The following is a 243,798-nucleotide window of genomic DNA, read 5'->3' on the forward strand; positions in this document are numbered from 1 at the left end:
ATAATGATGATTCTTTCAATTTGTTATGTTAGAGAATCACAATGCTTCCACACGTGCATTTTATATCACAATTTAGATTATGATAATTTGAACAATCTGACAAATAAGGATTATTTAAATAATTGACTTGTTATGTTATTACAAAATAGGTACTATGAGTTAGACAAAAAAAAAGAAATCTGGTGGAATGGCACTGAATCTTAGATAGCACGTGTCACGTCGAAATATTGCGTGCAAGTATACATGCGCCGTTACTAACGCTGTTATAGACTTATAGTACACTGAAACTGTTCATATAGTGCTGTAATATTTTCGTGAACTTATGAAATAGGTTCAATTTCTTTTGTTAAAATTTGGGTGTCAAAGCGGGTTAATATATTTTATGAATTTTAATAGATAGTGCTAAAAATTGGGGTCTTAAAATAGTAACTATAATGTCGTCGTACCATTGCGGAGTTTGCAAGCCGATCTGCAAACTCTTCAAATTTAAATTATTTTTCAAATTTTTTTTCCTGCTTAGTTCTTTATCAAAGTACTAGGATTAATGAGATCGATTATTAATACTTATTAGTACAGAAGTATAAACTAGTACTGAGTGATTAAGGAGATCGAGTGGGAATTGGCGGTTTATATTAATAAACTAGTACTGAGTGATTAAGGAGATCGAGTATACAAATTACTAGTGAGCTATTTTTAAGATGCTAGTATAACTTTATAGTATATCATAACTGTTTTTTCATACGAACATCGGTTTAAATGAAGTAAGTTACTCAAGGCTGGCCTTTCATGTGTTTAATAGTACTAAATAAGATAGTACCAGTGGCCGGTAAAATTAGCTAGCTGTTATCAATTGTTATATAATATACATGTTCATTTATTTTATGTATTATTAGACTATGAGATGATATGAGTACAGAAAAAAAATCCAATAAATATGTATATAAATATCTAGAAATGGGTAGATAAACTATTTAAATGAGTCACTCAACGTGCCTGAGTTTCCTTTTCGATTTAATTGTCCTCATTGTGAATTGGCATAAAAGTCGGTGCGAAGGAAAGCCCCAAATTATTTAACTTGAAAACGAAAGTTTGGTCCACCTCTCTATATTCATTTTTCTGAAATGAAATTAATACTCAAATCAATTTTGTCATAAAAATTGTCCAATTATTAAAGTATTCAGTCGTGTTTCTATATATATCACTGTCTTTAGTCAGCTAGTCTAATATTGCATATTTGCATTCACCTCTATATATGTACACACACATCTACGTATGGAGAAAACATTGTACATTCACTACATTCGTGATCTCATTTATCTTTAGATGGCTAAAAAAAACTCAGATAGAATATCACACTTACCCAAAATATACTATTCTTTCGTACGAAATCTTATTACTAGCACATGACGTGTGTGAGAAAAAGTACACTCATTGGACATTCAAAGGTGTTAATGTTAAAATTAACAATTGGGTTTTCTAACTATGAGCCACTAAATCATCTTCTAAAGTCAATTATAAATTATACGTGACGTTACTTAATATTGGAAATAAATATTGGAGAACAATTATAAGTTTGAAATAGAAATCATAATTAACTATTTTACTACTCCAACCATTTATAACTACGAAGCTACCTTAAAAAAGAGAATGACATGGGTATGACTTTGCCCGTTTTTTCTTAATGAATTTGTTACTCTAAAGTCATAAGTCTCTAATCCGTATTAATAGCAGTAATTAATGGATACAAAAAAAAATCAAAAAGAAAGAAAAATAGACAGGGTGGCATCATAATTTATGGGGACAGCTGTCGAGGTGATGCATTTATGACCACTAACATGCAATGGCACGGATGCAAATTTTAATTGTTAGATTCTTCTACAAAATTTACTTAATTCAATACTTCTGTTTTCTTCTTCTTCTTCTTCGTAATTTAATAGATTCTGCATATTGTTTAATATTTATTTTACATGCCAGTGATGGGTTGTCATTATTCTGATTCATTTTTCTATAAAATCATTATAAAAGTATTTTCAACTTCTTGACAAAAATAGGTGTTTAATTATTACTACAAAGTTCAGGTCGATTGTTATTTCGGGCTACATAAAAAAGGTTTGATTTCTCGTATGGGAGTGATTACAACATATTTATTGGTATTTTATGACCCCATGTCAACTCTTATGTAGTAATTTGTCCCCACTTATTGAATTGTTATTAGCTCAAAGGCATTAATTGCACGGTTTCTAACTTTTCTTCTATAGTAGTATGTTTTTCACATTTGAAAAACACTAATCATTTTCATTTTGCATGGAAATAAGACCAAATATTTTCATTAATCCACTAAATTGCATTTGCAACACAAGCCCAAATCATTATATATATAAATATAATATATTATTGTGATGAGTAAAATATAGACATGCAAAGTGACTATGAACTACTGTAATTATACACTGCAAGAAAAACATTGCCATAAATATGAAAACAGAAGACATTGACAGATAGTAATAAAAATAATACTATATCTCTAAATATAATTCAGATGTTAACGAAAGTCTTGTGGAGTAAAAACTGGGTTTCACACACTTCACTTGCCTCTCAATACCCGGGAAAACAAAATGTCGGTTTCACTTGCTACTTTTCCCGGAAAGTTACAAAGTCATTCCCTTTTCAGGTTGTGAAGTCACATTAACATAAGAGAAGAAGCAAAAAGGCTTGGAGCTTTATTTTTTGCTTTTTTTTTTCTTTCTTCTAGAAAACATGATCTTGAGTTTCCGAGTAAGATTCTTTTAAAAAGAGTTTGCAAAGAACGAGAAAAATGATGGCTCTGATGAATTGTGCATATTCATCTTCTTCTTCGTCTTCGTCTACTTCCTCTCCCACTTCTTCATCATCTTCTTCTTCATATTCTCCAAGGTATCCTTATTTCCATTTTGCACAAGAGACTAACCAATCTTTGAGTCACAGTTAATTGAAATTTTCTTTGTTTTTGTTGTTTGTAGGAACAGAGAGAGCATGTTTTTGCAGAGTGTAGTTGATGCGTCACCTTCAAGTTTCTCTTCCGACAGAAAATCTGTACGGTTTCCAAATCATTTCATCTGGGGTTTATATTGGTTTTTGATGCAAGTTTGCATTATGAAAGTGAAAAGGTGTTTCTAATTCCCTTACAGATTTTACCAATTGAGAAGACTTTAATAAGACATCAGAATTCCAGTCTCTGCTTGATCCCAAAGGTTCGTTTATAACTAAGTAATCAAATCTTTAATATTATTACTGCTTTCTTGTTTTACTATGTCTTGAATCTTGATTTTTATTTCAGTCTTCAGAAGAATTGAAGAAGGAGATTGCATCAATTGAGATAGAGATTCTACACATGGAACGATATCTCTTATCTCTTTACAGAAAATCATTTGAGCAACAACTTCCTAATTCCTTCTCTAATCTCTCTGTTACTACTACCTTACCTCGTTCTGTGACTACTTCACCAACATCACTAACTCATTATCAAGCTTACCAAAAACCAATCTCATATCCTCGGAGTTTCAACACTAGTTTAAAAGCCTTATCTTCAAGGGTAAACTTTAACTATAATCAAGTCTTTCTTGTAAACAAAACATTTAAGTGACTTGTTTATGTGTTTTCTCTTTTGCAGGAAGGGACTAGAGTAGTTTCTGGTACTCACAGTCTTGGAGAGCTTTTAGGATCATCTCATATAGTTGATCATAACAACTTCATAAACCCGAATAAACTCTCTGAAGATATCATGAGATGCATTTCTTCTGTGTATTGTACACTTTCAAGAGGATCAACGAGTACCACTTCCACTTGTTTTCCTGCTTCTCCGGTTTCCTCCAATGCCTCAACCATTTTCTCTTCCAAATTTAATTATGAAGATAAATGGAGCTTGAATGGCGCAAGTGAGGATCATTTTCTGAATCACTGTCAAGATCAAGACAATGTTTTGCCTTGTGGTGTTGTTGTCATAGAGGCTCTTAGAGTACATTTAGACGATGGTAGTTTCGGTTACGCTGCTCTTATGCTTCAAAACTTCAGGTAAAATATATATAGTTTCAAAATATACAATTGGATTGATCTTTATTTGTATTATGAACAATTTGGTATGCAGATCACTGGTTCAAAATCTTGAGAAAGTTGATCCGAGTAGAATGAAACGCGAAGAGAAGCTCGCGTTTTGGATAAACATTCACAATGCTCTTGTGATGCATGTAAGTAATAAACAAGCTCTTAGCTTATGATAATCTTTCCTTGTTAATAATCTTTTCATACCATAATTTTCTTCTTTCAAGGCTTACTTAGCTTATGGAACTCACAACCGCGCAAGAAACACATCGGTTTTGAAGGTTAAATCTCTATATTAGACATATAACATTTTAGTAAAGTAACATATATTTGATGTTTTTCACTAAGCAATTCTCTTTACATAACCACAGGCAGCTTATGATATTGGAGGCTATAGAATAAACCCTTATATCATCCAAAGCTCAATCTTAGGAATCAGACCTCATTACACATCACCATCACCTGTAAACCATTTCATCTTACTTTCCTTTTTTTGCTTCATTCTCACTTTCACTTTTCACCACATAGTAAATGCGTAATTTACATTTTGCAGTTACTCCAAACTCTGTTTTCCCCTTCAAGAAAGTCGAAAACTTGCAGTGTTAGACACATTTACGCATTGGAATACCCCGAGGCTTTAGCTCATTTCGCTATTTCTTCAGGGGCATTCACTGATCCTACAGTAACAACTATAAACCATTTCAACTCTAAATGATTTCAGTTATACTCCTAGATTGGAATTAACTGTATAACATTATTGGTTAGGTTCGAGTTTACACCGCGGATAGAATCTTCCGGGATCTAAGACAAGCGAAACAAGAGTATATCAGAAGTAATGTTCGTGTTTACAAAGGGACAAAGATTTTGTTGCCAAAGATCTTTCAACATTATGTTAAAGACATGTCAATGGATGTGTCTAAGCTCATGGAAGCAACATCTCAATGTTTACCAGAAGATGCAAGGAAAATTGCTGAGAAATGTTTGAAAGAGAAGAAGAGTAAGAATTTTGAATGGTTACCGGAAAATTTGAGCTTCCGGTATGTTATCGCCGGAGAATTGGTCGGAGCAAGAAATAAGACGTGAAGGGTTTATTCAAGAAAAGTGTTTTTTTTTTGCCTCCTGATGTGATTAAATAATCTGATTACAATTAGTGTTCAATTTCATTTTTTTTTTCAAGTGAGAAATTGTAAAACCAGTGTTTGTTTGTATAATCTTAATAAACCGAGAACTACTAAATACTAATTAAGGTTTTAAACCGTGTAACGAAAATAACTGGGAGTAAACCGATCGAGCAAACCGGGTCTTAAAGCGAAGATACTTGGGCCTGGGCCTAATATTCATTCCACTAATCCAGGGTTTAATAAGTAATGTATCAAAACACATGGCGTAATTTTGATTTTGATAATACTACAAGGGCCTAATAAATAATTTGGTTTTTGTATCTTGACGCCGATGATTTGTTTTCCGGTGAGAGGAAAGTTAGGGTTTGAGTAAGAGATAGAGTAAACAAGAAGGAAGAAATTCACATGTTTAATCTTTCCCTTCTTAATTATCTTCACTTCAGATTGAATATTATTCTTTCCTGGTTTCCAAATCTTCGATCTTTCACACTAAATTTGTTCTAAAACATTGAGGAAGACGACGGTGAGGATGGAATTAGAGCAGCTTAAGAAGTCTGTAGAAGAGAACCCAGATGACTCTTCTCTACAATTCGAACTCGTAAGTTGTTTTCCGACCATAAATTTAGTTCCTTTACTATTGGTTCTCTTGGTATCTTCTGCTAATGGAATTTTTTTTGGAACTTTGATTTTGATTGCAGGGTTTGTATCTGTGGGATAATGGTGGAGATTCAGAGAAAGCGGCGGAGCATTTTGTGTTGTCGGCGAAATCAGATCCGAATAATGCAGTGGCGTTTAAGTATTTAGGGCATTACTACTCGCGTGTAACGCTTGATCTTAATCGAGCTGCTAAGTGTTATCAGAGAGCAGTGTTGATAAACCCTAATGATTCTGATTCTGGAGAAGCTTTGTGCGATTTATTTGATAGACAAGGGAAAGAGATTTTGGAAATTGCGGTTTGTCGTGACGCTTCTGAGAAGTCTCCTAAGGCTTTCTGGGCATTTTGTAGATTGGGTTATATTCAGGTTTGGTTTCAATTGGCCTCATCTGTTGCTGCAATCTGTCTTTATTGTCTTGCTTTGGTGATCAATGGCTATGGATTCTATCACAGCTTCATCAGAAGAAGTGGTCTGAAGCTGTTCAGAGCCTACAGCATGCAATTAGAGGTTATCCTACCATGTCTGACTTGTGGGAAGTAATTGTCCTTTTTCTCTTCTTCTAGTTATTAACATTTCCTTACATTGTTTCTTTACTATATGACCGAATTTGACAAGAATTATTTTTGTCTGTCTGTCATTGCAGGCTCTAGGCCTTGCTTACCAGCGACTTGGAATGTTTACTGCTGCTATCAAGGTAAAGACACTGTTTCCTCTTTTTTGTACCTGTATTTTCCCAGTTTCTTGAAGTGGTTTCGTTTTATTGTTGATTCTGTTGTGACCGTAATTCTCAACGATACAACAGGCGTATGGCCGCGCCATAGAATTAGATGAGACCAAAATTTTTGCATTAGTGGAAAGTGCAAATATCTTTTTGATGCTTGGCTCATATAGAAAGGTAACCTTTGTATCCGTGTCTGTTTAAAATGACCTCTTTGGAAGGTTTGTTTGAGTCTCATATAGTATTTGTATAGGGTGTGGAGCTATTTGAGCAAGCACTGAAGATTTCACCTCAGAATATTTCTGTGCTCTATGGTCTTGCTTCTGGATTGCTTAGTTGGTCAAAGGAATGCATAAATTTGGGCGCATTTGGATGGGCAGCTTCGTTATTGGAGGTTAATAATTCTAAACTCTTCTGATTTTGTCCTGATCTCATCCATATTGAATATAACTGTATGAGAGAACGATTAATGGAAATCCACTGTAGGATGCCCGTAAAGCTGCAAAAGCAAGCAGTGAACTGGCCAGCAGCATGTCTTGTATATGGAAATTGCATGGAGATATTCAGGTACTTAGGCGGTCCTTGTATTTTAAGTGTAAAGCTCGTTCGTTATCTGGGTATCTAATGTGTAATCCTTGAGCAGCTTACATACGCAAGATGCTTTCCATGGTCTGGTGGAACTGAAAACTCAGAATTCACTTTGAAGACATTTAGTGATTCAATTCTTTCTTGGAGAAGCATTTGTTACTCAGCTGCATTGTCAGCCAAAGCTTCTTACCAGCGAGCTCTACACTTAGCCCCTTGGCAAGCTAATGTTTATACCGACATAGCCATAACTTGTGATCTTGTTTCAAGTTTAAGCGATGACTCTGATACTTCAAGTTCTTGGTAAGATTATACTAGGCGTTATTTGGCATTTTCTTAGTTTTTGATGTTTGCCCTTGTAATAGTCTACTATTCTATCAGGAAGCTACCAGAAAAGATGGTGCTGGGAGCATTATTGCTGGAATGTGAAAACTCGGAGTTCTGGGTTGCTTTGGGTTGTATGTCTGATAACAGTGCTTTGAAACTACATGCTTTGATCCGGGCATTGCATTTGGATGTATCTTTAGCCGTTGCTTGGGCTTTTATGGGCCAGGTATTGTTCCTTAACATTTTGTCTTTCTGGCTTCGTATTTGATGTCCTGGCTTTATCAAGGCTTGCATTTTTGTTTCACATATGTTCATGATTTCAGTTACGGTTCCCCCCTTTTGATTGTAATTTCGGTTGCTTAAACAGATTTTCAGGGAATCGGATGAAATGAAATTTGCAAAGCAAGCTTTTGATTGTGCTAGAAGCATAGATCCTACACTTGCGCTACCTTGGGCTGGCTCAGCTGATACTTATGCGAGGTAGATGCTTTTTATGTAAAAGAGAATTCTCATGTTTTCGAACTACAATTTTGCCCACATAGACTAATTAACATCTCAGGGAGTCAACATCAGATGAGGCTTTTGAGAGTTGTTTACGAGCTGCACAGATATCACCTGTAAGTGCTAATTTAATCGTGGTTTACTTACTTGTAAGTGTGATGGCTCTAATTGAGGCGTGAGATAATTCTGTCCAGCTTGCAGAATTCCAAGTTGGTTTGGCATGGCTTGCTTTGCTGCAGGGAAATATATCATCCCCGCAGGTATAAAGACAGACATATATATATACATAGGATTTTTATTAATCCAAAGTTAGCTTTAAGTAATTTCCCCTCCTGAAACTGTGTTGCAGATTTTTGCTTGCATTGAGCAGGCAGTGCAGCGCAGCCCTTATTACCCTGAACCCCATAACCTCCATGGGCTAGTTTGCGAGGCAAGACATAATTATCACACTGCCATTGCTTCTTATAGGCTAGCACTAGCTGCAATGAGTATTTATCCCGAAAGTTCAGTAAAATCTCATGCTGGAAAAGTATCTATAAACTTGGTCAGGTCACTCAGCAAGGTGAGATGCGTACCCTTCTTTCCATTAACATGTCTTCTTAACAGCTATTTTGAGTTTGGATTTAACTTTGATTCAATAATCAATAGGAATGTAAATATTGTACTCATTTGAAGTTCTTTTACAGGCAGGACGATTCAAAGAATCTGTTATGGAATGCGCTAATTTGAAGTCAAAAGGTTTGTACTTACACCATTCATCCCCCAGTTTGAAAGGCTGGGTTTTCTTGCAACTCTTACTAACTTTAAGTCAAATGCTACTAAGTTTACTAATATCTAAAAAAAATCTCCAAAAGGTTTGCTTGATGCCGGAGGTTTGCAAATATATGCTTTCTCTCTGTGGAGGACTGGTCAGAATGATTCGGCTCTTTCAGTGATTAGGGATCTGGCTGGTAGGATTTCTACCAGGGAAAAAACCTCCATAGCCTTCCCAATCAGCTTCATCTGTAGTCTACTTTATTGCATATCTGGGTTAGATTCTGCTATCACCAGCATCCAGAAAATGCCAAAGGATTTCTTCCAGAGTTCGAAAATCAGCTTTATAGTATCTGCCATCCATTCTCTTGATCAGAGTGATAGACTTCAGTCGATTGTTGCAAGCACTCGTAGCTATATAACATCACAAGAAGAAATAGTTGCAATGCACTATTTGATAGCACTCAGCAAATTGGTGAGCCTTTTGATCTCGGTTATCATGTCGGCCCCTTCGTCTTGGAATTCTTTGTTGTTCATAAACTTGATTGAAATGACAACACTCTGGATATTGCAGCTGAAAACTGGAGCAGGAGATTTCCTTGGATATGAGAAGGGGATTGCCCACCTCAGCAAAGCTATTCATATGTATCCTCATAGTAATTTGATAAGGTGGGTTTTGATAAAGCGCTCTAGGTTTTAATTGTGTAATGATATGTTGGTATCGTAATCGTAACTCGGAAATAATTTTTTGTTGGAATTAGGAACCTGCTTGGATATATTTTGTTAGCTGGTGAAGGAATGAAAGATGCATGTACTGCTAGTAGATGTTGTATCATAAATGTCTCTGAGTGTGCAAATAAGGAAGGTCTGAAGTCCGCATTGGAGGTCCTTGGTGGAGGATCAGTTGCTTGCAATGTAATTGGCAATACAGCTCCTAGGTTCTCATTTCCGACATGCCATTGTCAGTATCTGAATGCTCCTGTTGTTGTTGTAGAATTGCAAAGGTATTTGAGAATCTTTCTACATCATTTTAGCATTTTCAGAATCTGAATTGATTTACTCTCAAAGTGGTGTCTAGTCGTCCTGTTATCATTGACAACTCAATTTTTGATCCACTGTGCTCAGAATCTTTCGTATATGACAGAGAGCTAAGAGCATAATACTACAGAAAATATCTACACTTAAACATTTTTTAAATTGTTTTTCAATACGCAGATTCTTGCATCAAGAACCTTCGAACAGCAGTGTAAGATACTTGCTTATTCTGAATCTCGTGCAGAAGGCACGTGAGCAGAGATTTCCTCGCCAGCTTTGTAGGGCTATTGAGCGTCTAATATCTGTGGCACTCTCTGATGAGACATGTTCGAAAGAAGGCGAATATAAAAAATTCCAGCTTCTGCTTTGTGCTTCTGAGATTAGTTTACAGATGGGAAATATAGCAGAGTCCATTAACCATGCTCGAAAGGCTTCTTCCCTTTCTCTTCCAAGTAGCTATCTATTTCTAGGACATTTACAACTTTGCCGTGCCTATGCAGCAAATGGGAGTACCAAAAACATGCAAGAGGAATACAGAGCGTGTTTGGAACTCAAGACTGACTCAAATATTGGTTGGATTTGCCTGAAGCTCATAGAATCTCAGTATAATCTGGAACCTGATGCTAACCTCTTAGAGATGAGCCTACAAGAATGCTCGAGCCAGAAGAAGAATTCATGGAAAGAATGGATGGCTGTATACAGTTTAGCTCGTGGCTTAGATTCTACAGGGAAAAAAGACTTTTTCTCAGCAGAGGAATTCCTTGCACAAGCTTGTTCGTTGTTAAATTCAGAGAGCTGTCTACTTCTCTGCCATGGTGCTGTCTGCATGGAGCTGGCTAGACAGTCTAATGACTCGCAGTTTCTCTCACTAGCTGTAAAAAGTCTTAGCAAAGTTCAAGCGAGTTCATTGTTTCCTTTGCCTATCGTTTATACATTATTAGCTCAAGCACATGGAAGTCTTGGCTCTAAAGAGAAATGGGAGAAGAATCTTCGTCTGGAATGGTTCTGCTGGCCTCCAGGTTTGACGAAAAAACTGTTCTAATCATTGTTCTTTCATATTTCACCAGAATTGCATAACTGAAACTGTTTTTAATTGTTGGACAGAAATGAGACCTGCAGAAGTTTACTTCCAGATGCATATACTCGCAAGACAATCAGAAGACAGACCTGAAACCACTTCAGGGATTGAAAACTACCAAAGTCCTGAGAAATGGGTGATTAGGGCTATTCACACTGATCCTTCTTGTCGGAGATATTGGAAAGTCTTGGATAAGCTTGTTCAACATCCCATGAGCTGAGAAACCAAAAATTGAAAATCCAATCCCAGAACAGAGAAGAAGAGCCCAGAGCAGAACAGTTGGTGTTCTGTTTCTTTCCTTATAGACATGTAGTTGTTGTGTAACACCAAATAGAAACACAATGGAATAGGATTCATCATGTACATTGAAACTGAAACAAGATGCAGTTCTTTTTAATGAACTATGATTTTGGATAATATAAAACATGTTTTTGGATATTGCTTGCAAAGCCTTATTTACACAGCAATCAAACAAAAACTATATAGAACAAACAACAAAGCTTAGCGCATCATGAGGGCGAACTCATCAAAGCTTAGAACTCCATCAGCATTGAGATCAAAAGCTTGAATCATAACTTTGCAATCATCAGTGGTTCTAGACTCACCAAGCTTCATTAGCATCATCTTCAAGCTCCCCGGAGTAATGCAATCTTCTCCATCAGCAATGTACATTCTAAAAGCTTCCATTATCTTCCTCTTCTTTTCTTCCTCAGTGAATTCATCATTCCCTTTGATAAGCAGAGCAAACTCATTAATATCCAACATCCCATCACCGTCTATATCAGAGAGTTTAACCGCAGCCTCGGCTTCTTCATCAGACATTTGCTCTCCCAACGTCTTAAAACTCTTCTTAAGCTCCTCTGCAGAGATTCTACCGTCTCTGTTTGCATCCATGTAAGCAAACACAGCCTCTAAGTCTCTGTTCTTCTCCTCTAAGAATTTCATGAAAGATGAAGATAACTGACGTTGAGTGTTCTTCATTTTGAGAAAGAAAAGATTGTATTTGTTATAAGTTACAAGTATTGTTCTTTCTTTTTTTGATTTAGGATTTGAATGAGAAATGGTATAAAGTGTTTCTCTATATATATAGGTGTGTTTCAAGTCGAGAATAGTAATAAGAAAATAGAAATTGAAACGAATCAAACGTGTGAGATTCAGATCTAGAAAAAAAAAACAAATATTTTTAGTCTTTAGATCTAGAAGAAGTAGTATTATTAGTCTTCTAGATCTAGCTAGGAAAGGAAATATTAGTATATTGGTTCGTTACATATCTCATCCCCATGTTTAAAACACGTTTTCTTCTTCTACCTCTCTGTCTTAAATATAGGAAGAAGGATTGAGAAATGTTATTGTGGTAAATATAATATTTGACGACTCCCATTTGTTGAATTTAGAACAATGGTAACTTCATCTACTAATCATTGCTTTTTTTCAAAAATCAATTTCTTCACAACCTAAGGTTTCATACCATAGAAGTCCATATAATGCCTCAAACTTGTTATGGCTCCTATAATTTCTCCAACTTGGGTTGATTCAAAACAAGTGATAAGTGTTAGAAATCCTACAACCGAAAGATGAGGTCAAATAGTAAGATTCAATTCATTGACACTATGGATTATTGTCGGTAACTTAGTGAGATTCAGTTTGAGATGGATCGATAAAAGCCAACATTCTTCTTCACAAAAGTGTTAGGACTCTAACAATATATAAACTCTTATTGGTTGGAAAAAAAGATTGTTTTGTAGGAATAAAATCTTATTAGATACCTTAATTGTTACCGTTATGTGAAGATCTTATACTAAAGCTCATTTGAATCTTGTTTAGATTCCTTTTGTCTTGAATTGTGAGCTCTAGAGAATAATAATATGACTATGAGCAAATCATGGTCAAACCTCAATGGACTATATATTTAGTAGATTGACTCTTTCATGTTAAAAAAACATCTTCTCTAATATAACAAAGTTTCACATATGGATCCTTAATCAAATAACAATCGTATTTATTGGGTCACAAACTATTAAATTATATACAATAAGAGATTAAATAAAAGAACAACAACAACAACAACAACAACAACAATGGAGGCTTAGCGCATCATAAGAGCAAACTCATCAAAGCTTAAAACTCCATCAGCATTGAGATCAAAAGCACTAATCATAACTCTACAATCATCAGTGGTTCTTGATTCTCCTAGCTTCTTTAGCATCATCTTCAAGCTTCTTGGTGTAATACAATCTTCACCTTCTGCAATATACAGTCTAAACGCTCCCTTGAGCTCCATCTTCTTCTCTTCTTCGTCATCTACTTTGATTAACTGAGAAAATTCCTCAAAATCCAACATCCCATCTCCGTCCGTATCAGACAATCTAACAGCAGCTACGGCTTCTTCATCAGACAATTGTTCTCCCAATGTCATGAAACTCTTTTGAAGCTCTTCTGGTGAGATTCTACCGTCTCTGTTTGCATCCATGTAAGAAAAAACAGCCTCTAACTCTCTGTTCTTGTCCTCACCATTGCTACTGTTATGTTGTTGTATCTCTCCGGCTGAATCTTCCCTCTTTGGTGATAGTTTCCGGCAAAGTTTCTTGAAAGATGATTGAGGTTGAGTATTATTCTTCATGAGAGAAAAATAAATGGTTAAGTGTATTTTTTGTTTGTCTTGTTTTACTTTTGAAATGAAAAGTGAATGAGAAATAGGGGAAAGGGCTTTTATGTTTTATATATAGGCGTGTGGTCAAGTTGTGGTAATGGAATGGGTATTTTCTTGAATCTTGAAAATAAATTAAGATCAAGTGTGTGTGTGTGTGTGTAATAGACGTGGTAGATTAGTGTTTAGATATTTTGGACTTTTATTTTAATGAGTTTTCTTGTATAAAACACGCTTTTTCTTCCTTTTTAATTGGATGACGATCAAATTATGGAGACCACCGGCCACTTGTATTTGAAACTTGCACACGAGATTTTTAACGGTGGGCGCTTGGAAGCTTCACTTCCTTCGTCTTATCTATCTCTCTCTCTCTTTCTTGTTTCTTTCTCAATATAATAACAAAGACAAACATTTGTTTGACTATGTGTACGAATATCATTGGTTGGAAATGAAATATTATCTCCTGCAAACCAAGGCACACATAGAAATAGAAGCCAACGGTTATGAAATTTTACCAAGTGATGATACTTCACTTGATTTTAGGAATTCTCTTAAATTCGAGTTTTTTAGTTGTCTTTGTTTCCAAATTCAAGTTTTTATTTGAGAGGTATGATTTACGCTTTAATAATTATTGTCAACTTTTTTTTTTTTTTTGCCAACGGTTAGTCCCGGACCGAGAAAGAAAGATTATGAGCCAACGAAAATAAAATTGTTTGAAACGTTTCTTAATTAGTAGTAGTGTTTTTCTTAGAGATTTGTACAAAAAAAAAACTAAAAAGTACGAATTTTCTCATAAGAGTACTGTTAAAATAATCACATTTCAGTGCTCTTTCTATAATTATTTTGTTTCTTTAATTAGGGGTTAACGGTCAAAAAAACGGTCGCAGACCAGAGAATTTAAGGCAATGTTTTCTTAATTAAGACTAAGTCGATAGGTTTAATTCTTAAACAAGATATAACGTAACGTAAGCAACGTCGACAATTCAATATCTAATCTGGCCCAATAATATTGACCTAATCCGGTCCAGCAATATTCTAGAGAACGAGAAACTCATCAGATTTTTACTTCCAAGTGTTTTCTACAAGTTAACATATTTTGTCTTTGTTTTTATTTTGATTCTAATAACTTGCATCTTTTTAAAAGTAATCTTCCATTAAATTATAAAGGCGAATTAATTGACGTTTACCATTTGCAAATAGTTTGATTAAAAATACAAGAATTGAATTGTTTTGTTTGGAGATAAACACATTACTAGAACATGTCAATGTAGACACAACTAATAATACATAAAACATAATGTAAAACTTTAGTGTTGATATAGAAAAATCAAGAATTAACAACATTCACAAGTTCTCCAATCTAACATCTTAAGTTGTTGTTAACAAATGCATTAAAAAGAGACTAAAGAAGCTCAAACAGATTGGTGCAATTAGATAAAAGATGGGGTCTTACAAAAAAGCCATGTCAAACTAAAAAACAAGCATTCACTTTCTCACCCTTGCTCTCTTCTTATATATAACATCATTCTACTAAAAAACCATCTGTAATTATATTTATATATATCTATATATACTTAAAAACTAGACTTCTTATCTCAAGAGTTAGCATCACAAGATCAACTTTTTAGACCTTAGAAGACTTTAAGAACAGATCAGGCTTTCTTCTTCTTGTTGTTGTTGTTCTTGATCAGGCTTTCCTGTGTCTGTTCTCTCTGCTTTCCCTTAAGCTTCTTCCTCTTCTGTACTCGACCTCTGCATCAGAGCTTGAAATATGATAGCTTCTGCTTCCTTTTACAGACCCCACTCTCGACAATAAAGCCTCTTCATCCGCATGGATCCGGTTTCTTTGTTTGTGATCTGAGCCATACAATTTGATACAATTAGCACACACACAAAGAAACAATGTTATTATCTATGCAAGCTGAATGAGATATAATGTGACAATTCTCACCTTTGTAGCTATTTGATGACTTTGGTGATTGGAAGTCTACAACTTGTGAATCAAGATCGGCTTCTGATTTGGGGCTTGTTTGACTCAGCAAATTTGCTTCTCTTCTGAGAAGCTTTTGTCCATCGCTTGGAGAGTAAGCTGATGTGTTAAAAGACCCATCCATCACATCAGTGATCTCTACATACTGACTAGTTGTGATGATTTCATCTGCACTAAAACCAAAGGACGCCCTGTAAGCTTCTAACTCCTCCATGTCTTGCTTGGGACTTCTGTTCTGCCTATTCTGGTTCCCGTTTCCATATCCATTTGTAGGATACACATCTGAATCCTTCGACACGCTTAATCTTCCACCGTTTTGAGGAACTGAAGGGTCGTGATCCAGGTAAAACTTGGCAAAAGTTTCAGGACAGAAGAAGTTTGACTCCTGCAAAGGTGTTGAGACTCCATTTGTGTCATACCCGAATGTGTTGCCAGAATCACTCCTTGAGCATTTACCATTTTGAGGCGACAATAACCCATCTCCCGAAGCCCGAGAGATTGGTGATCTAAGAGCACTGGCTGGACTTCCGGGATAAAGAGAATAAGTAGCTTGAAGATCATTGTAATGACCTTTACCAGAGTTCTTGAGATCCATGGAGGAAGTCAAGAAACGAGCATAAGGTACATCAGGTGAAGAAGGGGCAGTCAGACGTGCAAGCTCTGGAGGAGGAGTGAAAGGAGCAGTCGATGGCTCGGTGGTGAAAGTAGAGAAAACAGGCGGTGAGACTAATTGGGTTTCATGAGCATATGGTCCAGTGGCATACATACTCGACGAAGGACCTCCCGGTGAATTTGCAGCCAGAGATAAGTAGCAGTTTGGAGACTGAGTAGTTGAAGGAAGAGCTGAATTGGTGAAGGAAGCAGGAGAGGAAGGTGGAGCCAATAGTGATAGATTAATCCCTCCTGCAGCTTGATTATTTAAGACACCAGCTTGATGAGCTCCATTAGGTTGTGAAGCTGAGACATTGCCACCTTCAGGAATGCGAGAAGCAGGTACAATTCTTTTTCCACCTTTTTGTGACTTGAAACAAGAGAACACTCCTAAACAACCTCCCCACCTTTTCCTCTGCAAAAGGACACACACACACACTCAGACACTTGACATGTAAGTGTAAAAGAGATCTGTGAAGCAAGAAGATAATTGCCATATAGTGAATCAATGATTATGGATCTAAAGCACGAAATGGTGATCTTATAGCTTACACGCATCGAATCTAGATCATAACCAGTAAAAGGTTGAATTTTTTCTTCTTCTAATTGAATGGCAATTCAGAAAAATGTAAAACTTTTTTGTTCAATTCTCAAGAATCACTAGCTCGATTTAGCATAAAGCTGGGATTTTTACAATAACATAATGATCAAAGGAGAGATTCAACATAAACCCTAACGAACATTAGTGTGAACAGAGTCGGAGTAGTCAGATCTAAGTAGGAAAAAAAAACAACTTGCCAAAAAAACGAAAGCTTTAAAATCTGAAGAAGTTAGAACTGAGACAGAGAGAAGTAAAAGCTCAAGAAGTCGAAATCAAACGAAAATAGAGAGAATTAAACAGAAACCTGATCCTGCTCTGAGCCCATTTAGGTGTCTCTCTCTCTGTTAGTCAGAAAAATCACAGAGTTTTACTCTTATTCTGAGTAGGGTTTCTTCAACAGGTCATAGACGTAATCATCTTGGTTTTCTCCATTTTTTCTCACAATTTCTTCTTCCAGTTTACTGATACGATCCAGAGGAGGAGCAAACAAAAGTTAAAGCAAAAGGGTGAAAAAGATTTTAAGTAAAGATTTTTGGGGAAAGAAAGACAAAACTAATTTTATGAGTGGGAGTGGGAGAGATAAAGAAAAAAATGGAAATTTGAGAAGAGAAAGAGTAAATAAGGAAATCTGCACTGATGCAATCGGCATGAAAAGATGATCCTTACCAAGGAAAAAGCATTTCTATTTTAATCAGAATGTGACTTACCACAAAGCAAGAGCAAAAAAAAAAGACAAAACAAAACACAAAAAGCTCAAGCCAACACACACAAAAAAAAAGACATAAAAGAGAAAAAGGAACAAAGAAATTAATAATGTTTTAAATCTCTTCGGTTTTCACACTCTCTGAAATAGCAGTAAAAGAAAAATTATGAGTTTTGGAAATTAAATTGGTTTGGAAAAAAGAGGTTTATCAATGTGTTTAAGTTGGTTATTAAATGGGTAAATTACTTATTAGACATCTAAACCTATTAAAAAGTTGATTCGGTGAGCACGTGAAGGACGTTTACTAATAAGGGTTAAGGGAGAACATGTAATGTAAAAGTCAATTTTTTTAGTTTTTGCTTTTTTGGTTTGGTCTATAAACACGTCCAAAATCAGTGTATAACTGCTTAGTCAAGCGACCATTGAGGTTTAATAATAAATGCTATACACTTATCAAGAACAACAAGATTGTTGTGATTTTTTTTTGGCTTTGGAAGTTGACAAAACAAACCTTTGATTAATAAAGAGTTTGGAACAAAAAATAAGAAGAAGAATAAAGTGGCAATTAATAAAGAAATTTGCAAAGATTAGTGACACAAATTTGTTTAAAATTTGATCATATTGAGGGGATTATATGTATTAAGATTTAAATTTGTTTAAAATTGATCATATTGAGGGGATTATAAAAAATAAAAGGTGATTCTTTTCCCTAAAATTTTGTTTTGATCTTTATGAATTGTCTATAGGTATTGAGGGTTCCAATAAAGACATTAAAGCAGAGGAAAAAAGAGGGCCTAGTAATAGTATGGTACCTAGTTGTAGGATTTGGATCTTTTTTGGGGTCTGGTTTCATATTTGTAGGACCTCTCTCCTCCTCTCTCATTCTTTCCTCATCTTAATTAACCCTGTATATTATTTATTTTTAACTTAAAAAGCCAGTAATTTTTCAATGTTCCCAATCACAAACTATTGACAAAATTATTTACAGCTCCAGTGAAACAACAACCTATCTTTTACTTTAATCATTGCTTATAGCTTTAAACCACATCACATGTACTTTCTTGTATTTTTAAACACACATCACATGTCCTGACTCATGACCTGAGTTATGCTCGTTTCCACAAAATTTTAGAAACTGGTCATTGTTAGAAATTTCAAATTTGTATGCCATTGAATCATACATATGATACAAGAGATCTGTTTTGGTAGTTCATAGACATATATAATCAAATGAATAAAATCACATGCTTCAGTTGACATTTCTGTTTACTTTACTATATAGGACACTTACTATTCAAGGACGGGCCTTCTTCTCAAGCAAAGAAGGATTTATGGGCTTTCTGAAAAGCCCAAAATGTTCTAAGACATATATAGGAAGTGGAAAGAACAAAGTAAATGGCACACAAAGGAAATATTTGTATAAAGAATTCGAATCAGTAGCGACGAGTAATTTCAAATGGGTTATAAGCACCCACTTATGGTTTAGTGTCACCGAGTTCAACGTCTTTCAAGTCGATATGCTCAACTCCTTCTTTGAGTAGCTTAATCTCATCTTCGGTCATACTGTGTTTGCCGTGTGGCGTTGACTTTGCGTTCCTCTGTTTCTCTATATCAACAGCCCAACTATAGATCACCATTCCAACAATGGCTATGGCCATCCCGGCGATGTTCTTGAATGTCATCTCGGAATCAAAGAGAAGCCATCCTAATGTGAGGACGCATACTGTTTTCATGTGGCCTAGAACTTGGAAAGATGTCGCTGAGAATCTTCCGATGCAGAGATATTGGCTTATGTTACAGAAAACGGCTAATGCACAGGAGAGAAGAATGCAGAACTGCAAAAATGAGAGATAAAAAGTAAAGATTTTGTGTTTACGTTTGAGTCATCTGAATCATAGAGAACTTGAGAATTTACTTACGATGGCACCATAAGTCATCTGGTAAGTAGATATGAATTTGCCGCTCAACAAATAGTCAACAAAGGGGCCACAGATGAGAAGTGAAATGGCTTGGATTGGTGCAGTTTTGCTCAGCAATTCAAAGGATCCTACTGAGTACTTCTTCTGCAGAGAGCCTATAGACTGTAACCAAAAGAAAAAGTGAAAATTTGTCAGCAGAACACTTGACACGCCATAGTATCTAAGAAGTTTCGAGAGAAAAATGCCCTTTCCAGGACTCCAGCAAGGAATACAGAACTGTGTCTCCTAGATTTATAATTTCGAATTCAGATCTGGAAAGGAAATCTAGTTGAGTTTACGTTATGCAGGAGAATCTGTGTACAATACTGAGTTAGATTAGACATAGATGGAGCTCAAAGGGACAAAAGATTCCCTCCAAATACCACTGATCTAAGAAAAGTTTGAGCCTTTCTGTTTCAAAGAATGTAAAAAGATGAATACTGATCTAAGAAATTCCAGATCTAACATAAACAAAGAGATGGTGTGATGAATACTTACAATCTGCTGCAGAGAAGTGGAGAAAACGGCAGTGCATGCACAAATGAAACCTTTGGCATTAACTTTGACATCAGTCACAGTACAAATCCCAACACCGATAACCACAACCATTACAGAAGCTTTCACTTCTTTACAATAATGCTTGCTATGTAGAATCCATTCCAACACGCATACCACCGGAATCATGCTCAATTTCGAAATCTAAAGTGAAAATGAATAAGCAAAATCAAAACAACAATCTTTCAATCGAATAACCGAAAGAGCAAATCTCCAAGACAAGTTACCTGATAGAAGCCAACAGAGTTGAGCATAAGACTAAAGTTCATAGCAGCGATAGAGATATTAGCAACAATTGAGAACCAGAGAAGCTCCCAAAGAGGAACATGCTTAGAAGCTGATAGTCCCGTTGCGTTTGACACCATACCAACAAGAGCAGTGAATGCAAAGTGAAATCCCGTTAACGTTGTAGCTGTGGAATATATAAACAAAGAAATCGTCAGATTCATGAAGTGTGTAAGCTAATGGGAGATAGATAGATCAGAGTCAGAGAGAGAGAGGCATACCAAAGCCAAAACCGAAACCAGAGGAAGACATGAGCTGTTTATTAGCCATGATGATTCCAACGGAGCTGATTACATTCATAGCCCATGCACCGACATCAGACACCGCCGATTTCTTCTCGCTCTCCGGTTTCTCCATTTGGATTTGAGAAAATTGAACACCGACACTATCAGATCTGAATCTCGTGCAAGCGAAAACGAGATCTGAGAAATCTCGATTCGCTTGCAGATTTTGACAGAATCAAACACTGAAAGAGATGAGATCTGGAGAAAAGTCGATTCACGCCGTTCGTGGAATCAGCGAAGAAAGCCAAAAAGCGAAAAACACAGACACACACTCACGTATCTCTCTCTGTCTCTGCTACTTATGCTTCACTGGTTCTTCACTCGACGTAGCTGAATATATTATCACAAGCAAGCTTCTTCTCCCACCATTGATGCTTTCCTTGGAGTTGTTATAAATTCTTTTTTAATTCTCTGAGATTTCGAAAATAATATTATATATATTAATGGAATCATTTTAAGTATTAATTTCATTCATTGACGCGTGTCGTTTACCTTATTTGACCTTCTTCTTTCTTCTTTTGGTCCACTTGTTTGTTATTTCAATATGAGTTCTGTATAGGGATAGTTTTGTCTTTTCGTGCCGCTGGTAACGTCGTGCTTTTAGTTTTCAAATTAAATTTTAACTTGCGAGATTATTTTATTAAACGTTTACTTAAGTGCTTAAATTAAGCCACAAGGAACTGATAACAGCGAATTGTTAACGGTAATTTATAACGGAGTACGTACTTACTACTTAATTTCAAACTATATATTTAATTTAGACAGGAAAATATCGCGATGTGTAACTAATAGTACCATTTGATTAAAATGTAGAAATGTGTTGTTCATTTTCGAATAATGCTTGATTTTATTATAATCATATCGAAAGTGAAAGGAAATAATCACAATTTGCCATTGGTCATAGTCACACCGTCACACTCAAAGCCAAACAATTTCGAAACTAAATTATTGAGTTTGTCCTTTGTTCTTCCAGCTATTCTTTACTTGATTACAGTCTCATTTATATATACAAATGAAAAAAAAAAATCATTACAACAACAAAATATCGTTTTTGTTGTGTGTTTGTATATCAAGAGTTTTGGAAATTGTACTGTGTGTTTTATCGAATAGTTTTAGAAATAATGATGGGTCTCTGCAATTATTAATGCTTTGAAGATGACAAAACCTGTATATCTTAGCCTGTGCCTCAACACAAATAGTAATTGAGAACACATGATCTCCAACACATTGTCACAAAAGAGCTTTTGCATGTGCTTTCAACATCAATTATTTTCTTCTAACAAGCCCAATTTCACATTAGTTTATGCCAAAACCGAAAAAAAGAGAGAATAGTTTTACATAATGGCACACACATTAAGGGGTTTGAATGGACATACATAGAAGAAGCCTTGGCTTATAAATCATAACTTATCTTTCGTGTATTTTCTTGGAAATATCAAGTGGAGCTTTTGATGCCATAGGATCGATGATCGCATCACTGAAAGAAGATGAAGAAAAACAAGTAAGCACCGACGGAAAGGACCGAACACTTTTGCACCAAGAAGATACATGTTACAAGACAAAGAGACCAACACTGAGATATCCTGACTTCTCCACGTGCATCATAGCTAGGCGCTGTGCTATACCAGTATACCACTTAGCACTTTAATAGGCCTCTCCCGACACCTGAACAAGAGAACTTGCTTAGTTGAAAAAAGTACACAAAACAAAACGTTATAGGCCGACAAGTTTTAGGAATTTTATAACTGGGCTCATAACATAAACAAAATTAAGGCCCAAATCTGATTCTAACAAAAAGAAAAGAGCTCTGTCTCTTTCAAACTGTTGCAAAGTGGCTTCTGTAGTTTGTTCCTAAACTAGTCAAGCAAGGTGGGCTAACATAAACTCCCAAAATGGTTGGTTTATTACTTCTGTTTGATGTGATAATGCCGCAATTCAATGTGTATTATGTCTCTTGAAATCTTTCATTTGAGTCTCAATTCACATTCTTTTGATTTTATCTTTCCTTCTTTACTATGTTGCATATTTCAGAGCATATAATTTTTTTTTTTTGTCGGTGGTCAAAGTTTATAAAATCAAACCAAATAAAAGAAGTGATTGAAATCATACGAGACCCCACTGGTTATGTTCTGTATAAGCGCCAATGAATCACAAAGTCGAATCGGAACTGTAGATGATAGGAAGGAACAAAGAAAGGAATATAGGTTAAGTTCAAAGTGGTTAAGCTCTCTAATGTCGTCAATGAATACGTCATCATGAAGAAATAAATAATTTCCAAGTGGATGGACTTGGGGAGGTCCACACATACGTCGTCAATGACGACCACGTCCCTTAAGGCGAAATAAACACTTGCCTTCCTAAATTCTCTGATCAATCAATGTGTATAAATATGCGCAGATATATCCATTATCCTCCACAATTCAGGGAAAATCTTCAAAGTGTTTGCAGAGAAATCTAAATTCATCAACAGTTTTTTACAAAAGAAATGGAAAACGGAGAAGCAAAACAGAGTGTACCTCTTCTCACTCCCTATAAGATGGGAAGATTCAATCTTTCCCATAGGGTTGTTCTAGCACCATTGACGAGACAGAGATCGTACGGAAACGTTCCTCAGCCTCACGCTGCCATATATTACTCTCAGAGAACGACTCCAGGAGGTTTTCTCATCACTGAAGCCACTGGAGTTTCAGATACAGCTCAAGGGTAACTCAAAAACCCTTCCTTTTGATTAAAGTTTACGTTTTTATTTGTGGGTTTTTGATCTGATCCTTACCACATGTGTGTGATTTGATCTTGAAGATATCAAGATACTCCTGGGATATGGACTAAAGAGCATGTGGAGGCATGGAAGCCAATCGTTGATGCTGTACATGCCAAAGGTGGTATCTTCTTCTGTCAGATCTGGCATGTTGGCCGCGTTTCTAATAGCGGGTTTCAGCCAAATGGAAAAGCTCCTATCTCTTGTTCGGATAAGCCATTGATGCCTCAAATTCGCTCTAATGGCATCGATGAAGCTCTCTTTACCCCTCCAAGACGGCTTGGTATCGAAGAAATCCCCGGCATTGTCAATGATTTTAGGCTTGCTGCAAGAAATGCTATGGAAGCTGGTAAGCACATTTTGGATTTGGAATTCAAGAAGCTGAAACCATTCAAGATTCTTATATGTGTCCTTGTTGTTGCAGGTTTTGATGGAGTTGAGATTCATGGAGCTAATGGCTATCTGATTGACCAGTTCATGAAGGATACGGTGAATGATAGAACTGATGAATACGGTGGATCATTGCAAAACCGTTGCAAATTTCCTCTAGAAATAGTCGATGCAGTTGCTAAGGAGATCGGACCAGACCGTGTTGGAATCAGGCTCTCTCCATTTGCTGACTACATGGAATCTGGAGACACTAATCCAGGAGCATTAGGGCTTTATATGGCGGAATCTTTGAACAAATACGGAATCCTCTACTGTCATGTGATTGAAGCGAGAATGAAAACAATGGGAGAAGTACATGCTTGTCCTCACACACTAATGCCGATGAGGAAAGCGTTTAAGGGGACTTTTATCTCCGCAGGAGGTTTCACGAGGGAAGATGGGAATGAGGCTGTGTCAAAGGGAAGAACTGATTTGGTGGCTTATGGTCGATGGTTTCTAGCCAACCCGGACCTGCCAAAGAGGTTCCAAGTGGATGCACCGCTGAATAAGTACGATAGACCAACGTTTTACACTTCTGATCCAGTCGTCGGTTACACCGATTACCCTTTCCTCGAATCAACAGCTTAAAATTGTTATCAATAATGTAATGTAGTGTGTTTCCCTTATATAAGATGTAATAAGTTTCTGGCTTTTCATTTATACTTTTTAAGTTTAAGTCATAAAACCTTCACAAAAATTTCCACGGACACATTATCACAAAAGCGCTTTCTAGAGACCAACATAACTTAACTTGATTGTTGATTTCTGTTTGATGTGATCATGCCGCAATCCAGTGTGTTCTCATGATGCTATCTTCCCTCCTTTCACATGCTGCACAGAACAAAACAGAGCATTTTCCTCCCAACTATACCTAATTTTTTTTGGTCGGTGGTCAAAGTTATACATCGGAAGAATCTGTTGAAATCATATTGAGGCCCCTCATTTGTTATGTTATGTAATCTCCAATGGATCAAAAGTAGAATCCCAACTGTAGAAGATGATACTATCATGCTAGGTAGAAGACAGCATGGAATATGGGGTAAGTTCAAAGTGGTTACACTCTAATGTCGTCTCAACGAATACGTCTTTATGAAGAAATAAAAAAATCTAAGTGGTTGGATGCGTCATCAATGACGACCACGTCGTTAAAGACAGAAAGAAACACTTGCGTTCCTGATTCTCTGATCAATCAATGTGTATAAATATGTTCGGATATGTCCATTATCTTACGCAATCTTGAAAAGTGTTTTTGAGAGAAATATAGGTTTTACAAAATCCACCGTTGTGAATTCATGGAAATGGTAAACGCAGAAGCAAAACAGAGTGTCCCTCTTCTCACCCCTTATAAGATGGGAAGATTCAATCTTTCTCATAGGTAATCTAAATTTTGATCCGTTCTTTATGTTTTGTTGACTTTTGCTGAATCCTTAAATTAAGAAGCTTGATTCATCTAGGGTTGTTCTAGCACCATTGACGAGACAGAAATCGTACGGAAGCGTTCCTCAGCCTCACGCTATCTTGTATTACTCTCAGAGAACGTCACCGGGAGGTTTTCTCATCGCTGAAGCCACCGGGGTTTCAGATACAGCTCAAGGGTAACTCAAAAACCCTTCCTTTTCATTAAAGTTTACGTTTTTATTTGTGGGTTATTGCTGATCATCCTACATTTGTGTGATTTGATCTTGTAGGTATCCAGATACACCTGGGATATGGACTAAAGAGCATGTGGAGGCATGGAAGCCAATCGTTGATGCTGTACATGCCAAAGGTGGTATCTTCTTCTGTCAGATCTGGCATGTTGGCCGCGTTTCTAATCGCGGTTTTCAGCCAAGGAGGCAAGCTCCTATCTCTTGTACGGGGAAGCCAATTATGCCTCAAATGCGTGCTAATGGCATTGATGAAGCTCGCTTTACCCCTCCAAGACGTCTAAGTATCGAAGAAATCCCCGGCATTGTCAATGATTTTAGGCTTGCTGCAAGAAATGCTATGGAAGCTGGTATGCATATCCGGATTGGGAATTCAAGAAGCTGAATCATTCAAGACTCTTATTTCTGTGTCCTTCAAATGTTGTTGTTGCAGGTTTTGATGGAGTTGAGATTCATGGAGCTCATGGCTATCTGATTGATCAGTTCATGAAGGACAAAGTGAATGACAGAACTGATGAATATGGTGGATCATTGCAAAACCGTTGCAAATTTGCTCTGGAAGTAGTCGATGCAGTGGCTAAGGAGATCGGGCCAGACCGTGTTGGAATCAGGCTCTCTCCGTTTGCAGACTATATGGAATCCGGAGACACTAATCCAGAAGCATTAGGGCTGTACATGGTGGAATCTCTGAACAAATATGGAATCCTCTACTGTCATATGATTGAACCCAGAATGAAAACAGTGGGAGAAATAGCAGCGTGTTCTCACACACTAATGCCAATGAGGGAAGCCTTTAAGGGGACTTTCATCTCTGCAGGAGGTTTCACGAGGGAAGATGGGAATGAGGCCGTGGCAAAGGGACGAACTGATCTTGTGGCTTATGGTCGATGGTTTCTAGCCAACCCAGACCTGCCAAAGCGGTTCCAACTGGATGCACCGCTGAATAAATACAATAGGTCAACGTTTTACACTTCTGATCCTGTCGTGGGTTACACCGATTACCCTTCCCTTGAATCAACAGCTTAAAATCGTGTTATCAGTAATGTAATGTGTTTCCCTAATGATGTAATAAGTTTCTGGCTTTTGTTTATACTCTAAGTCATTATACCTTCATAATAATTTACATGGATACATTATCACAAAAGAGCTTTTATATGTGCTTTCAACATCAATCATTTTCTTCTAACAAGCCAAAACCAAAAGAAAAAAGGAATAATTTTACATAATGGTACACAACTGCAATAGAAATATGCTAAGACTGATATATATATGCCCCGATCTCACCTGAATCAATCATAGCCAGAGGAAGAGTATTTCCCTGCGCCAGGAGGTGGCGCTGGTCGTGGGAAGTAATAGTTGAATTGTTCATCTCCAAGTTTGAATTCTTCCACGTAGGGGCTTTGTGGTTCCTAAGATTATCCAACAAGAAAACAGTTTACTTTCGATTTTAACTATTTAAAGAGACTGTATTCAGAGTGTTATTTCTAAACACACAAGTATGAATGTTATGTCTATCTAACACAAGTCAGATAAGAAGCATGTGTCCATTGTTGAAGATGGAGAGAGATGAGTTTAGTGAAATGGAAAGATGAAAGATAAGTAAAAGGTTCATGTGAAATGACACCTGAGGACCAGAGGTGGAGTGAGATGCTTCACTGGATTTTGGTGATGTAGAAGTATCCTCATCGTGGTTCTTTCCATTTCCGTTTAACTTTTGAGGTTCACTATTTTCTAAAGGATCACTCTCACTAGCTGTTTTGGCTCTCTGTATGAGTTAAATCCTTTGGTTAGTCCTTAATCTTAATCCCCAAATCACATTTGAACAGATACCCGTCAGACTGTAAGAAGGAAATGAAACCAGATTTTACCTGAAAGATCCTCCCCAGAGCTTTTAAACCTCTTGCTCTTGTACGAAGCTCCTCTCTTTTGGCTTCTGGATCTTGAAGAACCTAGACAAAAAGAATCATAAATAAGTTTACAAACCAGAGAGATTGAAGAAAGAGGTCAGATGTGAACATGAGTATTGGTTAAGCTAAACAACCAGCTGACAAACACGACAAAGAGTGGCTTCGATATCAGCGACATTGAGCTTCCACAGTGAATCAATCATCACTCTTTTATGGGCCTGAAGGTATTCCTCAAGTTCCTCCTCAGTATAATTTCCTTCAGTATTTAGCTGCCTTTTCATTTCCTCCTGCAACTGGAACAACGCATATGCGCCTAGGATGACAATAAACAGCCAGGAACAAAAATCAAAATCACTACATTTCTTTCTTCGTAAGAGAGAAGACCAGATTCTAAAATCTATTCTTGGTTTAGTTTCTTCTTTAATCTTACCTGTTGCAGCTGTTAATTGAGATTTGATGAAGTGACCTTTGTTCCTAAACCATTCAGCAATGAATGGTACTCCGAGATAAATAGCTTTCTTCCCTAGCTCTTTTGCTGCTTGTCTTACATATATATACCCAATTGTATTCAACATATCCACACCATAAGCTGAAGAATACCCAAATAGAAGGGGATGAGACTCATTTTAGCACAGAGATGGTATCGATTGATAGAGAAAGCATAACTACAAAACAGGAAGCACTCTACATAAAATGTTACCTGCATTTGAGAGTCTTGCTACTTCAGCTTCAGCATTACTGATAAATTCGTCTTTGTTTATTACATATTCGTTGAGTCGGTCTTTCAGAATCTGAGCAAGCTTGTCTTCTCTTTCTTTCTGAACAATCTGAAACCAAACACAATCGACAAATTTAGCAAATTTTGCACAAAGAAGTTTTGGTTGAGCAGGGAACACTAATATCCAAAACTTACCCTCAATTTTTCTTGTATCTTTTTGGTATCAAACTGATCCCCTTCCGTGAAGATATCAAGTGAAGCCATAGATGCCATAGCAAGCTGTCCTATGTACCCTTCAAAAAGTTCGCTGCCAAATAGCATTGCAAATATTGCAGCAGGATCGATGATTGCATCACTGACAGGATGAACAAAAACAAGTAAGCACTGAGACCCAAAACTTTTGCACCGAGAAGATTCATGTTACTAGAGTCCACAAGAAAAAGAGACTAACGTTGAGATTCCTGACTTGCCACATGCATCATAAGCTTGGCGTTGTCCTGAATCACTTAGCACTTGATAGGCCTCTCCCAAGACCTGAATAAGAAAATGAGATAACCCTAAAAATCCAAGAATCTTGCAGAAAAACTTGGTACTAATGATTGCAGTCAGGCAACATCAACATAAGCTTATGACCTAATTCAGTTTTTCCAAATCTGAATCCAACAATGGAAATTATTAAAAAGCTCTTTCTTTTTCAAAGTTTTGGAAATTTGAACTTGCCTGGAAATTGTGTGCAGCTTGAGGATCATTAGGGTTCTTATCAGGATGAACTTGGCGTGCCTGTGTAAAAACAAAACAACCCAACAATCACTACAAATTAGGAACTGGAATTGTGCACACACTAGAGACTAGTTCTCCATTCGTGGGTATTGGCATCATCACTTCCCAAATTCAGATGCTAATCAAACTCACCGGATCCAAATAACAGACCAAAAACAAAAGGGTACCTTGAAATCAAGAGAAGAGAGATAAAAATTGAACCTTTATGTAGTAAGCTTTCTTAATCTCAGATTCTGTAGCAGTTGGGCTAACTCCGAGCACATCGTAGTACTCTGTTTCCTTAACCATCGATCACAAATCAAAATTCTCCACCAAATCTCACTGCCGGAGATGGAAAACAACAATTCTAAGCAGAAGAACACCACAAATCTCTTTTCTCTTGTTGTTGTCCGACGAAAAGACTCCACGCGCCGGCGACGAGATTTCGAAATCAACCGCTAAGCTTTTAAAGTTGGCTCTTTCTTTCTATCTATCTTTCAATTTACACTTTCGCTGGTCGGGTCAAAGTAGAGATAAAGTCTCAAACTTTTTGTCTTCGTCTTTATTTGAATTCACAAAACCCATTTATATGTAATTTAACCAACGCGGTTTTTCGTCAGCTTCTCATTGGCTTTTTCGTTCTTTCTTTTTTTCCCCGTATAGATTCAATTCAATTTTGTTTGGCAACAACTCAATTAATAAAAAGAATATTATATCTAGAGATGAAGGTTCGATGTCGACCAAAAAAGAAAGATGACGGATCAATGATATAAAATTCTTTGTTTTTTTTAGGGTGAAAGATTATATTATTTCATATCATAGTTTTTGTAACCATCTTCCCTGATTTAAAAACCTCTGCCTTAAGATACTCTACATGCCTCTTCTCCTCATCAAGTGCCTTATCAGCTTCTTCTCTCTCTTGAGCTCAACTTGCGCAAAGGCATAGCTTAGCTGACCAACTTTGCAGACAAACTTATCGTCAATCTTGGTTTCATTATCATAATCCTTTTGTAGCCTAGCCAATGCATGAGTTAGCTCCTTGTTCTCCTTCACCATGAATTAACTGTTCCTTTCCCATTAGCTCAATATATCACCAATCTCGCTCTCTCTATCACGAGACACTCTTCTGCTTGATTTCGCAGCCATATGAGGGCCAGGGAACACATACATTCTCCTTCGGCTTGCATTCCAAGTAACAATATGGACTATATTCGTACTTATGGCTCGAACGCAATCAGAGGAAATACAACCAGCACTATCGTACATGCCTCCAGCTTGCCATCGCCATCGAGAAAACAATTCGAAACCGTATTATGTCACTGCGCTATTACGAATCAAAGAAATTACGAGGACTGCTTCAAGAATGGTTCCGGTCTAGAATCAACAGATAGTTTCATTAGTTTCTTCTCTGTTTTGAAGGACAGTTTTAGATGCTGTTACTATCCTTGATGCTATTGTGGGTGGGTTATGATCTACTGGACGAGGCAATGAAAACTGCGTCCGAGTTCATACCTGAAGGCGGTTTTTGACAACTAGTGGCCTCAAAGCCCGAAGGTAAGAGATAAGGGATTGTAATGAAGCTTTCTTCTCGTCTTGATCATCGCATCAAAGCTCATTGAGATTTCTTATGCCTTGGAACAAGCAACTCTTATTAGAAAGCTTCATAGCGTGAGGTACTTGTAATAATAGCTTGAGCTCTGTCCTCGCCATTGGAGAGTATATCCTCTGTTTCAAAAGTTCTGTATCATAAAGTGGTTTAGTCACTCAAATAAATAATTTACCTTTTGATAAATTATTACGAGAAATATGACCGTTATTAAACTTTCTTAATAACGTTTCAATTGTTTTACATCAGAATTGAATAAAAGGAAACAACGTTAACCTAGTCAGAAAGAACAAAAAAAGGAAATCAGTCGAAAGATAACCGTCATCTCTTCTTTCATTAAGAAATCAAAAATTTATGCACGCTCCTTTTTCTTCTTCCAAACAGAAAAAACCCTAATTTTTTCAAGTTCTATGTTCTTATAGAGAGAATCGCCGATGATCCTTCCGATATTGACATAAGCTGATGATCTCAATAACTTCATTCTTCATCTCAATATCTATCCGTAAGATTTGATCGGAGGAAAGCATCTTGTTTCGTGATTTGATCTCCATCTTCTGTCTCCGGTTAATCGAGAACGGTTAAGGGTCGGCTCACGCATCTCTTCTTTCATGAGAAATCAAAATTTCTGCACGCTCCTTCTTCTTCTTCCAAACAGAAAAAAACCCTAAATCTTTCAAGTTCTTTGTTCTTATAGAGAGGATCGCCGATGATCCTTTCCGATATTGAGGTAAGTACGTCGATGATCTCTTCAAAAAATTCACTTTCGTGATTTGATTTCCATCTTCTGTCTCCAGTTAATCGAGAACGATTTTTAGGTAATTCGTTACTATGGAGAGAGGGACAGTGAAAGCGACAGATGAGCGACGGCTGACGATGAAGAAGTTACAGAAAAAACTCATCGATCTTCTTCGTTCAGAAACAGGGCAGAGAACGGCTGACGACTCGCATTAATGGGCCTTGTCAATGGGCTTTACTGTGAGGTTGAAGAAGATACAAAACTCATAGATTTTCTTCGTCGACAAACGGGGCAGAGAACGGCTCAAGGCTAGTGCCAATGGGCTTGTCAGGTTAATTTTCATCCCATTTTCTTGTTAAATTAAGAAATTAATATTTTTATAATTTTATTAATGGGATATTTTCTCACGGATATTTTAAGTTTTTTTGCAATTTTTATTCTTAGTTTTTGTTTAAAGTTAATTTTTCATATTTTTTAGATAAAAATTATTTTTAAAATATATATATATATATATATAATATTTTTGTTTTTAAGTGTTAGAGTTTAATATGTGTAAAATAATTGGACACAACATCCCGTCCATAATATGAGGTCCTTCAGCGATGTCCTAGGTTCTATCTATTTTGCACATATTAAATTCTAATATTTTATATTTAAAAATATTTTTATTTTTATAACTATTTAAAATTTAAGGTTTTTATTTTTATTTTTTAAGTAATATTTTAGACAAAATGTTTTAATTATTTTAAATATACATAATATTTTTGTTTTTATGTGTTAAAATTTAATATGTGTAAAATGACTGAACACAACATCCCGCCCATAATATGAGGTCCTTAAGCGGTGTCTTAGGTTCAAATATCTTTTGCACATATTAAATTCAAACATTTTTATTTTAAAAATATTTTTATTTTTATTTTTATACCAATATTTAAAATTTAAGGTTTTTTATATTTTTAAATAATATTTTAGACAAAATGTTTTAATTTTTTAAATATACATAATATTTTTGTTTTTAATATATGTAAAATAATTGGACACAACATCCCGTCCATAGTACGAGGTCCTTAAGCGGTGTCATAGGTTCAATATATTTTACACATTAAATTCAAACATTTTTTTTATTTAAAAAATATTTTTCATTATTATTTTTATACCACTATTTAAAATTTAAGGTTTTGTTTTTTAAGTAGTATTTTTGAAAAAATGTTTTAAATTTCTAAAATGATGGATCAATGATATATAAATTGTTTGTAGTTGGATCAATGATATACATTGTTATCAAAACGTTTTAATTTTTAACATAATTCAGTGGAAATTATGTTAAAAATCTGAAATGGCCTGGAACTCTGAACGTGATTGTCGTTGCATTCGAACCTGTTTATAAGGTGGTGATGGACATGAGTCTCCATTTTCTTTCCCAAGGAGATCTTTCAGGCGTCTGGGGCAGAGTCTATTGGAGGAGGAGAGCTGGTTTCAAAGCTATCAAGATTCAGAGTGCATTCAAGGCTTATTTGGCCAGGAAAGCGTTGTGGGCGGTAAAGGCACTTGTAAGGTTTCTGCTTTATTGAGTCTTCACACTCCAACAAAGCTTCAACATCAAGCATCATCCAGAGACAAACAGATAGAAAGCATTGGTCCAATACCAAATCTGACTTCAAAGAGGAGTTTCAGGTATCGAACCATTCGCTGTGTAACTCAAAGGGGAAGTGCAATGGCTGGGACAGTAGTGCTCTCACGAAGGAAGATATAAAAGCCATATGGTTGAGGAAGCAAGAAGGTGTGATCAAGCGCGATCGTATGTTGAAATACTCCCGGTCTCATCAGGTAAAGTCTCTCTCAAGATCTTTATATATTTGGTTTGAGGTCTCAAGGAGTTGTTTTTGCAGGAGAGAAGAAGTCCTCATATGCTTGAGGACTCACTGAGCACACCAAGGCAACGTGTAGGGCTCATGGATTCTTTGTTTGTTAACTACAAGAAGGATGGGGATAAAGTCTCTCTCTGGACTTCTTTTGTCTGCGAAAATAGTAAGATTAACAACGCTAAGAAGTCGTCTCTGACCACATATCAACATAATTGTTAAATCTTGAACATTCATATCACTTTATTTCTCTGGTTTTCTCTTTTGTTTTGTTATTTGGGTCTCATATCTCATGTGCTTTATAGATATGGTTATGAAGAGGTCATTTTTTTTGGTGTTTGATGTCTTGCTTCTGTTCATTTCTGTTCTAGAGGAATTGGAAGCATCTCTTATCAATGTGATTCATTTTGTTCAAACCATGAAAAAATCTTTAAGACTGCTATATGTTCAAGATCCTCCTATATATACTTTGGTTCTGATCTTCTTAGCCTCTGTTCTTGAGAGGTGCAGTTCAAAGTATATAGAAGAGTAAAGCTTAGTCTAATTAAACTTGTAAATGAAGTTGTATCTCTTGAACAAGTTTCAGGGGTCGAAATAAAAGAACAAGTAGCAAATCGAAACTAGTACATCTGTTCTTCTTAGCCGTTTTCTTTAAAACAATAAGTCAACGTGATCCACTAATACAAAGGAGGCAGAGCATAACGTTAGATAAATGAAAAGCAATGGTTTAGTAGAAAGTAATACAATCAGTATCTAAACCAAAAATTAGTAAGAGCGTATCAGCTAATAAATGGAAAGTATTTGACCCGAACCGTGTATAACGGCTAGATTATCACCGAACCTAAGGTTAGTGTTTGCTCTGGACTATATCAAACCCTAAGTGAAAAGGAAAAAAGGAAACTTGGGAGAAAAAAGGAAACTTGAATGTCAAACAAAGAAGTTTATATACATGCGTCTCGGGTCTCCTCTCAAGTTAAAGACGCAATTGCTCTGAATTTTTTTTCAATTCTCTTCTTCGATTTCTGTCTGCTTCGTTTGCCTCTCTGTTCTCTTCCTTTTTGAGATTTCATTATTCACGAGTTGTTGCATCTGCTTTGGATTCACCCTAATCTTTGGTGTGATTCGTTGGTCTGGCCTAAGAAAGACCCATATATACAACGGCTCTCTCTGTTCACTTCAAAAGCAACGAAGAAGACGAGAGAGATCACACACACAAGCATCACGTCTTAATTTGTTTGCCTGCGATGATAAGATCTATCATCCACCGTAGAAACAGAGAGAGAGACGATTCGAAGGACATGTTGACGGGAATTTTAGGCTTCGGGAGTCATGATGTTGGAGGTTCTATCCGGCGATTGAGGTGTCGATAGATTGAGGAGGTGGAGCGATCAGAGGATTTTAGGCTTTGGGAGTCATGATGGTGGAGCGATCATCGGAGATTGGCGATGGAGATTGAGGAGGTGGAGCGTATTTTCCGTTAACGGGTAAAGATGGCATGTGCTCTCAGAGGCCCAATAGAAACAATTCCAGCCCATCAAACAATGACTAGCCCATTGCCAGGTTAATTCTCAGCCCATTTTCTTGTTTAATTAAAAAATTAATATATTTTATAATTTTGATTAAAGGGGTTTTCTTCTCACCGATTTTTTAAAGTTTTTTTTTGCAATTTTTCTTCAATTTTTTCTTTAAATTAATTTTTATTCAATTCTGTTAAAAGTTAATTTTTTCATATTTTTAGATAAAAATTACTATTTAAATATAAATAATATTTTTGTTTTTAAGTGTTAGAGTTTAATACGTGTAAAATAATTGGACACAACATCCCGTCCATAATTTGAGGTCCTTAAGCGGTGTCCTAGGTTTATTATCTTTTTGCACATATTAAATTCTAACATTTTTATATTTAAGAATATTTTCCTTTTATTTTTATAACTATTTAAAATTTAAGGTTTTAATTTTATTTTTTAAATAATAGTTTAGACAAAATATTTTATTTTTTTAAAATATACATAATATTTTGGTTTTAATTGTTAAAGTTTAATATGTGTAAAATAATTGGACACAACATCCCGTCCATGAGGTCATTTAGTGGTGTCCTAGGTTCAATATGTTTTGCACATATTAAATTTTAACATTTATATTATTTTTATAACTATTTAAAATATAAGGTTTTTATTTTTATTTTTTAAGTAATATTTTAGACAAATATTTTTTTTTTTAATATACATAATATTTTGGTTTTAATTGTTAAAGTTTAATATGTGTAAAATAATTGGACACAACATCCCGTCCATAGTATGAGGTCCTTTAGTGGTGTCCTAGGTTCAATATGTTTTGCACATATTAAATTTTAACATTTATATTATTTTTATAACTATTTAAAATATAAGGTTTTTATTTTTATTTTTAAAGTAATATTTTAGACAAAATATTTTAACTTTTTAGATATACATAATATTTTGTTTTTAAGTGTTAAAGTTTAATATGTGTAAAATAATTGGACACAACATCCCGTCCATAGTATGAAGTCCTTATACGGTGTTCTACGTTCAATATGTTTTAAGTAATATTTTACACAAAATATTTTAATTTTTAAAATATACATAATATTTTTGTTTTTAAGTGTTAAATTCAATATGTGTAAAATAATTGGACACAACATCCCCCCATAGTATAAAATCCTTAAGCGATGTTCTACGATCAATATGTTTTACATAAATATAAAATTTTAACTAAAAAAGTTTTTTTTATCATTCAAAATGTCTTTATTAAATTATTTTGATTACTAATTTTTATTTTTTTGGTAGAATTGATTAATAAAAATTTGATTACTAAAATTTTAAATTTCAACAAAATGTTCTCATTTTAAAAATATTTATTACATTTTCAAACGTGAAAAGTAAACCAAGTTAGCTTCCAGTTCTTAAGATATTTTTTTGTCCATTAGAGGTGTCCTTCCGAGCTAATTCTCATTTGGCTTCCAAGAGTTTAATATGGTCTTCGTTTCCTGCTTCCGCGACTTTGGTCTTTGTGTCTTGTGGTTTGATGGGAGTGGAAGCGATGTTCTTTATTACACTAGAGTAAAGATCAAACTCTGCCTTGAGTTTATTACAGCTTGCTTGTATCCATTTCTCCGCCACACTTGTTGCTACACTGTCTTGGCTATCTCTTTCATGCTCCTCAATCGCCGGCCTTATCTCGTCGTACAATGACGAGAGTCGTACTGCTGCTTCCTTCTTCACCTCCTGCAAGCAACAATTTACCAAACACATCTGATACTGAGAAGGTTTTGAATTTGTACCTATACGCTTGAAAAACTGTTTTACCTCGTATTTGAGAACTTCATCTTGAGCTTCTTTGGTTGCTAGTAGCTGAACCACATTCGCTATGTCAACATGCTTCTGAGCGACATTCTTTGTTTTTCCGCCTGAAAACGGCCTGCCTCTTTTCTTCGGAAGAGATTCGGACTTGATCTTGGAAATGTTACCGTGAACCCGTGATACAATTGCAGTCTTTGGCGATGAATCTTCTTGTGAATTTTGTGAGAGCAGCTTCATGTCTTCAGATGTTTCGGTTTTAACAGTCTCCGTGACGACATCTTCCTCCATAGGAGTTGGAGTTGAATCTGATTGCTGTTGAATATTCAGAGCAGTAGACTCCAAATGGTTCTCTGTTGAGATATCTTTCTCTTTCTCTTCATTTGTGTTGGACTCGCCATTCTTAGAAGGCTCAGATGTAAGCTCGTCCTCTGCAGAATCATAGACTGGAATTTTATCAACTGAATACCTGGAGACAAAGAAAAGAGAGGGGCTAAAATATCGCCAGTCCAAGATGAAAAACATTCCTTTCTCGCAAGATCCATGACCATTTTTATGCCGCATAAAATAAGTGAAAAGAAAATTACCGATCGTCACCATCCTCCCATACATATGTATCCTCCTGAAATGATAGAAAGGTATAAGGTTAGGTATAGACCAGTATGATTAATTTCATTCCTCCCAATTTTTGACAAATAATACTATGAGGATGATAACGTAAGGACTTGCCTGAAAGCCACGAGACTTGGCTCCAAGAAATCCAGAGCATGCAACCGCACCACAGAGACAACGCACTTTGGCACCACCGTACCATTCAAAATTATAGTCGTAAGCCAATTCGGTCCGGGGAGAGATGCTCTCTTTTGCAAAGATCCCAACCCTAACTTCTCCCAGTACATTCCACTTCCTCGTCTCACAATTTGGTCTACTGCAGGAAAATAGAGAAAGAAACGATAAGGAACGTTTTATAGATATGAATTTCTTTGAAGCATGTAAAAAGCCAGTTGTTCGTTTTACCATGAATGATTTATAAACCTAGCAAGGCTTCCCTTCTTAGTGGCATCAATAGCCTCAGATGCATTGAGAGATATAATGTATGCATCCTTGACACCTGCTCATGTAACACATAATTAACACATCACCTAACATCACCTATAGCATTACAACACTCTCATCATCTCTGTAAAGTTTCTACTCACCATGAGTTTCATAAGTTTGAGCCCTCTTCTTTGCTTCTTTCCATGATATTACTTCACCACAGTACTCCATTATAAATTGCCCCGCCTAAATCATAGCATCAAATACAACCAGTCATTTAATCAAACCCAATTGACTATTTACTTAAGAAAAAGAATACACCAGCCATGTTATTTGCCCATTTGCATTAGATCAACGAAGTGTGACGGAAATTGTCATAAATCTTGGTAAAGAGTATCAGACATGATAAAGACACAAGAATAAATTTTGAGTCCTCACCTTTATCTCTTCAAGAGCCACTAGTCCCCAACCACGACCTTCACACTTGATCAACTTTGTTTTGGCGTATTCACATTTTTGGAACTTCTGTAACCGGCAAAGCATGTAAAACTACTAATTAACATTCATTTAACTCAATTATCATTAGTTTGAATAGGAACTTGTAAGAACATCACCAAGCTTTAACGCAAATCTTAGATTCTAGAATTACATGAAAACGTGGAAGCAAAGATTTCAAGTTGTTAACCTGATTCTTGCAATAGACACCACAGGGGCAGTAACCAGGAGTACATTCAGTGTTGGTAATGACATTGAGGCATCTCTCACCACAAGCACTGTCAGGGTCTCCGAAATCAAACTTGCATTCGCAGATAGATATATCTTCTTCCTTTTGTTTCTTGTGCCTATAGAAGCGTTAAACAAATGTGTACTTAACAACAACGCATACTGAGAAGATAACCGAAAGCCACGAGCCAGCAATCAAAGAAAGGATCTTACTTTCGATAAGAGAAGTCATTTTGATAAATGTGTTCATATTGTGGCAGCTCATCTCCTTCTTGATCCTTCACACAAAAACATCATTGGCGAAATTCGCACAAACAAAACAAACCAAATCGAAATCTCACCCAATTTCACTTACAGGATCACAAGAAAATTGCATTTTTTTGTCAGCGATTCTCGCAATCAGACTCAGGGCCTAGTATAGGTCAAGTTTCTACAAAATTAAAAACGGAAGGAGAGAATTAGGTTTATCAAACTCTGGGATTTTAAGATCGACACAAACCTTTGGAAAGGAAGAAACTTGCAGCTAGAAACGAAACCACATTACTTAACACATATTTATTTGCAAACACACAAAATTGGATATTGGTGTAAGAGGGAAAGTGGGAAACTGAAGAAGCTTACCTGAGAGTTTGAGAGAGAGAACGCGACGACGAGCGAGGACGAAGAACAATAGACGGCGTTAGGAAAAGAATGCAACCAACTTTTCTTTTTCTTTTTAAAATTAGGAAAAAACAATAGACAAAGCTAAATTAATTAAAAAGAAAAGAAAAATTATCATGTTAATAATATCGTGACCTTAATTAAAGTAGATATCATGTAACTAACATCTATGAGACCACACTATATGTCGTTTCATTGATTACATTTTGTGTTAAATCTTGTATCACGATTCTAAATTAATATTTTTGAAAAAAATATATCAAAAAAGAGGTTCTAATTTTGTTAGATACATTTATTGAGTTATAAGAAGTATCACTTTTTGGGTGTTTATATTGTAATGGGTACATGCAACTTTTTAAAATATGATCATAAAACACAAAATAAGTTATTTGGCTAGATGAAGTAAAGGGAGATGGCTCTAACGATGGCTATAGGAGTAGATAAAAAAAGAGTTATTGCCATCGCCGTCGGAGTGATTTTAGCCTTGGTGGGGTCTTGGACTATGGTTGCTCCTCAAAAATTATACAAATTTTTATATAATAATATAACCAACCCATCTCTCCTTAATTTTAATAATTTAACTTTTAATAAGATTATACAAATTTCGATAATTTAAGTAATAAAAACTACATTATATTCTTATATTTGTTGATATTATATAATAATATAACCAACCCATCTCTCCTTAATTTTTAATTACTTATTTAGTGAGTAAATAAAAATGATTAAATTGGGAAAAAAACAAGAACAAAAAAAAACTAGTCTCCACTTCATTTACTTTCCATTTTGTATTGCTTTCAGTTTTGTATAATTTGAAAATAGTAGAGCAAATCACAGCCTGGGCTTAGCTATAACTTTTTTTTTTTATCATCTAGCTACTTTTCTTTTTGTGTGCACCAATTCATCTTGCTACTTTAGTCATCATTATTTAAATTTTGCATCACATTTTCTTCCCGGTTATTATTTGAAGATATATACTAATAATATACTGTATATGATGATTGTAGCTCGGTTGAGTTAACCCTAATTAAGGTTTAGTGTGTAGACCGGGTTCAAGAGGCCTCTATATAAGTCAGAGTCTGTAACAAACTCTCTTTAACGAAATAACATGCTTTATATGAGAATTTAGAATTTCAATAAGATTATATAATTTCAGTATTACCTATTAAGAGTTTTCTTGATATTGGCTAAATTAATTAACAGGGTTACAAATTTCAGCCTAATATAGTTATTAAAAAAACGAATCAGGAAGATAAATCCCTTCGTTATGCAGCAGACACGACGTAACAACAAGGCCCGCGAGTGTTTTAAGCTCTAGAGTAGACATTTGACTGTTCAGGGAATCTTGAAGATTCTCTTCAGTTTCAATAGGAGCTTCCATTTCTCTGTCGACATTTCTTTCTGCAATTGTTATTGGTTTTAATTTCGAGCATTTGTTTTGGGTCAGAATAATGAGTCAAAGAAAACGTAGATGGGAAACAACTTATCTTATCCTTGACTTACCATGTAGTCAGCTTTGAGTATGTCGATAGATCTCCTCGAAATGTGACTCACAAGCTCATCTTCCATGTCAAAATGCCTTCCAAACATCTTCTGTTCTTCGCGATTTGAAGCAACAATCTGTTATACAACCAGAGAAAAGCATCAAGTTGAAACCTCAACAACTTTTGTCTCTCTCTCTCTTTCTCTATACAAAGGTTGTTGAAGGGAATGATCCCCTTATTACCTTAATCGCCACCTCGTCGCCCTTCTCTGCATAGTCAACAGGCTTGTGGTTGTTCTCAATAGAGGCAATGCGGCCAATATCTGTGAACTCTCTGCCCGGGACGCAAATGGGGGTTCCGATCTAAAACAAACAAGACGAATGTTAAAAGGATTGAGAATCCTTGGACATGTGAGCAAGTTACCGAGAATATAGCAGAGTAAGAATAGGATACCTTAAGTATACCGTCGTGGACCTTAACTCCAAGGATTATTGGGTCTCTCTTATTGAACACACAGTTAGGTAAAATCTGAAGGACACATGGGAAGACTGCCTCACCGGCTGATTCCTTCTTTTTCTCCTCTTTGATATTCTCAATGTAAACCTGAAACTGATTGAATAACTGATAGATGATATCAGCGCAGAAGATTTTTACTCCCATTTCGTCTGCAAGTTCACGAGCCTCTGTAGTCACTTTCACATCAAAAGCCAAAATTGTAGCATATTCCTTTTCTTCTCGAGCATCACTCCAGCCTTCATTATATCCTTCTTATGCACAGGCCCTATCCCAATACCACTGACAGGTATATTTACAGCTGGGGTCTTCAAGAATTCAAGCAATGCTTCTAATGACCCTAATGTAGACGTTTGTACATAAACTCCTTCACCACTTTTGTCAATCCTGCTCAAAACCGATTCCATATCTTCCATAGCCGACTCCTTCATTGCCTCGATGTCATCATCAGGTCCAACCACATGCAGGGAAGTACCAGCAATTGCGTGTTCAAGGCCCTTTTAAACACAACCCAAAATATTTAGGATATCATCTAAACGTCAGTATATTTAATACCAGCTGCTAGTGACAAAGATTATAGTAGAGTTAGTCCATTTCACCTGGGCAGTAATTTTGATGCCTTGTGCAGCCTTTATTTCTTTGTGATGCAGATAAGTACCCTGCAACATCAAAACAACACTTTTTGATGTGTGTTAAAAAAATTGACATCGGCAACAATTTGCATAATGTATGTTACTCGAGGAAAAAACAGTAACAAGAGACATGAAGTGGAGATCTAAAAGTACCTTCACCCTTAACTCCTTCATTGGATGAGGAGTCAGTAATGCTCTAATCGTTGTGACAATAGGTCCCTGAAATATGAGGAAGAATAAGCTCACTTTTCTAAGTTCTATGTATACCCAGTGCGTTACTTGTTTGGATCATTAGTTTTTTTACTTGCCTGTAGCCCACAAACGACGATTTGATCACCTTCATGGAGTTCACCGTTTACCAACACAACATCAATCGTTGTCCCATGGCCTTCAATAACTTTGACCTCAAGTACAGTACACTGTTCAACAATTTCAAGAAAAGATCAGAATCCGCATGCTGAAGTATTGCAGAAACAAGTGTTACCTAAAGAGAAAGGAAAGAGACCTGCACTTCGTCAACATATGTAAGTTTCTCAACCATTGTTTTCTGAGCCCATTGAACCAACCACAGCAAGAGATCTGGGACCCCTTCTCCACTGTAATATCAAGAACCAACGTTACCCAATTACGTTTAGGATGAATAACTTGTCTGTTACGCTGTATATTACAAACAGTAAATAGAGATTCATACGGCATGAATCATACCTTTTAGCACTAGTAGGAACAATACTGAAAGTTTCTCCCATTTCTTTATTCTTGTAATAAATCTCAGTGTTGAGTCCTTGCTCCTTGAATTGGGTTATAATCTGGAATACCATAGAACAACATAATTTGAAAAATATGTACACAAAGTGATAGCTCAAACCATACATAAGAAACTCTAGACGTATAACTTACATCAGTCAGCCTTATGTTGAATTCATTCGTAACATCTTTATTTTGCTGCTTCATTGCCTTCACGATAGGAGCATTCTTGCATGTTTTCCATCCATATAGCCTATCCACCTGGAAAGTGAAGATTTTATTTTCCATATAAGTTTTGCAACAGAGAAAAAAATCCCATCGTAGCAGAATAACAAGCAGTCTTACCTTATTCAATGCAATAATGAACTCTGTATTCCTCATCCTCAAAAGATTTAGAGATTCTATGGTTTGTGGCTCTAACCCATGCTTTATGTCAACCACCAAAATTGCAAGGTCGCACAAACTTGAACCTCTTGACCGCAGATTAGTAAAGGACTCATGGCCAGGTGTATCGATAACCAATAGACCTGGCACCTTAAGTTTTGCATCCGCTTTCAGTTCCCTGGTCCTCTCTCGGATGTTTTTGGCAGGGAAATATGTTGCACCAATCTGCTGAGTTATACCTCCAGCCTCACCTTCCTGTACATTTGTTCCTCTGATGCAATCCAACAGCTTTGTTTTACCACTATCGACATGACCCATGATACAGCAAATAATAGAACGGAGATTTTCTCCACCTTCTTTTATAAATTCACTTGGAGCTAAGCATTTACCCTTCTTAGCACGTTTTGTCTGTGTAGCAGCATCTTCTACTTCAGAAATAGCTTTTACCGCACCTGTTGTTAGCTTGCTCATACCTGCTGGTTTAGCTGTTGGCTTTTCAGTTTCATGGTCTGTAACAGTTCAAAAAATTAGATTAAAAACAGACATTGGATAAAACACTAGGGAGAAGAATTAACTACATTTCGTACTAACCTGAATCATGTGCCTTTAATTCTTTCTTAACCACAGGCTGAGCTTCTTCCTCTTTATCGTCAATTTTAAGATCAACATTATCCCAGCTTTTTGCATCCCATTCATCATCTTCCTCAACCCCATTCTCCTGAGCTACATCAGCAGGACCTGATTTCTCGCCTGTGTTTGCTGACTCTAGTAAATCAACCTTTTCAGTGTCTTCTGAACCCACTTCACCTAAAGTAGCTGCATGGTTTTCTTGTGGCTCTACCTCATCTTCCACCTGGACAGAAGTGTCATTGCCTTTCTGGCGAGATGGTTTTTTCTTGTTGGCATAAATGGGACGCTTTGAGGAAGTAGCATCACCAACATCATCTGCAACAGGAAGACCTCTACCAGCAGCCAGCAGCTGGTTCTTAAACGCCTCCCTCTTTTGAGCTTCAGTCTTTTGCTTTGCTGTTAGAAGCTTGCCCTCTAGCTTCTTCCTCAACAGTTTCTCCTTTTCCTTTTCCTTTCTCTTACGCTTAGCCTCCTCAGCCTGAGCCTCAAGCTCTTCCTGCCTGCGGCGCTCCTCTTCCTCCTTCCTTAATTTTTCTTCTTCTTCCTTCTTTTTTCTCTCTTCTGCTTCTTGCCGCCGTGCAAGAGCCTCTTGCATCTCTCTAACATGTTTAGGAATTTTCTTCTCTGCTGCTTTACCCTTTGCATCCTTCTTCTTCGGCTGTAGTGGCTCAGTAACTGATTCTTCTTGTTTTTCCTCCTTAGCCTCTACAGAAGAGGTTGCTGCAGCAGCTGCTTTTTTTTCCTTGTCTTTCTCCTTCTTCTTTTTCTTTTTCTTCGCTGCAGCAGTCTCAACAGTCTCTTTTTCACCCTCCTTCTCACCAGCATTCTCTACAGGTGCAACTGGCCCAGGCTGAGCTTGAACTTTCTCTACTTCGGGTGTCGATGAAGCAGGTCTTTCAGCAGCAGGGGTTTCTCCAAGTTCTGCAAGAAGTTTGTCCAAATCATCCTCTTCCTCTAATGTCCTTGCAACCTTATTCTTATTCTTCTTCTTTTTCTTGATCTTTCCAGTTTCTATAACCTCCACACTCTTAGTATCAGGAGTTTTAGCTTGACTAGTTTCGTCGGCAACTGAGTCATCACCTAGTGAGGCCAAAACAATGCTGCCCTTCTTTTTACCGGAAAACGTGATTTCGAGGCTCTCTTCGTCTCCCATTGTCCCTTCTTCCTCGTCAGGCAAAGCAACTTTATTAGTGGTCTTCTTAGAAGATTTGGAGGACCTCGTTTTCTTACCAGAGAAAGTGATAGGTGAAACTTGTTCCTCATCTCCATCCACTTCCTCGTCATCCTTATCACCACCAAGGGCATCAAAAGCTGAAACCGCAAAGCCTTTTTTACCCTTGTTAGACGCATTCTTCTTACCTGTAAAACTTATAACTGGCTCATCATCTTTGTCCCCATTAGATTCATTATCATCCGTTTCCTCCTTACCAGAAAGCAGGGCAAAGCTAACAGAGCCACCTCTGTTCTTACCTTTGGACTTCTTCTTCTTCCCTACAAAACCATTCTCGGGAACAGCCTCAGTAAAATCATCGTCGTCATCATGCTTCTGCGTAACCTTCTTATTACTCTTCTTCTTCCCAGTGATAACAACTTTCTCTTCCTCAGTATTTATGGAGTACTTATCTTCTTCATCACTTTGGACAGCTTTCTTCTTGGATTCAGCACCAACGAGAGATGACGCAGCAGGTGGTTGCTCATCATCTCCACCTCGAGAACTACTCGGCTTCTTCCGACCCATTGGTTCCGAAATCTTCCAACAAATCACCATGTATATTGTGATGACATCTTTTTATATGGCATTACCGAATCAAGCTCATGAATCTTTTAATTCAATTTTTTAATCATGATATTCTTAAATTTATTTTAAATCTTATCTTATTGAATCTAGCATTTGTTAAAATCATTCAAAATCTAGGATTTACAAACATTTATTAAAATCTCACCTTACTGCAAACTCAAAGATTTCATTCTAAAAAAGAGACCAAAATAACTCATAGTTAAAACTATCTTCAAATAAAGTTATTTTTGACATATTTAATTATTATTTTATTATATTAACTCTTTTATATATATATTGAATATTAATAAATGTAAAATATAAACTTAAAAAAAAACCGAATCTCAATCTAAACAAAATTTACTTTAACTATTAATTAAATTTTTACTTTAAAATAATCAGTGTAATCACATTAATCAAAGACCTTTTCATGTGCTATCAACATTAATCATTTTCTTCTAAAAATCCCAAATTCACATTAAAACCCAAAACCAAAGAAACAAAGGCAAATATACATACATGGCACACAACTGCAATATCAATATGACTGCATCTGCATGGTATATAAATTATACAAACGGGATTTGAATAAGTAAGAAACTGCTACAGAGATACCTCTGATCTCACCTGAATCAATCATAGCCAGTCATAGAGTGTTTCTCTGCGGCAGGAGGTGGGAAGCAATAGTTGAATTGTTCATCTCCAAGTTTGAATTCTTCCACGTAGGGGCTCTGTGGTTCCTAAGATTATCCAACAAGAAAACAGTTTACCTTTCGATTTGAACTTTTTTGAAGAGACTCAGACTGATTCAGAGTGCTTATACTATAAACACAGGCATGAATGTTATGTCTATCTAACACAAGTCAGATAAAGAAGCATTTATCTATTGTCGAATATGAGATGAGCTTAGTGAAATAGAAAGATCAAAGATAAGTAAAAGATTCATGTGAAATGATACCTGAGGACCAGAGCTCAAGTGAGATGCTTCACTGGATTTTGGTGACGTGGAGGTATCCTCATCGTGGTCCTTTCCATTTCCGTTTAACTTTTTGAGATTCATTATTTGCTAAAGGATCACTCTCATAAGCTGTGAAAAGTTAAATCCTTGAGGCCTCTACTAATTAACACCAAGTTACGTTTTGAAACACTATCCAAAACATCCAATATAAGCAGAAAATACAACGCACACATTTCCACTCATACATAGAAAATTAACAGGAACAACACCAATTCCAACTCTCATTCCGCAGTGTTTCATTGAAAGTAGCTTCCTCTATATGTTACAAACTTACAATACACAAATCTTATCAGTTATCACCAAAGTAAGTGATTCCAAGAATGAAAATTGTTAAAAGCTCAATCTTTTCTGAAATCTCAACTTACCTGCAAATTTTGTCACAAGGGAGAAATTTTGGTTTTATCAATTTCTGGGATTTTAATATCTACACAATTTTATTGGGAAAGGAAGAAACTTGCTTCTACAAACGAAACCACCGGAAAACTGAAGAAGGTTTGGTTACCTGAGAGTTTGAGAGAGAGAACACGACGACGACGAACAAAAGACGGCGTTAAAGGTATTTTTCACGGCGTTAAGAATTAACTGTTCACTGTGCTCTGTCTCTTCCGCTTGTTTCATTTACGATTGGGCTTTTTCTGGGCTTCCTTGTTGGGTTATTTTGTTTTGTCGTCAAACTGTTTCATTAATTTTAAAAAAGAGTACAAGAGTGACCAAAGCCCAATTACACAACATCAAAGCCCAACTATAAACCCAACAAAAAATTACAACTAAATAAACCATTATTTTTATTTTTGTTTCTTGCTTGTGAATTGTATATTCGATTACAAATTTTGAGATGGCAAAACAAAACAAAACAAAAAAAGGTTAAATTATAGTATAGTTTTATGAAATTCTTTGAAAAATGTCACATTCTTTTTTTTTTATCTTTATAAAGGTCACAATATATTTAATTATTAGATATACTTAAACATATGTTGTGACTTAACTAATTACTAGATTTAACATATAATCTATTTAATATTAGATTATAATATCAAACACATGTTATGATCTGATTAATATTGCAAATATATTTTGAACTCATTTTAAGATTTATTCAACTATAAAACCCCTCCCCCAAAACACACATATATTTTGGCGAGGAGAACAAGTGTAAGGGAAAATGGATTTTGCGGTGGCGCTAGGGATAGGCATCGGTGCCGCGGTTGTTATAGCCTTGGTGGCTGTTGCGGTATGGTTTTTTTGCTAAGCTGTTGCGGTATGGTTCTTCATCAAAAAGCTAAAATAGTAATACCATAATGTATTAAATCGTAATCAGCGTATCTCTAATTCTTTAATAATCAGTTTTTATGGAGAAATAACTGACTAGAATTTGTATTTCAGTATTTCTTGACATTTTACAAATTTATAGACGAAAACAATCTTTGTGGTTATAATTGCTATAATGGTTTGAAATGCGTTTCGATAATGGATAACCTCACCAATTATGTATTGCTTAGCTTTTTACTACGTTTACATTATCTTTTGTTTTCTCGTAAGTACGAATAAAACATTAACCGAAAACAACAGGTAAAACCAAACGGTTTAGTCGAACAAGAAATCAATTGGACAAAACTAGAAGCCATTATATCAGTCACCGTATAGGTATAATTCCTCAGGTGGTCCAGTCCAAAGTTTACGACCAATCTTATTTTCCATCCGCTTCTTTAGTCCTCTCAGTATCCCAATCTCTAGTAGCTTCTCCGGTGACATGCAGTTTGTCCAAACAGTATGTCGTAGCTCTCATGAACAAATGAATAATACTGATTACTGTTACAAGCAAAGAGTTCATATAAATCTAACGATAAATTCCTTGAAATCTTGAATCAATAAAGAACTGAAGACCAGCTTGTTGGTTTTGGTATTGGTGTATTAGGAGTGCATATAATAAAATCCACATGAACGTCGTGAATCGCCAGTTTCTCGAGGGGTATATATATTGTCCACGATCGGACAATCATGTACTGCAAAACAAGTAAAAGCTTCGTGATGAGTCATGAAAATTAATAGAAAAACACCTAGTAGAAAGCTTTCCAAACTTGTTTTTTATTTATTTATTTTTAAGTTTTCCAAAGTGTTTTTTTTTTAAAGCTTTCCCAAGTGGTTTTTGTTGGTTATTCTTACAAATTTCCCTATCCAAAATTATATATATACCGATAACATATTTTCTTGACCAAAAATATATATGTTAAAATTTGAGATATTGTTTTAAATCTAACTTCTTCTAAGCTACAAATAAAACCATCAAGCTATCAAATTTATTTTTTAAAAAATTAATTACATATCTTCTTACCCTTTTTTTGTCATCAACATATCTTCTTACCAATATATCAGATTATTATATTTTTTTTCTTAGTTCTCTTAGATGCATATATAAAATAATCTTTTAAAATAGTTATTATTTTCTATATTTTTAATCAAAAATGTTACAATCTATTTAATAGATATATCATATACTTAAAGGTATTATTCAAACAAAGAAGGATATACTCAAACCTATAATATAAGCATAAAATACATAATTTATAGTACTCTAGCATACATATATCACAGTCAATTTAATATTAGATATAATAAACACATGTCATCGTGATCTGATGATTGATATTAGATATAGTAAAAGCTTTATTTAATTATATATACCATTTTTGTATTGCTAAAGTGTACATCACATAAAACTAATCATAAACAGATAAACTACTACGCAAGACACACGCACACACAAATTGTTGACTGTGAAAAACAATTAAGCGAAAATGAATATTGCGGTGGCGTTTGCGATAGGCGTCGGTGCCTGGGTGATTATAATGTTGGTGGCTCTTGGTATATGGTTCCTCGTCAAAAAGCTAACCTCGTAATAATTGGGATGAGTGAAACTTTAACGTAATCAGCTTATTTTCTTTAAAAATTAGTTTTCATGGACAATAACTCACGAGCCATAAGTATTTCTTGAATAAGAGTTTTTTTACAAATTGTTGATGATAAAATTATGTATAAAGGAAAAAATCTATGTACGATTATTGCTATTATATGGTTTGAAATGTGTTTGGATAACGGATGAAATCACCAATTATTTATTTGCTTAATATACATATCTTTTGTTTTCTCGTATAATACAGTAACCGAAAACAAACCGGTAAAAAACAGGCGGTTAAGTTACCGGCGTTTTCGCTCAGCCGTAGGAGGTAATTTCTCAGATGGTCCAGTCGGAAGTTTACGGCCAGTCTTCTTTTCCAGTCGATTCTTTAGCTCTCTTAGTATTCGAATCTGTCGTAGCTTCTCCGGCGACAGTTTGTCCCAATAAATTCCTGCAAAACAAAAAAACGATCAGCATGTTGTGATTCAGGCATAGAATTCAGAAAACAATATAGTGAATCACTGAATAAGGCTGATGATAATTCAAACACCAATCTACTGACAGATCACATGAAAAACTTGAGTTAATAAGGAAATCAAGACCTTGTGGTTTTGGTATTGGTGTGTTTGTGAAAATGACTCGAGTAGGAGTGCATATGATATCCACAGGAACATCGTGAATCGCCAGTTTCTCGAGAGGTATATCATCTACAAGCTGACAATCATGTACTGCAAATGAAGTAAAAGCTTCATGAGCCAAGGTATAAAAGAAAAAGTGTATATAAAGGTTTCTTCTAAATTGTATTTATACCAGTTGTAACAACGGGTGTGGAATCATCAATGGCTCCCATGTAACGCAACATTCCATATTCGAGTTCCGCAAAACCCTGCACACATAGTCATATCAAACTCCAATCATATGGTTTGGTTCAACTAATATCTTTTAAAGTTAAAATGAATTGTAACAAATCTCACCTCTCCTTTCCCTAATCGAGCACCCGTTTGTGGGTTAACCGCAACAGAGCCAATGACAATGAGATCCACTTTGATTTTCTCATCAAGGCCAATCGCTCTTCCATATTTGGCTACTCCTACAGAAGTGCAAGCCTCCATGATCGTTTCGGGTTTCAACAAATCAGATTCTAGTACAGAGAAGAATCCTGTTCTTAGCCTCGGTTGAGGAGTCAACAGCTTCTTTTCACCTACATTTACACAACACAATGTCTAAAATCCGAATTCAAGACTAAACTTACTAACATCATCAGAAGAAAAGAGAACTTCATAAAAAAAACTGTGACAATGCAACAATTTTGCGGCCAAATGTTTGAAGTATGATTGAACATGAGTTCAAAACTCTAAATTGTGAAGAATTTGCTCAGATACATGTATACCTATATTAACTAACCAGAAAGTGTAAGAAACCTGATTTGCTTTTGAGGCGAATCGGGATTAACCTTCACGACCATAGCCATACGAAAAGCATCAAGCTCGGCTAACTGCACCAAGAATTCAAATTTGGCAAATTCGCTAACTAAGGCAAAACCTAGAAAGTGAAGAAGGAAGGTAAAATTCGCAAACTTTTCTTGCAGCAGCCGATGCACCGACGAAATTAGGGATTCGATGATGAACAGGTCTAGGGCTCATAGCGTAGTTCCGAGCTTCCATGAGATCCCACATCTTCTTTCGGATAACCCATTTCCACGCTTTCGGGTCACTATCTGGATCCGATTCTAGTTCCTTCTTTGCAGTCTCCGCCATATCCTCCATCGCCGCCGCGTCGAGGCTCAACCGATCAGCCTCATAAGCTACAGCATCGAAAGCGACGCCGTCGCCGTTCTCCGATCCGATTCTAGAGAGATTCCTCCGCTGTGACCCGATTTGGACGGAGAGAAAAGGCGGTTTCTGGGAATTGACAAAGGAATCGGATCGAAAACGAGGATTGATTGCAAATCCAGGTGATAATCTTATCATTGGTAGATCCACGAACACAATCAATTCAGGGTGTGTGTTTTCGAAAAATCTCAGCTTTGTTCTCCGTGTTGTTCTCTTGTTAAAAGATAAGAAATTAACGGCTTAGATCATTTGTTTCAGTTCCCGCTGAAAACACTTCAATCCTTCTTGGGTTTCAATTTCAAAACCTCTCTTATAAATGATTTAATTAAATGGGCCTTTTATCTGCCCAATAAGCAATCTTCTTCTAACAATACGCTTCCGCGAGCTTTTCTCTCTAACCACCCATCCCTCCACGTCATAACTACACGCGCTATCAATCTTTTGCATTGGACGGGTAAAAAAGCGAGTACACAAAAAGAGCGCGTGGTTTGACTTAAAGAGTTGTACTCGCGTTTCCAAGAGCGGGTTTAGCAAATTCAAATTGAAACATTTATGCCCAAAATTATCTGAGACGATTTCGATTCTCTAAACTCTTCCAAAATTAACATTTGTGTGGTGTTTAGTGATTTATGGTGAGAGAAGAATTTCTCATTGTTTCGATCTTTGAAAATGAATTTTCATGGAATGAAGAGGAAGGATCTACAAGCTCTATGCAAAAAGAATGGAATCCCAGCAAATTTGAAGAACATTGAGATGGCTACTAGACTCGCTTCTGTTCTCCAGGTAATTTCATCATGATCCTAATTCCCAATTTCCATACATTTGATTTGATCATCTTGCACCTTTATCTTAGAATTAGTCTGTGTGTGTTTACGTAGAAGGAAACTGAAGGAACTTTAACGGATACGATAAGTTTGTCTGAGGATTCTGTTGATGTTCTTGAGGATGATGTAGCTGTTAAGAAAGTAAGATTCAGTCCTGAGAATGAAGTATTTGAATTCACTCGGTCTCTCAAGAGATGTCAGCGGAAGTATGTTAGCAAAAGGAAAGTTCAAGAAAGTGGAATAGAGCTAAGGCGGTCAAAGCGAAGTGTTGCTAAAGGGAAAGCAATAGCTGGATCTAGTGAAAACGAGTCAAACACAAGAAGAGGTAACCGGTCTGATGTTACAAAGGCTATCGAGGTCCCAAGGCGGTCGAAACGAAGTGGCTCTACCGGTAGTAGTCAAGAAGACTGTAAAGTAACGGAGTTGATGGCTTTGGAACAGTTTGAGTTTGAAAATATCTCGGAAGGATTGTCTGGAAGTGATCAGGATGGTTTCAAGTTTGAAAAGATTGGGAGACGCTCCACACAGCTGATATCGAAGACAGGAAACTTATTACCTGTTAATAAGTCAAAACGACTTGTAGACATCAAAGATAATGAAGATGAGCTTGTTAAGAATAATGTGAATGAGGTATCTATGGATCAGAGAAGGTCAATAAGGCTTAAAGCTAGAGCTGCAAACCAATCAATGGGAGGTGAGTCATCCGATGGTAGACCCTTATGCTCTGCTAAGGAAACTAAAGAAGAAATAAAGATTAAGCAGTCAAAAAGATCTACGGTGGTCAGTAGTCAAAAAGAGCTTGTTGAGAGAAAAGCAAAGGAGCCTTTAGTAGATAGCAAAGTTCCTAGGCGTTCGAAACGTCTTGCGAACGATGTAAATGTGCTACTGGATAAGAGACCCGTTAAGGCTGTGAAACCTGATTATCTGAAAGTCAAAAAGGCTCCAAAACAGTCTAGGCGACTTGAGAAGAGTCTCAGTGAACTCCTAATAGATGGCCAAGCTCAAAAGGGTGATAAACAGCGAACTTTTGGAAATGGTCGTGAGGGTAAAAAGCTTCTACGAAGTTCGAAACACACTGCATCAAATAATATGTTGGGTCAAGCACTGAGTAATTCACTGAAACGTTGTTCAGTTATTGACGGTGAACGAGCTGGAGTCTCTGTTGGTGATGTGAAGAAGTCAAATGTGAATAATGAAATGCAGATCCGTGTTAGAGTTACTAGGAACTCTTCGAGGCATCATTCATTTAAGGCTCCAATAGAGTTTGAAAGGAATCTTATTGAAAAGAAGTCGGATGAAACTTTTGTCAAATCATCTAAAAGAGGTACTAGGAGGATGAAGCGGGGCAGATCAGCAGAGCCAGGGAAGGACATAGAAACTCAGAGCAATCTAACGTCAAAAAAACTTTTGAATGAGTATACTCAGTTTGAGCAAGAAGAAGCATGTGACGCTAATGTGGAAGTTAGAGGCTCCTCCAAGAAGGCAAAGACGATGAATCAAGAATGCGTTAAGGATATACCACAAGTAATGACTGAGAACTCACCTTCTTCATCCGAAACCATAGCTGCGGAATCTGTTATGATTGTTGAGAATGTTTTGGATTCTTCACCGGAAAAATCAGTTGATAGTTCTCAAAGAACAAACACTCAAGAGTTGAATTCGGAAGTTATGGAAGGAAAACATGAAGAGAAACTTGAGGGAGACACAGTTTTGATGGTTGCGATTGAGGAGGAAAAAAAGGAAGTATCATCAAGCTCTGTACTTCTTAGTGAGCGTTTATCACCTACTTCAGTACAATTTGCAGTAAGCAACTCTAAAGCTGAGCTAGTTGTCCCTACCGGCCATATCCTTCTTAATGATTTTGCTGAGGAAAATAGCAAAACCAAGGAGGAGGGCCTTATTTTCACTCCTGTATCTGAGCTTAAGGAGCCCATCTCTGTAGAAGGTATATTCGTTTGATTCATTTGATCTGAATTATTTTCACTTTTATGGCTAACTAATTATTTTCCAATCTGTGCTGCTTTCTGACGTTTAATCACAGCAATCTTGGAAAACTCAGTTGAATGTTGGAACGAGATTCATTTAAGCAAACATGATGAGAAAGGTACTAATATACAAGCAGAAAATCTACATGGAAACTTCTCTGAATGCAACACTGAGAATAGTAAGGTTGTCATTGTCCATCCGGAGATGCTGGATGAGATAAGTGTCAGTCATTGTGTAGACCTGGAGATGCTGGATGAGGTCAAGAATGGCAATCTGGAGAAATCCGAGCAAAGAAGTGGCTGTAAACTTAATCCGTTGGAGCTAAAAAGATTCTCGTCAACTGACTTCACTTCTCATTCTCTCAAGGAAAAGAAGGTTTCAAAGTGTTTTAAGGAAGACGAACTAAGAGCTTGGTCCGAACCTCTACCCAGAAACAAAAATGCTAGCGCCTTTGATGAGTTAGCTATATTCACTACCCCAGAGAGGAACTTAATGTTGAGGGGAAAACTCAGTGAAAATGGAAAGACGCTTGCAGCTGATTCAGTTATCCATCACAATGTTATAGCAGTAGAGTCTCACGCTGTTGTTTTCACAGCTTCTAAACAAGCTGGGACAGATGAGGCCGGAAAGGAAGAAGAACATACAGCTACCAACTTTCCGGATGAATCTGATGTTTTCAATACCACCAAGAAATTGGGAGGCTCCAGACAAACCGAAGCTAGAAATGAAGGCGAAAGTATAGTTGTTGAGCTTCATGATGAGTCTGACATTGCTACTAGTCTAGAAAGACAACTCAGTGCGGGAGACTCTAAAGGAGAGGGAATCGGTAGGAATGAAGAAAATATGACTGTTGAGCTCCATTGTGAACCTGACACTTGCACTAGCCCGGATGGACATACACTCTTGGGAAATTATGTATCAGATGGAGCAGAAAATAGTGAAGAGAACAAAGCTATGGAGTTCAATGACGAATCTGTTGATTTAACTGCTTCAGAGAGACATGAGATTTGTAGATCTTTTGGACAAGATAGAGCTAGAGAAAGTGAAGGAAAAAAGGTTGTGCTGTTCTATGAGGAATCGCTACACAGTGATCAACCTTTAGCAGATTCTGAACTAGGCGAAGCAGAATGTCAAGAAATCAACAGTGCTGACAAGTCAAGTCTTTTTACAAGCCTGGAGAGACAACAACTATTCTATGAGTGTTATGTTCCCAATGTTCGAGAAGACTCGGAACGGGACGAAGCTGCAACAAGTGAAGAAAACAAGGCTGTGGAATTGCAAGTTGACTGTGGCATTTTCACAACTCCCGAGAAACATTTACTACTTGAAACAGATGAAGGGGTAAAAGGAGACAATATAACCGCCAAGTCACATGTTTTGTCTGATGTTCTCGCTGCTGATGTGCCCCATTCTCTTATGGGAGACTCTGAGCCAGATGAAGCTGAAAAAACCTCCGTAGAGATCAAGGATGTGGAATTGTTGGGTGAATCTAACTCTTCCACTAATCCAGAGAGCCCCACACTGTTTGGAAACTCCGAACTAGATGAATCAAGAGATTCTTCAGCAGCCACGTGCGAAGAGGCTTTTGTTACCACTTCTCCAGAGAAAGAACTTTTAATTAACCCTGGAAAGCAAGAACAAAAGGAGGTGGACGAAAATGTGGTTCAGGAAAGTCACGTTGCAGCTCCAGATTTCAGAGGAAACACCATTGTTGACTCAAGCGGTGGTATCGCATCCAAAGTTTCTTACAACCATGAGCTTAATGCGGGGCAAGAAACTGCATGTGCAGAGTTAATGTCAAAAGGTTCTCAGGCAGAGGATGTTGTAGGTCTTGATGCTACACAAGGGACATCAAAGAAAAGAAGAGGGCATTCTCCACATGCTGACTCAGTAAATCTTTTTGATTCTAACATTGAGGAGGTAGATACAATCATGGAAGCAGAAAGAAATATTTCCTTTAGCTCCTATGTTGCGGTACCAGCCGAGGGTAACTCCGAGACAATTGGCGAAATTTCCAGCTACCTTGAAGTTGCTGGAACCTGTTCCATGGTGTTTGGTGAGCAACTTTCAATAGAAAATTCCATAGAGCCAACATAATCTAAATCATATGACGTAACCATAAGATAACCCTCTTGTCTGAAGTTATTATGCTTATGTCATTCTAGAAGTTTGAGTTTAGATTTTCATATCTCTTTCTTTATTCCTGAAACGCAGATGAATCTGGATCTTCCACAGACATTCAGAACCAAATAAATGATGCGCTGAAGGAATGGGCAATAACAGGTAATTATCACATTAACACTCTTAATTTTCATCATCAAGTACTTTGTTTCTGGATGCATTTCATGAGTGAAAGATAGTCTAATTATCTCCAATCATTTGTAGACAAAAATGAAGCAGATGAGCTCATAGAAGCAATTGTAACTAAGAACATTCAAAAAGACTTCGAAGGAAATCTCCTTCTGAACTCCTCAGGTGGTGGCTCTAATGTCTCTGGAGAAACAAGCATCTTAGCTGGAACGGCGGATGAAGATGAAGCAGCTGGTCCAATTGCTATTGCCTTCGGTAAATTTTCTCTTTTACAGACATCTAAGCAATTTCCAGGTGTTAATTATTATATTGGGATACTCTCGACTAATTACTGCTTCTACTAAATCCATTCTCACAGTTAAAGCTATGTCTCTGACTCCTGATGAATTGACTGTTAAGAATCACATGAATGAAAAAGGTTAGATTTCTTACAGATGATATGCCTCTTATATTCAAAACAATGACTAATCTCTAGAATCATTTACCTTTATGTTTCTTTTTAAAATAGCTGCAGATGAGGAAATGATCACGAGAGAAACTACTCCAATTCCTGAAGAAACCATCAATGAGTCTTCTGAGAACAGGAAGGAGTATTCAAGCATTGATGAATCAGCTACGTTATCCGAGATGCAAGTAAGAAGAGAACCAACCTTGATTTTCAGAACACAAGTGAAGCCTACGAAGCATGACATGAAAGAGAATGCACCAAACTCAAAAATTGTGCATAATCTTAACGTAACAGCTCCAAGAACATCAAAGAGACAGCCTCTCCAAGACTTGAACAAGAACTAGATGACGGAATTAGCATATCTCATGCACGTTAAGACCTTGTCTAAAACTTCTCTTCTTCTCTTATATATTTATGTGTTATGAAACGCCTATCATGAATTAGCTCTACTAAATCTAGCAACCTTTCAAATTTGCAGTATTGCAGGTGTCTCTGTGTCTTTAAAATAGTTGCCTTATGATTTCTTCGGTTTCAAGATGATCAAATAGTTATAGATTTCATGCTCACACATGCTCATTAGATGTGTACATACTTTACTTACCCAAATCTATTTTCTCGCAAAGATTTTGATGGTAAAGCTGATTTGGTTCTATTGAACTAAATCAAACGAGTTTCAGACTGAGTGATTCTAATCCGGCCCATTAGCCCCTAAACAGACCCACTAATTACGCAGCTTTTAATAGAGTAATTACACCTAGTTTACCCACTAAACCACTAAGCACTAATTATCTCACAATCTAATGAGCTTCCCTCGTAATTACTTGGGCTTTCACTCTACCATTTATTTGTAACAGTCAAGTCTCTACTGTCTCTATATAAACTCTCTAAAGTTAACACACAATTCTCATCACAAACAAATCAACCAAAGCAACTTCTACTCTTTCTTCTTTCGACCTTATCAATCTGTTGAGAAATGGCTTCCAAATCTAGTTTCATGGCTACCTTCAACATTGTGACTCTCATGCTCATGGTGGCTTCCTCCACAGTGACAGCTCGCCCTCTCATGAAACCATCCATGGGGACGTCTTCTCCTACCACAAGCCTTGTGTACAGGCTCAAGCTTGATGAAGATACAGGGTACTGCTGGGACTCACTGATGCAGCTCCAACACTGTTCTGGAGAGCTGATCTTGTTCTTCCTCAACGGTGAGACTTACATTGGCCCTGGGTGTTGCAGTGCTATAAGAACCATTGGACGCAAGTGTTGGCCTACTATGATTGGTGTTCTTGGTTTTACTGCTCAAGAAGGTGATATGCTCCAAGGTTACTGTGATGGCAATGACTCTGACAACAATGGTGAAGACCATGCTCTTGCCTCCTCAACACTGCCTCTCTCCGTGAATTTCAAGACTACCGTTGTTAGATCTTCTGCTTCTCCTTCTAACCCTTGAGTCTTAGTATTCATCTTTACACTCCTGCTATGTTTTCTTTTGCTAAGAGAATTTTAATCTTTATGTAACTGGTGACGAATGCTTGAAAAATAGCGTCTCTGTTATTACTTTTGAGAATAAAAGATCATCATTACTCACAACAAGGTTTTACAAATCTGGCAAACATAATCTTCTTCTTCTCAAATTCTCCAAGTTAAATCAACCGAAAAACATCGCTATCACTAAGTCCTGAATAGGTCAGGGACAGTTGAAAAACATACAAATAATTAAAAAAGAGTTCATGATCCAACTATGGCTTCACTTTTAGAGAATCCTCAATTCGTTGAATGAGTTGTTTGGCCGTCAAAGCACCCTCCTGGAAATCACAAAAAAAGAAACGTTTGTGAGTGAGATTAAGAACCTTAAAACGAAAATGAAGAAATTCAAAGGCATTGAAGTCATCATACAAAGCGATCACAAGGTTCCCCATCTTTGAATAGGATGAAAGTAGGAAGTGCCTCAATCTTGTATTTATTAGCAATACTGGGGTATTTTTCGGTATCAATCTTCACCACCTGTATCTTGTCTTTCAGGGTTTCACTCACTTCATTGAGTATTGGAACCATGAACTGGCAAGGACCACACCTGCCAAACAAACAGTACATTCTGATTCCAAATCATCTGTTTAACAAATAAACTCGATAATAAGCAAACAGACTACACTGGATCCCAACATAGACCAAGTATACTCATTCATGATGAATAATAGTCAACTAGAACTGGTTGATGACCACTCAACTAACACATGTTATCATTTGACACCAAAACAAACTCACCAGGTTGCATAATAGTCAACTAGAACTGGTTTATCAGAGTTCACAAGCAGATCCTCAAATGAGTCAAATGTCTGCTTCTTGGCTTCAATCTGAAGTATGAACAAGAATGGTTTGTCATTTAGTTCAATCTAAATCAAGAAGTAGATAAAGGCACTCACTTTAAATCAATTCCAAACTCTAGAGAAAATCAGCTATAGAAACTAAAATAAGAAAAATTTCAAAATAGGAAAGCTATCATCAGCTCTACCATCAGAAGAAAGTTTGAAGCTTGAATTCAATAATTCATAGGGTAAAATTAAGTAAGCTAGAATTGAACAAAATATAAGCTTTGGAAAAAGATGTTTAAGCAGAGAAAGGCGATTACACGTCGAGGAGTGCATCGAGTCGTTGAAGATAAAGATGGAAACTTTAAGTCTCCGGTTCGAACCCGACGAACCGGAAACTGAAATTTGACGGCCGAGATAGAACGAGAAGCGAAAGCAGAAACACCTGACGATTCTTTCGAATTCAGCGACGGAACCGTAGAAGAAGAGAGAGAAATTGACGCCATGAAAGAATCAGAAAAAAACAAACGATCTCTTGATTCGGCGTTGGCGGTTGGTTAGGTTGATGATGACAAAAAAAGTTGGACACTTGTGGAAAAAAAACTCGAATTGACCAAAAAGAGAGAACGAACTCTGAAAGAAAATGACACAAGGTACTAGAAAGACAATGATGATCCACTACGGTCAAGTACACCGTATCTTTTTTGTTATAGGCCCACAAACATGTTCTAGGCCCACATGTTATAGGCCCGTTCCCAAACACCGATCACTCTTCAATTTAACTTTTTGCTCACAATCTTCAGGCTCAATCATATGACATGACAGATCTCATTGTAAATGCAATCGCAAAGGGTTATCATTATCAACTAGTACTATAAAGATAGCTGTTACTTCCCGCCAACGCAACTGGGACAGTTAAAACCGTTGAGGGTAACAAAAGACAAAACTCACGACTCCGTTTTTGAGTTTCCTGAAGATGGAAGTTACGAATATGTTCTTGTGGGCCTCTTCAAAGAAACGATATGAAATAGCCTAATTTAAACAAAACTAGAAAAGTGTGGACTAGAGAGAGACTTTAGCAAAAACTAAAAACAGATGTATCAAAAGAAGCTCACAACTAAAAAAGATGGAGCTTGAATTAGGTCTGAAGATCACTCGGACTAAAGACGATGTTTCTTCCTCTACAGATTTTCGGGTTGCCAGAGATTCTTTTGGTCATCGTTCACTTTCTCGAGAAACCAACTCTGTTTTCTTCCTCATTCTTCATCTCAAAGGTTCTATTCCCTCTCATATTTATTCACCTTTTTTTCTTACCTAGCATAGAGATTGAGATTGAAAACCAAATGCAGGATTTAAGAAGGATGGTATCGATATCGAGATAAACAAAGAAGGGAATCTGATTAAGATCAGCGGAAGAAAACAGGTTGAAGAGATGGTTTTGGTAAAGTGGGTGGAATGGAAAAAGGAAACAGAAATAAAGGAATTCAAAAAAGTGTTTCGGATTCCAGATATTGTAATTCTTGACAAGATCAAAGCGAGGTTTAATGAAGAAGATGGGACTTTAACTGTTACAATGCCTAAGAAAGTTAAGGGAATTACCGGTCTGAAGATCGAGGAAGAGGACGAAGAAGAGGAGATGAAAGAGCCGATAGTAGAAGAGAAAACAGAGGAGAAAACAGAACCAGAAGAAGAAATCAAAGAAGAGACAAAACCTGAGGAAGAAAACGAAGAAGCAGAAGAGCCACAGAGAGAAGAGGAAGAAGAGGTTGTTGAGGAAGGAACAAGAGATCATGAGGGGAAAAAAGAAGAAGAAATCGAAGATAAACCAAGAAAGAAGAGAAGAAAAAAGTTTCGTTTACCATGTTTTGCAGGATCCACTCTGCTTATGTCTATTATTGTTTTCATTATTCAACTGATTCAATCCAGAAATAAATGAAACCACACTCCTTAGGTTTTTAAGATAGGGTTCTTGTTGGTTTTTAAGGATAGAACCCACTTTCTTATTATCTGTTCTTCTTAGCCTTGTTCTTTAAAACAATAAAAGTCAACGTGTAATACAATCAAAATACAATCAGTATCTAAACCAAAAATTAGTAGGAGCGTATCAGCTAATAAATGGAAAGTATTTGACCCGAACCGTGTATAACGGCTAGATTATCACCGAACCTAAGGTTTGTGTTTGCTCTGGACTATAACAAACCCTAAGTGAAAAGGAAAAAAGGAAACTTGAATGTCAAACAAATAAATTTATATACCTGCGTCTCGCGTCTCCTCTCAAGTTAAAAACACAATTGCTCTGCATTTTTTTCAATTCTCTTCTTCGATTTCTGTCTGCTTCGTTTGCCTCTCTGTTCTCTTCTTCTTCCTTTTTGAGATTTCATTATTCATGTGTTGTTGCATCTGCTTGTTGGATTCACCCTAATCTTTGGTGTGATTCGTTGGTCTGGCCTAAGAACGACTCATATATACAACGGCTCTCTCTGTTCACTTAAAAAGCAACGAAGAAGACGAGAGAGATCACACACACAAGCCTCACGTCTTAATTTGTTTGCCTGCGATGATAAGATCTATCATCCACCGTAGAAACAGAGACAGAGAGAGAGATAGACGATTCGAAGGACATGTTGCCGGGATTTTAGGCTTCGAGAGTCATGATGTTGGAGGTTCTATCCGGCGATGGGGGTGTCGATAGATTGAGGAGGTGGAGCGATCAGAGGATTTTAGGCTTCGGGAGTCATGATGGTGGAGCAATCATCGGAGATTGGCGATGGAGATGGCGATAGATTGAGGAGGTGGAGCGTATTTTCCGTTAACGGATAAAGATGGCATGTGCTCTCAGAGGCCCAATAGAAACAATTCCAGCCCATCAAACAATGACTAGCCCATTGCCAGGTTAATTCTCAGCCCATTTTCTTGTTTAATTAAGAAATTAATATATTTTATAATTTTGATTAAAGGGGTTTTCTTCTCACGGATTTTTTGAAGTTTTTTTTTGCAATTTTTCTTCAATTTTTTCTTTAAATTAATTTTTATTCAATTTTGTTAAAAGTTAATTTTTCATATTTTTAGATAAAAATTTATTTTTTATATATACATAATATTTTTGGTTTTAAGTGTTAGAGTTTAATATGTGTAAAATAATTGGACACAACATCCCGTCCATAGTATGAGGTCCTTAAGCGGTGTCCTAGGTTCATTATCTTTTTCCACATATTAAATTTTAACATTTTTCTATTTAAAAATATTTTTATTTTTATTTTTATAACTATTTAAAATTTAAGGTTTTAATTTTATTTTTAAGTAATATTTTAGACAAAATATTTTTTTTTTTTAAATATACATAATATTTTTGTTTAAGTGTTAAAGTTTATTATGTGTAAGATAATTGGACACAACATTCCGTCCATAGTATGAAATCGGTGTCTTAGGTTCAATATCTTTTGTACATATTTTGTTTTAAAGAACGAGGATAAGGAAACCTCTTGTCTAATATGAGTTTTGTGTTGTTTCACTGGTTCTCGAATAGAATAACTGAAAAGATTTATAGTTGAAAAAACTTATTCGGTATAATGCTTGCTTATATAACAGACTCAAAATCGATATGTAAAACTTTAATAATTTGTTGAATTGGTTTCTTGAGGTCGAAGGCAACACAAGAGAGAAAAAAGCGTTGACTGTTTGACTATTTTCAAGTCCTACAGTGCAAGCAACGAATAAATAGTCCTTCTCCTTGCCTTTACTCTTTAGTGGAGCATCGACAAATCAAAACCCTAGAACCTAATAAAAATCTCCAGAACAGAGGAAAGGAGTCAGCAATGGAGCTCGAACTGGGATTAAAGATCACGAGAACAAGAGAAGATATATCGTCCTCGGTCGATTTTCGCTTCTCCAAAGACCCATTTGGTCCTCTGGTGCTTTCTCGAGAAACCGATTCGAGATTCATCATCATCATTCATCTTAAAGGTCGAAATTTTACTGCAGTTTTTTTCTTGAATTTTTGTCTGTTTTTTTTTAGTGTGCTCAACGAATGGGACAATAGGGTTGATATATTTAGGGTTTAGTGTTCTAATTGATTAGAAAAAAAAACTGATAAGAGAAAGTTAATTTGGGGACAGGATTCAAAAAGGAAGGTATTGAAATTGATATAAACGAAGAGGGAAATAGGATTACAATTAGAGGAAGAAAACCAGTGGAAGAAATGGTTATGATTAGATGGATGGCATGGAGGAAAGAAGTGGAATTTAGTGTTTTCAAGAAAGTTTTTAGGATTCCTGATACTGTCGATTTAGACAAGATTAAAGCGAGGTTTGATGACGATGATGCGACTCTTACGATCACAATGCCGAAAAGAGTAAAAGGAATCTCTGGATTTAAGATTGAGGAAGAAGAAGAAGAAGAAGAAGAAGAAGAAGAAAGAGTGGATGTGAGTGAAGCTGAGCATAAAGAGGAAACAGAGAAGGGGGAACTAAAGGATGATTACTTAGAGAAGAGTCACCAGATTGATGAACGTATAGAAGAAGAAAAAGGATTGGCTGATTCAAATAAAGAGAGTGTGGACAGTAGCTTAAGAAAGCCTCCGGACATTGAAGGAAGAGAATGTCATGAACAGACAAGACATGAGGAACAAGAGAATAATAAACAACTGGTTCAAGCAGAGAGTGATGATAGTGATGATTTTGGATCCAGAGCATTTGAAGAGATTGAAGAACAAGAATCTGATGTTTTAGATAGAACAAGTACAAGTGGAGCAATGGAAAAGGAAATGACTGATGATGTTGGTGATGGCTTGAGAAAGGTTCAAGGGATTGAAGAACCAGAGAGACACAATGAAGAAAGCAAGATTTCAGAAATGGTGGATGGAGAAACAAGTGGTCATGAGAAGAAAAAAGTTGTAAAGATGGATAAAAAAAATAGGGATGTCAAAGAAGAGGTTGATGGGGCAATGGGAGAAGGATTCAGACCAAACATTGATAGAACACAAGTAGTTGGTGATGATGAAATTGCAGAAACTGAGAAAAATGATGAAGAGTTTGAATCTGATAAACTAGAAGCAGATGAGGTTGACAAGATAAATGAAGGGGGAAATACTAAGGTGAGAAGACATAGTGAAGACAGAAACTTAATAAAGCTTCAAGAGAAGGAAGAACAACATTCTAAGGAACAAAAGGGACACAGCAAAGAAGAAAATATGAAAGAATTGGTGGAAGAGAAAACTCCAGAGGCAGAGACAACTATAAGGAATGATATTCTAGGACCAGGCCAGGAGATTGAAGTACCAGAGGTGGATACGTTAGGGAAAACAAGTGATGAAGGAAAGGAGAAGCAGAACATTGTAAAGAAGGAAATTAAAAATGGAGATGCCACAGAAGAAATTGATGCGAAAATGGGCGAAGTTTTTGCATCAAACATCGCAGATACTGGGATGAATTCTGAGGATTTTGAATCTGATAAACTAGAATCAGCAGATGAGGTAGACAAGATGGTTGAGAAGAAAGACAGGCAAGAGGAAAATGATAAGGTTGGAGCACAAAGTGAAGACATTAGCTTGACAAAGCTTCAGGAGATTGGAGAACAACAATTTCAGGGACAAAAGAGACATGATAAACAAGAAAATATCAAAGAATTAAGAGAAGGGCAGGCTTCAGAGGCAGAGAAAAATATTAAGAATGATATACTGAAACCAGTTCAAAAGAGAAGTGAGGGAAAACACAAGATCCAAAAAACTTTCCAGGAGGAAACAAATAAGCAGCCAGAAGGGTACAACGAGAAAATTATGGAGACAGGGAAAAAGATTAATGAAGATGGCACAAGAAAGGTTCAAGAGATGATTAGACAACAAGAATTGGATGAACCGGCAAGATCAGAGAAAGAAAACAGGAGTCGAGAACTGGTGAAAAGCAAAACAAATGATGAAGAGAAAAAGGAGAAAGAAATTGCAGGAACGGAAAGAAAGGAGAAAGAGTCAGATAGACCAAAAATACTCAGGGAACAAGAAGTAGCTGATGAAGTAGCTGAAGATAAGACCAAATTTTCAATATATGGTGAAGTTAAGGAGGAAGAAGAAATTGCAGGGAAGGAAAAAGAATTTGGTAGTGATGATGATATTGCAAGAATAGTTAGAGATACAGAACAGCTAGATTCAAATGCAATGAAGGGACAAGAAGAAAAAGACATGATTCAAGAATTAGTATTGGAAGAAAAAGTATGTGATGGCGGCAAAGGAATCATTGCAGTGGCAGAGACAAAAGCTGAGAATAATAAGTCAAAAAGAGTTCAAGAGACTGAAGAACAAAAACTGGATAAAGAAGATACATGTGGAAAACATTTTCAGAAACTTATAGAAGGAGAAATAAGTGATCATGGAGAAGTTGAAGATGTGGAGAAGGGGAAGAAAAGAACAGAAGCAGAGAAGAGAATCAAGGATAGAGCTAGAGAAGCTGAAGAGATCAAAGAAAAGGATTTGGGTGTATCTGGAAGATATATTAAAGGAACCACGATTAAAGAACTCGTTGAAAACAGAGGAATTTATCGAAATGAACATGAAGAGAAGAAGAAGGACGACGCTAACAGACCGGAAAAGATAACAGGTACAATCAAACAAGAATTGGTTAGTCTGAATAGCCAACTAAGGCAAGAAAATGTTGAAGATGGAGACAAGACTCAAGAACTGGTGGAAGAGAAAATAAAGGATTGCGAAGAAGAAGAGGGCAGTGAAGAATCAAAGATCAAAACCGATGATGTTGTGAGGAAGGTTCAAGGTATTAAAGAAGAGGAGTTGTATAAACCAAAAAGGGAACATGGAACCAAGATTACAGAATTGGTAGAAGAGACGACAGGTGATTATGAAAAACAAGAAGAGAAGGAAACTGCAGAGTCGGACATAGAAGCTGAGTGTGGTAGCTTAAGAAAGGTAGACGGTATTGAAGAACATGAGTTGCATGAACCGAAGATACACAAGGAACGCGATAATAACCGAGTAACTGGGGCAAAGGAACCAAGTGGTCAAGAGAAAGGGGAAAAGGAGGAGAAAATTGTAGAGTCTATGACAATAACAGAGAATGACAACTCCATAGATGTTCAAGAGACTAAGAAAGAACGACCTGGCAGGCTAGAGAGCCATGACAAACGATACAAAATTCAAGAATTACTGATGGAAGCGGGACATAATGACCGTAAAGAAGAAGAACAAAACGAAAATGTGACGGCCGAGGTAGAACTGGAAACTGAAAGAGTGAGCTCCAAAAAGGTTCAAGAGGGAAAAATGGAAGATGACAATTCAGGCAAGTTTCATGAGTTTGAAGAACGAAAATCATATGAAGATTGGACACATGAGAAGCGAGAAAAGAGAAAAGTTTTAGTTGAAGAAGAAGAAACTTATCCCAAAGATAAACACACTGGTGGAGAAGACCATAATGACCATAAAGAAGAAGAACAAAAAGAAAACGTTATTGCAAAGGCAGAACTGAATACTGAGGAAGATAGCTTTAAAAAGGTTGAAGAGATTGAAAAACAGGATCATGGTGAATTGAAGAGATCTATGGTACAAGCCAAGAGGCAAGAAACAGAGGAAAAAGATAAAACTAGAGCAATGGAAAAGAATGAGACTGTGGAGAGAAGGAAACAAACTAAAGACGGTAGCTTGGGAAAGCTTCGAGAAGGTGAAGATCCGGAATTGGGTGGACATGAGAGACGTGGGGAAGAAGACAGGATCGAGGAGTTAGTGGAAACAGAAATAAGTGATCACAAAGAAAAAGTAAAGAAAAAAGATGAGGATTATATCTTAAGAAGCCAAGATACTGGCAAAGTGGATTTAGGTGAACGTGAGAGACGTAGTAAGCAGAGAAAGATTCATAAATCGGTGGAAGACGAGATAGGGGATCAAGAAGATGAAGATGCAGAGGAAGCTGCAGCTGTAGTGTCAAGAAATGAGAATGGAAGTTCAAGAAAAGTTCAAACCATTGAAGAAGAATCAGAAAAACACAAGGAACAAAACAAGATCCCTGAAACAAGTAATCCTGAAGTGAATGAAGAAGATGAGGAAAGAGTTGTCGAGAAAGAGACAAAAGAGGTAGAAGCACATGTCCAAGAACTTGAAGGAAAAACAGAGAATTGCAAAGATGACGATGGAGAAGGAAGGAGAGAAGAAAGAGGCAAACAAGGGATGACAGCTGAGAATATGTTACGCCAAAGATTCAAGACAAAAAGTGACGATGGTATTGTGAGAAAGATTCAAGAGACCAAAGAGGAAGAACCAGATGAAAAGAAAAGTCAAGAATCGAGTAGTCATGTGGTAAAGCTGGTGGCTGAAGATGGTAGCCTTAGAAATGGTCTAGAGTTTTCGGAAAAGGAGTCAACTGTGTCAAAAATGCTGAAATTGGATGAATCAAAAGAGAAAGAGGAACATAAGAAGATCCGGAAACCAACGGAAGAGAGATCGAATGCTCCTGTAATAGAAAAACAAGGAAATAAGAAAAATGCGGAGGAGGAGATGCAAGATAAGATTGACAGAAGAGGTAAGAATCAAGAGATTAAAGGACAAGAACCATATGGGGTTCTAAGAAATGGAGAGCATGACAAGATCACAGAATATCATAGAGGGGAGGAAAAGGGAACAGCTGAGAATGTTAGCTCCACAAAGATTCAGCAAACTAAAGATGAGTTAGAGAAACCTCGGAAACCAAGTGAGATTTCAGAAAATCACAATATCCATGAATTTATGGATTCAAGCCAGTCTCAAGATATTGAAGAAAAGGGGTCAGATCAGGCAGAGAAGTATGCAAAACAAAACAAAATTCAAGAAGTAATGAATGATGAGGACAAAAAAGAGGAATATCATATAAGTGAAAGAGTGCGGAACGAGATGGCGAAGAGAATTCTGCAGGTGGAGTCCAAAGCTAATGATGGTAGCTCAAAAAAGAATGAAACTGAAGGACAAGAATCTACGGGATTGAGAGGGCGAAAGAAAAGGGAAAATCATCAAGAGCTAGTGGAACTAGAAACTAGTGATCAGAAGAAAGGAGTGAAAGAGGATGAGGTTGTTGGGAAAGCAGAGATAATAGAAGATGAATATGATAGCTCAAGGAAGATTCACGAACATGAAGAACGTATGTCTGATAAACTAGAAATGCATGGGGAAGAAGAGATGAGCGAAAAACTTGCAGAAGAGGAAACAAGTGATGGTGAAGAAGCTAAAGAAGGAAACAGAGCAGGGAAAAAAAGCAGAGATGATGGCTTTGGAAAGGTAAGAAAGATTGAAGTACAAAGAAAAGACAATGACCAATCATTTGTGGAAAAGGATACAAGTGGTAAAGCAAAAGAGAATCTTAACGATGAAGAACCTACAAAGACAGAAACAAAAGCCACAGATAATGAATCGAGAAAGATTCACCAGATCAAAGAACAAGGGACAAGTGAACAAGAGAGACTTAAAGAACAAGGAAGGATCAAAGAATTGGTGGAAGACAGGACACATTTTTGCAGAGAAAAAGAGAACAGAGAAACTGAATACGAAGATGGTAGCTCAAAAATGATTCAAGAGATAGACAAAGAAGAATCAATTGAACCAGTGGATAGAGAAACAAGTGAAGATGACGAAGAAGAGTTAGAAATCGAATTTGAAGATGAAGAAGAAGACTGGGAAGCTGAAGTAATTCAAGAAACAGATTCAGATTCAGATAATGATAAAATTAGACAAATAAAAAGAATCAGATTAGGATTCAGGTTAGTAGGAGGATCAACATTGTTTATGTCACTTATAGTCATAGTTATTAGTATCATTCGTTCCAAGAGAAACATAAGATGTTACAAGTTCTAACCAAACCACAATATCATCATTTTATTCATACAACTTTTATTACCATGAGACGGTTCACACTCTTTATAGAACACAGGAAGAAACATAATCTTACAACTCTAAGCCTGTTTCGTTAACTCAATGACCCACAAATGATATGCACTGCATACAAAGTTGCAACGCGGAAAACCCGAGTTAGCAGCCATAGCTACATACTCGGCCCGCGACCTCTCTTTACCTCCAGATAATTGAGTGAGCATCAACAGATCCATATCAAAAGCAATGTTGGATATCACATCACGATTATCTGCTTCATCTGGAGTAACTACTTCCATGACAATCACTTTCCCATTCTCAGGTAATGCTTTCCAACAATTCTTGAGAATCTTTTCACAGTCTTCATCAGTCCAGTCATGAAGTATACGCTGTAAAAAAAAAAAAAAAAAAAAAAACTTGAGAGAAAAGTATCATTATATTAGAACAGAGTAGGCTTTGTGGTTTGGTTCTTACTTTCAAGAGGATAGCATCACCTTTTGGGACATCAACAAACATGTCTCCAGCTACATGTTCCACATTAGGATAAGAAGGAGCTTGTGTTAAAGCACAAGTTAGATCAAAATTGATACCCTTAATGTTTGGATACTTTGAAGTAACAAAACCAAGTGTGTCACCAACTCCACCTCCTACATCAACCAACACATTAACTCCTTCGAAACCACTATAAACTTGTAGGATCTTTTTCAAAACCGCGACAGAGAATCCGGTCCGGTTAAAGAGTTTGCTTAATCTCTCATCTTTGCTAATATAGTCAAAGAGTTTCAAACCACCATTGGCACGGCCAAATGCAACTCCTCCTTCTAGTACCACATTTTTTAATTCTCCCCTGCAAAAAAACATCAATCTCCAAATTCTTGATATATGGATCTAATATTAGAAATCGAAAGAGAGTGAATCTTGAAAAGAAAGTTACCATGTATTGAGGAAGACGGTATCGAGAGTGACAATAAGTTGAGAAGCAAGTGTTCCTAATTCTTCATCAACATTATCTTTCAAGAAATATCGACAAATCGGCTCTGCTTTGTAGACTCTGTTACCATCGATAATTTGGCACTTGACCATGGAGTAGCTAGCAAGTAAACGAAGAATACGATCCAACAGAGCTGGTGCTTCAGGGTTACTAGGTTTTGTGGGGAGCCTAATAGCTATCTCAGAAGGTGTGAGGAAGGAACTGGATCCGGTGACGTCATCACGAGCAGCTAAGTAGAGAGTGTCGATGACACCGAGCTCGATGGCAGCTTTGAAAACCATTGGGAAGGCTGCACAGTTAGCTAGCCTAACCGCAGCTAAACCAAGCTCGGTCTCTTCATCTCCGGTTTGAGGAATTAGGTGTCCCATTTTTGTGTAATGATCTTGTTTTTTTCGAAAGTGAGGAGTTTCTGTGTCTGGTTTTAAAGACGAGGCTTATAGAGATATTTGATGTAAAAGATATTTCATACGAAATTATTGCTATTTAAAATAAAATAAAATAAAAGAGATAGGGATATTATATACGAAATAACTGAACCACGTTAATCACGCACATATAAAAAAAAAAAAAGAGTTTTTACCACATGTACACCAAAAAAAATTCGCTCTCTCTCTCTTAAATTATTAGATGCATAAAGTTTTCGATACATATTGAAAGATTATTTACATTATAAAAAAGTGGCATAATTTGTGGAAAATTGTAAGGCTTGTTAACAAGAAAAAAAAAAAAAAAAACTCAAGGCCTGTGAGTGATTGGAAAATAAAAAAATTGGAACATCGTAGGGATGGATCCAAATATATTAATAATTTAAATATATATCTTATGCAATTTTTTATGTTATCATGTTTGATTCTTTGCTTTGAAATTATCGATACTAGATCCAAACAAGTGTTATTTTTAAAAAATTTAGGACTTGTGAACTAATCTTACATATATTAAATGAATTTATTAAAATGTATGTACAAAATGTAGTTAACTAGTTAGTCTACTCAGTGCCTTTTTTAAGATCAAATCGAGCTCTGATTAATGATTAACCTGGTGACGTGAACGATTCATCAGTTTTACCAATCACATCTAAAATAGTGTTTATGAGTTTGAATCTCGTTAACTCTGAATACATAAATTCCATCTCCCTAAGAATATTGATCAAGTCTTGAACGTTCGATAAGTAGAACAAGTTATTAGTTATATAAACTACCCAATGTAAGTAGTGTCTTTGTAGTTTGAAAGCGAGGGAGAAAAACGTGGACAGTTTTGAAAATGGTAAGTATACCAAATTATTTGGTTCTGCGTTTTGGTATCGGACAAAATAAAATATTTTAGTATATATTGACTAGTTGTCACCAACATTGAAAAACGTGAATCAGGAGCTTTCGCATCATTTACTATTTTTTGTCCCTACCTTTTCCTGCACAAATGGTATGATAATATTATCATGTATATAAACATATAACAATAATCAATTTTCAAAATAAAATAAGATAATAGCTTTATATGACTTCCTTACAATTTTGCTTATAACTTTTTCCGTAGCGCCTCTGTTTTCTTTCTTAAGAGCTTTTTTAACAACTTTTATAATCGAATGGGCTTGAGCTTGTCTACAGCTAATTCTCAAGCCCATATTTTTAACATCTGAGAAGCCCGGCTGTAAGCCTGTAACACTCAAAACAACCCAGTTTTAAACCGGCTCAATTCCAATAACCAAAGTACCAAACCCAAGAACCAACCATCTGGATCTAAGAATTTCATTTTGGTTGAAATCTGATCTAAGATTTTAATACTGAATTATCGAGATATATAAATGTCTCGAATTGATGTGAGTTTCTGCTTAATTTACTGGAATGGCGGACCAAACGCCAATCACTTTTAGTATTGAATGGGCTCAATGGCTAAACGAACTTCCAAGAATGGGTAAATGGGCTCAATGGAAAGAGTTTTGATTTATCGGCCCATTTTTGAGCCTTGGTTTATCGGCCCATTATTTTGAGGCCTACATATTTTTGTGTGAGTTTGACAAAAAAGTCAGGGACAGAGATAGTCTATAATTTGCGATTCTAGTTCAATTTTTAATCTTCCATTGATTTTTATGGCTGTCCAGAAGTAAGAATTTAATAAATAATTTTCCTCAACAAAAAAATGATTTGTTTAGAAACTAAACGAAAATTTATTTTATTTCAATTGATTCAAGAATTTTTTTTCTTTTTTCTTTTCGTGATAATGGAAGACAAAACGAGACAACACGTAGTAATTACATTAAAAGAGGAAGCCTTGAAATGGAAAGCATGAACCGTCAAATCTTAAGCCTCCACTACAGGTTGTTCCATACACAAGTCATGATCCTATTTTTTGGTTTTTAAAGATAAAATAAAGTTGATGAAACCTTTCCTCAATCAAATGATAATACTAACACTTAAGGATTTCACGGCTATTAAATCAATCGATAATATAAAATGAAAGGCATTATATCGCACTAGCGCAGCAGGTCCGGCTTAGAGGAAGTGCTGACAGTGCTAGGGCACATGCTAATTATTTACCATGCATATTATTTTAGTTTTAACAATGTTAATCATTGTGGCAAGGTGAGTATATATGTACGTAGGCGAGTACGTATGCATGTTCATTGGGTGATATACTGATTTACATATGATGTATATATCTAGAGTATATTATGTTGTTATAAAGTTGTTATCATAAAAATAATATTTAGAGAGAGTATGAATCGAGTGGTGGTGTATGTACAAGTGTGGTGATACGTGGGTGATGATGGTGAAGGATGGTGCTCTTCGTGTGGCAACCACACTCTTCCTCTTTCTTTACTTATCAATCTCTTTCCATTGTTTTATCTCACTATATATAATTTCCGCAGTGCTTTCCAATTCATCAATCCATTTATTTAATATTTATTTTAATTATTTTATATTTCAAGAAACCCTACTTTAACTTGTTCACTATCTATTTGTTGTTTGGGTTTTTCACTTTCAAACGGATATTATCGATCGTTGTGATCTTCAAGGATATAAGAATATGGGTATGAATAAACATCTGATTCGGTTTTTATGATAAAATAACTGGATCAGTGAAACGCTTTTTAAGTTGTAACAGTTTAAACCAAACATACAATTTAACTGCATTTCGTAACACACAGCAAAACAACTCCCAAAATAATGTTGGTTAACTTATATCACTGATAAAGTCTAAATTTATTGATAACTTTTTAATTCAGTATAATATTACATATTTTGATATATCCATTCAAATATGATAACTTTTGGTCAAACTACTAAAATCTACATTATTGATAACTTTTGGGTCAAACATTACTAAAATCTAAACTTAGATGAATAGTATACGATTGATCTTTTCTTCTATTTCTCCTTTTTTTGGTTCCTTTTTTTGTCGAGAAAAAAAAGGTATATATTTAACTACCAAAAAGAAACGAGAAAGTAATAAAGAGAAAACAAAATTATTCAATTTATAACCAGGAAAAAAGAAAACTGATTTGAAAAACGCTACCACAAATGAGAATAATATGAGAAAACAAATTCATTTAATGGAAACCAAAATTACTATGTTAACATTTGTAAAACTTCTATGCTGAGACTGATAAATACCTTAATACCTTATACATTAGCCTTCATATATATAATATATAGTTCCACTTAAGTTATTACTTTATAAAACATGCATGATTGGCGACGAAAAAAAAAAACATGCATGATTGGCATTACAACATCAGTAAGTAATGGGATCAAGTTGAAATGGATATTCTCAAATTGGGTTAAAGGTTGCGTATAGTAATGGATCAAGTTGAAATTTCCTTTTTTCCTTTATATATGTTTTGTTCTTCTTTTTCCCTATAATACATGCATGCCTTTGATCATGAAGAGGACAACAGCTTCTTATGCAACCGCCTCTTTTGGCCTCACTAAGGATTTTTATTTTAATTATGTTAAATACAAATGGGAGAAACATATAAATGGTGAGAAACACTCAAAATGTGGTTTCGCATCACTTTTTATTTTATATATTATTGTATATATGTTTTGTTTCTTTAATTTTTTTTAATTTTCGAACCGATTGCTATTTTTTTTATAAAAAGTAAATTTCGTAATAAAATTAAGAGTTTAAATTAGAGATAAGTTGGAAACTTCACACTTTTTTCACATATAATTTGCAAAGTAGGTAGTTTTTTTTAGAAATAGGGAGAATAGACACTTTTCTCTTTCCTCTCTAATACAACTTTCTATCTAATAGAGATTTTAGTGAATGACCTTTATAACCTTTTGTTGTTTTGTCATATAGTCAAATAAAGACAAAAATAACTTTTGTTTCTTCTTCTCTTTACTTATATATATTTAGTTTGTTTTGTTATAAATTCTTCATTAAATAATTACTATAAAATATATATTAATCTTTTAAATTTTTTTCTGAATCTAAAAAGTCTAATTTTGCTATATTTTACAAATATATAATACTTTTATTTTGATAATAATTTTGCTATATTTTGCTATATTGTAAAAAATGGTGTACAAATAATAGTGTACAACGATAATGTATATTATTGATCTAAGAAGTGGTATACGGTATAGACAGTGTACAAAGTGATGTACAAACGATAATATACAACGATGTACAACTACATAATAAGATGGTGTACGAAAATGTAAAATATGGTGTACATGATATTAATAGTATACATGCAATAATGAGATAATAAATCAAACCATAAATCACCTTCTACACCGTCTATAATATCGTACACCTTCACCTATTGTGTACACCTCATATTCAAAAGATAAAACCATTTTTGTCAAGTGATAATATACAAAACAAAGTTTAAATAATAATAATATGAGATTAGTGTACATAAAAGTGTACAAATGTTAGTATACATAAGTAAAAATGTATAATCATTACTTTCATTTAATGGTATACACCATTATGGTTAATTTCATAGTATACATGATGGTGTACACCATTATATTTTTATTAATTTATGAACAATTATTATTTTATTTTATAAATATGAGATAAATAGAAATATTTTAGAACATATGTATAAAATGATTTGGTGTATAAGTGTTAGTGTACAAAACTATGTTTTAATGCTGGTGTAAGAGAATTATAATTAAAAACATATAAATCATCTTGTTTTTGGAAGAAGAAATTATTTTTATAAAATTCAAAAAAATGAATATGAAAAAAAAATAACTATAATATAATAAAAATAGGTCTAAATAGTTAAATAATATAAAAAGTTTGATCCATATTTTTTCATATAAAGTAAAGGGTAAAGTGGTATTTGACATATTTTTTTGTCTTTTAGCTTATTACACATAATCTAGATAATATATAGTCTGCCTAATATTATATCACACATGCATGTACAACTCCCTGTTATCTTATAATATTCAGGTAGGTTTTTGGTTACAGTAAAAAGTATTCGATCGCAAGTAAGAGTATTGTTTACAAAGCTGTAGTGCCATGTACTTTTTACAAAAGCATTTCAGGTATAATGTAACTAGAAAAGATAAGTGACAGTGGTATGTTCCAATTCTCATCCTATATATATACTTCCATATACGAGGCAACAAACGTTTAGTGTTGTACTTGTACGTGAATGTAACCGGTTTTACTAAACAAATAATCTTTTTTAATTGGTTTTACAATGTTACTTTTGTGAATATCAAAAATATTGTGACTGGATTTTGGCAATAGAAATTAAAGATGAAAATATGTGTAAAAATTCTCGTCTTATGAGAAAAATTAGTATTTTAGAGAGAGAAAACAATTGAGATGGACTTATGAGAAAACTTTGTTGCAGATTTCCGTCATAAATATGAAAAATTTATGTCGTTATGCACCGACTACAAACTAAAAAATAATATTTTCAAGGTAACAAATTAATGGCCAAAAAAGAAAAACAATTAGTGGTGATGATGATGCTCCACATATTGTCTCCACCAAGCCAAAAAGTAAAACACAAAAATCTCCATAAATAGAACTGAGCCTAGGCGTGTGTTCTCCACACTTACTCGATTCTCTATATATATCTCAACAAAACAAAACAAACAAAGAAACAATGGATCAATCAGGTAGTAACACGAACATGGACATAGAGAAGGAATCAACTACATTTGATTACTCCAAACGTTCCCAATGGCTACGTGCGGCCGTGCTCGGAGCCAACGATGGTCTAGTCTCCACCGCGTCGTTGATGATGGGAGTTGGAGCTGTGAAGCATGACGTCAAGGCAATGATTCTCTCCGGATTCGCAGGGATGGTGGCAGGAGCTTGTAGTATGGCCATAGGAGAGTTCGTCTCAGTTTACTCTCAGTACGATATAGAGGTGGCTCAGATGGAGAGAGACAGTGTGGAGATAGAGAAAGAGAAGCTTCCTAGTCCGATGCAAGCCGCGGCTGCGTCTGCCCTTGCGTTTTCCGCAGGTGCGATTGTACCGCTTTTGGCTGCTGCTTTTGTGAAAGAGTATAAGATGAGGATCATTTCGGTTGTGGTGGCGGTTACGGTAGCTCTTATGGTTTTCGGATGGTTAGGAGCAGCGCTAGGGAAGGCACCAGCGGTTAGGTCATCGGCTAGGGTTTTGTTTGGAGGTTGGTTAGCTATGGCGGTTACGTTTGGCTTGACTAAGCTTATTGGGTTATATGGATTGTGAAGACATCTTTTTATAAGATTGTAAGATAAGTGTTGCCGAATTCTGTAGTGGATTTCGGTTGGAAATACATTAAACTTAACAGTATGTTTACGGTACGTGAATAAACTCTTTTACTTCAAATGATCTTCATGCAAACAAAGATTACTAAAATTAAGCGATTATGTTTTAGTTTTAAAGATGTAATTAAAATTTGGTGATGTGGTTTGAGAGATCTGTTTTACGGTGGATTTTGGTGTTGTAAAGATCTGTTTTTTTTCGGGGTACTTTGATATGAAGTTTCTGTAGTAATATAATGTTCAACGTTTATGTTAATAGAACTTTGAATGAAAAACTATTTTTTCCTACAAAATACTCCTAAAGAGAGAGAACTAGCAACATTTGAGATTGATGTCAAAAAAATCAACATTTGATATTGATGTCAAAAAAGCAACATTTGAGATTATGATCACAATATTTTTTGTTAATATATCACAATATTGGATCTTTAATTATCAAATGCTACTTTTGACCCCCAATTTTTATTTATTTTTTGATTTTATCAAATGCGACTCTTTTTAGTGCAAAAACGAAAAGAAAAACTAAATAGTAGTCAATTAGAATTGTGAACCAATTAAACATTTACGAATAGACGGAAGAAATAAAACGTTTCGGAAATATAAAGTATCATATTACATAGAGTAAAGCAATGGACCAGAGTTTAATACATATCATTCATAACAATGAACATAACATATCAATGATCTCGACAACATTTATAAAGTATAAAAGAGAGAGCTGCTTTAAAACTCTTGTCGTATACTACAAATCTTATGTATTATTTGCATTCATGCTTTTCACATCTCCATAAAAGGAGGAGCAGCTTGCTTTTAGTTACACATTCCATATTATTACGAAATCAAAATATTTGTTTTCAACAAATAATCTTATAATATACGTATATTTTGATAAACGAAGATGAGCTTTCACCAAAACTTCATGACTGTAACTTGATATTAGATGTGATAATTCATTTTTGTAAGTATTTTCCCTTAACGGAAACTCAAGATTTGACACCACAGAGAACATAGTAATTGGACAAAAACATTTATTCGAATATTTTCCTTTGTCAACAAAAATGGAAATAAGTCAAAAAAAGCATATATAAAGATGATATGTGGTATATCTCAAGACCCAAGGCTCTTCTTTCCCCTGCAATTTGCCAGCATGAAGGTTCATGAACCAATTATTCAGCACTTTTCAGGGAGAAAGACCAAAAAAAGAAAGAAAATAAACCAAAAACAAAAACTCTCTCTTGTCTCTCTTTCAAATCTTCTGTGAAGGCTTCTCCGCTAGAAGCAGGAAGACGAATCTATTTGTTCTGCATCGACGCAGACACGGCATAACAAGGCATGTGAGAGTGTTTCAAGCTCCAAAGTAGACATTTGAATCTCCTACTGTATCTTGAAGATGTTCTTCAGTTTCACTACTAGCTTCCATTCTTCCAACGATAATTCATCCTGCAAATTAGTTTGGGTTTTTGATCTACATCAGTTTTCCTATCAAAATGATGATTTAAAAGGGGAAACAAGCTCATTTTCTCCACTTACCCGGTAGTTAGATTTTAGTATGTCGATAGATCTCCTCGATATGTGACTCACTAGCTCATCTTCCATGTCAAAGTGCCTTCCAAACATCTTCTGTTCTTCAGCATTCGAACCAACAATCTGTATACCAAAGAAACCATCGATTACGAGGCGTGAAACTGAAACCGCAGCAAACATAACTCTTTTCTTCTCTGTAAGCAAAAGATTTGCAACCTTGTTAAAACAGAATGATCCAATTATTACCTTTATTGCCACCTTGTTGCCCTTCTTTGCATAGTCAACAGGCTTGTGGTTATTCTCAATCGAGGCAATTCGGCCAATATCGATGAACTCTCTGCCAGGGACGCAAATGGGGGTTCCAATCTGAAAACAAACAAGACAGATAAGAAAGTGTGAACCCTAGCACTTGTGTCATCATGGGTGAGAGTTACAGAGAATGTAGGAAATTAAAAGCATAGATACCTTAAGTATACCCTCGATGACATCAACTCCAAGGACTATTGGGTCTTTCTTATTGAACACACAGTTAGGTAAAATCTGAAGGACACATGGGAAGACTGCCTCATCGGCTGATTCCTTCTTTTTCTCCTCTTTGATATTCTCAATGTAAGCCTTAAACAGATCAAATAGATGATAGATGATATCAGCGCAGAAGATCTTAACTCCCATTTCGTCTGCAAGTTCACGAGCCTCTGTAGTAACTTTCACATCAAAAGCCAAAATTGTAGCATATTCCTTTTTTCTCTCGAGCATAACTCCTGCCTTCATTACATCCTTCTTATGCACAGGCCCTATGCCAATACCACTTACAGGTATCTTTACAGCTGGGGACTTCAAGTATTCAAGCAATGCTTCTAATGACCCTAATGTAGACGCTTGTACATAAACTCCTTCGCCACTTTTGTCAATTCTGCTCAAAACCGACTCCATATCTTCCATAGCCGACTCCTTAATTGCCTCGATGTCATCATCAGGTCCAACCACATGCAGGGCAGTACCAGCAATTGCGTGTTCAAGGCCCTTTTAAACACAACCCAAAAATGGTTCAGGATGTGATCTAAACATAAGTATATTTAATAAAGAATATAGAAGTCCATTTCACCTGGGCAGTAATCTTGATACCCTGTGCAGCCTTTATTTCTTTGTAATGCAGATAAGTACCCTGAAACATCAGACCAGGAATTCTCATTGTGTATAGAAAAAGAACCTAGGAAGTGATTTGCATGAACCATATTTCTGGGGAATAACAGTAATAAAACACATGAAGTGGAAATCAGAAAGTACCTTCACCCGTAACTCCTTCATTGGATGCGGGGTCAGTAATGCTCTAATTGTTGTGACAATAGGTCCCTGAAATATGAGGAAGAAAATATGATCACTTAGAAAAGTTCTATGTCTACCCAGTGCCATCACTTGTTCGGGTCTGGATCATAAGTTTTTTACTTGCCTGTAGCCCACAAACGACGATTTGATCACCTTCATGGAGTTCACCGTTTACCAACACAACATCAATCGTTGTACCATGGCCTTCAATAACTTTGACCTCAAGTACAGTACACTGTTCAACAATTTCAAGAAAAGATCAGAAATCCGCATGCTGAAGTATTGCAGAAACAAGTGTTACCTAAAGAGAAAGGAAAGAGACCTGCACTTCGTCAACATATGTAAGTTTCTCAACCATTGTTTTCTGAGCCCATTGAACCAACCACAGCAAGAGATCTGGGACCCCTTCTCCACTGTAATATCAAGAACCAACGTTACCCAATTACGTTTAGGATGAATAACTTGTCTGTTACGCTGTATATTACAAACAGTAAATAGAGATTCATACCTAATAGCACTAGTAGGAACAATACTGAAAGTGTCTCCCATGTCTTTATTCTTGTAATAAAGCTCAGTGTTAAGTCCTTGCTCCTGGAACTCGTTTATAATCTGGAATACCAATGAAACAACATAATTTGAACAACATGTACACAAATTGATAGCTCAAACCATACAATAAGAAACTCTAGACCTATAACTTACATTTTTCAGCCTCAAGTTAAATTCATTTATAACATCTTTATTTTGCTGCTTCATTGCCTTCACGATAGGAGCATTCTTGCATGTTTTCCATCCATATAGCCTATCCACCTGGAGGAAGGTGAAGATATTATTTTCCATATAGGTTTTGCAACAGAGAAAAAAATCCCATCCTCGCAGAATGACAATTAGTGTTACCTTATTCAATGCAACAATGAACTCTGTATTCCTCATCCTCAAAAGATTTAGAGATTCTATGGTTTGTGGCTCTAACCCATGCATTATGTCCACCACCAAAATTGCAAGGTCACACAAACTTGAACCTCTTGACCGCAGATTCGTGAAGGACTCGTGGCCAGGTGTATCAATAACTAATAAACCTGGCACCTTGAGTTTTGCATCGGCTTTCAGTTCCTTGGTCCTCTCTCGGATGTTTTCAGCTGGGAAATATGTTGCACCAATCTGCTGAGTAATACCTCCAGCCTCGCCTTCCTGTACATTTGTTCCTCTGATGCAATCCAACAGCTTTGTCTTACCAGTATCGACATGACCCATGATGCAGCAAATGGGAGAGCGGAGATTTTCTTCACCCTCAATAGATTCACTTGGAGCTAAGCCTTTACCCTTCTTAGAGGCATCTTTTGCTCGGGTAGCACGTTTTGTCCGTGTAGCATCTTCCACTTCAGGTGTAGCTTTTACGGCAGCTATTAGTGGTTTGCCTGTACCTGCTGGTTTAGCTGTTGGTTTTTCAGCTTCAGGTTCTGTGTAGAAATGCAAAAGATTAGACAAAAATCAGACAATGGATGGAACACTAGGAAGAACAAAGAACTAAATTTTCATACTAACCTGAATCATGCGCCTTTGATATAGCATCCTTTAATTCTTTCTTAACCACAGGCTGAGCTTCTTCCTCCTCGTCATCAAAATCACCTTTAAGGTTAAGATCGACCGTACCCCAGCTTTTCGCATCCCATTCATCTTCTTCGTCATCTTCCTCAACCCCATTTTCCTGAGCTACATCAGCAGGTCCTGAATTTTCGTCTGTGTTTACTAACTCTATTAAATCAACCTTTCCAGTGTCTGTTAAACCCACTTCACCTAAAGTATCTTGTTCATCTGCTTGATTCTCTTTTGGCTCTACCTCATCTTCCCCCTGAACAGAAGTGTCAATGCCTTTCTGGCGAGATGATTTTTTCTTGTTGGCGTAAATGGGACGCTTTGAGGAAGTAGCATCACCATCATTATCTGCAACAGGAAGACCTCCACCAGCAGCAAGTAACTGGTTCTTAAAAGCCTCCCTCTTTTGAGCTTCAGTCTTTTGCTTTGCTGTTAGAAGCTTGCCCTCTAGCTTCTTCCTCAACAGTTTCTCCTTTTCCTTTTCCTTTCTCTTACGCTTAGCCTCCTCAGCTTGAGCCTCAAGCTCTTCCTGCCTGCGGCGCTCCTCTTCCTCCTTCCTCAATTTTTCTTCTTCTTCCTTCTTTTTTCGCTCTTCAGCTTCTTGCCGACGAGCAAGAGCCTCTTGCATCTCTCTAACATGTTTAGGAATTTTCTTCTCTGCTGCTTTACCCTTTGCATCCTTCTTCTTCGGCTGTAGTGGCTCAGTTACTGATTCTTCTTGTTTTTCCTCCTTAACCTCTACAGAAGAGGTTGCTGCAGCAGCAGCTGCTGCTTTTTTCTCCTTCTCTTTCTCCTTCTTCTTTTTCTTTTTCTTCGCAGCAGCAGTCTCTTCTTCTCCTTCCTTCTCACCAGCATTCTCCACAGGTGCAACTGGCTCAGGCTGAGCTGCTTTCTCTTCTACAGGCGTAGATGAAGCAGGTCTTTCAGCAGCAGGGGTTTCTCCAAGTGCTGCAAGAAGTTTGTCCAAATCTTCCTCTTCCTGTACTGTCCTTCCACTCTTGTTATTCTTCTTCTTTTTCTTACTCTTTCCAGTTTCCACAACCTCCACATTCTTAGTATCAGAAGTTTTAGTTTCGTCTGCAACTGAGTCATCACCTACTGAGGCCAAAACACTGCCGCCCTTCTTTTTAGAAGATTTCTTCTTACCTGAAAACGTTACTTCAGGGCTCTCTTCATCTTCAATTGTATTTTCGTCGTCTCTAGAGTTTGAAGCATCAGTCCCTTCTTCTTCATCGAGCAAATCAGCGGTAAACGAGTTAGTGTTCTTCTTCGAAGACTTAGATGACTTCTTTTTCTTACCAGAGAAGGTGATAGGAGACTCTTCTTCCTCATCTTCGTGCACTTCCTCTGTATCATCATCATCACTACCAAGTGCATCAAAAGCTGAAGCGGCAAATGAATTACCGCCTTTTTTACCCTTCTTAGACGCATGCTTCTTACCCGTAAAACTTATAACTGGCTCATCATCTTTGTCACCATCAGATTCATTATCCTCCTTCTCATCTTCATCATCAAGCAAGGCAAAGCTAACAGAACCACCGCCCTTCTTACCTTTCGACTTCTTCTTCCCAACAAAAGCTATCTCAGGAACATCGTCTTTCACCCCCGCAGCCGAAACCTTATCAGAAAAATCATCATCATCATCCTGCTGCGTACCCTTCTTATTACCTTTCTTACCCTTCTTCTTCCCAGTGATAACAACAACCTTCTCTTCCTCAACTTTAGACTCCTCAGACAACTCAGTACCTATTGAGTACTCATCGTCATCAATTTGAGCACCTTTCTTCTTAGATTTAGTAGCACCAACGAGAGATGACGCAGGAGGTTGCTGCTCAGCATCTCCACCTCGAGCACTCGGCTTCTTCCGCCCCATTGGAAAATTTCAGGTCTGGTTCAGAATTGGTTCCGAATTCTTCCGACTAATCAATAAATCGAGGTGAAATTTCCTACAATTCGAACGGAAACAAATTAGGTTTTCTGGGATCGGCACAACACAATCCTTTTAGAAAATGAAACCACAAGAGAGACGAGGAAGCGATACTGTGGCTAAGAGGAGAGAATCGAAGAAGCTTTACCTTATTCCGGAGAGGAATTAATCGATAGGCTGAGCTAAGTTTAGAGAGAGAGAGCGCGGCGCGGAGAGAGAGAGAGAGAGAGAGAGAGAGTAGAGAACCGAGAAATAGCGAAGCTTTGAGAAACCGGCGTGAAGCTTCCTAGGGTTGAGCTAAACGCTGTGTAGATTTTACCGATTCTAATAAAAAAAAATTGTGACGTTTGTTAAATACTATTTTTTTCTCCGTTTTCTTTCTCGATAGTGTTATTTTTTCTTTTAAAATAAAAGATATGTCATATTCTTTGTTATAAAATGTAATTTCTGAATGGGATTCAACAGTTGTAATTTTCACGTTTTAATATACTGAAATCTAACTTATATAATTAAGACACATAAATTTTATTAATATGGACTAAAATAAGGGAAATCAGCATGATTTAGCTGTTTAAAGTATTCATTTAAAAAAATAATCTTCTCGCGTTATGATTTGTTTGAAATACTTTTCTAAAACATATCCGCATCCAATGTTTTTTGTTTTTGGAAGTTTTTAAGAGAGAGCTTTGTTAAGGCATGAGCTTCTCGATTCGTTTCTCTAGGAACAAAAGAAAACGTAATTGCTTGAAAAGACCTAGGATTGCCACTCGCGTGCAAGGGAGATTGCTTGAGACCGGGTTTCTCTCGGAGAGTCGTGGCGGTCGTTGAAAATTTTCTAGTTTCGGGCAAGTCAGTGAAGTATGATCTCACTCCAGCTCAGGTATCATGGAACATGAACCTTTGGCTTATCTCTGATCTTGACTCATCTCTCTCCATCCTCAACAATGGACACATGCTTCTTTAGCTGACTTTTGTTAGATAGGCATAACATTCATGCTTGTGTGGTTTAGTAGAAACACTTTTCGACTGTCTATGATTGATTCAGCCATTCAGGTGAGAACGGGGCAGATATATTATTCCTTTTTCTTTTGCTTTTGATTTTGTGAATTTGGGCTTGTTAGAAGAAAATGATTAATGTTTGTAAATTGGGTTTTGAATATTGGGCTTGGGAGAGGAGCTTTAATAATTGGGCTAATAATGGATTGGAATTAGAGTTGAGAAATTAGATTAAAAAAAGGATTAGATTAGTGATGAAGTAAGAGTTTTTGCTCTCTCTCAAACGGCTCGCTTTGATTACTCACGTAAGGTAAGCTTCTTCGATTCTCTCATCTCCTGTGTCCTTTGTGCCGATCCTCAAAAAAAACTAATTTTTTTTTACCTGGATTGATTGATTAGCCGGAAAGAATTTGGAACCGGCTCTGTAATTTATCCATGGGTCGGAAGGAGCCGAGTTCTCGAGGTGGAGATGATGAGCAACCACTTGCGTCATCTCTCGTTGGTTCTAAATCTGATAAGAAATCTGTTCAAATTGATGATGATGAATACTCAATATGTCTTGAGGAGCCTAAAGTTGAGGAAAACAAGGTTGTTATCACTGGGAAGAAGAAGGGTAAGAAAAGGAATAAGAAGGGTACGCAGCAGCAGCAGGATGACGACGATGATTTTGCTGATAAGTTTGCGGTGGAGGAAGAGGTTGTTCCGGATAATGCTTTTGTAGGGAATAATAAGAAGTCGAAAGGTAAAAAAGACGGTGGCTCTGTTAGCTTTGCCCTGCTTGCTGATGAAGATAACAGGGAGGAAGCAGAGGATAATGATATCACGTTTTCAGGTAGGAAAAAATCATCTAAAAAGAAGAGCAGCAGTGTCTTGGCCTCAATAGGTGATGAAGAAAGTAGTCAATCTAAAACTTCTGATTCTAAGAGTGTGGAGCTTGTAGAATCGGCAAGGAGTAAGAAACATAAGAAGAAGAACAAGAGTGGAAGGACACTTCAGGAAGATGATGATTTGGACAAGCTTCTGGCAGAACTTGGAGAAACTCCTGCTGCTGGAAAGCCTGCTTCCGAAGAAGAGAAAGATCAAGCTCAGCCTGAGCCAGTTGCACCTGTAGAGAATACCGGTGAGAAGGAGAAGAGGAGACTGTTGAGACTGCTGCAGCCAAGAAAAAGAAAAAGAAGAAGGAGAAAGAAAAGGAAAAAAAAGCAGCTGCTGCTGCTGCGGCAACCTCTTCTGTAGAGGCTAAGGAGGAAAAACAAGAAGAATCAGTAACTGAGCCGCTACAGCCGAGGAAGAAGGATGCAAAGGGTAAAGCAGCAGAGAAGAAAATTCCTAAACATGTTAGAGAGATTCAAGAGGCTCTTGCACGTCGGCAAGAAGCCAAAGAGCGAAAAAAGAAGGAAGAAGAAGAAAAATTGAGGAAGGAGGAAGAGGAGCGCCGCAGGCAGGAAGAGCTTGATGCTCAAGCTGAGGAGGCTAAGCGTAAAAGAAAGGAAAAGGAAAAGGAGAAACTGTTGAGGAAGAAGCTAGAGGGCAAGCTTCTAACTGCAAAGCAAAAGAGTGAAGCTCAAAAGAGGGAGGCTTTTAAGAACCAGCTGCTTGCTGCTGGTGGAGGTCTTCCTGTTGCAGACGATGATGATGATGCTACTTCCTCAAAGCGCCCCATTTATGCCAACAAGAAAAAATCATCTCGCCAGAAAGGCAATGACACTTCTGTCCAGGTGGAAGGTGAGGTAGAGCCAAAAGAAAACCATGCTTTAGGTGAAGTTGGTTCAGCAGACACTGAAAAGGTTGATTTACTAGAGTCAGCAAACTTAGGCGAGAAATCAGGAGGACCTGCTGATGTAGCTCAGGAGAATGGGGTTGAGGAAGATGATGAATGGGATGCAAAAAGCTGGGATAATGTTGATCTTAAAATCAGAGGTGATTTTGACGATAAAGAGGAAGAAGCTCAGCATGTGGTTAAGAAAGAATTTAAGGCACATTATTCAGGTTAGTATGATATGTAGTTCTTTGCTCTTCTTCCTAGTGTTTAATGTCTGTTTTAATCTAATTTTTTGAACTTTTACAGACCATGAAACTGAAAAGCCAACAGCTAAACCAGCAGGTATGAGCAAGCTAGAAACAGCTGCGGTGAAAGCTATTTCTGAAGTAGAAGATGCTGCTACACAGACAAAACGTGCTAAGAAGGGTAAATGCTTAGCTCCAAATGAATTTATAGAAGAAGGTGGAGAAAAACTCCGTTCTATCATTTGCTGTATCATGGGTCATGTCGATAGTGGTAAAACAAAGCTGTTGGATTGTATCAGAGGAACAAATGTACAGGAAGGTGAGGCTGGAGGTATAACTCAGCAGATTGGTGCAACATATTTCCCTGCCAAAAACATCCGAGAGAGGACCAGGGAACTGAAAGCCGATGCAAAACTTAAGGTGCCTGGTCTATTGGTTATCGATACACCTGGCCATGAGTCCTTCACTAATCTGCGGTCAAGAGGTTCAAGTTTGTGTGACCTTGCCATTTTGGTGGTTGACATAACGCATGGTTTACAGCCGCAAACCATAGAGTCTCTAAATCTTTTGAGGATGAGGAATACAGAGTTCATTATTGCATTGAATAAGGTAACACTGCTTGTCATTCTGCGAGGATGGGATTTTTTTCTCTGTTGCAAAACTTATATGGAAAATAATATCTTCACCTTCCTCCAGGTGGATAGGCTATATGGATGGAAAACATGCAAGAATGCTCCTATCGTGAAGGCAATGAAGCAGCAAAATAAAGATGTTATAAATGAATTTAACTTGAGGCTGAAAAAAGTAAGTTATAGGTCTAGAGTTTCTTATTGTATGGTTTGAGCTATCAATTTGTGTACATGTTGTTCAAATTATGTTGTTTGATTGGTATTCCAGATTATAAACGAGTTCCAGGAGCAAGGACTCAACACTGAGCTTTATTACAAGAATAAAGACATGGGAGAAACTTTCAGTATTGTTCCTACTAGTGCTATTAGGTATGAGTCTCTATTTACTGTTTGTAATATACAGCGTAACAGACAAGTTATTCATCCTAAACGTAATTGGGTAACGTTGGTTCTTGATATTACAGTGGAGAAGGGGTCCCAGATCTCTTGCTGTGGTTGGTTCAATGGGCTCAGAAAACAATGGTTGAGAAACTTACATATGTTGACGAAGTGCAGGTCTCTTTCCTTTCTCTTTAGGTAACACTTGTTTCTGCAATACTTCAGCATGCGGATTCTGATCTTTTCTTGAAATTGTTGAACAGTGTACTGTACTTGAGGTCAAAGTTATTGAAGGCCATGGTACAACGATTGATGTTGTGTTGGTAAACGGTGAACTCCATGAAGGTGATCAAATCGTCGTTTGTGGGCTACAGGCAAGTAAAAAAACTAATGATCCAAACAAGTAACGCACTGGGTATACATAGAACTTAGAAAAGTGAGCTTATTCTTCCTCATATTTCAGGGACCTATTGTCACAACGATTAGAGCATTACTGACTCCTCATCCAATGAAGGAGTTAAGGGTGAAGGTACTTTTAGATCTCCACTTCATGTCTCTTGTTACTGTTTTTTCCTCGAGTAACATACATTATGCAAATTGTTGCCGATGTCAATTTTTTTAACACACATCAAAAAGTGTTGTTTTGATGTTGCAGGGTACTTATCTGCATCACAAAGAAATAAAGGCTGCACAAGGCATCAAAATTACTGCCCAGGTGAAATGGACTAACTCTACTATAATCTTTGTCACTAGCAGCTGGTATTAAATATACTGACGTTTAGATGATATCCTAAATATTTTGGGTTGTGTTTAAAAGGGCCTTGAACACGCAATTGCTGGTACTTCCCTGCATGTGGTTGGACCTGATGATGACATCGAGGCAATGAAGGAGTCGGCTATGGAAGATATGGAATCGGTTTTGAGCAGGATTGACAAAAGTGGTGAAGGAGTTTATGTACAAACGTCTACATTAGGGTCATTAGAAGCATTGCTTGAATTCTTGAAGACCCCAGCTGTAAATATACCTGTCAGTGGTATTGGGATAGGGCCTGTGCATAAGAAGGATATAATGAAGGCTGGAGTGATGCTCGAGAAGAAAAAGGAATATGCTACAATTTTGGCTTTTGATGTGAAAGTGACTACAGAGGCTCGTGAACTTGCAGACGAAATGGGAGTAAAAATCTTCTGCGCTGATATCATCTATCAGTTATTCAATCAGTTTCAGGTTTACATTGAGAATATCAAAGAGGAGAAAAAGAAGGAATCAGCCGGTGAGGCAGTCTTCCCATGTGTCCTTCAGATTTTACCTAACTGTGTGTTCAATAAGAGAGACCCAATAATCCTTGGAGTTAAGGTCCACGACGGTATACTTAAGGTATCCTATTCTTACTCTGCTATATTCTCGGTAACTTGCTCACATGTCATAGGATTCTCACTCCTTTTAACATTCGTCTTGTTTGTTTTAGATCGGAACCCCCATTTGCGTCCCGGGCAGAGAGTTCACAGATATTGGCCGCATTGCCTCTATTGAGAACAACCACAAGCCTGTTGACTATGCAGAGAAGGGCGACGAGGTGGCGATTAAGGTAATAAGGGGATCATTCCCTTCAACAACCTTTGTATAGAGAGAGAGAGAGAGAGAGACAAAAGTTGCTGAGGTTTCAACTTGATGCTTTTCTCTGGTTATATAACAGATTGTTGCTTCAAATCGCGAAGAACAGAAGATGTTTGGAAGGCATTTTGACATGGAAGATGAGCTTGTGAGTCACATTTCGAGGAGATCTATCGACATACTCAAAGCTGACTACATGGTAAGTCGAGGATAAGATAAGTTGTTTCCCATCTACGTTTTCTTTGAACCAAAACAAATGCTCGAAATTAAAACCAATAACAACAATTGCAGAAAGAAATGTCGACAGAGAAATGGAAGCTCCTATTGAAACTGAAGAGAATCTTCAAGATTCCCTGAACAGTCAAATGTCTACTCTAGAGCTTAAAACACTCGCGGGCCTTGTTGTTACGTCGTGTCTGCTGCATAACGAAGCGATTTATCTTCCTGATTCGTTTTTTTAATAACTATATTAGGCTGAAATTTGTAACCCTGTTAATTAATTTAGCCAATATCAAGAAAACTCTTAATAGGTAATACTGAAATTATATAATCTTATTGAAATTCTAAATTCTCATATAAAGCATGTTATTTCGTTAAAGAGAGTTTGTTACAGACTCTGACTTATATAGAGGCCTCTTGAACCCGGTCTACACACTAAACCTTAATTAGGGTTAACTCAACCGAGCTACAATCATCATATACAGTATATTATTAGTATATATCTTCAAATAATAACCGGGAAGAAAATGTGATGCAAAATTTAAATAATGATGACTAAAGTAGCAAGATGAATTGGTGCACACAAAAAAAAAAGTAGCTAGATGATAAAAAAAAGTTATAGCTAAGCCCAGGCTGTGATTTGCTCTACTATTTTCAAATTATACAAAACTGAAAGCAATACAAAATGGAAAGTAAATGAAGTGGAGACTAGTTTTTTTTTGTTCTTGTTTTTTTCCCAATTTAATCATTTTTATTTACTCACTAAATAAGTAATTAAAAATTAAGGAGAGATGGGTTGGTTATATTATTATATAATATCAACAAATATAAGAATATAATGTAGTTTTTATTACTTAAATTATCGAAATTTGTATAATCTTATTAAAAGTTAAATTCTCACATAAAGCATACAATCTTCAGTGAAAAGAGATAAATAGAAAACAATTGACGACTTAAGTTTTAAAACCTCCTTTTCAACAATTTGTACAAAGAATTAGAGTGAAAACTGAAAACCTTTAAAAAGATAAAACGTGTTTCTATGAATAAATTGATTTTGTAGTAGACGACTGGATGTGGACGATGAAAGAAAACCTTTCAAGTCACGCTTAACATTAATTCTCTCTGCTAGCTTAGTCATTATACATGAGTTAGTTTTGACGTATGAAACCATTCTTTCTTCTTGCAATTCTGTACAAAGAGGTAAAGTGAAAACCTTCTACAAAAAAAGTTAACTCGTTATCCATATTTGGACGTGGGATTCAATTGAATTCGAAGAACTAAAACATACGAGGAAATAAAATCTGTCAATTTCATGCTTGACATTCAAGAATCCCTATGCTGATTGGCCAACATTTGTAGTAAGTTTTTCTTATTTTCTTATGGAGAAAGGTATTTTAGAATCACATACCTTATTTAGGAGGGAAGCTGTTTATGATCGATAGACGACCCATTCATTTAAGAGAGGGTAATACAAAGTGCTTAATTAACAAGTGTGAGGAGAAACATTAGATATTGGAATATATTTTTATGGCTATCATTACCATGCCTTTTGTTGCGGTATTCTATGAAAAGGACCACGTACGTAGAGAATTCCATGCAATTAGTAGCTAGATGATAAAAGCATTATAATTAATTAATTTAATTAGGAGTAAGAAAATTCTGAATACTACTTATAATACTGGTCATTATTATCTTATTAAAATACCAAATTCTCACATTAAGCATGTATACAATCTCCAATGAATAACCGAAAAGAAAAAAATAAATAAAATATAACTATAAAGAATTGGTGACTATGAATAAATTGAAGAATTATTTTACAAAAAATTAAAGTGGAAACTGAAAACCTGTGTTTCTATGAATAAATTGATTTTGTGGTAGACGACTAGATGTGTGCGATGAAAGAAAACCTTGTAAGTCACGCTTAACAATGAATCTCTCTCTGCTAAATTAGTCATTAAAATGAGTAAGTTTTGACGTGTAATAGTAATACCATATATATTTTCTTCTCTTGCAATTTTCTGTACAAAGAAAGAGGTAAAGTGAAAAGCTTTCTAAAAACATCCACATTTTCACGTGGGATTCAATTGTAAGCGAAGAACTTAAAGAGTAGGAGGAAATAAAATCTGTCAATTTCATTCTTCACAATGTTGACATCCAATAATCTCTACGTTGATTGGCCAACATTTCAAGTAAGTTTTTTACGTGTGGAAGAATATACTATTTCTCCTTGTGGTTTTAGATGTAGTTGACATGCATGAAATGAAATTAAAGATGGACGCGTTAATTAAAAAAAAAATCAACAAGTTAACTCACGACATTGGTAACAAACTCTGAGGTTTCCTATAAATTCCATCTCACTCAGTCTCATAACACATATATTTTATTTAAAGAAAATAAACTTAGCATAAGAAAAATATCGTTAGATTAGAGATTAAATGGAGGGAATTACAAGTTTCGAAAATCTTCCTGAAGAACTAAAAAGGGAGATTCTGTTACGGATGTCTCCCAATTCCCTTGTGACATGTAGCCGCGTCTCGAAGAAATTGGCATCTATGATCCGTACGAAAAGCTTCAAAGAACTCTACTTGAGCCGATCGATGAGATGCCCCCGAGTGTTGTTCGCCGCCAATGGTACAATAACACCTCATGTGTTGTTTACCTCGTTTCAAGAAAAGGAGAAACCACTCTTGTCTTCTGGAGAACAACGGATCATCACCTCTCTTCAAGGAGAATTTCTGTTTTCTCCACCCGTCCGTGGGTTGATCTGCCTTGTAGAACGAGAATCAGCTCGAATTGTGATATGCAATCCCGGTACGACAAAATTTCTGGCTTTACCAATCGTCGAAGCAGATGAAACAACGAGGATCATAACTCATTTAGGATACGATGAACAGAAGGATGTATTCAAGGTGTTATGTACAAGGACAAAGCCCGAAACTCCACATCTTGTTTTGACGGTGGGATCGGGTAAAGAACCTTGGCGAGAGATAGTATGCAAATTTCCGCACACAGTAATTGGTGCTGGAGTATTTTACAGAGGAACTTTATACTATCTTGCTGCTTTTCACTCGAAAAGTATCATAATGACCTTCGACGTCAGGTCTGAAACTTTTATGCCCATTACATCACCTGATGGAGTCGATTTGAATCAAGGTTCCTGGAGACTTGTCAATTACAGTCAACAGGGGGGATTTGCGTTAGTGAATGAATCAAGAGGTTTCATTTACCAATCGAATGGCGGCGATGCTTATCTTGAAACGTGGGTTTGGAATGTCGATACAAGAAAATGGTCGATGAACTCCATCCTGATTCGTAAATGGAAAGATTATGCTCAAGACAATGAAGATTATGACTACCGTTTCCGAGGAACCCAAGGAACATACGAACTTGTTTTTGCACCAATCAGGGTTAAAGAAGACGGATCACTCACTGTCATCTTATACAATACTGATACACAAGCATTCAGAAGATCTAAGGTTCAAATGATGGGTGAAGGTCATGAGTTTCGATTTGTGGACACCTTCTTGGATCATGTTGATAGTACTCTGCTTATATGAAGATCAAGAGTTGGTCTGTATTCATTAAACTGGTTGGTTGCTCAAGCTAAATATTCTCTTTAAGTACTAGTACTATGCTTATTTAGTGGGATTGTTCTTTCGTATTCGCTTCTATTGTCCTTGTTAATCTTTATTTATGATGTTGCTAAATAATAATAATGTTGCCTCTCAAGTACTGGTCTTATTGGGATTGCTAGTTTTCATTTCTATATAATTTAGTTAAACTTTATTTATGCTATATAATAATGTTTTCATTCTGGTATTAGTTGGATTGGTGGTAAATGATTGTTCAGCTCTTTGTAGTTTGTGCGAAATGATCGTTCGTCTTTCACTCAGATGGAACTTTCATTAGAGAGCCTTTTGATGAAACAAAAGTTTTATTAAGTTTTATAGGTCAGCCTCAGTACTCAACCCAAAAAGTTGTAAAATCTATTAAGATAACAGAGGAGGAACTAAGTCAAATCTTTTGGCACAAAAGAGTACTATTTACACACTTGTATAGACATATTACTCTTCTGTTTTACAACTAGCAGTAATTCGACCAAAAGACTGAACAAATGTTTCAATTCCAATAAAGGACTCATCTACGACTAATACCATGCAACATACATATTTCCTTAATCACATCCATCATAATAGTGTCTTGCTCATGTTTCTCTTCATGTTATCCTTCCAAAGGTTCAGAATCCACCTCTTGATGAGTGTTACTTACCGGTGAAATATGACCTGAAACTTTTAGTGTAAAAAACCATAACATGTTTTGTAGCTTTGGTTTCAGATGTATGAGTAAGTCCTCCTCCTCAGCCATTCCTTGTGGCTTTTCTTTTACGAATTCTTGATTCACTGTCTTCATTTATTCGGAAGAGCCTCTTGACTTTAGTGCCGACTGCTTCTTCTAGCTCCAACTGAGTGTACTCATCCATAAGTTTTTCTGGTGTTAGATTCAGACAATGACCAACACTCGCACAACCGACTTTAGTTATCTCCATTCTTTCTTCTGCACTGTTGTTCTAAGTGTTGTGTTCAAAAAAGTTTCCATGTAAAGTTGCTGCTTGTACTTCCTTCTCTAAGGAACCTTTCACATCATCATCTTTGTTTGAGTGAATCTCCTTCCAACATTCAACTGAGTTTTCCAAGATTGCTGTGATTAAAATCAGAAAGAAACACGGATTAGAACAAAATTAGTTTAGCCATAAAACTGAAAAAGTAACTCAAATCAAATGAATACAAGTATATACCTTCTATAGAGCTACACTCTCAGATCTAGGAGTGCAAATAAGAGTTTCTCTCTTAGTTTTGGTAGTTTTCTCAGCAATAGATATTGAAACGATATTCTTAACAAGGTAACGGCCAGTAGACACGACTAGCTCAGCTTCAGTGCTGCTCACTGGTACTTGCACTGAAGCAGGTGATAAGCGCTTGACAAAAAGTACAGAGTGTGATGATACTTCCTCTTTGTCCTCCTTAACTGCAGATATTAAAACTGTGTCTCGCTCAATTTTCTCTTCACGTTGTCCTTCCATAAGTTCAGAATTCAACTCTTTAGTGCTTATTATTTGAGAAACTATCAACTGGTTTTTCCAGTGTAGAATCCAGAACATTCTCATAATCATAACAGATCCTGCACCTTTGGTTTCTGAGGAAATAAGGTGAATCATCAATCATTCCTTATGGCTTATCCTTAATGCACTCTTGATTCATTTTCTTCAACTACTATTGGAGCCTCAAATGAATTATGTCTCGAAGAGTTCCTTGTCAATCTAACATTTAGCTTCTTGAATCTTGACATTTTCAACAGAGGCTCCATTTCGTTCACAGTCAATACTGGAACAACTTTTCTGTGAATTACTCATTGCTTCCAGTATTCAAAATGTATATCTCAGAGAAGGACAAATCACGTCGCAACGTAATAATTTTTTGCAAATAATCTAAATTAATCTAAGAGTCATTTTTGAGGATAAAATCGAGTTACTGACATCTTGTGTGTCTGTCCTTCATACCAAATTATCCGGTCAAAAAGCCACCACACCGGAAAATATTATTTTCTTATCATCGCCATGTTTTGATTTTTCCACGTTTACACCTTTTAATCTAAAAATCAATATTTCTGGAAGAAAAAAAAAAACAAATTAAAATTGTCACACAAATCACAAACTGAAATCTCAAAATCGAAACTAAAGCTTCTCAGATCTCTAACTATAGCTCAAGGCGGAGGAGACTGAGATCGATCATCTGAATCGCCGAAACATGTCGAGCGATAGCAATGATCTTGACGAAGATGAGCTTCTTCAAATGGCGTTGAAAGAGCAGGCTAAGAGAGATCTCACCTATCAGAAACCTCCTTCATCTTCTGCTCGTAAGCCTGTTGCCAATTTAGTGCAGCAGCCTCGACAGCAGAAGCCTGTGGCTGCGGCTGCCGCTCCGCCGAAGAAGTCTGCTGCGGCGGTTAGGAAGCCTTCCATGGATGAGGATGAGGAGTCGGAGGTGGAATTGCTTAGCATTTCGAGCGGGGATGATGATTTGGAGAGGGAAAGGGAAATAGGTGGTTCTAGTGGTGGTGCGGGGAGAGGAAGAGGTAGCGATGTACGAGAGAAGGGAAGAGCGAGGAAGGAAGATGATGGTGCTTGGGATGGAGGAGAGCCTGATTGTTGGAAACGGGTTAATGAAGCTGAGGTATGTATTTGTGGCGAGATTCATCAGTGAATGCTTATGGCTTTGCTTGTTCGATCAAGTTCAAGAGTTTGAATTCGATATATTGATCTATTTGTTGAATTGTACGACACTGAACAATACCATTCGTGGGATACGGTGAATGCTATCCATAGTTTCTGGTGTTGAGTTGATATAGAGAGCTTGATAATTAGCATGCCATTAGTGATTTTAGAACCATAGCATCATATGGATGTATAAGTGGAAAGATGACCATTTTCACTGAAATTCCGGTGGCATTTTGGCAGCTTGCTCGTAGGGTTCGTGATATGAGGGAATCGAGAACAGCACCCGTGGTTCAGAAAGTAGAAGGTAAAGCACCTGCACCTGGGAAGAAAGTGGCTCTGACTAGTTTGCAGTCACTTCCTCGTGGAATGGAATGTATTGATCCACTAAAATTAGGGTAATTGCTCTCGTTTCGTTTTGCTTACCATGGAAGCCAGTCAGATGCTTTGTACTCTGTCTTTGATATGGTAGAACATATCTAAACCTGAATTTGTCTACTTCATAGGATCATAGACAATAAGACATTGAGATTAATCACTGAGTCGTCAGGCAGCCCATCAAAAGCTGAGAAAGTGGATAATACTCTTCGCGGTATGTCTTTCTTTACCATATCTACAACTCGAGTGAACAGTAGCACTTACAATTTTTTGGAGGGCTAATTCGATGTACAATTTCCAGTTGTCTAATTGTTATGTATCTTTTTCTGAGTATTTGCAGAAAAATTGGTTTACTTCTCTGATCATTTCGATCCGAAGCTGTTTCTTTCCCGTATTCACCAAGACACGACTGCAGCAGATTTGGAGGCTGGTGCCCTTGGCTTGAAAAGTGACTTAAAGGGTCGGAATCTGCAAAGGAAACAATTGGTGAAGGACAATTTTGACTGCTTCGTCTCATGTAAAACAACAATTGATGGTATGTATTATTACTTCCAACTGAATAATTTATGTTTTTTTCTTCTTTCATTTTCATGTTGACCACTGATTTTCTTAATAGATATTGAGTCAAAACTGAAGCGGATTGAAGAAGACCCCGAAGGTTCAGGAACTACTCATTTGTTTAATTGTATGAAAAGTGTGACATCGAGGGCCAATCTTGCATTTGAGCCACTTTTTGAGAGACAGGTTGGTGTGATTCTGATTTACTTCTTTTGCTTGTCACTCTCTTTCATTTTGCTGAAGCCTTTTTCAAAATCACATTTAGGCTCAAGCTGAGAAAATCAGGTCTGTCCAAGGAATGCTTCAGAGATTCCGGACACTGTTCAATTTACCCAGTATCATTCGTAGCAGTATTAGCAAGGGTGAATATGATTTGGCTGTTCGAGAATACAAGAAGGCGAAATCTATTGCTCTACCTTCTCATGTATGCCTGAATTTTCAATCACACTCTCTTGAGACAGATCCTATCCACATTCCTATAAGCACTGAGCCTTCTTTTTATTACGATTTAATTTAATTACATAACAAGGCTCTTGACAATATAGAAAAACAAGCTGCTTTCAGGTTAATATACTCAAGCGTGTACTCGAGGAGGTTGAGAAAGTTATGCTGGAATTTAAAGGCACACTATACAAGTCTATGGAAGATCCGAAAATAGACTTTACAAGTGTATGTCAGTTATAATTCATTTTATTTTAATGTCAACTAGTAATTAAACTGAACAATCCTTCATTCAAATATTCACCAAATGCATTAACCATACTACTGATATCATGTCAATATTGCAGCCATCATGAATGTTAACTTTTATTTAGGATATCCCGTTTTACATTTTCCCAGTTGTTGTACCTACTAAATAAAATGACTAAATTTTTTTCCAGTCTATTTTTTTGTCTTGATATCTGAGGTCTGTTCTTATTTTAGCTGGAAAACACTGTGAGGCTTTTGCTGGAGCTGGAACCCGAATCTGATCCTGTGTGGCATTATCTAAATGTTCAGGTCGGTATATTCGAAGATGTCACTCTTTTACTACTTCTTACTATGTTCTGTGTGGAATCTGGATTCCTAATAGATTTGCTTTGAGTATCAGAGTGACTTTTAGCTTATAAAATCTTTCATTTGTTTCAACTTAGCACATTTATATGTCTCCTACACTTTTTGTTGCAATCCTCGTGTATTTTCATAATTGGCTCTTTAATTACAGAATCATAGAATCCACGGCTTGCTTGAGAAATGTACATATGATCATGAAGCAAGGGTGGAAATTTTGCGTAACGACACTCATGAGAAAGCCATCTCAGATGCAAAGTGGCAACAAATTCAACAAAATGGCGTTTCATATGTGAGTCTAGCATTGAGAATGATATATCATTAAAAGACTATTCAATATTCAGTTCTTTAGATGATAACGTGCCTTGTTTTTTCATCCTCTAGTCAGATACCGCCTCTTCTAATGAAAATAATGCAGTTCAAGTTGACCTACAATCAGTGGAATTCCCCAGCGAAGAGATTGATATTTTGAAGGGAAGATACATCAAAAGATTGACTGCTGTGCTTGTGCATCATATCCCTGTGTTTTGGAAAACAGCTATATCTATTTTCAGTGGAAAATTTGCCAAGGTATCCGCTATTCTTTCTGCTTAGATCCCTATACTGACCCAAGAGTAGATTAATTCTGTAGTTATTATTTCTTTCTTGAATTGGAAATAGTTCTTCATTTGATTTGAATTTAACTTTGATTTGCTTAGTCCTCCCAAGTTACTGATACTTCAGCCAATAAAGCTGAGGAGAAGGTCACAGAGGCAAGATATTCAACTCATTCTTTGGAAGAAGTTGCTGGGATGATACGCAAGACTATTTCTGTCTATGAAGCAAAGGTATTATCTTTGTTTTCTAATTAAGTGACCTCTTCATTGGAACTTTTCTTCACATTAGAAGGACAATCCTGTGGTATCTGTGCTATAAAGTGGCTCTAAATATTTTCTTCTCCTGATTACTGCTGTTGTAGGTGAACAGCACATTTTGTGATTTTGATGAATCATGCATTCTCCGCCCATTTATGAGTGATGCCATTAACGAAGTATCAAAAGCATGCCAAGCTTTTGAAGCCAAAGAGTCAACGCCCCACAGTGCTGGTATTTGAACTTCTTCTGAAGCTTGAGCTTGCTGTTTAATTTAAGTAGACTAAGATGCTGTATAACCTTTTTGGTTATGGCAGTCGTTGCACTGAGAAAAATCCAGGCGGAAATCACTAAGATTTATATCCAAAGGCTTTGCTCTTGGATGAGGGCCTCCACGGAAGGAATATCAAAAGAGGAGACGTGGATCCCGGTTTCTATTCTTGAAAGGAATAGATCTCCATATGCCATCTCTTACTTGCCTCTTGCATTCCGTTCAGTTATTGTCTCTGGCATGGAACAAGTCAATCTGTAAGTTTCAACCGTATTTTGGTAACATATAGAAAATATTTACATTGTGAGGTTTACTACACTGTGGAAGTGAAAAACCCCAGTTTTTTCTATTTGTTGTATTTGGAGTTCCAGACGTCTATGTTTCCAGTACATACATCAAGGTCTAGTCTTTTCTGTATACATTAGAAAAAACAAAATGCCAATAGTCAGTAATTGTGATTCTAGCTTGTCATACCGTGATTACCAATTCTATGCTGAGACATGTAAAATCAAATGACTGTACCATGTTTGTATGATAGGAAAGGGGTCTTATATGCTTCTCATTGCTATTCAGGAAACTGCATATACAAATGTGTACTTTTTTCATACCACAGTGTTTACTTTGTTAACCTGTTGATTTCCGTGTATACCTTTTTCAGGATGATTCTGTCTGTCAAAAGTGAAGCTGCCAAATCAGAAGATATGTTTGCCCAAATTGAAGAAATCATAATATCCGTTAGACTGGCATTTTTGAACTGCTTTCTGGATTTTGCTGGTACGAATTTTAACCAAGCATCCTTGATAATATCCTCATGCAAACACCGGAATGCAGGCAAATGCACACTTTAAAGTGGTTACGTTGATATGCTAATTTGCTTTCACCATATGCCAGCGCACTTGGAGCAAATTGGTGCTGATCTTTCCCAAAGCACCTCCAGACAAGATAATTGGAAAAACGGATATTCTGATGAGCATCAGGAAGAACCATCAGCCAACACCTACGGAAGTGTAATTGATCCTCACAGGCGGTTGTTGATGGTCTTAAGTAATATAGGTTACTGCAAAGATGAACTTGCTTCAGAGCTTTACAACAAGTTCAAATATACATGGTTACAGTCTAGGTTAGTCCCTGCTTAATAAACGTCATTAGTGCTCTTCTGAACATCGTCTTTACTAAGTGGTAAACAAGTTGGGCATACTCGTGCATACTTAAATGAGTCAAACTGGATAATAGGTATTAACGGTTAAATTTGATGTGATTCATAATCAAATACTGTTCTCATGGGTGGATTTTGTATATGGTGTTATAGCTCACTAAACTAAGATTTTTGTGTTTTCACTTATTCAGAGACAAAAATGAAGACAGTAGTGATCTTCAAGATCTAATAATGTCTTTCTCTGGACTCGGAGAGAAGGTCCTCGAGCATTACACTTTTGCTAAGGTATTAATTTTTTTCCAGCCATATTAGCCTATGTATGCTTTTGCTAAGTGTTATAAATAGAACTTTAAATTTCCGAGAATTTCACCTGTTCAGGCAAATTTGATCAGAACAGCGGCCACAAATTATTTGCTGGACTCTGGTATTCAATGGGGATCAGCACCTCAAGTGAAAGTAAGAAATCTATGCGAAACGATATCTATTAGCTTCTTGATTTGAATGAAGAAAAGAATTACTTAAATATTTACTCCAATCTTCCAGGGCATACGAGATGCTGCTGTTGAGCTGTTGCACACTCTTGTAGCTGTCCATGCAGAGGTATACTCATGAAAAAAAATTATTGGTCGTTTTGTGGTTCTTTAGACATTTTGACATTAAAATGTGTTCCTCGACAGTGTTCATAGTGTAAAATCCTAATAACTTTGCACCGGAAAATAAAACTGCAGGTCTTTGCTGGTGCTAAACCCCTCCTGGACAAGATTCTTGGCGTGCTGATCGAAGGTCTAATCGACACTTTTCTGAGTGTTGTGGAAGAAAACAGATCAAGTGACCTAAGATCAATTGATGCAAATGGTTTCTGCCAACTGATGTTTGAGGTAACTTGTTCTTTTCATCATTAGAGATGCTCACTAACAAAAACTTCATCTCATAATGAGAAACAAAGTTGTTTTTACAGAAGCAGAGAAGCTTTGCAGATTTGTGATTTGCTAATTCTGAATTTTCATCACAACTGCTGCAGCTTGAATATTTTGAAACAGTACTGTATTCATATTTTACAAGCGCTGCAACCGAGTCTCTTAAATCTCTACAAGGAACCGTGTTGGAGATAGCTATAGAGAGCATCAGTGAAGCAGTCGAGACCCCAGGGCATAATCGTAGACCAACTCGTGGCAGCGAAGACACAGTTTCAGATGACAAGCAATCTGTTTCAGCAGATGACCTCCTCGTAACACATACATTTCCTTTCTCTTTTCAACAGATTTGATCAAATATCAAAACCTCAATTTTGATCATTTTGTTTTATTTCGTGAACAGGCTCTAACGAAACAGTGTTCAAACGAATTGCTACAACAAGAGTTGGAGAGAACTCGTGTGAACACAGCATGCTTTGCAGAGTCAGCCCCATTAGAGTCAACGCCTCCATTACCCAAAGCTACCTACTCTTCCTTTAGAGGATCAATGGATTCTCCAAGCAGAAACTACAGAGGCTCACAATCATCTGGTTCTCCCATTAATGCCCGACCCAGACGAAGATAATAAGAGACCAACTTTGTTTATTTAATAATTTCTTCTCCGTTTATTTGTACGTAAATGATCATAATTCTCTTGTTCCTGGTGCATTTTTTTGTTTGTTTGTCTGTCTTTTTCAGACTCTTATCTTTATTTGTGAACTCAGATAATTGGGTTGTAATTAGTATATCACACGATCAAAGTATCTGAAAAGCATTGGAAATTTAAGCAAAGTAGCTTCTTCAAGCTTGTTTTAGTTAAGACAAGAAGTGACTAAATACAAGAATAGTCACAAATTCCCCTTACGAAAAGAGGACACAAAAGATTTGAGTTTGAACTCAGGCTGCTGTCCTCAGCGGTGGAGACACCAATATCACTCCATCTCCTCTCACGAATAGAAACTCAATCGTCCGCTTTGTAGTCTGCAATCAGAGATAGTAAACAAAACTAATCACATACATGAGAGACAAAAGCCACTTATCCTAATCAGATCAGAATTGTAGCCCGCCTAGAGGAGTCCCAACAACTAATATGTGTGTGCCTAAGAAGCTTAAAGAAAGAGACTTCTCTACTAGAAACAGTCAGTTACATGGAAATGCCTTCCTAATTTCGATCCAATAGCTTATATCTTCCAGAACAATAAGATTCGTGTAGGATATAATCTCTTGTCTAAGTAAATGTTCTACATTGAGCTGAAACTTCTGTATATAGTGAAAGCTAAAAGACACTTGTACACTTGTTCTCTAACAATATCCTTAACTTGAGATAGAAACTCATCAAGATCCCCCTCAAATACCTATAAAGTTAACTATTGAGTAAGAAAAAGCACGTACCCGAACAATCTCTTCATATGTCTCGTCATCGATTTCTACTGTAGTGATAGTTTCTTCAACATCACCCAGAATCATATTCAAATGCTGATCAAACGCCTGCCCAAAGAATTAACAACAACAACAACATCAAACCTAAGTGAGTAACTCAAGAGTGTAGAAATCTTCCAAAATTTAAGAACTTTGTCAAAATTAAATTTACACAAACCATAAATTCCCAATTGCAAGCTCATCGCCATAACTCGAGAAAACGTTTTTAGAAACTGAAACTTGAAAATCAAAACCCTAGACTTTCCCCCAAAAAAGGACCAAATTCGACACCAAAACAGTGAAATCGGCAAAATAAAGTTACAAAATTCAAACGAACTATGTGTGGAACGAGTATTTTAAGTAGTGACAAGTTCAAGGTACTAAGCAGGGCACAAGAAAACGTACGTGAAGCTTGCCGCGAAGTTCGCGGTCTGACCGGAGCTTGACATAGATTCTCTCGTCGAGACTCAGCCTAATCAGATCTAGTGGCTCCCTCACGGTGGCTTCTTCCTCGCCGGACATCGTGTAGACAGAGATACCTTCCCACCTGAAACACTTCTCGGAGGGTTTTGGTACCGACGAATCGTATAACCGGACACAAACTCTGATCTCGCGGACACGAACTTAACAATTTTGTTCTACGAATAAGATTTTACAAATATATGGCAACAGCCCAACAGAATATTAGGCCCATAAACGAACGTTGGCGAAAAAATGTTTTTTTTTTCAAAACTATCGGCATATTTTATTATTTCAAAGATTATCAATGGGTTCTACTAGCTAGGTTCTACTTCTACCTTGAGAAAATTGAGTTGAGGTCTTGTATGTATAGATATTTCAGTAAACAAATATTAATGTTAGATTTTAATTTTAAAATGTAAATTAAGATATTAAATTTGACGTTTTGTACTTCGATTCGTTTGTTTTCTACTTACAAGCGTTTCACAACTTTTTTCGAGTTGTAACGCTTGACAGTTTCACAAAGTAAGCATACGTGTAAAATAGAATCATTTATTGTGACTAATGTTTTTAACCAAATATGGTATCTTCTAAAACGTGATACCAATCACTTTTTAATCACTATATACAAATTTAAGTTTAATATATTTATATATAAATTTATAACTTTTTTTTATCTGAATTGTAACACTTATTGGTTCCATAAAATAAATATATGTGCGAGAGTATAATAACTTGGACATGATTTGGTGATGAAATTCTACAATATTGTGTTTTTAAAACTCACATTGTATCTACTAAATTTAAATTAATATAAATTTATATGTCCAAACTAAGATAACATAAATTTAAACAATATAGAAGAAGAACGACACTATTGTTAATAATTCGATAAGATACTAAAAAAAAAAAAAATATACACTTTTTAACCTTTTTAATGTGAATTGTAACGCTTCTACAAAATAAGCACACGTGTAAGAGTATAAAAACTTATTGTGGATTTAGTAATGAATCATGAAATGTTGTATTAATGATTCAATAAGGAAGTAAAAAAAAAAAGTTTAAAAAAAAAAACTAATACTTAGATTTCCCTTGACAATCATATCTTTTAATATATAAAAAAACATATAAATTTCAGTTATTTCAAAATTCAAATTCATACTCTACCCATAGTGACTACCAAAATCAATCGTAAATAAATAAATAAAAAAGAAATGGTGGGTCCAAATATCTTCTGATACATTGGACATAAATAACTTTTGTGATTTGTCACTAAAAAAGATTTAGAAACAAGACTCTCTTCTTCTTCTTCCTCTAAATGTTTTGTCCGCCACACGCATTGTCTCAGTGATCAGAGTTCTTCGTCTCTCTACTTGAACTCTCATCTCTAAAACCCTAGACTCTCTCGTCTTCAATCGTTTTAAAAAGGTCCGTTTAGTTTTAGCATGAAATTTTCTCTAAAGATAAGTTTTTTTTTTCGTCTTTTGTTAGCGATGTTTTATAGTTTATCGAATTCGTAGTGTTTGATTGCGATTGCTCTGTTTACAAGCTTACTTTGATCGGATGATTTAGGTTTCATATTTGGAGAAATCCATCTAAGAAAAGTTTGATTTTGAGGAGAAAGACTGAATTTTTATTTTCTCTGATTCAGATTTTTCTTTTGGAAACTGTAGAAATGGAAGGAAATTGCTCGCAAGGACGCTTTGATTCTCAAGTTTCTTCTATGAGAGATCTTCGTCCAAATGCTATAAATCAGAATCAGAAACAACACCATCCAAATTCTCGACAAGACTCAGGCTTTAACAATACTATGGATACACGTCACAACAATGTCGACAGAGGAAAGAAATCAATGAGTGAAGATGATGAACTATGTTTGTTAAGTAGTGATGGTCAAAACAAGTCCAAGGAAAACTCTCCTTGGCAACGTGTGAAATGGATGGATAAGATGGTGAAGCTAATGATAACTGCTCTTTCTTATATCGGTGAAGACTCTGGTTCTGATAAGAAATTTGCAGTTTTGCAGAAGAAAGGTAAGTGGAGATCAGTTTCTAAAGTCATGGATGAAAGAGGTTATCATGTTTCGCCGCAGCAATGTGAAGATAAGTTTAATGATCTTAATAAGCGGTATAAGAAGCTTAATGAGATGCTTGGTAGAGGAACTTCTTGTGAGGTTGTTGAGAATCCTTCACTCTTGGATAAGATTGATTACTTGAATGAGAAAGAGAAAGATGAAGTTAGGAGAATCATGAGCTCTAAACATCTTTTCTATGAAGAGATGTGTTCTTATCATAACGGAAACAGATTGCATTTGCCTCATGACCCTGCGGTACAGAGATCTCTTCACTTGATTACGCTTGGAAGCCGTGATGATCATGATAATGATGAACATGGGAAACACCAAAACGAAGATCTTGATGATGATGATGACTATGAGGAAGATCATGATGGAGCTTTAAGTGACCGTCCTTTGAAGAGGTTAAGACAAAGCCAGAGCCATGAAGATGTTGGTCATCCGAATAAGGGTTATGATGTCCCTTGCTTGCCTCGTTCCCAAGCTGATGTGAATCGAGGAATATCGCTAGATAGTAGGAAAGCTGCTGGCTTACAGAGGCAGCAGATTGAGTCTAAGTCTTTAGAGTTAGAAGGACGAAAGCTTCAGATTCAAGCGGAGATGATGGAACTGGAGAGACAACAATTCAAGTGGGAGGTGTTTAGTAAGAGAAGAGAGCAGAAGCTTGCGAAAATGAGAATGGAAAACGAAAGGATGAAACTTGAGAATGAAAGGATGAGTCTTGAACTGAAACGAATAGAGTTGGGTGCTAAATTGTGAAGAGTCTTAGGAATTAAGGATCAAAGAAATTAATCAGAAAAAGTTGCAACAATGATTGGCAATCTAATCAGTTGCTTAACTTTGCAGTAGACATTATTATTAGCTAAGGTTTAAAGTTTGAGGTAAGAAATATTTTCATATTTTCAGATGTAATATTCTTATAGAAAGTGGTTCTGTTCTCTATGCTTGATTATGTCCTCATTGTCCTGTAAGTATCAACGACAGTGACAAGAACTGAGAGTAACTATTCAAAACTCCAACCTCTAAATTGGCTCTCTTTAGCCTTGGAGCTTTTAGGTAATTGAAGAATCTTTTATTTTCATAGGCGGAAAAAGAAACCTAAAGCTTGGGCCAAAAATGTTGTTTGGGCTAGTAAGAAGAAACAAATTAGGCCATGCCATTATGCTTAGTTGCTTACTGATGTAATACCCACTTGAATAAAAGGAAACTTTCATGACTTTTTTTTTATAATCAAGCCTTTCGTAACAAAGTGAAATAAGAAATGTGTGATCGAAATTTCAGAAAAAAGGCAAAAGAAGAATGTGAAGTTTGTGTTTTTTTTTTTATCCATCTTTCACCTCTTTATTGCCCTTTCCTTGTTCACAAGAGCCTCTCCGAGCTCTCTCTTTATCTTTCAAATTTGTTTTGCCTTTTCTTCTTTTCATTTCTTTTTTTTCCATATTATCATTACAAAAATGGTTCTTATTTGACCAAGAACGCATTAAAAGATGACATTCACTTATATTTGAAGGGAAATTCGTAAAATCAACATTTTAACAGTGAATTTGCTTCAGTCGTACATTAAAAACAAACAAGCTTTTATTTGACGCTATTATTACCTTCAAATTTTCATGTTCCAACTCCAACTCATCACCTAATTTTTAATCTTTAAAATTACCTTTTTAAGCTAGATAAATCAGAGGCTAATGACAACATCAAAGTACACAAGAATGGTAAAAAAAAAATATCAAAATAAAAATCGGAAATTAGGGACAAAAAAAGATGAGCTGGAGACAGAAAAAATGAGAGGTAAAAATCACATGGGAAGATGAAAGTGGCGTAGATAACTCATCCCACATGCCTCTCCCTTCCCATGTGATTTTCTATATTTCCTTTCAACCCCTTAATTTCTTCTTATTTCTATTTCTTACCCCTTTCTTTGTTTTTCTCACCGAATTCACAATTTACATCAATCAAATTATGTAACTAATCATATTCATCGTGAATTTGACTTTCACTTTATTTCTCTCGTCCCTGTTTAAAACGGATGGTTGAAAATAGCAAAGTTTTTTTTTATGGATCTACCAACTTTTTCAAAAATAATCCCAAGATTTTAATCACACTTTTGAAGTTCTTAATTAGTGGACCCAGCTTGTATCAACCTTTTATTTGTTTAGTATTTAATCAAATCTCTACTCTACTATAAGTTAATTGCTAGCTTTACTTACTCGTATAATTTTTCTTGCGGCAGAATCGATTTATTTAATTTATTATTTTAAATTATTATACAAATATATTTATATCCTCCGGGTGATTTGTGAATCCTTAAGTACATATTATTATATCTATGTTGCTCCATGAAATTTAGGTAGACTATATAATATTTATATCTACTGATGTAGACACGTTAATCATCATCCTCATCAGTCTTTCATACAATCCATTATCTTTCACATTGTATCTAAGTTTAGTGGTACAATTATTTATTAAGAAAGCTATAACTATATATTAAGCAAACTAAACCGCATATTTGTATAATGTCGGTTCTATTTCAACTTATAATTTTGTCGGTTGTATAAATCGAAATGAACCGCACCTAAACCGTATCATTCATAATCATAATTGATAGAAAGAACCATAATTAAGAATGAATCAATATAAAAAAGGAGAATACAAATTACGACAGCGAAGCACCTTCACATGAATCCAAAACCCGCCGTTATATATCTCATGATTTGTGAAGATAAAAAAATGAAATCAACAGATATGCAGATGACATATACAGATAAATTGTATACGTCCACTACGGATTTTATCTTCAACCTATGCAAATAGTAAGATTAAGGTTATTTGGAAAACTGATTGAGCTGGCATAATTTAAATTCGAATTACTAGCTAGTGTAGTTAATAAAACAATGAAAACAAGTACTATAGATTAAGTAAAAGTAATTACATAGTTCTTGTACACTAATGCCACGTTGGAAAATGAGTTAGAGGAGATTAATTAGTTCGGAGCACACAACACATATTTGTGATTTTTCACAGACGCTGACACATATTTTGTGATTTTCCGTGCACACACATACATATGTGTGTGTATATATGTGTATGATTTTCCGTGCAGATGCAGTCGTGTGAGTAATGATGGTAATTTACTAAAGCTGATCGTAGAAATTGTCTGCTAAGTTTAAAACCTCTGAAAAAATAGTAGTTGAGTTCAGTACAACTACATAGTTATGCTTTTATTTGTATTTTCGCCATAGTTTTAGGGAGTAAAAAGGTTAAAAACAAAAAAATATGAAAATAGAAGGATAAAGTTAAAATCAAAACAAAAAACGTGATCAAACTACAAATTCTTTTCACCTCTAATTTTTTTTTATGGTGTGACTAGTGGAGTAATTGCAAACGTTTTATTTCTATTTTCGCAATAGTCATTGGAAGTCAAAATGTAAAATTATTGTAGTAGAAAGATAAAATTACAACATTAAAGATAGTTAAAACTTATGGTAGTAGAAGGATATAACCCAAAAAGAAAAAAGTGATCAAACTACAAACTTTTTTCACCTCTATTTTCTTTTGTTGTTGGTGTAATTGGTGCAGTAATTTCGTCTTTTAGATGGCTACTTGCTCAATCCACTTGCATTTTTTCCCTCCACCTTAAAATTACCATGGCCCATCAATAATTGATTTACTTAATTTTATGGTTATTTGTACACTAATGTCTCTGTTCATATTTTCTAGGGTTTTCTACCTAATTCTTAAACTGTTATTTGTAATTAATCTGCTCTTAGCAGGGTTGTAATTTGTAAAACCACCATATTTGAAATAAGTAATCATAAATAATATCATTCGTTATGGATAAATAAAAAGTTAAGCGCTTATATGCATCATTGTGCGCATGTTGTATTTAGTAATTAAATTATACGGATAAACGTTGTGTATTAATTAATAATCACATGTAACTCAAAGAGTATATTTTTATACTCTTTGCTTGATTTTGTGACATTTTACTCTATAAAAAACAAGAGACACCACTTTCCTTTCATATACATCTTTCACAAAAGCATAGTGTGAAACACATATTTTAGTAAAGAACATATATAGATGCAGATTATATAATGGTACGCAATGTTTTTATTATTATTTAAGACTCGTTATTATATATAATGGTCGTTTTCAACTCCGACGAAGTGCACCTATACGAAAAAGACCCACGACAGATAAAATATACTTTTTCTTTATTAATACAATAAGATAAAAATTGTAACGTTAAGGGTCGAGCCATGCGAAAATCGAGTGGCTACTATATAATTTCGTAGAAAAAATCATATTCAATGCTTTTAGGAGCTACCAAAAGGATGGTCCCTGATATCAGCTTTCAATACATTTTCATGTAATTCATTAAATATCTGAATCTAACGCTGTTAACATTTACTGCCTAATCATGCCGTGAATTTCGATGAACATTCCAATCGTTTTACCCCCAACGCTATGCTGAGTAGGCTGATGATTAGTCTTATACGCAAATTGCGCATTTGACAATCTACATTTTACTATAACCCCAAGTTACTATATATATCGTGTTAGTAAATTCGTATAGTATATACTAAAAAGAAGTTTTTCAGCTTTTAGATGAAGTATGCAGTTTAGTGAAATAGTTTTTAAAAAATACAGAATTGTCAAAAATTGTTTTATTAAATGGATAATCGTTATGCAATAGACAAAGATTTATGTATCACGATTATGCTAACTGCAAAATCTGCAAACTATGAAGGCGTTGCAGCAGAATAATCATTACTATTATAGTAATTATGCTAGAATGTCTCATTTTACTAGTCGTTTAGTTCTTGTACTTGTTTGTGCTAACCTCTTATCTATATATACAGAAGAGCAATCTTGTCAATGCATGCAACTCCGAATCTGTTTCCATTAATATTTTAGGAATATGTTTTGTTTTGTTTTTGCGCAAATTACGTTAACCGTAGTATGTTGGGATTCAAATTCATGTTGTGATTGGCCCAAAAATATTACTATATTTTGTTATTGTTAATACGGAAAATTTTGACCCAAATTAAAGTTAATATGTGGTTCCATCACGAACTTAAATAGGTCATTCCAAAACAAGTTCGAACGCATCACATCTAAATGCATATCCCTCTTTGGAGAAACGATGGATTTTACCACCAAACTACATATTGGTAAAAGTAAAACTATTCCTAACTTCATGTAAGATTTTGTAGGTTAAATTAAAACGGGACGTTGGGAGAAATTAATACCCTGCACTATTGACATTGATGGTTTAGGTTGTCATCGTTTTAAGTGTTTAAATAATTGATTTAGTTAAATAACGGCCGTCAAATCGGTTTGAGATGACGCAAAAACCATCAATATATAAAATAAAAATGAATAACGGAGGCAATGTAATGTATGGCCTCAAACGGGAAATGGTCACCAATCTATTTACTTCAATCCCGAAAATGACTTCCATCTAACCACTTTCCTTCCAACATCCTCTCATCATTTATATTTATTATTTCGATTACTTTGTATCATAACAATAATTTATTACAAAAAAAAAATCATCAAATCTCTGGATTGATTTTGAAATCGAGCCCGTGTTTGTAGAGTGTGGAAGAAGATCAGTAGTGAATTGATATTAAAATAATTTGCAGGGGGGACAAATCCAGATCAGTAATGAGGATGGTTTAGTTTATTAATGATTTAAAGTCTTAAAATGTTGAGAGCTAATAAAATAGATTAATAGCTTAAAAAGCCTCAATGATTAAAGGTCAATGGGATCCACGTTAGGGACAATTTAGTAATTTCAAATAATACGTAAGTCACCCGCCACTGTATACGTTCCAAAAAGCAAGTTCATCCTCATCTCCACCAACTTTTTTTACGTTTTACCTTTTACCTTTTACCCCTATCTTTTTTTATTTGTTCTTCTACTTGTGATCTTTGAAATATAATCCTGTTAATTATCCCTATTTTCTAAATTGATGTTTATCCTGTTGCAGCATTTTGTTGATTTATACAAAGACACATTATTTATCATTACAAGATCATAAACAATGAATAAGCAATGTTTGAACCAACATATAGCTTAATAACTTATGTCTGTTTGAAATAAAAATGGGAATGTCGAATGTGTTTATATTTTCTTTTATAAACTTACATTATACGAATTCATTACTGCAAACATCAGTATGAGAAAATTATATAGTCTTACGTTTTTTGAAATATTTTATAAACTTCGAATTAAAATATTTGTGATTTTTAAACTGGGTTTTTAAGACAATTTAGCTGGACGGACAAAAACCAACTAATAATCACCACCGTCTTTGTGCCCAGCTGTCAATAAATCTCTGCAATAATTTCTTTTTTGGTAATAAATAACTATTGGTTAAAAACTAAATCCTTCAGTTTCCTTCGTATATATCTTTTTGTGCCCACTTTTTTCATCATTGCATATACAACCCATGATGATAAACTCTGGTTTTTAACACCACACTATTACTCTAGCTTTGCTCTACTAGAAAATGACTCTCTCCGTTTTTTTTGTTTAATGTTTTGGGATGAAAATTTTATTTAATATTTCATTTACAAACCTCATTTTTAAAAACTCTAAAGTAGAAATAAATAATATTTTTTTACGTAACATAGCTATCAAAAATAAATACAGTCAAAAGTTTATAACCAATTTTCTACAACAGTCCATGGTAGCAATTACAACCATCACCCATTTTTTATAACCAAATTGAAATCAACCAAAATTTACTTCATATATTTACTTTATTTTTCATACATTTTGTTACATAGATTGTATCAAATATACTTACAAAAAATTATTGAATTACAACTTCTAAATTTAACAATTTTATCAATTAAACTTTATTTTTACAAATCTTTGAAATCATTCAAAATTTTATTTTTGTCTTCTTTTTAATTTATAATAAAATTAAATAATATATCTTTACGTAACGCTCGTAGTTGGCAAAATAAATTTACAATTAAAATCTTTACTAAATTTTTCTTCTACAATAGTCCACAACAATAATTTTACATTTTGGACTTTAACCATAATTTTTACAAATCTTAGAAAATCATTCAAAATTTAATTTTATCTTCTTTTTAATCTATGATAAAACTAAATAATATATTTTTACGTAACGCTCGTAGTTAACAAAACAAATTTACAATTGAAATCTTTACTAACTTTTTCTTCTACAACAGTACATAGCAATAACCTCACATTTTGGAATTTAACCAAAAACGAGTAATTATATTTATTATACTATACGTAACCGTGGTTCAATATTATTAAAGAAATTTTTTATTATAAATATAAAATAGTAAAACACCTTTACCAGATTTAATAATATATTGATACAAAATCCTATGAGGTCATTTTTGATGATACCTACAATTACAAGCCCCCTATAAAATCAATCTAAACCACAATTACAGTATACAAATCTTGGTAAGAAAATACAAAGTGAAAAATAATTTACCCCAAAACTCGGAAAATAGAGGAGAGAGAAATTTGAGAAGATTCCATTTTGGCACAAACAGAGGAAAAAGTATCAATAAAAAGAAAAGAAAATAGGTAAAAAAGAAATAAATCGAAAGAAATATATAAATGTTAGAATGGCTCCTTGAGATTGACAAGCAGATCTCATCACCAGACAAATATAAAATAAAGTAAAGAAATTAACTTAGGTATTTACAAAACTCTCTAACACCATAAAACCCTGCGCCCAGAGATTTCACTCTTCTTCCTCATGTAAACTCTCTCTTTCTCTCTCTCTCTTTATCTCTCCCATTTTTTTTTTCTTCTCTAAATTTTTATTTTTTCTCTTTTTTATTTTTCATTTCTGTAACTTCTTCTCCGTCAAAGACACAGAGAGTAGAAAAAAAAGAAAAACAGAGGAACAGATTAAAAAAAAAAAAACTTTATTAAACGATGATGCAACTGGGTGGTGGTACTCCGACCACTACAGCGGCGGCTACAACCGTCACAACTGCTACAGCACCACCGCCACAATCAAACAACAACGATTCAGCGGCAACAGAAGCAGCGGCAGCAGCGGTTGGGGCGTTTGAGGTGTCGGAAGAGATGCACGACCGTGGGTTTGGAGGAAATCGTTGGCCGCGGCAGGAAACGCTAGCGTTGTTGAAAATACGATCTGACATGGGAATAGCGTTTCGAGACGCTAGCGTTAAAGGTCCCTTATGGGAAGAGGTTTCTAGGTTCGCGTTTTCTTCTCCCTTTCCTCTTTATTCCCTTTTCCTTTTTTTGGTATACTTCTTTTTCCACTCTCTCTTTTTTTCTTCTCTGAATTTTTTGTTTTCTAATTGGGAATGATTATGAAACTTGTTTTTTTTTTTTAAATTGAACGAGTGTTGTTTAAAGATCTGTGTTAATTGTCTGAGATTTGGTTCAATTTTGTCTTTTGGGATTTGCTTGAATTTCGCCGAATTTGTAAGAGTTGTCTTTTTGGTTTGTATAGTTCAGTGAGATTCAGATTCGGACAGTTCTTGAAGTGGGTTTCATTAAAAATTTAAACTTTATTTAACAGTTAGATAATATAAGTTGGGTCATGTTATATTCATGAGATTGAGAAAGCAAGACTCTTTTGTCACAAACTCATGCTGATTGATCCACTTCTCAACCATATTTATCCTTTTTCTTTTTTTCCATAACAAAATTAGTCTATTTACTTCATGAATTTTTTGATGAATTTGTGAATCTTTTTTTTTTCTTTGGTTCTGATAGGAAAATGGCGGAGCATGGTTACATAAGAAACGCAAAGAAATGCAAAGAGAAATTCGAGAACGTTTACAAATACCACAAACGAACCAAAGAAGGTCGTACCGGAAAATCCGAAGGCAAAACTTATCGCTTCTTTGATCAATTAGAAGCTCTCGAGTCTCAATCTACAACCTCACTCCACCATCATCAACAACAAACGCCTCTTCGACCACAGCAAAACAACAACAACAACAACAACAACAACAACAACAGCTCCATATTTTCAACTCCTCCTCCGGTAACGACAGTTATGCCGACGCTTCCTTCTTCATCAATTCCTCCGTATACTCAGCAGATTAATGTACCTTCGTTTCCAAACATCTCCGGTGATTTTCTATCGGATAATTCTACATCGTCTTCGTCTTCTTATTCGACTTCTTCTGACATGGAGATGGGTGGTGGAACTGCGACTACAAGGAAGAAAAGGAAGAGGAAATGGAAGGTGTTTTTCGAGCGGTTGATGAAACAAGTAGTTGATAAACAGGAAGAGCTTCAACGCAAATTCTTGGAAGCTGTTGAAAAGCGAGAACACGAGAGATTGGTTAGAGAAGAGTCTTGGAGAGTTCAAGAGATTGCCAGAATCAACCGCGAGCACGAGATCTTAGCTCAAGAACGCTCTATGTCCGCTGCAAAAGACGCTGCTGTTATGGCCTTTCTTCAAAAACTGTCAGAGAAACAACCGAATCAGCCACAACCGCAGCCTCAGCCGCAACAAGTTCGACCATCAATGCAGCTTAATAACAACAATCAGCAGCAACCGCCTCAACGGTCTCCTCCACCGCAACCTCCTGCTCCGCTTCCGCAGCCAATTCAAGCGGTTGTGTCGACGTTAGACACAACGAAAACGGACAATGGTGGTGATCAGAATATGACTCCTGCAGCTTCAGCGAGCTCGTCGCGGTGGCCGAAAGTGGAGATAGAAGCATTGATAAAGCTGAGGACGAATCTTGATTCGAAATATCAAGAAAACGGACCAAAAGGACCATTGTGGGAAGAGATATCAGCGGGAATGAGAAGGTTAGGATTCAACAGGAACTCAAAGAGATGCAAAGAGAAATGGGAAAACATAAACAAATACTTCAAGAAAGTCAAAGAGAGCAACAAGAAACGTCCCGAAGATTCCAAGACTTGCCCTTACTTTCACCAGCTTGATGCTTTATATAGAGAGAGGAACAAATTCCACAGCAACAACAACATTGCAGCTTCTTCTTCATCTTCCGGTCTTGTTAAACCGGATAATTCTGTTCCCTTGATGGTCCAACCAGAGCAGCAATGGCCTCCGGCTGTAACGACTGCGACAACTACTCCCGCAGCGGCTCAGCCTGATCAGCAATCTCAGCCGTCGGAGCAGAACTTTGATGATGAAGAAGGTACAGATGAAGAGTACGACGATGAAGATGAGGAAGAGGAGAATGAAGAAGAGGAAGGAGGTGAGTTCGAGCTTGTGCCTAGCAATAACAACAACAACAAGACGACGAATAATCTGTAATGATGATGATTCGAGTTCGAACCGGTTTGGTGGTGAAAGATTAGTAATCTTTTTTTAAGTTTTGATACAGAACATGAGAATTTAAATATTGGAGGGTTTTTTTTTTTTTTTTTTTTTCATCTTTGATTTTTAAGTTATACTGAAGAGAGATTTAATATGTTAAAACAAAATTAAAATAAACTGTGATTTAATTATTTTTTCCTTGGGATATATAAATAAAAAATGTTAAGATAGGGGGACAATGTGGGGTTTTCATAAGCAAATAAAAATAAAAGAAAATGTAATTGTATATGTTTTCTTAAATGAATGGTTCTTGTTGGTGGTGACGATGTGTTATTTGTTTTTGTACATATTATTACCATTATTGTTTTGTCTACATTATAAAAATTAATTACATGGTGGGACTGTGAGACGAGAGTTACTCATCCTTTTTCAGTAACAGTTTCCTTGGTAGGATAAATAAATAACTTTATTAGTATATGTTATTTTATTACAAAAAATAAAAAAGAAGATGCCAAGTTCACATGCACACAATGAGAGAGAGCGTGGGGTTTGGGGTCCACGTGTAAAAAAAGGAATCTTACTCTTTTATCTAATCTCTGTCTCTTCTTCTTCGTTGCCCTAAAACGCAAGACTCTCTTTTTCTGTAAGGGTGATTTCGTAAATTATTACTGTGGAGTGCACGTGACAGATCCAACCATTCATACAAAAACACTCTTATTTGAGACCGATGATGATTCGCTGTGTCACAATTTAATTCATAAGTACTATCGACACATGTTTGGTCGCATTTCCTGATCTGTCTGTTTAACCGAAAAATTGATGTATCTACCGATGATCGTGACTCCTCTTTAACGTTTTTTACGTATGCTTACTTTACTTGTAATATACATGTGCATAAACACTCGCTCGTGAAATCTGCAAGGATTATCACATCATACAAATTGTGATTATTATAGCTGTTTTAAATTAGCATTACTATTCATACCGAACACAAATTTTAGTTAAAGTTTGGTTTGTTTGGTTCATGAACATTCAAGATGTTATGGATTTTGCACATGTTAACAATGAAGAGCATCGTATATATAAATATATCTACAATAATCCTCGCTGTTTTTATTCTGTATGTTTTGCAAGCTATATACTACACTAATTAAATTAATTATTATGAATTTGTTACCTAATCGACATTGAAAATTACCTCTATGTAGAGACCTATTTTGTGTCAGATTGGTTAAGAGCTGTTTTCTTCTCATTTTTGTGTGTGTGTGTGTGTGTGTGTATCAGTGTATGTGCGTATTTACATATTTCATTTTTATCATTATTTGTCTATGACTACTTAAAACCTAGACACGAATCTACAATATCTTACCCAACCTTCGAAGAAAGGAACTACCATTTTTTTGTAAGTGCATGTTGTCTTTTTTCGTCCCTTGCATTATAATGTGAGCCCACCTTTAATTTGTTTGGTGTCTGTTATCGTTTATTTGGATCAGATAACAATCACTTTATATTCTTTTAGCTAGCATAACCAAGTCTTACTTTGCACCGTTGAATTATAGAATATCAATAGCTAGTTAAACTAGTTTGAAATTGCGAGATTAAAATGATCAAACAAGGCAATAAGTAGACTTTAAAGTACACGAAAAGGACTCGTAGGAAATATTTATTCTTATTTAATACGAGTATTGAAAATTGAAATCGCAGGTCCACCGTCCACGGATGTAGAAAGTTGATTTATGAAATATTTATACGTCCATAAATTTTTCTATGTGTTTATTGGATGTTATTTTGAAATAATTCAAGATATTTTTGTATAGGTTTACAATTTCATTGTGTGTGTAATAATTTCTCACGGAGCGACCTACTTACTGTCAATTCTATATGATGTCTACATATAGAGTTGTAATGACTAATGAGGTTTGATGTATTTTGACTTAGTCCATTTTTTCGTGTGTTAGATAATTATACTTGTTTACAAAAAAAAAAGATAATTATACTTATGACAAATGACATTTGATATTATCATGTAGCAAATGCGAGGATGATGATATGACCAAGAACTTATTATCGCTGTATCTCAAATTTTTATTGCAACTCAAATTAGATGCACCGTCTCACTGTATTTAAGACTCAAACATTAGACATTTTCCAAGCAAAATGCGGCTTTAATTAAATGTAAGATAGAAAGAAATGCATATGCACTGGTTATCCTCGAAGAGAATTACAAATTTTCTGGAAACTGAAAATGTGTAGGTATGGATTCAGGATTCTTAAGAAGAAAATTTGTATCATCATTTAACTAAATATGCAGATATAAATAGATTATTCGTTGTGAATAATCACTCGTTAACATTGCACAGTTATTGCAATTTGCAAGATATACCAGGAAAATTTTGTAATGATGATTTTAAACCATAGATGTGTAATGAACTCGAACAATCTGTGGCACTGAGTAAGTACCTACATGTAAAGCAATCAACAAGTGGACATCATTTTATCGCTGTATCTCAAAATAATGTTCTCCACGATTATTGTTCAGATTGCCATTTTTTGGCCAAATCTTTTGTTTATGCTATTTTTGATATGGGCTTTTGGATTTGCCATTTTAGGCCTAATGCAATTACGTTTTTGTCCTTGTCTTCAACCTTTGTCTTCCATTTCGTTTTTGCTTGTTGCCGGACCACAATTATTTGCCGACCACCACCGTCGGGCTTCATCCACGCATCTACTTCAACTCTATCACCACCTTCAGTTTTAGTTCTATTAACATCATCACTTTTGTCTCCGATTCATGAAACGTCATCACCATAAACACCATTTCATTCAATGATTTTGAATGAAAAAATATTAAACCCTAAGGGGATAATGTCTAGTAAACCCAAGGGCTTCAACTATAAACATTGAATTAATAAACCCAAGAGCTTTAATTATAAACACTGAATTAATCAAACCTTCTAAATTATCTTCAAATCGAAACCAAATTTGAAAATTATAATCATATATTCATGAAATCTTTGAGTTTTTTAATTTCTCCTGACAAATCGAAACTCAAAGATAAAGAGATTAGTTTCAAAGCTTTCGTCCTTTGGTGTTGCTTAAACTGGAGTTGTCATGAGATCTCGTCATGAAAAACCAGATCGAGAAATTAACTTTGTGGAAGAACAATTCTGAAATTTTTTTTGCAACAAAACAAGGGTAAAATTGTCTTTTCCGATGAAATAAAAATGGCAAACTCACAAACTGTTTAAAAAATGGCAAATTCAACAAATGCCATGTGAAAAAATGGCTTTCTTGTAATTGATTTTTTTACCAAAATAAAAATAATAAATAAGTTCTCCAATCATTTTTTCCACCCAAAATTTATTTCGTGTCACATAAATTATTTACTTTCCAAAACCCACAAAATATTGTTTTGTTGTTGCATTTAACCAAAAATATATTTTTGCATAAAAAAAAATAAAAATAAAAAGTCCATAATAATGGATAACTTGGATAGTTTGAATATAATGATGCAGCAGTCAAACGTTTCTACGATAGCCACAAATTTTTTAAGTTGGGTTATATTGCTTGTTTGGTTACGACTTACGAGTTTAGGTCTAATGATTTTGAAACTTAATTGTCAAAAAACTATTTACCGACAACATGATAATTGAAAGAAAAAAAATGAAACTTGGAAAACCCGAAGTGCAGAGAAGTGGGCATGGAAAAGGGAAAATGAGATGTGAGAAAGAATGGTGGCTACTTATTAGGAACGGAATCTTCTTCTTTTTCTTTTCCGCAAATGTTTTTATAATTTCTATTTGCATCTCTTTTTTTCCGAGGGGCTAAAACAATGATGACGACCCAAATACAGTAGATGTGTGTATAATCATAATCCATAAATGAGAGTGCAATATGAGATAAATTAATTACTTTGAATCCTTCGGAATTGATGAGTTCTTGAGCATTACGGGAATACAACAATTACAATTCAAGATATTTTAAAAAAGTTTCCCCTAATTGACCTAAAAGAGGTGATATATCCAAAAAGAAAGTGATTCTTTTTGCTATAAATGGTTTTTTTTGAAAAATAAGTTTCGGCAAAGCATAATATCAAAGTTAGCTTTTACTTTTGTTTTGACACGACAAAGGTCAACATTTCGTGGGGGGACATAAAGAAGTTTTAGGCAAATGATTTCTCATGGCGTTGAAGAGCAAAAGTCTATTTTCTATGACTCTAAAATATGCCACGGAACATCTTTAACTTTGTTTTTCGTAGTTACAAAACTCGCATATATATAAATCCATTCTAGTGTTACTGGATAATTCAAACGTTAAGTTTAGCCTCCAGTGGTTAGTACTTGTTTGATTATAAGAAGACAGCGGAAAAATCATAAACTCCATATACACAATTTAGTACTTAATGTTCAAGCTGCCAAAGGAGCAAGAGAATGTTCTGCCGGTATAAGTATATGATCTGCCTAGATACATGTTACATGCATACATAAGCATGCAATAGAAGATTAACATAAAAAAAAAACTCCACAAAAATTAATTAGAAAACAAGTTTATTTATCATCATCAAGTTTTGTTTAATTATGCTTTACTAATTTTTATTTTTATTTCTGTTTCCTTTTAAAGTTATCTTTTCACTGGACAATCTTAATTAATGTAGTCTTTTCATTTAAAATACGACACTATTATTTTCTGGCAACTGTTCAATACTAACATTAATTCCAATATAATGTGTGTTTGTTGGGTTCCACCTCGTGACATGTAGGCACAAATTACAGAAAGAAACGCACCAACGCCATCTACCACACGGACTATACTTTTCATTACACGATTTAAGGTAAATTTACATATTAGAAATTTAGAATGGGATAAGAAATAAGAAGTTAAAGTTGAGATTCATATTAAAAAGAAAGAAAAAAATGATGAAAACGACGACCCAATTTGAATTTGTAGGTCCAAAAGTTTATTACTTGTGTCGGGTACCCATGGATATAGATGGATGCTTGATTACCCTTGGCTTCTCCCAACCAATTGGGCCAATTTTGATTCAATTTTCATCAGTTGATACTATAGTGAAACTTCTGGTTCTATAAATTACTAGTATTAGATAAACATCTCACATATTTCTTTAAAATCAATTATTTTATTAAATATATCACGAAATGGAATACTAATAACTAAAAAATCAAGCCATTTACTTACATTTGTTGTATATGCTTTTTTTTTTTCCTTCAACCCCATTTTACAGGAAAGTGTATATAATAAAATGATTATAAAACCACTTAGGTGAAAAGATTATTGTTAATGTCCATAGGTGAAGATGTTTTGTTCAACACAATCTCGAACTCACTTGTCTCATTGTCTCCTTCTCCCTCTTCTTCTTCATCGTATTCATCTTCTTCACTCTCTCCTTCTTCTTCATCTTCTTTATCACCAACTTTTTCCCTCTGATCAGTCTCAAACTCGGTCTGGGTTTCTTGCGAGAGAAGCAACTGTCTCTGTGGAGTCACCATTAGAGGCAATGGCAATGGCATTGCCCCACTTTTGTTCCTCTCGTTGTACAAAGCTTCGAGCTGGTGAAAATAAGGGCAAGTCTTGGAATCAAGGGGACGTTTCTTGTTGCTTTCTTTGACTTTCTTAAAGTACTTGTTGATGTTTTCCCACTTCTCTTTGCAGCGTTTCGCGCTTCTATTGTATCCCAATCTTCTCATCCCTGCAGAGATCTCTTCCCATAATGGTCCCTTAGTACCGTTTTCTTGATAGTTAGCTTCAAGATTCTTTCTTATCCTTATCAAGGCCTCGACCTCGGTTTTAGGCCATCTTGAAGAACTAGGAGACACCGAATGATTGTTATCGTAATTCCCCATCTTTATTGTTGTATCCAATAGAACCGCCCTCGGCTCTTTACTCTCAAACGTTATTGAATGATCGCTTTGATATTGTTTCCTTTGTGATGGTTTATGATTATGTTGTTGCGGTTGTTGTGGTTGTCCTCCTGAGATTTTGTGTAAGAAGGATATGATTGCAGCGTCTTTAGCTGCAGCATTGGACCTCTCATGGATTAATGTTTCGTGTTCTCTGTTGATTCTCCCTATCTCTTGGACCCTCCAAGCTTCTTCTCTTGAGATTCTCTCTTTCTCACGATACTCCAGTGTTTCCAAGAACCTTTTTTGCATCTTCTCTTGTTTCTCCATTAACTCTTTTGTCAACTTCGTAAACAACCCTTTCCAATACTTCCTCTTCTTTCTCGAGCTCTTAACCTGATGATGATCTTCTTCCTCGTCAGATGCAGTAGATGAAGAAGTTGAGCTCGAGAAAAGATTCAGCGATGAAACATTGTTCATCAAGTCATTTGAAATTGGCGGCTGGCTAACAGTAGTAGTATTGTTGCTGCTATAAAAAGGAAAAGGCGTCGTGGAAGATGGTTGCTTGGCGAGGAAGGTAGGGTTTGTGGTGATGGGTTGTACACTAACCTGATGATGATGTTTCAACGGTGAAGAACTTTTTTCGGTTGATGGATTGCTAGAGCTAATCCATGGTATCAAGGAAGAGGTTGCGGGCGCGTTCGTGATCACTGCAGAAGATTTCGCGGGTTGCGACTCAGGTTCAGGTTGATAGGAACTGAGAGTCTCGAAAGCTTCTAACTCTTCGAAAAACCGGTAAGTTTTGCCTTCGGATTTCCCGGTACGACCTTCTTTGGTACGTTTGTGGTACTTGTACACGTTCTCGAACTTCTCCTTGCATTTCTTTGAACTTCTCTTGTAACCAAGCTCCATCATTTTCCTAATTCATGTATCAATCAATAAACTCATAATTAAGAAACAAATATTATCCAAACTTTTTCTTAGCTAGTTGTATGTAATACATATACCTATAAGCAAATAAATAGGCTTGTAGTCATATATTTCAAATGAATTACCGAAATATATGACTACACATATTATATATACATCCCATAAATATGTGAGACGAAAATATATGATCATAAAATTTCTGCTTAAATTTTCTACTTTATAAATATATATGCATGTAACAAAATATAACAAACCTGGAAATTTCTTCCCATAAGGGAGCTTTGAGAGTAGAGTCACGAAAAGCTTTATCCATCTCTGAACGTATTCTCAATAGAGCTAAAGTCTCTGGTCTTGGCCACCGGTTTCCTCCGCTGCCGGCTCCTTCACCGGTTTCCTCCATCTTCATATCTTTTTCCTCCTCGACGGAACCTCCCACGCCGCCGCCTGAGCTCTCTAACAGTCCTTCTGAGTTTCCAGACATAGCTAAGACTCGAACTTGAATCTTTCTTGAGAGAGATGAGGAGAGTTTCAAGAGAAGACGAAGGTTGTGGTTGAATTTCCTTTTTCTTTTCTTTTTAAATTTTTTTTGTCTATTGTGATTTTATCTTAGGGGTATTTAATTGGGTGGGATGGACCATTTTATCTAGATCTTATAAATATAATACAATTTTCTTCGTATAACTTTATTTTGTATATATATAGTTTTTCTTTCTATATTACAAAAAGAGGAGTAGGACTTAAAAGGGGAACTTTTTTCGCTTTCCTTCTGTCTTTTAATTTGGGAATCTTCTCATTGCTTATAAGAAAAATTTGGTACCAAAAATTAAAGTATTTCCTATAAAACAAACCATATTGTATATTTTATTTATTTCGTTAAGCAATGAATAAACTACTATATGTGTGTCTGGTTCACTGTAACATCTGATTAATGATTGGTTTAATCGGCAAACTAAAATTTCAGAAACTGACCATGTATTAAAATGAAGCTCTTAAATCGAATTTTTGATCGGATATATACACAAACAATTGTTGACTGTACCAATTTTAATCCTAATTATTTAATACGAAATTTTAACGTGGATAATTGGACGGTGTTTAACTGTCCCACTTTACCACTTGTGAGTTGTGTTGTGACCTGTGAGTTACTTAATTAGAATAATTATCTCTATTACACGTCTTTTAATTATTGGAGTGACTTTAATATTAGGTTACTATATAAGCATAGAGTATATTCATAGTAAATAGAACAAAAAAAACCACAATGATGATGAATTGAAATAATAACAACAATAGTATAAGATTGTGAGCTGTGGAGAAGCCTATAAGAATATTATTACATTAATCTTTAAATGATTGAGATCATAATGGATGCTTTTTCGTATAAATTATTATATAAGGCAAAAAAAATAATCAAAGGTAATCAGCAAGAACAGCTGCAGATAGAGACGATAGGGATAATATTCGGGTAATGTAGGCCCACGTGGGCCCATAATAGCTTCTCACCGCCGCTGGATCAAATCGCAAATTGGTCACGACACCGACTGTTAATTTTACCTTTTTATCCCCAAATGTTGACCTCTTTAATCATGCAACTAGTAGTTTATACAAAACCAGTAACACACACGTCATTGTTCACCGTATGATGTTTTTCCAATGTAATCTATAAATGGTGAAACAATACATTTTGTAATTTATACTTTGACGATTTGATGTTATGTATATAGAGCGGTGTGTGGGCGTAATTAATATACGTGGGAGGTTTTGATGTAACATCAAATTACGGTATTAAATTAGACGAGGAGTTAGATAAATGTCGAGGTTATATATGGTTATTAGGCGGATATCAAAAGCATTTATGAGAAAAAGCAAGTAGAGAGACATGATTTAGTTAGCTTATGACCTACCTTATTTAATGTTATTGAAATATTCCGGTGCCTAATAAGTAATAATGTAACGATTTTTTTACGTAAATATTTCATTATTTTGTTGTTTCTTCGACAACCACTGGTTTTAATTTCGTTTTTCGCTCTTGTTCTAAAAATGCGTACCTGTATCATGTCAGTATAAATCAACGTGTTTTCCGTTTGTAGACACATTTGTATTAGATAAATCAAAATAAGTAACGTAAAACTACATCTTAATTGGCAACATAAATGTAAAAACTAGCGAACCTTGTACGTCACATTTAAACTGAATTTGCTTTTCACTGGTCAGTTTTATTTAGACTATACATTCGTACAACGATGAACTTATTAAATTTTTATAACTATGATAATTTTGTAGTTATTGACAAGCTCAAAAATATTTTATAATTCCATCTATTTTAATGGTCTTTTTAATTTGAATATTAGAAAAAGTAATTGACATATACTATAAAACTCTATGTTACAATGGTGAGATGACCAGACTTAATTTTAGAAACAAATTTATTCAATGCAATCACCTCAACAAACTGATGATAGTAAACTTCTGCATAAGTATAGTTTGCATTTTATTAAAATTCTGCATAATTTTGGCATTTGTATTGTGAATCTGTGTGGTTATGATCACAAAAAGAAAAAGATGCAAAACTGTATAAACATAGAAAAAGCAATCACATTTAAGTTATGGAGATGTTTTGTTTAAGTATAACAAAACATTAATAGGAGAATGGACAATCTTACTGGCAGTTTGTTTTTTGTCTGAAACACCAAACTTATCTCCCACTTTTTTCGCATCTCTCTTCTTTGTTCTGTTCATTTTTCTTTATAATTTCTTTCCAAAATTATATATTCGTACGTATTATTAGTTTCTTTTTCTAGTCTATAAGGTGAAAAAATAAATATAAAGAGAGAAATTAAAAAAGCAGTGGTTACAAATGAGCTGGATTCAGATGTATTTCCACTACGTATGGCTCTGTAAAGTGACCCCAACTTGATCCCTTTCTACGTATGTATAATTCATACGCCGTTTACACTTATTTAACATATAATTAATTATACAATATACATCTCATTGTTGTTCATATAATGTGAAATTGTAAATTACACAGAGCGAGTAATAGTGAATAATGTGATCGTTTATTTAAAAGTAAAAAACTTGTTAGAGGCTATAGAAACTGATTCAATAACTCAATATATTTCACCGAAATGACCGATGAATAAAACAAAATTGTTTTACATTTAATGCGATTTGTCACCTATAGACTCTTATTGTTCGAGGATGGTACCAAATGATTCCAACTCCATAAAGATTTACCTGTACTCTCCTTTTACAATCGACTTGACCCAATAAATTAAATGCTATTAATTTCTACAATTTTTTATATCTACATATTGTTTTTCTTTATTGCAACCAAAGTATTCCGTATTATTTATAGTACAATTTAGTAAATTGTGATTATGTAAATTATACCAACCAAAATCGAGAGAGGCTCTAGCCGATTAAAAGCTGGGACACATTTGAGCGCGGCGATACCAAACGGAGGCGTAACATCAAGAGCCGCTATATATTATGACGTGTCAATTTGTGGACGGTTCGATCAGTCCTAGGTGACGTGTAACGTTTTTATATGTGCAATTTGCCACGTAGGATATTATTTTCTCCGCTTACGTGGATTTTTGAAGCCTTTTTATTTTGTCCGAAATAAGTTGCTTTATTTCCAACAAACCATGTGAAAGCAATTTAAAATATATAAAAAATTCCTTAAAATAGTGAAACAGCTTTATTCCATTTGACAATAATATCACGTCGAGAAAATGACCGTAGACACTAATTTTTGAAAACAAATCTGTGTATTTTTTTATCTGTATTTTCATAAGTGGTACAGAAAAATAACTACATTCGTGATTAGTATATATTTTTTAATTACGAGTATTCATCTTATTGAGTTTCTTCTATAAAGGTAATAGCTAATATTTTAAATATTGATGGTCAACCTCATTTGTCATGCCAAGTTCGTTACCCTCTATCGTTATCAGACAGGTCATTGTCAACTATAATAATTGGAATAATTGACATATTTTGATCTTACCGTAACCTTGCTTGGCTTGACCCAAATAAAAAACGTAAACTACAATGGATTTTTTTTAATAAATAGATGGACCCATAATTCAATATAAATAATTTTGTTGTAGATAGGACTTGAAATTTTACTATTTCGGCTTCTTTTCCTCCACTCTCTAGTGTCAATGATTTTGTACGCTAGCTGGGTTTCACAATTATCCAACTAAAAATGATTTTTAACTTTTGGGCTTTTACATATTAACACGGCCTTATGATAAGGCCCAATACGTTACCTTTCAAATCCAGTTATTATCATCCCGAATAAATATGTACTTTAGAGTTTGAGCCCAACACAATTTTAGACAACAAACAAAAAAGAAATAAGTTGATGTTGAATATATATATATGAGTACGAAGATGAACTTGAAAATTGAAATCATCAGTTGTTTGAGGGCTTTATTAAGTTACCATGATAATTAACAAAAAGTCAGTTTATAAAAAAAAAAAAAAAAAAGTCATTCATCGATGGTAAAGTTCCTTCTTCTTATAGTCAAGATCTTTAATGAAGAATTGTGCATGGACCAACTCGATCACCAGACGTATATAACCTGGTTTGATTGTGAGAGAACCTGGTTTGATTGTGAGATTCCTCATGTGGAGTTCAAAAAATCATCATGATGAAAATTGACAAAATTGTTTAAGGTTATATGTTCCTTAACATTTACGAAATTATGCTTCGTATAGGCATCTCGCTTTAGAGATTCTTTTAAGCACACACACATACTATGTACGTGTCTGTATGTATGTTGATCAAAATTTTAGTAACCAACTTGGTTTTATTATATTCTCTGGCTCTCTGCTGCGTGACATTGAAGCCCTCCTGATCTTAGGTGAATAGGTCTCACTCGCACGCACCACGTTTATTTCTTTCTTTTCGGTATTTAAAAATACTACTAATCATTCAACCTGTTTTTGTATACTAGTGGCTTTGCTTTTGGGTTTTGTTCTGTTCGTGCCAACTTTCATTTAAACTATTTAAACACAGTGCAATGATATATTTAGCTACTTTATCTTTCAATTGGTTTTACTTACATTGTTATCTTTGTAATTTCCTATTCCTTACACTACGGCCGGTATTAGTTGTAAACCTGGCTATATTATATTTTAGAATGATATAGCATACCAGTAAGACAGTAAGTACTTTACATTATCATACATAAAGATTAATCGAACATTTTACAGTGATACCAAAATAATATGAATAGTCAACATTTTCATGGGTCTTGTTTACAAAACTGCAAAAATATCTGCAATTTCCTAAGGATTTTCATTTATATTTCTGTCACTATCTCTTTTTTTGTCAATAACATGCATTACAATGAATTTAAACTCGATGGTGACACAATAACAATACTAGTATATATAAACCATTAAACTGCAAATTATAGTTGAATATCACTAGTTTTTCAAATGAAAATGGCGAATAATAGTAAATGGTATTAATGAATAATTTGAAAATGGTAGTTTAGTGGATAAAGAAGACCCCAAAAACTGCCACTAACCATGATTTTCCTTATATTTTCAATTTTCCATATCATATGAGATTAGGCCTCTATCTTAGTCCGAGGGTTTAAAGGTCAAAGTCAACCTCTTCGATGTGCCTTACCTGCCACGACGTATCGCTTTCCAAAATTTCCGATTCTTACAAATCTACAAAATTTATTCTTTTTGTCGTTTTCTTACAAGAATCGGGAAATAGTTGTTTCTAGCTTGCAAATCTTTCACAGCATTGATTCCTACAAAATAAATAGTACCACTCTTGTATTTTAATAAATTGAACACATCTCTTTCTCCACCTATGCCATACCAATGATCTTTTATTTCTTCTTTTCGTATGTGGTTCTTGGTTTATTAATTATCATAATAATAAACAACAGATACTATAGTCGACATATATATTTGTATATGTTTGTTATCGCATCTATCTATAATTCTCAATGTCACTTCTACCAAAAATCGCGAAGTAGTACATGATCAGGGGTATTATAGGTACTTGACACGCCATGTTAGATGGAGATTTTGTCTTTATGACGAGTGTGTGTGTGTTGCTCAACTAATCTCACATCACGGATTAATCAATCTCAGCCGTTCAAATATATAGAATAAATAGCCTTTTTTTTACCTTATCCATTTATCCATATCTATTTGTTGTTCTCACGTAATCAATCTTCCCATTTTTTTACTAAATAATTAATAATAGGTGAAATATATATATATTTTGGTTATGAAAGTTGACAAATAATTAAGAAGTTTGAAGAAATCGACCAAAGCCAAATGATAGTGGAATTCAAATATAAAGTGAAGTCCAATCAAAGGGATATGATTTTGCTACAAAAGGATAGAAAAGCTTTATGAGTTTGAGACTTGTCGTTTCCGCATAGATTTGCACTAATGAACTTATTGTGGCTGGCAGCCAAACACATCTGTGTGACTTTCGATATTAGTAATAAAGAGTTTAAATAGTTACGTTGGTTTAAGAAAAGTTTACAAATTTGATTTCATCTTTGGGCAGATAGCCATCAATTATTTTATTAATCTACATTTAAAGATTGTTTTAAGAGAAACCAAAGTTGAATAATCTCATCAAAGAACGGTAGGTAAACCCTACCAAATTTAACAACCCTTAAAACCATTTTCTGTATTCACATTCATTTTTTGTTATACTCATCATGGACTTTTTTTTTTTGTTTTGGTAAAAAACATGTACATATTTAGATGCTATCAACAACATGAATGACTTACAAGTTAAGAAACAAATCTCTTTTTTTTTTTGGGATAAAAAGAAACATAAATCTTACCAAGAGATAATCTCTACAAAATTGTTTTTTCAGGATATTTCCAAGAAATGAGAGGAGGTCAACGACTAAAAACAACTTGCTGAATATTTAAAAATCTTTTTCTGCTTAGTGGAGGCATTTATTTTACATTAATTTTTATGTTTTAAAAACATAATGTTATTATATAATTAAATTTCTTGCACAAACAGAGAATATTATTAATATATACTGTGAAGAGTAATAAAACAGTTTCGTTTCATTAAATATTTGATTGAATTATAAAAATAGTGAAAAAATAGAAGATGTGTTCGTGTTCGTGGAGCGGAGGACAACGTAGTTGGTTTCCGCGTGCTGTACGAGACAGATAACTTCTACAGAGAGAAACAAAGATCGAGACAAAAAGAAACCCTTAAAGGATTTGAACGGAGAAGACGAGGAAAAACAAAGACACAACTCTGTAAGTTCTGACCCAATTTTTTTTATGTTTTGTCTGGAAAGTTTCAAGATTTGATTTTTGTGGTTCTCTTTACATTTTCTGGGTTTTGTGTAAGCATTTGATGTGTGGAGTGTCTCTCTTTTTGTTATTCGAATTCATTATCAATCTTTTGTGTGTGTTTCATGTAGATTTGCTCAATTTTTAATCTAGATCTAACCAAATTAATTAACTAAAGATTTAGATAAGAAAAGCCCTAATTTGTGATCTACTATATGATCCAGAATCTGGAGTCTTTGTTTCTACTTGATATATGTAAATCTTGAAAGTTTCCTTTTTTTTTTCTTCTCTTCTTGAAGTAGTAAAGACTTTATCTTTTCTCAATTGAATCCAAGAATGATTAGAGGGTTTATTTATTTTGGGACCAATAAACAGACTTTGTTCTTGGGGGCAGAGACTGTTTCTTTCCCTTTTCTTTTTTTTCACTTCTTTAGAAGATTCTTCATTTGAATTCTGTCCTTCAATTTTGAAGTTGTCTTGTTCTCTTTTTTACTAAATGTGAATCAAAAGAATGTTTTCTTAAGTTTTAAAAAAGCCTGTGGTGGTTACTGCTTTTGGTCCATTGATAAGAAGAATCTTCTTTTCTTCTCTTCTCTTCTCTTCTCTTCTCTTCCGTGTCATTGCTTTGTTATTAAGTATCATTCAGAATTTGAATCAAAACTCTACTTTTGTGTCTTGCAGAACCTTTAGAGAGAGAAAAACAAATGTCGTTCCGTAGCATAGTTCGTGATGTGAGAGATAGTATAGGAAGTCTATCGAGGCGTAGTTTCGACTTTAAGTTAAGCAGCTTGAACAAAGAAGGTGGTAAATCCCGTGGTTCGGTTCAAGATTCTCATGAGGAACAACTTGTAGTAACGATTCAAGAAACACCGTGGGCGAATCTACCTCCAGAGTTATTACGTGATGTGATCAAAAGACTTGAAGAGAGTGAAAGTGTGTGGCCTGCTCGTAGACATGTTGTTGCTTGTGCTTCTGTTTGCAGGTCATGGAGAGATATGTGTAAAGAGATTGTTCAAAGTCCGGAGCTCTCAGGCAAAATCACATTTCCTGTTTCGTTGAAACAGGTTAGATTTCAATTCTTTACTAATGTCATCATCACATATGTTTTGGTTAGTCTTATGATTGGTTATTTCAAGTAATTTCTTCTTCGGTGTTTATAGCCTGGACCAAGAGATGCAACAATGCAATGCTTTATCAAAAGGGATAAATCTAACTTGACTTATCATTTATATCTTTGTCTCAGTCCTGGTAAAACTTCATTTTCTCTGTTTTTGTTCCAAGTTTTTCTCTGTTCTCCAAAGCAAATCTGAAAGCATGAATATTTGCAGCTTTGTTGGTTGAGAATGGAAAGTTTCTTCTTTCTGCAAAACGCATAAGAAGAACTACATACACCGAGTACGTGATCTCTATGCACGCCGACACCATTTCGAGATCAAGCAATACCTACATTGGCAAAATCAGGTAATAGGAAAGACTTTGCCTAGTTATAAGACATTTAGAAAGCGAATGTGCTAATGTTTCCGGCTTAACGCGTGATTATCTCCTCTTTGGCAGGTCTAATTTTCTGGGGACGAAGTTTATAATATACGATACACAACCAGCATACAACAGCAACATCGCTCGAGCGGTCCAACCGGTAGGTCTTAGCCGCAGATTCTACTCAAAGAGAGTCTCTCCCAAAGTACCTAGTGGGAGCTACAAAATTGCGCAGGTTTCTTATGAGCTAAACGTTCTTGGTACCCGTGGTCCGAGGAGAATGCATTGTGCGATGAACTCAATTCCCGCCTCTTCCCTTGCGGAAGGCGGAACTGTGCCTGGACAGCCCGATATCATTGTCCCGCGCTCTATTCTCGACGAATCGTTCCGCAGCATTACCTCTTCGTCATCGAGAAAAATCACTTACGATTACTCGAATGATTTTAGCAGTGCACGGTTTTCCGACATTCTTGGCCCGTTAAGCGAAGACCAAGAAGTGGTATTAGAAGAAGGGAAAGAGCGGAATTCGCCACCACTTGTGCTTAAGAACAAGCCGCCGAGGTGGCATGAACAGCTTCAGTGTTGGTGTTTAAACTTCAGGGGACGTGTAACAGTCGCATCAGTTAAGAACTTTCAGCTCATTGCAGCAAACCAACCACAGCCTCAGCCTCAGCCTCAACCGCAACCTCAACCCCTAACTCAGCCGCAACCGTCTGGTCAGACCGATGGTCCCGACAAGATCATATTGCAGTTTGGGAAAGTGGGAAAAGACATGTTCACGATGGATTTCCGGTATCCGCTCTCTGCGTTTCAGGCTTTCGCTATCTGTTTGAGCAGTTTCGACACAAAACTTGCTTGCGAATAAGTCAAAAACTCAGCTTTGTATGTAATGTTATCAGATTTGCTTTGGAGATTCTTGTTTTGTGGTGTTTTATTTTCACCGAGAATCTCATAATTAGATTTGTTTCAAGCTTTCATTGCTTATGCTGTTTATTGGTGCAACCAAAAAGTTTATTCGAGTTTGGTTTTTCTCCATAGTTTGATTTGTATTCATAACGGTCAAAAACATAAAACGAAAATAACAATAAATCATTAAGAAGCATTGGTTATTGAAATATATGATATATCTCCGATTTTCACATTGATAACAAGTTTGATATTAGAAAAAAAAGGATAATATATAAGAACAAAAAATGGACAAACTGTTTTATGTAAAACATCAAATTATGTTAAGGGCAGGAAAGGAGAGATGAGAGAGCAAATGACAGACACTGAGAAGTGAGCACACTGCTTGCCGACTTGAGGTCAGAGCAGGTTTTAGAAAACGGCAAGCATTCCTTGTTTGGAAAAGCTAGATGGCATATAACCAGCGTTATTTGTTACCACGGTGGTACGTACGGACCGACGCGACTTCCCGTTAGAAGAAACATCGGATGATATGAAACACGCCCTCACGTATGTGAAAGACAGAAATTTCAATGGCTGTCTTCGAGATTTATAGTTACTTTTTCGACATTTTTAATTGTATTAGTTGTAGATTATATTAGTGTCAAACTATTGTATTATATTCATCTAGAATTCTATAGTTTAAAAGACCAATCGTCTGTCAATAAGGTGTGAAGAGTCCATCAAGTAGAGAGATCCATCCCACGTTAGCACATCATTTTAAATTTACGTTCTTTATGAAACATTTTGTTCAAGTTCTTGAATAGTTTCGATAGGTGGTTTAAATAAAAGTAATTAATGCCAAGGAAGTATGCTTGTGTTTATTTCCACGAACAAAAGATATGATTCAGCCCTTTTTTGTTGTTAATATATTTATTTGGTGGTCGAATTCGAACTCACAATGTCATAAAAGTTTAGCCAAACTTGTTAATGAATATTGGTGATCTTGTTTTGGAGGTGTGGACCAATCAAACAACAAATCAACCACTATGTGTGGATTTTTGCGAGGAAAATAAAATGATTGGATAATTAAAATAAGAATTGACCTAACTACGATAGTTATAGTTTAATTAACCAAGTTATGTGACATAATCCATTTCTTAAAGTATAATTTCATCTCATCTTGGTGATCCAAAAGGCAAAAATGTATTTGAAGGGCCATATCGGATAGTCGTCTTTAAAAGGGTCAATGACTCAATGTGGCTCAGTTCTAGTTGCCGCTTTTGATTAGTAAAGATCAGTAAGATTTTAATTTCATTTTCTAAACAGATATCTGATAAGTGATAAGCTAAATCATAAGACTAATTTGGTCTATAAAATTGTACTATTTTCCTTGGTCAGACATGATTCGTTTTCTTTTGGACCTTTTTGAAAACAACATTAAGATTATTTTCTTCTTAACCGATCTTAATCAAGAAAGTGTATTATGAATCTTAGTTTGCAAATGACATATTATCCTTTATCGAGCACGTCAATATTGAACGTCAAATTAATCACGGTATGAGGTTTATGTATGTGTTTAAATATATTGTCAACTAGCTACAAGAGTGGTGAAGCACTAAATCACACCACCAAAGCTTGTGACTTGGTTGTGATTACTCTCATGATCTATTGTAATCTTGTTGTCAGCGTTTTGCATTCTAAAATTCTATTACAAGGACTAAAACATGCAATACAGTGATTTAATAAGTAAGATTTGCTTAAAACAAGCACAACACATGTAAATTGTTAATCGAATGTTTTCTGCGGCTAAAGCCTGAATATGGGAAACTCAAACTGTTTGATAGATTTTCGACTCTTGATCCATATCTCTAGCCCAAAATGTTAACCAATAGAGAAGACCAGCAGCGTATTTGTAACTTGGTTGTACATGTTCAACAAAAACACAAGTTTTGTTCACTAAAATTTGCTAGCAAAAAGTGCCAACTCATGAATAAATTCAGCATCGCTTTTTTTTTCTCTGGCTAAGAAGTAGTGGTGAATGATCCAATATGGAACGGGTAATCCAATATCATTAGGAATTGTAATGAAGCATTCTTCTCGTCTTGATCATCGCATCAAAACATTAAGGTAAAACTCGTTACCTTTTTGATTCCATCAACTGAGAAAGCAGCATTGCAGAAAATGAAAGAACTTTAGAGGGGAATGGAATCAAAAAGCTAACGAAAGAAAACAAGTTAGATGCAATAGTGGCACGTGGTTCAACTTTGAGCTCTGTCCTCGCCATTGGAGAGTATCCTCGGTTTCAAAAGTTTTGTATGATACATAAAATTATGACCGTTATTACGCAGTAGGAGAAATATGACCGTTATTAAACTTTCTTAATAACGTTTCAATTGTTTAACAGCATAATTAAATAAAAGAAAACAACGTAACCCTAGTCAGAAAGAGATTAAAAAAAAGGAAAATCAGTCAAAAGTTTCCTTTTTGTTTTGTGTAAACCGCTTATAAATACTCGCTCGATCACTCATCTCTTCTTCCTTGAGAAATCAAAAATTTCTGCACGCTCCTTCTTCTTCTTCCACACGGAAAAGAAAACCCTAGCGTTTTCAAGTTCTCTGTTTTTATATAGAGGATCGCCGATGATCCTTTCTGATATAGAGGTAAGTCGATGATCTCTTCTAAAAATTCACTCTTCGTCTCAGAACATATCCGTAAGGTTTGATCGGAGGAAAAAGCATCTTCTGTCTCCGGTTAATCGAGAACGATTAAAGGTCGGATCTTTAAATTAACTTCCCCTGTTATTAGTAATTCGTTAGCATGGACGAGCAGCAGTTTCGATTAGGATTCCATTTTTGGTCTGAATTCTTGTATATCTTGAGGATTGAAATTAGGAAGATTTTGCGTTTGATTAGGATATTGAGAGACACACTTAGATTGCTGATATCTGGAGCAGTCAAGAGAGGTGGAGACGGAAACCTAGGCCTGTAATTACGCGGATGCTGCATTGGACGGAAACCGTTACCAATATAGGACGATGCAGAGTCTCTGGTCGAGGAGGATCAGAGTTAGGGTAAGGTTATCTAGGAGGGAAAGGACCAGGTCGAGGAGGATAAGTGATTTTGATTCTGAGGATTAGTCATGACATTACCAGGGAAAGTGTTAGCATTGCTAGAGGGTAAGTTGGGAGGATGTCTGCTAGTGGAAACAGATGGCTCGCTACTGCAAAGAACTCATGTGGGTCTTTCTTAAAGTGTATCCTTTGAGTGTTCTGTTGTTGCTGACGGTAATTATTGTTCGGCTGATGATTTGATGGTTTTGGAACATATTTGACCTTGGATTTGTTGTCAAAGACTCTCCTGGAGTCGGAATTTGAATCCAGAGGTTAGGGTATACTCGTCTGGTTCGCAACAAGTTGTAAGCTTTCGGCTCGTGTAAGAGGGATTCCTCCAGCAGAGAGGCTTGTCCAAAGCCACACACTCTTTGCAGCATGAAAACATTGTACCGTTGTACAGATGCTTTGAGAGGCTTTGCCAAAAAAACATTGTAACGTCTCATTCTCAATCCGTGAAGAGCAGTTTTGGCTTTCTTTGTTCAGGATGACGAAGATGCAAAACTCATCGACTTTCTTCGTCGAGAAACAACAGGGCAGAGAACGGCTAAAGACTCACCACATCAATGGGCCTTATCAATGGGCTTTGCTGTGAGGCCCTCCTTCCTACCCAAGTCCAACCAGGTATCCTTTTCTTTATTTCTTTTTCTTTTTAATAATAATTTTGATTTCCTTACAAATGTTTTTAACTTATATTTTTTTACTACTATTAAAAAAAGTTGTTTTGATAAGTGTTATATTTTTAAATTTTGTGTAAACTAATTGGACACAACATCCAAACCCCTAAGAGGTGTCCTAGGTTCAATATGGTTTACACTTAATTTAAATTTTTAACACTTGTTTTTGTTTTATTAAAAAAATGTTTTTAAAATTATTTATATATTACTACTAAAACATTAAGCATCATGTCTTTTTGATCTCTAAATTTGGTGTCATAAGTTTAACATGTTTTTCAGGTATTACAAAATTTAACATTTAGTTACGTTTTAAGGTTTTTGATGAATAATGTTTTAAGTAAGTTTTTGATGAAAATTTCGTTTTAAGTTTTAAGGTTTTTCACAAATAATATTATTTTTTCCGTAAGATAATGGAACGTGTTAGTTTATACATTTAAGTATTTTGCTTACATACATGAAAGTTATGGAAGAAAGAATATTTTTCGATAGGACATGGAAAACATCAAGCCGTTTACTTAGATTTATTTTCATTTTCGACTATAACAAAAGTACCCGCAGTTACAATATCTCCCAAATAATCGTGTAGCCCTCGGTTTTCACAAATTGGTAGTGAAACAACAAATATTGTCTTATATATTCCATCATCTTCCACTTCTCCGTACTTGAGCACACGCTCTTTGATGTCCGTCATGATTAGAATTTCGAACCCCTAAACATTAAGAGAAGAGAAAGAAAATGCACTTGAACCTAAATATTGCCTGAAGTTTCTAATATGTAAAGAAAAACCTAAATAAATCAGAATGGGCCTTTTTGTTATGGATTAGAACCTCAAAAGCCCATGAACCTAATAATTTACAGTATTTACGTACAAGGGTATAATAGACAATTTGCATATGAAGCCCTAATTTCATCGTCTTTATCTAACCTTGAAACTTCAATCCCAGATTTGTTTCCTGGCTTCCTTCTCGCCGATTAGCTATTTTTGTTTCTAGTTTATTGAAATTTTGCTTGGTAATTGTTTTTTTGTTTGTTTCTAGTTTATCAAATCTTTGTTAGGTAATGGTTTTTTTTCTAAAAAACTTGAATCCGATCTTCTTTTATCGTTTCTGCAATTTTGGTTTGTTGTTGTTTGATTTGCCCAATGATGCATAAAATTATGTTATAGAGCGGTTGTATTTGGGTAATCTCCGGCGTGTTGTTTTAACCTAATAGCCTTGAACGCCGTCGTTTCGTCTCCGACGACATTCACACGCGCACACTTCCACCCTTACCATCTATCCGTCTCACACGTGCGTCGGATGCGAAACGGTGGTGTTCAGGGATTTTTTAGGTTGCCGGATTTTACCCATTTACTCTAAGCCGTGAATGATCAAATTTATAGCTATGAGATCTGAGGGCTTTGTTTTTTAATTAAAGTTTCGGTTTTTATGTTTTGGTTTGTCTTTGCCCATTGATGTAAGAAATCATTTCTGAGTGGTGCCCTGGTTTTTGAATGTTCTTCTCGTAGTTACCATTGTTGCTCCTCATCATCATTATCATCATCATCATCTCAACAGTCTTCTTCTTCTTCTTCTTCCTCTGCTTCTTGTGTTCTCTGCTGCTGCTGCTACTACTGGTTTCTTGCAATGGTAACTTTGAGTATATTTGAAAACCTGATTTTGATGCGCCGTATATGACAGATTTTTGTGAATACTGAGGGCTATTTTTCTTTTATCACTAATCTTTGTTGTTTGGTATTGATGTAGTTAATCATTTGTAGTTGTATGTTGTTATTTTTGGTGAGATTTAAGCCCTGTGATGATGACTCTAATGAGTTTGAGTGGTGCCGCTTGGTTTTTTCTTGCTGAGACTCATTATCTTTGTTGCTGCTCCTGCTTCTCTGTCTCTGTCTCTCTTTCTCTCTCTCTCTCTCTCTCTCTCTATATATATATATATATACACATACACACATACATGTTTGGTTGCAGCGATGGAGATATGATCTTAATGGTCTTTGGCATAGAAGAAGCCAATGCGTTGTGCCATCTATGACTAAGTTGTAAAACAATTGTCTTTTAAGACCTGAGGGCTTGATTCTCTGTTTTTTTCTTTCTTAATTTGTCTATTACTGAAAGTGAAGGAGTTTGAAATTTTGGGTTTTAATCTGTCCAATCGTTGTTCTCATATCTATCAGTTCTAGTCAATAGATATCTGGTTTCTATGTTAGTAATATTGATTCTTTAAAGTCGGAAAATTAAATCCTAGACGCTGAAGCGTTGGAGCAAACATTCGAGATTGTTTGGACTGCTTAAGAACTGCGGCTAATGCTTAATTGATATCTTAACAAGGCTTGAGCCTCAGGGTAGTGGTGTATTGAGCGTATTACCAAGTTTGATCCTTTGTTTCTCGCTGTTACGCGAGATAGTAAAATTGTAACCCTTGAGATGGCTTTGTTCAGAAACGGGTTAACTAGACTAGTTGGCCCAATATACATATTTACCTCAGCTTGATTAAATGCCCGTGAACTGAACTTGAAGATCTGAGAACTTAACACTATAAGACCCGATGGCATGAAACATTATCAGCTTTTGGATTATTTTGTCATAAATTAAGCAAACAATATCCAAAAAAGTGTGGAGACTGGACATCTTCTTATAAGTCTTCTTCCGAATTCTCTTTAGGTGTTAAGGGCTTTATTACACGTGGACGCATACATTTCTGTTGCCATAATATTTTCAAAGTATTACTGAATTGATAAAACAATTATGGTTGTGTTCAATACTCTATTGGCTAGATTTTCCTGCTTTTTAAGGATATTTGATTTGTTAGAAGAGATGAAATTGTCTAAGACCATACATCAAAATCTTTCTATCTTTTTCTTGTTTTGGTGAAATGATCTTTCTCTAAGCAGTTTTTTCATCTTTACATGTTACATTTAGAATTTCACCAACAATAAAATGTTCAAATCCATTTCCGAGCCTAAGCTAATATAGGAAAAAGTAGCCGGAAATTGTTTTGGACCGACCCGATAAACAACAAGGCCGACATAGCCTCTTGTTTCTATGCGTACGATTTAATAATGCAACCATGAAACTAGAATTTCAATACTATAATTTTATTATAAATTCATTCTTTTTTTTTTACAGGTAACCAGAGCTGGTGTAAGTTGTGCCGTTCAATGCTTTACAAATTATTGATTGCTAATTTATTAATAACTAGATTTTAATCTGCGGTACACCGCGAGAATAATTTATTTTTTAAATTAATATATATAAAAGTTTGCAAATTGTATATTTCTATAAAATGTTTTTATTTTATAGTTTACAATTGTTATTAAGTAACGTTCTGTCAAATCTGTCCCGCCAACTCGTCCTGTAAAAAAAACTCATTTATTTTATTAATGTTGATCTTACTTATGATATGTTTATGAATTATTGTCTAAATATTTTGTAATTTTGTAGTAATTAAATGCTATCAAATATCTATGCGGCTTCATGATTATAATCATGCCGAAAAGCAATATCAAAAACGATAATTTTGTAGTAATTAAATGATATTAAATATTTTGGAAGTTTTATTTTAGTAATTAATTGTGTAGTTAAAGTAGAAAGATTTTGAGAAGATTGTTAAATATCAAATATTTAATTAGAAGATTTTCTTTCTAATTATAAAAAATAATTATTAAATGTCAGTGACAGCCATTGTAAATAAATCTTAACTCCATGACTTATTTCACAAAATGACTGTAAAAATATATATATAGATATTAAGTAGGTTTAAACAATTATGAATCTATGAAAAATGCGTATGTCGAGTCTTTCTAATACAAAACTTCATACAAATAATGACCAAAGAGAATATAAAATAGTCAATTATGAAAATATTCAAATGATAAGCAGACAAGTAGGTGACTCAGCGCATTAAGCAACCCAAGGACAAAATGGGAACTATATATTATTTCCCTTTTCTTCACCACTCTCCTTCCGATACCCAAAACCGGAACCAATGACAACGCATACCAATGGCGCATTCTCATACTTTTCCGATTTTACCCTTTAGTTTTCCCACAATTCTCGATTAGACCATTTCTCTCCGCCGCCGAAACCTACGGAGAAGGAAGAGAAAAACCATGGAATCGTCTCCGGTAAACTGTCTTCCACCTGATTCTCTCCACCAGATCTTCTCATCTCTTCCTATTCGTGATATCATGATCTGCAGATCCGTCTGCAAGTTCTTCAACCAGCTTTTGACCTCTCAGTGTTTCATAGAGATTATCTCAACTCGTCCGCCGTTGAATCTACTCGCTCTCCGACCTCCTCATCACCACCACAGTCACCGTCACAGCGGAAACGGACACGCAACGAATATCCGACCGTACATCCATGTATATGATCCAGAGCAGAATCAATGGTTCAGATTCAATCTCGATTTCCTCCCTTTCCGATCTCCTCAGCCTGTAGCTTCTTCAAGCGGATTGATCTATCTTTGGGGAGATTCGATTGATTTAGCTGAATCTAGCAAATCGCTCGTCGCTTGTAATCCGTTAACTCGGCAGTTCAAGGTTTTGCCTCAGCTTGGCTCAGCTTGGTCACGCCATGGTACTGTTCTTGTTGATTCGGTGAATCGAGTCATGGTGCTCACTGAGCTCGCTGCGTTGTATTACTCAGGTACTGTAGTTGCTAACCAATGGCTCAAATTCTCGTCGAATTTACCATCGAAACCTAGAAGTCCTGTGTTAATGTCTAGCTCGGTTTTCGCATTGTGTGATGTTGGATCTCCATGGAGAAGTCAATGGAAGCTTTTCTCATGTAAATTGACGAATCTCACAATCACTCATACCAATTGGGTTTGCTTGGAGAAACATGAATGGGGTGATATATTCGATATCATCAAACGACCGCGTTTATTGCGCGGTAACGGTGATTCTAAGCTTCTTATGATCGGTGGATTGAAATCGACGTTTTCGTTGAACCCGGCTTGTTCAACGATTCTGATACTTAGGCTTGATCTAGAAAGCTTGGAGTGGGAAGAAGCAGGTAGAATGCCGTTAGAGATGTACCGAGGTTTTCAAGAATCGAGTAAGTTTAAAGTTTTTGGAGGTGGAGATAGGGTTTACTTCTCTGCTAAAAGGATGGGGAAGCTTGCAATGTGGGATTGTTGGCAAGGTTGGAGATGGATTGAGGGCGTCCCTGGTTATGCAGATGGATTGTGTCGAGGTTTTGTGTTTGATGCTAAGCTTACATTGATGCCATGACAACAGAAAAAAAGGTCCGTTTGTGTTCGTTGCGCATTATTATTCCATAGAAGGAAGGAATCTGTATCTCTCTGTTTATGATTATTTACTGATTTTCTGTATTTGATTGTATGAATGTATCTGCTTCTTTGTTGTTACTGTTCTTAAGCTGTTGTATCACTGTTTCTCTATGTGCTTTGTGTTTGTTTTCTTGTAATCCAGACTGTTTGTAAAACTGTTAAATGGAATGTGATACGATTGTAGTCTTGCTTTGTGATTGCCTTAAGCTTCAACCTTTGATATGTGATCATCTTGGTTTTGTTAGGAATTTCAGTTATGGGTTCACAGAGAATTGTATAAAGTTGAAACTTGAAACCATGTTTCCTCTTTGAATCCCTAAAACTACAAATAAGTGTATATGGATATGGTTCAGAACATATCCATATTGAGAGAATCATTCACTTTTGATGTCACCAAGCAATTTCTTGTCCATTGAAACTGATCTCCTTCTTAGTCAATTCTGACACCAATCATATGTATGTTTGATGTAATCACTTCATAAATTATATCAATGATGTTATCATTAGCTTGAAACTGAAGGAAGGTGCTTGATGATGCAGATTTGCTCATACTTAATGATATTTATGTCACATAAGTCAAAATGGGTCCATAATTTATGCAATGTGTCATGCACCATTATGTTTCATTCTATAGATGGTCGAACAAAATCATCACAATGCGTCCATCAAATTGAGAAACATTTATTCGGGATGTAGTAACTAAGATTATAATTTAATCAACGGTTAAAGATTCTTGCTGTACTGATCAAAACAGCCATATATGTGGAATCCGGTGGATTTATGTGAAAGAGTCGGAGAGAGTTATCTTCGGCAATGAGGGTCAAGAACAAAGACGATGCGGATCCAAAAAATATAGTTGACTTGACTAATGTTAATGTATGCAAAGAGTAAAAGAGATGAAAAAGAAAGACAGATAGTCTAAGACCTAAGTCCGAATGAGACATATAATTTACGGAAAACCCCGACAATAATAAGATTATAAACGAACAAACAAACATGTACAGATTATACATGTCTTATTCTTACATAGATTTTAATTTTGCAATAGTCAAATACTCCGTATTTTCTTATGATTTTCTCTCTAACCACTTAAATAATTTCAAGACAAGAAGTATGAAGACCTGCCTCCTTTTTCCAAAATAGCTTAAGGTAACCAATAATGCAGAAATATACTTTTTTTTTGTTCAAAAAAATAATGCAGAAATATACTACCACTTGATTCAAATGAATAATTGAATGTAATTGATATATCAGAAAAATGAAGAAATACAAAAACAATGATGAATCCAAATACGAAATTACAGAAGAAACAAACACATAAAAATAAAAACGAGAATGTATAGTCTTTTTACCCAAGCCGAGATATACTACTAAGCATGAAATAAACTAATAGTCACAAAATACTTGACACTTGATCACTTGCATAGATTTGCTTTCCTTATTTATATAATTAATCTATGTTGAAAAACAAGTTTCCTTTGTTCTGAGAAGCAAGAGGAAGGCACGTGAGGTGTATCACACGGTACGGCATAAGTCAACTGCGATTCTATTAGAGCCGTTGACCTCAAGGCATATTATGATCTCCTTACCGTCAACAGACTCGGTTTTTGTTTGTTTGTGTCTGGCCAAACTAAGACTCGATTAAGAGGATGTACTTAGACAGAAGTACGACGACTGTTGACCAGTTTTAACTAAAACACATTTTCAGTTTCCTCGATGATGTTAACGTTTATCTATATATCCTTATAGAGAAATTGATATTGATGGTTCATTTTAGAATTTCATAGCTGCTAATTAAAATTTGGGATAGTGGAGCAGGAAAAATGAAAAGAAACTCATACTTTTATTTAATTGAACAACCAAACTTTGATATTGAAGGATTTGAAGCAAAAAACAGGACTTCTACTTACAAACATATAACTGATTTGCATGCATGAAGGGATCACACTCATTAACATGTTTGAAGTTTATTACAGTAACGTATTTATAAATAAAGAAAAGACATTAAAATGGGAAACTTTCTCTTTTGACATATGTATCCGTTTCAATTCTCCCGTCAACGATCTTGTGTCTTTTATTATATCACCAAACGATTCTTTGTTTTCTTGTGTATCGTCGTCGACTCCTGCAAAAATATATGAGATATGTTAACATAAGAAATAATAGGTTACTAGATTTGATTGAAGTGTAGCATTGTAAAGTATGAGAAATAATAATTACCATTAGAGACGATTAAGTAATCTAGTAGTGAGGAGGAGGTGGTGATTTGTAAAGGTAGGGTTGGTGTGGAGGTGAGTAGTGGTGTACTGGAGGAGGAGGAGAATGGTATACCGTAGGGGGAGAGTAATGGACCGGAGGAGGAGGAGATTTGTATTCGTAGTGCTTCTTGGGTGGTGGTGGGGAGTGGTATACAACTGGAGGAGGTGAGTAGTGAACCGGTGGTGGTGGAGAGTGGTATACGACTGGAGGAGGTGAGTAGTGAACCGGTGGTGGTGGAGAGTGGTATACGACTGGAGGAGGAGAGTAGTGAACCGGTGGTGGTGGGGAGTGATATACTACGGGAGGAGGAGAGTAGTGAACCGGTGGTGGTGGGGAATGGTATACTACGGGAGGAGGAGAGTAGTGAACCGGTGGTGGTGGAGACTTGTAAACTGGAGGAGGGGAGTAGTACTTAACTGGTGGTGGAGGAGACTTGTAAACCGGAGGAGGCGAGTAGTGCTTAACCGGTGGTGGCGGGGACTTGTAAACCGGAGGAGGGGAGTAGTATTTAACTGGTGGTGGTGGGGACTTGTAAACCGGAGGAGGCGAGTAGTGCTTAACCGGTGGTGGTGGGGACTTGTAAACCGGAGGAGGGGAGTAGTATTTAACTGGTGGTGGTGGGGACTTGTAAACCGGAGGAGGGGAGTAATGCTTAACCGGTGGTGGGGGAGACTTGTAAACCGGAGGAGGGGAGTAGTGCTTAACCGGTGGTGGGGGAGACTTGTAAACCGGAGGAGGGGAGTAGTGCTTAACCGGTGGTGGGGGAGACTTGTAAACCGGAGGAGGGGAGTAGTGCTTAACCGGTGGTGGGGGAGACTTGTAAACCGGTGGTGGGGGAGACTTGTAAACCGGAGGAGGGGAGTAGTACTTAACCGGTGGTGGGGGAGACTTGTAAACCGGAGGAGGCGAGTAGTGCTTAACCGGTGGTGGTGGGGACTTGTAAACGGGAGGAGGCGAGTAGTGCTTAACCGGTGGTGGTGGGGACTTGTAAACAGGAGGAGGAGAGTAATGCTTAACCGGTGGTGGAGGGGAAGAGTAGAAGTAATTTGCGGTGGTTTGAGAGACAAAAGCAAGGGAGAATGCTAAGACAAGGAAAGAGGCCATTGGTGCCCCCATTGTGTTATGTGTTTTGCTTTGTGTTTGATGCTCTTACTCTCTCCCGTTAGCATCCTTTATATAGCTTCTCACATTTACATTTTATCCCTTTTTACGACTATCTCTCATGGTAGTAAATTTGTGTCCTGTTGTGTGTAAGCAATACAAAAAAAGACATTGACTATATTAATAATACAAAGAAAGAAAATGAGGTTAGTCTCCCTCGCTCGGGTTTCATTATTGATTCTCTTCTTCCCTTCTATTATTTTCGGTCGTAGTTGATCGACATGTTCTGAATGTTCCGAACGTATAAAATCACATATAATATAGAGAACATTGAATCTAAAGATAACAGGATTATACCAAAAAAGAAGAAGAAGAAAACAAAAATCTAAAGCTAACAGAATTTAAGTATGAAATATGTTAACCAAACAAAACTACAAGAATTGATCGAGAGGTAGATCGGCCTGAAGAAAGATCATATGAGAGGATAATACATCCATTTCTGAGTATGGTAAATGTTAACAGTTACTTCATTTAACAGCACATGAAATTCTAGAAACGAGGCCATATGGTATGATATGATCATATGTTAACAGTTGTGTACACATTTTTGCAACGTCTGCAATCCGATAATAACTTATGTCTCTACAATGTTTGCACAATCCACAAAATAATCTCATGGATATTTAGCTTCCCACTAAATTTCTTAAACCTATTATGTGTTTCAAACTTTCAATGCCAAGTTGTGCTTTCATCACCCAAAATAATGTATTGAAAGATTTAGTGGCGAATGAAAACTAATATTCCAAATTATCTTATGATTTACATGTTCATCGCAAAACGAAATACGAATTCTAAGCAAAAAAATAAAAAATAAATAAAGAAGTAACGCGTTAAGGTCTTGAAGATATAGGCGGCCTAGTTGACTATAGAAGGAACATTGAAGTAGAAAGATGTCCGTCATGTACTAGATTCTCTTTCGTGCCGGTGACAGTCAATTTTGATTAACTTCTTACTTTTGTTTTTAGGTTTTTAATTCATATGTTTTCTATTACTCTTACACGTTTCTTTTGTCATTACGCTTATTAATCCCTCGCAACTCTTAAATTTATCTAATTATTAATTAGTCTAACATTAATTCAAACCTAAATACATTTTACGATCAAGACAACATATTGTAACTTGTGGTGAATTTTGTTTTAGCTGCTTGCTTGTGAATGATGTAAACAACTCAACGATAAAGGCCATAACATATTGACAATATTTATATTGTTTTTCATATAATGTTAACAGATTGGGAATTATCTTATCACGAACAGGTGTTTTAGAAATGTATAAGGAGGAGGATAATCCAATTTAAGGCTAAGATCGAAAATAGGTCAATAAACTATAATATCGAAACTTGGTCAACATAAGCCAATATAACATCTTTGATAATAAAATTAAATGGGATTTTTTCTTTTGATTTTTATCAAATGGGTAAGTAAACCAGCTGGATTATGATATAGACAAATCAACAACTTAACATTCTATATAGTATTTTTTCTCGAGATTTGACTATTTTGGTTAGGCGTCAAAAGTTCTATAACTAATCTTGACAATTTTGATATAGAAGAAATCGACTTCAAACAAAATTACTATAATCACCGGCATTAATAATTTAGATCAGGTAAATTTAATTAGGTTTGAGTTATTTAGAAACAATACTAATGTTTGAATACAAAATATTTGTTCGGAAAGCATGAGAAAAATACGATCTGATATCAAATATGGTTGCCTTTTGAAGTTCAGTTAATAAGTAGTGATTATAACAAACATTAAACAGAAACATAATTCAAGAATACGGTTGCCTTTTGAAGTTTTGAGTTCAAATTTGTTTTATTCAAAAACGTTACTAGTGTTTTTAGGAAAATTAGGCAAATGCGAAACATCGTTTGGTACTTCAAAGTCCAAGCCAAGTACCAAAAAGGATAACAAAAGGAAAAAAAAAGTAAAAAAACAAAGAAGCTATTTGATTGATAAATGATAATATGTAATTTCTAAGCTCCATATTCTTATTTTTATTTTTGTCAACAAAGCTGCTGGTTGATTTATTATCTTCTCTTCGGAGATAATATATTCATATCAACTAACTATTAGCTACGTGTTGTTGATTTATTTTTATAAATAATAATAATATTATCATATATATACACCCAAATTCAAATGAATGGAAAAGAAAGAACACACATATAATCGAACCATCTTAATTGTTACTATTCCCTGGTAAACACCTATGGAGTTTATTTTGTCGTATTGCACACTTTGCCCAGTGTTTCAAATTTTCAATAAATGAATAAAAATTTGTCCCAATAAATCGCCAACTATTGGATTTAGTGATTCAACTTTATTTTGATACTCTTAGAGTATATTATATTTATACATATGGAATTTTAAAGTACCCTCGACAAAAAGAAAAATAATAATTATTTTTTTTAATTACTATTCTCATTTATATTTTTCTTTTCCAAGTGATGCCTTGTTTTTTCCTTACATTCCTAATTAATTTTGAGACTATAACATAACATAAGTAATGTGAATGTTCATACCAAAGAATAATAATAATATGAATGTGTCAATGTGCTAAAGCAATAATGAAATATATGGTATGTTACTGACATGTTCTAAGTTTTACTTTCTGTTTTATGTGTATATCTCAGCAAACATCACTACTTAGTACTTACTATTCGCTACAACTTGTCTTAATGATCCCCCGCGTACTGAATTACGGACACGGTTCTCGTTTGTTCATAAAACGTAAATTATTAGAAACTAATCATTTTTCATATAAACAAAATTATACTATTTAGAAAAAGAAAAAAGAAAAACAATTATACTATTTACCTAAAAATGATGGTCAACAATTTGTGTATTGATTTCTTCTCCTCCACACTCATTTTTATATTAACAAAATACGAGCTTGTATTTTCATAATGATCTACCAAATAAATCAATGACTTTAAAGCAAAATTCCATGCAAAAGTTAAAGAAGTAAAGAGTCTTTTTTCCTCCAACATGGCTGATTCTGATTGATTTCTCATAAAAAATTGGGTTAGAAACTTAGAATCGTTAAAGCTGGTGATGGAAAGGCTCCCTCCATTACCGGAAAATTCACCTGAACAATTTTTTATTAATGGTTGTTTTGTAGTATTCTTGATGTTCATTTTTGATCGGTTTACGCTGAAACAATTACATCTGAACGTATATTTACTGCACCAAGTTTTTTTGTTCTACTACCTATCACATTGTATATATTATTTTGCATTTTGTTACTGAAGCATGTTATATTTGATCTTCGATATGTATAAATTGTAAAACATAATTATTTCTAATATTCATTTCTCATTGTAATGTGTGAAACTCTGAAATATTTTTTCTCGTGTGAAAGCATTGGAAGGGGTTGGTGGACTTCGTTTCTTCGTGGGGGGCCGCCAGAGCCCAGAGGTCTGCTAATTTAGCAGCCACTGCTAATAAGTCTTTCTGTATAGTTTTGTTATTCATCCTTTTATTAGTTTTGTCTCCTCTCGAGAAAAATTCGTCCCTCTTATTTTTCTTTTTCATTTCTCAAAATGGATGATTGGAGTATTACTCCAAATGTCTATAGAATCGGATCAGAGTTTCCTAGTAGCTAGTAATTCTGCATCGTACAAACAAATAGTTTTACCTTTTTGTTGTAGTTGTTAGGCAACAGTTTCTTTCAGTCATGACTTATGAGACATGACTCATGAGAGAGGTTATGATTAAAATTCCCCCAAATTAGGTAATAAAACACAAAGACGGATTCATATTCGAGACTTTTAAGTTAATAATTTACTATCACATAAGTCTTAAATTTAGAGGTTTCTTTTATTTTGTCTCAAATTTATAGGTCAGTTGAGAAAAGACTAGGCGATTAATTGTGAAATGCACTACATGTACAAATCTTAGTAGGTTTTGACTACTGACTATTAGATCAAAGACCTAACGAAGATTATCTTGGTTTACGGAAATGAACATTTTTGATAATAATAATAAAAAAAAGAACTTTGTCTTTTAACTTTGCTTACTTTCTTAATTTTTCACAAAACAAGTTTTTTTTCTTCATAAAAATGCATGCATCTCTTTTTCTTCTTTAATGGAAATAGATAATACAGTAATCCCCTAAAGTTAGTCTTTCGTCATGCGAAATAACAAACACATGAAGAATGATTGATTAATCACCGACTATGAAAAGTATACATATATATAGCAAATATAATCTAAAAAGACATTACCTCAATCTCATTAATTAACCTTTTCTCAACAACAAAAAATTGCCAATATTTTTAAAAAATCATGAAGGTGGATAAAAAACGTTATTTGGTTTAAAATCGTTTTTGGAAAAGGTTGAAAAGGAAACTAAAACACATTCAAGTACGGTTATATTTTGATAAGCGACATCCAAATAGCCATACATTGTAGTGAACAGGTTTAAATAAGTATTAACAGACACAAATATAAAGTATGATCAGAATCCGAAGAAACTTAAGTTGTTTAATTTCTATATATTTAACTTTCCAGCTTCGGTATCATATCAAGTGTGAATTAGAACTCTATGATTGAGGAGACGACTCAACGAACTAGTGGCTAAAACAATACTTTAAAATACTGTCAACGATATTTTAGATATATAGAAAGTAGGCGTATTTTGTTTATTAACCTCAGCAGTAAATGTGGATAAACATCGTGAAGGCTATGGACCTATGGCCTTTAACTCCTTATGAGCACGTTGTAGCATTTCGTAGGAAACACGTAAACAAAAACAAACTATGTCTCTAAAATCACAAACTATTGCTCCTAAAGTCTAAAAGGAAAAAAATATATATATATTAAGAAGTTAAAAACCATGAAAAGGGACAGACAACAAACATGGAAGATGTTTGATATGTAATACGAACGTGAAACGAAGAAAAGCATCTGCCTTCGGATATTTGTGTGCTGTTGTTACTCTTCTGCAAAGAGATTAGTACCTTTTTCGAATAACTTTAACTTACATATATTGAAAACTCAAATTCTTATTATTATTGGCTAAAATTAGGACTGGTAAATAGTAAATCATGCACACTGCCATCAAAATCCTACCGGTTGATATGAGGTTTTAAGTCGAAATTAGGAGATTAATCCACAGCCCCGAAAGCAATCACGTCTCTTTTCTTGTCCATGTGTACTACATAAAGTTTACACAGTCAGACAATAAATGTAACAAGATAACATTACATAATTCGGACCACAAAGAAATCTATTAAACTTATCTCAGACATTATCAAGTCTTCCCAAACTATGCCAAAAAAAAAAAGTCTTCCCCGTCGACACCATCTTCAAACACGTCTTCAAATAATACAGATAAACAAATATCTTTGAAAGACAACAAACATTTTTCCAAAATTGAAGAGAAGACAAAAAGGAGAGGAATACAAGTCAATAATATGAACTGAGAAAGATATACACTACTAGCCATAGATAAATCCTCTTTCATAATGTATCAAGAATGTTTCGATATCTAAAACCAATCATTTTGTAATGAACATTTGAAATCAACAACACAACTTGATAACATGACATATGAGCTTGAAATCTAGGAAGGGAACAAAAACAGTATATATATGTTAAAAGAGTCTTTTTCAGTTTCTATAACCTCATATTCTACACTCTCCGCGCATCTTTGTTTCTCTCGACTCAGGTTGCTTCAAGGACATAAGTGATGTAATGTGCGATTTCATTGAGATTATACTTGGAAAGGGAGGATGTATATTTCCTTCAAAGGAGATACCACAAGTCACCATTTGGTTGACGTACCACAATGTCCCTGAGTCATCACCTTCTTCCTCTTTGTCCTGGTCTTGAACCTGGTTTCCTAGAAAACTGGAGCCGCAGGAACTTGGAATCAGACTCGTTTTCGTCCATTCGATAGCCTGTCAAAGGTTTTAGTTTTTAAAGAACATTAGATGCAGAGCATAGGTGTCTAGATGATGGATGGAGTTTATGGTTTAGAGATTAGGGCAATGGTTTTATGGCTTTGCGACTTCAAGTTCACGCTACAGCACATATAGTGTGTAAGGTTGCACTTTTCCAAAACCAAACTCAATGTATACCAGTATGTATTAGTCGAAAGACAATCCAACAGAAAAAAATAGATCCAAACTATGTAAACAAGCTTAGAATGCACGTGAATCAAAAGCCAGGAAAAATATAAACAAAGTGGCAAGATATTTGGAGATGCTTATCATTTACCTTGTAAGGCGCTCAGAGCAGTCGCAGCACAGGCAGGGTTTGTAAAATCAACAAAGCAAAGAACAATAGGATCTCCGTTCCGCTGCATTGCCCCATAAATATGAACCCATTAGCAGGTTTATCAAAGTAATTACTTTCTATAACAAGCGATTTTCAGTAATATCCAAACTTTGAAGCAGGGAAAATCTTACATGTTTGGAGTCTTTGGTCACAAGTCTCACTTCTCTGTATCCTACAAAAGGTCGAAATATATCTAGACATCGGTTAAGGAAAGTGGAGAGAAATAGTTTCCGTAAAAGAAAAAAACTTGTAATGTGTCATAAAATAGGATACGAGCTACTTCCCTCCTAGAGCAATTAGAAGGAAGTCCTTCAACATATAAAGTGTTGGATGCATCTGAAGGTAGGTTACGCCTACCAACAGGTTCTGGGGGATCAAAACCAATGGTGTGACCATTTGGACCATGGTCTAAAGGGAGAACTCCACCACGTCTCAACATAAAATCATCTATGGTTTGAACGTTACCTCCTCCTCCTCCTCCTCCTCCTCCTGATCTTCCCATGGAAACAGAACCACCTTCTCCTGATTGCTTCAACAAAAAAAAAAAAACTTTTCAGGTCAATAAAAAAAGAAGAATGAACTGAAAAACTTGCAAGAAAGAATGGTACCACGCTCTGGAGATAGCGATCGTAAGCTGAACCGATAGTTCTAGTATCGGGAACATCGAGATCCTCATCTCGCGGATAATAACCACCACCGTGCCCTATAGTCATTGTTGATGATGGAGCTTCTACAAGACGACAAGCATTGTTTATTTCAAGCAAACTAGGAGCATAACTATCTATGTGTTGAGGAAACGTGAAAGGACTCAGGAGCTTACCGAAATCGGAACGGGGACGTTTCATAGGACCACCAGGAGGATGATGTTGCTGTCGCTGCTGGTTCCAGTACCCATCCGCCATGGAAATCGAAGGATCAGAAGCTACTAGAAGGGAAAAATTAAGGGACCAAAAAAAAAACCCTAATTTCGATGAATAGGTTCGATTGTAGCTGGATTTGATAGATGGAAACCCTAGCTTTGCTCGTTCTTCTGCTCCGAAGCACTCTCGAAATCAAAAGTTTTCTCAAATCTATTGATTCCAATTTCTTGCTTCTCGATTTCGAAGTTTCTGATTATTTTGTCTTAAAGATCCGAAATCTCGATGACCCGGCCCGTTTTATGGCAACAGATCTCAATTTCCGCGTTGGATTAACGGGCTGCTAAATCACTATTTTAAGGCCCATTTAACTAAAGTTGGATTTACGTGGATCTAAAAAAGTCTAAAGATAAGTGAATGTGTGAATCACGGATTATATGTGAGTAACGAGAAAATCATAATGAATGAAAAACTTTGAATAAGTGAATTAATAGCTGACAAAAATAAAAACAAGGTAAATATATAAACGACAAAACAAAAGCAGAATTATGTTTTTATAACTGGTTAAGTGGTTAGTATAAATGTAGGAAATGAGGAGATGGACCCAAACACAAGAACAATAAACAACAAAAGTAAGTAGGTTTCCATGTTTCCTTGGAGCTTTTCTTTTTGTTAACCAAAACTTCATTTGTTCTCAACTCTTAACTCTTAATCCTTTGCCTTAATCATCATTCATTTTGTTTCTCTAAAGTCTAATCATACAATCTATCACCATCGCATCCTCTTAGTATTTCCTTAAATTTTATCAAATATTTCCGCTTCAGAACTTTCCTATTAAATCTTATACTGTCTTGATAATAAAACTTTATAGATACTTTCATAAATATACATGTAATATGGTTTTAACACACATATATATACATAACTATTTATATGATCTGTATTAGTTTCTTGAAACGATATTGTCAAGTGTTATTCATGAGATTTTACGTTTCAGTAAAAATATTGTTCGTCTTATTCATTAACATGTTATTCTTAAGTTTACTTACATAGAGATAATATAATACTCATGTACATTTGATTTAGACTTAGAACTCAACATTTCGAATATAGTATAATATCATCTATGATTCTATATATGTATGGAAAATTGAACTACAACTTTAGTGTCTTGATAGTTGGGCATGCATCATCCAATCCAAGGTTTCGATTTGCTTTTACAATGTCGAGAAGAGCTAGATCCTATGTAATTATGTATTGGCTACCAAACAAATCACATTCATATTCGCTAAATAACCAGTTAACCACTAACTATTTTGTTTTGTCGGTGAATGTCAAGGATTACGCAAATAAAGAATCATATAAGAAGAATAAGATTAAGGGAGACGCACTATTATAGTTTTCACCAAAAGTGGATACATTCTCCTCGACTAACTCCCCGAAAATGTGGAGAGAAGCACCCAGACCAAATGGGCCCACTTACCTCTCCTTAGGGATACTTTTGTCTTTTTCATAGCAAACGGCAACCAACATTCAACGTAGCTGCGCCAAAAGAATAAACCTTCCCTACTAGTAAATTACCATTGCGTGACCTCGTGTTAGCCCGGACAACCTGAACCGGCCAGCTCAGATTCTAATTTATATGTTAGGGAGATTTGGAAATTGATTACAAGTGAAATTGTAATGGCAAGGAATCTATACAATGATATTAAAAGTAATCAAACCAAGAAAGTTATAAAGTCAATATTATTCATATCTAAACAAATACCTAATATCAAAAAACAAATGCTGCACATAGCTAATTGAATAAGAAATCAATATTGATCATAATTAAACAATTACCAATTTGGTCAACAAACAAATGATGCACTTAGTTATCTAATTTTTTTATTTGTGTTTAATCATAAGTTTTTAGATAAAGTGGTTCAAACCATATACTGATATACGCACGTAAAGATTTGTATGTTGATTAGCCAATAAGCTTACTTTTATATAAAGTATAAATTAACCAAACAAACAACTTCTTCACAATAGAGAATTGGAAATCTAACTATGCAATATTGATCACAATGAAAGTACGTACGACGAACTAAAATTAGTTCTAAAACATAGAATATGATGTAATCCACTCCCATACCATATAGTAGTTTTTTAAAAAGAATACAACAAAAACAATTTAAGTTCGAATGTACAAACAACTGCATGGGGAACGCCTCTTCACTTTTTTTTTTTATTTTTCTTTTTTCCTAAGCATCAATAGAGTTATAGGGATGCCTCAATTTTTTTATTTTAAAGTATAAATTGTTGTTAAAAACAAGGAAATAGAATAAAGTATAAAGTATATATTTATTAATAACTCCAAGAAATTAAAGTGTTTCCTTTATATTTATATAGATGTAATTAATTTGTGGTAAAACAATTTTACCGTCGAGTGTCTGTGACTCCGTCTTCTTCTTCTTCTTCTCCCTCTCACATCGTCGTCACTTTCTTTTTGGCTATTCTTCTCTCTGTCATCGCTGTCTCTGACTTCATTGTCTTCCTCCTTCTTCCTTTTTGCTTTTCCGTCGTTTTTCTCCGCCGGATTTTTCTCTCTCCACCACCACTACCTACCTCCTCCTTTGTCTCGCTGGAAATTGTTTCCGAGCTCAAAATTAAGTTCCTGAAGATCGGGTTCTAGTCCTTTTCCATCTCGGAGAAGCGTCTTTAGATCTGGGCAAGCACTGCCATCTTCAAATTTTTTACCTTTTTTCTCCTTCTCTATCTCTCTTCACCAACTGGGGTTTGGTTACGGGTTAAATTGATGGTTTCCGAGGCGGCTAGAACCTCGTGGGCTCTTGTTTGTAGATGATGAACGGTCCTTCGTGTAAGGATCGAAGAGGGTGGTTCTCTTCTGCTCTGTTTTTCACATGGAATGGCAGATCTTGTGACCTATAGTAATGCCGACCACAACCTTGAACAGGTTCTTCTGCTCACTACCTTTCATCATTTCGATTTTGCTCAGTTTGGGAAAGAGTTTATTTGTTCTAAGCAGTAGAAAGCTCAAATCTTTGATTGAAAAATGTAATCTAAGGAGTTTATGGATTGAAACCCAAGTTTAAATATTTGAGATTTTGTTTGTTCAAATTCCAGCAAATCTCTAAGTCTTTCTCAAATTCTTCTTTGTAATACCAAAGAGTCAATTAGCTGGATTTAAAATCACCATTGAGACTCATTACTTGGTGATGTAAACGAATATGCAGTTCTCTCTTTTTTTTCGTCACACGGTTCTTGTTAAAGTAATCTTCTACATTTGGCAGGCATTGATTACATTGAAGAAGGGTACTCAACTTTTGAAATATGGTCGCAAAGGGAAGCCCAAGTTTTATCCTTTCAGACTGTCTAGTGTGAGTTGCTTTCTGCTCCAACCACTTGTTTTTTGCTTGTTTGTTGGATTATTGCTTCATCTGATAAACCTGTGTTGTGTTGTGCAGGATGAAAAATCTTTGATCTGGATATCAAGTAGTGGTGAAAAGCGACTGAAGTTAGCATCTGTATCTAAAATTGTACCTGGGCAGAGAACTGTAAGATATCTTCATTTTATCTACAGTCTTTATAATGAATATTCCATATAGTATGGCGAATTCTGCTTCCTTTCAAGCTTGTATATAATTAACTGTTTCATTTTTTGCATCTCAGGCTGTTTTCCAGCGTTATCTTCGCCCAGAGAAAGATTACTTATCCTTTTCTCTCTTATACAACGGAAAAAAGAAGTCTCTTGACTTGGTTAGTCATCGTGAAACTGATATATTTGGACAATAATTTCAACAACACTTGACAATAACTCCAGGCATAACAGTTCACTTCTTAATAGATTTGTAAGGACAAGGTTGAGGCTGAGATTTGGATTGGAGGCCTGAAAACATTAATATCCACTGGGCAAGGCGGGCGCTCAAAAATCGATGGCTGGAGTGGCGGAGGCCTTTCAGTTGATGTAAGTACTCTGGAAAGGACTCCTTTTTGCCAAATATATGTTGGTTTATCAAATGGGATACTGACGACGTCGTGGTCTGTTGAACTCATCGGTTGATCCTGTTGATATTCCATTTTGGTGTTTAATGCGTTTGTTTGTTTTCTATATATTTCAGGCCAGCAGAGAATTGACATCAAGCAGTCCAAGTAGCAGTTCTGCCAGTGCTTCACGGGGTCACAGCTCTCCTGGGACTCCCTTTAACATCGATCCAATTACTTCTCCTAAGAGTGCTGAGCCTGAGGTTCCTCCAACTGATTCAGAGAAATCACATGTTGCTTTGGACAACAAAAATATGCAAACAAAGGTATCTGGTTCAGATGGTTTTCGAGTTAGTGTCTCTAGTGCCCAAAGTAGTTCTAGTCATGGTTCTGCAGCAGATGACTCAGATGCTCTAGGTGATGTTTACATCTGGGGTGAGGTTATATGTGACAATGTTGTTAAGGTTGGGATTGATAAGAATGCAAGTTATCTGACTACAAGAACGGATGTCCTTGTGCCAAAGCCATTGGAGTCGAATATTGTCTTGGATGTTCATCAAATTGCATGTGGTGTCAGGCATGCTGCATTTGTGACAAGGCAAGGTGAAATTTTTACTTGGGGTGAAGAATCTGGAGGAAGACTGGGTCATGGTATTGGGAAAGATGTTTTTCATCCCCGTCTTGTTGAATCTCTCACAGCTACTTCATCTGTTGACTTTGTTGCTTGTGGAGAATTCCACACTTGTGCTGTTACACTGGCTGGAGAGCTCTATACCTGGGGTGACGGCACACATAATGTTGGGCTTCTTGGGCATGGCTCTGATATCAGTCACTGGATACCAAAGAGAATTGCCGGTTCTCTCGAGGGGCTTCATGTGGCTTCAGTAAGTTGTGGACCCTGGCACACCGCTTTGATAACATCATATGGGAGGCTTTTTACATTTGGAGATGGAACATTTGGTGTCTTAGGGCACGGGGACAAGGAAACAGTTCAGTATCCAAGAGAAGTTGAATCTCTATCAGGATTGAGAACGATTGCGGTTTCATGTGGGGTTTGGCACACTGCTGCTGTTGTTGAGATCATTGTCACACAGTCAAACTCAAGTTCTGTATCATCTGGAAAATTGTTCACATGGGGCGATGGAGACAAAAACCGTCTCGGACATGGTGACAAGGATCCTCGGCTTAAACCAACGTGTGTGCCTGCATTAATTGATTACAACTTTCACAAAATTGCATGTGGACACAGTTTGACAGTTGGTTTGACCACGTCTGGACAAGTGTTCACAATGGGGAGTACAGTTTATGGTCAACTTGGGAATTTACAGACTGACGGAAAATTACCGTGTTTGGTGGAAGACAAGCTTGCAAGTGAATTTGTCGAGGAGATCTCCTGCGGGGCATATCACGTGGCAGCCTTAACATCTAGAAATGAAGTTTACACATGGGGTAAAGGAGCCAATGGGAGATTAGGGCATGGTGATCTGGAGGATCGAAAAGTACCTACTATTGTGGAAGCTTTGAAGGATAGACACGTAAAATACATTGCTTGCGGATCGAATTACACTGCAGCCATATGTCTTCACAAATGGGTGTCTGGTGCTGAGCAGTCTCAGTGTTCAACCTGTAGACTGGCTTTTGGGTTTACACGGAAAAGACATAACTGTTACAATTGTGGACTTGTGCACTGTCATTCATGCAGTTCAAAAAAAGCATTCCGAGCTGCACTAGCCCCAAGCGCGGGAAGACTATATCGTGTCTGCGATTCTTGTTATGTTAAGCTCAGCAAAGTGTCTGAGATAAACGATACTAACAGAAGGAACAGTGCTGTGCCTCGTCTTTCAGGGGAGAATAGAGACAGATTAGATAAATCTGAAATAAGATTAGCTAAATTTGGTACATCCAATATGGACCTAATTAAGCAATTGGATAGCAAAGCGGCCAAACAAGGAAAGAAAACTGACACTTTTTCACTCGGTCGCAACTCTCAGCTGCCTTCTTTGTTGCAGCTGAAAGATGCTGTGCAGTCTAATATAGGCGATATGCGAAGAGCTACTCCAAAGTTAGCTCAGGCTCCATCAGGCATTAGCTCTCGGTCAGTGTCACCTTTCTCTAGGAGATCTAGTCCTCCTCGCTCTGCCACTCCTATGCCTTCAACTTCTGGGCTCTATTTCCCGGTGGGTATAGCAGATAATATGAAAAAAACCAATGAAATTCTGAACCAGGAGATCGTTAAGTTACGAACACAGGTATACATTCTCGGAGAAGGGACTCATGCTTCTTAGTTCGTTCGTCCATCTACATTAATGTGTAGTCTAATTAAAATCATGGATTTGGTTTAGGTTGACAGTCTAACTCAAAAATGTGAATTCCAAGAAGTAGAGCTTCAGAACTCTGTAAAGAAGACTCAGGAAGCCTTAGCATTAGCAGAGGAGGAATCTGCCAAATCAAGAGCCGCGAAAGAGGCAATCAAGTCGCTCATAGCGCAGGTATAATCGGGTTTGAACTACACTGAAGCTTGAATGAAAACTGGATTTTACTCCCACAAGCTAACTTAACTGGTAAATTTTGATATTTTGCTTCTGTAACAGCTCAAAGATGTCGCTGAGAAGTTACCTCCAGGTGAGAGTGTAAAACTCGCGTGCCTTCAAAACGGATTAGACCAGAATGGTTTCCATTTCCCTGAAGAAAATGGTTTCCATCCTTCAAGGTCGGAATCGATGACTTCATCTATATCTTCAGTTGCACCTTTTGACTTTGCCTTTGCAAATGCATCTTGGTCTAATCTCCAATCACCAAAGCAAACGCCTAGAGCCAGCGAAAGAAACAGCAATGCTTATCCAGCGGACCCACGGCTTAGCAGCAGCGGGTCAGTAATCAGTGAGAGAATCGAGCCTTTCCAGTTCCAGAACAACAGCGACAATGGTTCGAGTCAAACAGGAGTTAACAATACTAATCAGGTAGAAGCAGAGTGGATCGAACAGTACGAGCCAGGCGTGTATATAACCCTTGTTGCCCTCCACGATGGAACTAGAGATTTACGAAGAGTCCGCTTCAGGTTAAACATTTTGCTCATAGAGATTCCATATTTTTTTACTATAAGGTTTGATGATGCTAAAGGTCGTCATTGTTTCTTTCTTGCAGCCGAAGAAGATTCGGGGAACATCAAGCTGAGACATGGTGGTCGGAGAATCGGGAAAAAGTGTACGAAAAATATAATGTAAGAGTATCGGAAAAATCAACGGCTTCTCAAACGCATAGAGACAGAGATGAAGAAGAAGAAGACATTCCTCACTAGTAGTCAGTCTCCTAATAACATTTGTATGATTTTGCCCCATAATTTCCTGTGTCTCTCTGTTTTGCCCCAAAACTGTTCATTGTTCTACTTAAGTCCTTTTTTTTTTTCTCTATCTCGATTCAATCTGTGGGAGATTAATTTTCATGTCCTCTACATGTATGTTGTATATATATATGAAGACCATCGGTTCTAAGATTACTTTAGGAAGAAAAAGAAAAACTTAAGTATTGAATTTGCCTAATGAAGGTCTTGTTTTTGTCTTTTCAAATTGAAATAATTTTGATTTTTGTTATTAATTGACTAATGACAATCATTAGTTGTACCTAATTCTGTGACCAAAATGTGTTAGTATAAGTTAACCCCACAACTAATTAAGTAACTAAAATCCATCAACTTCCAATGCGCATATTCATATTTTCGGCATTTTAATTAGGCTTTACATTTTTAAGATTCTCATTATTTATATACTTTTTGCTTTACCATATTAGACATTACAATTATTCACCTGTAAAATTTAATACATGATATTATCTACCAACTTGTTGTTGACTCTTGTAAGGCAATAACTAAAAAGTGTATACTAAAAGAGTCAAATTTTACTCTTTATCATTTACAAAAAATGACAGTGATTGCAAAATCATAAATAAGTTTTTTTCCCTTTCATTTATTTAAGCTAATAGCATGATTTTCTCACGTATTATAATGACATGTTATTTCGTCAGATGACATGAAATTTCATATGAAATTGATGTCTCTACTCATTTACGATTTTGATTTCCCATTGTATCATAGCACATAGTTTTAGAAATTTAATTTTCTTCTTAAACCTATCATTTGATATTTAAGTTTTGGAAAATCAACCAATTACAAAAGATACGGCATAATATATATAGTCTCGAAATAGCATCTACATTTAAAATTTTGGATTGAAACTTGTAAAACATCTTATATAATAAAACAAAATAAAATTCTAAAACATATTATATAATGAATCAAAGGGAGTAATTGACTGGTTGATTTACACCTTCTTCTTTTCTTTGGTTACAAATGTATAGATCCTAATTATGGTTGGTTGGTTGTTGCTAATAAATGCGTTATTTGCTCGCACTAGAAAATTTCAAAGTCATCGTTGAATATTCAAACGGAAACAAGTTTACATTAACACCATTAATCATCACCTTAGGTCCAGACTCGATCACGTCTGATCCAGACTCAGCAGGAGTAACACTATTAAACAGGTATGAAATTACGCCCAAAACCGCAGATTTGAATGAATGCCTCAAGAAAGTAGCAAACATACCACCGTTTTTGATAAAGACTTTCTCCTGGGAAGAGATCTAGAGATGTTGTGGTGGGTAAAAAAGCGCAGCCCGACCTGAATCCAAAATAAATCCGCCCATCAAAAACTCAACTTTAAAAAACTCAGATGGATTTTTGATTTATTGGGTAAAACCCGAAAAAATCTGATTGTTCTGAGACTACCCGTGGGTACCCAACTTGATTTTTATTATTTTCTTAGAATTTATGTTTAATTGTTAATATACTATTATATGTATGTTGTATCTATATTTTGCTTATAAATATATTTTAAATTATATTTATTTTCTGTATTACATATATATTTGATGGGAAAAATGTTAAATTGCGTTTTTGGCGGGAAAATGTTAAATTGCGTTTTTTGACGGAAAAATGTTAAATTGCGTTTTTTGCGGTAAAAATGTCAAATCCTTTTCTTGGCCGGAAATGTTGAATGTCGTTTTTGGCGGGAAAATGTTAAATTGCGTTTTTGGCGGAAAAATGTTGAATATCATTTTTGGCGGGAAAATGTTAAATTGTGTTTTTGACCAAAAAATGTGAAATCTTTTTGGCGGAAAAATGTTGAATGTCGTTTTTGGCGGGAAAATGTTAAATTGCGTTTTTGGCGGGAAAATGTGAAATTATTTTTGGCGGAAAATGTTGAATGTCGTTTTTGGCGCGAAAATGTTGAATTGCGTTTTGGTGGGAAAATATTGATTGTCGTTTTTGGCGGGAAAATGTTGAATGTCTTTTTTGGCGGGAAAATGTTAAAAAAATATTTTGGTGGTAAACTGTTAAATCGCGGTTTAGGAAAAAAAAATGTGAAATCTTTTTTTGATAAGAAAATGTTGATTCACTTGAAAAAAGATTTTAAAAAAACACGTGGGTACGCATAACCCAATGAGGTAAACCTATATGGGTTTTATTTATTTGGGTATCCAGCCGATTTTAAATCTGTGTTTTTTTTCCAGAAAAAATAGATCTATGAACTTAAAATTTTATGTGGGTTTTGGGTACCCAGTAGGTTTTAACCCATCATTAACATCTCTAAAGAGATCCAATCCCTTTGAAGTTTGAGCTATCAAAAACTTTCTCTGTTCTTCAAAACTTTTATAGGAATATTCTATAACAGACGAAAACATAAGTATATACTACTCAATAAGTTACATCATATGTCACGAATATATTAGCTAACCTCACTTTCAGAAATTAAGGCATCATTTATGGTGTGACTTCATTTAATTTGACTTCATTTATGAAAGTTTTAGTGTCTGCAGCAGATCACATGTAAATACTCCCAAGAAAAATTCTAGTTGACCGTTATGATGATGTATTTTCTCAATTTCATATAATTCTTATTTTAACATTTAAAACAGAAATCCATAAACATATTCAATTCCATTACACTTTTAAAAACCAACTGAGTCTTGGTATTTACCTATATGGTACTGGAACATATTTTTAGTATTTTTCTTTTGCACAATACTGGCAAATCTTTTGTTAATTTGTTGAAACATTAATTCGGGTACATATTCGTTTTGATAAATGGTACGCATTTGTTGGTGATTAATTTAATAACGCGAGTAAGATATCCTGCCCCTAACCAAACATTAGTAAAGGCTTCTAGATTTAATAAAAAGATAAAACATAGTAGATGTTTTGTGATAGAATAAAGAGGGTACATTAACATATTGATGCATTACAATTATTCAGTCATGAGTTCACATATTCGATACATATTCTGCAAACTGTAATACAAGTAGGGTTAAGATAAGTGGGCGTGCGTCCAAAAATAGCTCGACCTTGAGTTGGTTCCTAGATGGAATTAGTGGCTGCAATAATTAATTCCTACCCACAAAGAAACTTTCTTTAAGAAAAGAAAAACACAAAGGGATAGCAAGAAGATAAACATGACTAGATCTCTGTTATAATGCATATATAGATTATAGATATATATATGTATATATATATATATATATATGTATATGTGTATATGTTTAAGTATCTTGTAGATGAAGATCATGGACATCTATGGGAGTTAGTACTCTGTAAACCGTAGACGTTGTGTTTCCTGGAAGGAGCAGAATGTGGAATTGGCAATGTCTTGGGCAAAAATCCTGAGAAACTTTCTGGAGGATAATCATCACCATTGAAACCTTGATTCTGATGATGATGATTACGGGGGTTAGGTCTTCTCACCTTGAAAAATCTTTGTGGTCTTGACGATGATGAGTATCTTCTTAAGCTATCGGCTTCACAAATCCTCCATGAGAACACCATCATGATCATTACCACTAGAATCATCATTGCTTTTATGCGTTTATTGCCCATTATTGTTAAGTATACTATATATAAAGCTTGCTTTCAGAAAACAGGTGAGAGGGAAGATGAAGAAATAGAGAAACTAAGTGTTCTTCTTTTAAGGTGAGTATTGGGGGGACTGGTTGATATTATAAGTAAAATAATTGTACTAACTATTATATAAGAGTATATATATATATATTGATATGAAGTTGGGTATACAGGGGTCTTGATTATGATATTTCTTACCAAAATAACCTCTAACCTTATAATCCTGTTCTTTTGTGTACATATATAAAAGGAATTATTTTGACATTTTTAGATAAATTGAGTATGTTTTAGTTAAAGTCAATCTTTTGATTCTTAGTTATGATATATTTTCTGTTTTGTTGTTTATTGAAAACTAGAAAAGCTTGGGTTTCTACAAAAACATACTCCATCATAAACTATTCAGCAAAATAGTAGTATTCCTTTAATAGGAAAAAAACAGACTAACTAACTTGTATGAAATCGAGACTTGGTGGGATTTTTATTATTATGCTCTATTATGTTATAGGTCTACATATTAAGCATAAGCATAAATGGGCGACTTTAATGTTTTCTAGTATAAACTATTACTATTTAATTAATATAAATACAAATTCGGTGTACTTTAGAAAGAGGGATTGCTTGATTAAAGGCATGAAAGATTGTGTTGTCTAGAGGTGGGAGTGGGTAAGATGTTTTGTACTTTTGAACGGGTCTTTAGGGGATCAGGGGATTCATATCTGTAAAATATGATGGTCTTCTGGTTTTGTAATTGCTAGTGGAAGCAATTAACAATATAATTAACTTTGAAAACTAAGGATTTTATTGTTTGTTTTATAGTAGTTAATGACAATCGACTAGTAAACATATATTGTTAAACCATCAACCACAAAACAAAACATGATTTACACACGGAGATTTATTCTCATTATTGAACCAACAACTACAAAACAAATACATAATTTGGTTGTTACTTGTTAGTCGAAGCAAAACGAACAAAGTCTCTATTTATATGTCTATACAATTTTTTGTATCTATTTGGCATATATATGAATTTAACATCTAGATTTTCTTGCAACCATATGATAAACAACCAAATTTCATTAGAGTGAATGTGAATGATAAAGTAAAATCCTTTTTCGGGTAAAGAAAATTCAATTGACATTAAATGCATTGTGAGGAACATGGAAAAAAAGAAAAAAAAAAAAGTGGAGGAAAACAAATAAAGAAAAGAACGATGACTGAAATAATAAATACTATAATAGGAAAGATACGTAGGGTGGACACCACACTAAGTTTGAAATTTTTTGACTTACAAAATGAAAATACTACGTGAGCCCTACCCGAAATTTGAACAATTTTTAGTGTACTGAATTGAATAAGTTCATTTGAAATTTAGTAAATTAAGAGTTATCCTTCTATGTTAACTCATTTATACGAATTTTAGATAGCTTAACTAAATTTGATATAGTATTCACCAATAAAATCAATTATCTTAACTCTCTTTTATAATAGTCCAGTTACTCCAACTCAGTAAATTTGATAAATAATATTCATCAATAAAAAGTCAAATCAGACATTTTTTCAACTATCTGACATCTCTTCGTCTCACATATAGTATAATAAATAACTAATTTTACCCATTAAAGATAGAAATCAATTATGCAAACAATGTATACACTGAGTCGATCGATAGTTCTTTTAATTCTTTCGGCTAACGCAAAAAGTCGGCTAATAAATAAGCGACCAAGAGATACGCTCAGTTTCACCGACAAAAACCCTTACACACATATCTACTTGCCTTACCTTACCGAAATAGAGTATTTATTTCATGTCGATGTTCACATTTATACAACTGATAAAAAAGCAAATGGGATAAAATATTGAATACAATCCAAATCGAAATAAAGTTGCAAGCATTATAATCAAGCTCACTAAACAAAAAGGAGAAATGCGAAAGAAAGAAAAAAATAAAGATCAAAGTGGACCTTGGTTTGCCGACAGAGCTGATGACATATGCAATAAGAAAAGACATGTCATGGAGTATTGAATATTGTTGGATAGATTCAGGTAGTCCTACTTTTATTTATTGGGTCACGCATTTAATATCATTTTTTTGTTTTTGGTATAAACGCATTTAATATCATATGGTTGCTAAAGTAGGCCCTTTGGAAATTTCCAAATCCATAGGAAAAACATTTAATTACGAAATGCCCGACAGTTTTTTCTTCTTTCCTTGCTTTTTTCTTTCTCATATAAAACCTTCAACGTATATAGACATATGTGAGGTAATGCTAACCGAGATCAAAGCTTTGCCTCACTGCCTTTCACCGTGCTAGTTTGCAAAACACATTTCATTTTATATAACAAGATATATAGGCACATTGTTCGAAGCCTCGATAAGTCTTGTTTTGTTCTCTCTCTAATCGAGCCGTTAACTGGACCAAAGTGTGAGGTTTGCTGACCCACGCACTTGGAATAGACAAGCACGTGTTATATCTCGGTCTTCTCTGTTTTGCCCGTATTGGGCCTGGTTCCCCTTTATGGGCTTTGGGCTATTTATTTAAATTTCTTGATTTTTTTTTAGTATTCATCTATTGTTTGGGTCTGACCTTCAGTTGTTCCTGGTGTCTTCCACCGATTATGGCTATGTTCGTTTACTAGTCAGCAGTAACTAGCGACTTGTTCTGTTATTCGTTTTACAGTCGCTACGTTATTTGTTTAGTTAAGAGATAACCCGTATATATATACCAATGCAAAACTTTTAGATACTAAAAAGTGAAAAGTATAAATTAATGGAGGGCAAAAACAAATTTAACAGAGTATTATTACTTAAACAGAGACTGTAATATTAAGCTCTCTAATCATCATCCGACGCCTTAGTTGCATTTTAGGGTGCATTATTAAGCTCTTTAATCAACGATCCGTGCAGTAACACATGCGTATCCGTGGTTGGACTCTATCAGGCCTACAATAGCCTCCTGGATGACCAAACTCCTTACATTCAAAGTCGCAATCTTTTTCATCGAAGCTGGGATCACAAACGTGAAATTTATAGTCGGCCAATCCTGTATGAGGAGGAAATATAGTTTTTCTTTTTGGTTAAGAGATAAATAAAGCATTATCAAATAAGTAAAGAAAAGGGAACAAGATTGAACATATGTGTAATCTGATGTCGATAAGTATTTCTTTTGATTCAAAAATTTAAACTAACGAAATAAGCTTTTCAATGTGCATTCGAACGACAATAGTCATGTAAGTGCTAGTATTTCAAGATGCCTTTTTACTTCCTTAAATCTTTTCTGTTTAAAGAGGTACTGTAAATTTCACATGATGTTGATAGATCAAGAAATCAATCTATTTATATTTTAACTTACAAGAATATATTAATCTAATAAAAAGTATGTCTGATCTTTAACAACATGATAAAAAAAATAATGAATTAGAATCACTTTTGTATACAGTTTTGAATCGACAAATTATAATAAGTTAATAACACTAGCATGAAAGGAGTACCAGAATATAACCTGAGGTTAAGAGAACACTAACGCAAATAAACACGAGGAAGAAGTGCTTAATAGAAGCCATCTCCGTGGACCTTAATCTTTGAATACTTTTTGGGAAAAGTAAATTTATATGAATATGACTAAATATGATTTCTGCTCTCACATACACACACGTATATATATATATATACACATATATATTGACATATGTTAAGTGTCGACAAAAAAAAAAAAAGTAACAAATCAACTTGAATTTTTTTATTAGGAAGTAAAACATACTTATACTTCCTAATAAAAAAATCCAGTTGATTTGTTACCTTAACCCAAAATATCTATTAATCAATATGTAAACTTACCTTATAATTAAAATTTTATAAAGTTTATTGCCTTTTATGCTACCTCCGCCACTGTATATAGCGGTGACCCAATTACAAAGACTGTAAGTTTGTAACATCGCTCAAATAAACCTATTGAACATAAGAGAGGCAGCCACATGACGGGCCTCGACATTAATGGGCTTTCGTGGATAAGTTTTCTTCTAACATCATAACGGTGACAATCGCAAAAACAGGAAAACAAGAAAAAAGAACACATAAATATCACTTTACATTATACAAACTGCAACATAATCTGTATATAACACGGATCTCATAAAATTTTCATTTTCCAGCAAGATGATGAACTGTATATGAAGAGTAGCCCAAAAATCACCTTAATTAATTAATTTGATAATAGTTTCTTTCATTGTAAACAAATTGAGACTCTCCGGGAGGACCGCGGCAATAAGGTGGCTTGAGACATTCCTTAGGAACAGGAGCGTAAATAGGTGGAGCGTACGAATTAGACGGCGTATCTGCAACACAGTTCCACCTTATCTATTATATATTGATACAAATAATAATATATACAGAGCTGTAATTAATATTTCATAACTGTTATCTGTATATACGATCATGTGACATGTTATGAACGGAAACATACCAGTAAAAACAACTCGAGCATGGGAGATTATGAAAAGAGCCAAGAATGAGAAAAGCATCATCACAAGGAGCTTCGATGAACTACTTGGCGTTTTAGCCATTAAACAAATATCTCTCTCTTTCTTATTTTTATCTATTTATTTGATTAATGTACTCTACTTATTAAGAACACATTTGGGAAATTTACAATAATATCCTCCGTCCTTCCCAATCCCTCGGGAGATAATAGACCTTGTGGTGGATCTTTGTCTATTTACAATCACATACTTATGTGAGAAATTTTGTAGATCATCTAACTGATCCTTACATGAGATATAGATATATTTTTAGTGTAACTATTTTGTAGATATAGATTAAATTTCTTGTGAAATTAATTTTGTATTTTTAAGGGTTATTTTTCTTGTGTGGTGGCTTTTCATTTTAGACGATTTATTTGGAACTACATGCATTTTCAAAACTGTAGTGACTAATCGACATGGACATATCAATGCTGCTATCGAACCTCTCTATACGACATAAATATGTGCATGGAGCATCACACAAAAATGTCTTGTCACTCCCTACTAGTAGTTATCAAACCCTCTCTCTGCGTAGATTTTTCTTTATGCTTTTGTTTTCGTCCGCATAACTTTCATGATCGGTATTGACTGACTATTCTGTTCATGAAATTTACATTATTGAACATAGAGTTGGCCATTAATGGAGCTCGATCATTGTACACTCGAAAAACCATAAAGCGTTGATTCTCGTAATATATAATTCAAGGCACGAGTTTAAATATGAAATTTCCGATGGTGATTACAAATCGTTCTTTGGTTTGTTTTTAATAGTTGGGAAATAAATGGTAAGTTTTAGTTTTTATAACATGGGTATTTAATTTTTGAAATTTAAGTTTGATTGGTGACCATTTGCCATTGTTGAATTTAGATCTCAGAATTCATAGTTTCATTCCATCTCGATATGGTTCTGGTCGCTTTGATCTCTTCGAAATCCAATAATTATTTATGGTGACAGCGAAAAAAAGGGACAGAGCCAGCAATATCATTATACATATTACAAACTGAAACATATAATAACATGGATATATTTCCTAAGCTTTTTATTCTCCATCAAATGATGAAAACATATAATAATATACACACATACATCACCTTGATATAGGTATTTGACTATAATTCATTCATGTGACCAAATTGAAACTCTCATGGACGGCAATACGGTGGGTAACACACAGGGTAACTACGCGGATACGGACCAGGGCCGCCATACGGCGTACCTGCAACACAGGTCCAAATCATATTAATAATAATACTATTGATACAATACGATGAGATTATATAAATTATATAAGAATACGTGAGATTACATACTATTAAATGGAAACGTACCTGGAAGTGATTGAGCGTGGGAGATTATGAGAAGCGCCAAGAATAAGAAAATCATTATTACAAGGAGCTCCGATGAACTTTTCATCTTAGCCGTTGAGTAAATCTCTGTCTCTCTCTTTTTTCTTACAACTTTATGTTATGTGTATATGGGTGATTAATATTTATAGACTCCGTGGTACGTGATATGGTCATATGGGTTAGAATCGCAATCTGTAAAATTACGAAAATACCCCTCAGTCCTTCCCGATCAGACTTTTCTACGCAAGAGAAATTACGAGACAAAAGTTTCGTTATACATGTCATGTACTATATAAACTGCAACATATATTATATATCATGATTAATTCTTATAAACTTTCCATGCATATCAATATAGATAGGTAAAGTTATGTTGTTACAGAAATCAGAAAGCACCGCCAAGATCATCCAGCAATCTCTTATTCTCTAGCAAATAGTGACCAAAATATAGATATACAAACCTTATTCTATGTAAAAATATATATATTAAAGCTGTATCCTTGTTTATTTTATGTGTGATAATGTGACCAAACAACTCTCTTAGACTGCAAAAATTTGGATTAACAAGGCACCGGCGGAGGAGCAGAAACGTACGGCGGTGGAAGCTCTGGTGTAGGATTGTACCTCTGTAGAAGAGCATTAAAGAGTACCCATCGGGAGCATAGCCAAGTCTCTCACCATGTGCTCGCAGACTGTATTCTCAAGCAAACGACGATCATCGCCGAAGAACAAGTTTAACTGTCTATCCGAGCACTCATATATCATTTACAAAATACATTAAGATATACATTTTTAACCTTACAAAAATGTACAATTATTCCAAGATATATTTGCTTGTATATACATAGTTATTATTTTCTATTAGTTACATACATAATCTCTAGATCTTAGTTACGGAAGACACAATTGCGTTTAAAATGACAACCTCGAAGTACACCATTAGATTGTTTGTTTAGGTGAGTATCATTAGACACAAGGAATTTACAGACACATCTTCTCGCGTACCTAAATTTGTTACAACATGCTCCGCCTCGGTGAGGTTGCCCGGCGCGTCCGTATACATGTACATTGATGCAATGTCTAACTTTCGGTTCGCAAACTTGTGGCATTGGCGTTGGCACCACCTTCACAGGTTCCTCGGGCTTCTTAGGAAACACCACAATTGCCGCACCGGGGTCACCACCACCTGAAGGCTTGCCTCCTTGAAACCCACCCCTATAACCGGTGCCAACATTACTCCCATCCCTAATGCTGCCGCCGCTAGGGATACCCCCACCCATATAGCCGGTGCCAGGATTCCCACCACCACCAAAATAGCCGCTTCCAATACTAGGAGAGTTGCCACTACCAACAAAGCCGCCTCCTCCACCCCTGCCGGACACTTTAATCGGAGCCGGAAATGATGTCAAGAGTATGATAACGGAAATGAGCATCAATGGAATGATCTCCATGTCTAATGAATTAGTAGAGCTCTGGTCAAGATGAATTTGCTTTAATTTGTAGACAAATGATCAATGCTTTATTTGTAGGGTCTTTAAAATAGGAAATTGTGATCATTGGTTCCTACAAAACATGGAAATGTGGAATGTGGGAATCGATTCATATAAACAAGGGAGGATGGTAATTTCCTATTTTATGTGGGGCAGTAAAAATATATGTTGTTAGCTATTTTGGGTTTTAAAAGCTCTGTTTCTCCTAGCAAAAGGTAAATTAATAAAGTCCCGAGAATTTACCCAAAAAATAATGATCCGTGTGGAACTTAACTAAGGGGGTGTTATTAGTTTATAATATGCAAAAGATATCTGATATTACGATTTTGTGTGTTAAAAGTATTTTAAAGCTGTGTCCTTGGAGTGAAGTTAGAGAAGTAAAACATATGGTTGTTGGTATTATCAGATACTATCTCTAAATAATAAGGCACACTCTAATATCATCATCACTCTCTGAAAACCCAAAAGAAAAAAAAAACTTGAATGGTAAAAAGCCACAAACAAAAGACTCAGAGCGACCTATTATTATTGTTGGCTTTGGAGGACCTGGTTTTGGCGAACTCAACCAGGTCTTTGAAAAGCAAATCCTCTGGTTTCTCTTCTTTCTGCGGTTCACTACTTGTCAAAGAAAGGTTCCGGGTCTGTCCCTCGTAAGAGGAATCTGAGCCGCTACTCGAGTGGTGATGCTCAAAGAACTGTTGCCTCTGGTTGTGCCTTGAAGGCGGAGGTGGAAGATTCCTAATTACCTCAGAGGATTTGCTTTGTTGTGGACTTGCATCATCGAAAACAGGAGAAGAAGAGGAAGAAGAAGTATGCGGAGGAGGAGGAGGAGGCTTCTTTACTCCCTGTGAGGAGGAGTTGCCTTGAGGTTTATAGACGTCCCCACTAAGGATATCCACCATACCCGAATCACTACCATGTACTGGTCTCCTTGTAGGTGTTGAAGACCTTTAGAGATTGAATTTACAAAGTTACGATCATGTATATAGCCTTCCAAATAGGAATCATCATTATTACCTGTGAGCAAGCCGAGCAAACTCATCATCTGATTCGTCATCTTCATCATCATGATTGATGTCAACAATCTGAACTGGAGGAGGAGCTCTAGTATTCCTTCCATTTGAAGGAACAGAGCCGACATTTGCGATATCATCGTGACGCTGAAGAACATGCTGCAAATTATCGTTTAATGCCAATCCCTGACACAGAAGTTCCTCATCTCTGGAGAATTAAAAAAACGACGTTTTAGCATCGAACGGGGATGAAAGAAGGATGCAAGTAATATTAACTTACGTTGTAGTGTTCACAAGAGTCATTACACGTCTTTGATAAGTACGACATTGCTCAACCAAGTCTACTATAACTTCTTCTTTTAAACTCTGTAACAACAAATCAAGAAGAAGCAGCAGCTTCCATCACTTGAAAGAAAACCAGCAGTTTCTTCTCTTTATCATGCATTAGAGTAAGCAAAGTCCTACCTCGGGATTCCCGGGATCATGTGCTCCAAGCATGTCCATCAAAACATCAACTGATCCCTCAGCGCTTTGAATCTCTTCCAGGCTAAAAAGAAACTCAACAAAACTATAAGACTCCACCACCCATCCAATAGACAAAGAGCACCACCATCTATTCTACTAGAAGATAGTACCTGAGGCTAGAAGCATCATCTCCTTGCAACGAAGCCTGAATAGCAGCATCTTCATCTGGCTGAGTCTGCGGTGGAGTAAAGAACGATAGACTGCTTTCCGTTCGAGGCGGAAACTCAATTCCAGCAGACTATGTAAAACCATTTTGTCAAAACGTATTAATAGATGAATAAAAAGACCTCATCACATCACATGTTTAACATACCCTGAGATCGTTATAGGCATTGTAGTATTGTGGGTATCGACCTCCACGTCCACCAAAGGCTTCTTGCCATGTGTCTAACAAAGTTAGTATCTTTTCCCTCACATTCAGTTCCGGCTGCCAAATTATGTTAGGAAATTTACAAGGTAAGAGAGATACAATATCAAATATAGAAATTCGAGATATTAGAGGCAGGTGAGGTGAAATTATAGCAAAACCTTTTTCTTCACTATTTTGACCATGTCATTCAATAGACCACGGTCAATGATAAGCTGGTACACGTTTTCGCCACAATTCTTACTTAAAGTTTCCAATGCCTGCACCAAAACCCGACAATGAGGTCAACAAAACCAAAGGCATTGAATCCAAGAATGGAGAAACCAGTACTCACATAAAGTGCAAGAATCTGGACTTTAGAGTTTTTACTTCCTAACCGCTTCTTGAGCACCTTCACAGCTTCTTTTGCTTGACTAAAGGACTCAAACAATCTCAAACTAATCATTCCCAGCCACAAAGAAAACTGAAAACTAGCAAAGCGATCTGAGAGTTTTCTGATTACAAATACCTAGGATCCATGTTGATAAGATCACACAATTCAATGTTAATAGCCCAATCTGGACCAATCAGCATATCATTTGTAGCCCTTTCTGCACATGCAGCCGCATCATTTGCCATCTTAACAACTCTTATCAATCAACTCCCACAAGTTTCCAAATTTTTCCTATGAAGACACCATACTCTACTTTAGTCCAAAGCTATAACAAGCAAAAATTCAAAGACTTTTCAAAGCTTAAATACTAAGCACACATCATTAGAAAGATTGCAACAGAACCCATGAACAATTTAAAGCAAGGAATTAACAAAATTCAATAAGCTCACAAGGATTAGTCTTTCCGGTGATCGTGATTACGCAGAAACTAAAAAGGAAAAAAAACAGCTACTAGCAAGGAAAGAATTCGAAGAGTAAGAAAACTTTGGAACAAGACTTGAGATTCGAACAAAAGAGACAAAAGCAAGGATCTTTACCTTGTCAGGAGACCTAAAACAAGAGCAAGCGAGGATTTTTTAAAGTCTCAAGACTTAAAAAAAATGAAACAATTTGAAGGGTTTTCGAAAAACTATCAAACACGGTAAGGATTTTTCAGGTGTCAAGTCAAGTCGCCGTCCTAGAATCAACTGCTGACTTTTCTGCTTCTAGAGAGAGAGAGATGTTATAAAAGTTGCAAACTTGTGTTTTGGGTTTTGTTTCACTTTTGGCTAATGTCACCGTCGGTGATATTAAGACAAAGTCACCGTCGCACTACTAAAATAATAAATAGAAAACGGCGTCGCTTTCCCTATAGGTTTGTCGTCGTTGACTTGTGCGCTAAAATAAAATTAAGAGCGTTTTCTAAACGCAAAAGAAAACGCGTTTAAACGAGAAGATGACTTCAAAGAGATAATCTCACACAAGTCCACAATGAAGACCAAACTCTATCATCAAACTCACCAGAAAAGGAACAGAGACACATAAAAGAGATTCACTCTTGTTGAAGTTGAAGTGAAGGCAACGATTACTTATTAAGTAGTCGGTAGTGAATCAAGTACATAAGATTTCAAAAAACATAAAATTTTGATATTTATTGATGAACATTGGTACACTATTATTAATGTTTTATGTTAGCAAACGCTGAAGTATCTATCTACAAATCATTATCAAGAACTCTATAGATACATTGCGTAGACTTACAAAAATAAAAACTCAGAGAACCACAAGAAGAAGAAGAAAGATAGAATCTTTGTGGTACATTGAAGACGATGTTCATGTCCTCTGGTTTTATAGACTCCACTAAACGTGTCTCGAGTATATGAACCGGTTAGTCTTCTTAGCCAAAGAAGTGAATAACCATTGAAGAACTTTTTCATTTCAATCTCGTGGATGTACATTCCAGAGGAAAGATAAGCATCCCCTGTTTTCATCCCTGTGTTAAGAAACCCCACAATTTAAACATTTAGAACACCAAAAGTTGTAGCGACGGCACAAGAGATTGTGTTACAAAATTAGGAAAAATAGACAAAGAGACTTAGGCATATAGTTCAAATCCCTCAAAGAAGTCTAAAACTTGAGGTCAAAATCTCGTGCAACCAACGCAACTAAATTGACACTTTCCATGACCATTAACTTCAAACCCACCAACGAAAAAAAACGACCAATTTCACAAACTCTTTACACGATTCACATGATGAAGAGAGAAGACTATCACAAAACAATTCAACACTAAAGGAAACTATCAAGAAAAACAAAGCTCAGAAAAAGCAAATTCTAGAACTAGATGCAAAACACCTCAACGGATTCCTAAATAAATTGGCCAGAGTTTGTGGATACCTTAGACTGTTTCGGCTTCGATCACTATTGCTTCTACTGCTACTACCACCACTGCTCTTTGAGCTCCCACTGTTGATCCTCGAGACAACACTTTGACTCCTACGAGATTCTGACAATCCATCCTTCCACCAATCTTTATCCTCTCGTTTCATCGACAGATCAGAGATCGAAGGTCTAGGAGAAGAAATCCAAGACCTTTTACTTGTCACAGAAGAATCATCATCATCATTATCTTTCTTCTTATTAGTCTTTTTCTTAGCACCCAAGCTAACAGGAAACACCAGTTTCAGAAGAAACCCACTATTATTAACACCTCCGTTTCGAATCGGATCCACCCATTTATCACTCTTCGTCTTCCTCACGACTTTCCTCGGCTTTTTTTCTCTCTGAGGCATTTCATCGAACACCTTCTCCTCCTCCGTGTTAACCTCAACGAGATCCTTCAACGAAAGCTCGTAACACGACTCGGGCATCTTACTAACCATATCCATAAGCTCACGCTGACCACGAGCGATGACTTGAGCCTTCGTAACAGGTGAGAGATTCTGGTAATTGTTGTGAAGATGAGCAGGACTTTTCGGTGGACTCGTTCTCCACAGAGGAGGCGAACAGACGCCGGAATCTGAATGATCATCGAAAGTTCTCGGAAAATTCAAATGGCTATCGAATGATTTCGACGAAAGATCGAAAATTGCCATGATTTTACTTTGAAGTTTGAAGGAACCAAAAAAAAATAAAAAAATCGAGCTTTTAGAATTGAGAGAAGTTTTTGAGTCTTCTTCTTGTTCACAACTCTCCCGTTAAACACGCCTTTCGCATCAATTATATATAATTTCTACAATTTTATAACATTTGTTTATTTGAAGACATGTATATATTGGAAATTCTAGAACTAAATAAATAAATTAATTTTGAGTTTAGGGTATGATTGTCATTTGGTTATATATGATGATTAGCTTATATGAATTTATTAATTATCAAGGAAAGCGTGCGACGGAGATAATCTAAGCCATTGATTATTTTATCAATACGATACGTATATTAAATGATAGTTTGATTTTATTTTCAGCACCATCAATTAGTTTTGGGGACTATTTACTCGTCCCTACTTGTTTACATGATGGAGCTTATTAAATGCTCTCGCCGTCTCGAAACTCGTAGTGGAAATAAAAATTAAACAAGAAAATGGATTTTGCTATCTTTTCCAAAATTTGTTTATCATTTTATATAACTGGAAATCTGAATCCTTGCTAGTTTGCTAGATTCGATTACAATCCCGTAATGCGATAAAATACGGGATTTAAATTAAGGATGGCTCTTTTTAATACTACTATTTATAAACAATTTTGATTCAAGTAATTTTTTCTACAGTTTAACATTTTAACATTTATTCAAAAATTTTAAAATATAAGATTCTAAACAAGTGTTAAAAATTTTAAAATATAAGATTTTAAACTTTTTATTAAACAAGTGTTGAAAATTTAAATTATGGATAAACCATATTAAATTTATAATATTTTTTTGGGGTTTGGATATTGTGCTATGGGTAAACCATATTGAAATCTATGAGATAAATGTTAAAAATTTAAATTATGGGAATTTCCTCACAACGGTCATACTTGTCTTTTACTTCGTAACAATTTATCAAGACAAACTTTTGAGGTATCTTATTTTTGAAACAGAGAATTGGGCCGTTGAAAGCGAGAGAAGGTCTTTGCAACGGTCATATTTGTCTCCGTACCGTTTTTTGTGGTTGCTTATCTTGGTTACTTAGTAAAAACACAATTACAAACAAGTGAGATACAAAAACTGTTAAAAACAAACTTTCATTCATAAAAAAACACTAACCATCCATCATTCATGATACAGAACAGAACAGAGCATTCCTTAATCATCCATGTTGACATGTTGTTGCTGTCTTCGTTAACCACCAAAAACATCAAGAAATAAGGAAAAAGAAAATATGTCTGAGAAAGCGTAAGGAATGATAAGTAGCATCAGGGACTACCAAGAAGCCTGAATCTATGTCCACTGATAACAAATTTGCACACGTCCCTTCATTCTTTTTGCTAAATGTCCACGTGTATTTGTCTTGTTGCTAGCGTTCACTATCTTCTCATGGTTCGTTTTTTCCTTAAATAATAAGACAACGTTAAGACATTACGCAGCCACTTACGTATGTTGTATACGTTCGACAGATATTTATTAATATTTTTTTTTCTTAAAACATCTATTTTGTTCATATTCGACTTTATTATTATCATTTTTGAATTATTCAGATAAGATTTTAATAAAACTAATCATATAAGTCATTATCATATAATGAAGAAATTACGCAACCCTATAGTTCTCTTTTTTTATTTTGTGGACGTGATCGATACCGTAAAGAATGTGAACCCGGATTGCGAAGATTTGAGGGATCCATATACCATTGGCCCGTTGGGTAATGAGTAGTGACCCAATATGTCACCAAACATTTTGCAGCTTTCAAGGGGTTTGATGCTTTTCAACCCAATTTGTTTTCCTTTTCTGAATATAATTAACGGACATTCTTTGATATCACAATAATTTCAAACTGTACAACTCTCCAAAATTCAAGAATGAATTTCTTATAATGTGTCAACCAATGATTTCTTTCATATTTAGAGGGAAAAAAAAACTGATGAGAGAGAACTCAGAGTAGCATGTAAAAAAGGTTATAGTTGGGCTGATTGTTGTTTGGGTGTGAATAATTCACGAATAGAAGAAGCAAAGCAATATTTGACCAAAAAAAAAAAGAAGAAGAAGTAAAGCAACAAGCCAAGTTCGCGTCAGAGGAGTGGGAAAATTGCCTACAAAGTTTGATGAACATAGGCTCATTTATATGAAAATTGCCTAATTTGTCATGTTTTGTTGATCTTGGATGATGTAATCATTTATCTGCTTGTCGCTGGAATTTATTTCTACGGTTGACTTATCCCACGGTGCAATACATGATCAATGCATATTGACGAATGAGGCAGAGGATATAAGGTGTGGAAGAATTCTTCATCTGTACAACATAGTTTGATCCATTTTTGAATTGGTAGTATATATATATCCATCTATCGAGCTACATACAACGATTCTTATTGTTACAAGCTAGAATAGTGGGTAGAACATGTGACTGAAAAGAAAAGAATCAAATTGTTTTAGAACACAATGTATCCAATGTTCTGCTGAGTAATCTCCAGGAATAATAACATAGTATTGACTATTGAGACATAACATCAAGATCATTATCCTTCTGGTTTTCTTGTCCAAGAAAAAAATAGTAGCTGTTGACTTTCAAAACTCAATGCATCATGTGTCAACAGGCTCTCAACTCAACAGAAACCACCAATCTTTATGAGTGGATCAAAGTGGTAAGCATTAAGTTTTTTTTTTTTTTTTTTTTTTTGTCTTGGTGAGAATTGTGCAATAAGGGTTGTTTCAAAAACAGTGTTTGAAGATATTCTTTTGTTGTTCAACATTTAAGGTGGGAGAGGTTGAGGCCATCACATGTTCCACTAAGCAATGTCCTTTGTAGGAAAAGCACTTTGGTGTAACTTTATTTTTTGTTTTGGTGTTGTAATAATTAGAAGAAATTAAATAGAGGATAATGGAATTAACAACGAACACAAAATGTGGAATACATTATTACTAAGCCTTTTGTACGTATATCTCCATTCACATCAATTTATAAAGCTAGCTTTTTTTTTTTCAAGAAATCTCTAGGCCTCTATCGTCATCAAAAACTCCCTTTCAATAGTCTTTTATGAGACAGTTCAAATTTAGGTATCAAAAGAAAACATTACGGAATTTACCAGCCACCCAAATGTGAAGAGAACCGGTCTTTCTCATCTCTAGTCGAAATTCAGCATTTATCTAAGTGTAACAACAATTTCATAATTATTTCTTATTAGGTTTTTCGGTGAGTTTGAACCGGGATATATATTTTGTAAAAATTTATACTATATATCTTATCAATATAAGAAAAAGAAGAAGAAGGATATGTATCTCAGAAGATTAGTTACATCTAGCTATTGATGCTTTCAAAGCCATAACAAAAAACGAAAGCCTTGGACTTGTTAGACTTATAATAAAAAAGTTTATCATTCAAAGATCCATTTCTTTATAATTTTTATAAGAATCTTTGTAGGAGTAGTGAATTATTGCAATTTTGGCTGATTATATGAGTACTGTTTGTGGTTGACAACAAAATAAGTGAACTGTTTGTGATGTATATATGTTTATATAAAGACAAAATGATGGTGTAGTTTAGCAAAATAAAGAAATTAAAGGACCATTGGCTGGGATAATTTTGGAGAAATGAAATAAAGAGAGAAAGAGAGTGACGTCGTAGGAATGTGGGGGAGGAATTAAAGAGATAAAAGGGAAAAGATACCGAATCTTCTCATGGTTTTGCAACTTGGTCGGTTCCAATTATTTTTCACACCCACTTTAAATCATAATATTGTAGGGAAATAATTTCAAGCTACATATTGTACATTCCGAGTTCCGACAGTACTGCATTCCGATATTTTAATTGATTCAAGTTTTGATTACATTTTTTCTTTTTGCTGATTTGGAAAAAAATCTTGATTTTGTATCGTCATCAAACGGTTGAATTTAGAGATTTATTGTATTTTATATATTCTATATAAACTTAACTTTTCTCGTGTTCAAGTAGTAGCTAGGTCGCCGACCTTCTGCATGAATCACATGTCTCGTAAGTTTAGAGTAGTAAGTTAAAATTCATTAATTGTATTGTCTCAAGAAACACGCATGATACAATAGTATTTTTAAAAAAAGAAAGTAAAATTTTTATTTTATTTTATTGTTTTCATATATTTCAGGATCGACCATGATCAGAAGTTTTCTAGATGATATCGACACGAAATGTCAGTCTATAGAAACCGTTAGCAGTGATCAGTGATCACTTATATAGTTGCTAAATTGACCGTTACTTGTCATCGTTTTATGTTTTATCTTATCACCCAAACTGTTTTTTATCCCACAGTAAACACAATTGATGACAACTAAACCAAATAATATACGTGTTTCAAACTTAAAAGAAGAAACAGCATCGTGGAAGATAGCCCATTCCCAGAGTGGCTATTTTGTAATTAATGAAGTTTTCCATGTCCTCGATCAAAACAACTAAGCGACAAAAAGGACCGCCCGTACTAACTCGTGAGATCCAAACGCTGCTACTTTCACGCGCCTCTACTACAAATTCCTCTTTGCACTAACCCAACATTTAATTTCTCAGATTATTGATGTAAATGATTTAATTACCAGTTTCAAGCTAATAATCAACGGTACATAACCACTTTAGCCAAATCGGTCTGGTTTGATTTATCCAAATTATTTTACACAAACCGATCTTGTAAGCTAACCACAATGCAAATAGCTAAATGGAGAGTATAGGACACGCGCTATAAAGAACGTGTGTGGGAGTGGGAATAGTTCATATTAATACCACCACTAACTATAATGTTCGCTTCGTCATATCTGACTAATTACTCATTAATTTATAAGGTTTTTATTTAGTTTCAATTAAATTATAAAAAGGTTTGTCGTACTATTCCACTAGATTCCTATTAAAACCTCTGACACAGAAAGAAGGGTTTCAATCTCATTAAAGAGAAAAGAAACGATTAGAGAAAGAGAAGAGGGTAGAGACTTCTTTTCTTTGTTTCTGTGGAGGCTCTTCTTCTTCTTCTTCTCTGTCTCTGTCTCTGTCTCTCTGTAATCTTCTGTGCTCTCCACAAATTTGTCTCTCCTCTCTCTCGCCGACTCCACAAATTTTGAGCTTCTTTTTTTGAAGTTCTTGAGGTAACTAAATCTCACTCTCTTTATAGTTTTACTTTGTTTGATTTTGTCAATTTTGACTCTTTGAATTCTGGGGTTTTCCATTAAAAAAACTCAGAAAGTTCTAAGATTTATCTCTGAATTGAGTAAGTTCTATTGAAATTGGCGTATGGATTCGACAGATTTTTGAGCACGATGTATGTTTTAAATTTCGATGTCGACGCACCATAAATTTTATATATATGAAATTGAAATCTTGATAACAACAGATTTGGTCTCATCTTCTTCAAGTTGTTGTTGTTGATGTGGCTGCTGCTTAGAGTAATGTTTGTTGCTGCAAGTTGGCTTATTGTCTAATCCGTTATATTATTATTTTATTTTATTTATATACAGTTGTGTTTCGATTTGTAACATTTTAGATTCCGTCTTTGACCAATTAAATCTTTCCTCCAAATAAAATATTTATTTTCTTGCTTTCATGTTTTTAATTTTGACAGCTACTACTACTAAGTTCGTTTTAAGCATCAATTCGTTTATGCAAATAGAGAGAATATCATGTCATGTCTTAAAAAACAAAGTTGCTCAGAAACAATCTTTTTTTGGTTTTGATTTTCAAGTTAGTAGTAGGAGGAGGAGGAGATCTTTTAGGAATCTATTCCTCTGTTTTTTTTCTTTGGTTGAGAAGGACCCAGAGAAACTCTTGTTTTGTTTTCAGAGAATCTCTGTTTGTGGTCTCTCTTTATGAAATCTTTATCTCTATCTTCTTTCAGATTCTGCTTCTTCTGTCTAGTTACTTAGTGGCCAAGATTCACTTATTTGACTCGGCAGGCAAAATCTACCGAATATCTTATCTTCTTGCAACTTGTTTATAGACTTAAAGCTGTGTACTTACTTTGTTTTGTTGCTTCTTCTTATCCTTTGTCTTGTTCTGTCTCTTGGTCGTGATATGAATTAGTTCTTTCTTCTTGGTTAAATTGCAGAACAAGTGAAAGAGCTTAATATCCACAAGACTCTTGTTTCTTTCTTAAATGGCTAAAGTTTATTGGCCTTATTTCGATCCTGAATATGAGAACTTGAGCTCCAGAATCAATCCTCCAAGGTAAATCATTATTACATTTCACACTTGAAACCCATTGATGCTACTTCCAAGAAGCTCATACTTTTTTTCTATGTTGTTGCAGTGTTTCTATAGATAACACTAGCTGCAAAGAATGCACTCTTGTCAAGGTAAGCATCTTCTTCCTCTGATTTTAGTTGATTCGATGATTAAACTGAGATTTTGATGCATTTGTGACTGTTAATTATTAGGTGGACAGTATGAACAAACCTGGAATACTACTTGAAGTTGTGCAAGTCCTAACCGATCTCGATCTCACTATCACTAAAGCTTATATCTCTTCTGATGGTGGATGGTTCATGGACGGTACTAATTTTGCATATATGTATATACATTCATAACTTATTATTTCATTACAATGAAGCATCTCACTGATTCTATTTTCACATCTTTTTAGTATTCCATGTCACCGATCAACAAGGAAACAAGGTTACTGATAGCAAAACCATCGATTACATCGAGAAGGTATATTCATATAAGCAGTAGTTTGTATAATATATGCAATTGGTTTGTTATGACATTATATGTGATTCTTTTTTTTTCTTTTTTCTTTTAAAAGGTGTTAGGACCAAAGGGTCATGCTTCGGCTTCACAAAACACTTGGCCTGGTAAAAGAGTCGGTGTCCATTCATTAGGCGACCACACATCGATAGAGATTATTGCTCGTGATCGTCCTGGTCTCTTGTCGGAGGTTTCAGCCGTACTAGCAGACCTCAACATTAATGTGGTGGCAGCTGAAGCATGGACTCACAACCGTAGGATTGCGTGTGTCCTCTATGTGAATGACAATGCAACTTCTAGAGCCGTTGATGATCCAGAAAGATTGTCTTCCATGGAAGAACAGCTTAACAATGTGCTGCGTGGGTGCGAAGAACAAGATGAGAAATTTGCTCGGACGAGTCTCTCCATTGGGTCGACTCACGTTGATCGAAGGCTTCATCAGATGTTTTTCGCTGATAGAGACTACGAAGCAGTGACTAAGCTTGATGATTCTGCTTCTTGCGGATTCGAGCCCAAAATCACGGTTGAGCATTGTGAAGAGAAAGGTTACTCCGTGATAAACGTGAGCTGCGAGGATCGACCAAAGCTCATGTTTGACATTGTATGCACGCTTACGGATATGCAATACATTGTGTTTCACGCCACGATTTCATCAAGCGGCTCTCATGCTTCTCAGGAGTATTTCATCAGACACAAAGACGGTTGCACTCTTGACACAGAAGGAGAGAAAGAGAGAGTTGTCAAATGTCTGGAAGCTGCAATCCATAGACGAGTCAGCGAGGTAAGTAAACACATTTTGTTGGTGTATGTTTCTTGCGTTAGAAGCAACAATACCTTAAGTTATTGTCTGAAATTTGATTATAGGGTTGGAGTTTGGAGCTCTGCGCAAAGGACAGAGTTGGATTACTGTCGGAAGTGACAAGGATTCTGAGAGAGCACGGGCTATCAGTGTCGAGAGCTGGTGTGACAACAGTAGGAGAACAAGCCGTCAACGTTTTCTATGTGAAAGATGCTTCAGGGAATCCAGTGGATGTGAAGACGATTGAGGCGTTACGCGGAGAGATTGGACACAGTATGATGATTGACTTCAAGAATAAAGTTCCGAGCAGAAAATGGAAAGAAGAAGGTCAAGCCGGAACAGGAGGAGGATGGGCCAAAACCAGTTTCTTCTTTGGGAATTTGCTGGAGAAGTTACTGCCTTGAGAGAAAAGGTAACTATGTGTGGATAAAACGTACTGTAAAATGTGTATTATGTATGATCTAGAGGGCCTTAGTGTGATGTATGACTTGGTCAGGGATTTTGGTGGTTTGCCCGAAGTCAAACCGAACCAAAACTGGTTTTCGGTTACTTTAGACTTTAGTCATAGTAAAATGAACATGTCTATAAATGAATAATATGCAACTCTTCCAATTGGTAGGCTTGCTTTTGTCTATGTAATATCAATCCTTCTTGTTATGTATTTATCTTTGGCCAAATGTGATATTTTCTGTAGTTTTAATCTCTTCTTTTCCTTCTATTTTGTAACTTCTTCGAATCTTTAATGTCAATATCATTGCAGTGAGAAAAATGGATTATATAATTCAGTGAGTATACAGAATATACACTTATAAATAGTACACAAGCCTAAAAAGTGATAAATGGGTGCATCTGCGGGTACTTTTGTTACAGTCGAAACTGAAAAAAAAACTAAGTCAACCGCTTGATGTTTCCATATCCTAGCGAATAATATTCTTTCTTCCATAACTTTCATGTAAGCAAAGTACTTAAGAGTATAAACTAAGTTTAAAAACATTGTTTAAACGAGAAAAAATAAGAATTTATATTACGCATGTATAACTTAGAACACTTCTTAGGGTTTGGATGTTATGTCCAATTAGTTTACACAAAATTAAAAAAATAACACTTATAAAAATGTGAGAATTTAATATGTGCAAAATATATTGAACCTATGACACTGCTTAAAGACCTCATATTATGTACAGGATGTTGTGTCCAATTATTTTACATATATTAAACTTTAACCTTTAAAAACAAAAATATTATGTGTATTTAAAAAGTTAAAACATTTTTTCTAAAATATTACATAAAAAGTAAAATAAAATTCTTAAATTTTAAATAGTGGTGTAAAAATCAAAATTAAAATATTTTTTATATTAAAATGTTAGAATTTAATATGTGTAAGATATATTGAACCTAGGACACCGCTAAAGGACCTCATACTATGGACGAGATGTTGTGTCCAATCATTTTACACATATTAAAAATTAACATTTTTTCTTAAAAATATTATATATATTTAATATAATTTTTTATCTAAAAATATTAAAAATTAACTTTAAACAAAAACTTGAATAAAAATTGCAAAAAAACTTTAAATATCCGTAGGAAAAAACTCCATTAATTAAAATTATAAAATATATGAATTTAAGTAAACAAGAAAATGGGCTGAGAATTAACCTTAAGCCTTGAGCCGTTCTCTGCCCCGTTAGTCGACGAAGAAACTCGATGAGTATTGGATCTTCTTCAACCTCACAGTAAAGCCCATTGACAAGGCCCATTAATGCGAGTCGTCAGCCGTTCTCTGCTCCCGTTTGTCGACGAAGAAACTCGATGAGTTTTTTCTGCATCTTCTACATCGTCAACTGATGCTCGTCCGTCGCTTTCACGGTCCCTCTCTCAATCGTAACGAATTACCAATAACAAGGTGAAATTAATTCAAAGATCCGACCTAAAAATCGTTCTCGATTAACTGGAGAAAGAAGATGGAAATCAAATTACGAAACTTTATCGTTTTCTCCGATCAAATCTTACGGATACGAGAATGAATTTATTGAAGAGATCATCGACTTACCTCAATATCGGAAAGGACCATCGGCGATCCTCTCTATAAGAACATAGAATTTGGAAAAGTTAGGGTTTTTTCTGTTTGGAAGAAGGAGGAGCGTGGAGATTTTTTGATTTCTCATGAAAGAAGAGATGCGTGAGACAGATTATGGAGATCAATCACGAAATCAGATGCTTTCCTCCGATCAAATCTAACGAATAGATATTGAGATGAAGAATGAAGTTATTGAGATCATCGGCTTACTTCAATATCAAAGGGACCATCGGCGATCCTCACTATAAAAACAGAGAACTTGAAAAAGATAGGATTTTTTTTTTTTCCGTGTGGAAGAAGAAGAAGGAGCGTACAGAAGTTTTTGATTTCTCATGAAAGAAGAGATAACCGTCATCTGTAGCAACCTAGACAGTATTTATAAGCAAAAAGTATACACAAAAAACAAAAAGGAAACTTTCGACTGATTTCCTTTTTTTTCTTTCTACTAGGTTTACGTTGTTTCCTTTTATTCAATTATGCTGTTAAACGGTAAAAAAAAAGGTCTAATAACGGTCATATTTCTCCTACTGCGTAATAATTTATCAAGGTAAAAAGTAATTTACTTGAGTGACTAAACCATTTTATGTATCATACAAAACTTTTGAAACAGAGGATATTCTCCAATGGCGAGGACAGAGCTCAAAGTTGAACCACGTGCCACTATTGCATCTAACTTTTATTTCGTTAGCCTTTTGATTCCATTCCCCTCTAAAGTTCTTTCATTTTTTGCAACGCTGCTTTCTCAACTGAGTAACGAGTTTCACATTAATGTTTTGATGCGATGATCAAGACTGTGGAAGAATGCTTCATTAGAATCCCTAATCTCTTACCTGTTAGGCCACTAGTGTTCAAAAACCGCCTTCAGGTACAGGAAGCTACCCCCAGCTCGGCTCCTGAACCCGATACTCGGTTTATTCTCGACCACAGAGTTCTGACTTGCTGAAGAACCATCAGTTTCAATCCCTAGTGACACGGCCAGAAGACTGGCTGCTACAGATATAGCTGATCCATTCTTTGACCCAGACGGATTTGCTCATAAAAACATATGAATTCACTGATATGAAAAGCTGACTCAAGTATATGTGAGTAGGAAGAAACACGTGCTAAATGAGGAAGAGCACGTGAAGACTAATCTAGATGCATTTGTCTATAAATAGTGAACGTAGACGTGTAATTAGCTTGTTGTTGTTAAGTGACATATGTGTCATTAAGAGAATGATATATTCAGTGATGTGCTGAGTAGTTCTCATCTGTAACAGAAACATAGTATCATTGTTGAGAAATAAATATTAGACTTTCCATTTCTCAACATTAACAAAATGGTGCGGTGAACTACACTAGAGTTTGCAAGCTGATATAACTCATTGTACTCTTTGCATTCGATTAATATACAACAGAAAAGTTCATTGACTAACGATCCATGGTCCAAAATTTCACCAGTCAAAGAGTTTTGGGCCTTTAATCAAATTGGTGCATTGACTTGGGCATGAGAATGGGTCCATTGACTTAGCACAAGCAGTATATAATAATATGCAACATATATAATCCAGTGAATAGGTTATGGGTGGGTGATCATTGTGTTTCTCTGTAGTTTAATTAAGTATTAAACGTAATTATTTTTATTTATGAAATACTAAGTTTCTCCTATTAAAATAAGGTTGAGTATATGCCCTTGAATTTGGGGAGGGCTAATGCAAAGTAGATATGTGACAAAGTGGAAAAGCAATTAAAAGAAAACGGCATAGAGTGCGGCCTCGGGTAAGGCTAACAGCTAGCTTTCTCTACATATGCACGACACTAAGAAAAAAGTAAACGGCTTGATGTTTCCATCTCTTATCGAACAATATTGTTTAAAGAATACAGCTTGTGTATTGACTTTCAAATCTTTTATATATTCCGTGAGGATGCAAAGAAAACAAGCCGTCGAATTCATGTTATCTATTTCTTTTCTTGAGCATATGACAGATTTTGATTTAATTACTTTTTGTTGACATGTCGAAAGAATTGAAACTACGATAGATTCCTTACATATATGAATATATCCCTTTATAAAATTAGTTACCATATGTTCTCTTTGTTACATGTTGTTGAATCATAGCAAATTACAAATGGATGATAAACTTATGGTTAATGAGATACTATAGAGTAATCAAAACCGTAAGATAACTTAACTATCAGTATAAATGATACATTGAAAAATGATAACTACTTGATTACCATGATCGGATGAAAACTTGGTTAATTAATAACATAACTTGTACTAATTATCACAGAACTAACTGAATCTTGGGTTTTAGGATGATATGGGAGGTGGAGGGAATGAAGAAGATTTGGTGGGAAGCTGCCCCATTAGAGCAAAAAACGTGCCCACCAACTCAAAGGCCTCATTAGCCCCCAATGTGCATTTTTGTTATCTTTACCAGTTGCGTTTTTTCTTCTGTTTTAAAAAAAAAAATATATCTCATAGTTTGTTTTAATTCAAGGTGCATTTATTTCCTGGCTATTAAATCTGCAATTCTTGTACAATAGTTCTTGTCTTTTTCATGAAAATAGGTTTTGTTTTATTTGCACAAGATAAAATATCTTCGAAGCTAGTAAAATAGTAAAAGAAGGAAAGAGTCCATTAAGTTTATAGGTGCATGTGGGTTTCACAGAGAGTTCAGAAAATACAAATAGAAAGCTATACTTTTTACAATGGAGATTATTCTTTTGTGTAACGTTTTTATGTAAGATAATGTCATTTTATAAGTTACTAATTCACTCTTTTTTATTATTTTTGTTGGTGTTGTTTTTCTACTTCTATAGATACAAAAACATAATATTTGAGTTGTTTTACACTGTCTTGTAAGTTCTAATTGATTAATGTTATGAACTTAGTTTATGCAACGTTCTACAAACAAAGAGCTAATTTTACACCAGCAAAAATCCCTCAAGTCCTACAATTATATGTCCATCACAACCGAGTTCGAACAATCATATAATAATTATTTTTGTTAATGAAACGAGGAACGTATGATATGAGAAAAGGTCATTTCTTAATTTAAATAAATGAAACAGTGATATATCTTTGGACGTTATCTCTCGACTTGTAAACGAGTTTAATTACATTATGCGACTCAACTTTGTAATCAATTATTTAAAGTTCTCAATTTTTGTCAATTCCGTTACGTAAATTATTATTAGATTAACAATTTCAATAAGATAACTTCTCTTGAATATTTTCCGAATATTTCGTTTTAATTAGATATTACAACTATGGTTATAAAAATAAAATAAAATAACCGTAAAAGAGTCGTCGAATTTGGAATATAATTTGTAATAGTACTGTATTCTCCTGTCAGTTTTAGACACGTGGCAGTTCACGTGTCATATAGTCATAACCCGTACGTTTACTCTTTGCCTCTTTCCCTTTTATATTCAAAACTCCTTTTTGATTTTGTCTATCTTATCTCGTGAATCGTTAATTCGTTATCAAAAGAGCTTAAAAAGCTTTAAAAAATTAACGGATTAGTAATAATTCAACCGAAGAGAAACCCAAGGCACCGAAGAACACGATTTCAGAGGTATGATCCGGAAAAAAAAATCCAAAGTTTTGATCCTTTTGTTTTTTGGTGAGCAAAAAAACTGGTCCTACGCTAGTCAATGGACATTCTCCTAAATTTTTGTCTCTGTTTTTTTAGATTGTAAATTATAAAGTAATTTCTCCAACTTTCTGGAAAAATCCATCCAGCAAAAGAAAAGAATAATTGGTTTTATTGATCAAAGATCTTCAGTTTTCAAAATTAAGCACTAATTATGGGGTTTTGTTTATTAATGTCCTAAAAAAGAGTTACACATAGAGAGACATTAATGCTTGCAGTTTAGTTTAAAGAGTTTTAAGACCATATCTCACTCAATCCTTATTTCCTTACATTTGTCGTCTTTTGATGTCATAGACTCAGAGATATTTATTTATCTTCTTTCTCTCTCATTTCTCATTCTCATATTTACTTTTGATCTCGTGGTGTTAGAATCAAAGAAACCGCTTCAAGGATGGTGAGTGAAGGAGCAACAAGAAAAGAACTTAACCTCTGTTTCGAGAATATGAAGATGGAAGGAGTTTTGATCTCTGAGTGGAAAGATATCCCTGTGGAGCTTCTCATGAAGATTTTAAACCTTGTTGATGATCGGACTGTGATCATTGCTTCTTGTATTTGTAGTGGCTGGAGAGATGCTGTTTCCCTTGGCCTCACTCGCCTCTCCCTCTCTTGGTATGTCTCTGTTTCATTCTTTGTTTGATTGTGTTATGATGTTTGTATTAGAAGATACTTATATGCGAAAAAGTGTTTTGGGATTTGAATAAATATTTGGATTGATGGATGATAAATTGATGAGACCATGCCTGGTGATTGAAAGAGTCAAACTTTTTTATGATTTGGTCAGATTTTTGTTATGAGGACAGTTTCTGGATGACTGATCACAATTTGTATTTAACTAGGAGGATGATTTTGATTTTTGTGTTTGCTTGTTGTTTGTTCTTTAGGTGCAAGAAGAATATGAACAGTTTGGTTCTATCTCTTGCTCCCAAATTCGTAAAGCTTCAGACTTTAGTACTGCGACAGGACAAACCGCAGCTTGAGGACAACGCGGTGGAAGCCATAGCAAATCACTGTCATGAGCTACAAGATTTGGACTTAAGCAAAAGCTCGAAAATCACTGACCATTCCCTATATTCACTTGCTCGTGGTTGTACTAACCTGACTAAACTCAACCTTAGCGGCTGCACTTCGTTCAGCGACACTGCTCTTGCGCATTTGACAAGATTTTGCAGGAAGCTCAAAATTCTGAATCTTTGTGGTTGTGTTGAAGCTGTATCTGACAATACATTGCAGGTGGCTTTTAAAGATTCAACTCTCTCTAATACTATTAGCTTTCTATGTTCTTTGTCTCGATGATAACCGACCAATTCTTCATCCGTTTTGTGCAGGCTATTGGAGAAAACTGCAATCAGTTGCAGTCACTAAACTTGGGATGGTGTGAGAATATAAGTGATGATGGAGTTATGAGTTTAGCTTATGGTTGTCCTGATTTAAGAACTCTTGATCTTTGTAGCTGTGTTCTAATCACAGGTAAAACCGAGAAACCCGAACCAGAGTTTCTTTGTCATCTCTTAAACATTTCTTGTTGTTACAGATGAGAGTGTTGTGGCTTTGGCGAATCGGTGCATTCACTTGAGGTCATTGGGGTTATACTACTGCAGAAACATTACAGACAGAGCAATGTACTCTTTAGCTCAGAGCGGAGTCAAGAACAAACACGAGATGTGGCGAGCGGTAAAGAAAGGAAAATTCGATGAAGAAGGACTAAGAAGCCTTAACATTAGTCAATGCACTTACCTAACACCTTCAGCTGTTCAAGCTGTCTGTGATACATTCCCTGCTCTCCACACTTGTTCAGGCAGACATTCACTTGTCATGAGCGGTTGTTTGAATCTACAATCTGTTCATTGTGCTTGTATCCTTCAAGCTCACCGCACTCACACCGTTTACCCTCACCCGGCGCATTGAAACGGTGTGTGAGCCAGAGGGTCTACTACTCTCTAGTATGTGTGTACATACATATAACCATATGGTGTTAATAAAGCTTCTTTGAGTTCCTTCTTTGTCTTTGATGCAATCTTAAGATTTTAACATTACCTAGTCTTGAAAATCTTGTAATGAATCGCGAAATACTTATTTCTTCTAACAATTTGTTTAAGTTGCATCCATCAATCAATAATCATATCATTAAAGAATGAATAACACAGAAATAAGATGATGCTGCTTTGCATGTGAGACTAAACCGGAACCGGAAATGGTTAAAACCAAATCGGAAAATGATTTTGAAGTACAATAGTAGTTACAGGTTTTATCTTTCAAGTAGTTTTCTCCAAGCTATGGAAGTAGATTGTCGGCGTTATTACGTACGTCTTCTTCAATCATGCAGCAGCAGAAATCGCGAAACTTTATGGAGACAAACCAATGGATTGCTCTTGAAGAAGGGTTTTCTTAGTTCAATTGTCATTGTTGCTAACCATCTCCTCCAAATGTACTCCCGGTCTGGTAAAATGGGAATTGCGCGGAACTTGTTCGACGAAATGCCTGATAGAAACTATTTCTCGTGGAACACTATGATTGAAGGGTACATGAATTCTGGGGAAAAGGGAACGTCTTTGAGGTTTTTTGATATGATGCCAGAAAGAGATGGGTACTCTTGGAACGTGGTTGTTTCCGGGTTTGCTAAAGCTGGTGAGCTAAGTGTCGCTAGGAGGTTATTCAATGCCATGCCGGAAAAAGATGTTGTGACGTTGAACTCTCTGCTTCATGGATATATTTTAAACGGTTATGCAGAGGAAGCTCTGAGGTTGTTTAAAGAATTGAATTTTAGCGCTGATGCGATCACATTGACGACAGTTCTTAAAGCTTGTGCTGAGTTAGAAGCTTTGAAATGTGGGAAGCAGATACATGCTCAGATTCTGATCGGTGGTGTTGAATGTGACTCGAAAATGAATAGTTCTTTAGTTAATGTGTATGCAAAGTGTGGTGATTTGAGAATGGCAAGCTATATGCTGGAGCAGATTAGGGAACCTGATGACCATTCTCTATCTGCCTTAATTTCAGGTTATGCAAATTGTGGGAGAGTGAATGAGTCTAGAGGACTTTTCGATAGGAAAAGTAACAGATGTGTAATTCTATGGAACTCTATGATTTCAGGCTATATTGCTAACAATATGAAAATGGAGGCATTGGTTCTTTTCAATGAGATGAGGAATGAAACCCGGGAAGATTCTCGTACGCTGGCAGCGGTTATAAATGCTTGCATCGGTTTGGGCTTCCTAGAGACTGGTAAACAAATGCATTGTCATGCTTGTAAATTTGGGTTAATTGATGACATTGTTGTAGCTAGCACTTTGCTTGACATGTACTCCAAGTGTGGAAGCCCAATGGAAGCTTGCAAACTTTTCAGTGAGGTCGAATCCTATGACACTATCTTACTTAACAGTATGATCAAGGTATATTTCAGCTGCGGAAGAATCGATGATGCAAAACGGGTATTTGAGAGAATTGAAAATAAGAGCTTGATTTCTTGGAACTCAATGACTAACGGATTCAGTCAAAATGGTTGTACTGTTGAAACTTTAGAGTATTTCCATCAGATGCATAAGCTGGATTTGCCTACAGATGAGGTTAGCCTCTCTAGTGTCATTAGTGCGTGTGCAAGTATATCTTCTCTCGAACTCGGTGAGCAAGTTTTTGCGAGGGCAACTATTGTTGGTCTTGACTCTGATCAAGTAGTATCATCTTCTCTCATTGATCTCTACTGCAAGTGTGGATTCGTTGAGCATGGCAGGAGAGTATTCGATACAATGGTTAAATCAGATGAAGTACCATGGAACTCAATGATATCAGGTTATGCTACGAATGGTCAAGGATTTGAAGCGATTGACTTGTTCAAGAAAATGAGTGTTGCTGGTATAAGACCTACTCAGATCACTTTTATGGTTGTTCTAACAGCATGCAATTACTGTGGTTTAGTCGAAGAGGGACGAAAATTGTTTGAGTCAATGAAGGTTGATCATGGTTTTGTTCCAGATAAAGAGCATTTTTCATGTATGGTTGATCTTTTGGCTCGTGCTGGTTATGTGGAAGAAGCTATAAATCTTGTAGAAGAGATGCCTTTCGATGTGGATGGAAGCATGTGGTCATCTATTCTAAGAGGATGTGTAGCAAATGGATATAAAGCCATGGGAAAGAAAGCTGCTGAGAAGATTATAGAGCTTGAACCTGAGAACTCAGTTGCTTATGTGCAGTTGTCCGCTATATTCGCAACCTCGGGAGATTGGGAAAGCTCGGCGCTTGTAAGAAAACTGATGAGGGAGAACAATGTGACAAAGAATCCAGGTTCTAGTTGGACTGATTGTTGAATGAATACTCAATTTGAGTGTATAGCATAACACTGATAGAAAGAAAATTACAACAAAACAGTATAGCAATCTTGTAATGATTACAAAGTAGTGGAGTTTTTCTTCTTTTAGAAAATAAACTTATTTTAACAATTTGTTAAGTTTGATCCCATCAATTATCATCATTACATATATTTATAAAGAATTAATAACTTAAGAAGCTGCATCACATTTCACATGTGAGACCCATCAAATTGAAATATTTGAGTGTGGTATTGATCATTTGCCTTTGTATACAATTTCATCATCGTCTACATCGAATGCTGGATTGCAGAGACATCTGAAAAGTCTACCAATCCCCTGTAAATGTCAAATCAAGAATCTAAGTTTCTGTTTTTACATTATTATTCATAGAAATGACTTGAAAAGTGAGAATCTATTGTACCTGAGTAAGCAGAGGAGTTCTGTATGAAAGTGGTTGTGAAGAATCGTCATCGCTGCTACTGTCATCATCGTCGCTGTCTTCATCTTCTTTTCTTGATGTTGTACCGTTCTTCGATTGCTTTTCTTGCTGCACAAGCCAACAACAATCTTGAATCAGCACAAGAAACATAAACAGATCAGATAATGTGATTATGGTAAATGTTATTGAAAACCTGAAAAATCTTCCCAAGAATCTTGAGAGCCATTGCTCTAGACTTGAGCTCCTCCTTTCTCAAATTGTTTTCGCGAAAGACCTAAACCAGTTTTTGTCAAGAATCTTATGTCTGAGATTTCGAATATAAGCAACAGAATATCTAAAGCACTACTCACCATCTGACACACATGTAACAGAGTCACTTCAATGTCGACAACATTAAGTTTCCACAAAGATCCCATCAATGTTTCTTTGTTGGTCTGAATATGAGACTCTAACTCATTTGCTGGACTAGTCCCATCTTTCTTTAATCTCCGGTTACTCTCTTCTTGCAGCTGAAGTAACTGTAAAGCTCCTTTAGCTGCACTAATCTGTGATTTCCAAGAATGACCTTTGTTCCTAACCCATTCAGCTACAAATGGAACTCCTAAGTAAAGAGCTCTCTTCCCAAGTTCTTGAGCTGCTTGTCTTGTGTATACATATCCAATTGTATGCAACATATCCGCTCCAAAAGCTTCATTCATAAGACTTCAATTCAGAATGAGAGGAAATGTAAAAGTAAAAGAAAAAGAAGGAAGGAGAAAATACAGTACCTGCATCTGAAAGTCTCTTGGCTTCAGATTCTGCGCGGCTTATGAATCCTTCTTTGTCTCCGTGGACATATTGACTCAGAAAATCTTTGAGAAACCTTGAAAGGTTTTCTTCTCTTTCTTTCTGAACAGCCTGCAAAAGAAACAAAGATCTTTCTTTATGTAAGATCAGATCAAGAAGATGGTTATATTAGTTATAACATATGGTTTTTGATTTGCCTTTAGTTTGTCTTGAAACTGATCAGAGTTTTCGATTTCAGAAGCCATTTGAGTGGAAGCCATTGATGCAACAGCCAAGTGACCGATATAATCCTCGAATAGTTCACTTCCGAAAAGAAGAGCGAAAACAGCCGTTGGATCAACCATTGTTTCTCTAATTGATCAAAAACACCATTAAACATTGTCAAATAAAGAAGAGAGAAACACATAATAAAAAAGGAGAAAAAAAAGAAGAAAAAATTACTTGGGAGCTGAGAATTTTCCAGTCCGATCATACGCTTCACGATGAACAGGATCACTTAGAACCTGGTAAGCTTCACCAAGAACCTGTCTCCAAGAAGAAGAGAAAACACTTGATTTGATCAAAATAATATTATAACAAGAAAAATGAATGACATTAAAAGAATTTTAACTTGCCTGAAACTTTTCAGCAGCTAGAGGATCACCTTGATTCTTGTCAGGATGAACTTGTCTTGCCTAAAGATTTAAGAATCAGTCAGACCAAAGACACACAGATCTATGTCACAACTCAAAAAGAAAAAAGAGAGAAAAACTAACCTTGATGTAATAAGCCTTGCGAATCTCTTCCTCAGAAGCAGAGGGAGTGACACCAAGAACATCATAATACACTGTTTCCTTCACCATGATCAGACAAAGATGTGGAAGGAGTTTCAGGAAAAGATGTGTTGATAATCGAGTAGATAAGAAAAGAAACGCTTGGTTTGGTGTGTGTGAAGCTTTTAGGAGATGTGGGGAAGAAGAAGTTCACAAAAGTGTTCTTTCTTGATCTTGATCTGCTTCAAGAAGCTGAAAAAGAAAAGAGATTGGCTTTACAGTGATGATCTGCACTTTTCTAATAAACTAATTGCGCCGCTTTTGAGCGGGGGACTACAACAACACTCTCTCTTTTTAACTGTCTACTTAGTGCTTTTTATCATTCATTTCATGTCCTCTTTTTCTCTTCTTCCTCCTTTTTGCTTATTCTCCATTTCAAAATACTTGTTAGGCAATGATTTAGACATTTCCATTAGACCCTAAAGAGTATAGAGTTTAAAACACGATCGCGTTTGGACCTCGTAACATGATTGCATTATGGATTGTTGAGCGTTGCAGAAGAAATAATACATATTTCAAGAGACTGATACAGGGAAGTTATTATTATATTAGCTATGAATCCGGTTAGATATTTTTACCCAACCTGTTTTATGGATAATAACTTCTATCTACTTACAGATACACTTTGAATACGCTTAACTTTTGAGTTGGATTTCAAGGTGAGTCACGGATCACAGAATCACAATCAAAAAGGAAATGGCTAATGAAAAAAATAAAGGTCCTACCGGGAGTCGAACCCAGGTCGCTGGATTCAAAGTCCAGAGTGCTAACCACTACACCATAGAACCTTGTTGTACTATACCTGATGTCATCATTACTTAACCTGACATGAAACAACGAATCGTCAGTACAAGTGTCTAGTGTTGGGTCGCTTTCTTTTTGTCGTCAACCAACTTATTGATACATGAAAACCAAAATTGCAGAAAAAAACAAGATTATAAAGTGTTGCACAAAATTTGAGTAGAGAAGGTTCGGTGAGTGATATAACAATTTGGCAAGTAATAGTTTGCCTAAGCTCAAAGTTTTGAAGACAGTCTTCTTCTTCATGACTATCTTCCTCTCCCACGTTTACCTCCACCTCCTCTTCCTCCTCCTCTCTTACCACCTCTGCTACTAGTGCTAGCACCACCACGACGACCACCAAAATCCCTACCGCCACTTCTTCCACCTCTATCGCTGCTACTGCCAAAATCCCTTCCTCCACCACCAAAATCCCTGCTGCCACCACGGCCTCCCCTGGCCCCACCACCACGGCCTCCCCTGGCCCCACCTCTTCCACCTCTTCCGCCTCTCTTGCTCTGCAGATAAGAAACTTTGTTTGCCTTTTGCTGTCTCTCCTTACGCACCTGGTCCAGATCTTTGATCTCTGAACGAACATGTGCGTTAGGCACTGATCCTTGCCGTCTCTTCCCATCTCGGCCTCCTCTACCTGCCAAGTTTTCTCTTTAGACCTATTGACAACTCAAAGGTGGCAAAACGCTGAACTTGTGTTAAAAAAACGCTGTCCAACATTAATTACCTGACATTCGTGTGGTTTCGTCTGCATCACCGCTGTCTCGGGATACTTTCTTGTGAGACCTCTCTTGCCATCTCTTGTATATCCCTGTCTTCTTTGCAGTCGCTTTAGCTCCACTCTCTGTCTTTATCTATTTAGTCTCAAGAACCTTAGTGTTGGCTTAAAGCCTCCCAGAGAATCATCGAATGTTTTAAAGCAAAGACACTTTTACTACCTTTCCACTGGCTGTTACTCGATCTCCATTGTTCAACTTGATGTACTTCTTACCTTTCTGTTAAGAAAGACAAATCCAATATTTTTAAAAGATTAAGATTACAGTTGGGGCAATTGTTATGAAGTAACCACAACTCTTACCTTGTCCCAGTGATAATTTGATTGTTGCTGCTTTATCCCTTGCCCATCATCTGCAACTAGATCTAGAACAGCAGCGTCCAACCTACAATCCGAAATCGTCAATATCTGACAGAAATTTTTGTTATTGCAACATTTAAATGCAATCCCTTGATCCTTCTATGGAATGTCACAAATAGCCACATCAAAAATCATTTTACCTATTCGATCCAAATCCTTCGTTACCCCTCAGAGATAGCCCTGCCTCTGAATGCTACGTGCATAAGAGTAATAAAGAGTCAAACTCTGCATCATCTCAATATGATCATAAGCATTGTAGCTTTGACTGCTAATGCGTACTGACACAGAAAATGCTTTTATTCAACGAAAATAACATACATGATTTACTGGTATGGAGCTGATAAAGAATTCATCGTCCTTGAAGGTTTCTTGTGCCTTTCTTTTCTTACCGCTTACTGAAAACAATGGAGAGTTTATTTGAAGGTAAGGTAACCAAAGAAGTGGAAAACCAACCATGCACCACAAACTATTCAAAAGATCAACTATAACAGACTTTAACATAGAATTAAAATAACAAGAGCACAAGCAGCACGCATACCTTTGCTTCCCTCTACTGTGCCATCAACAAAAGAAGTTGTAGGTTCAGCTTCCTAGATATCAAAACATTTAAGTGAGTGAAACTAATGGCAAAGAAAGAAGCATGTGGCACAGTTTAATATTAGAAACTGCAAGAAATACCATCTCCAAATGATTATTGGAAGTCTTTTGATTCTGCTGATGTCTTGTATTGATGATCTCCTCATGAATAGCTCTTTTCTTCTTCATCACATCAACCCATTGGCCAGCGGGACCCTGCACAAGAACCAAAACGGTTTGGCTTAGGCTAATTATAAAGAAATATCAGAAATACACATATAAACTACCAGCCAAGTACAGATTTTTGAGAAAGATGATAAATACTATAATAGTCAAACAAACAAAGGGAAGGAAAATAAGATAGGAATAGCGAGGGTACCTTCACATGTTTGGATTTGGCAACTTCACCTTCTGCTTCAAGTATCGTTTGCTTGGGTCTAGCACATATCAGCCATTATTCTAATTAATAACGTTGGTATTAAAGTGCATATGATCATACCATCTTGAAGTCTGGTCGTATCAAGGACATAAATAGAACACGATGATTATACTACTCACCTGAAATTTTTAATTTTCTGGAAAAACGACATTGCCTCTAATTCCCCAGTTTCAATAATGCTTCTGAAGATGGGATGCAAGCCTTCTCGTGGTAAATCCTTTGCTCTCCTAATGGATTCTTTTGACGGTGAGGGTTTTGTTTTTGAATACAAGCGAAAAGCTTTGGTGGATGTTCGTTCAAGGGAATCTAATTCTGCAGATGAATCAATCATTTCTCTGGTTCTATTAAAGATAAGATCAATGGTTTTCTGTGGGAAACGACCATAGACGGTGACTCCACTATCAATTGCTTGACTAGTTTTGGTCATTACTTCTTCCATGTTCTTCAAGACCTCATCCTCAGTGGGCGCTGGCCTGACCGGTTTTGAGAGGAACAGATGAAGATCCAACATATATGGCATATCCTCAGGTGTAACAAAGGAATATGCACAGCCTGTACGACCAGCCCTGGCAGCTCTTCCCACACGATGAACAAAAATCTTCGGTCTCGGAGGGAAATCCCAGTTTATAACATTATCAAGCAATGGTATGTCAATACCCCTAGCAGCAATATCTGTCACAATCAACAACATAGTCTTCCTCGCTCTGAACCTTGATACATGAATCTTACGTGCATCTTGATCCATATCACCATAACATACAGATGGCTCAATATTCTCCAACTTAAACAATGAGTTGACAAATTCCACATGATGCTTTGTCGAAACAAATATCAAGGTCTGTTGATCTGAACTTATATGCTCCCTAACCAAGTACAGCAATGCAGAATACTTCTCTTCCGGTCGTACAGTCAAAAACGAAAGCTTCAAATCGGGACTTATCTTATTCTCAACATCTAAACGAACAAGCTGAGGCTCACGCAAACCAGCCTTTGCAAATTCAGCAAGGGCACTTGGTAAAGTGGCACTAAATAGCAAAGTCTGCCTATTCTCACTTAACTGAGTTAGAATCTGATGTAACTGTTCAGCAAACCCCATACCAAACAGACTATCTGCCTCATCAAAAACTACATACTCAACCGTCCTTAGCGTCATATCATCAACCTCAGATAAAAGATGCATAAGTCTCCCAGGAGTAGCAATAATCACATCAGGTCCCTTTGTTAACTCTTCAAACTGGTCTTCCATACTATCTCCACCAACCAGTAAGGATACACGAAGATCTGATATAACAAACACAACAAATTTCCTTAATCACTATCCCTTTTCAACAACAAAAGGGAAAGTTTGTAAATTGAATTCATTAAACCAACCTGTAAATTTGCCAAGTTCCTTGGTGAACTTCAGAGTCTGCTCAGCTAAGTCACGAGTAGGAGACAAGATGAGTGCTCTAACACCTCCTTGAGGAACGTGTTGTTTGAGCTTCTCAAGCATAGGGATGAGAAAAGCTGCGGTTTTTCCAGAACCGGTTCGAGCCATAGCGACAACATCGACGCCAGAGAGAATAAGCGGCATCGTCTTCCTCTGAATTGGTGTAGGAACTTTGTAACCCTTTTTCTTGATTGCATTGAAGACATTAGGTCCGAGATTTAGTGACTCGAATCCTCCAGATTTGCCTTTCTTCTTCTGTTTCTCTTTACGGTGAAGCTCAGTCACTGAGCTCACGAGGAAGCCCTTTCCTTCAACCATGGTATGCAGACTTTACGACTGCAGAGGAATCCCAAAATTAGGGTTTAAAAGCGAAGAAGATGACTTCGACGCGAGTTTTGTTAGTCTGGGTTTTAGGGTTTAAAGAAAAGAGACGACTCACAAAATACCTTTCGCGGGCTTTACTTGGGCCTATACTTAACACCATTAAGGCCCATTAATATACTTAAATACGTTTTTCTAACAACGGCAATAGTTACATTATTGATGAGACCATTGCTTGAGAGAGTTCCAAAAAAAAAAAAAAATGTCCCTATCTTCATGATTTGGTTGTCCCAAGAGCGTTTCTGAGGTTTGAATAGCGAGCTTCAAGCTCAAACCACGAATCTAAATCCACCAAACTATTGAATTCCTCAAAAGTAGCCATCTTTTGCAAGTGATCTCGAGTGCTACCGTTTTCTTTAAGAGTCTTGAGAACATCGACCAGAGCTCGAGTCGATGCATAGAGTGCGGTAAGGGGGTGAACTATCAAGTGGAATCCCATTTCTTTAAGCTCATCAGGCGTGTGTAATGGTGTGACTCCTCCTTCAATCATGTTGCAAACTCTATAACCTTTTGTGCGTTTTCCAATTTCCTTGAGCTCATCGTCGTCTCTTGGTGCCTCTACAAAGGAAGCATCAGCTCCTGCCTGCAAATTTACAACAACTCTGCTTAGAGTTTAACATCAATTGTGTTTTTCTTTTTTGTTTACTGGTAACAAGTTTGTTACCTCCATGTATAGATTAACACGTGCAATGGCGTCTTCAAGCCCTGATTTTGCAGAAGTAGCACGCACGTCTGTTCTTGCGACAAGGAAGAAGTCAGAGTCTCCAATAGCATCTCGAGCTGATGCTATTTTTGCGGCATGTTCTTCTGCTGGTATCACCTGTTTACCACGCATATGACCTACACAAAAACACACACATTGAGATTATGATCTGTCAAGTGTGTCCATTGAGTGACATTAGAACAGTGACTTAGAAAATGAAGATTTCACACATACCACACTTCTTTGGCCATGCTTGGTCCTAACAAGAATGAAGCAATCAAATGTTAAATGAACAATATCCAAAGACTCTTGATCAATTCTAAGACAGAGGAACTCGTCAAAGAAGCAGAGGTGACAAAAAAAGAAGGCAATTTACCTCAAGGAAGCAACCAGCAGCACCAGCTGCAATCAAATCCTTTACGGTTCTTTGAATGTTTAGCGCATTTCCTCCACCGGTATCTTGAAAAGATCAAAAGAAACCTATGAAGAGAACTATAACCAAGCAAATCCACTATTTTCAAAAAGCTATGAAGAGAACTATAAGCAAGCAAGCGACTCTAACCAAGAAAGATTGATACTTTCAATCTTTGGTAAAGAATCAACGACTCAATGTTTTTAAATGTTTTTTTTCCTTTTTTGGTTTTAGTTAAGCTTCTTGCATTCTTTAATGATGTCTTTATTATACTATCAAAATTTTGCAACTTTACCAGCATCTGCAATGATGGGTATATTAGGAGCTGACGCACACACCGACCTTGCCGTCGCAGCCATCTCCGGTGGTCTAAAACGACGAAAGAACACAAATAAAACGAAAGCATACAAACAAAAAATTACTAAAGAAAGAAAAAAAAAAAGGTGGCGCACGTTAGCAAACCGAAATCGGGTTTTCCCAGGAGAGAAGCGGATAAGGCGTAACCGGATATAAAACCAGCGGAGAATCCGGTTTGCTGCACAATAGCCGCGGATAAGGCATCGTAGCATCCAGGCATAAGCACAATGCCTTGTTCTTCAATCAGGCGATGAAAACGTGTTTGGATTCTCGCTGTCGGATTCACCAATCTCGCCGCGCGTGGGTTCCGTCGGAATGTTGGTGAAGCTGTAAGGTTTAAGCTGCTACAACAGAGTGAAGTTGTTTTGACAGCCATTAACATCGACATTCTTCGAAGCCTCGAACAAGTTTTTTCTTCTCTCTAATCGAGTTAGACTCTGACCCACACGCTTGGGATTTTAATAGAGAGCACGTGGTTATTATATCTCGGTCTTATCTTATGGTAACAGTATCTCAAAGACTCAAACCACAAGGTATTGTGAAAATGTTAGAGGCAATCTAACAATAAATGTATAATTTGGTTAGCTTAAGCTCATCATAGAAATGGGCCTTTATGTCACCAAACCTATTTCACAACATAACACAAGAGCCCACAAAACAACGACTCCTTTCTCCACCAGAACAAGCACGACAAAGGCAAGAGAGTTGCAAAAGACCTATAAGATGATAACAATCGAAAAGATGTAAATTTTGAGAAAAATCAAAATAAACAAGAAAGATTTCATTGTTTTTCACTTTTTCTCCATTTCTACTTTGATTTTACATACTCTATGGGCCAACCAATTTCCAACCTAATGCTTGATAAAAAATGATTCGGTTTTACTATCTCAACAAATTGGGCCTACAACATCCAATTTCATGTAGTGACTTGTTTTTGCCTTTTTCACATCTCAACAAATTGGGTCGTTTGTATTTAAGAAATTGTTACAGCTTTTTAGACTGAATTTTACTTTATGGCTTTATGCTCTCTTTTTCCGTTTTGATTAAGGGTGAATATGTAAACTGTTGATACCATCTGATTTTTTTTATTTTTTATTTTTCTTGTGTGCAACTATACCATCTGAATTCAATTGACATTTTAGCCAAATAAAAAAGATTGGTCCACTTGGATGGCTGTAAAAAAGTTTAGTGGAAGTATTTATAGGGCTTGTTGGCAATCTTCACCAACGGCTATAATGTTGATCTTTTTAAAATTAAACTTACCGTTCGACTGTCTTCTCAACGATTTGACAATTAGCCGTTAGATTAGTATTACTGATTTATTATTAACAAACCCATTTCTTTTCTTATTTTTGAATAAGCTAAATCAGGCCAATAAAAGGGACAAGTAGAGATGGGCTATTTCTTTTTTTCTCTTTTTTTTTTTCTTATGTAGTAGAGAAAAGCCTTTATTCTTAGAGCTATCATTTACCACCCATTAACCAGAAGCTGAGAAATGAAGCAAGCCGAAACGAATTTGTAGTTTTGGACGGTGAAATTATATCGGGCCTTTAATGGGCATGTGAATAGAGTTGAGAGTCTTTTTGCCCCAAATAATCGTTTAAGGGAGTATTGGCTCGTTGGTTTAATATTGGGCCGAAACGAGATTGGGAAGAAGAACAATGTCGGTTTAATCCGGTTAGGGTCGTGGGCTGATTCTGGTTCACCTTTATAGCGTAAGCGAACAAACATTGAAAATGGGGAAGCCAAATTAGTTACCATCCCTAACTCAGTTTTGAGACGTAGTATGAATGAGCCACGGCAGAACCTACGACCTAACTCGATAAAGTAATGGTTACTCTTGGAGACGGAAGAAAGCACAAAGATTTTGATAAGGCTTTCTAGTTGGTGAAATGGTCAAAATCGCTCGGAGAGCCATCATAGGAGCGGGGAGGTGCTATCTGAATATCCCAATGCATCAAGACAAGATGGATTCAGAAAACAAAGAAATTAAACAAACATTTTAAAATATGCTCTTAGTTTTAGATAATATAATGTTTTCAATACCAATTATCTTACACTGATAGTGGTCAAGTTACTAATCACTTTTAATAAATTGGTGATAGTCAAACGTATTGAAAATTATCGATTTAAAAATATTTGAATTCAAAACCATTTTAGTGAAAGTTTGCATTGTAGTTTTGATTATCCGATCAATCTTTAATATAATTACGTCAATAATAACTGAAATCCTTGAATTAACCGTTACCCGATTCATAAGCACTACTTTCCGATCAAAACCAATGAGATAAAATAACTTTTAAACCCTCCAAATAAAAAGAGAAAACCTTAAAAACCAATTTCTGTTCGGTGGGGATGATGATCGGACTCGGACCGGTCTAACCGACTGGATTAAAAAGTCTTTAACAACGACAAGCTTAAAAATTTGCCTCTTAGTGGCTTCAAAACGCAATCGTTTCGCTTAATACTATTATTTTCTCTATCTCGTTTAACCAAAAAAAAAAACGAGTTGGAGGAAAAAAAAAACCAAGAAAAAAGAATAAAAAGCAAAAAGCATTGAGCGTCTCCGGAGATTAGGATTAAATTAGGGCATAACCCTTATCGGAGATTTGAAGCCATGGGAAGAAGAAAAATCGAGATCAAGCGAATCGAGAACAAAAGCAGTCGACAAGTCACTTTCTCCAAACGACGCAATGGTCTCATCGACAAAGCTCGACAACTTTCGATTCTCTGTGAATCCTCCGTCGCTGTTGTCGTCGTATCTGCCTCCGGAAAACTCTATGACTCTTCCTCCGGTGACGAGTAAGAAGATACTTTCCTTTTCTGGGTCTCACTCGATTTTTGTGCTTTTTTACTTTGTTTAATTACTTTCTCCATATAGAAGCTTCAAATCTAGGGCTTTTTGATTCCATCAAATCAACTGAGATTTTCTCCTTGTTTTCTGTATGAAGATAGCAGATGCGTAAGCTTTAACCTAATTTAAGACTAAACATTTTGATCGCCAAGATATGTTCTTGATGTTCGTTTCGTGTTTTTTTTTTCGTGTTTTTTTTTTTTTCATTTTAAAATCATTTTTATCTCTTTTTTTACCTTCATTTGTGACGAAATTTAATATTGCATGTTATTCAAGAAACTTTTCTACACGTGGTGATTCGTTCTTGATGTTGTTTAAGTAATCTTTGTATTGCTAGTTCCATCTGTTGTTCACTTTGAAGCTTCGTTTTTTCATATAAGAAACAATATGTTTAGATTGTTCAAATTTTGAGATTTGGTAATTATATTCAATATTGCAATGCACTTCAAGTAGTTTTGTTGAGAGATTATTTGGGGTTAGTGGTAACATTAATCGAATATCTTTGGTTCAAATTGGTTAACACATTGTACTTTATGTTGATCCAAAATGTATTGTAGATCTTTTCTTTTGTAATTCTCTTTAAGGAATAAGGTTTATCTAGTTGATTTTGATGGTTTATTGTAGTGCTGGGATAAGTTTCCACATTGATACTCGCCACACATTCTTCATTACTTAACTAATTGGATATCGATTTTAACCCTTTTAATCGTAATTTGTTGTGTGTTTATGACACCATACAAGATACATTATGTCTTACTGAGTGACTCTTTGTTGCTCTCTAAGATGTTGTAGTTTGGATTTCTTTGCTAAAGAAACTCAAACTATAACTGATTTTACTGCTACCATATATATGTCAGTGGCCTAGTAGGTTCATTAAGTAGAAATCGGTCGCCAATTTTACTAATTGGGAGAAACCACTAGACTACAACCAAATGTTCAATGACTTTAATAGTCTTCTGTTATTTGTCGTGGATATTTTTAACCCCATGAACTTTTGTATCTAGAAAAATCTCATCCACTTCTCTTTTAGAATACTTTGAATGCGACTAAAAGTGAGTTTTTTTTTTCTAATAGACCTAAGATAAAATCATCAATGGATAAGTAGGAAATGGAAAGGTAACTCTTGTCAGTATGTGTATATATACAGCTCCTTCTCATTTCCTTGATGTTGACTCCATAAATGCTTGATCATGAAAGCAAATTTGTTAAATTTGTAACCAACAAAATGCACAGACTATAGACGAAGTATTAGGAACCGTATCTATCTGTCTCCATTTTACAATAGTCAAGCTCTAGTTGTAGCTAGTTTCTTTATTTAGTTCTTATACCTTAACAAAGTGGCACTATGCAAAGTGTTTTTAGTTGAGATTAGTCGTCTTATGCGTCTTACTAATTGTTCATTTTTTCTTCTTTTTGTGATTGATGTAAAATTACTAAGTCACAACTTGAGATGTTACTAAAAAGATAAGAACGTGTAATAACTGAAGTGAATTTGAAGCCAGTCTCTATTCATATCATAGCATTAATAGATCATGGACAACACATATATAGGATTAGAGCTGTCATGACCTTCCCGGAAATGCTAAATCAGTTTCTTGGTTTATCCTTTTTGGAGTATCATGATATCATTTAGCCAAAGGTTTTTGGTTTCAGTATTCCGATTCGTTTGACGTTATGTGTGAAAGCGTCAATAACTAAAACTTGGATTGACTAGTCAAAATATAAACTGATTGCATTGAATTCTTGAAAATTTTCCCTTAAAATGAACATGAATTTCATCAAGATTTTGTCTTTTGGAAGGATGTGATTTATAATCTATACAATCATACATTTTGCATGATATTAGTTTTTTGAAGAACCAAAAATAGAGCTTCTTTATAAAACTGATTTAGCCTTGATAAGAAAAAGAAGGTAGATAATCGAACTCATGGGGATGAGTTAAAAATGTGTGCACTTAGTTTCTAAAACCTTTTGAAGTCGAAACAATGACAATATTGGCTGCGAAGTTGATATATAACAGGATCTTAAAGTTGAAATTGTAAATTCAGATTTTAATTTTAGAGCACCAGATGATCAGAGTTTCAGATTTACATTTGAAGTATAAAACATTTTGAACACATATATCTAAAGCAGTAACTTCAAAAATAGGGTAACTAATAGTAACTTACATTGTTTTTTTTAATGCTTTTATACTTACTATCATTTTTATATATAGATGCCTGGTTAAGTAAAGATGATTATCAAAAACTGTTGGTTAGTAACAGAAATTGTTGCAAATGTAACATATTATATAAGCTTTCTTTCACTTTGGTGCATTCTCTCTAAATAATGGCCTCTATTGATGCAGTATCTGATTCTTAGTTTTGAAATGGTTTTTGCATAAATTATTGTTCTAATGCATTTTTGTTTTATCTCCAGCATTTCCAAGATCATTGATCGTTATGAAATACAACATGCTGATGAACTTAGAGCCTTAGTAAGTAATTAGCTAAGAACGTCATTCTAATATTCTTCTGGATGCGGTTTTTGGTGTTATGAAGGATAGAAGCGCTGTTCAAGCCGGAGAAACCTCAATGTTTTGAACTCGTAACACCGAACTTAATTCTCTAGAGTTACAGTTATTGTGTCTACTGGAAAATACAAGAACTTCACAATCTTTCTGACCATTCCTTTTCTTCATGTGCAGGATCTTGAAGAAAAAATTCAGAATTATCTTCCACACAAGGAGTTACTAGAAACAGTCCAAAGGTTAGCAGTACGACACATTTTTCTCCCCTCTTCTTCTGATAAAAAAAATGTTTTTTTTCTTTTGTCTACTTGTGAATACAGCAAGCTTGAAGAACCAAATGTCGATAATGTAAGTGTAGATTCTCTAATTTCTCTGGAGGAACAACTTGAGACTGCTCTGTCCGTAAGTAGAGCTAGGAAGGTATATGTGCTGCTACTAAGTGATTCAACCAATTACTCCACAAAACCTTCTTTTTAGTTAGTTATCCTAGAACAATCTTTTGACATAAATCTTAATGTCTTGTTATAGGCAGAACTGATGATGGAGTATATCGAGTCCCTTAAAGAAAAGGTTAGTGCTTTGGTTTTTATTTTCGATAAAGGCCATATTCTAGGCTATGATGATTCTTGAATTCTATTAACCTGCTGAGTCTACAGATTACTATATATATATATATATATCTTTTGGTCTTGTCTTAGTTCCTGATTTAGTATTGGCTTCATTCAGGTGAAACCCTAATGAGAATTAAAAAAACAAGCAGTTTTAAACTCTTGATCAAATCCAACCTTTCCCTCATAAAGTGTCGAATTTGGATGAGGATGATTTATGTTTCGAGAAGGAAACATGTTTGGAAATAGCTATAGAAGTTGTTAGAAACTAATGACCTTATGATCTTTTCCAAACAGGAGAAATTGCTGAGAGAAGAGAACCAGGTTCTGGCTAGCCAGGTAACAATGACCACAATATCTTCTGCTCTTGAAGCTAATTAATCACTTTATACGTCCCCGTTATAGAGAGATACACATATACACGTACATGAAAACTAAAAGTTGAAGGACTTTGATGGATACTAGACAATTATAGTGAAACCCTAAATATGTGATAAGTGATAACAAAATGCTTTTAAAATCTATCTTTCTTGTTAATTTAGTAGCTGTCAGAGAAGAAAGGTATGTCTCACCGATGAAAGATACTCAAAACCCGGTATTTTTAATTTGTGAAATTTGCAAATAAAAAAAATGCTTTCTACAAGATAGATTAATTTCTTGCAATGTTTAGTAGCTGTAGAAAAAAAAGAAATGTAAGAAAGTTTCTTACAGATGGGAAAGAATACGTTGCTGGCAACAGATGATGAGAGAGGAATGTTTCCGGGAAGTAGCTCCGGCAACAAAATACCGGAGACTCTCCCGCTGCTCAATTAGCCACCATCATCAACGGCTGAGTTTTCACCTTAAACTCAAAGCCTGATTCATAATTAAGAGAATAAATTTGTATATTATAAAAAGCTGTGTAATCTCAAACCTTTTATCTTCCTCTAGTGTGGAATTTAAGGTCAAAAAGAAAACGAGAAAGTATGGATCAGTGTTGTACCTCCTTCGGAGACAAGATCAGAGTTTGTGTGTTTGTGTCTGAATGTACGGATTGGATTTTTAAAGTTGTGCTTTCTTTCTTCAGCGTGAAGAACCCTAGACCTTCTTATTTCTTTTTTTTTTTACTTTTTTTTTTTATAACTTTAATTATTTGATTATTTGTCTTACATTACGTGGCAAAGTTATTTAGTTGCATCTCTTTTAATTTGATCAAAACCATATCAGATATTTTGCTCTTTTTTCCAAGTTTAGTGATTCTGTTTTTGAGAGCTCCAAACTATATAAGATATTTTTCACCTTTTCCAAGTTTTATTATTTGTGTTTTTGAAGAACTCAAAAAAGCCAGCTTTTGAACTCTGTTTCATGTTTTGGTTCTTTCTGATGAATCCAGATCCATACAACCGTATGCCAAACTCACTGCTCGTATGTTGTTTAGTATAATATTACAGGATTCTCAACTTTTTACAAATACACATTTATGTACCGCTCTTTGTGTTCTTAGTCTTGAGAAACACTTGAGTAACTTGTTGAAGATCTGATATATCCAAAAAAGTTCTAAAGTCTAAACAATGCGGAATGAACTAGCTATCCTCTTCAGATCCTTGTAGTGTCTCTTCCATTGAAGACCTATAGAATCAAACATAAGCAGAGCAATTAACTATGTGTACAAACCAAACAAAAGGTGTTTGCTCTGTCTTTAAATCTCTGACTAGAAGAGAGGTTTTGCCTTACCGTTTCCGGTGACACTGAACAAGTAAAGGCGGTTTCCGGCAGCTGTTGCAGTTATCAGTACATGAGGCGGCTCTAGCTCGAATTGGTAATAGAGTCTACCATCGTGTTCTGCAACATTGGAACTTAACACCTTCCCTTCTACGTTTTCTCCAATAACTTCTGGTCCAAACGCGTTAATCACCTTCGCTGGTTGTCCAATATTTTCAATCTTAACATCGTCCCCGAGGTCTGTATAAGTGGAACACACAAATCAATCAATCTACGAGTACAAATAGACAAGATTGCATTGCCTATATAACTCAAAAGAGTAAAGTTGATGAATCTTTAATAGCAGAGACAACTTACTATCTGCAAATCTAAGAACAGGAGCTACAATAACAGACAAACGGCCTTCTTTAGGACTAGCAAATCTCAAGTCAATCTCGGTGCCACCAAGATCAGCGATCGATACAGGTACCTAAATTTGATACAACAATGAAAAGAATCTCAAAGTATGACTAAAAACCATAGAAACGAAGAAACAAGAGCCAAGGGACAAAACCTCATTCCAATCTTGAGGAACCGAAAAGGCGTAAGGGATAATAGGACTCCAACCAACACCATGCCCTCCTGACTTCTCGTCTGGTCTACGGTATGTTCTCCAACCTGTCTGAGCATTACAATTACATTACACCAACAAATTCCCAACTACTATACTGTCATAATACAACTCCAAGAATCAATGTCCAAAGCCTAAAGATTTATGAATCTATGATCCAATAGTAACATTCTCAAGAAGAAGAAAGAGTGTACGAATAAAGCTACAGAGTAAGAGCAAGACAAGAAGAAGAGGAATCAAGAACAGAGTGAAACGAACCTTCTTCATCAGGTTCGGACAGACCAGGAACTCTCCCAGCGAGAAGACCTTGTTTAACGACAGCCAATCCTTCCCTTGGAAATGCTAAAGCCGTCGTCGAGGAGACCAACCCTGACGCCATTACCGATCTTCTACTCAAAACCCTAGCACACCACTCGTCTTCGCATCCTCCCGGACTCGTTTTCGGAATCTCACTATTACTTCTTTGATGAGCAGAGATTTTCTTGTGACCGGAAAAGTTGACGCAGTACCGGAGCAGAGCTGTTTCCATCATTCTCCGGCGAAGTTCGAGAATTGTGATGTGTTTGTTTGTTGATCAACAGATTCGTGGCTCTCACCTCTTTTGTGATGGATACTAACCATTTTGCTAGCCTCACACGTGTCAATGTCACTTACTGTAAATAAATCACATAATAAGTTCGATAGAGTTGATTGACAAAAAAAAAAAAAAAAAAAAAAAGTTCGATAGAGTTTTCAGTTTTGATTATATTATTGGTTAATGCTGATTAATTCAAAAGTAGAGTTTTGGTTAATATAAATCTAAAATAATCTTAAAAAATGCATATTGAATTTTTTTCTGTCATTATAAGAATGCATATTGAATTACAAGGAAATAAATAAAATAAACTAGAATATTGAATGTACAGAATTAATAAACCATAGTATGTATTTTGCAAAATAAGTAGGATATCAAGTCAATATTTGTTTTTGGTTTAACCATATATATTGGATTATGAGAAAAGTAATAGTAAATGAATATCTTAGAATATTGACTGTACAAAATTGATAAAGCGTATACTGTATGTATTTCCTTCATATATATATTTGTGTGTATGATTCATCCTCAAACATTCACTCCGAGAAAAGAACTGAAACTAAATCAAAATTAAGATCCATCGAAGTGAAATGGCTTCTACCAAATATTTGGTCCTTCTCTTCATCTGCCTCAGCGTTCTTCTAACCCCAGGTCTAAATTCTCTAAACTCATCTTTCTGTTTTTTATTTTCGCTAATACAATTCATAGTTCAGTCGTTTATTATCATGATTTCCTTTACGTGTTTTTATCTTTAATAAACAATTCCAGGTCCAAACTTAAATTAATTTCTGAAATCTATGAGTGATTTAAGTTTATATATATATCACTCAAGAGATCTAATTATTCCAAAATAGTATATAAAGAGTTTTACAATATAATTGTTTGGGTGACGTCTTAAGTTGATAATGGTATAGTTACATGTATATACATGCTATCGATATTTTATTTGTTCTCTCAATTAAGTATTCTCTTTTTTATTTGACATTTTTTTTTTTTTTTTTTGACAATCTCAATTAAGCCTTCTATAAAATCTCCTCTATATATTTGTTTGAACAGGATTAGGAACAGACCCTGTGCCTACCCCGCCTGGACTACATATTCCTTGTGGCAAAGGTTTCACTAGCAAAGAATGCAATAAATATTGTACGGGTGTAGGTTACCGGAGAGGTTATTGTGCACCCGACGAAGAATACCCACAAATAAGCTCGTGTTACTGCAAGTGGCGGATCTAAAGAAAAAAATTGTTTGGGGCACTAATCCATATGTAGATAATAATTCTCTTTTTTTGCAGTAATAAAAAATATCGAAAAATAATAATATGTAAAACAATTGCAATTAGAGGGCATCGAACTATACTTACTAGACACAATATTGAGCGCTACTTCTATATGAGCTAAGATATTTATACTGATCCATTGTTAATAACTCTTATCAATGAGTATTCTTATCTAGTATGAGACGTTGGATGTGTATTGTTCGTCGTCTGTTTAATTTTAATAAATTTTACATAATCCCATTTCGTAATCTCTTTTATTTTATTTATATTATTATTATAAGCTCATTATATTAAAGTAGATGAAACTTGCTTTGCTGCGCAATTTGGTGTGGTCTTCAAAACCTTCAAAAGATGACGAGGCCCATTTATATCCGGGCCTTAGGGTGTTTGGCATGATTTGGGCTAGGATTTAAGAACCCATTTGTTTTGCGTACAAGATGATTTATAGATACAAATGAAAATACAGAGCAAGACAATAAGAAGAGGAATCAAGAACAGAGTGAAACGAACCTTCATCATCAGGTTCGGACAGACCAGGAACTCTCCCGGCAAGAAGACCTTTTTTCACGACAGCCAATCTTTCCCCTGGAAACACTAAAGTCTAAAGCCGTGGACGAGACTAACCGATTTTTGTGGCTGATACGCATGCCTCTTAACTTCTTTTGTGATTTGTGGCTAATCATTTTCTAGCCTCACACGTGTCAATGTCACTTACTAGGAGTCTACAGAACGAATAAAATTCATATTACAGATTTTGCCCCAAAACAATTCATATTACATACAGATAGTAGTCTCTTCTGCCTTAAGGTTATGTGCATTTACGTTCAAGAATATACAAATCTATCTTTGTTGCAGGATTGTGAAGTTGTGTATTGAAATATGCGATCACATCCTGTATCTGAGTTTTTGACGTACTTCCCACTAACTCTGCAATCCCATCAAGTCTAATTCCTTTATTCATTGTCACTTTCCCAACAGTTAAAGCAAGATTCACAACAACATGCTTAGCTTTTTCTGGTGGTATAACACTCTTCTGTTTATGCTTGAAACCACTTCGATGGCCGTGTATCTTATAGCAGGTGTCAGCGTTGTGTCCAGTGTAGCCGCAATGAGAACATTGAACTTTTGGCTTTGAATTAGCAGGAAATAACCTGGTCGCATTCACGGCAAACTGATCATTATGTGAAACCGAAATGTTGAATGTGGAAGCATTGGTTGGTACTGTGACAATGTTGCATTGACTGTGATAAAAAGGTTGTAAATCTCTGCCAGGTCCGAATAGTTGAGTAAGAATCATTCAGGCCTGAGAGAAACTTAAAAATCTTGGCATGCTTGGCAACAGAGTAAGTAGCAGTACAACATTTGCAATTTTGGCAAGTATTGACACAACTAGCTCCATCCAAGTCATCCCACAGATTCTTCAATGCGGTGTAGTGCACTTCGACCTAAGGACTTGGTTGTCGAATTGGAATTTCCCGTCCCAATCCAGAGGAATCTTGAAGCACACGTAACCGCCTCGAGGGCACTTCAACCTAAGGACTTGAAAAAAGTCAACCGTGGCGTGACAAAGAAGCATGCCGTCGATCCGGTGGTATGCGCACCTTTACCAGAAACAAATATTCAATTTTTAGTAACGAGAAAGTTATATATCCTAATTAAATAAAAGGATTTTGTTTTTACATTAACCTGCTAAGAAGCACAAGGTCTCGGTTTGTAAGACCTTGCTCTCTGAACTTTGCTTTCAAAGTTGCGATAGAGTCTTGAGCGTCTGGCAACTTCTCAGCGTTTTTTACATTCGAGATCCGACCATCGTTTCGGCCTGTCGGAACCTCGTAGAAGGATCCTTTCGCCTATTGTATACAAATTTGATGTTAGATAACCCGTCAATGTACGTATAATAAAGAACATTGAGCATTTTTTAAAATTATATTTGTGGGGTATATTACTGTTATAATGGCGTCTCTGGCAGCTATAGCGATGATGTCCGCACACGACACAACATCGGGGCAAGACCGCTCAACGGCAGATTTTACCTTGCCTATAATGTTGAAGCCTCCAACGCCGGCTAAGAACCTACTGAGGTAATTTGGAAAGTAAGACAGTGGAGCAAGCCCGTGAAACTGAATAACATTTCCACAATTTTTGCTTATATTTTGCTTATATTTTGCTTATGTTTTGCATAGATTTTACCTTAAGTTGACATGTCTAACCAAAGCAACCTACCTTTGAAGTTAGCACAATATCATCATTTTGTTGATCCAGCTTACAAAGAATTGTGTGTGACCATTAATTTTGATAACAAATACTTATATAATAACTTTCTATTTACAGAAATATTTGAAAAATCACTATATTTTTATTTGGAAACATCTTGATAAGAAACAAACTAGGATTTATTCAAATCTTTTTTATTTTCCGATTCCAATATGGTGGGATTGAATATCTAATAGATTAATAGACGTATATGCAATGCTACAATAATTGGTATAAATATATCTTTTCATAATTCAAATTTGTTTATTTTGTTAAACCAACAAACTCAAATTGTTATACTTAACTATGTATGAGATCTTGGAAACTAGTTTGTAGCACTGCATAAACGTCTAATCTCTCCTTCAGCACCGATTTTCACTCCGATAGCACCCATCTTTATCATGGCTTTAGTGAAATCCGCAGCAAAATTAGCCTTTGAACTTTGATTAGTTTCTAAGTATGAATCAATGATTTTCTTCATATTATTGTCTTGGTATAAAACAGAGTCCGATAGAATGACACCTCTGCCATTTTTGATGTTTTGGAAGATTTGGTTATCAAACACAAATTGGCTATCCCAGTCCAACGGAATCCTGACATTAACATCACCGCCTTGGGGACACTTTGACCTCAGGATTTGAAAAAATTCCGGGTTTATCGTAGGATCTTGAGCATCTAAACGTGGTATGACAAAGAAGCAAGCCGTTGTACCAATAGTATGTGCACCTTTAACAAAAATAAAATTCGAGTAAGCAAGATAGTGTTTTTTTTGTCTTTTCAAAATAGTATTTAATCAAGTTGTTGAGATTATGATAAATACCAGCACTAAGAAGTACAAGATCTTGATCTGAAAGCCCTTTTTCTCTAAATTTTGATTTCAAAGTATTTATGGAATCTTGAACATCTGGCAAGTTCTTAGCATGATCAACATTTGCAATCAGACCGTCTCTCCGACCGGTTGGAACTTCATAAAATGGTCCTTTTGCCTAATAAGTTAATATTTAATATCAAAGGATCTTATTTAACCCAACACATATACATCGTACGTGTATTAAAAAAAAAGTTCTATAAAGAAGTATTAAAGTGTTACCTCAGCAATAGCGTCTCTAGCAGCAAGAGCAACGATGTCAGCGCAAGACACAACGCCCGGACAAAAACGTTCAAGCTCTGATTTGGCTTCGTCTATAACATCGAAACCAGCCACCCCCGCGTTACCCGCAGCAAACCTTTCGTCATCGTTCCCACCATGCTTGATTAGTATTGACCCATCACAACCCTACAACATACAACCAAACCAATTTATGTCACTAGCTAGTTATAAAAAAAGAGATTTTACTTCGTTTTTTTTGCTTTGCATTGGACCTCGACAAAGCAATCGTGGAACTGGAGACGGAGTAAGACAGCAGCCTTCCCTGGGTCGTTGGTCACCGCCTGTTGAACAACATCACGAACGATTGACTCTGCTGATGGACATGTTTCCGAGTAGAATCCAAACTGAAGTTGTGCCGCTGAATAACCTAATTGATCATGAAAATATAACAAAACTAGAAATAATGCAATAGTGATCATTTTGGGATCAAACAAACGAATTGATATATCTTCTCGTATTCTACGGCTCATTTTTGATGATTGTTTAAGATAAGTTGCAAAGTTTTTATATATGCTCGGATTATATTTATATGCAATTATGCATATAGAGGAGGTGTATATGTCCTTCATATTTTTGACCTTATGTCATTTATTGCATATAGCTGTTACCGCGTAAAATCATCCGAAAGGTGACAATCCCATCTGTTAATTTTTGTCAAAAGGATTCTTGTACATATAAAACAAAAACACAAAAAATAATATTCAATGAAGTAAATTTCTTCCATTTTATATTTTCAAATAATTGAGTTCTTATTCCACCAGAAGCTATGAGAATGAATGATAAATCTACTTATTTCAAAAACAAACAAAATCTACGTTTTGCCAATTAATCAATAATTAAGAAAGAAAAAAACGCTAAATATAGGCCTATCTCGTCAAAAGGTATGTATAATCAATCTATAGTAACGTGGCGAATATTAAAGTTAAGTAAACTGCATGTGGCAACAACTTAAAGAGATATATATTGAAATCCTTCGTAACGTCTTTTGTTTTCTCTGCAAAATGTCAAAGTGAGTATCACAACAACACAACCAAATGACTGCAAATGGCAACAAACTTGAGGAGGTACGTTCGGTGAATGTGGAAGAATCCCACTGAGACAGAAGGTTTCAGTAAACAAAAGTAATTAGGACTTAGCTACTTAGCTCTTTTTCACGTGAGGAGCACGTGTTAAATCGGTTTGTTCGTTATAACAGCCCAGGGGTATATCTGTAATCTCGGTATCTCGGTATCGTATTATTTCTTAAAATGTTTTATACAAAACAGAGGAGTGAGACTGAGATTTAGGCAATTAGCTAATGTTTACGGATTTAGCCCAAAAAAATAAAAAGCTAATGTTACGGTTTCTCTTCTAAATGCGTTAATATAGTCAGAAAAATTCTATATCTAAGTATTATCCAAAATTGGTTAGATTTTTGAACAAAATATTTATTTGTTACAATGTATATATGTTATATTCTACCTGTAACAAAACAATTGATGGAGATCTTTTGAAAGATTGGGCCCAGCAAATATTTCCTTGCAAAGGGCTTAAACCTGAATTTAGGAACTGGATTTAGAATAATACTCCAGTTGTCTATACACAATAAAAAGACCCGTTTAAGATAATGAAGATCGTAATACTTAAAAAACGCAAAAGACATAATGTTTCATGCAGATTTGAAGTATATGCTTAAGTTAAGTGGATCAAGAAAACTTAGAAACTATTTTTCAAATAGCATTGCAACAACAAAAGACCTGATACTTCTACGTATGACGTATCTATATATCTATCATATGCACATGTACATTGACAAGACGGAATAATGTAACCATGTTTGTAACGAAAAATACAGAAAGAAGTTGAGGGGAAATGAGGTAAAGTAGAACAAAAAATAAGAAACGAACAAAATGATGAATTGATGGCACGCGAAGAGAAGGGAGTTAGAAAGATGCAAACACTTATGTTATGTCACTTTCCTTTGATATTCACACTCCAACCTCTCTATCTCTCCAATGACTAGACCAGACACATTTTTAGTTCTTGCCCCCTTTTCTCAGACCATTTTCTCACTCACTTTCCAATTTTTCCCTTTTTAAAAAAAATCCTAAAATTTATAGTGTGTAATATAGAATTTTGAAATGAAACCATCATTTTTCGCACTTGAATTTGATTTGATTTTCTAACCTACCAATAATCTCACTTCTATTCATATTTTTTCCCCTTTCCTCGATCCCATGCGCTTCCTCTTAGTCTTCATTCTCATCATCATACCTTCTTTTTTCCATCTTTTTCCTCAGTTTTTTGTTCTTTTTTAGATAAATATTTCCAAAATATTAGTGAAGACCTCGTTAATAATGTTTAAACCATAGTGTTTTCATATGTATATGCGTGTGTATACTTTGGTGGTAACGTAAAGAGACGAGGTGACATAACATTACGATATAGAATGATAAAGACAGCTTCGCTAGTCGTCGAGAAACAAACAAACTTGCTTATCCTGAATTGTTTTAGTCAGATTCATGTGTGTACTAATATATACAGACAATATAGGTTACATGAGGCTTTGATGCCATTACCCATCGGGGAAAATAATCATAACTATAAGTGATTATATATATTATCCTACATAACTCTTGTCTGCACATTTTGGTTAGAAAGTAGGGTTACTTAATATTTATCTTAGGTTAGATATATAGGACGGAATCAATAATCCCAAACTTTTTTGTAGCCTTTCGTTGACAAAGTAAATTATTTATTTTATAAGAAAAAGGTTACGTATGACTTAGTTCTTGCAATTGCCAAAAGGCTAAAGGCTAAAGGCTTTTAAGCTTGAGAGTAAAAGGCTAACACTGTAAGTCTCCACCCATTTCGCCGATATCATTGATCTTAGATTCTATGAGGATCTCCTTTCACTTTCTTTATGTATATATGTACAATTTCTGTATATCTATGTGAATAAATTAAGAACAAGGTAATCATGTCTCTGTGGACCCTTTGCTTAATTGTGACATATGTATTGTTAGTACAAGAAGCTCATTACATTCCTTTTATATGGTCAGAAGTTCCAAACATTTTCTAGTTTCAGATATGTTAGCTTTCCATATTTTAAGAAAATTAGTAAACCTGACTCTACTTCATTATTGATTGTTTTAATTTGTTTTTTGAATAATTGATAACTGGTTCTTTTATATGTTAAAAGACGAATTTCATGATATTGTTCTTGAGCATAGCGAGACGAGGTATATAATGGTGGGAAGATACATCAAAAGAGTTGCATGAGACAAAAACAAAATGGAAATTGTCATGTCATTAATGACTGACCAATTTCCGTAGCTTTAACTAGAAAGCTTCAAATTTGAAGTATATACTTTATCTTCATTTTTCGTGCATGTATTTCTAGTAGATTTTGAATTGAATAGTCATATAGCTTTTCGTCATAAAACACACCAGAAATAAGAAGTTTAATAATCAATAAAAGAAAACAAAAGAGTTAGGGGGATAATTTGGGTGAAAGCCTATTTCGACAAGACACCAAGTGTGATAGTTTTGGATAAACAGATATTTTTTATCCGAGTTTGCTGCAACTGTATGCAAAAAGTGTAAAATACTGCAAAAGTAGATATACACTTGCTAAAAGTGAAAATACTGTAAAAGTAAAAATAAGAGAAAAGAAAACAAAAGAGTTAGGTCAATAATAAGGGTGCAAAGCTCACTTAAGCAAAACACAGAATTTTCAATTTTGGGTAAACAAAGTGTACTTTTTTCTTGAATTACGAAATTTTGTTTATTATATAGATTTCTGAAATAAGAGACTTATGCGTGTACATATTGAGAATGATTATACGGGTTACAAAGCAAATCTATTGCATGAAGTTATTCTAAATATTCTATTAAAATCTTTTTCCCGGTTTGGATTAGATTTTCAATAATTTAATTATGAAGTTGAATTAAAAAAAAAAAAGAGTAACAAATCAACTTATTAATTAATTTTAAAATTGTGATGAGTCTATTTAATGAGAATTTTAGAGATTAAAATAATGATGAGGTCCAGAAAAAGAAAGTGCTTTATATATAGATTTCCAACTATATATGTATAGCAGCAGTATTTTACCAATCTATATAATAATCACTAATCCCTCCCTAATGCAATTTCATAACGAAGCTAACTAAGGGGTAATCTCGTCAACAAGTCTCTATATAACCCAACACACAAACATTTGGCACATAACTTAACCTACATAGTACATACCAAGAAGAAGAAGAGGCAAAGAAAAAGATGATAACGGGAAACGAATTCTACACGGTGATGTGTGCCATGGCACCACTCTACTTCGCCATGTTCGTGGCTTATGGATCGGTAAAGTGGTGCAAGATCTTCACGCCGGCGCAATGTTCCGGAATCAACCGTTTTGTCTCCGTTTTCGCCGTCCCAGTCCTCTCTTTCCACTTCATCTCACAAAACAACCCTTACAAAATGGACACAATGTTCATCCTCGCCGACACTTTGTCCAAAATCTTCGTCTTCGTTTTGCTCTCTCTATGGGCCGTTTTCTTCAAAGCCGGTGGTCTCGATTGGCTCATCACTCTATTCTCAATCGCTACTCTCCCTAACACTCTCGTTATGGGCATACCTTTGCTTCAGGCCATGTATGGAGATTACACTCAAACCCTCATGGTCCAACTCGTTGTTCTTCAATGCATCATTTGGTACGTTATCAAATTACTATCCGTTCTTTATTCATTTACCCTGTGATTGATTAGAAAACCTCATAATAATGGAATTATTTTGTGATTTCACATATTTTTACCACACATTTTTTCATGGATTTTGTAACCAAAACTTAAATGAATTTCGTTACTCTAGGATATAATTCAACCAAATCAAATGTTTTTACTAACCCAAGCTTCTTATTAGTTGAATTATTTAATTATAACGTATGATAATATAAGCTAAGTGTATATACATGTATAGGTATACTCTGCTACTATTCCTCTTTGAACTCCGAGCAGCGAGGTTGCTTATCCGAGCAGAGTTTCCGGGTCAAGCAGCCGGATCAATCGCCAAGATCCAAGTCGACGATGACGTCATTTCCTTAGACGGCATGGATCCGCTCCGTACAGAAACTGAAACCGATGTTAACGGTCGGATCAGGCTCAGGATCCGACGGTCCGTATCATCCGTACCTGATTCTGTTATGTCCTCCTCCTTGTGCTTAACCCCTAGAGCCTCTAATCTTTCTAACGCCGAGATTTTCTCCGTCAACACTCCTAATAACCGTTTCTTCCACGGCGGAGGAGGAAGCGGTACCCTTCAGTTTTATAACGGTAGTAACGAGATCATGTTTTGTAACGGAGATTTAGGCGGGTTCGGATTTACTCGACCCGGATTAGGTGCAAGTCCTAGAAGGCTCTCGGGTTATGCTTCCTCCGATGCTTACTCGTTGCAGCCAACACCACGTGCCTCGAACTTTAACGAGCTTGACGTTAACGGAAACGGTACGCCGGTTTGGATGAAATCTCCTGCCGCCGGGAGAATATACCGGCAATCTTCGCCGAAGATGATGTGGGAGTCTGGGCAAAGACATGCAGCCAAAGATATCAATGGTACGTTTTCTTTGAAAGATGTGTCGTTTTCGTTTTTCGTTAGCACTGACACGACGGCGTTTAGTCAATTTTCTTCTCTTTTCGTGTTTTTCTTTATCATTGGTTCTTTTAAAAGATTTAATGAATAGAAAAACATTGATAGACTACATAAAATGCAGCTTTTCAGAAATAAAAAAACTTAGCATTGTCTCTTTTACTTTCCAAATCCCTAGGAATTAACTAATTAGAAATTCAATCTAATTTTATAAAATTTATAAGTAATAGTCACTAAATCCCACTTATTTTATTTTTTTGTGTGGAAACTTTTGAATTTTGATACTTCATGTTTTTGAGCTTAAGATTCTATAGGACAACATGATGAAGCATGTAAACAAAGCGGACCCCTCATACCACCCACACACTTACTATCATCAATAAAATCACCAAAATGGTCAACATGATGTTGACTTTTTTGTTTCTCATGATGTTTTTGGACTCATCAAATTAATGTCCATTCTAAAGAATTTATTTGGGAGATTCTATCATTTTCCTCTAGCTCACGTGTGTAATCATCAGCGAAACCGACGCATGGTTTTCTATTTTTTTCTTCCATTACTAAATCCACAACCTTTATTAACAAAAAGAGTTATAACTAATTAGTTGCTTTCAAAATATCAAGTTTTGTCCTAACTATCACTCTGTATCTGCTCACGTGTATTTTATATAACTAAGGATCAGTGCCAGAGAAGGAGATTAGCTTCAGAGACGCACTTAAGGCTGCACCACAGGCTACGGCAGCCGGTGGTGGTGCTTCCATGGAGGAAGGAGCCGCCGGAAAAGACACAACTCCGGTGGCTGCGATTGGCAAGCAAGAAATGCCAAGTGCAATTGTAATGATGCGCCTCATACTAACAGTCGTGGGCCGCAAGCTTTCTCGAAACCCTAACACTTATTCCAGCCTCTTAGGTCTTGTCTGGTCACTTATATCCTTCAAGTGAGTCAAAAAATAACTCAAATATCAAAATTTCAACTATAATCATTGAATTTGTTTGTTATATAACTTTAACTCATATTTTATTTTGCTAAATAATGAGCAGATGGAATATACCGATGCCAAATATAGTGGATTTCTCGATAAAGATCATTTCAGATGCAGGTCTTGGGATGGCTATGTTTAGTTTAGGTATGAACATGTTCTTATAAACCTGCATAATAAATAAAATTATGTATAACGTATTCTAACAAAATTAAACTATAGGCCTGTTTATGGCGCTGCAGCCAAAGATGATCCCTTGTGGGGCGAAAAAGGCAACAATGGGGATGTTGATCAGGTTCATCTCAGGTCCTCTTTTCATGGCTGGTGCTTCCCTTCTTGTCGGATTAAGAGGTTCTAGGTTACATGCTGCTATCGTACAGGTAAACTATTCAGAGTTTACCTTGATTTGGCCCATATATATTATTGTTGGAAAATTAAAGAAAACATACTTGGTGATGGAGAAAGTGTTTAAGATTTTGGGAGTGAATTAGGAAGTTTAACATATAGAAGGGACTAATTAGTTAAAAAAAAATGAAGGATAGATATGTTCATAGCTTTCAAAAGTACAAATATCTATCTCATATAAACCTAATATAGTCTACCATTATATCTAGACTTATATGTTACAAAGTATCTAGATATTATGAAAATATCTAGATATTTTACATGATGCAATTCTCCTGTATTAGTCTAAGGAGGTATTAATATTTTAAGATGGTTCTAAAGAGACTCTTTAACTTGTTTCAAGTTTTGCGTTTGGTCCAAGAAATTAATGATACCTGGATCATTGACACATAATTATAACTAATCCAAAATCAAGTTAAATATTTCAAAATATAAATTACCCGTGGCTATAATTTAAACTTCGTTTCTTATAAAAGTTTTCGATTAACTTATAGTAGAGATATGTACATCTAAATTTGATGAAGCCGATATGTTCTTTTAGGCTGCTCTACCGCAAGGGATAGTACCATTTGTGTTTGCGAGGGAGTACAATTTGCATCCAGACCTACTCAGTACATTGTGAGTCTCTTGCTCTTCTTTTTGTTGTTCTTCATTTACATTTACGGTTGAACGTTTCAAAATGCGGTATTATGGTTTATGTGAAATCTCTGTTCTTGGTGATTTTTTGTTTTGTTTTCAGGGTTATCTTTGGGATGATAGTATCTTTACCAGTAACTATTTTGTACTACGTCCTCTTGGGCCTATGATTCACACAACACACTGAAGAAAAAGATTACACCGGAGAAATTAAATGATCTATGAATAAAGAGGTCTGGAAATAGAGAAATGTGAGCTCTTAAGAGTTGTTCTTGAGGAGCTTGTGAGAAAGATTAATTAACGGTTAATTACATTGTTGAATCAAATTACTGGTAAATGGTTAGGTGAATAATTTAATTTTATGTATTTGATATCCAACATTGATCGACGTACGTACGTAGTGAGGTAGAGGCTTAGGTTAGGAATCAATCGTGAATACTATTTCAACGTTGATTCCCGCGAGCTGAATATTTTTTGTGATGTATAGTAAAACGCATATGATTATAGGAATCATCATAAAGATTCTTGTCATGAAGAACAATATTAAACCAAATTATGCATTACGAGCAAAATAATTATACAAAAATACTGATAATTATAACTTGGGTCATTGTATTTTCTGTGTAATGTCTACTATCCCTTAATTAGTCGGTTTAAATCAGGAAAAAGTATAATTAATGACACTCATAATTGTATCGTTAAGACTTGAAAGTGACGGCCAAGAATACAATTAAGAGCCAATTAGTGATCTTTCATAACTTTAAAAATCTCACAAAAGTAGAAAAAAAAAATTCCAACTTGATGACCAAGAATAATACTATTAAAGAGCTATTTAAGATGAAACCGCCCGAAACCAAAAGCATTCGATGGGTACACCGATTACTGCTTTTAGCAACACCACGGCGTGACCATCAAGACTAATTAACTAAGACCACATTTTAAAAAAACTATTAATAATTACTACAATTTGTAATTAAAAAGATCAACGAGAAATGCCACGTGGACGAATACTAGCAACGCCAAGTGGAAAGAGCGTTCGAGAGAACAAGGCAAAACCAAATACGCCCCTAGTATTCTACAGATGTCGACTGGATAATTACAAAAGATTTCAATAAACAGTACTAATTAATTTCTAGTGGTGAGTTTTTGTAAATATCTACTTCTTCCAATTACCAGCTGCTATATAAATCCCCTTCTCTGTTTCTCTTTTCTTACATCACAATCACACAAAACTAACAAAAGATCAAAAGCAAGTTCTTCACTGTTGATAATGTCTACCACCGGACAGATTATTCGATGCAAAGGTTTTCTTTTTATTCTGTCTTTTTCCAAATATTTATTGATCGGTTACATTTCTGTTGAGGTTTTTGTTATGAATCCACAATTTCTATGTTGAATTAACAAAACCTGTGTCGTTTTTTTGTGGTGGTTGCAGCTGCTGTGGCATGGGAAGCCGGAAAGCCACTGGTGATCGAGGAAGTGGAGGTTGCTCCACCGCAGAAACACGAAGTTCGTATCAAGATTCTCTTCACTTCTCTCTGTCACACCGATGTTTACTTCTGGGAAGCTAAGGTAGAGTAATCAATTTATTACACTCCAAATTCATAATCAAGTTCTAATTTTTTTAGAATTCTAATTTTTTATCTAAAAAAATTCAACCTTTTTGATTCCACAGGGACAAACACCGTTGTTTCCACGTATCTTCGGCCATGAAGCTGGAGGGTAATAGAAACACTAATCTTCTTTGCTTCGTTTTGGATATTTTTAAGGTTTTAGAGATTCAAGGTCGTTTTTTTTGTTGTTGTGTAGGATTGTTGAGAGTGTTGGAGAAGGAGTGACTGATCTTCAGCCAGGAGATCATGTGTTGCCGATCTTTACCGGAGAATGTGGGGAGTGTCGTCATTGCCACTCGGAGGAATCAAACATGTGTGATCTTCTCAGGATCAACACCGAGCGAGGAGGGATGATTCACGATGGTGAATCAAGATTCTCCATTAATGGCAAACCAATTTACCATTTCCTTGGGACTTCCACGTTCAGTGAGTACACAGTGGTTCACTCTGGTCAGGTTGCTAAGATCAATCCGGATGCTCCTCTTGACAAGGTCTGTATTGTCAGTTGTGGTTTGTCTACTGGGTTAGGAGCAACTTTGAATGTGGCTAAACCCAAGAAAGGTCAAAGTGTTGCCATTTTTGGTCTTGGTGCTGTTGGTTTAGGCGCTGCAGAAGGTGCTAGAATCGCTGGTGCTTCTAGGATCATCGGTGTTGATTTTAACTCTAAAAGATTCGACCAAGGTATTCAAAAAGATGATAGTCTGTTTTTGACTATGTTCTTCTATAATCTCCCTTCACTTACATTGAATTTGATATGTTATTGGCAGCTAAGGAATTCGGTGTGACCGAGTGTGTGAACCCGAAAGACCATGACAAGCCAATTCAACAGGTGATCGCTGAGATGACGGATGGTGGGGTGGACAGGAGTGTGGAATGCACCGGAAGCGTTCAGGCCATGATTCAAGCATTTGAATGTGTCCACGATGTAATCCTCCCTTCACATCATTCGGACCAAAACTTTTGTAACTACATTGTGGGTATCTGAACTTATCACATATGATGTTGTTTCAGGGCTGGGGTGTTGCAGTGCTGGTGGGTGTGCCAAGCAAAGACGATGCCTTCAAGACTCATCCGATGAATTTCTTGAATGAGAGGACTCTTAAGGGTACTTTCTTCGGGAACTACAAACCCAAAACTGACATTCCCGGGGTTGTGGAAAAGTACATGAACAAGGTAATGAGAAGCTTTGATATCTTATGATGCCAACTTTGAATATATATCAATGTTCTGATGATTTTTATGACATAGGAGCTGGAGCTTGAGAAATTCATCACTCACACAGTGCCATTCTCGGAAATCAACAAGGCCTTTGATTACATGCTGAAGGGAGAGAGTATTCGTTGCATCATCACCATGGGTGCTTGAAGCCATTCTCTCGCAGATGATGTTCACTTTGTGTTTTACTTCCTTTATGCATTCACAGCAATAAAAGAAAGAAATCTCCATCGCTTTTGGTTTTCTTCTCTGTCTTAAGTTAGTCGTTTTCGTGTCTAATCTATTACTTATCATTGTAATAGACTCTTCTTCTATTGAGATTTGAATATAAACTAAAACACATTCCATTTTACTGTGTTCTCAACATTCAGAATGCAAACGGACTAACCGTAGTGACTCGAAAGCCGTTTCGAGTCGCCATTCTCTTTGCTTCTTGCTCAAAGGTCTTCCTTTGCCGGCCTTTTCTCGGTTTACTCTTATATCTGCTATGCCCCAAATGCAGATTTTAGCTTCCACATCGAAAGAAACCAGCCTGAAAATACCATCACCTTCGGTCTCAGTGTCCTCGTTAGTGTACCTCACGTACATCGGTCTATCCTTATACCGATCAAGATCCTGCGGAATTCGTACTACCCTTTCGACACCAGGAGATGAAACCTGTACACAAAGGTTCAATCTTTGTTGAGTCAATGAACCAAAATCCACAGGAATAATAAAAGGCTAACTAATTAACTAACCTCTAGAGAGATATTGTCCGGTATTGACTTGGCGAGTTCTGCTTCAGCCAATTTTGCTCGGTAGATTGTTGAAAATGCTTCAATGTCTTCCATTGTTGGTGAACCAAACTTGTTAGTGAGCCGCTCGATTCTCACTTGTATGGTTGAATTTGGCAGAGTCTTGAAGGCATAAATGCCTAAATCACCATCAAAAGACTCACAAACTTTCACAGCTAATGCTAATGCTACTTTGTCCCATAATGTTCCAGCAAGTTTGATGCCTCCTCCACCACCACCATCTCCAGCCTTCAGAGAGAATTAATCCATAGATGAGAGAATGCAAAATGTTTTATCTTTCCAAATCTCTCAAATTTAAGTTATTTAACATAAGTAGACTTACATAGAGCTCCTCCTCGCTCTCATCGAACTCAAAGTCATCGTCATCGTCTTCGTCATATTCATCATCCAGTAGCAACTCTGTAGAACCAAACATCACCAGAAAAGTGGTTGAATTCAAACTCAAGCTGCAGAGAATTATCAGATTACATTCAAACAAACAAAAAGGGAACCAAAACACACCGTCTTGATTCTCTTGAATCTCTTCGGGAAGAACTATCTCCTCTTCTTCTTCTTCTTCTTCTTCTTCTTCAATGATCAACTCTTCGACTTTATTCGGTTTCGGTTCGAAAGTACTCGTTTTATTCTTCCTCTTCGCGTGAGTTTTGAAGGTAAAGTTTGGAGTCCGACGAAACGGCGTCGCCGGAAATCCAAAACGAAGACTCGTCGTCGAACGGAAACGATTGACGGCGGAAAGATTGCTTATGCTAAAAGCAGGCAAAACTGAAATTCCCCGACAAGTCTGATTCGGTCGGAAACAGAACAACAAATCCATCTTCTCCGGCAAGTGAAGAAGAAGAAGAGACGTTCTCTGGATTTACTATGCCATCTTTTGGAATGGAATGCGGCTAAAAAACTATGGTTCTCCTCACTAAAATCAATTTTATCGGTTCGGTTCGGTTCCGGTTCTCAAGGATAAATAAAGTTGACTTTTATGTCCAACGGAATAACAAAAGCCCTCTAGTTTTAAAATTTGAATGCAAAGCTTCATCTTCCTGTAAATTCTTTATTTGTCTTTCATTCCTTTATCCCCTCATGATTACATTGTTTCTGGGATTCGTATACAGGTTTCAAGCTGATAATAAAAAAACAAAAGAACATATCCAACCCACATTTGGTTGGCGAAAGGCAGAGTAATTTGTACCAAACCAGAAAGCCAAAAGAATTCACAGGGAAGGGAGAGCGGTTTTATGCGGCGGTGATGAAGTGGTGGTGGTGGAAGAATTGTTGGTAGAGTTCGTCTCACCCCAATGCCAAAGCATACTCTCCCAAAAGCAGAAATCTTCGAAACAAGTCTTAAGTCTCTTGTCTTTGATCTTTATCTTCCAATGTCCATCTTTGTAGTTCCCTTTCTCTGCTTGTCTCCTATCCCATTCAAGTTGCGCCTTCTGTTTCGATCTTAGTAGACAGAACTTATGCAAGTTTTCAGGCATTGCGTCGTGCACTCTCCACCAGGTTTTATGAGCCTCGTCACTAGCAAATTCCTGGAAAATATCGACATTCCAATTGCAGTCATAGTCTCTGAAGCATAACCAGGGTTTGTTATAACCTAGGTAATGAAGAACGTATAGGATCGGAGGATCAGCTCCAAATAGACTCGTCTTCATTTTTTTAATCTCAGGTTCGTCTCCTTCCCAGAAATGCTTCAAGAAATTCATGTGTTTTGGAATCCGATGCCACCATGTGAATATCTCGTTAAGGTAACCTTGGTCTCCTCCGTTGTAAGACACAACTTCATTAATGTTATCCATTAGTAACTGGAATGTTGAATTAGATGGCTCAACCACCATTAGACCAGAGTTGAAGAGCGTAGCATTGTTTCCAGTTGCTGATATCTCAGGGAACTCGAAGAGGAAATCAATGTTTCTCAGGATAAGCATGTCTGCATCGATGAAGATGATCTTACTGTATTCAGTCAGTTGCCAAAGACGAAACTTGCTGTAGTTCCATTCGTTGTAGGCATTTGGTACAGCATTCGGGTTCCTGATTCTTTGAAACATTTGAATCTTCCATCCAGCAGCTACCAAGCCACTTTTATGGTATTCGCTTATCGTTTCATCAACAAGTATGACCAGATCACGAGTAGAGCCTGACATTCGAATGCTCTGTGCAGCTGCAATGGCTCCACAGACATAAAATTGGGCAGAATGCAAGATAGTCGCGTAAGCTTCTTTCTTTGCACCTGCGGAGTAGAAATTATCTGCAGTTGAAATAAACATAATCAGCTTAGGAGGGGAGAACTAGCTGAGACTGAAAACGAAGAAACTTGCTACTAACCTTTAGCTTGAAGAGGAACAGAAAGTTCACAGGAACCAACAGGAAGCTGTAACTTTTGTCTTAGCTGGTGAAGATTAGGCTTATACAGCCATATGTTTCCTTGACGGGCAACAAGTTCTTGACCCGTAAAAAGATTCGGTATTGGAAAGCAATCAGATACCAAAATCACATGAACATTATGAAGTCCTTTAGAAGAAGCCGCCACTCGAGCTGCTGCAAGTTGTAAATGCAAGCGAGCCACATCTCTAGACCATTTTCCTGATTTATCACACGGAAGCTTGGCAATTACAAGATCAATCCGAGGCTTGCCAGGAATTTGAATCAAAGGCAGAGAAGGACAAGTAGGGACTTCGAATTCTTCAACTTCATCAATCCATTCCGGGTATAAAGATTCCCATGTTATGTTCTTTGCAGCATAATCTAGATGCAAAGCTACATGATCACAGTCAGATTTCGTTACCTCCTTGAATCGATCAATCTCGTTATCGTTAAGATTTATAAGACCAATTCCTTGATACTCGCTTCTACCAAATACGTGCTTCTCAACAAGATTTGACATATGGTTCCAGTTGATCTCAGCTGTAGCTACATAGCGAGGATCAGTAGTAAGACCAAAACTAGTTGGAATTTCAGGAATTTGTAGCGGTGGATAACGAAAACGGTAGATCGTGAACAAAGCTCCAAGCATTATACAAATCAACACAAGTTTCAGAGTGTTGAACTTGACACCCTTCTCAATTCTTTGAAATCTCCTCCTACTTGTCTTCTCACTACACACAACAAAACAAACGAATGAGTCATTATCTATGTCAATCCAACAGATAGATAAACATAGATCGCTTGTGAAACACATTTCTGAATCAAAAACAAAATCGAAGATCTGATTTCCAGAAAAGTCAACCATGTGTGTGAAGCTACTAAGTTAACTAAGAATAGTACGTAGTGTTCATGAAACTAGAGAAACTAATGAAGAATAAGAAGAAGAAGACGAAGACTAACTTTGAGAACGAGAGTCGATGTCTTGACTCCATGGGACTTGAGGAAGGTATCATCGTCTCCGTAAGACCAGGGTCGGTTTCGAGAATTTCATAATCGCCTGGTAAACAACAAAAGACGAGACATTTTAGGGATTTGGGAAGGAGAAATTAATTTGATTTTGGACCAAGGCACAAAACGGTGCGTATTAGGAAAATGAGATTTTTAGAAGTCCGTGTTTTGCAAAACGAACCTTTACTTATCAGGTATTTGTTATTTTAACCCCTACTCTAATGTTTGAATAAATTTTAACCAGAAAACGAAAATCACACACAGTAGTACGGTTTTACGCGGTGGAGGAAGAATCAGCAGCGACGGTGGAGTTGGTCTGAGTCTCACCCCAATGCCAAAGCATACTCTCCCAGAAACAGAAATCTTCAAAACAAGTCGTAAGTCTCTTATCTTTGATCTTAATCCTCCAATGTCCGTCTCTGTAATTCGCTTTCTCAGCTTGTCTCCGATCCCACTCAAGTTGCGCCTTTTGTTTCGAACTCAGTAGACAAAACCTCTGCAATTTCTTAGGCATCGCGTCGTGCACTCTCCACCAAGTTTTGTGTGCTTCATCGCTCGCGAATTGATGGTATCCAACGACATTCCAATTGCAATCGTAGTCTCTGAAGCATACCCATGGTTTGTTGTAACCTAGGTAATGAAGAACGTAGAGTATCGGAGGATCAGCTCCAAATAGTCTCGTCTTAGATTTCCTGTGCTTAGGTGTGTCTCCTTCCCAGAAATGCTTCAAGAAATTCATGTGTTTTGGAATCCGATGCCACCATGTGAATATCTCGTTAAGGTAACCTTGGTCTCCTCCATTGTAGGAATTGATATCGTTGATGTGATCCATTAGTAACTGGAATGTTGAATTTGATGGTTCAATCACCATTAGACCGGAGTTGAAGAGCGTACCGTCGTTTCCAGTTGTGGAGATTTCGGGGTACTCGAAGAGGAAATCCATGTTTCTGAGGATAAGCATGTCTGCATCAATGAAGATGATCTTGTTGTATTCTGTCAATTCCCAAAGACGGAATTTGCTGTAGTTCCATTGGTTATATGCATTTGCTTCAGCTTTCGGGTTTCTGATTCTTTGAAATGTGTGAATCTTCCATCCAGCTGATTCCAAGCCACTTCTATGGTATTCACTGATCGAATCATCGACTAGTATTACCAAATTGCGAGTAGAGCCTGACATTCGAATGCTCTGTGCTACTGCAATGGCTCCACAGACAAAAGCATCATCTGAGTGCAAGATCGTCGCGTACGCTTCTTTCTTGGCATTTGCCGAGTAGAAATTATCTGCAATTGAATCATAATCAGCTTAGGAGGAGAGAATAGAGATGTCAAATTTAGCTGATACAAAAGACGAAGAAACTTACTACTGAGTCACTGACCTTTAGCTTGAAGAGGAACAGAAAGTTCACAGGAACCAACAGGAAGTTGTAACTTTTGTCTTAACTGGTGAAGTTTAGGCTTATACAGCCATATGTTTCCTTGACGGGCAACAAGTTCTTGACCCGTAAAAAGATTCGGTATTGGAAAGCAATCTGATACCAAAATCACATGAACATCATGAAGCCCTTCAGAAGATGCCGCCACTCGAGCTGCTGCAAGTTGTAAGTGCAATCTAGCCACATCTCTTGACCATTTTCCTGACTTGTTACATGGGAGCTTGGCAATGATAAGATCGATTCGAGACTTGTCAGGAACTTGAATCCAAGGAAGAGAAGGACAAGTGGGGACTTTGAATTTTTCTTCCTCGTCAATCCATTCCGGGTATAAAGATTTCCAAGTTATGTTACTTGCAGCATGGTCTAGATGCAAAGCTATATGCTGACAGTGAGATTTTATGACCACCTGCCATCGATTAATCTCGTTATCGTTGAGATTTAGAAAGCCAATTCCTTGATACTCGCTTCTGCCAGATAAGTAATGCTCAACAACAAGTGACATACTGTTCCAGTTGATCTCAGATGTAGCTATATAGCGAGGATCTGTGGTTACAGCAGGTTCTAGTATCCATTTGTTTGCAAAACTTGATGGATCTTCAGGAATTTGCAACGGTGGAGAACAGTAGAGTGTGAACATAGCAACCAGCATCATAAGAAACAAAACAAGTTTCAGACTAGAGAAGTTGACACACATTTCAACATCGAGAGTGTATCCGTTTCTTTGGAATCTCTTCGTTTTTGTTTTCTCACTATATATGTAAAACAAATGCACTATGTCAAGCCAACAGATGAATACAGATCTCTGTAATGCACATACTCAACCACATTGCTCTCATGATCTATGATCCTATCTGATTCCCCTAAGTTAGGTAAAGTAGTTTCCATTGAACTCAAGAAACTGATGAAGTAGAAGAGAAAAAGACTTACCTGGAAATGTAAAGTCGATGACTTGACTGACTTGACGGCGCCATGGGACTTTCAGAAGAGAGCTTCATTCTCACTGTAAGAATATTAAGTTTGACTTTCCTGAGTGAGAGACTACATGAAGCTGGATGCATCGAGCATTACAATAATCACACGTTTTTGACGCTAATCCAAATTATATTATATTAGCGGACGGATCGGAACAAAATCAACACGATGGGTCAATGTTAAGTTTGAATTTTTTTGCGGAAAAATCCTGATCTATTAGATGTTTCCTTTGTAAAACCCTGATGTTTTATTACTTAATAAATAAACCCTCAAATTAGGTTCAGTTAATCAAAAATTAAGTTTGTGTTGAAAAGAGGAATAACCAATAAAATATAGGGTTTGTTTTGCAAAAACACTTTTCTTCGTATGAGTCGACGAGTCTGGGGACCTTTTAGTTTTCTCGATTAAGGAAAGGAAGATCTGAAAGTGAACGCGAAATCACTTCGCCAGCGTTATTGTTAACAAGAATCATCAGATTAGTCGCCGTAGATCTGAATCAACGTCGTAACAGTAGCAGAATTTTGCGGTGAAACGATGGTTTTGGTTACGTCTGTGCGTGATTACATTAACCGGATGCTTCAGGACATCTCCGGCATGAAGGTTCTCATACTCGACTCCGAAACGGTAAAGTCCGATCTCGTCTTCTTCGATTGCTAATCTTCTCTGATTTGTTTCTGGAATCGTGGTTCATAATTTCCCTTGTAACCGGAAACACATCTTCGTGATTACTTGTTTATTGGATTAATTGTTGAATTTGCAGGTTAGCAATGTAAGCATTGTGTATTCACAGTCAGAGCTGCTTCAGAAAGAAGTGTTTCTGGTGGAGATGATAGATTCAATATCTGTGTCAAAAGAATCGATGTCACATCTGAAAGCTGTTTATTTCATCCGTCCAACTTCAGATAATATTCAGAAATTACGATACCAGCTTGCGAATCCTAGATTTGGAGAATACCATTTATGTATGATTTTTTCATCTTCTAACTATTTCGAGTTTATCATTGTTCACTCACAATATACAAAATTTGATGTTGTTTTTGTTATGAATTCTTTCAGTTTTCTCCAATCTGTTGAAGGATACTCAGATTCATATTTTGGCTGATTCCGATGAGCAGGAAGTTGTACAGCAAGTTCAGGTGATTTTTAGACTTCCCTCATCCATGATGTTTTTGAATAGGAGGCTAATGCTAAAAGAATGTTTCATAGCCTATATGATGGATCAATATATGTATAGATTTTTAGCTGTCTCTGAGAAGTTGCTTGGTTTGTGATGAAACGGCCATACTTGTGGAGCTTAGTATCCCCCCTACCTGTCTTTAGTTTTCTGATTTAAACTTATATTGCTTGGTGCACTCGGCATAGTACTGTATAATGGCTTGTTTAACATAGTCTTTGTGGTTTTTTATATTGCAGGAGTATTATGCAGACTTTGTTTCTGGTGATCCATATCATTTCACATTGAATATGGCATCAAATCATCTATATATGATCCCCGCAGTTGTCGATCCCTCTGGTTTGCAACGCTTTTCCGATCGGGTTGTTGATGGAATTGCGGCAGTGTTTCTGGCGTTGAAACGAAGACCTGTCATCAGATATCAGAGGACCTCTGATACTGCAAAAAGGATTGCACACGAAACAGCTGTAAGTGAAGTTGTTTGACAAGCTCTCGTAAAGTTATTTGTTCCCGCTATATTTTGCATGCATGTGATGGAACTAATTCCCACTTGTGTCTATCCAATAGTCTGAAAATTCGCTGTTTATGTTTCAGAAATTGATGTATCAGCATGAAAGCGCTCTTTTTGACTTTAGACGGACTGAAAGCTCTCCGTTGCTACTTGTAATTGACAGAAGAGATGACCCGGTTACCCCATTGCTGAATCAGTGGACATATCAGGTAACTTGACTAAACAAAATTATTGTGCTACTCTATGATATAAGATGTGCCTCCCGCTGTCTTGCTTTTTTGTAAGACTACGACTTACTAATTAACGAGATTTTCTGTAGGCAATGGTGCACGAACTCATAGGACTTCAAGATAATAAAGTGGACTTGAAATCCATTGGAAGTCTTCCAAAAGATCAGCAAGTGGTTAGTTTTCTCCAATGCCATTGTTTTTTAGTTGAGAACCTTACAGCTAATATGTCTCTTATCCTGGCAGGAGGTGGTTTTATCATCAGAACAAGATGCATTTTTCAAATCTAACATGTATGAAAATTTTGGGGATATTGGAATGAACATCAAGCGAATGGTAGATGACTTTCAGCAGGTGGCCAAGAGTAACCAAAATATCCAGACAGTAGGTACAAATATGGCTAGTCTTAAACTATTCTCTGCAAAAACTTTTGTAACAACAGATTCTCGTGCTAGTGACAATTATATATCTGTGAATTCGTTGGTTGTACAGAGGATATGGCCAGATTTGTTGACAACTACCCTGAGTACAAAAAGATGCAAGGCAACGTTTCAAAGCATGTAACTCTGGTTACTGAAATGAGCAAGCTAGTTGAAGCAAGGAAACTGATGACGGTTTCACAAACAGAGCAGGACTTGGCTTGCAATGGTGGCCAAGGAGCTGCATATGAGGTAGTGAATATCTGTGGTGAACATTCACTTGTAGTCGCATATATTAAAAAATAGCTACAACCTGCAGAAGTTCTTACTGAATAATTTGGCATTCAATAATTTGGAGTCTCATGCGAATGTAATCCAGTGAACCTGCAGAAGTTAGCGAAATATGCAAAATTGTGCAGACTCTGCTGTAAGCACGGAGCTCTGACTCTCTATTCATGCTTATTTGCAGGCAGTTACGGATCTCTTAAATAATGAAAGTGTGTCTGACATCGACCGGCTGCGTTTGGTAATGCTATATGCTTTGCGCTATGAGAAAGAAAATCCTGTTCAGTTGATGCAATTGTTCAACAAATTGGCTTCACGGTCTCCCAAGTACAAACCAGGGGTACAGTCAGACTATCATCTGTTTCCTTTCAGTTTAAATTGCATCTCTTTCTTGTGGCTTTATTATTCTGCATCTCTTTTAAGGTTGATTTTGATCTGTCCCTCTGCTACTACTATACTTGTTAACCTATCTGCAATTCCGTCCATAGTAGTTTTACCTTTTCGTTTTTATTTTTGAATAACTTGATAAAAGTACCCTCAAATCATGTTATAACTTTCTGGTTGCCATGCAACTGCAGCTAGTTCAATTTCTCTTGAAACAAGCCGGTGTGGAGAAGCGCACTGGTGATCTATTTGGAAACAGAGATCTTTTGAATATAGCACGTAACATGGCTCGTGGACTTAAGGTCTGTATCTGAGTTAACTCGTCTCCAGCAACATTCTATATCTCCCTATATATATGTCATGTTACTGACATCTTGAAAAATACAGGGTGTTGAGAATGTCTACACTCAACATCAGCCTCTTCTGTTTCAAACAATGGAGAGCATAACTAGAGGGAGATTACGAGATGTGGATTACCCATTTGTTGGAGATCATTTTCAACAGGGACGGTATGTGCCTCTAATTTTTTCAATTTCTTAAAACAGGTAACTTGTTTGATAGTTACAGATTTCTGCAATTCGTGAAAACTTACATAACTAATCAAAAACTGCAAAATTTCTGGATAAACAGGCCACAAGAGGTGGTTATTTTTATGGTTGGTGGAACAACATACGAGGAATCACGCTCTGTTGCTCTACAGAATGCCACCAACTCCGGGGTTCGGTTTATTCTCGGCGGCACCGCAGTGCTTAATTCCAAGAGGTAATGCTGAGGTTAAGACAGTGTGTGCAAATGAGCCTCGATTGGTTTTGAGTTCTAGGTCGAAACAGCACTGATCAACTAAAATATCAACATTGGTTAAGTCATAGAAGGCCCAAACCGAAATTGCTGTTTGAATTAAATAATAACTAGGAATCTAAATTGGTCTACAAAGTTCATGAAAGTGTATTATAAGAGAAATGTAAGCTGAAAAGTGAATTTGGTTGTGACAGATTTCTAAAGGACTTGGAAGAAGCACAAAGGATATCAAGATCAGGTAGCCATATGGTGTGAAGAAGATCCAAAAGAATTTTGTGTAAATTATTTTTTAAGTCTTAAGATTCTTCCGGGGAGCACATAGAAGAAAGAGACAAATGAAAGAAGAAGATTGTGGTCAGGTTCGTCGAATCTTTCGTATACATGATGATGATTACCCCACCAGAGATTTAATTTTTGGGGTTTGTGTGTGTATTCATCGTGGTACAGTTTAATTGGACCGTTCTTCTTACACAATTATGGCTAATCAAGAAAATGTAACCTGAGGAAATTTTACTCCTCTATCATAATTGCACAAAACAGAATTAATAATCTTTTTCAAAATTATAATAACACTTTAGACAAAAACCAGAGAGATTTCATAACAAAAAATCTTTATTACTCTTAAAAAACAAAATCATATGTGGAATTTTTGAAATATTACTAGTTTACTACTCCCTTTTATAATAATGAATAAAATCACTTTTATAATAGTAAATTAGTAATGAGTAAAATCTGACTGACGTCAATCAAAAGTAAGTACCGATTTGGGAAAGAGAACAATCAAAGAGAAAACATAAAAACAGAGCTCTTTTGAGTATATATGGAGTATCTTATGTAGCTCGGCTACTGTCGCCGTTGGATTTCTCAAATGTCGTAATATGATGTGAGAGCGAAGCTGACACAACTCTCTGTCTCTGCTCTGGAAGCATTTTTACTTGTTGTTCTTTCACACATACACACTTCACAGAAACCCTCCATTACAACATAATAGTATATATTTACTATACATTCCAAAAAAATCATTAGGTTTACTTTTACATCCAAATTTCATACTTTTAACAAAGCGATTATGTGCAATTTAATCCTCTATCAAGTTGGATTTTGAGGGGTTAAAATTGTTTGAAGTCAACTAGCAAAAGTCTCATTCTTGAGAAATATTCGTCTTGCGGTAATTTTTGCTATAGTTTTATTAAAACGTCAAATCAGTAATAAAAACAATTAAAGAATTGAGGAGCTCGAGAAAAGTTCTTCACATACATCTCTTTCTTTCTGCTTAGCTCTTAAGCAGTCTCTGACTGTCCATTTCATATCAAATTTTAAAACTATTGACTATACTAGATCCTTCTCTGTTTCTTCGATCCCTTCATCTAAATTGTCTCCTCTCTTTATTTATTATTTATTCAATTCGATTACGTATATAATTTTTAAGTTAACTAGATAATGCATAATTTCTTAGTTAATTAGTTATCTGACTTTTTGAATTTTGATTACTGTGTGCTTAGCCGAAGTTTCTAGCAAACTACCACGGATTTAAATTCGAAAGAATAAAGCGTGACGAAATAGATAAGACAAAAAAGAAGAAGGAGAGATTACTTATCAAAGTACATATGGTTGAAAGTGATGGTTTGGTTATTAATTAATTACAGTTTTAACTTTAGATATTTTGTCTGTGGTCTTATATATACACCTCATCGTTCTTATCATATGATTCTGATTTTAGATATTCGTAAGAAAATTACCAATTGGTTACATTTTCAACAACGAATGCAAATATGCAATTCATGCTAAATTGGAAAATTTGTCATCCCAACTTTCATGAAAAGTCAGTGCTGGAGGGTTTTAGAGGTTGAGCATTTAAATCAAATTCTTTTGATTTCTGAAAGAAAAATTTACTACAAAAAAAAAGGAAGTTTAACTTTTTAAGAAAATATTGAATGTTTTTCACTGATCTAATTATAGTGAATCTAATATATCACTTTTACTTTTCATGAATTATGTTAATTTGTAATTTTGTATATTCAGTAACATTCATGTTACTTATAAAAAAGGTTCATTATACACTATTATATTATATTCAAATCAGTTTTTTGTAACGTTATAACCGTTTTTTTTTTAAACACTCTTTTTTTGTCGCTAAAAAAACACTCTACATAAGAGTCTCTAGTACTAAAATTTCGATTATTCGACTATTAAATTCTGTCGTTTTAGTTTTCAACTCACATGTTAATTAAACTCTCTATGTTGTTCTTTTAGAAAATGTTGTTCTACAATTCATCTAAATCTTTAGGACTACAATACATGTCAACCTTAAACCAAAATATAACCATGGTCCATATATAGGAGATAAACATTCAAAATGAATAAAAATGTATTTATCTAATTCAGCATCTTCAAAGAAGTAGTCTTCGTATCAAATGTATTATCCACCATAATCAAATAGTATAATCTTAAACCAAAAGAGCTTTAGTTTACCGTCTCACTTAAATGGAAATTTGCATCACGACAAAAATACATATTATAGAGTAATCCATCGGCTATTGATACAAGTAGAAGATGCAATATAGATAGCATCAGAAAAAAACCTGACACAACAAGCCCAACATTTTTTTTAAGCAATTCAAAAATTTCAAGAACACCCCCAAAAAGGAATAATCATACGAAAAAAACAACTCCGATGTTTTTAAGTTTTAAGTTTTAAAAACTGATAAGCAAAGAAAAAGAAAACGCTGCGCATCCCTCTCAGCATCCCTCTCAGAAAATAGGAAAACAACACTTAGTTTTCGGACCACTACCACTTACTGTCCAAGTCCTAGCTTCACCTCTTCCTTCACTACCATCATCAAACACAGACCAAGACCAAGAACCTTTCTTACAACCGGAGACTCTTCGACGATTCTCTGGTAGCCACTTGGACTGCATGTATCTCGTAGTCCTCCATGGAGGCCTAGACATTCCTTCTTTCTTCATGGACTTTTTCATCTCACCACAAACCAACGAAACAACTCTTCTCAGTCTCCCTTCTGTCGCCACAAACACTAATGGAAGCATCTCAGTCATATCTTTGTAAGCTTCTGTCTGTCTCGCTAGCTCAAACTGAGTTTTGAAGTCAAGATCAATTATCACACGTTTCAGCTTGCTTACGCCATCACGGTTGCTATCACCCTTCACCATGACGTCAATGTACTCATACTTCCTCGAGCACCTAAACACTCTACACCCTGTAACAACATTTTCACAAACAAAACCCACAAATAAATATCTTATCATCACAAAACCCACAAATAAATAACTTATCAAAAACCCACAAATAAATAACTTATCATAAAAAAACCCAAAAAAGTAAAGAAATAGAGACTTTCCCATTGTTATCTAATAGTCAAGGAAAAGGTCAAAGGTTGTTTTTATATGGATCTTTCTAGATATTCATATATATTATCTTTCTTTGAAAGTGTGTTGTTTACCTTCACGATGATCAAAAGAAGAGTCCCATGAGGTTTTGGAGAGAGAAGCATCATAGCCTTCAGATCTGAGTTTAGAGACAATCTTGTTCATCACATCTCTCTTCTCATCGTCTCCTTCATATGATAACCTTCCTCCATTGATAAACGACCATATCTTCTCTTCCATCTCCTTCTCTTTTTCTCCTTTTGCCCTAAGAATCTCCTGTAAAAATATTTCTAGCTAGGTTTAACCTTTTTATCCAGAAAAAAAAAGAGAAAATGTATTTGGTGAAAAGAGATATGTAGAGACCTTAAGAGTGATAAGAGCCGTTGTAGAACTCTCAATATGCTGGGAGACGGTGATCGGAGACTCGATATAATCGAGCACAAGCTTCTCTAAATCTTCTTCTCCCAAGCTTCCCATCTCAAAATGTTCTTTCACCTGTGTCTCTTCCTATTCTTCTAGGTTTTTTTTTTTTTGAGAAAAAGGTTGTGAGGGCAAAAGTTATTATGCAGTTGAGTCTCTTTATGAATATAACTGAGTGACGTGTGTCATAATCTTATCCATTGTCATTTGCATTATTAAATGAACTGTTTTATTATTCGTTTTCTAATGTTTTGTTGTATTAGCTTATATGTTTTAGATAACATGAGTTTGCGTCGTGACTTTTCTTTCTTTTTTGCCCTTTTCTTCGAAATACAAACTACTTTGCGTTTGATGTCATACGCGACTGTATAAAAAGTCGTTTCATGTCATTTTCCACTTGTCGTATATTCCACATAGTCGATGCTTGAGATTATAATTATGTATACGTGGATATTTTAGATTAAACTCAATTCGTAAGTCTTGATTTTTATTTAATATTTTTTGATATTTTAATTTGTTTTAGAATGTTATATCTAATAAAGTGGTAATTTCACTATGTCTAATCACACAAAAAATAGTACTAGTTTTTTTTTTTTTTAAATGAAATATTAATTGATCAGGAGTCTATATAGAAGATATATTCATATTATTCAAAGAAATTAAAATTAATATTATTTTTCGTTGATTTGGACCGATCCCTCAGTCTTTGGTAAAATCACAATGTCAACACTCAACAGAAAACCAAAATGCAAAACCCTCACGAGACTAATGTTTCTTCAATACTTTATCTGTGTCTATTGAATTATCGATCAAAGTAGATAGATATGCACGTCATAGCATATACTATAATGTTGATCGAAATGGGCTCACCATCGATCCAAACTCACTGTCACATATTTGGAAGCAAGGTTATCTCGTAATCAATTTTGTCTGTTCATTGATGGCTAAACCATCTTATATAACCTTTTAATAGATTTTGTCTTATACGACGATACCACACGCATATATATATACTTATCAAGATAAAATATTAGCATGACGATATTGAATCTCTAAGATAATTATAATAATAATCCGAGTGACGGTAGCTAATAATCCGATGATTTACAGCGTTTTGATTTGGATGCTCTCTAGTCACATGGAATTTAAAATTTTCGTATTGGGCTATAATAACTCGTTTAAACTTGCAATTGTTGGAATTAAGACGGGCTAAAAGCGTGTGGACCGTATCTTCTTTATTTGTATAATTTTTGCTTTGAAATTCGGTCCTACCTTCTTATTTTCCGAAATGAAATCAGTAAACCGGAAATTGAACACATTAAACCGGATTCCTGAAATTAGCGGAGTTAAATCGAGTTTTAAACCCCTCTGACATGATCATGATGTCGAAAATGACTAGAAAACTTTCCCAAATTCGTTATTTAGGTACTTAATTTACTAAAATTAAATGTTATACAGATCATCTAATAATTAGATTACTTTGTTTGCATTGTATGTTTGTTTTTGTAGATTTGGTTATATCTGCAGGTGCTGTTTCTCAATGAGTGAATAAAATAGAAGGATTAAGTATCTAATTAGAAAAATTATCCTGATGTTACATTGTTCGAACATGAAGAGAGACAAGTATCGAAAGCATATATTTTCAAATTGTCGTTGAAGCATAGCTATAGGCAGGAATCTTAGCAACCTTCTTCTTCTTCATCAACTTCCTAACTCTCTCAACATCTTTCCACATCCCTCTGAGTGCATACACATTAGCCAATTAAGACAACATAAACCCCTACCATCAAGCAACCCCAAACCATCACGTTAGGCTTCATCGGCATCTCTTTAACAACTTTATTGGCCTCCTTAAGCTGCCCGTCACGGCTCAACAGATCAACTATGCATCCGTAATGCGATAATCCTGGTTCTAGTTCGAACTCTGACTTCATCATCACGAAATACGTTTTTCCTTCCTCTACAAGACCTCCATGGACGCAAGCAACTTCTTAGTTATAATTAGTTAACTGACTTTTTGAATTTTGATTATTGTGTGCTTAGCCGAAGTTTCTAGCAAACTACCACCGGATTTAGCTCGAAAGAATAAAGCGTGACGAAATAGATTAAGACAAAACAAACAAAAAAGAGAGATTACTTATAATTATCAAAGTACATATGATTGAAAGTGATGGTTTGGTTATAATTTAATTACAGTTTAAACTTTAGGTATTTTGTTGAGGTCTTATATAAATACACATCATCGTTCTTATCATATGATTCTGATTTTAGATATTTCGTAAGAAAACTACCAATTGGTTACATGTGCAACAATGAATGCAAATATGCAATTCATGCTAAATTGGAAAATTTGTCATCATTAAAATTCAGTGCTGGAGGGTTTTAGACGTTGAGCATTCAAATCAAATTCTTTTGATTTTGAAAGGAAAGTTTAATTACAAAATTTCCACCGAATATTTTTTTAAGAAAATACTGAATGTTTTTAACTGATCTAATTATAATGAATCTAATATGGGTAATATTAGGCAATAGCCAAATTTGACATCTTAATAAAGAAATTAACTATGTGTCAGATTTTTTTGGTAAATGACTTTTTTTTATGGTGGGGTAGGGGTGAAGAAAAGACCAATTAACCTTGTAAACTTATAGTTTTTACGATGATACATTTGTTTGTGGTGGTGGAGACTTCATAAGGTTCAGTGAGAAAAAGAAAAGAGACTCATAAGATTCAGGGAGAAAAAGAAAAGAGATTCAGAGGTGGAAGTCATAATCATCGTGATATTATTACAGAGTAAGTAGCCCAGAAAGAGTGTCATCTGACGACAAAAAATTAAAGAAAAAAAAGAAATCATGTACTTTTTAAAAATAACATGAATCAAATTAATATAACGAAAGAATAATCATCGTAATATTATTATAAAGTAAATAGTCCAGAAAGAGAGTCATCTCACGTCAAAAAATTAAAGAAAAAAAGAAAAAAAATCATGTACTTTTTTAAAATAACATGAATCGAGTAAAAATAACGAAAGAAATGTATTTTTGAACAATAGCATGTCAAATTAAACAATAGCATGGCATATTAGAAAATCACATGTAAAACAGAAATATAGTATGTTAAACGGAAAGATACTGGTACATCATAAAATACTACATAAAATTTAGAAAAAAATCATGCAAATTTAAGAAGTGACATGAATAAAATAACGAAAAAACAATTTGGCATTTGGTCATAGTCATCGTGACATTATTACGGAGTAAGTGGTGGTAGAGAATATCCATAAAGAAAAGAGAAGTTGACGACATAGATCCGGCGAGGGAGAGAATCCAGCAAAGATAGAGAAAGAGAAAAAAAAACAGAAAGAAAATGAGAGAGAAGATGAGAAAAAGGATGTTTCAGTAATTTTATTTGCCTTTCCGACAAGATACTATTGTCCATAGTCATTTACTCTATTCTTATTGATTTCATAGTTATTTCTTACATATACTCATCTAATATATCATTTTCACTTTTTATGAATAAGTGATTTTGTTAATTTGTAATTTTGTATATTCAGTAACATTCATGTTTCTTAAAAAAGGGTTCATTATAAATATTCAAATCAGTTTTTTTAAACGTTTATAACCGTTTATACAAAAACACTCTCGATGTTTTTCTTTTAGAAAATGTTGCTCTACAATTCATCTAAATCTTTAGCACGAAAATTCATGTAAATCTTCAGCAAAAAAAAAGAACCATGGTCCATCTATAGGAGATAAACAGTCAATGAATAAAAAAGTATTTATCTAATTCAACATCTTCAATGTAGTCCTCGCATAAAGAATGATATCCACCATAAGCTTAAACCAAAAGATCTTTAGATACTACTAAAATAGGCAGTTTACTGTCTCAATAAAATGGAAATTTTCATCACGACAAAAACACATATTATATAATCCATCGGCTATTGATACAAGTAGAAGATGCAACATATAGCATCAGAGAAAAACCTGACACAACAAGCCCCACATCCTTTTTTTAGCAATTCAAAAATTTCAAGAACACCCCCAAAAAGGAATAATCAAACGAAACAAAAAACAAAAACAACTCCGATGTTTTTATGTTTTAAGTTTTAAAAACTGATAAACAAAGAAAAAGAAAACGCTGCGCATCCCTCTCAGAAAATAGGAAAACAACACTTAGTTTTCGGACCACTCACTGTCCAAGACCTAGCTTCACCTATTCCTTCACCACCATCATCAAACACAGACCAAGACCAAGACCCTTTCTTACAACCAGCATCTCTTCGACAATTCTCTGGTAGCCACTTGGACTGCATGTATCTCGAAGTCCTCCATGGAGGCCTAGACATTCCTTCTTTCTTCATGGACTTTTTCATCTCACCACAAACCAACGAAACAACTCTTCTCAGTCTCCCTTCTGTCGCCACAAACACTGTCGGAAGCATCTCAGTCATATCTTTGTAAGCTTCTGTCTGTCTCGCTAGCTCAAACTGAGTTTTGAAGTCAAGATCAATTATCACACGTTTCAGCTTGCTTACGCCATCACGGTCGCTATCACCGATCACCATGGCGTCTATGTACTCGTACTTCCTCGAGCACGTAAACACTCTACACCCTATATAACAACATTTTCACAAACAAAACCCACAAATAAATAACTTATATCATCACAAAACCCACAAATATATAACTTATCATAACAAAAACCCACAAATAAATAACTTATCATAACAAAACCCAAAAAATAAAGAAGTAGAGACTTTCTCATTGTTATCTAATAGTCAAGGAAAAAGTATTCAACATTTACAAAGGTTGTTTTTATATATGGATCTTTCTAGATATTCATATATATATTTCTACTTTCTTTGAAAGTGTGTTGTTTACCTTCACGATGATCAAAAGAAGAGTCCCATGAGGTTTTGGAGAGAGAAGCATTATAGCCCTCAGATCTGAGTTTAGAGACAATCTTGTTCATCACATCTCTCTTCTCATCGTCTCCTTCATATGATAACCTTCCTCTATTGATATACGACCTTATCTTCTCTTCCATCTCCTTCTCTTCTACTCCTTTTGCCCTAAGAATCTCCTGTAAAAATATTTCCTGAAAAAAAAAACCTTTTTATCTTGAAAAAAAGAGAAGAGAAAATGTATTTGGTGAAAAGAGATATGTAGAGACCTGAAGAGTGATAAGAGCCTTTGAAGAAGTGTTGATATGCTGAGAGACGGTCATCGGAGACTCGATATAACCGAGCACAAGCTTCTCGAAATCTTCTTCTCCCAAGCTTCCCATCTCAAACGTTCTTTCACCTGTCTCTTCCTATTCTTCTAGGTTTTTTTTTTTTGAGAAAAGGTTGTAAGGGCAAGAATTTATTATTATGCCATTGAGTCTTCTTTATGAATATAACTGAGTGACGTGTGTCATAATCCTATTCACTGTCATTTACATTATTAAATGAACTGTTTCTTAATCGTTCTCTAATGTTTTGTTGTATTAGCTTTATATGTTTTTGATAACATGAGTTTTGAGTCATGACTTTTCTTTCTTTTTCCCCCTTTTCTTCTTCGAAATACAAAACAACTTTGCGTTTGATGTCATACGCGACGGTACAAAAAGTCGTTTCATGTCATTTTCCACATATTCGATGCTATTATATATTCCACATTTGGAGTATAATTTTATATACGTGAATATTTTAGATTAAACTTCAATTCGTAAGTCTTGATTTTTATTCAATATTTTTGATATATATATATATATATATTTTGGAGAATGTGATATCTAAGTAACAATGTGAAAGATCATTGTCAAGTAATTTCACTATTTTTAATCACACAAAAATAGTAGTTGTTTTTTGAAAAAAAATCTTAAATAATTGATTATGAGTGTATATACAAGAATATATTCATATTATTCATAGAAATTAAAATTAATATTATTTTTCGTTGATTTGGACCGATCCCTCAGTCTTTGGTAAAATACTAAAATCACAATGTCAACACTCAACAGAAAACCAAAATGCAAAACCCTCACGAGACTAATGTTTTTTTTAATTCTTTATCTGTGTCTATTTTATTATCGATCAAATTAGCTAGATATGCATGTCATAGCATATACTATAATATTGATCAAAATGGGCTTACCATCGATCAAACTCATTGTCACATATTCGATATTTGGAAGCAGGATTATCTCGGAAGCAAATTTGTCCGTTCAAACTCATTTGATGGCTAATCTATAGTATTAACTTTTCTATAGATTTGTCTTATACGACGATGCCACACGCATGTTTATATATATATACATACTTAACAAGATAGTAAAATATTATTATGACGATTTTGAATCTCTAGGATATTATAACGGTAGTAATAATCCAATGATTTACAACATTTTGATTTGAATGCTATCTAGTCATCTAGAATTTAAATTTTTCATATGGTGCTATACTAATAACTCGTAAAATAGTAAATTAGAAGCCTAAACTTGCAATTAGGGAAATTAAGACGGGCTAAAAGCGTGTGGACCCTATCTTTTT

At 35.7% G+C, this 243,798-nt stretch overlaps 62 protein-coding genes, 15 long non-coding RNA genes, 7 other non-coding genes and 3 pseudogenes across 139 annotated transcripts; 42 read left to right on the forward strand and 45 right to left on the reverse strand.

Moving 5' to 3' along the window:
• The first annotated feature begins 2,549 nt into the window (after positions 1-2,549).
• AT1G76620 (Serine/Threonine-kinase, putative (Protein of unknown function, DUF547)) lies at positions 2,550-5,361 on the forward strand. Of its 2 annotated transcripts, NM_106312.4 has the most exons (10): positions 2,550-2,913; positions 3,000-3,072; positions 3,168-3,230; positions 3,317-3,571; positions 3,650-4,050; positions 4,124-4,223; positions 4,305-4,358; positions 4,449-4,541; positions 4,631-4,759; positions 4,843-5,361. In NM_106312.4, exons 1-10 carry the CDS (start codon positions 2,816-2,818, stop codon positions 5,158-5,160), a joined length of 1,584 nt encoding a protein of 527 aa, NP_565137.1. In that variant the 5' UTR covers positions 2,550-2,815; the 3' UTR covers positions 5,161-5,361. The 2 variants fall into 2 exon arrangements, with proteins under 2 accessions (NP_565137.1, NP_001321145.1); NM_001334736.1 differs by having other exon boundaries at positions 4,631-5,361.
• A 145-nt stretch (positions 5,362-5,506) lies between these two features.
• Positions 5,507-11,071, forward strand: AT1G76630 (Tetratricopeptide repeat (TPR)-like superfamily protein; the record flags this gene model as incomplete). 3 transcript variants are annotated; one of them, NM_106313.2, is made up of 20 exons in its annotated part: positions 5,728-5,796; positions 5,897-6,220; positions 6,307-6,390; positions 6,498-6,548; positions 6,657-6,749; positions 6,826-6,966; positions 7,059-7,139; positions 7,216-7,460; positions 7,539-7,710; positions 7,852-7,964; positions 8,044-8,101; positions 8,180-8,245; positions 8,335-8,547; positions 8,672-8,723; positions 8,840-8,935; positions 9,020-9,213; positions 9,313-9,407; positions 9,500-9,742; positions 9,954-10,792; positions 10,878-11,071. In NM_106313.2, 20 exons carry the CDS (start codon positions 5,728-5,730, stop codon positions 11,069-11,071), a joined length of 3,423 nt encoding a protein of 1,140 aa, NP_177789.2. The 3 variants fall into 3 exon arrangements, with proteins under 3 accessions (NP_001185412.1, NP_001321499.1, NP_177789.2); NM_001198483.2 differs by having other exon boundaries at positions 5,507-5,796; positions 8,840-9,213; NM_001334737.1 differs by having other exon boundaries at positions 5,528-5,796; positions 6,307-6,548; positions 8,840-9,213.
• A 211-nt stretch (positions 11,072-11,282) lies between these two features.
• Positions 11,283-11,895, reverse strand: AT1G76640 (Calcium-binding EF-hand family protein). Its single transcript, NM_106314.2, has one exon. It carries the CDS (start codon positions 11,830-11,832, stop codon positions 11,353-11,355), a length of 480 nt encoding a protein of 159 aa, NP_177790.1. The 5' UTR covers positions 11,833-11,895; the 3' UTR covers positions 11,283-11,352.
• An 883-nt stretch (positions 11,896-12,778) lies between these two features.
• On the reverse strand, positions 12,779-14,167 carry CML38 (calmodulin-like 38). 3 transcript variants are annotated; one of them, NM_001084365.1, is made up of 2 exons: positions 13,248-13,546; positions 12,779-13,217 (listed from the first exon to the last, which is right to left on the reverse strand). In NM_001084365.1, exons 1-2 carry the CDS (start codon positions 13,469-13,471, stop codon positions 12,938-12,940), a joined length of 504 nt encoding a protein of 167 aa, NP_001077834.1. In that variant the 5' UTR covers positions 13,472-13,546; the 3' UTR covers positions 12,779-12,937. The 3 variants fall into 3 exon arrangements, with proteins under 3 accessions (NP_001077834.1, NP_177791.1, NP_001185413.1); NM_001198484.1 differs by adding an exon at positions 14,138-14,167 and having other exon boundaries at positions 12,836-13,518; NM_106315.3 differs by having other exon boundaries at positions 12,779-13,741.
• Positions 14,168-14,787: 620 nt separating this feature from the next.
• AT1G76660 (hydroxyproline-rich glycoprotein family protein) lies at positions 14,788-17,567 on the reverse strand. Of its 2 annotated transcripts, NM_106316.5 has the most exons (3): positions 17,045-17,567; positions 15,450-16,554; positions 14,794-15,355 (listed from the first exon to the last, which is right to left on the reverse strand). In NM_106316.5, exons 1-3 carry the CDS (start codon positions 17,063-17,065, stop codon positions 15,186-15,188), a joined length of 1,296 nt encoding a protein of 431 aa, NP_177792.1. In that variant the 5' UTR covers positions 17,066-17,567; the 3' UTR covers positions 14,794-15,185. The 2 variants fall into 2 exon arrangements, with proteins under 2 accessions (NP_001321072.1, NP_177792.1); NM_001334738.1 differs by having other exon boundaries at positions 14,788-15,355; positions 15,450-17,461.
• A 1,024-nt stretch (positions 17,568-18,591) lies between these two features.
• AT1G76670 (Nucleotide-sugar transporter family protein) lies at positions 18,592-21,031 on the reverse strand. 2 transcript variants are annotated; one of them, NM_001334739.1, is made up of 6 exons: positions 21,018-21,031; positions 20,463-20,936; positions 20,184-20,368; positions 19,900-20,100; positions 19,363-19,524; positions 18,592-19,278 (listed from the first exon to the last, which is right to left on the reverse strand). In NM_001334739.1, exons 2-6 carry the CDS (start codon positions 20,596-20,598, stop codon positions 18,919-18,921), a joined length of 1,044 nt encoding a protein of 347 aa, NP_001319390.1. In that variant the 5' UTR covers positions 20,599-20,936; positions 21,018-21,031; the 3' UTR covers positions 18,592-18,918. The 2 variants fall into 2 exon arrangements, with proteins under 2 accessions (NP_001319390.1, NP_565138.1); NM_106317.3 differs by having other exon boundaries at positions 18,594-19,278; positions 20,463-21,018.
• Positions 21,032-21,808: 777 nt separating this feature from the next.
• On the reverse strand, positions 21,809-22,293 carry AT1G09885. 2 transcript variants are annotated; one of them, NR_143541.1, is made up of 2 exons: positions 22,098-22,293; positions 21,809-22,002 (listed from the first exon to the last, which is right to left on the reverse strand). It is a non-coding gene; the product is annotated as an uncharacterized misc_RNA (transcript). The 2 variants fall into 2 exon arrangements; NR_143542.1 differs by having other exon boundaries at positions 21,809-22,181.
• A 361-nt stretch (positions 22,294-22,654) lies between these two features.
• Positions 22,655-24,866, forward strand: OPR1 (12-oxophytodienoate reductase 1). 2 transcript variants are annotated; one of them, NM_106318.4, is made up of 3 exons: positions 22,655-23,228; positions 23,325-23,632; positions 23,708-24,866. In NM_106318.4, the coding sequence occupies exons 1-3, from the start codon at positions 23,011-23,013 to the stop codon at positions 24,298-24,300; spliced, it is 1,119 nt and encodes a 372-aa protein (NP_177794.1). In that variant the 5' UTR covers positions 22,655-23,010; the 3' UTR covers positions 24,301-24,866. The 2 variants fall into 2 exon arrangements, with proteins under 2 accessions (NP_177794.1, NP_974157.1); NM_202428.2 differs by having other exon boundaries at positions 22,890-23,228; positions 23,325-24,496.
• OPR2 (12-oxophytodienoate reductase 2) lies at positions 24,651-26,512 on the forward strand. The gene is made up of 4 exons (NM_106319.5): positions 24,651-25,087; positions 25,167-25,307; positions 25,401-25,708; positions 25,792-26,512. The coding sequence occupies exons 1-4, from the start codon at positions 25,005-25,007 to the stop codon at positions 26,382-26,384; spliced, it is 1,125 nt and encodes a 374-aa protein (NP_177795.1). The 5' UTR covers positions 24,651-25,004; the 3' UTR covers positions 26,385-26,512.
• AT1G76700 (DNAJ heat shock N-terminal domain-containing protein) lies at positions 26,437-29,286 on the reverse strand. The gene is made up of 10 exons (NM_106320.4): positions 28,965-29,286; positions 28,704-28,763; positions 28,435-28,517; positions 28,179-28,338; positions 27,966-28,092; positions 27,696-27,854; positions 27,400-27,578; positions 27,227-27,307; positions 26,983-27,123; positions 26,437-26,767 (listed from the first exon to the last, which is right to left on the reverse strand). Exons 1-10 carry the CDS (start codon positions 29,049-29,051, stop codon positions 26,648-26,650), a joined length of 1,197 nt encoding a protein of 398 aa, NP_177796.1. The 5' UTR covers positions 29,052-29,286; the 3' UTR covers positions 26,437-26,647.
• AT1G09637 lies at positions 28,743-28,987 on the forward strand. Its single transcript, NR_139665.1, has one exon. It is a non-coding gene; the product is annotated as an other RNA (long non-coding RNA).
• Positions 29,287-31,193: 1,907 nt separating the features above from the next.
• AT1G09647 lies at positions 31,194-31,401 on the reverse strand. Its single transcript, NR_139666.1, has one exon. It is a non-coding gene; the product is annotated as an other RNA (long non-coding RNA).
• Positions 31,402-32,318: 917 nt separating this feature from the next.
• AT1G76705 (calmodulin binding protein) lies at positions 32,319-33,357 on the forward strand. Its single transcript, NM_148657.3, has 3 exons — positions 32,319-32,622; positions 32,789-32,911; positions 32,974-33,357. The coding sequence occupies exons 1-3, from the start codon at positions 32,479-32,481 to the stop codon at positions 33,166-33,168; spliced, it is 462 nt and encodes a 153-aa protein (NP_683498.2). The 5' UTR covers positions 32,319-32,478; the 3' UTR covers positions 33,169-33,357.
• A 276-nt stretch (positions 33,358-33,633) lies between these two features.
• On the forward strand, positions 33,634-35,914 carry AT1G09905. The gene is made up of 2 exons (NR_143543.1): positions 33,634-34,506; positions 35,894-35,914. It is a non-coding gene; the product is annotated as an uncharacterized misc_RNA (transcript).
• ASHH1 (SET domain group 26) lies at positions 35,727-38,748 on the reverse strand. Of its 4 annotated transcripts, none has more exons than NM_106321.4 (11): positions 38,646-38,731; positions 38,380-38,454; positions 38,238-38,302; positions 37,987-38,143; positions 37,740-37,826; positions 37,463-37,547; positions 37,281-37,374; positions 36,993-37,191; positions 36,851-36,885; positions 36,273-36,732; positions 35,727-36,191 (listed from the first exon to the last, which is right to left on the reverse strand). In NM_106321.4, the coding sequence occupies exons 2-11, from the start codon at positions 38,398-38,400 to the stop codon at positions 35,916-35,918; spliced, it is 1,479 nt and encodes a 492-aa protein (NP_177797.2). In that variant the 5' UTR covers positions 38,401-38,454; positions 38,646-38,731; the 3' UTR covers positions 35,727-35,915. The 4 variants fall into 4 exon arrangements, with proteins under 4 accessions (NP_177797.2, NP_001321484.1, NP_001321485.1 ...); NM_001334741.1 differs by having other exon boundaries at positions 35,758-36,218; positions 38,646-38,713; NM_001334740.1 differs by having other exon boundaries at positions 35,749-36,732; positions 38,646-38,748.
• A 1,424-nt stretch (positions 38,749-40,172) lies between these two features.
• AT1G76720 (eukaryotic translation initiation factor 2 (eIF-2) family protein) lies at positions 40,173-46,431 on the reverse strand (the record flags this gene model as incomplete). 2 transcript variants are annotated; one of them, NM_106322.4, is made up of 16 exons in its annotated part: positions 46,369-46,431; positions 45,807-46,231; positions 45,476-45,588; positions 44,302-44,821; positions 43,033-44,232; positions 42,403-42,950; positions 42,211-42,318; positions 42,019-42,119; positions 41,819-41,909; positions 41,622-41,732; positions 41,467-41,532; positions 41,281-41,340; positions 40,962-41,178; positions 40,622-40,935; positions 40,411-40,530; positions 40,173-40,304 (listed from the first exon to the last, which is right to left on the reverse strand). In NM_106322.4, exons 4-16 carry the CDS (start codon positions 44,807-44,809, stop codon positions 40,173-40,175), a joined length of 3,576 nt encoding a protein of 1,191 aa, NP_177798.3. In that variant the 5' UTR covers positions 44,810-44,821; positions 45,476-45,588; positions 45,807-46,231; positions 46,369-46,431. The 2 variants fall into 2 exon arrangements, with proteins under 2 accessions (NP_177798.3, NP_001322567.1); NM_001334742.1 differs by lacking the exons at positions 45,476-45,588; positions 45,807-46,231; positions 46,369-46,431 and having other exon boundaries at positions 43,033-44,905.
• Positions 46,432-47,518: 1,087 nt separating this feature from the next.
• On the forward strand, positions 47,519-47,827 carry AT1G09653. The gene has a single exon (NR_139667.1). It is a non-coding gene; the product is annotated as an other RNA (long non-coding RNA).
• An 834-nt stretch (positions 47,828-48,661) lies between these two features.
• Positions 48,662-48,763, forward strand: AT1G76728 (uncharacterized protein; the record flags this gene model as incomplete). The annotated part of the gene is made up of 1 exon (NM_001124135.1): positions 48,662-48,763. One exon carries the CDS (start codon positions 48,662-48,664, stop codon positions 48,761-48,763), a length of 102 nt encoding a protein of 33 aa, NP_001117607.1.
• Positions 48,764-48,781: 18 nt separating this feature from the next.
• On the reverse strand, positions 48,782-50,887 carry COG0212 (NagB/RpiA/CoA transferase-like superfamily protein). The gene is made up of 6 exons (NM_106323.4): positions 50,340-50,887; positions 50,167-50,257; positions 49,737-49,963; positions 49,573-49,648; positions 49,365-49,490; positions 48,782-49,213 (listed from the first exon to the last, which is right to left on the reverse strand). The coding sequence occupies exons 1-6, from the start codon at positions 50,730-50,732 to the stop codon at positions 49,062-49,064; spliced, it is 1,065 nt and encodes a 354-aa protein (NP_565139.1). The 5' UTR covers positions 50,733-50,887; the 3' UTR covers positions 48,782-49,061.
• A 255-nt stretch (positions 50,888-51,142) lies between these two features.
• AT1G76740 (uncharacterized protein) lies at positions 51,143-56,676 on the forward strand. The gene is made up of 7 exons (NM_106324.3): positions 51,143-51,377; positions 51,473-53,363; positions 53,460-55,460; positions 55,619-55,687; positions 55,790-55,969; positions 56,073-56,132; positions 56,223-56,676. Exons 1-7 carry the CDS (start codon positions 51,264-51,266, stop codon positions 56,504-56,506), a joined length of 4,599 nt encoding a protein of 1,532 aa, NP_177800.1. The 5' UTR covers positions 51,143-51,263; the 3' UTR covers positions 56,507-56,676.
• A 392-nt stretch (positions 56,677-57,068) lies between these two features.
• Positions 57,069-57,750, forward strand: EC1.1 (egg cell-secreted-like protein (DUF1278)). The gene has a single exon (NM_106325.2). It carries the CDS (start codon positions 57,136-57,138, stop codon positions 57,610-57,612), a length of 477 nt encoding a protein of 158 aa, NP_177801.1. The 5' UTR covers positions 57,069-57,135; the 3' UTR covers positions 57,613-57,750.
• On the reverse strand, positions 57,089-57,408 carry AT1G09657. Its single transcript, NR_139668.1, has one exon. It is a non-coding gene; the product is annotated as an other RNA (long non-coding RNA).
• TY1 (thioredoxin Y1) lies at positions 57,714-59,193 on the reverse strand. The gene is made up of 4 exons (NM_106326.8): positions 58,792-59,193; positions 58,428-58,516; positions 58,059-58,236; positions 57,714-57,967 (listed from the first exon to the last, which is right to left on the reverse strand). The coding sequence occupies exons 1-4, from the start codon at positions 58,975-58,977 to the stop codon at positions 57,902-57,904; spliced, it is 519 nt and encodes a 172-aa protein (NP_177802.2). The 5' UTR covers positions 58,978-59,193; the 3' UTR covers positions 57,714-57,901.
• AT1G09663 lies at positions 58,433-58,815 on the forward strand. The gene has a single exon (NR_139669.1). It is a non-coding gene; the product is annotated as an other RNA (long non-coding RNA).
• AT1G09667 lies at positions 59,145-59,494 on the forward strand. Its single transcript, NR_139670.1, has one exon. It is a non-coding gene; the product is annotated as an other RNA (long non-coding RNA).
• Positions 59,483-60,407, forward strand: AT1G76770 (HSP20-like chaperones superfamily protein; the record flags this gene model as incomplete). Its single annotated transcript, NM_106327.2, has 2 exons — positions 59,483-59,745; positions 59,821-60,407. The coding sequence occupies exons 1-2, from the start codon at positions 59,598-59,600 to the stop codon at positions 60,405-60,407; spliced, it is 735 nt and encodes a 244-aa protein (NP_177803.1). The 5' UTR covers positions 59,483-59,597.
• A 55-nt stretch (positions 60,408-60,462) lies between these two features.
• Positions 60,463-68,285, forward strand: AT1G76780 (HSP20-like chaperones superfamily protein; the record flags this gene model as incomplete). 3 transcript variants are annotated; one of them, NM_001334743.1, is made up of 3 exons in its annotated part: positions 60,463-61,363; positions 62,112-62,434; positions 62,587-68,285. In NM_001334743.1, the coding sequence occupies exons 2-3, from the start codon at positions 62,287-62,289 to the stop codon at positions 68,283-68,285; spliced, it is 5,847 nt and encodes a 1,948-aa protein (NP_001321288.1). In that variant the 5' UTR covers positions 60,463-61,363; positions 62,112-62,286. The 3 variants fall into 3 exon arrangements, with proteins under 3 accessions (NP_001321288.1, NP_001321289.1, NP_177804.1); NM_001334744.1 differs by lacking the exon at positions 60,463-61,363 and having other exon boundaries at positions 62,203-62,434; NM_106328.2 differs by lacking the exons at positions 60,463-61,363; positions 62,112-62,434 and having other exon boundaries at positions 62,536-68,285.
• On the reverse strand, positions 62,651-63,999 carry AT1G09673. Its single transcript, NR_139671.1, has one exon. It is a non-coding gene; the product is annotated as an other RNA (long non-coding RNA).
• On the reverse strand, positions 68,215-69,756 carry IGMT5 (O-methyltransferase family protein). The gene is made up of 3 exons (NM_106329.3): positions 69,235-69,756; positions 68,775-69,147; positions 68,215-68,689 (listed from the first exon to the last, which is right to left on the reverse strand). Exons 1-3 carry the CDS (start codon positions 69,657-69,659, stop codon positions 68,384-68,386), a joined length of 1,104 nt encoding a protein of 367 aa, NP_177805.1. The 5' UTR covers positions 69,660-69,756; the 3' UTR covers positions 68,215-68,383.
• A 5,515-nt stretch (positions 69,757-75,271) lies between these two features.
• On the forward strand, positions 75,272-76,307 carry AT1G76800 (Vacuolar iron transporter (VIT) family protein). Its single transcript, NM_106330.4, has one exon. The coding sequence runs from the start codon at positions 75,374-75,376 to the stop codon at positions 75,962-75,964; it is 591 nt and encodes a 196-aa protein (NP_177806.1). The 5' UTR covers positions 75,272-75,373; the 3' UTR covers positions 75,965-76,307.
• Positions 76,308-76,930: 623 nt separating this feature from the next.
• On the reverse strand, positions 76,931-82,777 carry AT1G76810 (eukaryotic translation initiation factor 2 (eIF-2) family protein). The gene is made up of 13 exons (NM_106331.5): positions 82,542-82,777; positions 80,416-82,412; positions 79,768-80,330; positions 79,573-79,680; positions 79,379-79,479; positions 79,193-79,283; positions 78,995-79,105; positions 78,832-78,897; positions 78,650-78,709; positions 78,010-78,567; positions 77,791-77,910; positions 77,551-77,667; positions 76,931-77,460 (listed from the first exon to the last, which is right to left on the reverse strand). Exons 2-13 carry the CDS (start codon positions 82,337-82,339, stop codon positions 77,395-77,397), a joined length of 3,885 nt encoding a protein of 1,294 aa, NP_177807.3. The 5' UTR covers positions 82,340-82,412; positions 82,542-82,777; the 3' UTR covers positions 76,931-77,394.
• Positions 82,778-83,601: 824 nt separating this feature from the next.
• On the forward strand, positions 83,602-88,595 carry AT1G76820 (eukaryotic translation initiation factor 2 (eIF-2) family protein). The gene is given in 13 exon segments (NM_106332.6): positions 83,602-83,699; positions 83,789-85,378; positions 85,458-86,005; positions 86,093-86,200; positions 86,294-86,394; positions 86,490-86,580; positions 86,667-86,777; positions 86,867-86,932; positions 87,059-87,118; positions 87,221-87,778; positions 87,870-87,989; positions 88,098-88,214; positions 88,307-88,595. Coding segments are annotated over 12 exon segments (3,500 nt in total). The 5' UTR covers positions 83,602-83,699; positions 83,789-83,824; the 3' UTR covers positions 88,373-88,595.
• A 2,077-nt stretch (positions 88,596-90,672) lies between these two features.
• AT1G76830 (F-box and associated interaction domains-containing protein) lies at positions 90,673-91,934 on the forward strand (the record flags this gene model as incomplete). Its single annotated transcript, NM_106334.2, has 1 exon — positions 90,673-91,934. The coding sequence occupies one exon, from the start codon at positions 90,673-90,675 to the stop codon at positions 91,792-91,794; it is 1,122 nt and encodes a 373-aa protein (NP_177809.1). The 3' UTR covers positions 91,795-91,934.
• Positions 91,935-92,594: 660 nt separating this feature from the next.
• Positions 92,595-93,317, reverse strand: AT1G76840 (uncharacterized protein; the record flags this gene model as incomplete). The annotated part of the gene is made up of 3 exons (NM_106335.1): positions 92,595-92,791; positions 92,870-92,935; positions 93,050-93,317. The coding sequence occupies 3 exons, from the start codon at positions 93,315-93,317 to the stop codon at positions 92,595-92,597; spliced, it is 531 nt and encodes a 176-aa protein (NP_177810.1).
• A 582-nt stretch (positions 93,318-93,899) lies between these two features.
• Positions 93,900-100,528, forward strand: SEC5A (exocyst complex component sec5). The gene is made up of 21 exons (NM_106336.4): positions 93,900-94,467; positions 94,752-94,906; positions 95,015-95,100; positions 95,227-95,421; positions 95,503-95,630; positions 95,710-95,868; positions 96,009-96,113; positions 96,369-96,443; positions 96,649-96,786; positions 96,879-97,064; positions 97,193-97,321; positions 97,453-97,579; positions 97,663-97,873; positions 98,275-98,390; positions 98,508-98,736; positions 98,964-99,057; positions 99,151-99,228; positions 99,316-99,372; positions 99,501-99,650; positions 99,794-100,000; positions 100,090-100,528. Exons 1-21 carry the CDS (start codon positions 94,042-94,044, stop codon positions 100,309-100,311), a joined length of 3,273 nt encoding a protein of 1,090 aa, NP_177811.2. The 5' UTR covers positions 93,900-94,041; the 3' UTR covers positions 100,312-100,528.
• On the reverse strand, positions 94,248-94,772 carry AT1G09677. The gene has a single exon (NR_139672.1). It is a non-coding gene; the product is annotated as an other RNA (long non-coding RNA).
• LSM3B (Small nuclear ribonucleoprotein family protein) lies at positions 100,443-101,779 on the reverse strand. Its single transcript, NM_106337.2, has 3 exons — positions 101,550-101,779; positions 101,118-101,213; positions 100,443-100,706 (listed from the first exon to the last, which is right to left on the reverse strand). The coding sequence occupies exons 1-3, from the start codon at positions 101,664-101,666 to the stop codon at positions 100,623-100,625; spliced, it is 297 nt and encodes a 98-aa protein (NP_177812.1). The 5' UTR covers positions 101,667-101,779; the 3' UTR covers positions 100,443-100,622.
• A 1,088-nt stretch (positions 101,780-102,867) lies between these two features.
• AT1G76870 (transcription factor) lies at positions 102,868-104,880 on the forward strand (the record flags this gene model as incomplete). Of its 3 annotated transcripts, none has more annotated exons than NM_001334745.1 (2): positions 102,868-103,031; positions 103,255-104,880. In NM_001334745.1, the coding sequence occupies one exon, from the start codon at positions 103,279-103,281 to the stop codon at positions 104,434-104,436; it is 1,158 nt and encodes a 385-aa protein (NP_001323232.1). In that variant the 3' UTR covers positions 104,437-104,880. The 3 variants fall into 3 exon arrangements, with proteins under 3 accessions (NP_001323232.1, NP_001323233.1, NP_177813.1); NM_001334746.1 differs by having other exon boundaries at positions 103,277-104,880; NM_106338.2 differs by lacking the exon at positions 102,868-103,031 and having other exon boundaries at positions 103,279-104,559.
• Positions 104,881-111,333: 6,453 nt separating this feature from the next.
• Positions 111,334-114,287, reverse strand: AT1G76878. Its single transcript, NR_139958.1, has one exon. It is a non-coding gene; the product is annotated as an other RNA (long non-coding RNA).
• Positions 111,343-114,254, forward strand: AT1G76880 (Duplicated homeodomain-like superfamily protein). Its single transcript, NM_106339.4, has 2 exons — positions 111,343-111,909; positions 112,436-114,254. Exons 1-2 carry the CDS (start codon positions 111,623-111,625, stop codon positions 113,958-113,960), a joined length of 1,812 nt encoding a protein of 603 aa, NP_177814.1. The 5' UTR covers positions 111,343-111,622; the 3' UTR covers positions 113,961-114,254.
• A 4,793-nt stretch (positions 114,288-119,080) lies between the features above and the next one.
• On the reverse strand, positions 119,081-121,464 carry GT2 (Duplicated homeodomain-like superfamily protein). Its single transcript, NM_106340.4, has 2 exons — positions 121,006-121,464; positions 119,081-120,740 (listed from the first exon to the last, which is right to left on the reverse strand). Exons 1-2 carry the CDS (start codon positions 121,230-121,232, stop codon positions 119,240-119,242), a joined length of 1,728 nt encoding a protein of 575 aa, NP_177815.1. The 5' UTR covers positions 121,233-121,464; the 3' UTR covers positions 119,081-119,239.
• AT1G76892 lies at positions 120,720-121,028 on the forward strand. The gene has a single exon (NR_139959.1). It is a non-coding gene; the product is annotated as an other RNA (long non-coding RNA).
• Positions 121,465-127,567: 6,103 nt separating the features above from the next.
• TLP1 (tubby like protein 1) lies at positions 127,568-131,052 on the forward strand. Of its 3 annotated transcripts, none has more exons than NM_179563.3 (5): positions 127,568-128,029; positions 128,747-129,129; positions 129,226-129,313; positions 129,394-129,526; positions 129,620-131,052. In NM_179563.3, exons 2-5 carry the CDS (start codon positions 128,770-128,772, stop codon positions 130,404-130,406), a joined length of 1,368 nt encoding a protein of 455 aa, NP_849894.1. In that variant the 5' UTR covers positions 127,568-128,029; positions 128,747-128,769; the 3' UTR covers positions 130,407-131,052. The 3 variants fall into 3 exon arrangements, with proteins under 3 accessions (NP_849894.1, NP_001319391.1, NP_177816.1); NM_106341.2 differs by lacking the exon at positions 127,568-128,029 and adding an exon at positions 128,069-128,118 and having other exon boundaries at positions 129,620-130,574; NM_001334747.1 differs by having other exon boundaries at positions 127,630-129,129; positions 129,620-130,638.
• A 1,867-nt stretch (positions 131,053-132,919) lies between these two features.
• On the forward strand, positions 132,920-133,124 carry AT1G09683. Its single transcript, NR_139673.1, has one exon. It is a non-coding gene; the product is annotated as an other RNA (long non-coding RNA).
• A 122-nt stretch (positions 133,125-133,246) lies between these two features.
• On the forward strand, positions 133,247-134,133 carry AT1G76910 (uncharacterized protein; the record flags this gene model as incomplete). The annotated part of the gene is made up of 5 exons (NM_106342.1): positions 133,247-133,296; positions 133,383-133,499; positions 133,617-133,679; positions 133,780-133,860; positions 134,025-134,133. The coding sequence occupies 5 exons, from the start codon at positions 133,247-133,249 to the stop codon at positions 134,131-134,133; spliced, it is 420 nt and encodes a 139-aa protein (NP_177817.1).
• On the reverse strand, positions 133,271-134,011 carry AT1G76911 (annotated as a pseudogene). Its single transcript has one exon.
• A 992-nt stretch (positions 134,134-135,125) lies between the features above and the next one.
• On the forward strand, positions 135,126-136,838 carry AT1G09915. Its single transcript, NR_143544.1, has one exon. It is a non-coding gene; the product is annotated as an uncharacterized misc_RNA (transcript).
• On the forward strand, positions 135,404-135,561 carry MIR4228. Its single transcript, NR_139674.1, has one exon. It is a non-coding gene; the product is annotated as a microRNA ath-MIR4228 precursor (primary transcript).
• AT1G09693 lies at positions 136,603-136,843 on the reverse strand. Its single transcript, NR_139675.1, has one exon. It is a non-coding gene; the product is annotated as an other RNA (long non-coding RNA).
• Positions 136,844-138,004: 1,161 nt separating this feature from the next.
• On the forward strand, positions 138,005-139,750 carry AT1G76920 (F-box family protein). Its single transcript, NM_106343.4, has one exon. The coding sequence runs from the start codon at positions 138,324-138,326 to the stop codon at positions 139,446-139,448; it is 1,125 nt and encodes a 374-aa protein (NP_565142.1). The 5' UTR covers positions 138,005-138,323; the 3' UTR covers positions 139,449-139,750.
• Positions 139,751-141,329: 1,579 nt separating this feature from the next.
• On the reverse strand, positions 141,330-143,149 carry EXT4 (extensin 4). Of its 2 annotated transcripts, NM_179564.1 has the most exons (4): positions 142,400-142,912; positions 141,860-142,017; positions 141,728-141,813; positions 141,330-141,632 (listed from the first exon to the last, which is right to left on the reverse strand). In NM_179564.1, the coding sequence occupies exons 1-4, from the start codon at positions 142,880-142,882 to the stop codon at positions 141,478-141,480; spliced, it is 882 nt and encodes a 293-aa protein (NP_849895.1). In that variant the 5' UTR covers positions 142,883-142,912; the 3' UTR covers positions 141,330-141,477. The 2 variants fall into 2 exon arrangements, with proteins under 2 accessions (NP_849895.1, NP_565143.1); NM_106344.3 differs by having other exon boundaries at positions 141,728-142,017; positions 142,400-143,149.
• A 5,197-nt stretch (positions 143,150-148,346) lies between these two features.
• On the reverse strand, positions 148,347-150,449 carry AT1G76940 (RNA-binding (RRM/RBD/RNP motifs) family protein). 3 transcript variants are annotated; one of them, NM_106345.4, is made up of 6 exons: positions 150,033-150,449; positions 149,821-149,942; positions 149,486-149,741; positions 149,344-149,405; positions 149,153-149,234; positions 148,347-148,833 (listed from the first exon to the last, which is right to left on the reverse strand). In NM_106345.4, the coding sequence occupies exons 1-6, from the start codon at positions 150,112-150,114 to the stop codon at positions 148,736-148,738; spliced, it is 702 nt and encodes a 233-aa protein (NP_177820.2). In that variant the 5' UTR covers positions 150,115-150,449; the 3' UTR covers positions 148,347-148,735. The 3 variants fall into 3 exon arrangements, with proteins under 3 accessions (NP_177820.2, NP_001323218.1, NP_001185414.1); NM_001334748.1 differs by having other exon boundaries at positions 149,344-149,741; NM_001198485.1 differs by lacking the exon at positions 149,821-149,942 and having other exon boundaries at positions 148,457-148,833; positions 149,486-149,701; positions 150,033-150,340.
• A 2,020-nt stretch (positions 150,450-152,469) lies between these two features.
• PRAF1 (Regulator of chromosome condensation (RCC1) family with FYVE zinc finger domain-containing protein) lies at positions 152,470-157,613 on the forward strand. Its single transcript, NM_106346.3, has 9 exons — positions 152,470-153,028; positions 153,366-153,452; positions 153,540-153,629; positions 153,745-153,831; positions 153,920-154,039; positions 154,194-156,305; positions 156,399-156,545; positions 156,648-157,114; positions 157,201-157,613. Exons 1-9 carry the CDS (start codon positions 152,981-152,983, stop codon positions 157,352-157,354), a joined length of 3,312 nt encoding a protein of 1,103 aa, NP_565144.1. The 5' UTR covers positions 152,470-152,980; the 3' UTR covers positions 157,355-157,613.
• A 2,861-nt stretch (positions 157,614-160,474) lies between these two features.
• On the reverse strand, positions 160,475-161,131 carry IDL5 (inflorescence deficient in abscission (IDA)-like 5). Its single transcript, NM_001334749.1, has 2 exons — positions 160,696-161,131; positions 160,475-160,498 (listed from the first exon to the last, which is right to left on the reverse strand). Exons 1-2 carry the CDS (start codon positions 160,979-160,981, stop codon positions 160,476-160,478), a joined length of 309 nt encoding a protein of 102 aa, NP_001319392.1. The 5' UTR covers positions 160,982-161,131; the 3' UTR covers position 160,475.
• Positions 161,132-163,894: 2,763 nt separating this feature from the next.
• AT1G76954 (Defensin-like (DEFL) family protein) lies at positions 163,895-164,566 on the reverse strand (the record flags this gene model as incomplete). The annotated part of the gene is made up of 2 exons (NM_001036211.1): positions 163,895-164,046; positions 164,506-164,566. 2 exons carry the CDS (start codon positions 164,564-164,566, stop codon positions 163,895-163,897), a joined length of 213 nt encoding a protein of 70 aa, NP_001031288.1.
• Positions 164,567-164,819: 253 nt separating this feature from the next.
• On the reverse strand, positions 164,820-165,793 carry AT1G76955 (uncharacterized protein). Its single transcript, NM_202430.2, has 2 exons — positions 165,466-165,793; positions 164,820-165,337 (listed from the first exon to the last, which is right to left on the reverse strand). Exons 1-2 carry the CDS (start codon positions 165,563-165,565, stop codon positions 165,201-165,203), a joined length of 237 nt encoding a protein of 78 aa, NP_974159.1. The 5' UTR covers positions 165,566-165,793; the 3' UTR covers positions 164,820-165,200.
• A 552-nt stretch (positions 165,794-166,345) lies between these two features.
• AT1G76960 (uncharacterized protein) lies at positions 166,346-167,005 on the reverse strand. Its single transcript, NM_106347.3, has 2 exons — positions 166,853-167,005; positions 166,346-166,740 (listed from the first exon to the last, which is right to left on the reverse strand). Exons 1-2 carry the CDS (start codon positions 166,935-166,937, stop codon positions 166,667-166,669), a joined length of 159 nt encoding a protein of 52 aa, NP_565145.1. The 5' UTR covers positions 166,938-167,005; the 3' UTR covers positions 166,346-166,666.
• Positions 167,006-167,165: 160 nt separating this feature from the next.
• Positions 167,166-168,460, reverse strand: AT1G76965 (uncharacterized protein). Its single transcript, NM_001334750.1, has one exon. It carries the CDS (start codon positions 168,319-168,321, stop codon positions 167,758-167,760), a length of 564 nt encoding a protein of 187 aa, NP_001319393.1. The 5' UTR covers positions 168,322-168,460; the 3' UTR covers positions 167,166-167,757.
• AT1G76970 (Target of Myb protein 1) lies at positions 168,444-171,497 on the reverse strand. 7 transcript variants are annotated; one of them, NM_106348.4, is made up of 10 exons: positions 171,235-171,452; positions 170,774-170,929; positions 170,600-170,678; positions 170,427-170,525; positions 170,212-170,325; positions 170,009-170,136; positions 169,839-169,920; positions 169,654-169,739; positions 169,378-169,581; positions 168,444-169,308 (listed from the first exon to the last, which is right to left on the reverse strand). In NM_106348.4, the coding sequence occupies exons 2-10, from the start codon at positions 170,881-170,883 to the stop codon at positions 168,870-168,872; spliced, it is 1,341 nt and encodes a 446-aa protein (NP_177823.2). In that variant the 5' UTR covers positions 170,884-170,929; positions 171,235-171,452; the 3' UTR covers positions 168,444-168,869. The 7 variants fall into 7 exon arrangements, with proteins under 7 accessions (NP_177823.2, NP_001321321.1, NP_001321324.1 ...); NM_001334752.1 differs by having other exon boundaries at positions 171,016-171,452; NM_001334755.1 differs by having other exon boundaries at positions 168,662-169,308; positions 171,088-171,450.
• A 239-nt stretch (positions 171,498-171,736) lies between these two features.
• Positions 171,737-173,420, reverse strand: AT1G76980 (patatin-like phospholipase domain protein). Of its 2 annotated transcripts, NM_001161001.2 has the most exons (2): positions 172,574-173,420; positions 171,737-172,169 (listed from the first exon to the last, which is right to left on the reverse strand). In NM_001161001.2, exons 1-2 carry the CDS (start codon positions 173,269-173,271, stop codon positions 172,115-172,117), a joined length of 753 nt encoding a protein of 250 aa, NP_001154473.1. In that variant the 5' UTR covers positions 173,272-173,420; the 3' UTR covers positions 171,737-172,114. The 2 variants fall into 2 exon arrangements, with proteins under 2 accessions (NP_001154473.1, NP_177824.1); NM_106349.3 differs by having other exon boundaries at positions 171,737-173,420.
• Positions 173,421-174,315: 895 nt separating this feature from the next.
• AT1G09697 lies at positions 174,316-174,733 on the forward strand. The gene has a single exon (NR_139676.1). It is a non-coding gene; the product is annotated as an other RNA (long non-coding RNA).
• Positions 174,734-178,147: 3,414 nt separating this feature from the next.
• Positions 178,148-182,400, forward strand: ACR3 (ACT domain repeat 3). Of its 5 annotated transcripts, none has more exons than NM_001036212.1 (8): positions 178,191-178,411; positions 179,368-179,486; positions 179,569-179,614; positions 179,696-179,810; positions 179,902-179,969; positions 180,064-180,786; positions 180,870-181,216; positions 181,301-181,579. In NM_001036212.1, exons 2-7 carry the CDS (start codon positions 179,416-179,418, stop codon positions 181,206-181,208), a joined length of 1,362 nt encoding a protein of 453 aa, NP_001031289.1. In that variant the 5' UTR covers positions 178,191-178,411; positions 179,368-179,415; the 3' UTR covers positions 181,209-181,216; positions 181,301-181,579. The 5 variants fall into 5 exon arrangements, with proteins under 5 accessions (NP_565146.1, NP_001031289.1, NP_001117608.1 ...); NM_001124136.2 differs by having other exon boundaries at positions 178,388-179,271; positions 181,301-181,568; NM_106350.3 differs by having other exon boundaries at positions 178,148-178,411; positions 180,870-182,400.
• On the reverse strand, positions 181,615-183,226 carry AT1G09925. Of its 2 annotated transcripts, none has more exons than NR_143545.1 (2): positions 182,858-183,209; positions 181,615-182,679 (listed from the first exon to the last, which is right to left on the reverse strand). It is a non-coding gene; the product is annotated as an uncharacterized misc_RNA (transcript). The 2 variants fall into 2 exon arrangements; NR_143546.1 differs by having other exon boundaries at positions 182,383-182,755; positions 182,858-183,226.
• A 121-nt stretch (positions 183,227-183,347) lies between these two features.
• Positions 183,348-183,827, forward strand: AT1G76994 (uncharacterized protein; the record flags this gene model as incomplete). Its single annotated transcript, NM_001124137.2, has 1 exon — positions 183,348-183,827. Exon 1 carries the CDS (start codon positions 183,666-183,668, stop codon positions 183,825-183,827), a length of 162 nt encoding a protein of 53 aa, NP_001117609.1. The 5' UTR covers positions 183,348-183,665.
• A 2,348-nt stretch (positions 183,828-186,175) lies between these two features.
• SKP2B (RNI-like superfamily protein) lies at positions 186,176-188,668 on the forward strand. Of its 4 annotated transcripts, NM_001198486.2 has the most exons (5): positions 186,176-186,447; positions 186,895-187,134; positions 187,407-187,755; positions 187,851-187,992; positions 188,057-188,668. In NM_001198486.2, the coding sequence occupies exons 2-5, from the start codon at positions 186,917-186,919 to the stop codon at positions 188,428-188,430; spliced, it is 1,083 nt and encodes a 360-aa protein (NP_001185415.1). In that variant the 5' UTR covers positions 186,176-186,447; positions 186,895-186,916; the 3' UTR covers positions 188,431-188,668. The 4 variants fall into 4 exon arrangements, with proteins under 4 accessions (NP_001185415.1, NP_001322101.1, NP_565147.1 ...); NM_001334757.1 differs by having other exon boundaries at positions 186,301-186,447; positions 187,851-188,664; NM_106351.4 differs by lacking the exon at positions 186,176-186,447 and having other exon boundaries at positions 186,515-187,134.
• A 70-nt stretch (positions 188,669-188,738) lies between these two features.
• On the forward strand, positions 188,739-190,856 carry AT1G77010 (Pentatricopeptide repeat (PPR) superfamily protein; the record flags this gene model as incomplete). The annotated part of the gene is made up of 1 exon (NM_106352.2): positions 188,739-190,856. The coding sequence occupies one exon, from the start codon at positions 188,739-188,741 to the stop codon at positions 190,824-190,826; it is 2,088 nt and encodes a 695-aa protein (NP_177827.1). The 3' UTR covers positions 190,827-190,856.
• A 15-nt stretch (positions 190,857-190,871) lies between these two features.
• Positions 190,872-193,215, reverse strand: AT1G77020 (DNAJ heat shock N-terminal domain-containing protein). Its single transcript, NM_106353.4, has 9 exons — positions 192,810-193,215; positions 192,669-192,728; positions 192,496-192,578; positions 192,252-192,405; positions 192,036-192,165; positions 191,619-191,956; positions 191,462-191,542; positions 191,251-191,376; positions 190,872-191,165 (listed from the first exon to the last, which is right to left on the reverse strand). The coding sequence occupies exons 1-9, from the start codon at positions 192,894-192,896 to the stop codon at positions 191,085-191,087; spliced, it is 1,140 nt and encodes a 379-aa protein (NP_177828.2). The 5' UTR covers positions 192,897-193,215; the 3' UTR covers positions 190,872-191,084.
• A 367-nt stretch (positions 193,216-193,582) lies between these two features.
• On the reverse strand, positions 193,583-193,654 carry AT1G77040. Its single transcript has one exon. It is a non-coding gene; the product is annotated as a tRNA-Gln (tRNA).
• A 117-nt stretch (positions 193,655-193,771) lies between these two features.
• On the reverse strand, positions 193,772-197,684 carry AT1G77030 (putative DEAD-box ATP-dependent RNA helicase 29). Its single transcript, NM_106354.6, has 11 exons — positions 197,180-197,684; positions 195,928-197,089; positions 195,749-195,806; positions 195,472-195,585; positions 195,332-195,383; positions 195,112-195,188; positions 194,934-194,986; positions 194,737-194,818; positions 194,597-194,653; positions 194,386-194,512; positions 193,772-194,295 (listed from the first exon to the last, which is right to left on the reverse strand). Exons 1-11 carry the CDS (start codon positions 197,553-197,555, stop codon positions 193,916-193,918), a joined length of 2,538 nt encoding a protein of 845 aa, NP_177829.5. The 5' UTR covers positions 197,556-197,684; the 3' UTR covers positions 193,772-193,915.
• Positions 197,672-199,609, reverse strand: AT1G77060 (Phosphoenolpyruvate carboxylase family protein). Its single transcript, NM_106356.3, has 6 exons — positions 199,186-199,609; positions 199,029-199,102; positions 198,698-198,780; positions 198,556-198,580; positions 198,283-198,458; positions 197,672-198,201 (listed from the first exon to the last, which is right to left on the reverse strand). The coding sequence occupies exons 1-6, from the start codon at positions 199,476-199,478 to the stop codon at positions 197,833-197,835; spliced, it is 1,020 nt and encodes a 339-aa protein (NP_565148.1). The 5' UTR covers positions 199,479-199,609; the 3' UTR covers positions 197,672-197,832.
• Positions 199,610-201,511: 1,902 nt separating this feature from the next.
• MAF1 (K-box region and MADS-box transcription factor family protein) lies at positions 201,512-206,263 on the forward strand (the record flags this gene model as incomplete). 11 transcript variants are annotated; one of them, NM_202431.2, is made up of 8 exons in its annotated part: positions 201,708-201,892; positions 204,363-204,420; positions 204,631-204,692; positions 204,774-204,873; positions 204,982-205,023; positions 205,359-205,400; positions 205,607-205,656; positions 205,773-206,125. In NM_202431.2, 7 exons carry the CDS (start codon positions 201,708-201,710, stop codon positions 205,637-205,639), a joined length of 522 nt encoding a protein of 173 aa, NP_974160.2. In that variant the 3' UTR covers positions 205,640-205,656; positions 205,773-206,125. The 11 variants fall into 11 exon arrangements, with proteins under 11 accessions (NP_001321576.1, NP_001321575.1, NP_177833.3 ...); NM_106358.4 differs by lacking the exon at positions 205,607-205,656 and having other exon boundaries at positions 201,551-201,892; positions 205,773-206,140; NM_001334761.1 differs by lacking the exons at positions 204,363-204,420; positions 205,607-205,656 and adding an exon at positions 204,485-204,530 and having other exon boundaries at positions 201,666-201,892; positions 205,180-205,400.
• A 77-nt stretch (positions 206,264-206,340) lies between these two features.
• AT1G77090 (thylakoid lumenal protein (Mog1/PsbP/DUF1795-like photosystem II reaction center PsbP family protein)) lies at positions 206,341-208,003 on the reverse strand. The gene is made up of 5 exons (NM_106359.5): positions 207,631-208,003; positions 207,316-207,419; positions 207,120-207,231; positions 206,775-207,002; positions 206,341-206,669 (listed from the first exon to the last, which is right to left on the reverse strand). Exons 1-5 carry the CDS (start codon positions 207,902-207,904, stop codon positions 206,605-206,607), a joined length of 783 nt encoding a protein of 260 aa, NP_565149.2. The 5' UTR covers positions 207,905-208,003; the 3' UTR covers positions 206,341-206,604.
• A 490-nt stretch (positions 208,004-208,493) lies between these two features.
• Positions 208,494-209,350, forward strand: AT1G77093 (Defensin-like (DEFL) family protein). Its single transcript, NM_001036213.2, has 2 exons — positions 208,494-208,597; positions 209,003-209,350. Exons 1-2 carry the CDS (start codon positions 208,537-208,539, stop codon positions 209,176-209,178), a joined length of 237 nt encoding a protein of 78 aa, NP_001031290.1. The 5' UTR covers positions 208,494-208,536; the 3' UTR covers positions 209,179-209,350.
• Positions 209,351-209,532: 182 nt separating this feature from the next.
• Positions 209,533-209,923, forward strand: AT1G09703. The gene has a single exon (NR_139677.1). It is a non-coding gene; the product is annotated as an other RNA (long non-coding RNA).
• Positions 209,924-210,044: 121 nt separating this feature from the next.
• On the reverse strand, positions 210,045-211,396 carry AT1G77095 (annotated as a pseudogene; the record flags this gene model as incomplete). Its single annotated transcript has 1 exon — positions 210,045-211,396.
• Positions 211,397-211,800: 404 nt separating this feature from the next.
• AT1G77100 (peroxidase superfamily protein) lies at positions 211,801-213,044 on the reverse strand (the record flags this gene model as incomplete). The annotated part of the gene is made up of 4 exons (NM_106360.3): positions 211,801-212,201; positions 212,296-212,461; positions 212,566-212,751; positions 212,838-213,044. The coding sequence occupies 4 exons, from the start codon at positions 213,042-213,044 to the stop codon at positions 211,801-211,803; spliced, it is 960 nt and encodes a 319-aa protein (NP_177835.3).
• A 3,698-nt stretch (positions 213,045-216,742) lies between these two features.
• Positions 216,743-220,834, forward strand: PIN6 (Auxin efflux carrier family protein). 2 transcript variants are annotated; one of them, NM_106361.4, is made up of 7 exons: positions 216,743-217,314; positions 217,580-218,211; positions 218,923-219,184; positions 219,288-219,373; positions 219,449-219,606; positions 220,173-220,249; positions 220,371-220,834. In NM_106361.4, exons 1-7 carry the CDS (start codon positions 216,884-216,886, stop codon positions 220,435-220,437), a joined length of 1,713 nt encoding a protein of 570 aa, NP_177836.1. In that variant the 5' UTR covers positions 216,743-216,883; the 3' UTR covers positions 220,438-220,834. The 2 variants fall into 2 exon arrangements, with proteins under 2 accessions (NP_177836.1, NP_001323018.1); NM_001334766.1 differs by having other exon boundaries at positions 220,173-220,834.
• A 449-nt stretch (positions 220,835-221,283) lies between these two features.
• On the forward strand, positions 221,284-223,446 carry ADH1 (alcohol dehydrogenase 1). Its single transcript, NM_106362.3, has 7 exons — positions 221,284-221,571; positions 221,703-221,839; positions 221,943-221,989; positions 222,077-222,561; positions 222,648-222,805; positions 222,892-223,053; positions 223,129-223,446. The coding sequence occupies exons 1-7, from the start codon at positions 221,538-221,540 to the stop codon at positions 223,243-223,245; spliced, it is 1,140 nt and encodes a 379-aa protein (NP_177837.1). The 5' UTR covers positions 221,284-221,537; the 3' UTR covers positions 223,246-223,446.
• AT1G77122 (Uncharacterized protein family UPF0090) lies at positions 223,386-224,779 on the reverse strand. Its single transcript, NM_179567.3, has 4 exons — positions 224,391-224,779; positions 224,212-224,288; positions 223,833-224,117; positions 223,386-223,752 (listed from the first exon to the last, which is right to left on the reverse strand). Exons 1-4 carry the CDS (start codon positions 224,701-224,703, stop codon positions 223,456-223,458), a joined length of 972 nt encoding a protein of 323 aa, NP_849898.1. The 5' UTR covers positions 224,704-224,779; the 3' UTR covers positions 223,386-223,455.
• Positions 224,434-224,753, forward strand: AT1G09713. Its single transcript, NR_139678.1, has one exon. It is a non-coding gene; the product is annotated as an other RNA (long non-coding RNA).
• Positions 224,780-224,892: 113 nt separating the features above from the next.
• Positions 224,893-227,374, reverse strand: PGSIP2 (plant glycogenin-like starch initiation protein 2). The gene is made up of 3 exons (NM_106363.5): positions 227,205-227,374; positions 226,206-226,975; positions 224,893-226,128 (listed from the first exon to the last, which is right to left on the reverse strand). Exons 1-3 carry the CDS (start codon positions 227,255-227,257, stop codon positions 225,095-225,097), a joined length of 1,857 nt encoding a protein of 618 aa, NP_177838.2. The 5' UTR covers positions 227,258-227,374; the 3' UTR covers positions 224,893-225,094.
• A 28-nt stretch (positions 227,375-227,402) lies between these two features.
• AT1G77131 lies at positions 227,403-229,943 on the reverse strand (annotated as a pseudogene). Of its 3 annotated transcripts, one of them has the most exons (3): positions 229,613-229,943; positions 228,629-229,434; positions 227,403-228,533 (listed from the first exon to the last, which is right to left on the reverse strand). The 3 variants fall into 3 exon arrangements; another variant differs by having other exon boundaries at positions 228,109-229,279; positions 229,613-229,740; another variant differs by lacking the exon at positions 229,613-229,943 and having other exon boundaries at positions 227,512-229,550.
• AT1G77138 lies at positions 228,795-229,498 on the forward strand. Its single transcript, NR_143599.1, has one exon. It is a non-coding gene; the product is annotated as an other RNA (non-coding RNA).
• A 19-nt stretch (positions 229,944-229,962) lies between the features above and the next one.
• Positions 229,963-234,064, forward strand: VPS45 (vacuolar protein sorting 45). Its single transcript, NM_106364.2, has 13 exons — positions 229,963-230,281; positions 230,418-230,619; positions 230,714-230,793; positions 231,071-231,298; positions 231,426-231,551; positions 231,662-231,745; positions 231,816-231,957; positions 232,062-232,240; positions 232,458-232,613; positions 232,852-232,959; positions 233,045-233,166; positions 233,288-233,419; positions 233,650-234,064. Exons 1-13 carry the CDS (start codon positions 230,192-230,194, stop codon positions 233,708-233,710), a joined length of 1,710 nt encoding a protein of 569 aa, NP_565150.1. The 5' UTR covers positions 229,963-230,191; the 3' UTR covers positions 233,711-234,064.
• Positions 234,065-235,866: 1,802 nt separating this feature from the next.
• AT1G77145 (transmembrane protein, putative (DUF506)) lies at positions 235,867-237,483 on the reverse strand. Of its 2 annotated transcripts, NM_148662.2 has the most exons (3): positions 237,206-237,483; positions 236,917-237,118; positions 235,878-236,673 (listed from the first exon to the last, which is right to left on the reverse strand). In NM_148662.2, exons 1-3 carry the CDS (start codon positions 237,317-237,319, stop codon positions 236,207-236,209), a joined length of 783 nt encoding a protein of 260 aa, NP_683503.1. In that variant the 5' UTR covers positions 237,320-237,483; the 3' UTR covers positions 235,878-236,206. The 2 variants fall into 2 exon arrangements, with proteins under 2 accessions (NP_001321508.1, NP_683503.1); NM_001334767.1 differs by having other exon boundaries at positions 235,867-237,118; positions 237,206-237,414.
• A 1,421-nt stretch (positions 237,484-238,904) lies between these two features.
• Positions 238,905-239,199, reverse strand: AT1G77150 (Pentatricopeptide repeat (PPR) superfamily protein; the record flags this gene model as incomplete). Its single annotated transcript, NM_106365.1, has 2 exons — positions 238,905-238,999; positions 239,058-239,199. 2 exons carry the CDS (start codon positions 239,197-239,199, stop codon positions 238,905-238,907), a joined length of 237 nt encoding a protein of 78 aa, NP_177840.1.
• A 1,975-nt stretch (positions 239,200-241,174) lies between these two features.
• AT1G77160 (hypothetical protein (DUF506)) lies at positions 241,175-242,623 on the reverse strand. 2 transcript variants are annotated; one of them, NM_106366.2, is made up of 3 exons: positions 242,439-242,623; positions 242,147-242,363; positions 241,175-241,877 (listed from the first exon to the last, which is right to left on the reverse strand). In NM_106366.2, the coding sequence occupies exons 1-3, from the start codon at positions 242,550-242,552 to the stop codon at positions 241,417-241,419; spliced, it is 792 nt and encodes a 263-aa protein (NP_177841.2). In that variant the 5' UTR covers positions 242,553-242,623; the 3' UTR covers positions 241,175-241,416. The 2 variants fall into 2 exon arrangements, with proteins under 2 accessions (NP_177841.2, NP_001321373.1); NM_001334768.1 differs by having other exon boundaries at positions 242,147-242,623.
• Between the last annotated feature and the right edge of the window lie 1,175 nt (positions 242,624-243,798).

Source organism: Arabidopsis thaliana (genome assembly GCF_000001735.4).
Source record: "Arabidopsis thaliana chromosome 1 sequence".
In the NCBI taxonomy this organism is placed as follows: domain Eukaryota; kingdom Viridiplantae; phylum Streptophyta; class Magnoliopsida; order Brassicales; family Brassicaceae; genus Arabidopsis; species Arabidopsis thaliana.

Coding starts and splice junctions, on each gene's coding strand:
- AT1G76620 (NM_106312.4), top strand. CDS start 2,816: ATGATGGCTCTGATGAATTGTGCATATTCATCTTCTTCTTCGTCTTCG. Junction 4,359..4,448: donor GAAACACATCGGTTTTGAAG/GTTAAATCTCTA, acceptor ACATAACCACAG/GCAGCTTATGATATTGGAGG. Junction 4,542..4,630: donor ATTACACATCACCATCACCT/GTAAACCATTTC, acceptor TACATTTTGCAG/TTACTCCAAACTCTGTTTTC.
- AT1G76640 (NM_106314.2), bottom strand. CDS start 11,832: ATGAAGAACACTCAACGTCAGTTATCTTCATCTTTCATGAAATTCTTA.
- CML38 (NM_106315.3), bottom strand. CDS start 13,471: ATGAAGAATAATACTCAACCTCAATCATCTTTCAAGAAACTTTGCCGG.
- AT1G76660 (NM_106316.5), bottom strand. CDS start 17,065: ATGGGCTCAGAGCAGGATCAG. Junction 16,555..17,044: donor TGGGCTCAGAGCAGGATCAG/GTTTCTGTTTAA, acceptor GTCCTTTTGCAG/AGGAAAAGGTGGGGAGGTTG. Junction 15,356..15,449: donor GTCATCAAATAGCTACAAAG/GTGAGAATTGTC, acceptor TGTATGGCTCAG/ATCACAAACAAAGAAACCGG.
- AT1G76670 (NM_001334739.1), bottom strand. CDS start 20,598: ATGGAGAAACCGGAGAGCGAGAAGAAATCGGCGGTGTCTGATGTCGGT. Junction 20,101..20,183: donor ACTCTGTTGGCTTCTATCAG/GTAACTTGTCTT, acceptor TTTTCACTTTAG/ATTTCGAAATTGAGCATGAT. Junction 19,525..19,899: donor CCACTTCTCTGCAGCAGATT/GTAAGTATTCAT, acceptor TTTTGGTTACAG/TCTATAGGCTCTCTGCAGAA.
- OPR1 (NM_202428.2), top strand. CDS start 23,011: ATGGAAAACGGAGAAGCAAAACAGAGTGTACCTCTTCTCACTCCCTAT. Junction 23,229..23,324: donor GTTTCAGATACAGCTCAAGG/GTAACTCAAAAA, acceptor TTGATCTTGAAG/ATATCAAGATACTCCTGGGA.
- OPR2 (NM_106319.5), top strand. CDS start 25,005: ATGGAAATGGTAAACGCAGAAGCAAAACAGAGTGTCCCTCTTCTCACC. Junction 25,088..25,166: donor AGATTCAATCTTTCTCATAG/GTAATCTAAATT, acceptor TGATTCATCTAG/GGTTGTTCTAGCACCATTGA. Junction 25,308..25,400: donor GTTTCAGATACAGCTCAAGG/GTAACTCAAAAA, acceptor TTGATCTTGTAG/GTATCCAGATACACCTGGGA.
- AT1G76700 (NM_106320.4), bottom strand. CDS start 29,051: ATGGTTAAGGAAACAGAGTACTACGATGTGCTCGGAGTTAGCCCAACT. Junction 28,093..28,178: donor AGATACAAGAAAAATTGAGG/GTAAGTTTTGGA, acceptor GTTTGGTTTCAG/ATTGTTCAGAAAGAAAGAGA. Junction 27,579..27,695: donor TCAATTAACAGCTGCAACAG/GTAAGATTAAAG, acceptor TTGTCATCCTAG/GCGCATATGCGTTGTTCCAG.
- AT1G76705 (NM_148657.3), top strand. CDS start 32,479: ATGGACATGAGTCTCCATTTTCTTTCCCAAGGAGATCTTTCAGGCGTC. Junction 32,623..32,788: donor CCAGGAAAGCGTTGTGGGCG/GTAAAGGCACTT, acceptor TGTAACTCAAAG/GGGAAGTGCAATGGCTGGGA. Junction 32,912..32,973: donor AATACTCCCGGTCTCATCAG/GTAAAGTCTCTC, acceptor TTGTTTTTGCAG/GAGAGAAGAAGTCCTCATAT.
- ASHH1 (NM_001334740.1), bottom strand. CDS start 38,400: ATGCAATTTTCTTGTGATCCT. Junction 37,827..37,986: donor GTGTCTATTGCAAGAATCAG/GTTAACAACTTG, acceptor TGCCGGTTACAG/AAGTTCCAAAAATGTGAATA. Junction 36,733..36,850: donor TGGGAGGATGGTGACGATCG/GTAATTTTCTTT, acceptor CTTTGTCTCCAG/GTATTCAGTTGATAAAATTC.
- COG0212 (NM_106323.4), bottom strand. CDS start 50,732: ATGATAAGATTATCACCTGGATTTGCAATCAATCCTCGTTTTCGATCC. Junction 49,964..50,166: donor CAGGTTTCTTACACTTTCTG/GTTAGTTAATAT, acceptor GTGTAAATGTAG/GTGAAAAGAAGCTGTTGACT. Junction 49,491..49,572: donor CACACCCGTTGTTACAACTG/GTATAAATACAA, acceptor CTTCATTTGCAG/TACATGATTGTCAGCTTGTA.
- AT1G76740 (NM_106324.3), top strand. CDS start 51,264: ATGAATTTTCATGGAATGAAGAGGAAGGATCTACAAGCTCTATGCAAA. Junction 55,461..55,618: donor AACCTGTTCCATGGTGTTTG/GTGAGCAACTTT, acceptor CCTGAAACGCAG/ATGAATCTGGATCTTCCACA. Junction 56,133..56,222: donor GAATCACATGAATGAAAAAG/GTTAGATTTCTT, acceptor TTTTTAAAATAG/CTGCAGATGAGGAAATGATC.
- EC1.1 (NM_106325.2), top strand. CDS start 57,136: ATGGCTTCCAAATCTAGTTTCATGGCTACCTTCAACATTGTGACTCTC.
- TY1 (NM_106326.8), bottom strand. CDS start 58,977: ATGGCGTCAATTTCTCTCTCTTCTTCTACGGTTCCGTCGCTGAATTCG. Junction 58,517..58,791: donor CTCGATGCACTCCTCGACGT/GTAATCGCCTTT, acceptor TTCATACTTCAG/ATTGAAGCCAAGAAGCAGAC. Junction 58,237..58,427: donor GTTGACTATTATGCAACCTG/GTGAGTTTGTTT, acceptor TTTGTTTGGCAG/GTGTGGTCCTTGCCAGTTCA.
- IGMT5 (NM_106329.3), bottom strand. CDS start 69,659: ATGGGACACCTAATTCCTCAAACCGGAGATGAAGAGACCGAGCTTGGT. Junction 69,148..69,234: donor ACCGTCTTCCTCAATACATG/GTAACTTTCTTT, acceptor GTTTTTTTGCAG/GGGAGAATTAAAAAATGTGG. Junction 68,690..68,774: donor GTGATGCTATCCTCTTGAAA/GTAAGAACCAAA, acceptor TTTTTTTTACAG/CGTATACTTCATGACTGGAC.
- AT1G76800 (NM_106330.4), top strand. CDS start 75,374: ATGGATCAATCAGGTAGTAACACGAACATGGACATAGAGAAGGAATCA.
- AT1G76810 (NM_106331.5), bottom strand. CDS start 82,339: ATGGGGCGGAAGAAGCCGAGTGCTCGAGGTGGAGATGCTGAGCAGCAA. Junction 79,106..79,192: donor CATATGTTGACGAAGTGCAG/GTCTCTTTCCTT, acceptor ATTGTTGAACAG/TGTACTGTACTTGAGGTCAA. Junction 78,568..78,649: donor GTATCAAGATTACTGCCCAG/GTGAAATGGACT, acceptor TGTGTTTAAAAG/GGCCTTGAACACGCAATTGC.
- SEC5A (NM_106336.4), top strand. CDS start 94,042: ATGTCGAGCGATAGCAATGATCTTGACGAAGATGAGCTTCTTCAAATG. Junction 94,468..94,751: donor AACGGGTTAATGAAGCTGAG/GTATGTATTTGT, acceptor GCATTTTGGCAG/CTTGCTCGTAGGGTTCGTGA. Junction 99,229..99,315: donor GATCAGCACCTCAAGTGAAA/GTAAGAAATCTA, acceptor CCAATCTTCCAG/GGCATACGAGATGCTGCTGT.
- LSM3B (NM_106337.2), bottom strand. CDS start 101,666: ATGTCCGGCGAGGAAGAAGCCACCGTGAGGGAGCCACTAGATCTGATT. Junction 101,214..101,549: donor AACTTCGCGGCAAGCTTCAC/GTACGTTTTCTT, acceptor TTCTTTGGGCAG/GCGTTTGATCAGCATTTGAA. Junction 100,707..101,117: donor CATATGAAGAGATTGTTCGG/GTACGTGCTTTT, acceptor CTCTGATTGCAG/ACTACAAAGCGGACGATTGA.
- AT1G76880 (NM_106339.4), top strand. CDS start 111,623: ATGATGCAACTGGGTGGTGGTACTCCGACCACTACAGCGGCGGCTACA. Junction 111,910..112,435: donor TTATGGGAAGAGGTTTCTAG/GTTCGCGTTTTC, acceptor TGGTTCTGATAG/GAAAATGGCGGAGCATGGTT.
- GT2 (NM_106340.4), bottom strand. CDS start 121,232: ATGTCTGGAAACTCAGAAGGACTGTTAGAGAGCTCAGGCGGCGGCGTG. Junction 120,741..121,005: donor TTATGGGAAGAAATTTCCAG/GTTTGTTATATT, acceptor TACATGAATTAG/GAAAATGATGGAGCTTGGTT.
- TLP1 (NM_179563.3), top strand. CDS start 128,770: ATGTCGTTCCGTAGCATAGTTCGTGATGTGAGAGATAGTATAGGAAGT. Junction 129,130..129,225: donor TTCCTGTTTCGTTGAAACAG/GTTAGATTTCAA, acceptor CGGTGTTTATAG/CCTGGACCAAGAGATGCAAC. Junction 129,314..129,393: donor ATATCTTTGTCTCAGTCCTG/GTAAAACTTCAT, acceptor GAATATTTGCAG/CTTTGTTGGTTGAGAATGGA.
- AT1G76920 (NM_106343.4), top strand. CDS start 138,324: ATGGAATCGTCTCCGGTAAACTGTCTTCCACCTGATTCTCTCCACCAG.
- EXT4 (NM_179564.1), bottom strand. CDS start 142,882: ATGGGGGCACCAATGGCCTCTTTCCTTGTCTTAGCATTCTCCCTTGCT. Junction 142,018..142,399: donor AGCATTACTCCCCTCCTCCG/GTTTACAAGTCC, acceptor CTCCTCCTCCAG/TCGTATACCACTCTCCACCA. Junction 141,633..141,727: donor TTACTTAATCGTCTCTAATG/GTAATTATTATT, acceptor ATATTTTTGCAG/GAGTCGACGACGATACACAA.
- AT1G76940 (NM_106345.4), bottom strand. CDS start 150,114: ATGGCGGATGGGTACTGGAACCAGCAGCGACAGCAACATCATCCTCCT. Junction 149,406..149,485: donor CTCTAGGAGGGAAGTAGCTC/GTATCCTATTTT, acceptor ACCGATGTCTAG/ATATATTTCGACCTTTTGTA. Junction 149,235..149,343: donor TGACCAAAGACTCCAAACAT/GTAAGATTTTCC, acceptor GGGGCAATGCAG/CGGAACGGAGATCCTATTGT.
- PRAF1 (NM_106346.3), top strand. CDS start 152,981: ATGGCAGATCTTGTGACCTATAGTAATGCCGACCACAACCTTGAACAG. Junction 156,306..156,398: donor TCGTTAAGTTACGAACACAG/GTATACATTCTC, acceptor GATTTGGTTTAG/GTTGACAGTCTAACTCAAAA. Junction 156,546..156,647: donor TCAAGTCGCTCATAGCGCAG/GTATAATCGGGT, acceptor CTTCTGTAACAG/CTCAAAGATGTCGCTGAGAA.
- IDL5 (NM_001334749.1), bottom strand. CDS start 160,981: ATGGGCAATAAACGCATAAAAGCAATGATGATTCTAGTGGTAATGATC. Junction 160,499..160,695: donor CAACGTCTACGGTTTACAGA/GTACTAACTCCC, acceptor CTTTGTGGGTAG/GAATTAATTATTGCAGCCAC.
- AT1G76955 (NM_202430.2), bottom strand. CDS start 165,565: ATGGCTAAAACGCCAAGTAGTTCATCGAAGCTCCTTGTGATGATGCTT. Junction 165,338..165,465: donor TGCTCGAGTTGTTTTTACTG/GTATGTTTCCGT, acceptor ACTGTGTTGCAG/ATACGCCGTCTAATTCGTAC.
- AT1G76960 (NM_106347.3), bottom strand. CDS start 166,937: ATGAAAAGTTCATCGGAGCTCCTTGTAATAATGATTTTCTTATTCTTG. Junction 166,741..166,852: donor CCACGCTCAATCACTTCCAG/GTACGTTTCCAT, acceptor CCTGTGTTGCAG/GTACGCCGTATGGCGGCCCT.
- AT1G76965 (NM_001334750.1), bottom strand. CDS start 168,321: ATGGAGATCATTCCATTGATGCTCATTTCCGTTATCATACTCTTGACA.
- AT1G76970 (NM_106348.4), bottom strand. CDS start 170,883: ATGGCAAATGATGCGGCTGCATGTGCAGAAAGGGCTACAAATGATATG. Junction 169,582..169,653: donor ACTCTTGTGAACACTACAAC/GTAAGTTAATAT, acceptor TTAATTCTCCAG/AGATGAGGAACTTCTGTGTC. Junction 169,309..169,377: donor TTTGCTCGGCTTGCTCACAG/GTAATAATGATG, acceptor CAATCTCTAAAG/GTCTTCAACACCTACAAGGA.
- AT1G76980 (NM_106349.3), bottom strand. CDS start 173,271: ATGGCAATTTTCGATCTTTCGTCGAAATCATTCGATAGCCATTTGAAT.
- ACR3 (NM_106350.3), top strand. CDS start 179,416: ATGGCTAAAGTTTATTGGCCTTATTTCGATCCTGAATATGAGAACTTG. Junction 179,615..179,695: donor AAGAATGCACTCTTGTCAAG/GTAAGCATCTTC, acceptor GTTAATTATTAG/GTGGACAGTATGAACAAACC. Junction 179,970..180,063: donor CCATCGATTACATCGAGAAG/GTATATTCATAT, acceptor TTCTTTTAAAAG/GTGTTAGGACCAAAGGGTCA.
- SKP2B (NM_001198486.2), top strand. CDS start 186,917: ATGGTGAGTGAAGGAGCAACAAGAAAAGAACTTAACCTCTGTTTCGAG. Junction 187,135..187,406: donor ACTCGCCTCTCCCTCTCTTG/GTATGTCTCTGT, acceptor TTTGTTCTTTAG/GTGCAAGAAGAATATGAACA. Junction 187,756..187,850: donor TATCTGACAATACATTGCAG/GTGGCTTTTAAA, acceptor CGTTTTGTGCAG/GCTATTGGAGAAAACTGCAA.
- AT1G77020 (NM_106353.4), bottom strand. CDS start 192,896: ATGGTGAAGGAAACAGTGTATTATGATGTTCTTGGTGTCACTCCCTCT. Junction 192,166..192,251: donor AGTTTCAAGACAAACTAAAG/GCAAATCAAAAA, acceptor TTTCTTTTGCAG/GCTGTTCAGAAAGAAAGAGA. Junction 191,377..191,461: donor TTCTTGGGAAGATTTTTCAG/GTTTTCAATAAC, acceptor TGGCTTGTGCAG/CAAGAAAAGCAATCGAAGAA.
- AT1G77030 (NM_106354.6), bottom strand. CDS start 197,555: ATGGTTGAAGGAAAGGGCTTCCTCGTGAGCTCAGTGACTGAGCTTCAC. Junction 194,987..195,111: donor GCTCCATACCAGTAAATCAT/GTATGTTATTTT, acceptor TTATGCACGTAG/CATTCAGAGGCAGGGCTATC. Junction 194,819..194,933: donor GAAGGATTTGGATCGAATAG/GTAAAATGATTT, acceptor TTCGGATTGTAG/GTTGGACGCTGCTGTTCTAG.
- AT1G77060 (NM_106356.3), bottom strand. CDS start 199,478: ATGTCGATGTTAATGGCTGTCAAAACAACTTCACTCTGTTGTAGCAGC. Junction 198,781..199,028: donor ACCCATCATTGCAGATGCTG/GTAAAGTTGCAA, acceptor GATCTTTTCAAG/ATACCGGTGGAGGAAATGCG. Junction 198,202..198,282: donor GTGTTAATCTATACATGGAG/GTAACAAACTTG, acceptor GTAAATTTGCAG/GCAGGAGCTGATGCTTCCTT.
- AT1G77090 (NM_106359.5), bottom strand. CDS start 207,904: ATGATGGAAACAGCTCTGCTCCGGTACTGCGTCAACTTTTCCGGTCAC. Junction 207,232..207,315: donor TTCCTCAAGATTGGAATGAG/GTTTTGTCCCTT, acceptor TATCAAATTTAG/GTACCTGTATCGATCGCTGA. Junction 206,670..206,774: donor GTTCAGTGTCACCGGAAACG/GTAAGGCAAAAC, acceptor TTGATTCTATAG/GTCTTCAATGGAAGAGACAC.
- AT1G77093 (NM_001036213.2), top strand. CDS start 208,537: ATGGCTTCTACCAAATATTTGGTCCTTCTCTTCATCTGCCTCAGCGTT. Junction 208,598..209,002: donor CAGCGTTCTTCTAACCCCAG/GTCTAAATTCTC, acceptor TTGTTTGAACAG/GATTAGGAACAGACCCTGTG.
- PIN6 (NM_106361.4), top strand. CDS start 216,884: ATGATAACGGGAAACGAATTCTACACGGTGATGTGTGCCATGGCACCA. Junction 219,185..219,287: donor TGGTCACTTATATCCTTCAA/GTGAGTCAAAAA, acceptor AATAATGAGCAG/ATGGAATATACCGATGCCAA. Junction 219,607..220,172: donor TACATGCTGCTATCGTACAG/GTAAACTATTCA, acceptor ATGTTCTTTTAG/GCTGCTCTACCGCAAGGGAT.
- ADH1 (NM_106362.3), top strand. CDS start 221,538: ATGTCTACCACCGGACAGATTATTCGATGCAAAG. Junction 221,990..222,076: donor TTCGGCCATGAAGCTGGAGG/GTAATAGAAACA, acceptor GTTGTTGTGTAG/GATTGTTGAGAGTGTTGGAG. Junction 223,054..223,128: donor TGGAAAAGTACATGAACAAG/GTAATGAGAAGC, acceptor TTTATGACATAG/GAGCTGGAGCTTGAGAAATT.
- AT1G77122 (NM_179567.3), bottom strand. CDS start 224,703: ATGGATTTGTTGTTCTGTTTCCGACCGAATCAGACTTGTCGGGGAATT. Junction 224,118..224,211: donor AGAGCGAGGAGGAGCTCTAT/GTAAGTCTACTT, acceptor TTCTCTCTGAAG/GCTGGAGATGGTGGTGGTGG. Junction 223,753..223,832: donor CGGACAATATCTCTCTAGAG/GTTAGTTAATTA, acceptor CTTTGTGTACAG/GTTTCATCTCCTGGTGTCGA.
- PGSIP2 (NM_106363.5), bottom strand. CDS start 227,257: ATGATACCTTCCTCAAGTCCCATGGAGTCAAGACATCGACTCTCGTTC. Junction 226,976..227,204: donor CATCGACTCTCGTTCTCAAA/GTTAGTCTTCGT, acceptor TGTTGTGTGTAG/TGAGAAGACAAGTAGGAGGA. Junction 226,129..226,205: donor TGTTCCTCTTCAAGCTAAAG/GTTAGTAGCAAG, acceptor TTTCAACTGCAG/ATAATTTCTACTCCGCAGGT.
- VPS45 (NM_106364.2), top strand. CDS start 230,192: ATGGTTTTGGTTACGTCTGTGCGTGATTACATTAACCGGATGCTTCAG. Junction 230,620..230,713: donor ATTTGGAGAATACCATTTAT/GTATGATTTTTT, acceptor GAATTCTTTCAG/TTTTCTCCAATCTGTTGAAG. Junction 231,746..231,815: donor TTCCAAAAGATCAGCAAGTG/GTTAGTTTTCTC, acceptor TTATCCTGGCAG/GAGGTGGTTTTATCATCAGA.
- AT1G77145 (NM_148662.2), bottom strand. CDS start 237,319: ATGGGAAGCTTGGGAGAAGAAGATTTAGAGAAGCTTGTGCTCGATTAT. Junction 237,119..237,205: donor CGGCTCTTATCACTCTTAAG/GTCTCTACATAT, acceptor ATATTTTTACAG/GAGATTCTTAGGGCAAAAGG. Junction 236,674..236,916: donor TTCTTTTGATCATCGTGAAG/GTAAACAACACA, acceptor ATGTTGTTACAG/GGTGTAGAGTGTTTAGGTGC.
- AT1G77160 (NM_106366.2), bottom strand. CDS start 242,552: ATGGGAAGCTTGGGAGAAGAAGATTTCGAGAAGCTTGTGCTCGGTTAT. Junction 242,364..242,438: donor AGGCTCTTATCACTCTTCAG/GTCTCTACATAT, acceptor TTTTTTTTTCAG/GAAATATTTTTACAGGAGAT. Junction 241,878..242,146: donor TTCTTTTGATCATCGTGAAG/GTAAACAACACA, acceptor GTTGTTATATAG/GGTGTAGAGTGTTTACGTGC.